Raw genomic sequence first — 243,793 nt, 5'->3', positions numbered from 1 at the left:
TGGTTGTCCTAAATATTTCCCACAAAACTTAAAGCTTGATTTTCCCCATGGATAACCATATCAGTCAGGATCCAATAAGGAAAAGAGAAAATACTCTAAAGGTTTCAAATAGAGGAATCTTTTTTAAAAAATTATTGTGATTTAAGTGCAAGTTTACAAATCAAGTCAGTCTACAAAAACTTATACGTACCTTGCTATGTACTCCTAGCTGCTTTCCCCCTAATGAGACAGCATACTCCTCCTCTCCACCCTGTATTCCCTGTGTCCATTCAACCAGCTCCTGTCTCCCTCTGCCTTCTCACCTTGCCTCTAGACAGGAGCTGCCCGTATAGTCCCATGTGTGTACTTGAGCTAAGAAGCTCACTCTTCACCAGTATCATTTTCTGTCTTATAGTCCAGTCCAATCCCTGTCTGAAGAGTTGACTTCGGGAATGGTTCCAGTCTTGGGCTAACAGAAGGTCCAGGAACCATGATCTCTGGGTCCCTCTAGTCTCAGTCAGACCATTAAGTCTGGTTTTTTTACTAGAATTTGAGGTCTGCATCCCACTGTTTTCCTGCTCCATCAGGGATTCTCTGTTGTGTTCCCTATCAGCACAGTCATTGGTGGTAGCCAGGCATCATCTGGATGTTCCGGTCTCAGGCTGATGGAGTCTCTCGTTTATGTGGTCCTTTCTGTCTCTTGAGCTCATATTTACCTTGTGTTTTTGGTGTTCTTCATTCTCCTTTTCTCCAGGTGGGTTGAGATCAACTGATGCATCTTAGATGGCTGCTTGCCAGCATTTAAGACCCCAGACACCACTCACCAAAGCGGGATGCAGAAAGTATTCTTAATACATTTTGTTATGCCAATTGACCTAGGTGTTCCCTGAAACCATGGTCTTCAGACCCCTGTCCCTGCTACTCTGGGCTTTGAAGCATTCAGTTTACCCAGGAAACTTCTTTGCTTTTAGTTTAGTCCAGTTGTGCTGACCTCTCCTGTATTGTGTGTTGTCTTTCCCTTCACCTAAAATGGTTCTTGTCTACTATATAATTAGTGAATACCCTCTCCCTCCCTTCCCACCCCTGTAACCATCAAAGAATATTTTCTCCTCAGTTTAAACTATTTGAGTTTTTATAATAGTGGTCTTATACAATATTTGTCCTTTTGCAATCGAATAATTTCACTCAGCATGCCTTCTAGATTCCTCCATGTTATGAGATGTTTCATGGGTCCATCATTGTTCTTAATCATTGCATGGTATTCCATTATGTGAATACACCATAAATTATTTATCCATTCATCCATTGATGGGCACCTTGGTCGCTTCCATCTTTTTGCTATTGTAAACAATGCTGCAATGAACATGGGTGTGAATATATCTGTTCGTGTGAAGGCTCTTATTTCTCTAGGATATATTCCAAGGAGTGGGACTGCTGGATCATATGGTAATTCTGTTTCTAGCTTTTTAAGAAATTGCCAAATCGATTTCCAAAGTGGTTGTACCATTTTACACTCCCACCAGCAGTGTAGAAGTGTTCCAGTCTCTCCACAACCTCTTCAACATTTATTATTTTGTGTTTTTTGGATTAATGTCAGCCTTGTTGGAGTGAGATGGTGTCTCATTGTAGTTTTGATTTGCATTTCTCTAATGATCGTGAGCATTTCCTCACATATCTGCTAGCTGCGTGAATGTCTTCTTTGGTGAAGCGCCTGTTCATATCCTTTGCCCATTTTTTAATTGGGTTATTTGTCTTTTTGTAGTTGAGTTTTTGTAGTATCATGTAGATTTTAGAGATCAGATGCTGATCGGATTTGTCATGCCAAAAACTTTTTCCTAGTCTGTAGGTAATCTTTTTACTCTTTTGGTGAAGTCTGTGGATAAGCATAAGTGTTTGATTTTTAGGAGCTCCCAATTATCTAGCTTCTCTTCTGGTGTTTATGCATTGTTAGCAACATTTTGTATACTGTTCATGCCATGTATTAAGGCTTCTGGTGTTGTCCCTATTTTTTCTTCCATGATCTTTATTGTTTTAGATTTTACATTTAGGTCTTTGATCCATTTTGAGTTAGTTTTGGTGCATGGTGTGTGGTATGGGTCTTGTTTCATTTTTTTGCAGATGGATACCCAGTTATGCTCGCACCATTTGTTAAAGATACTGTCTTTACCCCATTTAACAGATTTTGGGCCTTTGTCAAATATCAGCTGCTCATATGCAGATGGATTTATGTCTGGATTCTCAATTCTATTCCATTGGTCTATGCAACTGTTGTACCAGTACCAGGCTGTTTTGACTACTGTGGTGGTATAATATGTTCTAAAATCGGGTAGTGTGAGGCCTCTCACTTTGTTGTTCTTTTTCAGTAATGCTTTACTTTTTCAGGAGCCTCTTTCCCTTCTATATGAAGTTGGTGATTTGTTTCTCCATCTCATTAAAAAATGTCATTGGAATTTGGATTGGGATCACATTGTATCCATAGATCACTTTGGGTATAATAGACACTTTGACAGTGTTGAGTCTTCCTAACCATGAGCAAGGTAGTTTTTCGACTTATGTATGTCTCTTTTGGTTTCTTGCAGTAGTGTTTTGCAGTTTTCCTTGTATGGTTATTTTATGTTTCTGGTTAGATTTATTCCTAAGTATTTTATCTTCTTGGGGGCTACTGTAAATGGGATTGGTTTGGTGGTTTCCTCTTTGACATTCTCTTTGTTGGTGTAGAGGAATCCAACAGATTTTGGTATGTTTATCTTGTATCCTGATACTCTGCTGAACTCTTCTATTAGTTTCAGTAGTTTTCTTGAGGATTCTTTAGGGTTTTCTATGTATAAGATCATGTCATCTGCAAATAGAGATACTTTTACTTCTTCCTTACCAGTCTTGATGCCCTTTATTTCTTAATCTAGCCTAATTGCTCTGGCTAGGATTTCCAGCACAATTTCGAATAAGAGTGATGATAACGGGCATCCTTGTCTGGTTCCCATTCTCAAGGGGAATGCTTTCAGAGTCTCTCCATTTAGGATGATGTTGGCTGTTGGCTTTGTATAAATGTCCATTATTATGTTGAGGAATTTTCCTTCAATTCCTGTTTTGTTGAGAGTTTTTATCAAGAATGGGTGTTGGACTTTGTCAAATGCCTTTTATGCACCAATTGATAAGATTGTGTGGTTCTTGTCATTTGTTGTATTTATATGATGGATTACATTGATTGTTTTTCTAATGTTGAACCATCCCTGGATACCTGGTATGAATCCCATTTAGTCATGGTGAATTATTTCTTTGATAAGTTGTGGGATTCTATTGGCTAGAATTTTGTTGAGGATTTTTACATCTAAGTTCATGAGGGATATAGGTCTGTAATTTTCTTTTTTTGTGGTGTCTTTACCTGTTTTGGTATCAGGGTTATGCTGGCTTCATAGAATGAATTTGAGAGTATTCCATCCTTTTCTATATCTTTAGTAGTAGTGGTGTTAAGTCTTCTCTCCAAAAAAAAAATTCTCCAGTATCAAAAAGAGGACATTTAATATAGGAAATTTGTTGCACAAGTAATGGAAGAGACAGGAAGCCAAACAGAGATTGGTGAAACAACTCAGAGATTAACAATATGGCAGAAGCCATGGCCTCCCTAGGCTGTAGGGTCCAGGGAGGAGGCAATGTGACTGAAGTCCAGGGGCCAGGGTCACCTTAGCAGGAACAAGAGCTGCATCAGGTCTGTCTGGAAGGAGATGGAGGCTCAGAGAAGAAATGACTACCGAGAGAGAAAGAAAATGGCCTTGTTTATCTCGTCTTCCCACCCTCTCCTCTCAGTGACCTCATATCAAACCCATTTAGAAGACAGCTGACTAGGGAGCCTGGAAAACCCAACCTGCTGCTCAGAGAACAGCAACAGGAAGGAAAAGAATATTTAGGAGAGCAAACAGGCTAAACACAGGCACTTTGGCCTTGCTGCCTCCTCCTTGACCTACCAGTGCCTTTGGTAATAACTTCTCTTCCTTCCTCATGACCTTAAGGCATCTGTCTTTAGCTATTTTCTCTTCCTTCTGCCCAATCTCAGAGAAAAATATATCATTTGAATTTTCTAGGAGAATGAGGATTAGTATAAAATACAGTAAAACCTGAGGAAGCTGGAACCTATGTAAGGTAGAAACCTGTCAGAGAAAGAAAACTCAAATATTCTCCACTAACAGACAGCAATATACCTGTCTAACTAAAATAGCTGTATAACTGTATAACTAAAATAGCTACAAACTACCCAGTTGATAAAGTAGCTCCTCCCAGCTCTATGTCTCAAGAATGTGAGGGAACTATCTTTTGGAAGCAGGTGGAAAGAGTGCTTCTGAAATCATGCTACGTGGTGTGGAGAAACTGCCTGCTGAAACTCCCTAGGAATAATACCTCACGCTATGAAAAAGGTGGCCATATTTTTCTTCGTTTTTGTGTCACGACAACATGAACTCACCTATTAACTAAATATGGTCAAGCCATTTCTATTAGACAAATCATTTACATTTAGACTTAATGTGCACTTATTAAAATTGAAACCAAGAATGATCTTTTTCAGGGGCCCTGGATAAGTAAAGCATTATTGAAGAAGAACAAAGTAGGAGGCCTCACACTACCTGACCTCAGAACCTACTATAAAGCTATGGTAGTCTAAACAGGCTGGTACTGGTGCAACGACAGACATATTGACCAATGGAACTGAATCGAGAACCCAGATGTAAATCTGTTTACCTATGGCCGCTTGATCTTGACAAAGGTCCAAAGACAGTCCTTTTAACAAATAGTGCTGACAAAACTGGATGTCCATCTATAAAAAATGAAACAGAACCCATACCTTACATCATACACAGAAACTAATTCAAAATGGATCAAAGATCTAAATATAAAATTAAAAACTATAAAGATCATGGAAGAAAAATAGGGTCAATGTTAGCAGCCCTAATATATGTCATAAACAAGACACAAACCACAATTAACAATACATAAACACCAGAAGATAAGCTAGATAACTGGGATCTTCTTAAAAATTAAACACTTATGCTCATCAAAAGACTTCATCAAAAGAGTAAAAAGAGAACCTACAGGCTGGGGGAAAAAATTTGGCTGTGACATACCTGACAAAAGTCTAATCTCTAATATCTATAGAAAAATCCAACACCGTTACAACAAAAAGACAAACAATCCAATTAAGAAACGGGCAAAGGATATGAACAGACACTTCACCAAAGAAGACATTCAGGCGGCCAACAGACACATGAAGAAATGCTTGCGATCACTAGCCCTTAAAGAAATGCAAATCAAAACTACAACGAGACACCATCTCATCCCAACATTACTGGCATGAACTAAAAAAAAAAAAAAAAAACCATAACAAATGTTGGAGCGATTGCAGTAAGATTAGAATTCTTATGCACTGCTGGTGGGAACATAAAACGGTACAACTATTTTGGAAATGATATGGTATTTCCTTAAAAAGCTAGAAATAGAAATACCACTCCTAGGAATATATCCCAGAGAAATAAGAGCTGTCACACCAATAGATACATGCACACTCACGTTCACTGCAGCATCATTCACAGTAGCAAAAAGATAGAAACAACCTAAGTGCCCATTAACAGATAAATGGATAAACAATCTATGGTACATATACACAATAGAGTAGTACACAATGATAAAAAAACAATGATGAATCCGCAAAGCATCTCACAACATGGATGAATCTGGAGAACATTATGCTGAGTGAAATAAGTCAATCACAAAAGGACAAATATTGTATCATAAAAAGTCAAGATAAGGTTGACACACAAAAATAAACATTCCTTGGTGACTACCAGGGATAGGAGGGGGAGGGAGGGAGGGAAAATCACTAACTAGAGAGTAGACACGTGTTAACTTTGCTGAAGGGGAAGGCAACACACAATAATGGGGAGGGCAGCACAACATGGCCAAGGCAAGGGAAGACACTGAGAGGTATGTAAGAATAAAAAGCAACTGAAGTAAATACTATAAAACATACAATCCTGCAAGGTGTGGAAGGGCACATGGGAGTACATTTGCATGCATATATAGGTTTGGCTATGGATATTTCTACATATATATTTGTATGAGCTATATGTTCATACATATAATAGAGCACATAGGAGACACAGTTATGGAAACTTTCTAGACATAACCGAACTCCTCACGGGACTGAGTTACTGGGTTTGAAGGCTAAGGGCCATAGTTTCCAGGGGCACCTAGGTCAACAGGCATAACATAGTTCATAAAGAAAATGTTCTACATCCTACTTTGGTGAGTAGCATCTGGAGCCTTAAAAGCTTGCGAGCATCCATCTAAGATACTTCTATTGGTCTCTTTCCATCTGGAGCAAAGTAGAGCGAAGAAAGCCAAAAATTCAAGGAAGCAATTTAGTCTGAAGGACTAACGGACCACAGCAACCACAGCCTCCACTAGCCTGAGACCAGAAGAACTAGATGGTGCCCGGCTACCACTATGACTGCTCTGGCCTGGATCATAATAGCAAGTCACGGTTAGAGTGGGAAAAAATGTAGAACAAAACTCAAATTCATATAGATGACTAGACTTCCTTGTCCTATAGAGGGTGGAGAAACCTCCGAGACTATGGTCCTTAGACACCCTTCTAACTTGAAACTGAAGCCACTCCTGGAGATAACCTTTCACCCAAATAATAGGCCTATGAAATAAACAATAACATCCATGAGGAAAGTGCTCCTTAGAAAGACTGTCTATGTGAAACCAAAAGGGAAACACCTGCCCAAAAGCAAAGATGAGAAGGCAGGAAAACTGGATGAACGGACACGGGCAAGTCAGGGTGGTAATGGAGAGTGATGACAGTTGCAGCGATGGCAACCAATGTCATGAAACAATTTGTATGTAAAAAAATTGGGAAACTAACTTGTTCTATAAACCTTTACCTAAAGCTCAATAAAATATTGTGGGGGGGGGGAACTCCAGCCTCCATTTACTTCACAGCATAATTGTTAGGATCAGATACGATCATGTATGCGAAGGTGCACTATTAACAAAGACATTGCTTTTATAACACTGTAAATAAAAAACTTCACACACTAATGCTTGCATAAACATTTATTAAGATATAGTCCAGTAATGGCTGAGGAACTAGAAATATGAAGGGGAGAAAAGACCTCAGAGCAGTCCAAATCAATATCACAGTCCTCGTAATACAGCCCACTTCAGACCAGTACTCGAAATCTGCTGTTATTTTTTACATGATTCTAAGATGTTTGGCTATCTGGGCTCTGTTGCAACACAGAAGGCAAAACTTAGAAAGAGAAATGTCATAAGCAGGCACACTGTGAGCAGAAAGCATACAGCAATGGAGAAAAAGAAAGCAATAAAAATACCAGGTCAATCTGGGACCATTTACCATCAGTAACCCCTAGGCCCTGAGGGTCCATGATGACAACCAAACGAACCATTCTCTGCTGTCACTGATGCTGTCCTCCAAGTGCCCAGGATGGTCTATGCCCATCAGATCATCAAGATCCCTCATTCACTTGCTCAAACAACAACTACTTAGAGAATGGATCAATGGATTGTGGTATATTCAGACAATGGAATATTACTCAGCAATAAAAAAGAATGAACCATTGCTAAGCAGAACAATCTCAACATTACATTACGAGGAAAACATCCAGATACAAAAGAGTTCATGTAAATGATTCCCTTTGTACGAAATTCTAAACCAGGCAAAACTAACTTAAAAAAAAACTTAGGATGACCATAAAAATCCGAAAGTAGTTCATTCTTGGGGACGGGGAGGGATTGACCAGAGAGGGCATGGAGGAACTTTCTGAGCTGAAGGAAACGTTCTCTATCTTGTTTGGGGCGGTGGTTACACAGGTGTATACAATTGTCAAAACTTATCAGATTGAATAGTTAAGACCTGTGCATAATATTGTGTATCAATTATTAAACACCAGTTGAAAATTATTATTTTTTAAAAGATATAGCCAAGTGAAACAGGCCAGCTCTTCCTGTGAGTACAATATCATTTACAGGTGTGCAATAATGCCCAATGGCCAGATAAACTCGATAATAAAAATCAAATGCCAGGTTTTCACAAAATCGGCCAAAATAGTAGAGCCCAAGACACCATTTTAAACTGCAACATATCTGAGGACATTTTCACAGTCTTGCTTTTTTAATGCTGTTGACATATGCATTTTCATTTTAATGTTCATTGCGGGTCCACACACATGCAAAAGCTTTCTATCCTAGTTTAGCAGAAAGCAGAGCCATCAAAGTCAATGACAAGGTAATATCAAAAATACAGCTGCTTTTATCATCTAAAGAAGAAACCTGCTGCCATTCACAGGGGCTTTAATAGCACATGCAGAGAAGCAATACTGAGGCCGAAGGGGCAGAGGGGGCTTCCATGCAGCATCTTCACTTTACTCCGGGTCCTTATCCTCATCTGAAAAGTGGGGAACCGACTTCTTTGCGACAACATTGTCCAATCTTTGTCCTTGCAGATACGGATTGACACTCTGAAAAAATATATATGGTTTGATATTAGATGTGACCATCGGATACAAGTATCTCACAAAAGAAGTGAAAGAGAATTGTTTCTGGATTAGAGGGTTAACGACAAGGTTAATGGGGAACCGAAACACCACAAAAACCCCAAACTTACTGCTGTCAAGTTGGTTCTGACTCATAGCGACCCTATAGGACAGAGTAGAACTGCCCCCAAGGGTTTCCAAGAAGCGGCTGGTGGATTCGAACTGCTGACCTTTTGCTTAGCAGTCATAGCTCTTAACCACTGTGCCACCAGGGCTCCAATGAGGTACCTACCACCTACTAAATGATTACTCCAGGGCACTTACCAATATCTTAGGGGCTTAAGAAACATTGACAAATGGATGTGTCTAATTGCATCTGCCACACAACTACAGAGTTCCTTCTTTATCAGATGAAATGTTTTTTGCTTTTTTTTTTTTTTTGGTGCAAAGATTTGGGGCGAATCAGCTAATAAACTCTTGCTATTAAGTTTTTTTAAGTTGGATACTAATCCTTTGTGTGAAGGAGAAACCCTATTCTATGGCCCCGTTTAGGTAAAAAAGGAACTCTGAAATTCATTAAATTTTTTTACAAAAAGAATGTCCTAAAGATGACACGGAAGGGTCATGTGGGAATTAGCATCTGAAGCCTGGTCACAGGATCATCCCGCTGCTGTGATGGATTCCTGCATGCCAGCAGTTTGCTAAAGAGCATTCAACGGGGACTCTAGCGATCGTTTATTTCCATCTTCCCTCAGCCAAATCCAAAAGCTGAAGAAAAGAAGGGAGTTATCCAGAAGGCTCCTTTATTTTTGACTCAAGGCTCCACGCTCTGAAATCTCTTTCATCAGTCAGTATTCTGAGTAACTCAAGGTCTTTCCATTCCTTCTCTAATACACATCTATTCCTCGAGGTTTGGATTTGAACTAGTAATTGGAACTTGAAAACACAGTCTTTAGCAAGCAGAAAAAAATTTCAAAACTTTTGGAAGATATTTGTTTATTAAATATGACCTCCAATAACTCAACAAAAATATAAGAAAGAAGCTGTATTTACAAATGATTAGCTTATCCAGTTACATGCCAAGTCCTGGTGAACAAATGGAGACCGTTCATAGGGAGATCTCCCTTGCCTCTGAAGAGCGAGCACTCATTCTCCAAAAGAGAAGGAATGGAGCCTGAGTTTAGAATCTGTGAACACCCTTCTGTACTCTGACAGGTAAAAGCATAAGTCATAAAAGGCTCAACTCACTCTGCAAGACTATGGTGCATCACCAACAAGTGGAGAACTAATTAAATTACAAAGTGTGAAATGTCCTCAAGTCTTTGAAAGGAGACATGTCACAGAAAGACAGTATCTTGCTGGGAAGTAATCTTTACAAGATTTAGGAAAACAAAAACGCTATTACACTGGGGATTGTCAACAAGAGTAGCCTGGCCCACTCCATGGAACCACATCAGAACCTCTGGGTAGGTAGAGCAAGTGTGGACTGAAAAAGCATATTCAATATCAAAAACATTTTTATTGATTTTTAGTAATATTTATTCTGAAATTTCAAGCATATTAAAAGAGGATATGAGATTTTCATATTTATCAAGCACGAGATTAAAAGGTTGGTTTTTACGAAGATCAATGTTGTTGGACGTTGTACAGTTGGCCCGTGTTGACCCCACGCACAAAGCGTGGGGTCCTGTGCTATCCCCTGTGATCGGCTGCAGATTAGATCATTGTGATCCACAGGGTTTTAGTGGTTCATTTTTGGAAGCAGATTTCCAGGTCTTTCTTCCCAGTCTATCTTAGTCTGGAAACTGCTGAAACCTAGTCAGCATCATAGCAACACACAAGTCTCCACTGACAGGCTAGTGGTAGTTGTGCATGAGATGCACTGGCCAGGAATCGAACCCAGGTCTCTCGCATGGAAGGCAAGAATTCTACCACTGAATCATCACTGCCCCCATAATAAGATAAATGGTGGATCTTAAATGTTAACAAGATACATCTCAAGAGTTAAAAGTTTGCGAAGTCACCACATAGATTTTTGACCTTTAATTCATGAAGCAACTAGGAATTCAATTGGATTTGAATAAGTATAAAAAGTCACATAAAACCTGGGGCTTTGTTGTAGCTTTGGGGAGAATTCCCCATGGTAAGGCCTTTTCATGGGAGACTTTCAAATTCCTCTCACTGCCCAGTCCCAGAAATTCTAAAGGTTAGAGAAGATAGGAAGTAAATTAATGAGGAAAAAAAGAAGCAACCATTTGAATGTTTCTGATAAATGTTCAGCTACTGATTTTGAATCCAACACTTAACAGTAATGATAATAGAGGTACTTGGCTTTAATTATCCTCTGAAGAACTCAAAGCACTTATATATTTATCTTCTCACTTGCGTCAGAGACCAGTTATGTTACACAGAGAACATTCTTCCCATTTCACAACTGTAGAGATAAAAATACAGAGGCTTTGGATCAAACTACTTATCCAAGTAAAGCCAAGTGCAGCCCTCAGGTACCATGCAAAAGACCATGGATTTTCATCTGGAAGCATCACTGGGATGGGACCTTTGCTTTTGAATGTCCTCTGAAAACCGGCATAAGATGCTGAACTTTGTTGGAGGAAGCCTTGATTTTTTTTTAAAAAAGAGAAAATCTGTAATTTCTTTATGTTGATTCATGGACTTGAGGGGGGGTGGTAAAGGTCTTCAGTCAAGATGGGAACACCATCTCAGCCATAATAACAGGGGAAGCAACTCTGTTTCTCCATCAAGTTCGAGAGGCCCATGATTTATGGCATGAGCATGGGTCTTTGTAGATGCTTGAGAAAAAGAGGAACTTGATACCTCCGGGTCAAAGTGACCTTTATTTTCATAAATTCTAAAACCTTTCCTGTGTAGAGGAAGTTGAGGCTAAATTAAAAATCTGTATAACGCATCTTCACCAAGATTCCGAGTCTTGGTAATCGCTGGTTTCATGGAAAAATGACCTAAATGGTGACCCACAGTCACTCACTAAGTCAGGGCAAAAGGGATGGTGGGCCAGGAAGTAGAGACGATTAGAGCTTATTCATTTCATTTGGGTCAGTCATTGGTCTTACTCGGAAACGTGCTTGCTGTGCCATGGAGATATTCAGGTTGCTCTAGCTCTGAGGATAGAATTTCTTGAGGTTCTCTCAAGACCACATCACACCCTTTGACCCTTCCTGCTACTGGAAGCTGTAATCACCCAAGAAAAACCCCTAATAGCCCAGCTAACTCTCCCAAAGAAGATCTGTTTCCAGAAGTCAAAACGTTCAGCTTCTCACATGGAAAACTGGCTGTGGGTCGTCTGGGTTTTGTCAAGCAGCAAAGGGGCTTGGAACCCTCTGCTGTGGGGACATGAAGATTAATGCTGAAGCTAGAAAATCCACACCTCTTAAAACACTTTCTGACTGGATTAGGCGAAGTTATTCAGAATGACCACGATGACCGCGGTCCAGATTCCCAAATATGGCCAGGATCCAGGCACTTGTTATTCTGAATAAACAGTGGCCTTTGGTATATGGTTTCCCATTTGTATGTTTTAACTAAAATGGTGACTACCCCTAGCACTTTGCCATGTGATTGTTAATTGCTGTCAAATCGGCCTCTGGCTCATGGTGACCCCATGTACAACAGAATCGAACCACTGTGGTCCACAGGGTTATCACTGGCTGATTTTCAGAAATAGATCACCAGGCCTTTCTTCCTAGTCTGTCTTAGCCTGGAAGCTCTACTGAAGCCTGTTCAGCATCATAACAACATGCAAGCCTCCACGGACAGATGGTTGGAGGCCACACATCAGGTGCATTGGCTGGGAATCGAAGCCAGGTTTCCCACGTGAACGGCGAGAATTTTACCACCGATACACCACTGCCCCCTTGCCATGTAGTAGCTGGGATTTTTTTCCCCTCTATTTGAACAGAAAATGATGATGACAGGTGGCCAGGCCCTGCCACGTAAGGTACCAATTGATTTGCAGAATGGACGTTGATCATTTGTTAAGGCTCAGTGGCATGAAATGCACTGGGAACCCAAAGCAAATTATAGGAACTAAATGCAGAGCACCGAGACCAAGGTCCCCTACTGGGCAGTCCTGGGAAGGTTAATCAATACACTTGCAGTAAATTCAACAGTCAGCAAACAAACAGAATCGATTTAGTAGATTTCACGTTAGTCTGTTTAGGCCGAGAAAAAACAGATATGCACGAGGGATGAGATTGGTTCACCCCATCTTCTGCACCCAGTTCCTTCCAAATTCTTGCCTGGGGCATGCAAGTTAGCACTTTCTGTTCCTGCCCTATGTTTGCATACAATTGATGCAGATATGTGAGCAGTTGCCTCCAGTGGCCCTTGTATCCTTTCAGGAAAGGTATAACCTGGTGACCTCCCGCATTTCCCACACAGACGGGAGGGATGCAATACATATTTCCTGAATGGAATGGAGGCGATGGAATCCCTGCAGGACTGTGGTTCCACTAAAAAATCATGTGCTTCAATGGGACTAAACCAAAAGCAAAGAAGTTTCCTGAATAAACTGAATGCTTCAAAGGCCAGCGTAGCAGGGGCAGGGGTTTGGGGACCATGGTTTCAGGGGACATTTGAGTCAATTGGCATAACAAAATCTATTAAGAAAACATTCTGCATCCCACTTTGAAAAGTGGTGTCTGGGGTCTTAAACACTAGCAAGTGGCCATCTAAGATGCATCAATGAGTCTCAACCCACCTGGATCAAAGGAGAATGAAGAACACTAAGAACACAATGTAATTACGAGCCCAAGAGACAGAAAGGGCCACATGAACCAGAGACTACATCATCCTGAGACCAGAAGAACTAGATGGTGCCCAGCTACAATTGATGACTGCCCTGACAGGGAACACAACAGAGAACCCCTGAGGGAGCAGGAAAGCAGTGGGATGCAGACCCCAAATTCTCAGAAAAAGACCAGACTTAATGGTCTGATTGAGACTAGAAGGACCCCGGTGGTCATGGCCCTCAAACCTTTGGTTGGCACTGGACAGGAACCATTCCCAAAGCCAACTCTTCGGACATGGATTGGACTGGACAATGGGTTGGAGAGGGATGCTGGTGAGGACTGAGCTTCTTGGATCAGGTGGACACTTGAGACTATGTTGGTATCTCCTGCCTGGAGGAGATGAGAGGGTAGAGGGGGTTAGAAGCTGGTGAAATGGACACAAAAAGAGAGAGTGGAGGGAGGGAGCGGCTGTATTATTAGGGGGAGAGTAATTGGGAGTGTGTAGCAAGGTGTTTTTTTTTTTTTTTTTTTAGCAAGGTGTATATAAGTTTTTGTGTCAGAGACTGACAATTTGTAAGCTTTCACTTAAAACCCATTAAAACACAATAAAAATTAAAAAAAAAAAACCATGTGTTAAAGTTTGGGGAAACCATGGCAGCCACCAAGGGTGGACATTCTCTGGACATCGCTGTCATTACACAGAGCCACCTTTCTGCCTGAGTTCTCAGGGCTGCATGTGAAAGGATTCTGTTAATTGCCAAAAATTGTGGGGTGCAGCTTGTCAACTGTGCCCCTCAGGAAGCTCCAGGGATCCCCACCACAACCCGGCCGGCCAACTGTTACCCTCCGTCTTCGTCTCTGTCCTCCTTTCATCTTCTCATAAAGGAGTTTCTTGTTCTAGGGTGGAGAGAAGAGAAAACACAAACGCAGAAAAGTATGGATCAAATTCGGTGAATGCCTATTATAAAAGCAATGCTTGGTGCGTCCCCTGGACATTTGCATATACATATTTTGGGAGCAAAACTGGATGAAAAGAATGTCGTGTCAGAAAGCTAGGCCACAGGGGGAAAGCTGGTGGTTGTGTAGCTTTTAATAAAGTCTTCTCCAAAGCCCTGGGGCACACCAGTGTCATCGACAAGCCTATAAACAGGAAAATACGACATGCTAAACACAGGGGCACTGGAAGTCCATCTCCTCGCTTTGACCAGCTTTTGTCTAGAGCGAACAATTTTATCTCATTGTATTTTTGTATCTTGCTCCCTTTTTACAAACTGTACACGTTAATTGTTCTCTAGAGGACTGTCAGACTCTGAACACCAATCCTCCATGTCAACAAATGAGACATTCTGACTTCTGCAACCATTCCTTCTGTGGCTGAAGTCAGTGCCCCCAGTCGAGACAATCAGAAAACCATTTGGTCTATAACATTTTTAATAGAGTAAACCTTTTAAAAACTGCCAAAAAACTTCTTGGCAGAAAGGAAAGTTATGTTGCGGGGGGGGGGGGGGCCGGAGGAGAGCTCCATTACCACAGTTTGTGTAAGGGTTTCCACATATTGCTGGATTTCAAACACACAGCGGACTTAAATGAGCTCTAGAATATCAGACACATGCTCGACAGATTTTCCCTTCTATTGATATTGTAAAAGACAGAGCGCTTAACCTGAAGGCAGAGTGGGAGAAGGGGAGCTGGGGGGCTTAGTTTGCACTGTTTTATTTGTTTGCATTTTTAATCAAAAGGGAAATAATGTATAACAGAGGTGAGTCATCTTACTCTAAATAAAATACCCTGATATTGATTAAAAAAAAAAAAGGGGGGACAACATTTTGGTAAGGAGCCAGTTTATACAATGCTTGTATCCTCTGAGCTGTCTGGTTATAAGAAAAATTTTTTGATGATAGATTTGGAGGTGAAAATGACAAATGCCAAGAATAAGCATCCTAATTTTCATGTTCATTAAAATCTACCCCACCCACAATTCCAATGTGTAGCTCTTGCCAACCTCAGCGATGTAGGAAGGCTGTGCCAGGGAGCAAAGAAGCTGCCACTGCCAAAGCTGCTGTTGGTCTGGCCACAGCCCCTCCCTCTTGCTCACTCGGGGAATATTAGAAGGGAGGAAAGGCAGATGTGCAGCTCATTTCCTTGAGGAATGAGGGTATGGTTGTGAGGCTCATTCCCTTCAGTCTGTAGCTGCCTTTTTGTAGATGAAACACCTCCTGATGCACAGAGAAGGTCCTGGGAGTCAGTGCCAAAGCTGGGTGGGGCAGTGTGTTGAGTCCAGAGGTATCTTTCTGTGCACCATCATGTTCAGCTGCCTACCCATTACCCATTGCCGTCAAGTCAATTCCGACTCATAATGACCCTACAGGACGGAGTAGAACTGCCCCATATGGTTTCCAAGGCTGTAATCTTTACGGGAGCAGACTGCCACATCTCCTTCCTTTGGTGCAGCTGATGGGTTAGAACTAAACCTTTTGGTTAGCAGCCAAGTGCTTAACCACTGCACCACCAGGGCTCCCTGTTCAGCTGCCTAAGATGGATGAATAAATGATAGGCTGGGATGTCTGGGCACAGCCTTCCCTATTTATGATAGACACAACCGCACGTCCTGTTTTCGAATAGCATTTTTGCAGCAGTGAAAGAGGGTCCTTGCCCCTCGTTTCACCCATGGCTCAGGTTCTGACCATGATCAACTGCTTCAGTTTAAGTAAGAGACCTCAATGCAAAGATTTTGGAAAGGAAAAACATTTACTTTATGAGACATCTTTTTCCCAAGAGCATAACACTTGGCAACTGATGTGTGAAGGAGGGTAACCAACATAGCTAGTCTTTGGTTATAGCCACTCCATGCTCTGGGTGTACGGGCTACCCAAAAGGCAATCAGTCCTAGATAGGACTAGATAAGGACTAGCTTGGGACCCCATTAAAAGGGATAAGCCATGAAAAGACAAGGGGATTTATCTAGTCTTTAAAGAGTGCTGGTGTTGATGGTCTGGTTCAAATCCCAGCTCTGCCAATACTCAGGTCTGAGTGTTGGGCAGGCTCTTCAACCTCCCCAAACCTGCATTTTCTCCACTATAAAATGAGAATGATAGGGATGGGCCGATGAAAGGCGATAATTCATGGAAAATATCAAGCATAGTGCCTGACACATAGTATGTGCTCAATAAATATTAGTTGCTATTATTATTCATAGACGTCCTGGTGGTGCAGTGGCTAAGCACTCAGCTGCTAACTGAAAGGTCAGCAGTTCCAACCCACCAGCCACTCCAGGGAAGGAAGATGTGGCAGTCTGCTTCCGTAAAGATTTACAGCCTTGGAAACTCTATGGGGGCAGTTCTACTCTTCTACAGGGTGGTTTTGAGTCAGAAGTGACTTGACAGAAATGGGTTTGATTTTTATTATTATTCATCTTTGTATTCTCATCATCTAGCACAGGCTCTGGTAGGCACATAATCTGCGTTTATTAAATGTGTCTTGATACATGAACAGAGACACAGGGAACAAGATGGACGGTGATATTTATAATCTATGCATCACTGCTGAAGACTCAGCTTAGGCAAATGTCAAAAACAAGGCAGCATTACATATTCGCAAATGAGGAATCAAGACCTTGTGTGCAGTTTGATTGTAGAAGGTAATTATTTTGTTAACGTAAAGGATGTTGTGGACAAGCTTGACGCTATCAGTCTATATAAACACTGCTGAAGGCTTGTGAGCCCAAGCTTAGAAAAGCAAAACATACTCAATTCACACTTCCACGTGAAGATCAAGCAAATCATGCTTTATGGCTAGGCGGTAATGGGAAAATAAACTAAGGAAACTTCAGTTTAAACAAACACATGATTACAGATAATAAAGGCTACGTAAACACTGTTTCTGACCATTGATCTCTAATAGTGTCTCCTTTTGCATAGAGTTCTAAATTCCAGTCTTAGCTCTGATGTAGACAATGAATGGGAACGACAGAGGAAAATCATTATTTACAGAAGGTAAGAATAAAGTATAGATATTGGGCTCTTATTGAAGGTCTAGAAGTGTGTGGAACCTGGTGAAAGACATCTGGAAAGGCTTTCAAAAAGAGGAGGAAAATTGGAAAGAGACAAGTCCCCATATCTCTCCTGCTCCTCACATTACCAAGCGGGCATTCCACCCTCACTCTGACTTTTTTTAGGCAGCCCTCTTGCTTCATTTTGCTCATTTCCAACAAGTTTAAACTTTACCAGTAGCCTTGAAAATGACTCCACAAACCAGCCTAACAGACCTGCTTACGAAGAGAAATAGAATAATGCATATTAAAAACCAGTTGCTGCCAAGTCAATTCTCACTCATGGCAACCCCAAGTGTGTCAGAGTAGAACTGTGCTCCATAGGGTTTTCAATGGCTAATTTTTTGGAATTAGATCACCAGACCTTTGGGTAGTAGCAGATTTCCAAGGTGCCTTTGCGTGAACTCGAATCTCCAACCTTTTGGTTAGCAGCCAAGTACGTTAATCATTTGTACCACCTGGGGGCTCCAATGCGTATTAGAAAAAGTAAAACTAACTTAGGTGGTGGTGTTCCTTTGTTGTTTTGAGATGGGAAACTTGTGCGTGTCGAAGGCAGAGTGAACTGACTCAGTGCAATGTTGATGCAAGATGCCCAGAAAATGAAAGTGGTCATTAATGAGGAGGGACATCTTGCTCTAAAACATCACAAATAGAAGACAGGTAGTTTAGGCTTGAGACTTCAATATTCTCAGCAAAATAGGAAGCAAGGTCATCTGCCAGTCATGAGCTGAAAAGGGACAGAGAGCTTTGGCAGGGCTTATGTAGTTTGGAGTATCTGCTCATCTACTTATTCATCCGCTCATTCCAGAGATGTATTGAACACTTACTATTATCTGTGAATTAACACTCCAAAGTATTTTCCCACTTTGCCCACATAGCTTCACCATGTGGAACAGAGATATATCCCCATGCAATTTTGATCTTCTTTGGCTCATTCTTCCCACATGTTAGAATCTTATTGAATCCCAACTCTGTCAACCAGTGCTATCCCTTTCAACTTCATGTTATCCTCTGAGAACCTAATAAGTACCTGCTCTATGTTTTTATTATAAACATGGGTAAAATGTGGAGTTAGATAGCGCTAAGACATGCGGATAAAACATGATACCGCCCTCCTTGTGGACGTAGACTCTGTTGACAAACTCCCTTTTGGTGGTGTTCTATCACTTGGGCTGTATCTCTCCACCTTTCCCAATAGGAGATCATGAGAGTTCTTGTCAAATACTTTGGTGAAGTACAAGTGCACCGTGCTCACTTCATTCCCTCGTCAAGCTGGCAAGTAAATTAATAACTTCGGCAAATAAAAGAACACAATTAGATTGACAAGATTTGTTTTTAGCAAACCTATGCCAAATGGTCATAATTTCTCTTTCCAAGTGTTAAGCGTTGATAAACAACCCTTCAAACGACAGCCATAGATTCTTGCCTAGGACAGAGAGCAAGGTCAGTACTACACATTTTGCAAGTTTTCTTCTCTTTTTGTAAAGTAGAATTATGTCTGTTTCTAAACTTCTGGTATTTCTTTCCTTGATTCTGCAGCGATCACCTCCCTTGGTCTAGAGATCAAATTTGCAAATTTTCTCAGTAACCTTTTTAAAAAAATCATAGTTTTGGATAAAATCCGGTAAGAGTTACATGAGACACTGGTGAGACTTTAGACTATGTTATGATACAGGCTGTGGAGTAGACCAGAGTAGAAGCCTCTGGAGACTGTAGCTGATGAGGTTGGTCCAGATTGCTGTCTAGATGCCCAAGAGTGGTTTGGAATGGCAATGACTTGAAGTGCCTCTTGGCCAGGGATTTCTGAAAAATCAGCTTCTAAATAATTTTTCTTCAGTCCCTCACCCATATTGCTCATCTCTGCCATCAGTACCTTCAGCACGCCAGAGTGTAAAATCTACTGGGAATTAAGATTGGACTTACCCACTTGCCCAGGCCTGGATAGTCATGCTCCGGATCAAAGAGATGCTGCCGCAACTGGAATTCTCGACTGAACTCAGCTGTGTCAGGGGTGTTTTCTAGACATCCATCATCATCTACTGCAAACAGCCAAAGGTTTTTGAGGAATGGCCAGGGCATTTATCTTTATCATAAGAGTTAATTTATTTAAAGAAACTAGACACCCAAAAGTCAGACTCCATTCATATCACCTGCTCTCACTGACTTTCTCTCTGGATCTGGCCTCCTTGTTGGATGGGACTGCTCATCCCAACCTCTCACTTCTCCTCCTACCTGTGGCAGATGCCGGCTGGCTGTTTACCAAACCCATTTCCCCTTCCTCCTCAACACACAGCTAGACTAATTTCCCAGCCTTGCTTTGCAATGAGGTGGCGTCATATGTCTGAGTTTGGGCCAATAAAAAGTGGTCAGAAGTGATGTACTTGATTTCCAGACCTGGCCCATAAAAACTTCCCCGTGATCCTCTACTGCCCACCCTCTGGCCCCATCTGCTGGTCTGCTTGCTTAATGTTGCTGACCAGGGCAACTGCGGAAGCCAAGTGTGGAGATGGCAGCCTGGGTTCCTGTAGGATCTGAACCTTCCACCCCCACCTCACCCACCTCTGGCAGGACTTCACACAAGTGAGAAATATACTTCCCCTGTGTTAAGCCACTAAGTTTTTTTTGTCTGTTTTAACATCAAATATTTCTTTCCAGCCTACATGTCTCACTGTTTTCTCTTGGGTGTTGTGAGCTCTTTAGAAACAACTTCAGCTTGTCAGAGAAAGTACATTATACAACAAGTACAATAACAATCACTAGGCAGTACTTGACATTGTGTGTTATAGTGGTAATGGGGTAAACTTTGGAGTCAGACAGACCAGGGCTCAAGGCTCAAATCCCAGCTTGTAAGTAATAGATAGGCTTCATTCCTTGGGAAAGTTAACTTAGCCTCTCCATGTCCATTTCTTCACCAGTGAAACGGGAATAATAAAAAAAACTTACCTTACAGGGCTGTTGTGAACATTAGAAGTGATCATACACAGAGCACTTAGCACATAGTAGGGTCTCAACATGTTGTAGCTTATTTCTGGCTCCCTTTAAATGCCAGTTTGTACTAGGACTGGTCTTTGAAATAAAACATGCTCTCCACTGAAATCCAAGAAAGAAGTTTATCCCTTTTGGCTGCTGCTTTTTTCTAAGCCCTACAGTTACTAGGCACAATGCTTTAGAGATGAGTCATTTTCTCCATCTCTATTGTGTCTTGTTGTTGTTGTTGTGTGCTGTGAGTCTATTCCGACTCATAGTGACCCCACAGGACAGAGTAGAACTGCCCCACAGGGCTTCCTAGGCTGTAATCATTAAAGAAGTAGGCTGCCACATCTTTCTCCCTCAGAGCAGCTGGTGAGCTCAAACTGCCAACCTTTTGGTTCACAGCTGAGCGCTTTAATAATCACTGCACCAAAGGGGTTTCTTAGGTTAAGATTATTACAGCTTATTTGGAAAAAGGTAACCTCAGAAGATCAGTAATGACCCCAGATTGAGAGCTCAACTAGTTAAAAAAAAAAAAAAATTCCATAGCCTCATTTTCAGTTGTCTCTGTTTTATTTGCTAGGAGTTTTACTCGTGTATCAGGGCCCTAGTTCTGCTAATAACATGCCTGTGCCTTAGTCTCCTGTCAGTAAAATGAAATAATTAGACAACAGCGGAAAAAAAAACAAAAAAAGAGGTGGGGGAGTGTGAATTTCATCCAGGGCTAGGGGAAGGAAATAGCTCCCTTTTCAAAAAGGTAACAAGGCATCAAAATAAATCCTGAAAAGGGTCTATCTACAGTTGACCAGGTAGTCTAGTCTCTTGAGACAGTTCAAAGACTTCGAGCAGCAACTTTAAACATCCACAGTCTCTCAGCTCTTAGCCCTAAGTACAAAGCTAGTGTGGAAGTCACTAGCATTTTGAACAAATCCCTAATGTGGCTTTAAAGTGTGTCCCCACTTTCACTGAGCTATTTAAGTTCTTCATCTACAGCAATTAACATGTAGAAAAGGAAAACCCAACGGAGAGAGTTCAGGGACAGCCTGCATATGGCAGCTTTACAATAGTTGCTTAATTGCTTCTCAAGTGCTTTCGAGTGGGCCCAGACTGAGATGTAGAGATAAAGCCCTGCTCAAGTAATTTCTTATAAATTTACTAAATTTAGCAAGTGATTTCCTTTTCAGAATGCAAACTGTGGTAGAACAAAGATTGAGAAATATGTTAGCTTAATGGAAGAATACCAAAGGAAATGGCAGACAACACGTGAGAAAACAGGACCCCAGGGCTGGGATTTTATCCAACTACATCAGCCATCTTGATTGCTCTCCCAGCATCCCCTAAGTGCACAGTATGTAGTGTATGATTACATAGTAATCTGTTTGAGATATATAGATATGTTTCTTGTTTTTACATGGTATGTTGACCTCAGGTTGACTCTGGCTCATGGCAACTCCCTATGTGTCAGCAGAGAAGGATTATCCAACAGGAAAAGGTAAACACATTTTTTCACCACAACGAAGATTCCGCTTCTAGGTATGGCTGGTAGCTTGTCTCTCTCCCAACCCTACGGCACCTTCCTACAGTATCAAAGCCTTTTTTCAAATTTATAATCTCTGAAAAGGGCAAATGACCCAGTAAGCAACGTGAGCACGGGCTTACTTGTATTTACTAATCTGTACTGAACAATTTCACATGGGCTCCACCACATCAGAAATCTTTGATGTGGTGAAACTCATGTGGAATTGCTCACTACGGACGATCTGGTAAACAAGTTAAGCTCAGTGCTTACCTTGCCTATTGGGTAATCTGTCCTTGTGTGTCACAGTAGAACTCTGTACCATAGGGTTTTCAACGGCTAATTTTCCTAAAGTAAATGGCTAAGGCTGTCTTCCAAGGTGCCTCTGTGTGGACTTGAACTTCCAGCCTTTGGGTAAGCAGCCTAGTATCTAACCATCTGCAAAACCCAGGGATAGGTGTGGGGTAAGGCCTGAGAACATGCATTTCCCCGTTCCTAAATGATGCCGATACCGCTGGTCCTGGGACCACACTTTAAGAACCATCGTAGTACGCTGTGTCTAATCAATTTAACCAGGTCCCCAAGGAAACTGTTGCTCTTTAGACTCTGAGCAGTTCTTTCCTCTTACTCATTCAAAAGCCTACAATCAAGTATGTAAGATGTGGCTGAAGTGATGGAGCTGCACAGTGATTTACATTTTCCTACAGCCCTGTGCCAGCAGTCCCTCTTGGCTTGGCCACGTCCGACAATTTTGGTTGTTCTGTCCCAAGAAGGAGGCTCTAGGACCCACGGAAAATACAGGCCCTACCTTAAACTATAGGAGGAACACTGTCTTTCAGAGAGAGCCTACACTGTGTTCAAGAAAAACTGAGGGGCCAGGACTGTTGCAAATGGCAGAGTAAGGCAGTACGTCATGATGGTTGAACGCAGGGTCCTGAATCACACAGACCTGGGTTTGAGTCTTGGCCCAGCTCACTGATACGTGGATAGCCTTGGGCAAGTTACTCTCCAAGCTTCAGTTTCCTTATTATACGTAAAATGGGGGTGATAAATACCAACTTGTATTATTATTGGGCTTGGGGGAAAAGATTACTCTGGTGCTAGAAGTTAACACAAGCTCAACAGAACCAAAAAGAAACCCTCGCCCATTGCCATTGAGTCAATTCAGACTCATAGTGACCCTATAGGACAGAGTAGAACTGTTCCATAGGGTTTCCAAGGCTGTAATCTTTATAGAAGTAGACTACCACATCTTCCTCCTGAGGAGCCACTGGTGGGTTTGAACAGCTGGCCTTGTGGTTAGCAGCCAAGCACTTAACCACTGCAACACCAGGGCCCCTTAGCCAAGCAGAAAAAAGAAAACAGAAATCCATTGCCGTCGAGTCGATTTCAACTCATAGCAACCCTATAAGACAGATTAGAACTGCCCCATAGGGTTTCCAAGGAGCCATTGGTAGATTTGAACTACCAACCTTGTCGTTAGCAGCTGTAACTCTTAACCACTGCTCCATTATTTACTAGTGGCAAAGGAACTTTAGCTAATTATAATCAGGATGAAATTTATTCAGTGTGATAGGTACTGTACTAAGTCCTTTACATGGATAGTTTCATTTAATTCCCGTAACGATCCCCATTTTGCAAATGAGAAACCCCAAGTACAATGGTTCAAGGTCACATAACTTGATGTTGGGTTTGAATCCAGGTAGTCTGAGTCTGGAACTCTAATGGCTCAGTGGTTAGGAGCTCAGCTGCTAACCAAAAGGTCAGCAGTTTGAATTCACCAGCTGCTCCTTGGAAACTATGGAGCAGTTCTACTCTGTCCTATAGAGTTGCTATGAGTCGGAATTGACTCGACTGCAATGGGTTTGGTTTTTTGGTTTTTAGTCTGAGTCTAGAGACACTACTCTCACCCATCAAGGTAAGCTGCTGAAAGCCCAACATAAGTGTAGCCCACCTACCATCCACTTTGGTATCAGGGGTAAGAAGGGGAGAAAATGAGAGGGACACATGAGTACAGGCAGTCCCTGGGTTACCACGAAATCCATTCCTAACTGTGTCTTTAAGTCAAATTTGTAGGTAAGTCGGAACAGGTCCATCCAGTTCTTATTTAGCCTTACTTTAGTGCAAGAAAAGGCTTGAAGACTTAAAGGCTTGAAGACTTTTCAATAAGTTAAAAGCTGCTGATGCAGTAAGTGAAGGTAATCATGATCAAGGCTTTGTTGTGAGTAGGAGTTGGCTCAATCCTTTCAAAGTGAGGGCGAATTTACATAACATTAAAGGGCAAGTAGGAGTTACGTTAGTAACCCCAGGAGTGCCTATAGTATGGAAAGTTTCAACCTTCTTCTTAACCAATCTCTTACCTCTCTGGACCCCCTCTCTCCCATGCCACCCCCCTTCAAATAAACATTTTAAGCAGGTAGAAACTGGATGTGACAGAGTTGAAATGTTGATTGTTAAGAGAAGTGAGGAAAATAAAAGGACATGGATAACGTAAGACTAAATAACTGCTTCCAAAGGCAACAGCTGTATTGCAGAAGAGTTGGAAAAAAAAAAAAAAATCTTCTCCCTTTTTATTAAAAAAGTAGCAAATGCAAAACAAGAGCATCAATTCCAAAAGAGGGAAAGAGATGGAAGGTAAAACCTTGGCAAGTGAGTCCAACATGGGTTTATCTGAACACCAGAACTCACACAAGGGCTCTGGAATGAATTTCCCTTTCTCATCCACTTGCAAATACATAGGAGCTCATCCGAATAGAAATTATACTTCTTGGAATATTAGTAGCTGATGCTGGAATTTCTAATTTCCTCCCAAACCTCTATCTTCCGTGGGAACCCAAGGGCTTGTCCATTACCTGTTTTTCCAACGGGACAGGGATTTGGAGGATCTGGGTAGCCCTGATCCTCACTGAAGTCCTTAGGAATGTTGTCACCAGTCAACTCCGCCACGATGTTGGGAATGTTGCCAAAAGGGCCCAAGTGCTGCAGACCTTCATGAGCGCCACCTGCCAGGAAATCAGAAGTAGTTCATTTCACTTAAATTCACTTAAGCTCATGTTTATTCAGACACACCATAAAGGCAAAGCATCTTCTTCTATGCTGTGGAGAGAGGAAAAATGAATGGAACAGACCCTGCCCTCCAAGGATTAAAAAATTTAGTTGGAGAAACAGAAACATACTGTACATATATTTCCACACAAGGCAAATTGTATACATGCTATAATAGACAGGAGACTCTGGTCGTGTAGTGGTTCAGTTCTACGGCTGCTAACCAAAAGGTCAGCAGTTCGAATCCACCAGGCGCTCCTTGGAAACTCTATGGGGCAGTTCTACTCTGTCCTATAGGGTCGCTATGAGTCGGAATCGACTCGATGGCAATGGGTTTGGTTTGGTTATAATAGACAAGTTAACACTGCATTATGGAGGCATAGGAATGGGAGTTTCAGTTGGCTGTGGCATGGGGAAGGCTTCTTGGATGAGCTGGAACTTGAACTGCATAGTCACAGATAGGTAGGCTGTGGAAACTGGACATAAAGTTGGGGATGGGCACTAGAAAGGCAGGTAACTGCCATCCAGACACAAGAACAGGCCGAAATAAAACAACAAAAGTGATAAAGAAAATAATACACCTGATATCTCGCCATTCTAGCTCAACCACTTGAAATCTGGTGAGTTCCTTCAATCCTTTCTTCTTGGCATGTCTTTTCACATATACAGTTTTATTCTGTTTTTCACTTAACACTAAAGCATTAGCATCTTTCCATGTGGCTGCATGTTCTGTATTCCCATAATGATAAATGGCTATGCCGTGGTGGTGCAGTGGTTAAGAGCTCAGGCTGCTAACCAAAAGGATTGCAGTTTGAATCTACCAGCTACTACTTGTAAACCCTTACAGGGCGGTTCTACTCTGTCCTATAGGGTCACTGTGAGTCTGAATCAACTCGACAGCAAGGACAATGGGTTTATGCATTTTTTTATCTAGTGGTTTTCTATCCATTTTTTTTTTTCCATAACATATTAACCATTCCCCTATTGTGGGACATTTTGTGTTTCCCAATTTGCTCTAAGGCATTTAATTTTTTCCATATTTTGGATTGGTTTTCCTCAGAATAGATTCCCAGAAGTGAAATTACTGGGTCAAAGGCTATAAACATTTTTATGGCTCTTAATATTATATTGCCAAATTGCTTTCCAAAAAGCTTACGCCAATTTATAAAATTTCAACAACAAAATATGAGAATACCACTTTTACATCTTCGCCAGCACTGGGTTTTGTTTAAAACTTTTTTTTTTTTTTTAATATTCTTTCCTAATTTAAGAGGCTTTAAAATTTAGTTTTATTTTGAATGTCTTTGATTACCAGCTTGGTCAAATATTTTTCCATGTGCTTATTTTCTAGTTTTCATTCCTTTTTTTGTGAATTGTCTTCATGCTTTTGGAATTTCAGTGTTTCTCTTATCAATTTGAAGGCATGTTTTACATGATAAAGATATTAGGCCTCCTTTGGCTGTCACATTTTCTGCAAATATTTTAGTATGTTGTCTGAATTCTGGTTATGATTATATTTTGCTAACATAAGTTTTTAATATTTATGTAGTCAAATTTGTTATTGTTATTTGCCCTTGTGATTTCTTCTCGTCCTTCTTAGCTTACAAAGTTTTTGTCCCTTCAGCAGTACAATCAACATTTGGATATTTCTGTTAGTTTTACTTTTTTTAGACTAACTCTTTAAACCATATGCTACTTGCTTTGTTGTTGTTAACTGCTGCTGAGTTGATGTCAACTCATGGTGACCTTATGTACAACAGAAAGAAATGTTGCTGGCCCTGGGTCATGCTCACATTCTCCGTCATGTTCGAGTCCATCATTGCAGCTGTTGTGCCAATCCATCTCACCAAGGGTCTCCTTAGCCCTCACTAGCCCTCTACTACACCAAACACGATGTCCTCCTCCAGTGAATGGTCCCTCCTGATACAAGTTGGACAATGTTCTGTTGGGATCAACAAGGTTTTCATTGGCTAATTTTTGGAAGTAGATCTCCAGTCTTAGTCTGGAAGCCCTGCTGAAACCTGTCCACCATGAGTAACCCTGCTGGTATTTGAAATATTGATGGCATAGCTTCCAGCATCACAGTGATACCCAGGCCAACAGAGTATGACAAACTGTCAAATGGGTGATGGCTATTGATGTGGAATAGTTCACCAATAATCCCACTGGCATTTGTTAAATGAGCCTGTCCTTCCCCACTGATTTCATTCCTTCAACAAATATTTCAATCACTCATGCATACCAAAAGCCTCTCTGAGCACCAAGGCAAAGCGGTGAACAAGAACCATTGACGTTGTGTAACTTCTTTTACTTGTATACACAAAAGTGAAACATTTCCTGGAACAGATTCATGTTTATCAACAGTCGGAATCGACTCGACGGCAACAGGTTTTTTTTTTTTTTTTTATTGAGACCCAGAGGCCTCACTCTCACACCTCCCTTAATGCACAGCCACCCTGATTATGGACCTATACACGGAGGCCAAATAAAATCAAAATATGCCTTGGTGTACAAGAAATCAGAACTATTTCAGGCTAAAATGACTCTGTGCTTCCACCTCCATTGGCAAAATGGTCTTGTCAATATTATTGTTATGTGCCATCAAGTCGATGTCTGACTCACGGCAACCCCGTGTGACAGAGTAGAACTGCCCCATAGGGTTTTCTAGGCTGTAATCTTTATGCAGAGGAGCCCTGGTGGTGTACTGGTTGAAGGACTTGGCTGCAATGCAAAAGGTCGGTGGTTCGAATCCACCAGCCACTCCACAGGAGAAAGATGTGGCAGCCTGCTTCTGTAAAGATTTACAGCCTTGGAAACCCTATGGGGCAGTTCTACTCTGTTTTATAGGGTTGCTATGAGTCGGAATTGACTTGATGGCAGTGGATTCTTGGTTTTGGAATCTTTACACAGAGCTACTGGGTGAGTCAAACCTCCAAGCTTTCGGTTAGCATCCAAGCACTTAACCAAGCACCACTAAGGCTCCTTGGTCTTGCCAATAGGGCCATATTATTTTAAGTCTAGTCGGATGAGGCTCCTGTCTTGCCTGGATGGGTACTGCCAATGTGTGCCTCTGAGGCTTGCTTTTTTTTTTGTTTGTTAAACCAGCTTCCCTTTGGATTGACTTTTTTTTTTTTTTTTACCTCAGGCAATGTCAATATACTCAGTAGGATCATGGCTAGATCTTAATATCCTGGGAATCATATTATCTCTTTGAGGTGACTTTACATTATTCTGTCTTCATTTATGTATCTGATGAAAGTTTAGCCTTAAAAAGACAACCTTATTCCCTTTAATTCCAAATTCCTACAGCCCCCAAATGTAGATGCTACCAAGTGGCTGAGTTGCTTTGCTTATATATTTATATTGTATTTTATTGTTTTGTGAAGAGAGAGGATAGACTGAAAAATGTCTGCATTTTAAAAATGGCATTTCTTTTGTGCTCTGCCGTATGATTATTTTTGTAATTTTTCCATGTGAATATTTAAAATAAGATGTATTTTTATATAGCCCACAAACTTCTAAATGTAGCTAACTATCCTACATTAGCTTTGTTGTTTTATGTCCTTATTCATATTTTATGCATTTGAATTCTCAGTCTGATGGTTATATGTTAAAATGCACTAAAAAGCTAAACTCATTGCTGTCAAGTTGATTCCAACCCGAAGCAACTGTATAGGACAGAGGAGAACTGCCCCGTAGGGTTTCCAAGGCTGAAATTCTTACAGAAGCAGACTGCTTCATCTTTCTCCTACGGAGCAGCTGGTGGGTTCAAACTGCTGACCTCTTGGTTAGAGCTAAGCACTTAACAACTATACCACCAGCACTCCTTAAAATCTGTTACTACCAACAAATGTCTGTATGTCTCTAATTTGTTTTTGCTTTACTCCTTGCTATGCTATGCTGTATGCTGTGCTATTTGGCATGTCCAAAGGTATAAATTCTTCATTTTTAATTGTATCATTAATTGGCTGTTAAGTAACATAAATTGGTGGGTAAGTAACATAAATAAACTGAAAAATCAAATTTTGATTCATATTTCTTCCATTAGCATTGCCACTTCCATTCCTTTGATTTGTGTTTGATTGGCAAATCCTTGATCATCCTTTCACTTTTAACCTTTCTGCATATTTCTGATAGTTTGTCCAATTCATACTGGGGTGGCTGCTTCCAGAGACATTCTGGGGATTCACATTTAGTACTCCACATTAACCCAAGACTGGGAAAGGTAAGACAGGTTTATCAATACATTTGATGCTGATATATTTGAAGCTCAGTACAGTCTTGGCACTTTGGCCACCACTGTGCTTGCTATAGGGCATGCTCTCTGGTGTGTCAATACATGTCTCAACTTTTGAAAGTTGTGCCAGGAATTATCCAACTTGGCTCAAGGGAGAATGCATGTGTTAACGCTCCATTAGTAATTAATGAAGGAAGCAAACACAGTTTCCCTTACAGAAGCCCTGCCAAGGCTCTATTTACCTCTGTGCACCAGGGCTATTATACTGAACGTAGCACTTGTTCGGAAGCAACAGATGTTTAGCACCAGGTAGCTCCATTATAACACAGACTCCTTGAAAACCACTTTTACTGACATCAAATTAAGAAATGCTCATTGTGGAAAACATGTAGAAGTAAAAAATGCTATCTTTTGCTCTCCAGGAGCTTGTAACTACATACAGATAGTAACTTGAAAATAATATAGCTGAGTAGACAAACAGATGCTAGCTATCTAGTTCATTCTAATGTTTAGCTTATGCTGATCTATTAGACCTAGAGCCAAGTCTACCAAAATGTCCTGGTGATGTGGATGCTATTAGGTCCATTAGTCCCAGTCTCCTTAATCATCTTACATTAACTGCACTAACAAGCAAACACACATTAAAAAATTATCAGTTATTAAGTCAATTAAAAATATTTATTGAGATGGTAGCCATTAGTCACATGTGACTATTGAGAACTTGACACGTCCAAATTGAGCTGGAGCCCCAGTAGTGTGGTAGTTAAGAGTTATGGCTGCTAACCAAAAGGTTGGCAGCTCGAATCCACCAGCCGCTTCTTGGAAACCCTATGGGGCAGTTCTACTTTGTTCTATAGGGTCGCTAGGAGTCAGAATTAACTCGATGGCAATGGGTTTTTTTTTTTAATAAGTTGAAAATACACACTGGGTTTTGAAGATGTGCAAAAAAAAAAACCCTGTAAAATAGCGCATTAACAATTTTTTGTGTCAATTATATGTTAAATGACAATATTTTGGATATCTTGGTTTAAATAAAATGCTACTAAAATTTTGAAAGCATTCATGGGTGAAGTCAGCACAACTTGACCAAGGTAAATACAAACATTAAGAAGCACATGAGAAAAAGAGAGAATTTCAGTAAATGCTATACCATACACAATTTTGGAACAACAGTGAAAACAACCAAAAATATGTGTGTGGTTACATGGAAGGTACAGATGCTTATATAAGTATAGAAAGGCATACTCCAGTAAACGCGTGTGCACATATAGGTGTATCTGTGGGCATATGTATATATACATTTGTGTGTGCTGCATATATAAAAACTCGTTGCCATCGAGTCGATTCCAAACTCATCAAATGAGATACTCCTCTTTGATACACGCAGCCTAAAGTACTCGATTCATTCTCTGGGACAATTAAGACATCTCTGATACTATGGATTCTTTTTTAAAAGGAGAGAGACTGCATCATTATAAATTTTCAGACTTTTGATCACCTTCACATTTCTTCACTGATTCTCTTCCCACCGGGTCAAGGTAGATATACAGATAAATTTTAATTTTACAATGGGAGAGACTGACACACAGGGCATATGAGAGTCAGTTAAAGAATTCATAATAAAAAATTTGACACTTAATGTTTTTCTAAAACCATTCCAAAGATCAAGATAGTCTGTTAGAAAAAAAAAATTTTTTTTAAATACTTATTCAGCACATTCTATATATTAAGATCTGGACCAGGCGCTTGAGGGTCAATGAGGAACCACATAAATGTGGGTTTATAGTGCTCACAGAGATACAAAAGGCAACTAGCACTTACAGTGCAGACAGATGTAATGCACGTATAACGTAGATGGGTACGGCGGACGTCACAGGTGTTACAGAGGGTAAAATGTGAAAGGCAGAGTTCCTGCTCTCAGGGCGATTCACTCTAGTTGGTTATTCCAGACAAACACAACAAGCCAGTGGTAAATAATAGAGATACATTCATTATGGTAATTCATTGTAGTAGAGACTATAAATGATATAGGAATTCAGGAAACAAAGAAGCTTCCAGGAAAACCTCTAGGGAAAAGGTGACAGGTAAGCAGAATCCTGAAAAACAGGATTGATTTTACAGGTGACAAATGGCAGCATAGAGGTGGGAGTGAGCATGGGACGTGCGAGCATCAGTGACGAGCGTGGTTGGGGAGAAGAGCTGGATGGGAGGGGAGAAGGCTAATGCTGAGCAGATTTATTAATATGGTAATAAATAGCCACAAAAAGTTTCTGGGCAGGGAATGGATGTGAAAATTGAAAGTTGTGTGGAATGTTAATTTTGCAACAGTATAGAGCCCTTGTTCCCACCTAGGGGTGTACATTAGGATCACTTGTGGAGCTTTTAAAAAATTCAGATGCTCCCACCCAGATCCACTGTGTGAAAGTAACCTTCTGGAGACCATTGAACGAAGGTAAATCAGAGGGAAGTTCAAATGGTCTGTTATAAAGCTATTGCTGAAGCTCATGGTAAAGTGACAGGTATTGGGATTAGGGTGGCTGCAACATGAGTAGAAATCAGAGAGACTTCACATGGTGCAGAGAGATTAGTCAAGAGTTCATGAGGTTTCTGCTTGGACAACTGGATCTCCAAGTACAAAAGAATAAAGTTGGACCCATACTTCACACCATATACAAAAATTCATTCAAACTGGATCAATGACCTAAATATAAGAACTAAAACTATAAAATTCTTAGACAAAAACATAGAGGTATTGCTTCAGGATCTAGTTTTTAACAATGGATTCTTAGACACAACATCAAAAGCACGAGCAACAAAAGACAAAATAGGAAAATTGGACTTCACAAAAGAATTGTGCATCAAAGCACTTCATCAAGAAAGTAAGGAGGCAACATACAGAATTGGAGAAAGTATTTGGGAAACACATCAAATAAGGATCTAATATCCAGAACACATAAAGAACTCCTACAATTCAACAACAAAAAGACAAAGTCAATTAAAAAATGAACAAAGGACTGAAATATACATTTCTTCAAAGAAGAAATAAGCACATGAAAAGAAGATCAATGGCATTAGGCATTAGAGAAATGCTAAGCAAAACCAAAACGAGATACCACTTCATACTTATTAAGATGGCTATTATCAGGAAAAAAGAAAATAAGTGCTGACATTTATTTGAACCCTCATCCATTGCTAGTGGGAATGAAAAAAATGGTGCAGCCCCTATGGAAACAGTTTAGTTGTTCCTTCTAAAGTTAAACAGAATTACCATATGAACCAGCAATTCCACTCCTAGGCACACATCAAAAAGACCTGAAAGCAGGGACTCAAACAGATACTTGTGCATCAATGTTCATTGCAGCATTATTCACAACAGCCAGAAAATGGAAACAGTCCAAGTGTCCATTAACAGATGGATTGTGATGGTTAATATTGTGTGTCAACTTGGCTGGGCCATGATTCTCAGTGTTTATATGTGATCACTTCCATGACGGAATCTGCTGTGAGGAGCCAATCAGTTGAAAGGGATTTTTCCTTGGGGGTGTGGCCTGCATCCAAACATAAGCAGATGTTCTGGCCTTTTGTTCACTCTGGATCCTGTGGCTGCCTCCTGTTCGTCTGACCTCTGGCTCTTGGGACTTATCTGCAGATGTTGGGATTCATTGATCTTTGTAGCCTGAGAGTGGGAGCCCTGCCCTATGACCTGCCCATCTTGGGTTCCCCAGCCCCTGAGGTGAGGTGAATTGAGAGAAGCCTCTATCCTGATCCATGGACTTGGGACATTCTAGCCTCTACAATCGAGTGAGCCATTTCCTTGATATAAATCTCTCTCTATATATATATCTATACACTTTACTGGTTTTGCTTCTCTAGAGAATCCAGCCTAAGACATGAACGGATAAATAAAATGTAGTATACAATGGAATATTATTCCCCTATAAAGATAAATGAAGTTCTAATATATGCTACAAGATGGATGAACCTTGAAAACATTACGCTGAGTAAAGTCAGACACAAAAGAACAAATACTGTATGATCTCACTTACATGAAACATCTAGACTAGGTGAATGCAGAGAGGCAAATGTTTACTAGTGGGTACCAGGGGCGGGTGGGAGGGGAAAACAGAGAATTATTGTCTAAGAGGAACTAAGTTTCTGTTTGAGATGACGAAAAATTTTGAAAATGGTTAGTGGTGAAGGTTATATACTATAGTGAATATAATACAATTACAATGGAATACAATCCAGTACACTTAAAAATGGTTAACATGGCAAGTGTTTAGTTATATATATTTTACCACAATTAAAAAAAAAAAATCCATGATGTTTCCAAAGTCTAGAGGCCTGTTGCTTTGGGAAAATAACGCCATCGGTAAAGACAGCTTTGAAATTATTTCAGGCAATAATTAATCCTATCCTGTGATTGTTTTATTTGTTTCCACCACAGTCACAGAACTCTACAAATGTTTCTAGAATAAATGGAAAATATTTAACGTTTGCCAAAAAAGTTTTAAGCCCAGTTTTGTTTATATAAACTTTGCTTTATGAAACAAAATGGGCACCACACAGCTCTTTCTTTCCAAGCTCTAGATATCAAATCATTGGTAGATTTCGTTTGTATTCGTATGGCAATGAAGTGTCAATCAGTTGTATTGCTTAGAAGCAATGGGAGGAGAGGGAGTGAGGGAGAAGGCAAGGGCACCTGAGTTGGTCTGATCTGAATCTGCACCCTTCGGTCTTATCCTGGCTGCTGATGAACCCTCTGTAAAAGCCTGCCAAGGCTCTTTTCTATCCTGCCGCCCAGTTCCTCCCGCCCACAGTGGTGCTCATGACTGAGGTTCAAATATCCCATGCTCGAGCCCACCTCTGTGCTCTCACTTGTTGTTTTTCCTTTTGCCACCTGTAAAGATCGATTGATTCTGTTTTTCAGGATGTAACTCAGGTGCTATCTTCTCCATGGAGGTTTTCCTGGAAGGTTCCCTGTTTCCTGAATTCCTAAAGCATTCACAGTCTCTACCACAATAAATTGTACTGGGGAAGTTTCTCCAACAGCTGCCAACCACGTTTTGGCTCTCTTCCGCAGCTTGCATTCCAGTCCCCTTTCTTTGTGCTGCATTTTCCCTCCTCTGCCCATCCTTTTAATTTGGCATCTCAACTGGGTGGTTGCCCTTGTTGGTTTCAGTCTCTTCCTAGCCTCTGCTATCTGATCAGTCTCAGCTCCACGGTTTGCAACCCATGTGCTTGTCTGGACTCTATGCAACTCCCAGCAAGACTCCTGTCTCGGTTAGTGTTTTTATAACAGAAATACCACAAGTGGATGTCTTTAACAAACAGAAATTTTGTTTTTCTCACAGTTTATGGCACCAGCTCTAGGCGAAGGCTTTCTCTCTCTGACAGCTCTAGGGGAAGGTCCTGTCTCTTCAGCTTGTTTCCTGGCTCCTTGGAAATTTCCATGTGGCCTGGCACCAATCTTCACTGTCTCTGCTTGCTAGCTTGCTTGTTTAATCTCTTATATCTCAAAAAAGATTGATTTAAGATACACCCTACACTAATCGTATCTCATTAACGTAACAAAAAACCCATTCCCAAATGGGATTATAATCACAGACACAGGGGTTAGGATTTACAACACACAATTTGGGAGGACACTGTTCAATCCATAACAACTCCTGAGGACCACCAGGCTAGGTCCAGCTCCATCAACACTTGCTTTTCCAGAACAGCACACTAACTTTTCTGGTTCATCAAAAGCTCCTTTCAGTTTCAAACTCATTTTCCTGTCTTAGAGATTTTGAATATCAGTGGCCAGCTTCTGGTAAATGAAAATATGGAAATTGTATCCCTACTGACCCCAAAACTTTTACCTGGCTCCAGTCATGGGCTTTTCCTTGTATTGGCTGGGCTTTTTGCTTCCTTAGTTTTAAAGTAAATCTTGAGTATCACACTTTTTTTTTTTTTTAATTTTTTGTTGTTGTTGTTGAGAATATACATAGCAAAACATACACCAATTCAACAGTTTCTACATGTACAATTCAGTGACATTGATTCCTTCTTCTAGTTGTGCGAGGATTCTCACCCTCCTTTTCTGAGCTGTTCATCCCCCATAAATATAAACTCACTGCCCGCTAAGGTTCCTATCAAATCTTTCCAGTTGCTGTTGTCAATTTGATCCCATTTAGGTAAATACTGAAAAAGCACAATGTTCAAGGTAGACATTCTTTACTAGTTAAGCTGAACTATCAATCACACCTTATCTTGTTGCTACTGGGCTCTCCTAAATGTAGTGCATAAAGAATAAAATATGAGTTAACTGAGGTTTCCAATTACAGTAATATCTCACTTAACCTATTTACTGGAGAATACGGTTTTCCATATGGGTACCCAGATCACTGAAGCATCCCCTTAGAGATCAATATTCATTTATTTAATCATTTTAAAGGAAAAAATTCACATAAATTTTAGCTAAATACTTTAAAAGGAAGCTTTGGAACATGACTTTGCCTCTTCTTGATAATATGGGACTATTATTGAGAATATCAATGACTACTCAGTTTTATAACAATGTCTCCTTAGAGTATTAAAGTGTATACAATGATATAACTATATTAAATGGCCCAGCTACTATGATTTTTAAAGTTTTGTCTCTTCCCTTCTTGTAAGCCATTACTCCTTATATTACATAAACCCCATTGCCACTGAGTTGATTCTGACTCATAGTGACCTATAGGACTGAGTAGAAGCACCCCACAGGGTTTCCAAGGCTTTAAGTCTTTACAGAAGCAGGCTGCTGCATCTTTCTCCCATGGAGTGGCTGGTAGGTTAGAACCACTGACCTTTTGGTTAGCAGCCAAGCACTTAACCTCTGTGCCACATACTTTTTGTAATGATGTCCTGTATATAAATTAATAAATTAAAAGTGGATCTGAGCTCTGGAAGTCCTTCTAATTTGCTTTACTGTGCATGTGAATCACTCAGGTGGGGGTCTTGTCAAAATGCAGATTCTGATTCAGTAAGGAGGGTGGGGGCCTGAGATTCTATGTTTCTAACAAGCTCCCAGGTAAACCACACTTTGAGTAGGAAGGGACTAGAAAATAAGAGAACCAGGCTTATTATACTTAATAAGAAATTACAGTAGAATGTAAAATAAGATTAAATTGCCTCAGAGAGACCCTGGGGCCATGATCTTGGCCCACAGACATCCGGGTGACAACAGTGCGGCTGCTGAGGGGCTAGAGGATAAAAGAACTGGAGCTACAGTTGAAGTCTGTTTGTTTAAGATTGTACTCTAAAGGGGTACTTACCTACATTTCACAAGAAGGGGACCCCACTGCATGCTTTCTCATCCACACTAATTCTGTGGGAATTGGGGATAAATACCTCCCTTAAAGGTATGCTAGCTTTCTCAAGGTACAAGCCATGTCCTACATGGAGTCCGATGCATCACACCTTGATGCAGGATCCCCTCCTGGCTATAGCTGCTGGGACAATGTTTACAGAGGGCTAAGGTTGGTCATCAACCAAGAAACTAAGTGGGGCCTGGGACCACCACCCCTCTTTTTTAAAATGTAATGGTTTCAATGTTCTCAAAGTGCTTTCACATCTTTATTAAGAACTTTCTAGCAAGGTCAGTGGGACAAGAATTTTACTTCATAATTTTAAGTGAGAAAGTGAATCCTGGAAGATCAGTACTTGGCAAAACCACTCAGTGAGTTGGTGCTATTTTGGAAACTTGGATCCCAGCAGTGTGTCCACTCCACAAGGACAGGGCCTTACAGAGCCCATTAACACCCTTTACCATGGGTTTCCGTCTTCCCAAGATTAGCTCTAGCTCCAGAGCTATAGTTGGTAGAATGGCCTCTCAGAATAATGAGGACCTTATTTCAAATGGTTAATGCGCATGGCTGTTAACCAAAAGGCTGGAGGTTTAAGTCTACCCAGAGGCCTGGCAACCTCCTTAAAAAAAAAAAAAAAAAAACAGCCATCGAAAATCATCTGGAGAACAGTTCTACCCTGACGGGTCACTATGAGTCGAAGTTAATGGCAACTGGTTTTCTTATTCAAACAAATTAACAAACCTCTCTTATATTTATTTTCTAGCTCCCTCTGAGGACCCACAGTGTCAATGCCCAGGGAGTCACACTCTCTCTGTAGCCAGGCACCTACAGGATGACTCTGAGATGGGAAGCCAACCGTTGTCCTCACTGCTGAGGTTCTTCGTGTCTGAGCGCCGGCCCCATGCCAAAGGTTTACAGCATCCAGACACAGCCCCTGCCCTGCAGACTCTGCCTCACAATTTGGTAACACCCTGACAAGCTTGCAGCCAGCAGAGTCTCATCCATGGGCCCCTCACCCCTGCCTGCCACCCCATGCTGGGGCTCTCCATAGAACCATACAACCTGGCATTGGCACCAGGCAATGAAGAATTGTGGTGAGGTAGTCTGGTGCCAAAGAAGCCAGTCACCCACCTCATAAAAAGCGAGTTCCGTGAGGGGAGCCTGGCAGGGAGTGGGCACAGCCTCCTGAATGTGCCATTCAGCCAAAGGGGAAAGGCTCCAGCAGTTTTCACTTATGTTACCACAAGCTGCAGACGCTAAAAATACACTGCGGTCTCATCCTTCATTTCTCCAGCAAGTCTCAATACATTATTTATAAAGCAATGGCCAGTCTGTCTTTTGTTAACAGTCTGGGAGACTGAAACATTCAGATAGGTTATTCAGGCTGATGTCTGTTCTCCTTTGGTTCTTTCCTCAGACTCCTGAGAGGGAGCTGAAGGTGCAAGGGAAGAAGAGCACATGAAGAAATGAGGCAAGAAAAGTGGAGAGACAGAACAGGATCCTCCAGCAGGAGTCAGGAGGAGGGGAAAGTAAAGTAGAGCACATGAAGTGACTGGCATCTCATCCAGAGGCCAGGTGTGAAAGGCAACGAGGCAGGATGCGGTCAGGGTGGGCACCAGGAGACCAAGAGGAGCCCCACCCAGTTACCACTGAGTTGACTCCAGATCATGGCAACCCCATGTGTGTCTGAGTAGAACTATGCCCCACAAGGCTTTTAATGCTGTGACCTTTCAGAAGTGGGTTGCCAGGACTTCCTGCCGAGGTGCCTGCCACCGTTCAGTGAGCCCCTGAACCAGTTAACTGCTTGCAACACCCAGGGACTCCAATGTCCCAGGAAATCCTGAAGACCTTACCGAGGCATGTCTGACTTGCCCTGAAAGTTTTGTTTTGTCCACGACTTGAGGTAAACACACATTTGATAAAAAGTGCAATCACCTCCAAAGACTGGAAGACTAATCAGTTACTTTTTGCACAATCCAAGCCTTGTATATATCTTTCTTAGTATCTGCCTAGGCGGTTTCTTTGTACATTCTTGTCTTCGTTGAAACAGAGAAGACAGAAGCAAGGAGAAAGAGTTGGATAAAGACAAACAAATTAGCCCTTCTTAATGGAAAAAACATCTGAAAGAAATGGCCGACATAAAGGTGCGATTTTAAATTTTTAGATTCTTTTTTTAATATTCATGTGGCATAGTGGTTAAGAGCTGTGGCTGCTAATCAAAAGGTTAGCAGTTCGAAGCCACCAGGCACTCCTTGGAAACTCTATGGGGCAGTTCTACTCTGTGAGTAGAGTCGGAATCGACTTGATGGCAAAGGGTTTGGTTTGGTTTTGATTTTAACATCCATGTTTTTGCTTCCTTCAACCCAAATAATTTAAGCTGGCTGAAAGGAAGAAATGAAAAGAATTAAAAATAATTTCTGTACATGTCCCTCCTCAAAATTAATTTTGTGTATTAGGATTTTGTTGCTGTTGTTGTTTTGCTTGATTCCTGGTGAGAAAGAAAAGCCCTAAGATTCAAACATATTTATAAAAAGCAACTAATTTTCATTTACAGAGGACTCACAATAAACAGTGTATCTTCTATAGAAAGAATCTTGACAGCTTCTTGTTGCTAGGGCCCCAGGTTCAAGTCCACATTCTGTCACACAGGTAAGTGATGCTGATCTCATCCCAAATCTCCTTTTGTAGCCTAGGGATAGCATCCTTGTAGGGGAGGATCAGTAAGCTATTGTATGTAAAATGATTAGCTCAGTGCCTGGCTTGTAGGGAGTACTCAATAAAAGTTAGCTGTTTTTCTTGTTCAACTGACAGTTCCTAACAGCAGCAAAGTTGTTAGTTGCTGTCAAGTTGATTCTGACTCTTGGCAAGTGCAGAACAGAACTGCTCCATAGGGTTTTCAAGACTGTAACCTTTTGGAACCAGATTGTCAGGGTTGTCTTTCAAGGCACCATTGGGTGGGTTTGAACCATCAACCTTTCGGCCAGTGGTTGAGCACGTTACTATATCACCAGTGACTCCGGCAGAGTTAACAGAGCCCAAATTAAAGATGCTAACATTTTTCACTCTGGTGATCACACTCTATTTGAGGCAGTGAGCAACAAGAGACTCAAAACAACTGAGCGAACATCAGCGCCTTCTCAATTTAAAGAAAAATAAACTATTACTTTTGCTCATCTTGTTTTTGTCAGGGCAGGCCTCCTCCATCCCCACCCAGGTGGCTTAATCCCTTATCTCAAGGAGTTAACAATCCAGTTATAGGGGACAAAGCAAGTCCGCATAAATACATATCTAATGTGAGTACCAGGTTAGTGAAAGAGGCCATGAACACTAAGATGTGTTTCAGAATGAAAAACGAGAATGTAATCATTTATACGTAGAGACGGATGTTATGGCCTCAGTTTCCCTCCTCCTGGCAGCAGAATCTAGTTTAAGCTATTTGGAATGGTGAAGCTTATGCTACAATACCCACATTCTCTAAACCCATGACAAGTGTGAGCCCAAAGCACACAGCACCTGGTAGTTGAGGGAAACAAAGGAATGACAAGATCTAGGCTAAACTGGCTTATGGCTTGATTTGCAGGTCGCTGGTCCTGCAGTGTGCCAGAGTTATCCTAAGGCTCTGAGTGAGAGCTTGGTCCTTCACAAGGACTTCCCCACTCGCCAGCATGGCAAACACACCACCAGTGTGTGCAGAAGAGACCAGGAGTGAGGCGAGCCAGTTGGCAGGCAAGCAAAGTGAAACTCCTTGGTAGGATATTTTGTCTTGAAAGGCATTTGTTTTCATTCCCTTTCTTTCTTCTTCTACTCCCCATCCCCGATATTAGGAGCTAAAAAACTCCAGTTCCTCCGGGACCAAAGGCGTCATCCACCCTGGGACAGGCAAACACTGAAGGCACAAGCGCGGAGTACTGGCGAAATGAACCGCATTTGTAGCTTTGTGTCTCCATGTGGTCTCAATTTAGGATCACAAGCAGAGTTGTTTATTTTAGAAAAGCTTTTTAGTTCACTTTTAAGGTATTTTGCTGAGGCGCTGCCTGCTTTTCAAAAAGAGAATGTGTGTATTTTTTTCCAAAGTGCTGTTTGTTTTGGCTGTTTACTCATTTGCAAAAGTTCAACTTTTATTCTGTGAATTTAACTAATTTCCCTGCCGTGACCACAAACCCCAGCTCTCCCCAACACACACACACACACACACACACACATCCCAAAATGAAAATAAAGTACAATAATTTGAAAATGAGATATTTTTAGGGGAGCTGTGAATTTCGTTGGGTTTGAAGAAGTTGTTTAGAATAGGTCATTTACAGTAGCCCGCCCAGGCCCCTTCGTATAGCTCTGAGATGAAGTGTTTGACTCGGCCATTTGTCTGGTGGCCAAGAATGTTTTTGCATTGAGGTTAAGGCCATTTTTGCTCCTTTAAAAACTTTATTCTATGATTCCTGCTGAAATTATATGGCTTAGCTACGGATCAGAGTGGAGCTTAAAATTTTCAATTATTGTCGACAAATAATCAGACATACAAACAAAATTGTGGTGATGGTGAGGACATAGACAAAACTGTGGAATAGTCAAAATATGAACTTGGGCCCTACTGTGGATTGAATTGTGCCCTACAAAAAATATGTGAGGTGGAGCTGTGGTGGCTCAGTGGTTAAGAGCTCAGCTGCTAGCCAAAATGTCGGCAGTTCGAATCTACAAGCTGCTCCTTGGAAACTCTATGAGGCAGTTCTACTCCGCCCTGTAGGGTTACTATGAGTCAGAATCATGGCAACGGGTTAGGTTTGGTGATACCTGTGGTTGAGAAGCCCTGGTGGCACAGTGGTTAAGCTCTCAACTCTAACCAAAAGTTTAGCAGTTCGAACCCACCAGCTGCTTTGCAGGAGAAAGATGCGGCAGTCTGCTTTCATAAAGATTTACAGCCTTGGAAAGAAACCCTATGGGGCAGCTCTACTCTGTCACAAGGGGTCACTATGAGTCAGAATTGACTCCATGGCAATGGGTTTGGGTGTTTGGGTACCAGTGGTTATAATCCCATTTGGAAATGGTTTTTCTTTGTTATGTTAATGACACAGTATTCGTGTACGTTGTGTCTTAAGCCAATATCCTTTGAGATATAAAAGAGAAGATTTAGCAAGGATTAAGCAAACAGATATGGGGGATTGATAGATGCCAAGCCACATGATCGCCAAGGAATAGAAACTAAAAAGACACAAGGACCTTCCCTCAGGGCCGACAGAGAAAGTATCCCCTTAGAGCCGACACCCTGAATTCAGGCTTCTAGCCTCCCAAACTGAGAAAATAAATTTCTATTTGATAAAGCCATCCACCATGGCATTTGTTACAGTAGCACTTGATAACTAAGACAGGTCCTCCAGCACCTGGCTCCACCAAGAATCTTGCTGCCTCCAGCTATTCAGAGCCGCTAGTGCATCCTCCTTTCTAGACCTCACTTGATGACATTTTTTTTTTTTTTTGTCCAAGATCTGGACTTTACATCCTGTATGTCATTCCTTTGGGTAGGACTTTCTACTAACATGACAGCTGATGCTAATTAACACATGTTACTCTGCTCTGGAGCCCTTGTGGCTCAGTGGCTAAGAGTTACAGCTGCTAACCAAAAGGTCAGCAGTTCAAATCCACCAACCGCTCCTTGGAAACCCTATGGGGCAGCTCTACTCTGTCTTATAGGGTGGCTATGAGTCAGAATGGACTTGACAGCAACAGGGTTTGGTTTTTGGTTTTGGTTTACTCTGCTCTGTATATTTGTACCTTAGAGAATTTCTGGACATAATCATATTCACTAGCAGAAATTTCAGGCCCTCTGGTATATCAACAAGGAGCCCTGGTGGCAAAGTGGTTGCACGCTTGGCTGTTAGCTGGAAGGTTGGTGATTTGAACCCACCAGCAGCTCTGCAGGAGAAAGACGTGGCAGTCTGCTCCTGTAAAAATTACAGCCTCGGAAACTCTATGGGGCAGTTCTACCCTGCCTGATAGGGTCACCATGAGTTGGAATCAACTTGACGGCAGTGGGTTTGGGTTTTTTTGGTTTGATGTACCAACTAATGAGATAAGCAGGCTGTGTCAGGCTCTTGGGTAAGGAGAAAATGCGATGGCAGTGACAAACCTGACAAGCAGGCAGAAATCAAGGTAAGTAGGACGTCAGAGGCCAAACTAGAGCCAGTAAATGTATAAGTTAATAACTAGTGATCAAGTGTCCGAGGTGATAGGTTTCAGTACAAAAGGGAAAAAGTCCCTGGGCAGTGCGAACAGGTAATATGCTCACCTGCTAACCAAAAGGTTGGAGATTAGAGTGCACCCAGGGGCACCTAGGAAGAAAGGCTTGGCAATCTACTTCCAGAAAAAAAAAATTAGCCATTGAAAATTCTATGGAGCACAGTTCTACTCTGATTCACATGGGGTCCCCAGAGTTGGTTTTGACTCCATGTCAGCTGGTTCTGGTAGAAGCTTTGGAAACAGGGAAGCAATGACTAGGAGAACAGATAGATGGCATCAACACCAAGTCACTGTGATAACAGGTGATCATCTTCCCCATACCCAAAGCTCTTTGATGGTTTCTGTTAAGGCTGAACTCTCCCAGCCAGCCTGGGCTTTACAGGGTATAAGCAGGTCACTGGGAACACAGCTGAGAGGAGGGTGTGAATAAGAGGTGGCAGAGACCGTGATGGGCACATCCTGGATCAGACAGAGCTGTTAGGTACCAGCCCAGAGTGCCCTGCTATCAGCTAGTCTAGTGTTGACAGTCTCCTTTCTGAGGTTCCATCCATCAGTCTGTAGACAAAGACAACCAATCCCAATCAACGCCATTGCATTTGAGTCAATTCTGACTCATAGTGACCCTATAGGACAGAGTAGAACTGCCCCCATAGGGTTTCCAAGGAGCAGCTGGTGGATCTGAACTGCCAACCTTTTGGTTAGCAGTCATAGCTCTTAACCACTGCACTACCAGGGCTCCATAGACGAAGACTAGGAAACTCAGTTTGAGTCAGGGAAGGCCTTCTGGGCCATGACAAAGCACTTTCTCACCTATGACCTTACAAATTGGTATCCACATTAATTAGCATCTCCTACTTCCTCTGTGGAAACACCGGTGGCGTAATGGTTAAGTGCTATGGCTGCTAACCAAAGGGTTGGGAGTTCTAATCTGCCAGGCGCTCCTTGGAAACTCTATGGGGGCAGTTCTACTCTGTCCTATAGGTCGCTTTTTGGTTTTACTTCCTCTACAGTCTACAGCATGCATTACACCTGAATGTGAAGAAAAAGAAAATCCTTGTGACTGGACCAATAAACGTCATGATAAATGGAGAAAAACTTGAGTTGTCAACAATTTCATTCTATTTGAATCAACAATCAAAATCCAGGGAAGCAGCAGTTAAGAGATAAAGTGAAGGATTGCATTGGGCAAATCTGCTGCAATAGACTTCTTTAAAGTTCTAAAAGGCAGAGATGTCACCTTGATGAGTAAGGTGCACCTCACCCAAGCCATGGTCTTTTCAATTACCTCATATGTATGTGAAAGCTGGACAATGAAAAAGGAAGACAGAAGAATTGCAGAAGAAGAATTGATGCATTTGAATTATGGTGTTGGCAAAGAATATTGAACATACTATGGATTGCCAGAACAAACAAACCAGCCTTAAAAGAAATAAAACCAGAATGTTCCTTAGAAATGAGGCTTTAAACCTGCTTACTTTGGACATGTCATCAGGAAAGACCAACTGCTAGAAAAGGACCTCATGTTTGGTAAAGTGGAGGGTCATTGAAAATAAGGGAAACCTTCAATGAGATGGACTAACATAATAACCACAATGATGTTCTCAAACATACCAAGGATCGTGAAGATGGCACAGGACTGGACAGTGTTTCCTTCTGTTATACATAAGGTCACCATGAGTTCCAGCCAACTCAACAGAACTAACAACAACTTCCCCTCCTCCACTCAGAGCTGCTGTAGATCAGTCCGTGTCCTTAGTAAATAAATGGCACAAACATTTGTTTTGGACAAACGATGAATTTCTTGGTAGGACGTTCTTTTCTGTTTATGAGTTTCTAGCTGTTATTACTTTTTTTTTTTTAATTTCATTGTGCTTTAGGTGAAAGTTTACAGCTCAAGTTAGTTTCTCATTCAAAAATTTATATACACATTTATACACACATTGTTTTGTGACATTGGTTGCAATCCCCACAATGTGAGAACACGCTCCCCCTTTCCACCCCAGGTTCCCCACATCCATTGGTCCAGTTTTCCTGTCCCTTCCTACCTTTTCATCCTTGCTTTTTGGTCTCGTATACTTGATCGAACTAAGAAGTACATTCCTCATGTGTGTTATTGTTTGTTTTATAGGTTTGTCTAATCTGTGTCTGAAAGTGGGCTTTGGGAGTGGTTTCAGTTCTGAGTTAGCAGAGTATCCAGGGGTCATAGTCTCGGGGGTTCTTCCAGTCTCTAGCAGACCAGTAAGTCTGGTCTTTTTTTTGTGAATTTGAATTTTTGTTCTACATTTCTCTCCTGCTCTGTCTGGGACTCAGTTATTACTTAAAAAAAAAATTTTTTTTTTCCAGCCTTTGGATGGGAAGGCAGGTGGTATATGTGTGGGGGTGGGAGGAGGAGGGAGTTGGGGCTGCTCAGACCAAATTGTATGCCAACCTTTGGTAATGTGTTTCTGACTTATAGTTTTCCCATCTCACACAAATACTCTCAACTTCTTCCTTTTGAATCCATGCAATCCTTGCCTGGAAATAGGTATTAAAACAAGACAATAAACACTCAGCTACTTTTTTTCTGAGTGCCAACTAAGTGCCAGGTGCTGTAAATGGAGCTAAGGCTCAATAGCGTGTTGGAAGACAGGGACGAAAAAGCCGTTCCAGAGCTGCATGGAAAGAGGTAAGCTGCTCACGCCATCAAAGTTCAGAAAAGGGCATCTGGTAATATATAAGCTCTCCAGGTGGACGCTGAAAATAGAACTTAAATATTTCAACTTTAAAAACTCAACCACTCTTATGGGGGTGAAGAAAGCTTAACTAATTCAAATTAAAAAATAACCCAAAACTTACATTAAAAAAAAAAAGGTTTCAACTGCCATTCTGACCCACCAACCAAATTTTTAACTATAACTGCTCATGAGAGACTGTAATGGCCTAAACCAAAAAACCAAACCCAGTGCCATCGAGTCGATGCCAACTATAGCGACCCTATAGGACAGAGTAGAACTGCCCATTGAGTTTCCAAGGAGCTCCTGGTGGATTGGAACTGCCGACCCTTTGGTTAGCAGCCGTAGCACTTAACTACTGTCCCACCAGGGTAATGGCCTAGTAAATTTCAATCTCTCTTTCTTTGGAGCAGTACATAGCAGCACTGTGCAATAGAAATATAATATAAGCCACATACATAATTTAAAATTGTCTGGAGCCTTACTTTAAAAAGTAAAAAGAAATAAATGAAATTAATTTTAACTGTTTTATTTAACCCAACATTTCCAAAATATTGTCAACCCAACATGCAGTCAATACATACATGATTGATGAGATTGTTTGCATTCTTTTTTTTTTTTTTCATACTAAGTCTTTGAAATCTGGTGTGTAGTTTACACTAACAGTGCATCGAAATTAGAACCAGTAATATTTCACGTGCTCAGTGGCTACCATACGGATAGTGCAGGTATACAGAGTCCCAAGCCCATTGCCGCCGAGTCAATTCAGAGTAGAACTTCACCACAGGGTTTCCAAGGAGCAGCTGGTAGATTCAAACTGTAGGCCTTTCGGTTAGCAGCCCTAGCTCTTAACCACAGTGCCATCAGGAGTATGTCAAAAGTGCAGGTGGTCAAAGGTGCCAGCTCTGCAATCCAACTGCTTGAGTTTGAATCTTCACACACACTAGCTGTGTGACCTGGGATATATTACTTAATCCCTTAGAATCTTCTTGTCTGTAAATCCAGGTTGAATTTCTGGCAGTTCCCCTGTCCATATATTGCTGCAGCCACTTTTGAATGATCTTCAGGAAAATTTTGCTTGCATGTGATATTAATGATACCGTTTGATAATTTCTGCATTTGGTTGAATCACCTTTCTTGGGACTAGGCATAAATATGGACCTCTTCCAGTCAGTTGGCCAGGTGGCTATCTTCCAAATTTCTTGGCATAGATGAGAGCACTTCTAGCGCTGCATCTGTTTGTTGAAACATCTCAATAGATATTTCATCAATTCCCAGAGCCTTGTGTTTTTCCAATGCCTTCAGTGCAGCTTGGACTTATTCCTTTAGTACCACAGTTCCTGATCATATGCTATCTCCTGAAATGGTTGAACGTTGACCAACTCTTTTTGGTAAAGTGACTCTCTGTATTCCTTCCACTCCTGCATCATTTAATATTTTCCCTACAGAATCCTTCAGTATTGTAACTTGAGGCTTGAATTTTTTCTTCAGTTCTTTCAACTTGAGAAAAGCCAGCTTTGTTCTTTCCTTTTGGTTTTCCACCTCCAGCTCTCTGCACATGTCATAACAATACTTTACTTTGTCTACTCAAGCCCCCCTTTGAAATCCTCTGTTCAGCTCTTTCACTTCATCATTTTTTCCTTTTGCTTTAGCTACTCGATGTTTAAGAGCAAGTTTCAGAGTCTCTTCTTCCATCCCTTTAGGTCTGTTCTTTCTCTCCTGTCTTTCTAATGACCTCTTGGTTTCTTCACGTACAATGTCCTTGATACCATTCCACAGTTCATCTGGTCTTTGGTCATTAGTGTTCGACACTAATCTATTTTTGATATGGTCTCTAAATTCAGGTGGGATATAGTCAAGGTCATACTTTGGCTCTTGTGGATTTGTTCTAGTTTTCTTCAGTTTTAACTCAAGCTTGCATATGAGTAACTGATGGTCTGATCTGCAGTTGGCCCCTGGCCTTGTTCTGACTGAAGCTTTTGAGCTTTTCTACAGTCTCTTTCTGCAGAGGTAGTCGATTTAATTCCTGCGCATTCCATCTGGCGAGGCCCATGTGTATCGTGACCGTTAATGTTGGTGGAAAAGGTATTTGAAATGAAGAAGTCATTGGTCTTGCAAAATTCAGTCATGTGATCTCTGGCATTGTTTCTATCACCAAGGCCATATTTTCCAACTATTTGTTTCCAACTTTCGCATTCCAATCACAAGTAATAATTGGTGCATCCTGATTGCATGTTAGATCAATTTCAGGCTGCAGAAATTGGTAAAAATCTTCAATTTCTTCATCTTTGGCCTTAGTGACTAGTGCATAAATTTGAATAATTTTCATATTAACTGGTCTTCCTTATAGGCATATGGATATTATCCTATCACTGACAGCATTGTACTTCAGGATAGATCTTGAAATGAAAGGGAACTGCCAGAAATTCAAGCCAGATTTAGAAGAGGACGTGGAATCAAGTATATCATTGCTGATATCTGATGGAGCCTGGCTGAAAGCAGAGAATACAAGAAAGATGTTTACCTGTGCTTTATTGACTATGGGAAGGCATATGACTGTGTGGATCATAACAAATTATGAGTAATGTTGCAGAGAATGGGAATTCTGGAACATTTAATTGTGCTTATGAGGAATCTGTACATGGATCAAGAGGTAGAACAAGGGGATACTGCATGGTTTAAATTCAGAAAAGGTGTGCATCAGGGTTGTATCCTTTCACCATACCTATTCAACCTGTACATTGAGCAAATAATCTGAGAAACTGGACTATATGAAGAAGAACAGGGCATCAGGATTGGAGGAAAACTCATTAACAACCTGCATTATGCAGATGATACAAACTTGCTTGCTGAAAGCGAAGAAGACTTGAAACACTTACTGATGAAAATCAAAGACCACAGCCTTCAGTATGGATTACACCTTAGCATAAAGAAAACAAAAATCCTCACAACTGGACCAATATGCAACATCACGGTAAACGGAGAAAAGATTCAGGTAAAGGATTTCATTTTACTTGAATCCACAGTCAACACCCATAGAAGCAGCAGTCAAGAAATTAAAAGACGCATTTCATTGGGCAAATCTTCTGCAGAAGACCTCTTTAAAGTGTTGAAAAGCAAAGATGTCACCTTGAGGACTAAGATGTGCCTGACTCAAGCCATGGTGTTTTCCATCGCCTCATACGCACGCAAAAGCTGGACAATGAATACGGAAAACTGAAGAAGAATTGACGTCTTTGAATTGTGGTGTTAGCGAAGAATACTGAATATACCATGGGCTGCCAAAAGAACAAACAAATCTGTCTTGGAAGATGTACAACAAGCATGCCCTTTAGAAGTAAGAATGGTAAGACTATGTCTCACATACTTGGGACATGTTATCAGGAGGGATCAGTCCCTGGAGAAGGACATCATGCTTGGTAAAGCAGAGGATCAGCGAAAAAGAGGAAGACACTCAATAAGATGGATTGACACAGTTGCTGCAACAATGGGCTCAAGCATAGCAACAATTGTGAGGATGGCACAGGACTGGGCAGTGTTTCATTCTGTTGTGCATAGGGTCGATATGAGTTGGAACTGACTGGACGGCACCTAACAACAACAACAATAATACCAACCTCAAGAGTTTGGTATGAGGATTAAATAAACTAATCCATGTAAGGCTTTTTTTTTTTTTTTCCTTTACTATTGCACTTTAGACGAAGCTTTACAGAACAAACTAGCTTATCTTTAAACAATTAGTACACATATTGTTTTGCAACATTGATTACCAACCCCACTACACGTCTACACTCTCCCTTTTGACCTGGGGTTTCCTATTACCAGCTTTCCTGTCCCCTCCTGCCTTCTAGTCCTTGCCCTTGGTCTGGTGTGCTCCTTTAGTATTGTTTTGTTTTATGGGCCGGTCTAATTATTGGCCGAAGCATGAACCTCAGGAATGACTTCATTACTAAGCTAAAACGGTGTTCCGGGGCCATACTGTCGGGGTTTTTCCAGTCTCTGTCAGGCCAGTAAGTCTGGTCTTTTTTTGTGAGTTAGAATTTTGCTCTACATTTTTCTCCAGCTCTGTCTGGGATCTCTGTCAGAGCAGTCGGTGGAGGTAGCCAGGCATCATCTAGTTGTGCTAGACTTAGTCTGACAGAAGCTGTGGTAGTTGTGGCCCATTAGTCCTCTGGACTAATCTTTCCCTTGTGTCTTCAATTTTCTTCATTCTCACTTGCTCCCGAAGGGGTGAGACCAGTGGAGTATCTTAGATACCTGCTCACAACCTTTTAAGACCCTAGACACTATTCGTCAAAGTAGAATGCAGAACGTTTTCTTTATAAAGTGTGTTATGCCAGTTGAGCTCGATGTTCCCCAAGACCATGGTCCCCACAGCCCTCAGCACAGTAATTCAGTCCCTCAGGAAGTTTGGATATGTCTATAGAGCTTCCACAACCTTGCCTTGGACAAATTGTGCTGGCTTCCCCAGTACTGTGTACTGTCTTACCCTTCGCCAAAAGTTACCACTTATCTATTGTCTATTTAGTGTTTTTCCATCCCTACCCCTACCTTCCCTTGTAACCATCAAAGATTATTTTTTTGCATGTAAACCTTTTCATGAGTTTTTTTTTTAATAATTTTTATTGTGCTTTAAGTGAAAGTTTACAAATCAAGTCAGTTTCTCACACAAAAACCCATATACACCTTGCTACACACTCCCAATTACTCTCCCCCTAATGAGACAGTCTGCTCTCTCCCTCCACTCTCTCTTTTCGTGTTCTTTTCGCCAGCTTCTAACCCTCTCCACCCTCTCATCTCCCCTCCAGGGAGGAGATGCCAACATAGTCTCAAGTGTCCACCTGATCCAAGAAGCTCACTCCTTACCAGCATCCCTCTCCAACCTATTGTCCAGTCCAATCCATGTCTAAAGAGTTGGCTTCGGGAATGGTCCCTATTCTGGGCCAACTGAAGGTTTGGGGGCCATGACCACCGGGGTCCTTCCAGTCTCAGTCAGACCATTAAGTCTGGTCTTATGAGAATTTGGGATCTGCATCCCACTGCTCTCCTGCTCCCTCAGGGGTTCTCTGTTGTGTTCCCTGTCAGGGCAGTCATCGGTTGTAGCGGGGCACCATTTAGTTCTTCTGGTCTCAGGATGCTGTAGACGCTGGTTCATGTGTCCTCTTCTATCTCTTGGGCTCGTAATCACCTTGTGCCCTTAGTGTTCTTCATTCTCCTTTGACCCAGGTGGGTTGACACGAATTGATACATCTTAGATGGCTGCCTGCTAGCGTTTAAGACCCCAGATGCCACTCTTCAAAGTGGGATGCAGAATGTTTTCTTAATAGATTTTATTATGTCACTTGACTTAGATGTCCCCTGGAAACCATGGTCCCCAGACTCCTGCCCCTGCTACGCTGGCCTTTGAAGCATTCAGTTTATTCAGGAAACTTCTTTGCTTTTGGTTTAGTACAATTGTGCGGACCTCCCCTGTACTGTGTGCTGTCTTTCCCCTCACCTAAAGCAGTTCTTATCTACTATCTAATTAGTGAATACCCCTCTCCCACCCTCCCTCCCTCCCTCCTCTTGTAACCACAAAAGAATGTTTTCTTCTCAGTTTAAACTATTTCACAAGTTCTTATAATAGTGGTCTTATACAATATTTGTCCTTTTGCAACTGACTAATTTCATTCAGCATAATGTCTTCCAGGTTCCTCCATGTTATGAAGTGTTTCACAGATTCCTCACTGTTCTTTATCGATGCGTAGTATTCATTGTGTGAATATACCATAATTTATTTATCCATTCATCCGTTGATGGGCACCTTGGTTGCTTCCATGTTTTTGCTATTGTAAACAGTGCTGCAATAAACATGGGTGTGCATATATCTGTTCATGTAAAGGCTCTTATTTCTCTAGGATATATTCCAAGGAGTGGGATTGCTGGATCGTATGGTAGTTCTATTTCTAACTTTTTAAGGAAGTGCCAAATCGATTTCCAAAGTGGTTGTACCATTTGACATTTCCACCGGCAGTGTGTAAGTGTTCCAATCTCTCCACAGCCTCTCCAACATTTATTATTTTGTGTTTTCTGGATTAATGCCAGCCTTGTTGGAGTGAGATGAAATCTCATTGTGGTTTTGATCTGCACTTCTCTAATGGCTAATGATCGTGAACATTTCCTCAAGTATCTGTTAGCTACCTGAATGTCTTCTTTAGTGAGTGTCTATTCATATCTTTTGCCCATTTTTTAATTGGGTTATTTGTCTTTTTGCAGTTGAGTTTTTGCAGTGTCATGCAGATTTTAGAGATCAGGCGCTGACCAGAAATGTCATAGCTAAAAACTTTTTCCCAATCTGTAGGTGGTCTTTTTACTCTTTTGGTGAAGTCTTTGGATGAGCATCGGTGTTTGATTTTTAGGAGCTCCCAGTTATCTAGTTTTTCTTCTACATTCTTTATAATGTTTTCTATACTGTTTATGCCATGAATTAGGGCTCCTAACGTTGTCCCTATTTTTTTCCACGATCTTTATTATTTTAGAATTTATATTTAGATCTTCAATCCATTTTGAGTTTTTGTGCACTGTGTGAGGTATGGGTCTTGTTTCATTTTTTTTTGTACATGGGTATCCAGTTATGCCAGCACCATTTGTAAAAGAGACTGTCTTTTCCCCCAATTAACACACTTTGGGCCTTTGTCAAATATCAGCTGCTCCTATGTGGGTGGATTTATGTCTGGATTCTCAATTCTGTTCCATTGGTTCATGTATCTGTTGTGCCAGTACCAGGCTGTTTTGACTACTGTGGCGGTATAATAGGTTCTAAAATCAGGTAAAGTAAGGCCTCCTACTTTGTTCTTCTTTTTCAGTAATGCCTTACTTATCCGGGGCCTCTTTCCCTTCCATATGAAATTGGTGATTTGTTTCTCCATCTCATTAAAGAATGTCGTTGGGATTTGGATCAGAATTGCATTAAAAGTATAGATCGCTTTTTTTGTAGAATAGACATTTTTATAATGTTAAGTCTTCCTATTCACGAGCAAGGTATGTTCTTCCACTTATGTAAGTCTCTTTTGGTTTCTTGAAGAAGTGTACTGTAGTTTTCTTTGTATAAGTCTTTTATATCTCCGGTAAGATTTATTCCTAAGTATTTTATCTTCTTGGGGGCTACTGTAAATGGCATTGATTTGGTGATTTCCTCTTTGATGTTCTTTTTGTTGGTGTAGAGGAATCCATCTGATTTTTGTATGTTTATCTTGTATCCTGATACTCTGCTGAACTCTTCTATTAGTTTCAGTAGTTTTCTGGAGGATTCCTTAGGGTTTTCTGTGTATAAGATCATGTCATCTGCAAATAAATACAGATACTTTTACTTCTTCCTTGCCAATCTGGATGCTCTTTATTTCTTTATCTAGCCTAATTGCTCTGGCTAGGACTTCCAGCACAATGTTGAATAAGAGTGGTGATAAAGGGCATCCTTGTCTGGTTCCCGATCTCAGTGGGAATGTTTTCAGGCTCTCTCCATTTAGGGTGATGTTGGCTGTTGGCTTTGTATAAATGCCCTTGATTATGTTGAGAAATTTTCCTTCTGTTCCTATTTTGCTGAGAGTTTTTATCATGAGTGTTGAACTTTGTCAAATGCCTTTTCTGCATCAATTGATAAAATCATGTGATTCTTGTCTTTTGTTTTATTTATGTGGTGGATTACATTAGTTGTTTTTATAATGTTGAACCATCCCTGCATACCTGGTATGAATCCCACTTGGTCATGGTGAATTATTTTTTTGATATGTTGTTGAATTCTATTGGCTAGAATTTTGTTGAGGATTTTTGCATCTACATTCATGAGGGGTATAGGTCTATAATTTTCTTTTCTTGTGGTATCTTTACCTGGTTTTGGTATCAGGGATATGGTGGCTTCATAGAATGAGTTTGGTATCCTTTTCTATATTCTCAAATACCTTTAGTAGTAGTGGTGTTAACTCTTCTCTGAAAGTTTTGCAGAACTCTGCAGTGAAGCCGTCTGGACCAGGGCTTTTTTTTTGTTGGGAGGTTTTTGATTACCTTTTCAATGTCTTCCTTTGTTATGGGTCTATTTAGTTGTTCTACCTCTGTTTGTGTTAGTTTCGGTAGGTAGTGTGTTTCTAGGAATTCATCCATTTCTTCTATGTTTTCAAATTTGTTTGAGTATAGTTTTTCATAGTAGTCTGATATGATTCTTTTAATTTCAGTTGGGTTTGTTATAATATCGCCCACCTCATTTCTTATTCGGGTTATTTGCTTCCTCTCCTGTTTTTCTTTTGTCAGTTTGGCCAATGGTTTATCAATTTTGTTGAGTTTTTCAAAAAACCAGCTTTTGGTCTTGTTAATTCTTTCAATTGTTTTTCTGTTTTCTATTTCATTTAGTTCAGCTCTAATTTTTATTATTTGTTTTCTTCTGGTGCCTGTGGATTTCTTTTGTTGCCCCCTTTCTATTTATTCAAGTTGTAGGGATAGTTCTTTGATTTTGACCCTTTCTTCTCTTTGGATGTGTGCATTTATTGATATAAATTGGCCTCTGAGCACCGCTTTTGCTGTGTCCCAAAAGTTCTGATAGGAAGTGTTTTCATCCTCATTGGATTCTATGAATTTCTTTATTCCATCCTTAACATCTTCTATAAACCAGTCTTTTTTGAGCAGGGTATTGTTCAGTTTCCAAGTGTTTGATTTTTTTCCCCTGCTTTTCCTGTTATTGATTTCCACTTTTATGGCCGTATGGTCAGAGAAGATGCTTTGTAATATTTCAATGTTTTGGGTTCTGCTAAGGCTTGCTTTATGACCTAATATGTGGTCTATTCTAGAGAATGTTCCATGTGCACTAGAAAAGAAAGTATACTTGGTTGCTGTTGGGTGGAGTGTTCTGTATATGTCTACAGGGTGAAGTTGGTTGATTGTGGCAGTTAGATCTTCCGTGTCTTTATTGAACTTTCTGGATGTCCTGTCCTTCACCGAAAGTGGTGTGTTGAAATTTCCTACTATTATTGTGGAGCTCTCTTTCTCACTTTTCGATGCTGATAAGAGTTCATTTTATGTATCTTGCAGCCCTGTCATTGGGTGCATAAATACTCGACTCGAAGGCACTAGGATACCTTCTTGGTGTATTGTCCCTTTAATCATTATATAGTGTCCTCCTTATCCTTTCTGATGGATTTAACTTTAAAGTCTATTTTGTCAGAAATTAATATTGCCACTCCTGCTCTTTTTTGATTGTTGTTTGCTTGATATATTTTTTTCCATCCTTTGAGTTTTAGTTTGTTTGTGTCTCTAAGTCTAAGGTGTGTCCCGTGTAGGCAGCATATAGACGGATCTTGTTTTTTAATGCATTCTGCCACTGTCTGTCTCACTATTGGTGCATTTAGTCCATTTACATTCAGGGTAATAGTGGATAGGTATGAAATTTAGTGCTATCATTTTGATGTCTTTTTTTGTGTGTTGACAGCTTCTTTTTCCCACTTGATTTTATGTGCTGAGTAGATTTTCTTTATATATTGTCTTTTCCTCATATTTGTTGTTGTTGTTTTGTTTCTGCTGAGTCTGTATTTTTCCCTTGTATTTTATTTTGATAAGTAGGATAGTTTGTCTCCTTTGTGGTTACCTTATTATTTCCTCTTATTTTTCTAAATTTATAACTAACTTTCATTTCTTTGTATCGCCGTATCTTCCTCTGCATATGGAAGGTGTATGATTACATTTCTTAGTTCCTCTTTATTATTTTAAGGTTGTCTTCTTTTATATAATAACTTCGCCGTTACCCTGTGTTGGGCTTTTTTTTTTTTAAATCTTGCTTTGTTTTTTTTTTTTTTTTTTTGGATTTCCCTGTCTGGGTTGACTTCTGGTTGCTCTGCCCAGTGTTCTAGTCTTGGTTCGATACCTGATATTATTGATTTTCTAACCAAAGAACTCCCTTTAGTATCTCTCATAGTTTTGGTTTGGTTTTTACGAATTCCCTCAACTTGTGTTTATCTGGAAATGTCTTAATTTCACGTTCACACTTAAGAGGCAGTTTTGCTGGATATATGATTCTTGGCAGGCAATCTTTCCTTCAGTTTTTAAATATGTCATCCCATTGCCTTCTTGCCTTCATGGTTTCTGCCGAGTAGTCCGAGCTTACTCTTATTGGCTTTCCCTTGTAGGTGACTTTTCTTTTATCCCTCGCTGCTCTTATAATTGTCTCCTTATCTTTGGTTTTGGTAAGGTTGATTATAATATGTCTTGGTGACTTTCTTTTAAGATCTACCTTATGTGGAGTTCGATGAGCATCTTGGATAGATATTTTCTCATCTTTCACAATATCAGGGAAGTTTTCTGCCAACAAATCCTCAACAATTTTCTCTGTATTTTCTGTTATCCCTCCCTGTTCTGGTACTTCAGTCCCTTGTAGGTTATTTCTCTTGATAGAGTCCCACATGATTCTTAAGCTTTCTTCATTTTTTTAAAATTCTTTTATCTGATTTTTCTTCAATTATATTAGTGCCAAGTGATTTATCTTCGAGTTCAGAAATTCTAGCTTCTACTTGCTCAATTCTGCTCCTCTGACTTTCTATTGAGTTATCTAATTCTGTAATTTTATTGTTAATCTTCTGAATTTCTGATTGCTGTCTATGGATTTTTCCAGCTTATTAAACTTTTCATTATGTTCCTGAATAATCTTTCTGAGTTCTTCAGTTGCTTTATCTGTGTGTTCCTTGGCTTGTTCTGCGTATTGCATCATTTCCTTCCTGATGTCTTGAAGGGTTCTGTATATTAAACTTTTGTATTCTGCATCTGGTAATTCCAGGAATGCACTTTCATGTAAAAGATCCCTGGATGATTTGTTTTGAGAGCCTGTTGACGTGATCATGGCCTGTTTCTTTATGTGACTTGATATTGACTGTTGTCTCCGAGCCATCTAGAAGTTATTGTATTAGTTTATGCTTGCTTACTGTGTCGTAACTGCTTGCTTTGTTTTGGTATACCCTCTTTTTTTTTTTTTTTTTTATGGGTTGCTTTTGAGTGAGCTAGCTTGATTATTTTTGCCTTTGGAGCTCTGGTGTCCTGTCCCCAGCTGGCTAGAGCTGTTATCAGGTATATCAGTCTAGGAGTCCATTCAGTTTTCTTGTATGAATTCAGCTCAGGTTTCCAGGTAGCTGATCATCAAGTGTGTGGTACAGGCTCTGTCCTACAGTCTTAGAGGGGCAGGGGTGATTGGTGTATATACCCGTATCTGATTGCAGCAGGGGGTCATGCTCTGAACAAGGCAGGAGGCTGAGAACTGACCCCCAACTGTCTCTGAGGAAAACGTGTCTCTGTTCCCTAGAGCGTGCTGTTGGGTCGGCTCTGCAGAGGGACCATGGGTACCCAAAGATTTTGTTGTAAGGACTGGGAAGTACCAGTTATCCCTGGGCCCCTGTCACAGGTGGCTGGGCAACCCAAGTGGAGCCACCAGTCCTTAGGTCCCTGTTGTGGGTAGGTGAGGACCTTGTTTAATAGACAAAGCAATGTCAAATGTCAAACACCCACCCCTCCACCACACCGCTGAAATGGTTGAAGTTTCCCAACAAGGGCCTATTCTCCCAAAATAGGCCCACACAGGTCCATGCAGAAGGGAAAGGTGCTCAAGGTCCACGGACGGTTTATGCCTAGACAGATGCCGCTTCTGTCCTGAGCTCCCCCAGTTAATGGAGCTAGCAAATTTTCTTTTCTCCCCAGTTGGAAATTTTTTCCTTCCCAAGGCTGGGAGTACAGCTTCCGGTGCTCACCAGGGTCTATCTCAGGCCTGGGGATTCAGCCGCTGAAGCTGGCTTGGGGGTGGGGAGGGCACGGTAAAATATATGCAAGTACTTAGCTTTTGCCCAGAGCGCCCTTCTCCTCAGGTTCCGGAGGTGCGAATGGGCTGTGTGGCTGGCTGCTTCTCCCTGAGGAAACTGGGGCCCGAACGCTAGGACCAGCCCCCTGCCGCCGATGCTCCGGGAATGGTGCCCGAGGGCTCCCTGCGATTCAGGTCCAGCAACTCCTCTCCACTTCTGAACAGTCTCAGTTTGTTGTTTAAGCTTGCCTTTGATGCTCAGGGCTCCTAGCTTGTCACAAATATACTCATTTTGCTTGTTTTTTCGGGTCTTTGTTGTAAAGAGGGCTCGATGGAAGCGTCTGTCTATTCCGCCATCTTGGCTCCACCTTTTCATGAGTTATTATAGTAGTGGTCTCATACGCTATTTGTCCTTTTGTGACTGACTTATTTCACTCAGCATAATGCCCTCCAGATTTATCCATGTTGTGAGATGCTTTGCAGATTCATTGTTGCTCTTTATCATTACATAATACTCCATTGTTATGTACCATAGTTTGTTTATCCATTCATCTGTTGATGGGCATCTAGGTTGTTTCCATCTTTTTGCTATTGTGAACAATGCTGCAATGAATACGCATGTACATATGTCTATTCATGTGACGGCTCATTTCTGTAGGATATATTCCTAGGAGTGGGACTGCTGAATCATATGGTATTTCTATCTCTAGCCATCCAAGGAAGTGAAAAAAGTTTTCCAAAATGGTTGTGTCATTTTGCATTCCCACCAACAGTACATAAGAGTTCCAATCTCTCCACAGCCTCTCCAACATTTGTTTTCTGTTTTTTTGATTAGTGCCAGTAATGCCAGGGTGAGATGGTATCTCATTGTGGTTTTGATTTGCATTTCTCTAATGGCTAGCGATCGCGAGCATTACTCATGTATCTGCTTGAATGTCTTCTTTGGTCAAGTGTCTGTTCATTTCCTTTGTCCATTTTTTAAATGGATTATTTTTGTTGTCGTTGTGGTAGAGGTGTTGGATTTTCCTGTAGACCTTTGTTGGATTTGTCATAGCCCAAAATTCTTTCCTAGTCTGTAGATTCTCTTTTTAGTCTTTTGGTGAAGTCTTTTGAGGAGTGTAAGTGTTTAATTTTTAGAAGATCCCAGTTATCTAGCTTACTTCTGGAGTTTGTGTGTTGTTAGTTATGGTTTGTGTCCTGTTAATGCCATGTATTAGGGCCTCTAGAGTTGATCCTATTTTTTCTTCTATGATTTTTATAGTTTTTGGTTTTATATTTAGGTCTTTGATTCATTTTGAATTAGTTTTTGTGTATGTGTGAGGTATGGGTCCTGTTTCACTTTTTTGCAAATGGACATCCAGTAGTGCCAGCACCATTTGTTAAAAAGACTGTCTTTTCCCCCATTTGATGGACTTTGGGCCCTTGTCAAAGATCAGGTGACTGTAGGTGGATGGATTTATAACTGGGTTCTCAATTCTCTTCCATTGGTCAATGTATTTGTTGTACTACCACCAGGACGTTTTGACTACTGTAGCTGTATAGTAGGCTCTGAGGTCAGGTAGTGTGGGTCCTCCTACTCTATTCTTCTTCAATACCATGTAAGACTTTTTGAATAAATCCTGGCAAATAGTGAATGTTCAATAAACGTTAGCTGTGGCTGTCATACTGTAATGCACAAGTTCTGTACCTGAATCGTTTGTGCGATCCTGTACAAATTATTCTAACTCTTTGAATGTTCCCTTCTCTATAAAACAGGGGTGATAATAATACTTCATAGAGAAGATTAACTGGTACAAACATAGCACTTACCAAATGTTCATTTCTTTTCCCCTGGATTCACTTCCCAATGAACAGAAATAGCCAAAGGGCCAGTGGAGCAGAATAGAGAAAAAAAAAAAAAAAATCAATTGCGGTTGAGTCGATTCCAGCTCATAGTGACCCTGTCCCATAGGATTTCCAAGGAGCGGCTGGTGGATTCAAACTGCCAACCTTTTGGTTAGTAGCCATAGCTCTTAACCAGTGCACCACCAGGAATCCAGAATCCGGAATAAAAAACAAAACAAAACCCATTGCCATTGAGTCCATTCCAACTCACAGTGACCACATAGGACAGAGTAGAACTGCCCCATAGAGTTTCCAAGGAGCACCTGGGGGATTCAAACTGCTGACCTTTTGGTTAGCAGCCATAGTAGCACTTAACCACTATGCCACCAGGGTTTCCAGAATAGAGAACAGGACCTGGATAACTGGCAAACTGCATAGTCACAAGGTAACTATGCTACAGGTAACCATCTAGATGGTTCCATCCCACGTCAGGCAGTTTGATAGCGGCCACTAGTTGTGTTTCCTGTGCATTTCCTTAGCTATGAATTATATAACAGCAAGCGGGTCCACTGTTTTACAGGCTGATAAACAGAGTGTGTATTTGCATCTTATGTGACCTATTCCTCTGTATGCCTAATACAGTGGACAGCCATCCTTAGTATTTTAAAGCAACAGCCATGACTCCCTTAGTGCTGGTAAGAAGACACACTTGGGGAAAGGAGACGGGCTTGTTTATTACAGAATTCAAAATCTGTAAACGGTAATGACCTTTATTGCTCTCCTACTCAGTCAGAGGTTTTTTTTTTTTTCCCCCATATTTAATGGTGCATACTAGATTTTGAGAAGGAAAACTTAAAAATTTTAATTAAAACCATGTAGTAAATATCTCTCTGCTCCTCTGCATATTTGTTTATTTTTTCTTAGGATTGATTTTTTAAGAGTTTTGGAATCACCGGGGAAGCGCTTTTGAGGATGTTTGAAATCCGTGATTCAGAACGGGGGGAAGGCATTGATCATGACATCAGAAGTAACCACGCACTCCTCAAACCATCGACTTGGGACCTTCCACCCTGTACTTCGAGAAGATGTTGTAAACCCTGCAAAGGTTTTAATGCCCCTCTGTGCTTAAACCTTTCAGAAGGCTCATTTCCAAAGGACAGTAAAACTGTCATGAAAAGCAAAATGAGTTTTGGATGACACCGAGGGCTTGGCCATGTCTCCCACCAGTGGAAAGGGACTTACCACCTCTCAGCCCTGACTCCTCCTCCTCATCTTCACAGGAATTCAAGAAAACTATATGTAACAATACAAAATGACATAAAATAAACATTTAAAAAACACTCTAAACTAGCCGCCCTTTTTTAGCCTAGATTTTTCTGAGTCTCAGTGGTGTATGTTTCTGAAAAATGGCAGAAACTGGGCTTTTGTTTTATTATCATTTTTTTAAAATATGAGACCTAATGCTGATGTGGTCATTTAAACAAACAGAGCTGGATAAAGAGATTCTATCTTCCCAAATTGGGAATAAATTTCTGGAGAATATGCACAGATTAATCAATATTAGGGGCTTTAGGGACACTGAAGAGAAAAGTGAGTCTGAGGAAGAAGTACACTTGTCACTCACTTCAAGGCAGTGATTTAAGAGTTAAGAGGCTTTTGGGGGGCACAACCACAAAAATGTCATGTAAATCTTGAAAAGTCGTTCATCCAGAAACCCCAAAGGCCTTTTTATTCATGTCAACATTTGCCTTTCCATTTTATAGACAGAGGAAGATATATGATTCTGAGAGGAAGAAGAGTCTCCGAGACCGACGTTAGAGACACAAATAAAGGCTAAACTCTCTTTGCTGTCCTTGGCCCAGCCCACAGCTGGGCAGTATGACTGGTGGCATTATCTGCCTTTATGCACTTGTGTCTCATCTCCTGACTTAGACTGTCACCACCTTACCTCCACCTCCTTCTCAGTATTATTTATATACAAGGAATATATATATATATATATGTATACAGTAGATGCTAAGTACATATTTGTTGACTGAGCGACTTCCATTCTGTCAGAGTGCAGGTGACTAAGTGTTTCTCAGCAGGATTTGTGTTACGCAAATAAAAGAATCTAGCAGAATACACCTTACTAGGGATCTAGTTATTATTGTTCGTAGAAGTGAAGTAAATAAAACTTAAGCCTCAGGCCCCTCTCACTCCCTTGCACAGGCCACTTCTAAGGCCCCATACCTAATTTTGTATTTGTATTTTTGTATTATTTTTTCTTAAAGAAGGTTTCCAAATTATATAAGCTTCAGGATTCACAAAACCTGGATCTGCTCCTGGTTGTTCTTAAAAGCGGTCCAGGGGTGCCATTTTGGATTTTCCATCGGTCATCATCTTAATCCTCACTCATCCAAAGCAAATATAAATTAGCTCTGTAACCAGGGACAAATCTCTTAACTTATTGAGGCAGGCTTTCTCACTTCTGAGAGATCTGGGAAAGGCATAGGAGAAGGAGGCAAGGATCAGAGCCTCAGGCCCAAGTCCTGACTGAGGGACTAACAGTTGGTATATGATCTTCAGTGAGGAACTTCCCCACTTAGGGCCTCAGCTTTCTCTTCTGTGAAATAAGGCAGTTGGACAAGACACCCTCTAAAGGGGCATCTTGTCCTGCAATCCCAAAGCCCTAATTTCCACAGTGTGCCACATCTCACACCTGCTGTTACTAATGCTCACAATAGGCCCAGAGTATTTAGTGGAATATTCTGGCCAACTTCAGACTTGGAATTTTGTGTTCTTTCCACTACACCATACTGCAGATATCTGCCAGCGGACTATGAAATAAGGCTGACATCATTGGTTGTATTGGCTTCAGATCTGCACTGTTGTCCTGTTGAGTCAAAGATGACACTCTGGCATAAGCCAGTGTCACAGCACGTAGGTGTGGTGAATGAGAGGCTGGTCCTTTCCCACAGAGGCACTGGGTTTGAAGCTGCAGCTGGCAGAGCCAGTCTGTAAAGAAAGGCCTTTTCTCATGCTTCTATTCAAAACCAGGTTTCCTCTTCCCCACTGTGACAGCTAGGCCTTCATCAGAATGGCTGAGAGCTGGGCTACCATGAGAATGATCTGGGACACAGAAAAAAATCATAAATACACCTCCCCATCCCCCCCCCCCAAAAGCCCATTTATATACGCGGAAAGACTCAGGGCCAGGAATCCTTAGTTTTAAAATCTTCCCAGGTGATTCCTCAGGCCAGGAAGACCCTGTTCTAGGTAGTCTGCTCTGTCCCCACAGCCCTGGAAATGCTCTACACTAGACACAAGCTGTCTGCCTAGCTACTTTTGTGTCTCCTGCCACAAAGTCAAGTTGGTATAGTGTTGGCTGGGACAAACAGTCCTCTCACAAAAGACGATATAGTGCATGATTCCATTTATATGAAATATCCAGAATAGGCCAATCCATAGAGACAGAAAGTAGATGAGTGGTTGCTACGTATGAAGGGTGTATGGGGGCCTTAGGGAATGATGGCTAAGGGAGAGGGCTTCTTACTGGGATAATGAAAATGGTCTTAAATTGATTGCGATGATGTGACTATACAAAAATGATTAAATCATACACATTAAATGGGTGAATTGTATAGTATATGAATTATATCTCAACAAAGCTATTTTATATGTATACATACACACACATATACATATATGGAAACCCTGGTGGTGTAGTGGCTAAGAGCTATAGCTGCTAAGCAAAAGGTTGGCAGTTCAAATCCGCCAGCTGCTCCTTGGAAACTCTATGGGGCAGTTCTACTCTCTCCTATAGGGTTGCTATGAGTCAGAATCGACTCGACGGCAATGGGTTTGGGTTTTTTTTTTTTTTTTGATATATATACACACATATATGTATTAAGTTCTAGACCCTCTTCCCCCCTCTACACACACACACACACACACACACACACACACACACACACACACATTTATTCGTGACATCAGCTGGTCAATTACAAACACCCAACTTGTGAACTATGTGTGTGTGAACGGCACTCTCCTTATCACTCACCCACCTTATGATCACTTACTGATACCCTCCCCTGGCCCTCCCACACCACAGCAGTCAATCATCTTGGGCACATGGCACCACCTGGTGGCCAGCACAGGAACTCCCTGACCTGATACCTCTACTACCTCCCACTCACTGTCTATGGAGCTCATGCACAAGTCATTCTTCCTCTTTACTTCTTCTGACTTCAGAGCTCAGTTAATTCTAGTTTATATAATCTCCAAATTATTTAAAAGTATCTCTTTCCATCTCTTCAGGTCCCAACTCCTGGTTTTACTCGGTCATATAGCATCGCTATGAGTCAGAATCAACTCGATGGCACGCAACAGTCCTCACAACCTGGAGTGAAGCAGGCATACACCCAGGGTTTTCAGCCGGTTAGTTCCAGTTTGAACTCCTGCTGAGAATTTACATTTCTAACAAGCTCTTAAAAAGCTTAAGGAGCTTCAGTTTTAAACCTGGAAAGTGGAAAATCTTAAAGTGGCTAGACAAAATTAGATCAAATAAAGAAACGATGTATATAGTGAACAAGTATTTCGGCAACAAAGAAACAAAATAGCTAAACAGTAGATGGATAGCAAGTGTTGGTGAGGATGTGGAGAACCTGGAACGCTCGTGCACTGCTGACGGAAATGTGAAATGGGCTGCTATGAAAAACTGCTTGGCAGTTCCTCTAAAAGTTAAACAGAACTACCGTCTGATGCAGCAAGTCCACTCCTAAGTATGTACCTGAAAGAACTGAAACCAGATACTCAAATACTTGTACATAAATGTGTAGCATCCATTGCTCTTAAAAAGCTTAATGAACTTCAATTACAAATTCGCATTGAGAAAAAGGAAAGTAGAAAATCTTAAGTGGTTAGACTTGTACAGCAGCTCTGTTCACAGTAGCCGAAAGATAGAAACAACCCAGATGCACATCAGTAAGTGAACGAATAAAGAAAATGGTACATTCATGCAATGGAATATTATTCAGCCATAAAAAGGAATGATTGATACATTACTATAATGTGGACGAACCTTGAAACATTATCAGAAGTGAAAGAAGTCAGGCACAAAAGATCACATATTGTTATGATTCCATTTATGTATATGAAAGATCCAGAAGAGGTAAACTCAGAGACAGAAAGCAGATTAGTTGTACACTTCAAAATTGGGTAGTTTTATGTTTGGTGAATTTTATCTCAATGACAACAAAAAAGATGGAAAGATATGCAGTTTCGTTAGTAATCAGATTAAAACGAGATATCATGTAAATTTGACCATCAGAAGATCAGAAAACAGAACCTTTTCTCAGAGCAAGCAAGAAGAGATTTCCACAAACAGAGTGAGAGAAAAATCAAAGGTACTGGTCCAACGTTTACGGAAAGCAATTTGATGGTACATAGTAAATGGAGCAGAAACCCTGGTGGCATAGTGGTTAAGTGCTACAGCTGCTAACCAAAGGGTCAGCAGTTTGAATCCGCCAGGTGCTCCTTGGAAACTCTATGGGGCAGTTCTACTCTGTCCTATAGGGTCGCTACGAGTCGGAACTGACTTGATGGCACTGGGTTTGGTTTTTTGGTTTTAGTAAACGGAGCCTCAAAAATATGTGCACAGTTTGACTCTAGAGAATTTATCAGGAGTCCACACAGAGATTTATGTGCAAATATTTTCACTGAAGCAATGCTTATGATGGGATAAACTGAAAAAAATTCTAAACATCCAACATCTGGGAAATGCAAAACTTTAACTCTGGTATAAACATAAAATGGGATAAATGTGGTTATTAAAAGTGATGATTACATTGATTTTCGATGATCTAGGTCACATACAATAGGTGACCATTTGTGTGTGACTTCTTTCACTTCTGATAATGTTTTGAGGTTCATCCACATTGCAGTCTGTATCAATCAGAACTTCATTTCTTTTTATGGCTAAATAATATTCCATTGTATGGACATACCATTTTCTTTAGTATAATATTAAATATAAAACACCAAATAAAGTATCATACAGTATGATATGAACAGTGTAACAAATTACATAGATAGATAGGTAGAAAGATAGATAGGTAAATAAATAAAGATAAAGAGAGAAAGATGGTGAGAGAGAGAGACTAGAAGGAAACACACTCAAATGTTGAAAGTTGCAAGTGGGTATCTCTAAGTGGTAAGGTTATGAACAACTGATTTTATTTATCTACCAAAAGATCCACAAGGGCCTTTGTTACTTTTATAATAAGAAAAAGTACTATAAAATAAGTAATCTGTAACTAGAACCTTTAAGCGACCCTAACATTTCCTTCTGACTGTACAATGGCAGAAAGAACAAAGTCTCAGTAATTCTCTACCGGGGTGATTTTGACCTGCAGGGGACATCTGACAATATCTGGAGACATTTCTGGTTGTCACAACTGGGGGGATTCTGCAGGCTTCTAGCGAGTAGAGGCCAGGAACGCTGCTAAACATCCTACAATGCACACAGCAGTCCCCACAACAAAGAATCCTATGGCCCAAAATGTCAATAGTGCTGAGGTTAAGAAACCCTGCCCAAGAGTCAGACACTTATGGGTCTGAATCCAGAGCCTGTCCCCCTCTGTTGTTTGATCTTGGGCAAGTTGTTCACCTGCTCTGAACCTCAATTTTCTCTTTTCAAAAAGGGAATCATCCATATAGGATTTCTGAGGACAAAAGAACAATATGAAAAGTATCTGGCACATAGTGGAAACTATGGTTCCCTAGGACGATATTTAAAGAAAAGAAAACTATTGCTCAATGTTGTATTTCCTTTTGCAAGGTATTATAAAAAGTGCTTTCTAACTTTTTGGTTACATCTAGTTACCCATTTTGAACATAATTTTAGAGTCAATTCAGCTTTGATGTGTTCTTCTCAGGCTCTAAGGCTCTAATATGAGGTTGTTAGGATGAAAAAATGAATTTTTGGTTCTAGACTATTGATTATCAATGACTTTTGGAGGTGAACATTCTAAGCATTAATACAGGTGAAAAGCTGGGTCTCCTGCCCTGACATTGCCCACTGGGGCTGCCCTGCAGTGGAAAGGCTGAGCCTGGAGAGAGACGGAGGGGGGCACAGGGCATAGGGAGACATGAGCTCAGGTGTCTTGTGTGTGCATCTTGGATTATCAACCAAAGCTACACGAGAAGGATTTGGGGGCTTGTCCATTCACTCACTTGCTCATATTTCTCTCTTCCACCAAAGGAGCCCTATTTATAAATCTGATCATAGAAATTAAAAATGGTCCAGAGAGAGTGGAACTCTAAACCCCAGATACTCTAATCCCCCCTGCCTCTATAGGGGGCAGTATTCAGACTACACTCCATCAGCCGTGTCTTAGCTACCTTGTGCAGAAAGGAGGACAGTCACTAATGCACTTTCCTCAGTGCTGTGATGGAGGACGACAGCGGTGATCAGACGCGCCTCAGAGCAAGGACATGTGCAATTGGGGAAGATGGCCTGGGTGGGCAGGCAGGCAGGCGGTGGCATGGGTACTAAGAACTTGTCACAGCCACGGACCTGGAGAGCTGGGAGCTAGCTAACCACTCCCTGCCTGCAGACACATCTTGCCTGTCCAGAGCCCAGACCCCTAGGCACCAAAACTCTGCCTGCAAAAAATGCCAGAGGCGCTTACCAGGCTCCAGTGTACTGTATACAGACCTAGTTAACTAAGTGCTGACTGCCAAAAAATTCTCTTCACTGACCACGCATGCAAAAAAAAAAGTCCTTCCAATGTTAGTATCATGTATCATTTACTGTCAGGACAAGGCTCTTTCCCCCTTCCCTTCGGAAACATTCTCAGACAATAATAGCACCTGCATTGTTGCCATGTTTTTGCACACTTCAGCGACCAAGGACTATTCAGGGAGTCTGGACAGACTCAGCAAATGGTCCCTCCCATCAGTTGCTGAAGGATTTGAAAAAAAAAGGAAGGAAAGCGAGAGACAGGAGAAGAAACCCGCTGGTTCATTCAGGAGACAGTCATCTTTGGGAGTTAACTGCAAAGGAATTCTTCCCAGCAGGCCCATCCAGTCCTGCTGCTTTGGAGGAAAACATCAGTCACTCACGTGTCTAAACCATGCAGGGCTGGTTAACACAGGCCTGTTGAGCTGTCACACCAGAACGAGGGCATCAGGAAGGTCCCCTGGGCCTCTGCAGGCAGCCCGGCCATCTGGACGGGCTGCCCCCTCAGCCGCAATCTCTGTCTCATCCAAAGGAAAACTTTATAGGTGGCTGAGGAAATGTTCAATTGTGCCATGAGCCCTCCATGCATCCCTGTCCCAAGGTTGGTGCACCCCTTTAGTCTTGTTTTGTTCCATGGGTCTGTTCAATCTTTGGCTGAAGGGTGAACCTTGGGAGTGACCTCATTATGGAGCTGAAAGGGTGTCTGGGGGCCATACTCTCAGGGTTTCTCCAGTCTCTGTCAGGCCAGCAAGTCTGGTCTTTCTGTTTGAGTTAGAATTTTTTTCTACATTTTTCTCCAGCTCTGTCAGTGACCCTCTATTGTGATCCCTGTCAGAGCAGTCAGTGGTGGTAGCTGGGCAACATCTAGTTGTTCTGGACTCAGTCTGGTGGAGGCCTTGGTAGATGTGGCCCATTAGTCCTTTAGACTAATCTTTCCCTTGTATCTTTAGTTTTCTTCATTCTTCCTTGCTCCCAAAGGGGTGAGACCAATAGAGTATCCTAGGTGGCCGCTCACAGGCTTTTAAGACCCCAGACGCTACTCACCAAAGTAGAATGTAGAACATATTCTTTGTAAACTATGTTATGCCAGTTGAGCTAGATATTCCCTGAAATCATGGTCCCCAGAGCCTTCACCCTAGCAATTCAGTCCCTCAGGGAGTTTGGATGTGTCTATGGAGCTACCATGACCATGTCTTATACAGGTCCAAACCACTTCCATATGCATTATTTGATGGGACTCCCGTATCAATCCTGTGAGATGGACCGGACAGCTCATCTCCATTTTCAGACTGGAAAACTGGACTTCATAGGGTTTAGGGGACTTGCTCTGTACAACATAGATGGTCCGAGCCAGGACTTGAAACTCTGGGCTTCTTGCTTCAGTGGTCTTCCCACTATACTACAGCATGTGCCCACCTCCCCTCGACACACATGAACCCCTACCTCTACTGAAACCACATGGCACACCGTGGTCAAAAGTGCACGCTCAGCTTAATTGTGGTGCCAACCTGTGGTCTGCTGAACCTGCCCAGCCTGCTTCAATAGCTTTCTTTATGAACTGCGGTGCCCAAGGTATTTACATCAATTTGTTCCAAGAGGGCAGTTTGTCAGAATATTTGTTTCCTGAAGATTCACGTCCCAGAAACACCATCCGACCAAATCCACATGTGGTTGACCACGACTCCCAGCATCATTATAGTTTCTCAGCTAAATAGCACAGGATTACACAAGTCTACAGGGATGGAAAACAGCTGGCTGGGGACAGACATTCAAGTCTGACACAGCTGATTCACCAACAAACTCATAAATGCTTAAGCTGTGTGACTATGGACACCTGGAAACTTTTTTTTAACCTTTATAAAGGTTATATCAAATGAGACTGAGTACAGGAAAGTATTTTTGCAAACCATGAAATATTATGTAAAATCTAGTTACCACGATTTCATTTCCTACATGTGCATGATCCACTTTGTCAATTATCTGTGGAAAATTGTTCTTTGCGGCTTTTCTGGTGACTCAGCACACTTCTTGTGGCCTCACCCTGTTTCCAGACGGCACAGCTCAGGTGACGAGAATGAGCGGCCCCAGCCTGAACTTACTCTGGGTTTCAGACAGACTGGCGTGTCTGGGAGGACACTGCCTGAAACCTATTTGCCGGAGGAACTGAGAAACCTCCTGAGAAAAGGCTCAAGCTGCAGGCAAGAGGAGTCAGGCTGGCCGGCCCTGAGCCTGGGATAAATAACGCCTTAGTAGTCAGTGAGCACTTCACAATGACTGTCCTAGAGTCAGACAACTGGCACAATTGTTATACAGTAAACTTTATTTCCGTAGTTGTGCTTCCTGTGCCTTTCTTTGCAATTACATGACACTCACATTTTATTTAAGGAATGAATTTAAGATCTCACATGATCCAAAATTCACAAAATTCAAAAACAACCCTGATCAAAGATGACTATTTCTGCTTATCAGCTAAAATGCAATAAACTTTGTTTACAATTTACTAAGCCTACTAGTTTGAAATCGTGGTTACTGCAAAACTGTTATTTTTGGAAGACTCGTATTCACATTTTATGCACGCAGTGAGACCGCTAATATTTTATATTGCACTATTGCAAAGTCACATAAAATGCAACTGCATTAAACAGGCATACACAGACAGCCCTGTTGTTGTTGTTAGGTGCCGCTGAGTTGGTTCCGACCCATAGAGACCCTATGTACAACAGAACAAAACACTGCCCAGTCCTGTGCTGTCCTCACAATCCTTGCTACGTTTGAGCCCATTGTTGCAGCCACTGCATCAATATATCTTGTTGAGGTTCTTCCTCTTTTTCACTGACCCTCTACTCTACCAAGCATGATCCCCTTCTCCAGGAACTGTTACCTCCTGATAACACGTCCAAAGTACATGAGACGAAGTCTTGCCATCCTCACTTCTAAGGAGCATTCTGGCTGTACCTCTAACAAGGCAGATTTGTTTGTTTTTTTGGCAGTCCATGGCATATTCAACATTCTTTGCCAACACCACAATTTGAAGGCATCAACTCATCTTCAGTTTTCCTTATTCATTGTCCAACTTTCCCATGAATATGAGGTGACTGAAAATATCATGGCTTGGGTCAGGTGTACCTTAGTCCCCAAAGTGACATCTTTGCTTTTCGACACTTTAAAGAGGTGATCTGCTCAATGCAATACGTACTTTGATTTTTCAACTGCTTCTTCCATGGGTGTTGATTGTGGATACAAGTAAAATGAGTATTTTCTCCATTTATCACGATGTTGCTTATGGGTCCAGTTGTGAGGACTTCCGTTCTCTTGATGTTGAAGTGTAATCCATACTGAAGGCTGTAGTCTTTGATCTTCATCAGTGTTTCAAGTCCTCTTCACTTTCAGCAAACAAAGTTGTACCATCTGCATTTCACAGGTTGTTAACGAGTCTTCCTCCAATCCTGATGCCACGTTCTTCTTCATATAGTCCAGCTTCTCAGATTATTTGCTTAGCATACAGACTGAATAAGTATGGTGAAAGGACACAACTCTGACACATACCTTTTATGATTTTAAATCACTTAGTATCCCTTGTTCTGTTTAAACAAGTGCCTCTTGGTCTGGGATGTTTTAAGGTTTCGAGTAAGGGTAGGCTCAAGGTGATCACAAAGGTTATGGGCCAAATTGGAGACCCCAGCCTAGCCTAAAGTACCCCTCAGTTCCATTGTTCTGGTTGGTTCCCCCAGGATTGGGATAGCCTAGAAACAGGCTTTAGTCAGGATACCTGGGTCAAGAGTTAGCCCTGCCCTCCCCTTGAATTGCAGAGAAAAGTAGCCAGGAACTAAGGGAGGCTCAGATACTGTTCTTCAGTATTCACTTCAGCCTACATTCCATCCTTCAAATAGGAAGCAATTGTTACCACCCTGTGGCTTAATAGGGTACTGCAGCCCCTTTACAGAGGCCAAACGTTGGCTAGTAGAGGCTTTCTGGGGATCTGTGTCTTGAAACAGGCTGTATCTTACAAAGGACTCTTTCTCCATGTGATATTTATTAAGAAAATAATCTTGATTATCCTTACTTTAATATGCAAATTTTGGAGGCCAAAGGAATTTTGGTACTCTTGTGTTTGGCTAGATTTAAAATTATTCAAAATTATCAAACATTAAAATTGAATAAATTTCTATAACGATAGATATTAGTATGCTAGATATCCGGTGGCCTAAAACTGTGGAGGAAACTAACATTGAATTTTAAATTAGACATCTAGCTCAATTGGCATAACACAGTTTATAAGGAAAATGTTCTATATCCTAGTTTGGTGAATCTGGGATCTTAAGAGCTCCACTGGTCCCACACCGTCTGGAGCAAGAGAGAATAAGGAAAACCAAAGACACAAGGAACAGATTAGTCCAAAGGACTAATGGACCACAACTACCACAGCCTCCACCAGATTGAGTCCAACACAACTAGACGGTGCTTGCCTACCACCACCCACTGCTCTGACAGGGATCACAATAGAGGGTGCCAGACAGAGCTGGAGAAAAATGTAGAACAAAATTCTAACTCACAAAAAAGAAAAAAAAAGACAAGACTTACTGGTCTGACAGAGACTGAAGAAACCCCAAGAGTATGGCACCCAGACACCCTTTTAACTCAGTACTGAAGTCACTCTCGAGGTTCATCCTTCAGCCAAAGATTAGACAGGCCCATAAAATAAAATGAGACTAAAGCGGCACATGAGCCCAAGGGCAAGGATGAGAAGGCAGGAGGGGACAGGAAAGCAAACAGAAAAGAAAAATTTTTTAATTAAAGTTAAAATGAATGGCTCTCTGAGTTAGTCCCTTGGATGGCTGGTAGCTCTACTGCCTCTGGGAATAGCATAACAACAGCCATTCAGCTACGTTATAGGGACAAGGAGCAAGCTCGGGCTTGGGGGAGATGAGCACTGCTGAAATACACAGTGTACTGTGCCATACCTGAACCACACTGCTAACCGAGTGAGTAATCAAAAGTAAGATCAGGGAAAGCCATTAAAGATTTAAAACCTGCTGCTGATAATCCACAAAGTCATAGGAGGTATATCTGCAGTTCATTTACTAACAGCACCTACTTATTGTGTGCCAGACAGTGCGCTGGAACCCCCCTTTGACACCAGAAAACTATGGCTCACGAAAGTTGCCAAGATTCCACACAGCTAGTAAATGGCATGGCCAAGACTCAATCCTAGTTTTCCTAGCCATCAAAACACATACTATTTTCTCTGTGTAACACCAAGTGGGCCCCTGTTTGTCTTTGTGTTTTTATTTTGCTTTGGGCTAAGAATTTATACATGTGAAAGATGCTGCTTATCAAGCCATGTCTAAGATGCCAAGCCAGAAGTACAAAATAACCCCCAATCCTCTCTAGATGTTTTTGGCAAATGGCTTCCTCCAGCGACCACTTAGAGCTATTAACAACCAGGAGGCTCCCTGGCTTCAGAAATCCTCTGGGATAAACTTCTATTCTAGCTGGCCCTCTGCTGGTTTGGGTCCAGAACTGCAAAATGTCCTTCCTGTTTCTAGACAGACAACTGTACAACGGGCAGAAACCTCACACAGTGATGATCACAGTCAAAAATCTGTCTACGTAAACAGACATTTTTGCTGAGCACATATCATTGAACTCATTGCAAGGACTTCTAGGTAGATTTTTTTATTTTTTAACACAGAATAAAAACGGAATATTTTCTTTGAACTGAAATGAAAAAAGTCTCAACAGATGCAGATATCAAGTAGTTGTTGTTAGGTGCTGTAAAGACGGTTCTGACTCATAGTGACCCTATGTGTGACAAAACAAAACATTGCCCGGTCCTGTGCCATGCCCACAATCATTATGCTGGAGCCCACTGCTGATATCGGAGGTTGCTAATAAGTCTTCCTTCAATCCTGATGCCTTTTTCACATAGCCCAGCTTCTCAGATTATTTGTTCAGCATACAGATTGAAAAACTACGGTGAAAGGATATAACTCTGACGCACACTTCCCTGACTTTAAACCACACAGTATTCCCTTGTTCTGTTTGAACAACTGCCTCTTAGTCTATGCACAGGTTCCTCATGAACACAATTAAGTGTTCTGGGATTCCCATTCTTTGCAGTGTTACTGTCACTAGAAATATTTATTTTTCCTTGGTATTATGTATTCATTCCTCAAATTTATTTTACTGAGTGCCTACTATGTGACTGGGTATAAGGCAGTGAATAAAGCAGACACAGCCTCACGAAGCTCACCTTCCAGTGGGGGAGATGGACAGTGAGTTAGTAAACATTAACTGCTAATTACAAGAAATGCTATGAAGGTTTAAAAAATGGGGCACTCTAACAGAAAATGAGGGGCTACTCAGAGCAGTGAGGGCAGGCCTCTCTCAGTAGGTGACTTTGAAGCCAAGACCTAAACACAAGAAAGATACAGCGGGAGGAACAACGTGTGTGAAGGCCATGAGATGGGAAGAGACTGGTGTGACTGAAGGACTGCAGGGAGGCCAGGGTGCCTCGGACAGAGTATGAGAGGGTGAGCCTGGCAGGAAAGGAGACGTCAGCTCGTGTGGCTCCTTATAAGTCATGGCAAGAAGTGTTACTATTATTCAAGGTGCCGTATGAAGCCACCAATTAGGTTTGAACCAGGCGAATGATATGATCTGATTTAAACCTTTTATTTAAAAAATGCGGCTCTGGACTTCCACCCAACATGGCACCATAGACAGAAGCACCATGCCATCCTTCCACAGCAAAGACCTGAAAAACTAAGTAAAACAGAGACAAACGTCATTTCGAGAACCTGAAGTGTCAAATGAAGAGATAAAACACTCAGCCAAACACTGCATAGAATAAGAGACAGACAGAGAACAGAAAACGACGAGAGATATGTGCAGAGGTCCCTTATCAGCTAAGGCAGCACAAGTTTGCCACCTTGCTGGGCTGAGGGCTGTGGGGATCATGATCTTGGGGAATGTCTAGCTGAAATGGCATAACATAACATAAAGAATATGTTCTACATTCTACTTTGGTGAGTAGCGTCTGGGGTCTTAAAAGTCTGTTAAGTGGCCATCTAGGATACTCCACTGGTCTCATCCCTTAGGGAGCAAGGAAGAATGAAGAAAACCAAAGATACAAGGGAAAGATTAGTCCAAAGGACTAATGGACCATATCTACCATGGCCTCCACCAGGCTGAGTCCATTAAAATTAGATGTTGCCTGGCTACCACCACTGACTGCTCTGACAGGGATCACAATAGAAGGTCCCCAACAGAGCTGGAGAAAAATGTAGAACAAAATTCTAGCTCAGAAAGAAAGACCAGACTTGCTGGCCTGACAGAGACTGGAGAAACCCTGAGAGTATGGCCCCCAGACACCCTTTCAGCTCCAAAATCAAGTTACTCCTGAGGTCCACCTTTCAGACAAAGATTGGACAGGTCCATGGAACAAAACAAGACTATAGGGATGCACCCGCCCTGGGGCAGGGACTGGAAGGCAGGAGGGAACAGGAAAGCTGGTCATAGGGAACCCAGCATTGAGAAGGGGGAGTGTTGACATGTTGTGGGGTTGTTAACCAATGTGATAGAACAATGTGTGTACTGTTCGATGAGAAACTAGTTTGTTCTGTAAGCCTTCACCTAAAGTACAATAATAATAATAAAAAGAAAAAATTTAACTGTCTTTCCTGAAGAGAACAATTTGGAAAGGACCAAGAGAAGAAGCAGGAAGAGCAGTTAGAAGGCAATTTCAGAAATCCATACCAGATACAATGGTATCTTGGACCAGGGTGTTTCAAGTGGAGCTAGAGAAAAGGACAGGCAAATTACAGATACATCTGGGAGAGAGAAATGAAATAAATTCTTATAGTTTGGGTATAATGTGTGATGAGAAAATCAAAGATAACTCCCGGGGTTTTTGCATGGCGTATACAGCTAAGTGGTGGCACTATTGATTGAGATATAAAAGAATGATATGAACAGATTGGGGAAGGTGGTGGATGCAGAAATCAGGATTAAGGAATAGTAATTTGGAGATTCATGCAAGCTTGTGGATATATAATAAAGAAGTCTGGGTTGCAAATACAAATATTGGAGTCATTGGCAAAGATATAATGTATAGAGTCAGGAGAATGAATGAGATCACCTGGGCAGAGAATTTAGGAGAACAAGAGCAGCAGATGAGCACTGAGCCCCGGAGAACTTAGCAATTAAAGACAGCATTACAGGACGAGGAGAAACTAGCAAACAAAACTGAGAAGAAATAATTAAAGGGAAAAAGCAAAAGGAAGGAATAAAGCCAAAAGTATGCCATCTTGGTATATCTTGGCATCAAAACCAAGAAAGAAAATGGTTTTAAGGGAATGGTCAAGTGTACTGAAGAAGGCAGAGAATATAGGTGAATCTGGCATGGCAATTGTTGATCTTGTTATGAACGATCTAACAGGCATCTCAAATCAAACATGCATAAAACTGAACTTCTGATCTTCCCATAAAAACTTGCCCCTCTTGCAGTCTTCCATTTTTCCAGTTCAAGTCAAAAATCTTGGTGTCACCTTTGACTCCTCTTTCTTTCAGCTCCTGTATCTAACCCATTAGCAAATCCTGTTGGCTCTAACTTCAAAATACATCCATAGTCCAACCACTTCTCCTCGCTTTCATAGCTACCACGCTAGAACATCTCTCGCCTGGGGCATTACCTCCTCTCCCTCCCTACAGGTATATTTTCAACACAGCATTCCGAGTGGTCCTTTTTAAATGAAGGCTGTTCACTTTACTCTGTCCAACCCTCTAATTGCTACACTTATTCAGAGGAAAAGTCAGTTTTTATAGGCCTCTAAAGCCCTCGGTTGCTTACCGAAAGGTCAGTGGTTCAAACCCACTAGCCGGTCCGCTAGAGAAAGATGTGGCAGTCTGCTTTTGTAAAGATTACAGCCTCGGCAACCCTATGCGGCAGTTCTACGCTATCCTATAGGGTCGCGATAGAGTGGGAATCGACTTAAGGGCAACAGGTTATTTATAAGTCCCCATGTGATCTGTCCCCACACACTCAAATTCCCACTTTGCCTTCCTGCAATTACCCCAATCTCATCCCCTACTACTCTCCTGGAATCTTTTGGCTTCAGCCACACCAGCCTTCTAGCTTTTCCTCAAATAACTCCCATCTTATGTCTTTTGTACTTGCTGTTCTGTCAGCCTGGAATTTTCTTCCTCCACGTACTACACAGCTTACTTCCTCAACTCTTTCAGATTTTTGCTCATCATCCCAGTGAGGAGTTCCTAACCCCTACTGTCTTAGACCTTCACCTGTCTGTCAGTCTGTTGTACTGTGGGGGCTTGCATGTTGCTGTGATGCTGAAAGCTATGCCACCAGTATTCAGATACCAGCAGGGTCACCCATGGAGGACAGCTTTCAGCTGAGCTTCCAAAGTAAGACAGAGAAGGAAGAAGGACCCGGCAGTCTACTTCTGAAAAGCATTAGCCAGGGAAAACTTTACGAATAGCAGTGGAACATTGTCTGATATAATGCTGGAAGATGAGCCCCCCAGCTTGGAAGGCACTCAAAAGATGACTGGGGAAGAGCTGACTCCTCAAAGTAGAGTTGGCCTTAATGACATGGATGGAGTAAAGCTTTCGGGACCTTCGTTCGCTGATATGGCATGACTCAAAATGAGGAAAAACAGCTGCAAACATCCATTAATAATCAGAACCTGGAATGTAGGAAGCATGAATCTAGGAAAATTGGAAATCATCAAAAATGAAATGAAACGACCTTCCTGGGTGGGGCCAAGATGGCGGACTAGGTAGACGCTACCTCAGATCCCTCTTGCAACAAAGACTCGGAAAAACAAGTGAATCGATCACATACATAACAATCTACGAACCCTGAACAACAAACACAGATTTAGAGATGGAGAACGAACAAATACGGGGAAGCAGCGATTGTTTTCAGAGCCTGGAGCCAGCGTACCAGTCAGCGGATTTTCTGGAAAAACTAGTTTCCCAGTGATGGCTCGGAGACAGCAGTCCATATCAAACCACATAAAGAAGCAGACCATGACAGCTTCTCCAACCCCCCAAACAAAAGAATCAAAATCTTTCCCAAATGAAGATACAATCCTGGAATTATCAGATACAGAATATAAAAAACTAATTTACAGAATGCTTCAAGACATCACAAACGAAATAAGGCAAACTGCAGAAAAAGCCAAGGAACACACTGATAAAACTGTTGAAGAGCTCAAAAAGATTATTCAAGAACATAGTGGAAAAATTAATAAGTTGCAAGAATCCATAGAGAGACAGCATGTAGAAATCCAAAAGATTAACAATAAAATTACAGAATTAGACAACGCAATAGGAAGTCAGAGGAGCAGACTCGAGCAATTAGAATGCAGACTGGGACATCTGGAGGACCAGGGAATCAACATCAACATAGCTGAAAAAAAATCAGATAAAAGAATTAAAAAAAATGAAGAAACCCTGAGAATCATGTGGGACTCTATCAAGAAGGATAACTTGCGAGTGATTGGAGTCCCAGAACAGGGAGGGGGGACAGAAAACACAGAGAAAATAGTTGAAGAACTCCTGACACAAAACTTCCCTGACATCATGAAAGACAAAAGGATATCTATCCAAGATGCTCATCGAACCCCATTTAAGATTGATCCAAAAAGAAAAACACCAAGACATATTATCATCAAACTCGCCAAAACCAAAGATAAACAGAAAATTTTAAAAGCAGCCAGGGAGAAAAGAAAGGTTTCCTTCAAGGGAGAATCAATAAGAATAAGTTGACTACTCAGCAGAAACCATGCAGGCAAGAAGGGAATGGGATGACATATACAGAGCACTGAAGGAGAAAAACTGCCAGCCAAGGATCATATATCCAGCAAAACTCTCTCTGAAATATGAAGGCGAAATTAAGATATTTACAGATAAACACAAGTTTAGAGAATTTGCAAAAACCAAACCAAAACTACAAGATATACTAAAGGATATTGTTTGGTCAGAAAACTAATAATATCAGATACCAGCACAACACAAGGTCACAAAACAGAACTTCCTGATATCAACTCAAATAGGGAAATCACAAAAACAAATTAAGATTAATTAAAAAAAAAAAATACACATAACAGGGAATCATGGAAGTCAATAGGTAAAAGATCACAATAATCAAACAGAGGGACTAAATACAGGAGGCATTGAACTGCCAGATGGAGAGTGATACAAGGCGATATAGAACGATACAAGTTAGGTTTTTACTTAGAAAAATAGGGGTAAATAAGGTAACCACAAAAAGGTATAACAACTCCATAACTCAAGATAAAACCCAAGAAAAACGTAACGACTCAACTAACATAAAGTCAAACACTATGAAAATGAGGATCTCACAATTTACTAAGAAAAACGTCTCAGCACAAAAAAGTATGTGGAAAAATGAAATTGCCAACAACACACATGAAAAGGCATCAAAATGACAGCACTAAAAACTTATTTATCTATAATTACGCTGAATGTAAATGGACTAAATGCACCAATAAAGAGACAGAGAGTCACGGACTGGATAAAGAAACACGATCCATCTATATGCTGCCTACAAGAGACACACCTTAGACTTAGAGACACAAACAAACTAAAACTCAAAGGATGGAAAAAAATATATCAAGCAAACAATAAGCAAAAAAGAAGAGGAGTAGCAATATTAATTTCTGACAAAATAGACTTTAGACTTAAATCCACCACAAAGGATAAAGAAGGACACTGTATAATGATAAAAGGGACAATTGATGAGGAAGACATAACCATATTAAATATTTATGCACCCAATGACAGGGCTGCAAGATACATAAATCAAATTTTAACAGAATTGAAAAGTGAGATAGACACCTCCGCAATTATAGTAGGAGACTTCAACACACCACTTTCGGAGAAGGACAGGACATCCAGTAAGAAGCTCAATAGAGACACGGAAGGCCTAATTACAACAATCAACCAACTTGACCTCATTGACTTATACAGAACTCTCCACCCAACTGCTGCAAAGTATACTTTTTTTTTCTAGCGCACATGGAACATTCTCTAGAATAGACCACATATTAGGTCATAAAACAAACCTTTGCAGAGTCCAAAACATCGCAATATTACAAAGCATCTTCTCAGACCACAAGGCAATAAAACTAGAAATCAATAACAGAAAAACTAGGGAAAAGAAATCAAATACTTGGAAAATGAACAATACCCTCCTGAAAAAAGACTGGGTTATAGAAGACATCAAGGAGGGAATAAGGAAATGTCATAGAATGCAACGAGAATGAAAATACTTCCTATCAAAACCTCTGGGGCACAGCAAAAGCAGTGCTCAGAGGCCAATTTATATCGATAAATGCACACATACAAAAAGAAGAAAGAGCCAAAAGCAGAGAACTGTCCCTACAACTTGAACAAATAGAAAGTGAGCAACAAAAGAATCCATCAGGCACCAGAAGAAAACAAATAATAAAAATTAGAGCTGAACTAAATGAATTAGAGAACAGAAAAACAATTGAAAGAATTAACAAAGCCAAAAGCTGGTTCTCTGAAAAAATTAACAAAATTGATAAACCATTGGCTAGAGTGACTAAAGAAATACAGGCAAGGAAACAAATAACCCGAATAAGAAACGAGAAGGACCACATCACAACAGAACCAAATGAAATTAAAAGAATCGTTTCAGATTACTACGAAAAATTGTACTCTAACAAATTTGAAAACCTAGAAGAAATGGATGAATTCCTGGAAAAACACTACCTACCTAAACTAACACATTCAGAAGTAGAACAACTAAATAGACCCATAACAAATAAAGAGATTGAAATGGTAATCAAAAAACTTCCAACAAAAAAAAGCCCTGGCCCGGACAGCTTCACTGCAGAGTTCTACCAAACTTTCAGAGAAGAGTTAACACCACTACTACTGAAGGTATTTCAAAGCATAGAAAATGACGGAATACTACCCAACTCATTCTATGAAGCCACCATCTCCCTGATACCAAAACCAGGTAAAGACATTACAAAAAAAGAAAATTATAGACCTATATCCCTCATGAACATAGATGCAAAAATCCTCAACAAAATTCTAGCCAATAGAATCCAACAACACATCAAAAAAATAATTCACCATGATCAAGTGGGATTTATACCAGGTATGCAAGGCTGGTTTAATATCAGAAAAACCATAAATGTAATCCATCACATAAATAAAACAAGAGACAAAAACCACATGATCTTATCAATTGATGCAGAAAAGGCATTTGACAAAGTCCAACACCCATTTATGATAAAAACTCTTACCAAAATAGGAATTGAAGGAAAATTCCTCAACATAATAAAGGGCATCTATGCAAAGCCAACAGCCAATATCACTCTACATGGAGAGAACCTGAAAGCATTTCCCTTGAGAACGGGAATCAGACAAGGATGCCCTTTATCACCGCTCTTATTCAACATCGTGCTGGAAGTCCTAGCCAGGGCAATTAGGCTAGACAAAGAAATAAAAGGTATCCGGATTGGCAAGGAGGAAGTAAAGTTATCACTATTTGCAGATGACATGATCTTATACACAGAAAACCCTAAGGAATCCTCCAGAAAACTACTGAAACTAATAGAAGAGTTTGGCAGAGTCTCAGGTTATAAAATAAACATACAAAAATCACTTGGATTCCTCTACATCAACAAAAAGAACACCAAAGAGGAAATAACCAAATCAATACCATTCACAGTAGCCCCCAAGAAGATAAAATACTTAGGAATAAATCTTACCAAGGATGTAAAAGACCTATACAAAGAAAACTACAAAGCTCTACTACAAGAAATTCAAAAGGACATACTTAAGTGGAAAAACATACCTTGCTCATGGATAGGAAGACTTAACATAGTAAAAACGTCTATTCTACCAAAAGCCATCTATACATATAACGCACTTCCGATCCAAATTCCAATGTCATATTTTAAGGGGATAGAGAAACAAATCACCAATTTCATATGGAAGGGAAAGAAGCCCCGGATAAGCAAAGCATGACTGAAAAAGAAGAAGAAAGTGGGAGGCCTCACTCTACCTGATTTCAGAACCTATTACACAGCCACAGTAGTCAAAACAGCCTGGTACTGGTACTGGTACAACAACAGGCACATAGACCAATGGAACAGAATTGAGAACCCAGATATAAATCCATCCACATATGAGCAGCTGATATTTGACAAAGGACCAGTGTCAGTTAATTGGGGAAAAGATAGTCTTTTTAACAAATGGTGCTGGCATAACTGGATATCCATTTGCAAAAAAATGAAACAGGACCCATACCTCACACCATGCACAAAAACTAACTCCAACTGGATCAAAGACCTAAACATAAAGACTAAAATGATAACGATCATGGAAGAAAAAATAGGGACAACCTTAGGAGCCCTAATACAAGGCATAAACAGAATACAAAACATTACCAAAAATGATGAAGAGAAACCCGATAATTGGGAGCTCCTAAAAATCAAACACCTATGCTCATCTAAAGACTTCACCAAAAGAGTAAAAAGACCACCTACAGACTGGGAAAGAATTTTCAGCTATGACATCTCCGACCAGTGCCTGATCTCTAAAATCTACATGATTCTGTCAAAACTCAACCACAAAAAGACAAACAACCCAATCAAGAAGTGGGCAAAGGATATGAACACACATTTCACTAAAGAAGATATTCAGGCAGCCAACAGATACATGAGAAAATGCTCTCGATCATTAGCCATTAGAGAAATGCAAATTAAAACTACGATGAGATTCCATCTCACACCAACAAGGCTGGCATTAATCCAAAAAACACAAAATAATAAATGTTGGAGAGGCTGCGGAGAGATTGGAACTCTCATACACTGCTGGTGGGAATGTAAAATGGTACAACCACTTTGGAAATCTATCTGGCGTTATCTTAAACAGTTAGAAATAGAACTACCATACAACCCAGAAATCCCACTCCTCGGAATATACCCTAGAGATACAAGAGCCTTCACACAAACAGATATATGCACACCCATGTTTATTGCAGCTCTGTTTACAATAGCAAAAAGCTGGAAGCAACCAAGGTGTCCATCAACGGATGAATGGGTAAATAAATTGTGGTATATTCACACAATGGAATACTACGCATCAATAAAGAACAGTGACGAATCTGTGAAACATTTCATAACACGGAGGAACCTGGAAGGCATTATGCTGAGTGAAATTAGAGGCAAAAGGACAAATATTGTATAAGACCACTATTATAAGATCTTGAGAAATAGTAAAATCTGAGAAGAACACATACTTTTGTGGTTACGAAGGGGGGAGGGAGGGAGGGAGGGAGGGAGGCAGAGGGTTTTTTATTGATTAATCAGTAGATAAGAACTGCTTTAGGTGAAGGGAAAGACAACACTCAATACATGGAAGGTCAGCTCAATTGGACTGGATCAAAAGCAAAGAAGTTTCCGGGATAAAATGAATGCTTCAAAGGTCAGCGGAGCAAGGGCGGGGGTCTGGGGAACATGGTTTGAGGGGACTTCTAAGTCAATTGGCAAAATAATTCTATTATGAAAACATTCTGCATTCCACTTTGAAATGTGGCGTCTGGGGTCTTAAATGCTAACAAGCGGCCATCTAAGATGCATCAATTGGTCTCAGCCCACCTGGAGCAAAGGAAAATGAAGAACACCAAGGCCACACGACAACTAAGAGCCCAAGAGACAGAAAGGGCCACATGAACCAGAGACCTACAACATCCTGAGACCAGAAGAACTAGTTGGTGCCCGGCCACAATCGATGACTGCCCTGACAGGGAGCACAACAGAGAACTCCTGAGGGAACAGGAGATCAGTGGGATGCAGACCCCAAATTCTCATAAAAAGACCAAACTTAATGGTCTGACTGAGACTAGAGGAATCCCCGCAGCCATGGTCCCCAGACCTTCTGTTGGCACAGGACAGGAACCATCCCCGAAGACAACTCATCAGACATGAAAGGGACTGGTCAGTGGGTGGGAGAGAGATGCTGATGAAGAGTGAGCTAATTATATCAGGTGGACACTTGAGATTGTGTTGGCAACTCTTGTCTGGAGGGGGGATGGGAGGATAGAGAGAGAGGGAAGCTGGCAAAATTGTCACGAAAGGAGAGACTGAAAGGGCTGACTAATAGGGGGAGAGCAAGTGGGAGTACGGAGTAAGATGTATGTAAACTTATATGTGACAGACTGATTGGATTTGTAGACGTTCACTTGAAGCTTAATAAAAGTTAATAAAAAAAAAAAAGTCACCTTCCTTATAACTACTGGTCTCTACTCATTCAGAGCAAAAGAGAATGAAGGAAATCAAAGGTTCAAAGAAGAAACAAGTCCATGAGATTAACAGCCCACAGGAACCATAGTCTCTTCAAACCTGAGACCAGAAGAACTAGATGGTGCCTGGCTACCACTACCGACCCTTCTGACCAGAGACCCAATAGAAGGTCCCGGATAGAATGAGAGAAAAATGTGGAACAAAACTCAAATTCCACAAAAAGGCCAGACCTACTGGAGCAATGGAAACTAGAGTAATCCTTGAGACTATTGCCCTGAAATGCTCTTTGAACGTGGAATTGAAGCTATTTCTACAGGTCACCTTTTAGCCTAATAGATTGGCTTATAAAATAAACAATTACCACCCATGAGTAATGTGCTCCCTTAAACAATTAACTGTATGAGACCAAATGGTCAACATTTACCCAAAAGCAAAGATGAGATGGCAAGGAGGGGAAGGGAAGCTAGATCAATGGAAACAGAACAAACAGAATGAAACTAATGAGAATGTGGACACTTTGTAAAAACTGTAACCAATGGCACGAAGAATTTGTATAAAAACTATTAAAAACCAAAAACCCGTTGTCGTCGATTCCAACTCATAGTGACCCTATTGGACAAAGCAGAACTGCCCCATAGGGTTTACAAGGAGCGCCTGGTGGATTCAAACTGCCAACCTTTTGGTTAGCAGCTGTAGCTCTTACCTATTACACCACCAGAAACTATTATCCCAGAAACTATTCTAGGTGAACCTAATTTGCTGTGTAAATTTTCACCTAAAACACAATAAAATATTATTAAGAACAAAAAAAAAAAAAAAAAAAAATGAAATGGAACGCATAAACATCGATATCCTAGGTATTAGTGAGCTGAAATGGACTGGTATTGGCCATTTTGAATCAGACAATCATATAGTCTACTATACTGGGAATGACAACTTGAAGAGGAATGGTGTCGCATTCATCATCAAAAAGAACGTTTCAAGATCTATGCTCAAGTACAATGCTGTCAGTGATAGGATAATATCCCTTAGCCTACAAGGAAGACCAGTTACTACGACTAATATTCAAATTTAAGCACCAACCACCAGGGCCAAAGATGAAGAAATAGAGGATTTTTATCAGCTGCTGCGGTCTGAAATGGATCGAACATGCAATCAAGATGCACAGATAATTACTGGCGACTGGAATGAGAAAGTTGGAAACAAAAAAGAAGGATCAGTAGTTGGAAAATATGGCCTTGGTGGTAGGAACAATACCGGAGATGGAATGATAGAATTTTGCAAATCCAAGGACTTCTTCATTGCAAATACCTTCTTTCACCAATATAAAGGGCAACTATACACATGGACCTCACCAGATGGAACATGCAGAAATCAAATTGACTACATCTGTGGAAAGACACGACGGAAAAGCTCAGTATCATCAGTCAGAACAAGGCCAGGGGCCAACTGCGGGACAGACCATCAATTGCTCATATGCAAATTCAAGCTGAAACTGAAGAAAATCAGAGCAAGTCCACGAGACCCAAAATATGACCTTGAATACATCCCACCTGAATTTAGAGACCATCTGAAGAATAGATTTGACACACTGAACACTAGTGACCGAAGACCAGACGAGTTGTGGAATGACATTAAGGACATCATACATGAAGAAAGCAAGAGGTCACTGAAAAGACAGGAAAGAAAGAAAAGACCAAGATGGATGTCAGAGGAGACTCTGAAACTTGCTCTCGAACACTCAGCAGCTAAAGCAAAAGGAAGAATTGATGAAGTAAAAGAACTCAATAGAAGATTTCAAAGGACGTCTCGAGAAGACAAAGTAAAGTACTATAATGACATGTGCAAAGAGCTGGAGGTGGAAAACCAAAAGGGAAGAACACACTCGGCATTTCTCAAGCTGAAAGAACTGACAAAAAAATTCAAGCCTCGAGTTGCAATAGTGAAGGATTCCATGGGGAAAATATTAAGCAACGCAGGAAGCATCAAAAGAAGATGGAAGGAATACACAGGGTCATTATACCAAAAAGAATTAGTCGATATTGGACCATTTCAAGAGATGGCATATGATCAGAAACAAAGGGTACTGAAGGAAGAAGTCCAAGCTGCTCTGAAGGCATGGGCAAAAAACAAGGCTCCAGGAATTGATGGAATATCAATTGAGATGTTTCAACAAACAGATGCAGTGCTGGAGGTGCTCACTCATCTATGCCAAGAAATATGGAAGATAGCTTCCTGGCCAATTGACTGGAAGAGATCCATATTTATGCCTGTTCCCAAGAAAGGTGATACAACTGAATGTGGAAATTATAGAACAATATCATTAATATCACACACAAGCAAAATTTTGCTGAAGGTCATTCAGTATATTGAATGCTGCAGCAGTATATCGACAGGGAACTGCCAGAAATTCAGGCCGGTTTCAAAAGAGGACGTGGAACTAGGAATATCATTGCTGATGTCAGATGGATCCTGGCTGAAAGCAGAGAATACCAGAAGGATGTTTACCTGTGTTTTATTGACTATGCAAAGGCATTGGACTGTGTGGATCATAACAAACTATGGATAACATTGCGAAGAATGGGAATTCCAGAACACTTAATTGTGCTCATGAGGAACCTTTACATAGATCAAGAGGCAGTTGTTCCGAAAGAACAAGGGGATACTGATTGGTTTAAATTCAGGAAAGGTGTGTGTCAGGGTTGTATTCTTTCACCATACCTATTCAATCTGTATGCTGAAGAAATAATCCAAGAAGCTGGACTATATGAAGAAGAACAGGGCATCAGGATTGGAGGAAGGCTCATTAACAACCTGTGTTATGCAGATGACACAACCTTGCTTGCTGAAAGTGAAGAGGACTTGAAGCACTTACTAATGAAAATCAAAAACCAGAGCCTTCAGTATGGATTGCAATTGCACCTCAACATAAAGAAAACAAAAATCCTCACAACTGGACCAATGAGCAACATCATGATAAACAGAGAAAAGATTGAAGTTGTCAAGAATTTAATTTGACTTGGGTCCACAATCAACAGCCATGGAAGCAGCAGTCAAGAAATCAAAAGACGCATTGCACTGGGTAAATCTGCTGCAAAGAACCTCTTTAAAGTGTTGAAGAGCAAAGATGTCACCCTGAAGACTAAGGTGCACCTGACCCAAGCCATGGTATTTTCAATCACATCATATGCATGTGAAAGCTGGACAATGAATAAGGAAGACCGAAGAAGAATTGATACCTTTGAATTGTGGTGTTGGTGAAGAATATTGAATATACCATGGACTGCCAAAACAATGAACAGATCTGTCTTGGAAGAAGTACAGCCAGAATGCTCCTTAGAAGCAAGGATGGCAAGACTGCGTCTTACATACTCTGGACATGTTGTCAGGAGGGATCAGTCCCTGGAGAAGGACATCATGCTTGGCAGAGTACAGGGTCAGTGGAAAAGCGGAAGACCCTCAACGAGGTGGATTGACACAGTGGCTGCAACAATGAGCTCAGGCAGAACAACAATTGTAAGGATGGCTCGGGACTGGGCAGTGTTTCGTTCTGTTGTGCACAGGGTCGCTATGAGTCGGAACTGACTCAATAGCACCTAACAACAACAACTGTCTTAGTTATCTAGTGCTGCTGTAGCAGAAATACCAAAGCAGATGGCTTTAAAAAACAGAAATTTATTCTCTCACGGTCTAGGAGGATAGAAGTCTGAATTCAGGGTGCCTGCTCCAGGGTGCCAGCTCCAGGCTTTCTCTTTCTGTCAGCTCTGGGGGAAGGTCCTCACCATCAATCTCTCCCTGATCTAGGAGCTTCTCGTCACAGGGACGCACAGGTCCAAAAAATATGCTATTATCCTGGCTCTCGTTTCTTGGTAGCATGAAGTCCCCCGTTTCTATGCTTGCTTCTCTCTTTTATATCTCATTAGCATAACATAACTGCCGCTAACCCCACCTCATTAACATCATAGAGGTAGGATTTACAACACATGGGAAAATCACATCAGATGACAAAATGGTGGCCAATCACACGTTAACTGGGATCCATGGCCAAACTGACACATTTTCTTGGGGCGGCGGGGGGACACAATTCAGGCTGAAATGTTCTTCCCTCACATACCACAGTTTACTCTCAACTCTTTCAGATTTTTGCTCATCTTCTCAGTGAGGAGTTCCCAACCTCTACATTGTTTCCTCCAGCCCTCACCCCTGCTTAATTTTGTTTAAAAGCACATATAACCACCTGACATACTATGTATTTTATTTATTTGTTTATCCTGCCTTGCCACTTTTTGAGGTTTAGGATTATTTCCCAGTACCTAAAACAGTGCCTGACACTTAAATACTTGTGGAAGTAATGAATGAGCAGTGGGAACAGTGGACTACAAAGGACTTGGAGAGAATGGAGGGGAGTAAGTATAATAATCACATGTAGAATGTTCACTGTGAAGGGGAGCAGAAAAATAGTACAGTAAAAGTTGATGGAATATGGGATCAAGAGAGAGTTTTTTGTTTTTAAATGGGATATATGACCTTGGTAACCTAATGGTAATTTATATAGGCACTATCTCATATACTTAAAAACTAATTTATAATTCTATTTTTAAGAACTAATATAATCCAGAGGAGCCCTGGTGGTGCAGTGGCAAAGCACTCAGCTGCTAACAAATGTTGACAGTTTGAACCCACCAGCCACTCCACGGGAGAAAGATATGGCGGTCTACTACCATAAAGATTACAGCCTTGGAAGCCCTTTGGGGCAGTTCTACTCCATCCTACGATGTTGCTGAGTCAGAATCCACTCAAAGGCAATGGGTTTTGATTCTGACTCAGTGACCTTATAGTACAGAAAACTGCCCTCCAGGAACTTAAAAGTCCTGTAATTCTCATCTGGAGTCCCTGGGTGGTACAAACAGCTAATGTGTTTGACTGCTAACAAAAAGGTTGGTGGTTTAAGTCCACCCAGAGACATGTAGAAAGAAAGTTCTGGCAATCTATTTAGGAAAAGTATCAGCCATTGAAAACCCTATAGAGTGAAGTTCTACTTTGACACACATGAAGTCACCACACATTGGAATTGACTCGATAGGCACCTGGAACTAGAAATTCTCACCTGCAGTGACGACGATAAAGACTTACTTAGAAATGATTTCACTGTAGTACAGTCATGCACGCTAAAACTTTATTTTGTCTTCTCTGGATGAGAATATTGAAAACCCTGGTGGCATAGTGGTTAAGAGCTACGGCTGCTAACCAAAAGATCAGCAGTTGGAATCCACCAGCCTCTCCTTGGAAACTCTATGGGGCAGTTCTACTGTGTCCTATAGGGTTGCTGTGAGTCGGGATCGACTCGACAACAACGGGAATATTATCTGCTTGCAGATGACTGAATTTAAATCCTGCCTTCAGGCTAAATGCAAACAGAGAGGTTAAGTAATTTGCTCAAGATCACACCACTAATTAATGATGGAGCTGGCGTTGGAATCCAGGTATCTTAAGAATAAAGTCTATGCTCAAAATTACCATGCTAAATTTGTATTAAATTTTGCACCAGAATACATGAATTATGTATATTCTTTTATGCAAACTAGAAAATACTTTCTAATTGAGTCTTTATAATAAAATCCTAAAATAAATGTTGGAAGGGGTACAGTAGAAACTCTATGTATCCATTGAAGGGGGTTTGTTTACATGGAAGTCTGGGAATTAGCCTGAGTGAATGTCTGAACACCCACTGCTGTGGAGCAAATAAACGGATGAATTGAAACCATGCTACACGCACATGAATCAGAATAAGATACCCAATGAAATAAACGCCAGGGCCCAAGACTGGGAAAAATTGGACTTCCTATGTTGTGTCTTTTCCCCCCAATGCCTTTGGACTATTTTCTGTTAGCTTCCATCTAGGTTGTTAACCGTTGCCGTCAAGTCAAATCCGACTCATAGCAACCCTACAGGACAGAGTAGAACTGCCCCATAGGGTTTCCAAGGAGCGCCTGGTGGATTCAAACTGCCCATCTTTTGGTTAGCAGCTGTAGCACTTAACCTCTACGCCACCAGGGTTTCCATCTAGGTTGTAGTAAGCGGAATTCTAAGATGGCTCCCGATTCCTACCCTCTGGTCTACACGCCCTACGTAATCCTCTCCGTTTGAGTAAAGAGGGACCTGGGAACATAATGGGATAGCACTCCCTCGTTAGACGATAAAGGTGATGGGATGGTCACTCCCTAATTGTTATATTATATGAGACTCCACCTTAGCAAGCCTTAGGGACATTCTCTCTGTGGTGTTGAAGAAGTAAGCTGCCATGTTGTGAGAGGGCCACAACCTGAAGGCAGCCTCTAAGAGCTAAGAGGGACTGAGCAAGAAAAAGGGGACCTCAGTCCTATAACAGATGAGGGCTGGTGGTGCAGTACCTAAACGCTCAGCTGCTAACTGAAAGGTTGGTGGTTGAGGGAATATGGTATCGAAAGAGAGATTTTTTTTTTTTAAATGGGATATATGCACTGTTTTTTTGTTGTTGTTGTTTTTATATACCTCAGTAACCTACTGGTAATTTATACAGGCGTTATCTCATATACTTAAAAGCTAGTTTATAATTCTATTTTTAAGAACTACTATAACCCAGGGGAGTCCTGGTGGCGCAGTGGTTAAGTGCTCGGCCGCTAACAGAAAAGTTGGCGGTTCAAAACCACCTGCCGCTCCATGGGAAAAAGATGTGGCAGTCTGCTTCTGTAAGATTACAGCCTTGGAAACCCTGTGGGGCAGTTCTACGCTGCTCTATAGGGTCGCTGTGATTTGGAATTGACTCAACGGCAATGAGTTGGGTTTTTTTCTTAGTCCTATAACCAAAAGGAACTGAATTCTGCCAGCAACCTGAATGAGGGTGGATGAGGACCTGGAGGGACCTGGAGCTCCAGCTGAGATTGCTGCCCTGCCAACACTCTGACTTCAGCCTGGGGAGACTCTCAGCAGGGCACCCAGCTAACCTGTGCCCAGATGGCTCCTGTGCCACTGAAACAGGTCATAAATGGGTATGGTTTCACACTGAGAAGGATGCACTGATTGATTTGTTACAGAGCAAGAGAAAGCTAAAACACAAGCCAACATTCACTCCTTGCTGAGGCTGTTAGAGGGGACCCAGAATTGCTAGGCCCTGGTATTATTCCATGGGTAATAATGGAAGGAGATGTTTAATTCTGGATTGTCCTAATCCACGTTCTTCCAAACCTCCATGCCTTTTCACTTGCTGGTCCCTCTGCCTAGAATGCCCGGCCACCTCAGATGAATTCTACTCAAACTTCAAAAGCCAGGCAAATGTTGCTTGTTCAAAGAACATTCCCTTACAACCACTCCCATCCGCTCCTAAGCCGAATAAGTTAACTCCTACTCCTTGCTTTCATGGCAGCCACTTACTTATACATCTTCCCAAACACTTGCCGTGATACAAAACAGTAACTTTTTATATCCCCCCGCCACCATCACCACCACCACCTACCCGGGAGTCTCTGGGTGCAAATGGAAAGGTTGGAATCCACCCAGAGGCATCTTGGAAGACAGGCCTGGTGAACTGCTTCCGAAAGATCACAGCTTGAAAACCCTGCAGAGCACAGTCCTGATCTGTACACATGGGCTCTCCACGAGTTGGAATCACCTCAGAGGGCAATTAACAACAACATTCCCCCGCCCCACCCCAGAATCTGAATCTCTCGGGGCAGAGGTGCCCCAGACTCCTGCACACAAAAACATAAATAAATAAACCTGTTGCCATCAAGTCAATCCCGACTCACAGTGACCCAACAGGACACAGTAGAACTGCCCCAGAGAGTTTCCAAGGAGCACCTGGTGGATCTGAACTGCCAACCTTTTGCTTAGCAGCTGCAGCTCTTAACCACTACACCACCAGGGTTTCTGGACTCCTGCACAATGTCTGGCGTAGAAACCAGTTGCTGTTGAGTTGATTTTGACTCATAGGGACCCCATGGGTTGCAGAGTAGAACTGCCCTCCATAGGTTTTCATGGCTGTGACCTTTTGGAAGCAGCTAGCTAGGCCTTTCTTCCAAGGTGCCTCTAGGTGGGTTTGAATAGCCAAACTTTCGGTTAGTAGCCAAGCATGTGAACCGGTTGTGCCACCCGGGGGCTAAACAGTTGGATCCTAGTGGATTAAATGAGGCTCTGGGTGAACACAGGCTTTCGAAGCCCAGGGAGCTGCAGTTTCTTTTCCAGTACAGATGATCAGGCCTCCAGGCATTAATGGAAACTCGAAAAGCTTTCTCTGTGACAACAGCGGGGTGACTGACCAAGCACTTACTGTGTTAAAAGGGCAGATATTTACTGTCTTAAAAGAGCTGGTCTGAAATGGATAGGTGTGCTTGAAGCAACAGATGGCAGGTGCTGGCAAGGATTTAGGTTCTCCCCAAAAGAGGTGGAGAAAAGCCCAGCTGATTTATTCTCATTCAAGTCCTATGCTAGGGTTGTATGCTTGCTGATTCAAAATGTCTGTTTTAGTCCCTTCCTGAAATCAAATGTCAACCCAAAGAGACAACAACCCTAGAGAGTTATTTTTACTCGGTGGCTTAAAAATCTGGGTTCTTAGAGATCAACTAGCTCAATTGGCATAACATGGTTTAATAAAGAAAGTGTTCTACATTCTACTTTGGTAAGTAGCATCTGGGATCTTAAAAGCCTGTGAGTGGCCATCTAAGATATACCACTGGTCTCACCCCTTCGGGTGCAAGGAAGAATGAAGAAAACTAAACATACAAGGGAAAGATTAGTGCAAAGGACTAATGGACCACAACTGCCATGGCCTCCACCAGACTGAGTCCAGTACAGCTAGATGGTGCCCGGCTACCACCACTGACCACAGTGGTGAGATCACAAGAGGGTCCCAGACAGAGCTGGAGAAAAATGTAGAACAAAATTATAACTCACAAAAAAAGACCAGACTTACTGGCCTGACAGAGACTGGAGACACCCTCAGAGTATGGCCCCAGACACCTTTTTAGCTCAGTAATGAAGTCACTCCTGAGGTTCACGCATTAGCTAAAGATTAGACAGGCCCATAAAACAAAATGAGACTAAAGGGGCACAACAGCCCAGGGGCAAGGACTAGAAGACAGAAGAGGACAGGAAAGCTGGTTATAGGGAATCCAAGGTTGAAAAGGGAGAGTATTGACATGTCGTGGGGTTGTTACCAATGTCATAAAACAATATATTTGTACTGTTTAATGAGAAACTAGTTTGTTCTATAAATCTTCACCTAAAGTACAATTTAAAAAAACTGGGTTACAAGACAGAAATATGAATCATGTATCAATAACACTCATGGTGTTCACAGGCCCTCAAGGCAGATAGCATTTTTGGCAATCACAGACTCAGGCAAAATTATGCATCATTGATCCATAGGGAATGTCATTTAGCTGGGTGTGTTTTGAGACTATATTGAGAAAATATTCATATCCCTCAATATGTTGTCTCTAGGACCCACTCTGACAGGCAAACAATTGAACTGTAAGGAAGTGCTCCTTTGCGCTTAACCTAAATTAACCAAGCTACTTTTTTTTTTTTTTTTACTGCTTTAGGCTCCACCTCAGTGGGGAAGGAGATCATTCAGAATCTGAAAGGAACCAAAGCAAAGCACGGATATAAGGCTCCTGTCTGATGCTGCATCACGGGCGGTTCATACTCCTCTTGGGGGTATCTGCAGTCAGCCCTAAGAATCCAATCAGATCCTGCAAGTCCTACATTTCAGGAATCTTTTACAAATTCCAGCTGGCAGTGGCTCAAAGAGGCAACTAGCTGGGGACAAAATTTCCCTAAAATCAGTAGTGGGTGAAAACATTTGGTGCGGGTTCCAATTTATCTTTAGGTGCTACCTCTTTCACTCAACACATACTAATTGAGCACCCATTACGTACCAGACTTTGTGCTGGGGCCTGGGGCTAGAGCTGGGAATTAGATAAGGTCCCTGCCCTCATGGGATTTATAGTCTCGTGTGGGTGTGTGTGTGTATATACTGTGTAGATAAAGAAGAAAGGGAAAGTGGAGAGAGGAAATAGAATCTTTTTAAAATGTACTAACAATTTAAATACACTAATAAAACTTTAAACTGATAAATACCTTCGATGCTCTGAGGGCCCACAAGATTCATGGCCTGGTGAGCTGGATATTCTACCCGTGGCCTGGCAATGCCCAATTGCTCCATAACACCATGGAGCAGCCTCTGGATATCTGTTTCTGAGACCCGGTCAGGGGTCCGAGGACTATAAGCAGATGTCGGGGTCCATCCAAATGCCAACCAAAACAGTAGGCCAGATAGCAGGGCAAATGCCCTTTGGGAGACCATTTTTAACCTGCAGAAAAAAGACCAAACATTGATAGATTGGCCGCAATTGGCAATCGTGATAATGCAATCATGCAACCACTCCAAGGACTACCCAGAAAGGGGACACAGTGACGAAATCGTTAAGAGTTTTGCTTTTGTCTTAAGTGTCTACCCTATGCAGGACATCTGCTGTGGGAAGGTATTAAAGAAAAAAAAAAAACAGTCTGAGGTATCCAGTTCTTTCTGTACCTGCATTTTTGGGAAGGCTTGCCTGGGATAGCAGTTCTCCTTCCTTTTCTTTTAATGTTTATAGCCTTTATTTTCTTGTTTGCAACTTAAAGACTATACAGAACAATCAAAGGCAATAAATATTTGCCCATGTTGATGGAAGCTTGCCTAGGTGGAGAACTCTGGGCCATTCTCAGGAATAGTTAGGAAATTTAAGAAATTTCTGTCATAACTCTAAAAATGTCATTGGTTACTATGGTCTGTAAGAAGAATCAGGTATTACAAAGTATAAAATTTCATATTTACGTTTACATATACTTGTATTTCAAAATATAAAGTAAACATGGGGTACCACCCACTCTACACATATGACTTAACCATATATACATACAAAACACAGTCTTGACCTAATGAGACAAGCTTAGTCTGCCATAAAAATGGTAGCTGGCAATATTCACAGGCCTCCTGGTGGTTCAGTGGTTAAGAGCTACGGTGGCTAATCAGAAGGTCGGCAAATCAAATCTACCAGCCGCTCCTTGGAGACCCTATGGGGCAGTTCTACTCTGTCCTACAGGGTCTCTGAGAGCTGGAATTGACTTGACAGCAATGTTTTTGGTTTAATCTAGCATGGATATCAGATTCACCCAACTATATACTTGGAATTCAATTCATTGCTTTATAATTATTTTTGGTTCATAGTTATAACCTAGATTAACTATCAGATTAATAATTCTCCCTAGATCAGCAGTCTGCCTTTCCTAACAGGGAAAGGCAGAGAATTTTTTTCCAAAGTAACCTTTTCCTCTACCTTTACATTACTCTTCGGCTTCAAAATTATCAACAGTTTCCAGCCATTCATTTCAGCCCTTAGCTAGTCTTATGAAAAATTAACCCACTGATAAGCAGTGTTTTATGTGAGCAGTCTGATTTTGATTTACTTCTTCTTTTTTTTTTTTCAGGGCAAGTAAATTTGGTCTAGACAGTGTTTTCATGCTCATTCATTTTTTATTCTCCTTGCATCTCCCAGAATGTTCTGCGTTACCTCAACCCAACCACTCACACCATCTCGTCCTAATATAAAAAGGAAAAAAGAAAAATCTTCCCTCGATTTTGAGAAACGTAGAGGGATAGCAATATTCTGTGTTTTCCCAATTTCAGGGGAGAAAAGGCTAAATAGGAAGAGGACTTTCAGAGAAACAAGTGGTAAAGCAGGGTGGAAAGGTCAGGGGATGGTGGAAAAGAACGTTTTTGCTTATCAAACACCTATTATATTTGCGGTCCTGACAGGAACGGAAATACACACACTCAGGCCCTGCCCTGCCATCTGGCAGGGAGATGAGATACTCCTGCTCGGCCTGGCACTAGCCAGGTGACCTTGGGTGAGTGCCTCAGTTTTCTCATCTGCAAAAAGGGGATGATAAGCGTATGTCCCTTATAGGGCTGTTGTGAGGGTAATTGTGCAAACACGCGTAAGAGGACTTAGAACAATGCCAGGCAGAGTGAGCCCCCTCTAATGTTTGCTGTTGTTGTGTTGGCACTATCACCTCAGGCTGGCCTATTTATTGCTACAGTTCTGGAAATGAGAATTTGGGGAAGGGTGGTGAAGACAGAAGGGAGACAGAGCAGGTGGGGGAGAGGGAGAACCCTGGTCGGGGGAGTCCGTCTGTCCTAGATTTTGGCTCCTATGCAGATGCGTTGAGAACAAGCGGACAGTGTTCACACAACCGCCCTCTGCAGGCACCTGCCCTGCTGAGGATGGATTCTCCAGGCAGCAGCCCAGCAAACCCTCCTTTTTGAACACCCCTCTCTTTTTTATTTTTTTTTTGAGGGGGATGGCTGAAGAGGCAAAACCACATATTTTCTTCCCTGAAATGGAAATATTCATACCCCCTATATATTTTTCTGTAAACGGAAAGTCTTCCTCTAGTCACTTGCAGATATAAAACCTTGCTACCCCAAGAGCTGAAGGCAGCTCTTTGCTGCAACAGCAAAGCCTGCGGTTGTGATGGAAAAGGCCCGAGGCAGACACCAGTCTCTCGGTCCATTTCTGTCTTTTCCAGTTCGCTCTGAATCCAAGATGTCTGTCTTATTCCCATCCCCAGCCAACACCGTTCTGATCTGATGAGCCCCCAATCTTCTCCCTCGGTACTCCTTTCCCCTGGTACATAGCTGATCTTCCTGACCCCTCACCCATCCTTTGTCTGGCCCCGACCTCCATCCAGCTCCAGGATTTCAGCAGAAAGCCCTCCCTCAGTCGCGATCCCCAAGGAGCCGCAGATCTCGGGTGGGCAGCAGCAGGTGGAGCGGGTACTCACCGAGGGGCGGCCGGGGAGCCTGCTGCGGTCTGGGCCTCGGTCGGGGTCGCGCCGGCAGCCGGGGGAGCTGGGTGGCCGTGCGTCAGCTCCCTCCGCATCCTAGCTCCGCCCGCGCCCCGCCTCCAGCAGGTGGAAGCCGCCTGGCCAGGACGCAACCGGGGATAAATGGGTCTCTCAACAACAGCATACAAACCTCTTCACTGGGAACACCACCTTCAGACTCTCCTCCTCCATTATAGAACAGCTTACAAAATTCTTAGACAGGCCCAGAAAACAAAACGGGACTAAATGGGCACACCAGCCCAGGGGCAAGGACAAGAAGGCAGGAGAGGACAGGAACGCTGGTAACGGGGAACTCAAGGTCGAGTGGGGGAGAGTGTTGACATGACGTGGGGTTGGCAACCAATGTCACAAAATAATGTGTAGTAATTGTTTAACGAGAAACTAATCTGCTCTGTGAACCATGTAAAGTACCAAAAAAAGGTAAAAAAAAAAATTCTTTGGCTTGAAGAGGGAAGAAGCAATGGTAGGTGTGACAGAAACAAGCTGAGAGGTCCTAAGAACTTTTAATGGTGGGAATGACGTGATAAGGGACATACTGCTTTCATGACCCCATTCATTGATCAGGAACACTGGAAAGGTATTTAACAGAGAATGCTGGAAAAATTAATAATACATCAAGAGCACTTGAAAACCTCTAGGAAACTTTGGCCTGAAGAGACCCAGGATTTACAGCATATTGCAGAAAATATATCCAGGTAGATTCAGGATTTTTCTGTTAATAATGGTTTACAGAGCACCTACTCTGTGCAGTTTTGAACATTTGAAATGTGTTCAAATATAAAATTTGAACTGTAAAGCCATATAATACTGTACTTTAAATTTCATTAGTCAAGGGCTGGAGATGAGTCAGGTACCTAGGAGATCCGAGAGTGACTAACCTGATGTTAGAACCCCAGGCTCTTTACCTTAGCGTTCTACAGCAAATCCATTATCACCAACGGCGATTTTATGCCATGAATGCTGTTGTTGGTTGCTGTTGAGTCGATTCTGACTCATGGCAACCCCATGTGTGCAGAGTGGAACTGTGCTCCACAAGGTTTTCAAGGCTGTGACCTTTCAAAAGCAGATCTTCTGCCTCTGAGTGAGTTCAAACCACCAACCTTTTGGCTAGTAGCTGAATGCTTAGCTAATTCGTGCCACCCAGGGAATCCACGCCATTCATGAGCACGTGGCCTTTTGGTCTGAAGCCAAGCAACTCTTCCCTAGAGCTTTCTGTCCCACAGATGCTGTCTCCTGCTTGTTCCAGTGCATGCTAAGTCATCAGGACTTATATATGGTGCTAGGCTCTAAGACCGTGCTGAGCCTTAATATTTACTATCCACAGTTTTTCAATTCAGAATTTTACTTAAGCACTGTTTTCTTCATTTTTTGCTTGGGAATATGGAGAAGTCATTACAATTCACTGCTTTTGTGTTAAATGGAGATGTGACTGAAATATTCTAAAATGTCTATGCTCCACGTGAAATTTCACATTAAAAAAAAAAAAAAAAGAAACATCAACTATACCCAGGGCTTGATGATTATCAAAATCCTATATTAAATTCTTACTTGCGATAGAATGTTGCCAAGCAGACTACTACTTTAAGTTCTCCGTGACTGTACCACTTGTTGCTCATAAGATGATTAATACAAGACCTTCATTTATACTTAGGAGTAAAGAGAAGAGAGTCCTTGAAGTTACTGCATATGTAAAACTTGGTGAAGTACCTTTGTACCTTTACGATGTCATTCGAGGTTAGTAAGCTAGGACATTATCATCTCCATTTTCTATAAGAAAAAACAAATACAGAGATTGTCCATTCTAAAACTCAACTTCCCTGATGCTTTCTCTAATTACCCCGCCTCCAAGCTATTCATTTTCATTTTCCTATTCTGCATTGCAGCTTTCAGCTAACAAAAATGGGAGTGACATGTGGGTAGTTTTTTTTTTTTGTAAACATCTTTATTGATTCATCCATCAGAAAAGCCACAACTTCAGCTGATTTGTACAGTTAACTTCATATGCTTTCTTACCAAATTAGCGCTCCAACTCAACATTTCATTCCATCCCCTATGATATAAAGTGGATCCCAAGAGGTTCGAAAGTTTGAAAAAAAATTGCTTTAAACTAGATAACATATATCTCAGAGTTCACAAGTATCTCCTATTTCTACTTGCAACTAGAAATACCACAAAGATCTGAAATGCATACCCAGTCTTTTATTATAAACCCTTTTTGATGTCAGGTAAACATGATGTTTACAGATTTTCACAGACTCTATATAGTCAAATACTTACTAATTCTGAGTTAGGGTTAATTCCCATGGAATGAATATAGAAACCCTGGTGGCAGTTCTACTCTGTCCTATAGGGTCACTGTGAGTCAGGATCCAATCAATGACAATGGATTTGGAATATAGAGACAGGAAACTGCTTTGAAATAAAACAGATGTACTGTTGCCAAGCAGAACTTGGTAAAGCAAACGTATGACTTGAACTTCCTCATGTGTAAGTCTGGTAGCTCTGAGCAGGGGTGCGATTCAGTTCTACTCTGCTCCAACATCTGCATACAGCACTCTGACAAGTGACCTGTAGAACAATCGTAAGTGGTCAGTTCTGCCTGCTTGTTCTTTCCTCCAAAACCTGGAGAATATGTTCTATTAGTCATCACACTATTTTCTTAAAGGTTTGTAGTTTCTCAGATTTCATTTAATAATTTAAAATGTAAATTTAGACAGATTTGTTTGACATTTGGGGTCAAGTATTAAATGGCACTTTGAATTTCTAGTAGAGTCTCAGGCAAGTCATATTCTAGAAAATTCTTTTTACTGTCTATGCTAAATAAATAACATTTACACACAAGACAAAACCATTGAAGACTTTTATCCTAGTTAAACATACACAGGTGCATCAACTATTTGAAATTCTAAAATCAAGCATCCGCATATAAGAAATCACCTTGATCAAACTTTTTTCAAGTTTAATTATTCCTCCTTAAATAATTTAAATTCTATATTGGACAAAACAGATACAAATGTATTTGTGCAAATTAACTTTAAACATAGTATGGCTTAAAAGTCATCAGTTACTTCTGCATCATCATAATACGGGCGCACACTTTAATCATTATTCTGTTTTAGTCATTCCCAGTTCAAATGAATATATTACACAAATCTATAGACAATACAAACCAAATAACTCTGACCCAAATTGGAATCAAGTGTTAGGATACTATTGGCCAAATGAATTTCTAGGAATTTTGAGTAAATACAATAAACATTAATTTTATGTAAGTCAAGTAATGAAATGTGCAGGGTTTATCTTTTCCCTTTACGTGTCTGGAAACTTCTTGAAGAAACTTTCTCTGACATAGGAGGAATAACAGCAAAGAGGCTCGCTCCACTCTTCCCATCACACATAAAAATAAAATTCATGCATATTTCAAACACTAATTATTTATAAACCCAGTCAACAAGTTCTTTAAAAAGCTAAGGTGTAATCTCTGCCTTGAGAGATCATGGTAAAATTAAAAGAAGTTTAAATACTGCCATAATTAAGAAAAACAAAGTTGTCATTTATACACGTATAAAATTCAAGTTGCTTGTGCAGTGAAATAAAAAAGTTTCAGAGAAAAATCTATGACTTAATAATCACCCCAGCTACAAATAACATGCAGATTATTCTGCAAGTCATATCACTGATTGCTAATTTTCTTCACATTAATGACAGGAATACCATTCACCAATCACAAGTCTACAGGCTTACTGGTTGGTAATAGCTGAGCTCTTCCGATAGGAGCTTTGGGAGAACCTTTATACCAAGCCCTTTCTCTTTCTGAGGGTTTCCTAAGGACTCTGTTATTTACCCCAGGAGAAAAGCCTATATTGTTATTTACAACGGATTTTAATATATCATAATTAGTCAGGTCCTCCAAAGGAACCTTAATTTGGTCACGACATACCACTTCCTGTTTACAAATTCTAGTAGACCCAAGAGAAGCATTCACTGGGTCTCGGTGCCTCTTCATCTTTGAGAAAGATTTAGAAGTGAACTCCATGCTTGACTTTGAAATTGCATCAACATTTGGCTCTTCATGTGATGTAGATTTCTCTTCTTTAGCACCCGATTTGTTACATGTAATAGAGGACTCTTGTGACATATTTTCTATACAAGAAAGAGCACTGTCACAGCTTACTGCCTTAACCAGAGGAGAAGCAGCATCTCCATGACTCACCGACTTAGGGTTTACAGGTTGTCTGTTATACTCCAACAAAGAATTAATTCGTCTGACAGACTGACGCACAGGGGTACGCTGAAACTTAAGAGGTGACTTAACTTTTGTTCTATTTGGTTCATTTAAAGAAAGCTTATTAAACCACTGTATGTGGTCTGAAACCTTGCCGTGCTCTGTCACTTGTACACCTCCTGAAATCATTGTGTCGCGTGTTCCCACCAGTGACTGCTGTTTCACGATTCTCACAGGCCGAGGCTTTGATAAGTTTGTTATGCGACACGTCATGTGCTCTGAGGAAGGTGATTTAGCCACATCGGCCCCAGAAACTGCATGTGTTAGTAAATTTTCTTTAATTACATTCCCCTCCTCTTCTAATTTAGTATTGAGCTGATCTCTTGGGGACTCCCGTTTCTTCATTTGCTCATCACTGGGGAATTCTTGCTTGCTGCAGTAATCTTGCGGTATATCTGAACAAACACTTTTTTCATGTTCCATCTTCGTCTGAGTTGAATAACATTTTATAATTGTTTCTTTGCCCAATTTTGGAGTTTGATATAGTGAGAAGTCTCTCTCTGAAAAACTGTTTTCATCTTTACTAGGGTGGCGTTCATACTTTTCCTCTGATTCTATCACCGTCAAATCATTAGTTTCAAATAGATGTTTCTCTGGGCTGTATTCTACGTAAGACGTTTCTTTCAATTTTACTTTCTCCTCATTCGTTATTGATAATTGCCTGTGATTTATCAATTCATGAAGATTACTTCCAGATTCAGAAAATGCTTTCTGAATTTTCACTAAGGTCTCTGTGGTCAAGTTAGTTTCATCCCCACTAAGGGTATTTCCAGTCACACTGCTATTACTGTGTACACCGGAAGGGGGGAGATCATGTGAAGTAACAGGTGACTTTTCAACTGCAAGGTCGGCCTCCAAAGAAGAGTTTTCCACCTCGAGATTTCCTGCTATCAGAGATGTTTCACTTGCATCTATTTCTTGAAAACTTGAATTACTAGGTGCTGTCCAAGACATCCGATAATTTGTTCCATCCAGTCGCTCTGGAGTTAGTAAGTTTTCCTCAGACTTACTGATCTTTTTTGAACCTAAAATAAAGCAGTTGAGTACTTTTAATCCTTTATATTTAACCTAGTTCTGAAATAATACCCAAACACATGACAAATAAAGGCTCTGAGTGTTTAATTCTGATAAATTAAGGATTTGTGTTAGAAGAAATAATTTTTTACTATAAAAGCATCAAATATTCTCATATTTACATTATTAGAATCCTCAAATTGCTGAGAGAAAACACATGGCCAATTCAAATGTTTTCAATATTCAAACATGAACTTTCAGTTTCTAGCACAGAAAATGAATGTATTTTACCATTCAAAAGCAACTAAAACAGGCTTTTGGAGTAAAACTCCAATATCATCTAAATGTACCTTTCTTTCTTAATCTTTCATCAATATCTGGGCTAAAAAGCAGACCCGTTTTTACAGATTCAATCCCATTTTGTAAGCTTTGTTGATCTGCAAGTCGCCGACCAACATTTTCACATCTATTGGCACCAGGACGGGAACATCCATTCTGTACAGAAAAGAAAAAGTGAAAGAGTTCGCTTAAGAAACAACCCTGGTTAATTCAAAATATTAAGACAAAGTAGTTTTTTGTTTTTATCAAAACCTTCTACTGCTGATTAATGTAATTGGGAAACAACTTCATAACAAACATAAATATACTTGCATGCTATGGAAAATTGTAAGCTGATACCTTGTTTTTTGATTAAAATAAAAACCGGCTTGAATATTAATTAAAAAACACAAATCTGGGGGCTTACTTTATGACATGGCCTTTTCACAATAGTGAAAAAACAGAGCAAAATTCTACTCTCATGGAGTCTACATTCCAGATGAGGACTTGGACAAAACCGAGAAATACAGTAAATTATATTACATAATATACAAAGTAAAAAATGTTACGGAGAAAAGTAAAGCAGGGTAAGAAGGATATTGAGGGGTGAGAGTGTAATGAGAAATAGATCAGGAAGAAGATGATTTCTGAGTAAAGAATTGAAGATGAGAGTGAGAGCCATGAAGTTATAAGAAAGAACACTCCAGGCAGAGGAAAATGTTGCGCAGTCTCTGAGGCTGGAGCAAGGTCGGGCATGTCTGACAAATAGTAAGGAGGCCAGGGTGGATGGAGCAGAGTGAGCAAGGGGAGAGGCAGGAGAAGAGGTCAGAGAGGTAGGCTGGGAACAGGTCATACAGCGCTTTGCAGGACAAGGCGGTAACTTTGGCTTTTATTCAGAGCAATTAGGAGTCAGTCACTGGAGAGTTCTGAGCAGGAGTGACATGATCTAACTTGGGTTTTGAAAGAATAAATTTGGCTGCAGTACTTCAGCAAGGGTGGAAGCAGGCAGACCAATCAGTGGAGTTAGTAGGGCTGATTGCAGTAATCTAGGAGAGATGACAGAACGTAGGGAAGGTGGGAAAAGTAGCACCAGCAAGAACCAGTCATCAGAATCTGGATATATTTTGAAAACGGAAGTTAAAGCAGACAGGATTCCCTAATGGACTAGACATGGCATGTGAAAAAAGTCAAGGATGCCTTCTTGGTTTCTGACCTACATGACTGGAAGAATGGAGGTGCCTGCCACAACTCAGAGGAGGAAGTGTGCAAGGAGAAGTGTGTTTTGATGGGGGGATGATGATGGCAGCAGAAAGAAGTGCATCTCAGAGCTCCGTTTGGGACTGGCTACATTTGAGATGTCTACTGGGAAGTCAAGTAGGCAGATGTAAGAAAGTAGTCAAGCTCTTCTGGAGAGCTGTGCTGAAGATATAAAGTCTTCAGCAAATATATAAGATGAGCACCTTGAGTGAGTGGAGATAGAAAAAAGAAGTCCGAGGACTAAGCTTTGGGTACTCCAATGCAAAGGAATCTGAGAGAAGTAATGAGTGAAGAAGAAAGAAAATCATGAGAGTGCAGTGTCCTAGAGAGGAAAGAAAGTACACCAAAGAGAAGTAATCATCTGTGTCAAATGCTGCTGACAGGTAAAGTGAAATAAGGACTGATGTTTGACCAAGCAGTCCTGGTGGCCCAATGGTTAAGCCCTTGGCTGCTAAATAAAAGGTTGGCAGTTTGAATCTGCCCGGAGAGTCCGTGGGAGAAAGACCTGAATATCCGCTCCTGTAAAGATCACAGCCTAGAAAACCCTATGAGGAAGTTCTACTGTCACATGGGGTTGCTATAAGTCAAAAATCAACTAGACAGCACCCTAACAACATTTGACCATTGGCTTGAACAAGGCTGAGTTCATCAGTGACTTTGATGATGAAAGGCTGACTAGAATAGGTTTAAGCAAAGTGACAAAGAGGAATTGGAGATATCAACTCCAGTAAAGGGGAGTAGAGAATGGGACAGTAGCTGGAGGAGAGGCAGGGTAAAGTGCATCTTTTTAGCATCAAGCCAACATTTTTATGCCAACAGATCAATGAAATGGTGAAAGACACTTACCACATCTCTGTTACTTTTCCCCAGACTAAATTTCAAACGTAGAGATCTTCGAACCTTTTCTTTACGACTGATTTTAGGAGAGAAACAGCCTGCTTTTCCTGATTCTACCCTAAAAAGAGTAGAATTAAACATGTCAGTTTATTCCTAGAGCATAAAACACTAGAGAAACTCTTACGATTTGAAACCTGAGAGAAAATCTACAGCAAATCATATTGGTAATAACTGAATAGAGTAATAATTTTCTATTATTAGTTAAACTTTAAAAAAAATATATGTGAGTACATTGCATTTATACAGTGAAACCTGTGAGAGCCGGAACTCAACGGGACTGCCTTGTTTTTCCAGGTCTCGCAAGTTTTTCACCTTTGGCAAGGTACCACTTTTCTCCCACTTGTTTTAGTGAAAAATATTTTGAGTTTTCCTTCTCTGACAAGCTTCTGCCTTATACAGGTTCTGGCTTTCACGGGTTTTACTGTATATACTTAAGAATGATCTTTCCTGTTTATCATTAAGCTTAATCATCTCTAAACTGGGATCATTGGAATAGATTTGCTTTAAACTAACAGGAAAATTTAAAATTATATAAAAAAAACCAAAAACCCAGTGCTGCAAAACAGGATTTTAAGTAAAGTGAACTCAGATTAGAAATCTTTTTCTGATGGAAATATACAAAACACTTCATTATTGTACGAATATGAGGTTAGCAGGAAATTATTTTTTATTATGGTTCAAATAATTTAAACATGATTCTCTTTAGGGAGATGAATAAAATGTTTTATTAAACACACATACACTCACACACATACGTATACTATATTTTGTTCATAAATAATGTGCCCATACATATAACATGCGGAAATGACGAAATTAAGTAAAACAGTTCTGGCATAGCATGCTCATGCATATACCGCTCAAATCTCCTAACATTTCCGGAAGTGAGTTTCAGCCTCATTCACCCATCCTCCCATATTACAGGTAAATCATTTTCTTTCATTCTGTTCATTTTCTTTAATCTCTTATGTGTATAAAACTAATTTGAAAATGTTACTTCTGATCATAATTGCATAATAAAGCTATAAACTATGGTTAAGAAGTCATGGATGAGTTTGGTAGTCCCTCAGTAATCAGAAACTAAACAATTAAAACTGTTTGAGTTTGTTTCTCTTAATTTAAGTTGATAATACCTACCTTAAGTGGTTTACACGTGATCAGAAATAGAAATTGAAGACAGTAATATGTAAAAAAAAATTAGCACAGTGCACTTACGAAAATAATGCGCGGGGGGGTTGCATGGTTGTCAAACATGTAATGTCCATTATTCGCATTAAAAAAATATATATATGTACATGTGCACACACACCCCAAACATTTATGCAATAAAAGAAAATGTTCTGGATAAATTACCTGCAAACTTTCTTGCCTGCAATCCTTTTACTTCTCCTTTGGACACCAGTACTGATCTGGTTTCCATTGATGGCCACAGGAGAGAGTGAACTCTGAGATGACCCTTCGGGGCTTGTATCAAAGTGAACTATAAAAATAACCAAAAGTAATAATATCACACGTACTTATTTTCTTTTCAAGGTATAAACAATTAATAGTAGCAATTTTACAAGATTTAAAGCCTTAATCTACCTTCCTCCCTCAAGCAACCGCCAAAACCCCAAACCCAGTGCCATCCAGTCCATTCTGTTTCATGGTGACCCTGTGGGACAGAGTAGAACTGCCCCATATGGTTTCCAAGGCAGCAGTCTTTACGGAAGCAGGCTGCTGCATCTTTCTCCCGCGGAAAAGCTGATGGCTTTGAACCACTGAGCTTTCGGTTAGTAGCCAAGTGCTTAACCACTGCACCACCAGGGCTCCTTCAGGCAAACACAAGAATCACATAATTTCTGGTTAGAGGCTTCTGGTGCCATCTAACCCAACTCAACACAGAAAAAAATATATCTATTTCTCACTTTTTAGTTGCCAATTAAAAGTCAGATTAAACATTACCGTTAAGGCTTTTGCTTTAAGCTCTTTTAATAATACAAGCGAGGGTGGGCTCTTTTGCAGTTTGGAGAAAGAACAAGTTTTGGAGCCAGACACACTTAAATCTGCCCCATCACTTACTACAGGACTTCAGTGAATATAATGAATATAAATATCACTGTAATGTATATAGGAGTCCTGGTGATACAATGGTTAAGAGCTTGGATACTGACCAAAAGGTCAGTGGTTCAAACCCACCAGCCATTCCATGAGAGAAAAGACCTGGAGATCTGCTCCTATAAAGATTACAGCCTAGAAAACCCTATAGGGTAGCCTTACTCTGTCACATAGGTTTGCTATAAGTTGGAATCCACCTGACGGCACACAACAGCAACAACAACATTTTAAAGGACGGGGGACCTTACAAAAATTTAGAGATCTGATAAAACGTGGAATAAAGTTCTGGCTACTAAAGGGTTATATTAATATAAAATAGACTTTGCCCAGAATAGGCATGTCAATGTTTATAACCAAATTATGTAAATTCTGTTAGCTACCTGAGACTGGTGTAGAGCTGCTACTGAAGAGACTGCTTGGCAACAACTCAAAGTTAAAATTGTGCTTGATGGACTTCCTTTTCTTACTTGAGAAACCATGAGAAGAATCTACTGGCAGTTTACGCTTAGCACTTGGTGTAAGAATCATTGGTGATACAGGCACCTGGGCTGAAAGAAAAAAAAACAAAAAGCCAATTTGTTGTTTCTCCCAGAGTTGATAAAATAGAAAACTTTTATGTAATTTCTTCTTATAAAGCTATTACTTAGAGCTAACCAAAAAGGGCGAAGGGATACACTTACAATGTCAATCCATGCTGTGCAACTAAATGAACTCTGTGCAGTTACTTAAAATGAAAATAGTGACACCACAAACAGGGAAGATTCTTAAAAAAAAACAGCAGTAACTTAAACCAAATAGACTAAAAAATCACACAACACGCATTAAAGAATATTAATGCAGGAAAGAATTAAAATGAAGGAGTTCAAATAGAAAACTAATCTAAGTATTATTTTTGCTTTTCGTCATAACTGAATATTAACTTCAGTTTACTCCTTCAATATGGAAAACAAAATAAAAGATGACAGTCTGTTCATCTATTGGGCTGGACAATTTCAGCCACAAGCAAACTAGGATGAAAAATTGGTATATTAGAATTCATCTTCTGATTCTAAAACAAAAATGAAGTCGTGTGTGCGTTTAAATGCACATGCTTTGTTTTTAGAAAGAGCGTAAATAAGACAGGCAGTCCATCGGAGCTATGTCCACACGTTCAATAATATCCAAATTACAAGCAACAGAAAAGCATAATTAGGAAGACTAAAGATAAAACAACAGACTAAAAGAAATTCTCATCTAGTCCATTGCATCCAATACGTATTCAGCAATGTCACAAGATAGTATACATAGTACAACATCTCCACTGAAAATATGTGTATTTGACTAAATCAAATTGTTAATCATTATTGTAATTATTTTGTAGAATACTACACAAATTTTCATTTAAATAAATACATAAAATACCTACCGATTCTTTCCTGCTGAGGTGTAAAAGAGGGTGTCCTGTTAGATTTAAGTTTACTTAGCGCTCCACTAACAAAATCTGAAATGCAAGGCACATGTAATCGCATACTTAATTACAACTTAACATTCACTTATCTTTTGCCACTAGTAATCAATATTGCTACCTGTGGTCCTCTTTTAACATCCAACTTTAATATCTGCTTATACATTTTAATGTCATTTAATATCATTTAAGAGGTATTGTTTCAAGATAGAAACACTAAAGGACATATTTTTAGTCCATTCCCCACTTATGCTCCCTTAAATCCTCAAAAAAAAAAAAAAAAACATATAATATGGAATGAAACATCATCAAGGACATATAATGTACAGAAAGGGTATGGAAGAGGGAATCATTACTTATTGATGAAGGAAAGAAATGGCATGAGAAAGAGCACTGCAGAGGAAGTCAAACCCAGACAGTGTTTTGAGGGACTAGTAGAGCTGGGTAAGACAAGAAGGCAGGGTTCCAGGTAAAGTGAATAGTGTATACAAAGACACGTGTGTACAAACAAGATTTATGTACACTGGACACCAGCTTGATGTTGCGAGAGCAAAAAGTGGGTGTGGACGTGATAAGAGACGAGCCTTGTACATTAGGCAGAACAGGACCTGTGTGTCATTTTAAAGAATCTGGACTTTCCAAAGGCAACGCGAAGCAACACTGTCAGTTCTGCATTTTAGAAAAGTCACTTTGGCAGTAGTGTGACAGATAAATTTTAAGGTGTAAGCCTCCTTAGAGGTAAACCAGTTCAAGGCTCTTGTAAGTATGTTAGTCATTCAACAATACTTATTTTGTGTCTACTATGTGTCAAGTACAATGCTAGGAACGGGGATACAACAGTGATCAAAATAGACACGGTCTTTGTCTTCATGGAATTTATTCTAGTGGAGGAAACAAACATCAAACATAATAAAGAAATAAATATACAATTACAAATAGGATAGGTAGTCTGAGAAAAGTAAAAATGTAACAACAGAGATGTAAATTAGACTGAGAACTCAGAGAAGGTGTCCCTGAGGAAGTGATATTTTAGTTGACACCTGAAGCAAGAGTAGAAATCAGCCAGGCAAGAGATGAAGGTCAGGTCTGAGAGAGAAGCAGTAGAAATGGGAAGCAGGAATAAAGGCATGTAAGAGATCAAAGTGACAATACTTGCAGATCAGTGAGATGTGGAGATGAAGAATGAATAGATAAAAGACTCCAAAAGTTCTGAGTTTGATGACTGAGTGGACAGCAGCGCCACCAAATGAAGAAGGCAGCTATGCAAGAAAGAGTCAGACGACATACCTATGAGACACCAAAATAAGTATGCAGCAGTTTGTGGAAAGATCAGGACTAGAGAGGTAAATCTGGGCATCACCAGTTCAGAAATGGCAGTTTCAAGCTAAATATTGATAACTCCACACATTATAATCATTCAACAGCTCAATAATTCAGTAAAAAACACTGGGCTGAATATAATGATGTAAAAACATAGTCCCTGGCTTCAAAGGGCTTTAAATATAATAGGTAAGAGAGTCATGCTCAAGGAAATTATAAAACAAAAACTGTGAAATTCCAAAATATTATAGAATGTCAGAGCAGAAAGAACAATTATTTTCTCAATGAGAAAAAAAATAGGAGAAAGGAGAAGTTTGCTTGACATTTAAACTAAATTTTAATAACCGAATACAATTTGAACAGCAAGTGTAGAGGGAAGTAAAATTATATTAAAGAACAATATAGGCAAATGAACAAAAGTATCTGGAGTAACAGTAAAAGATGCAATTCAGCTAAAATATAGGATGAGTAAAGGAAAGACAGGAAATGGCTAGGACGGTACACTAAAGCAATTCTATGAAAGACCTTAAAAGACAGGCTATAAATATCAGTATTATCAATAAAAGTTGCTGAAGGGTGTGTGTTAAAGTTATACATTAAGCAATAGGTAAGGGGGTTCCAAGGAAGAGACACAAAGACAAAGACCACAGGATTCTTCAGTAAAGATGAAGTAAACACCTCAGAGATGGACTCTTACAGAGCCTGAAAACTGTGAGAAGTTTTCAGGTTCAGTAAAGTGTTTAGGAATTCTGGGAAGATGATGTAAACAAACCATCCTTCTGACTCTCCCCCACAAATGCAACAAGGAAATGGTGCTTGCTTTGAGGGACTCTGAATCAGAGAGTAGAACAAAGCAGCAGGGAACTGCAGACAGACAAGAATCAACAAATTAACAATGGGTTGCATATAGTAGGAAAATATTTTCTCCCAAGTCTCTGCCCCTCCCCCAGCCATGCAGGCTGCTCCCTGCTGTGAACTAGGGTAATGGCCTGAGAAAAAGAGCCTGCTTCCCTAACTACCACGGCCCCTGCCAGTGCAGAGACAGGACCCCAAGCTTCTACCCTGAAATCAACAAGGCACACTTCCCCTGGGGTCCATTTAGAGTGTGCCAGCACCTCCCTTACCAGGACACTGTTGGCTACAAGCCTGCTGTGAATTGCTCCAGAAGGCCTGAGTGGAGTCTGCTCCCATACTCAGCACCCTACCTGTCTCCTTCTGCACCTCATAGCTTTGGCCTCTGAAACCAACAGGACAAACCTTCCTGAGGGTCAATTAGAGTTAGTCTACCCCCACTTGCAGTTGGTGCTGACAACTGCTGACAGGCTGCTTTGTGTTAGGGACAGGAGTCTTGAGTGGAGGCTGCACCCACAGCCAACAATCTACCGGGGGGACTCTGATAGCAACAAGGCAGGCTTCTACTGGGATTTGACCAGAATGTGACAACTCCTCCCCCACCTGGTAATTGCTGGTTGCCAGGCTGTTGCAAACTGTTACAGAAGGTTTCCACAGTGGAGTTTGCTGCCATAGTTAGCACTCTACCTGCCTCCCTGTGCACCCCGTAAGTTTGCTGAGGCTGCTTTTGTACAACCAAAAACCTCACGGAATTTGGTTCCTTGGTTCCTTTAGGGTCATGGTATCAAGGGACATCCCAGTTAATTGGCCTAATAACATATTTAGTACTTCTGTTCTACCTCCTAGTTTGATGCATAGTACCTGGGGTCTTAAAAGCTTGAAAGTGGCCATCCAAGGCACATACAACAATTGATCTCTATTCTCCTGGAGCAGTAGAGGAAGAAGGGCAGCAAGGAATAGGAGGAGGATATGGAATATGTGGCTAATTGCCTCCATGAGCAATTGCCTCCCTTGCCATGAGGCCAGAAGAACAGATGGTGCCTAGCTACCAACACTGAACATTTTGATCAAAGATTCCATAGAAAGATCCTGATCAATATGGGAGAAGATGGAATAGAATTTCAAATTCTCATGTACTCTAGACTTTTTAGAGCCATGGAGGGTGGATGAACCCCCTCAAACAACTGCCCTGAGATAATCTTTAAACTTTAAACCAAAAATATCCCCCCAAAATATCCCCTGAAGTCATCCTAAAACTGAACAATAGTTTAGCTTAACCAGTAAAAAAGTCTGCCCTGAGCATTATGCTCTTTTAAGAACTATCTATATGGGATCTGACAACAGCAACTCCAAAGATTAGCTATGAACCTTAGTGAACAGTGACTTAATGTTAACAGAAGAACAACTGAGAAAAGAAAGATGAGAATGGTTACACAACTGAAAGGATGTAATCAATGTCACTAAATTGTACATGTAGAAACTGTTGAATTGGTGTATGTTTTACTGCGTATATTCTCAACAACAACAACGAAATAAATAAAATGTAGACGAAGAAAAAGTGTTTCGAACAACCTAGATGCTCATCAACAGATGAATGGATAAACAAACTATGGTACACACACAATGGAGTACTATGCAACGATAAAGAACAGTGATGAATCTGCAAAGCATTTCATAACATGGATGAATCTGGAGGGCATTATGCTGAGTGAAATAAGTCAATCACAAAAGGACAAATATCGTTTGAGACTATTACTGTAAAAACTCATGAAAAGGTTTACACACATGAAGAAACGATCTTTGATGGTTATGAGGGAGGGGAGGGGTGGAGATGGGAAAACACTAAATAAGACAATAGATAAGTGGTAACACTGGTGAAGGGTAAGGCAGTGCACAATTCTGGGGAAGCCAGTACAACCTGTACAAGGCAAGGTCATGGTGGCTCCACAGACACATCCAAACTCCCTAAGGGGTGGAATTGTTGGATGAGGGCTGAGGGGACCATGGTCTTGAGGAACATCTAGCTCAATTGGCATAACATAGTTTATAAAGAAAATGTTCTACATTCTACTTTGGTGAGAAGTGTCTGGGGTCTTAAAAGCCTGTGAGCAGCCATCTAGAATACTCCACTGGTCTCACCCCTTTGGGAGCAAGAAAGAAAGAAGAAAACTGAAGACACAAGGCAAAGATTAGTCCAAAGGACTAATGGACCACAAGTACCATGGCATCCACCAGACTGACTCCAGTACAAGATGGTGCCTAGCTACCACCACTGACTGTTCTGACAGGGGTCACAATGTCCTGGACAGAGCTGGAGAAAAATGTAGAACAAAAATCTAACTCACAGGAAAAAAAAAAAAAAAAAAAAAAGACCAGACTTACTGGCCTGACAGAGACTGGAGAAACCCCAAGAGTATGGCCCCTGGACACTCTTTTAGCTCAGTAATGAAGTCACTCCTGAGGTTCACCCTTCAGCCAAGGATTAGACAGACCCATAAAACAAAATGAGACTGCGCGGGCACAACAGCCCAGGGGCAATGACTAGAAGGCAGGAGGGGACAGGAAAGCTGGTAATAGGGAATCAAGGTCAAGAAGGGAGAGTGTTCACATGTCACAGGGTTGTAAATCAATGTTATAAAACAATATGTGTACTAACTGTTTAATGAGAAACTAGATTTTTCTGTAAACCTTCATCTAAACTACGATAAAAAAGAAAAAAAAAGTTTAGAAACTCATGCTTTAAAGCCTAGGTGTCCAGGGAACAGTAATGCCATCAACTGAAAATGGAATTCAAGCAGAACAGGTTTAAGAGGGTGTGTTCATTTCAAAATGCTGAGCTTAAAGCACCAAGAAGCAGAAGTGAAGATGGCCAGTGGGGAGACAGTTAATAAAGAGGAACTGACTTTTGCAGATAACCGTTAGTGAGAGGGATCTGGTGGTCTTCTGTTTGGATCTGATAAATGAAAACTATAGGAATGAATGAGATCACAAAGGGAAAGAGTGAAAGATGATTTGTATCTAAGAAACATCTACCTTTGGTGCAGGGAGGATTAAGGGGAATCTACAAAGGAGTCAAAAAAGAAACACAAGAAGGCAATACCATGTAAGCCAAAAGATTAAAAAAAGGAATGATATAATTAACAATAACAACTGGTTGTGGAACTCAGAAGACAAGAAATTTCCTAAGGCAGTTGGAGGAGGCATGGCTTAAATCTTCTTGATCAAGGAGATAAGTACTCTTATTACCGACTTCACCCATGATGAAACTTTTGGCTTTTTTTATTTTTCCTTTGTAATGTTTCCTTCCTTATTTTGTTTATAAATGAAACCCAAAAGGGACTCATAACAACCATATAGGACATAGCAGAACTGCCCTAGAGGGTTTCCAAGGCTGTAAATTTAGGGAAGCAAGCTGCCACATCTTTCTCCTACGGAGTGGCTGGTGGATTCAAGCTGCCGACCTTTCAGTAAGCAGCCAAGTGCTTAACTGCTGTGCTACCAGGGTTCCTATTTAAGTTTATGCTCCTAACTAATTCATGTCACAACTAGTTGGAACCTGCACTATTGCCGCACATTTCTGCCTGTCCTCTTTATCTCCAAGTCTCAATTCTTCAAATCAGGTAATTTTCTAAAATATTTTAATCATGTCATTCCTCTAGTCAAAAACCTTCCATGGTTCACCAATACCTAATTTAATGTCCTAATTCCTTAGCGTGGCTCACCGTAATACAATCCTAATCCTTATCATGAATGTTTCACTCAAGTCAGGCTGGTCTATTTATAGACACAGACATAAATGACTTCTTCCCTACACACATCTTTCTTCTGTAGCATCCTTCCCATCTAAAATACAATACAAGCATTCTGACCCCCGCCCAATTCCCTCAGATTCTACCCGTTCTTTGAGTAGGCTTAATTAAGTCCAGCATCCTCTTTAAGGAGGTTGCTGATCACCACAGCCCAGGAAACTTTCCTCCTTTGGACACATTTTATGCATGTGCTACTGATCTGGCACTTAATACTAGACTGCACTGCCATTTTAACTCTTCACACGCATGCCACGTCTTCGCCACTATGCTGTATGCACCCAAAAGACATGAAGCATAACTTATGCTTCTTTACGTTCAGACATATTTTAGAGTACGGTTTTAGATCAAAGTCTATCGCGGTTACTTCCACAAGTTGGGACTGCCACTTACCTCCCACACTTTGTCGTCGCTTTCTCTTACATTCACCAGGAGATTCATAATCACCTTCTTCAAAGCCTTCCAGTGATGGCGTAGCACAGAGACCATCGATACCCAACATAGCCGGTATCTTTTCTAGGATAAAATCTGGGACACGCCCTAAATGAAAATGTTCACAAGCGAGGCAATTATCACCCTTTCTCCATCGCCCAGAAAACGTTTAGATGGTATACACCAACTTTTCTAACTAACAGTTGTCTTCATAATTGGCTTGGAAGAAGCTGGCACTTCCCTCATTTATATAAACCCTGTCATTTAATAGTGCCAATATCAACATCTTACCAATATCTGATGCATAATCGATAAAAGTCTGTACTACAGCAGCCTGTAATCGGAGCTTTTTTTCTGTGTTAGCAGACATCTTTTCATGTCCCTCACTTGTCTGAAGAAGGTTTGGTGCAAATATTACCGCCAGATTGCTGCTATCCATCTTATTCTCATTGGATCTTGAAAGATAGAAATATTTTATGGGATGGGGCCAAAGATGAAAACAGAGTTAAAATAATGCACTGATAACATTTTTATAACTCCTTACTTTATCAGTCACACACCAGTCAAAATATAGGAACCACATGATTGTAGAAGAGACAGAACTAGAAATACAGATTCTGTGTGTTCAAACATATAAAAACCATTCTAATGATGGAGTTTTTTCAGGTCCATACTCTGCTTGTCATACAAATTGAACATACTTATCTGATTTTCAAATCCACACATAGAAAACTGGAAGTGTTAGAAGGTAGCAAATATGTCTAGAATAAGCAGGCTCTCTAACACCAGGGAGAAGGGAAAGCTAAAGAGAAGGAGAGGGATAGGGTGGGGTGGGGTGGGACAGGATGAAGCAATTTTAAAAAGCAAAACAAATACTTTCAAAACAGTAATCTAAAGACTTTCAGTAGACAGAGAGTCCTGTAAATACCAATAAACCATGAAGGTATTCATAATGATAATTCTAACACGGCAAGGAAATATGAAATTATTTAGTATCCTGTTTGTTAAATTATACAGGTAAGACCTAGTGGTACAATGGTTAAGTGCTCGGCTTCTAACCTAAAGGTTGGCAATTCAAAGGCAAGCATCGGCTCCCTGGGATAAAGAAACCATGAGGCAGTTCTACTCTGTCACATGGGGTCTCTATGAGTGGAAAACAGTGAGGTCACCCAACAACATACTTTTCATAGCAAGGAAATATGTAATACCTTCTAGAAAACTTTCCATTCCAAATAAAATCCGATTTATTATCTACAAGGGTAAATCTTTACCTAGTTGACAAATATGTCCCAAGACTTAATTAGCACTTACCTGAGGGAAACATTTCTGAGAAAGTTAAAGAAGTATCTTAATATATCAACCGTGTGGTTAGCCATAAGACAGGAGAGCAACAATGTAGCTTTATTCTTCTCCTCCGATCCCAACTGTTGAGCTTTGAAAAGTGCTTCATGCAAATCAGTTGGGAGAATGGGCTCTGGCAAGTCCCTAAAAAACTGCTTAAGAAGTCCTGCAATATCACAAGGTGGTGCAGAAGACAGGCAACCTTCCCCATGATCCAGTTTATTCTGAAATAAATGCAATGATCTTGAGCGTATTTTGGATTTAAGAGTTTATCACAAATAAAACCCTTGCCTATAAAAAGCTTTCTTTAATAAACGTCTCTTAACACTTGTTTTAATGTACACTACTCCTTTCTAGAGGCTCCCTGAATGGCATAAATGGTTAAGCGCATGACTACTAGCTGCAAGGTTGATAGTTCAAACCCACCCAGAGGTGCCTTGCAAGATGGGCCTGGCAATCTGCTTCAGAAAGGTCACAGTCTTGAATACCCTGTGGAGCAGTACTACTCAAATGGCAACTAACAATGATAACTCGTTTCTTCTTAGAAGGTTAAAAACAATAAGATTTAACATTTTTTTTTTCATTTCATATAGTATTTTATAGAAATGAATATAATTTGAAAAGTACCCTGTAAACTTTTAAAGAAATTATGTAAAGGATATGTAATATCCTTTGAAAAAAGATTCTTCTGCCATGAAAAAAAGCTATTTGCCAATTTAATTTTGGTTAATTATTCATGCAGTTCTAAACATTTCAATTGTAAAAACCGAACTGAGAATGGTACAAATGAAAAACTATAGTTGAAAAACATGCTTACCTTTAGTGCTCTCAGGCGAATAACAGATCCTGATTTCCTAAAAAGTCCTTCTGTATGAACATGTTCTTCTAAAGACGTGCAAGCATCAACAAGAAAGCTAAGGAGAGAAACGTTTTCAGCTGACCAGAAACACATCTTACCAAATCCTACTCTGCCCAAGTACTATGTCCCGTTTCAGAGGCTCTGATGCCACAAATTTTTAATCTTTGTGATAAAAGGTTACTTTCAGCTGTCCCTGTTGCTTCTTAAGATTCTTCTCTAAGGCCCATCTTTTTCTTCCCCCATGCAACTTCAATAAACTCTCTCAATCCTACAACCTTCTCAGGCTATCACTCCTCTGTCATTTCCTTCAGGGTACAAGACTTAACTTCTTAACTGCCCGCACTTCTTCGTATCCTAGTCTCTACTCAACCCTCTCCAATCAGACTTTTATCCCCATCAGTTGAATGAAAGGAGTCCCTGGGTGATACAAATGATTAATGAACTCGGCTGCTAACTGAAAGCTTGGGGGTTCAAGTCCAACCAGAGGCATCCTGGAAGAAAGTCCTCGTGTTCTACTTCTAAAAAAACCAGCCAGTGCAAACTCTGTGGAGCACAGTTCCACTCTGACACACACAGGGTCACTGGGCGTCAGGATCTGCCTGTAGGATGAATGGGAGAAAAGCTATCCTAAAGCGACAAGGTGTTCACTAAACGCTTTTGGATGAGGTACCAGTTACGGTCTAGGTTATTACATGAGAGCAGCCAACCTAAACCCTACTTTGGATAGACAGCCAATGAATCAGGTAAGATCCAAGACAGTTTCTTTATATGAATTTTTAAGTTATTTTTTAAAGTCATTTCTCCAGTAATTTCTGATGCAGTCAGTCCAAAAGGGTTATTTATAAAAGGTAAGTGGCATAGAAGAGCTATTAAATAATTTATATTAACAAATACTCCAATTCTTAGCTTAAATATTCCTTTCTCTAACATTTCTAAAACCAACAAAAAATATCAAAGTTATTACTGTGTTTTATAGATGTAAGCTATGGCAAAAATTTAGGATAGAAATGAAAATTCTGACGTAATAGAACAAAAATAATCTGCTTCCTAACATTTATCCATTTCTGACCCTTAACATCTAATCCTGGGAATAAGTACAAATTACCAAGTTATAATAAAATATGGAAAAGTTAAAACAAAAAAAAAAATTTTTTTTTTACATTAGCTGGTGTTGAGAGAGATGAATCATTTGTTAGTTTGAAACAAATGTCTGAATTAATTAACTATTTTTAAAAGTCCTAACACCATTTTGAAAGATTTTATTCTTCATTTCAAACTTTGCTTACCTTGGAATATGTCCATATTCTGGTACAACAGAATGGGGCAATGAATTAAAAGGTACTCCAAATACTTTACCCTAAAATGGCAAATTCAGTTACTCTAAGACAAATACCAGGCATAATGTAAGTTTTCTTAAACATTAAGCAAATTAAAACCACAGGGAGAAAAGAAATAGCAGAAATAAACTTCAAGTCAAAACAATCATTTCAGTGTATCTGGTAACAACCAACCACTATATGAGACATTATGCTAGGTGCTAATAGTGCAAAGATGACCAAGATAAAATCATTTTCCTCAAACTATCTAGTAAATTCCATCTTAAATATGATACTAGAGAAATAAATCCTATCAGTGCTTCATTAGGAAATTCTTAAACAGAATTTGGCCCCAAACACTAACATTTTCCAAAAAAAATACCACAGGTTCCTTCAGTGACTTTATAAATATGGACTTATTCTTTCCTTTTAGTCAGCTTATAAATACTAAACTATTTAAACAATTAAACTAAGTCAACTGTTAAGCAAAAATTGTAATTCCTGTTACTCATTGAGTACTTCCTAAAATTACTTCATTAAAAAAAAAAAACCCAAACCCACTGCCCTCAAGTTGATTCCTACTCATATCGACCCTATACGACAGTCCCATAGTCTCCAAGGAGCACCTGGTGGATTCAAACTGCTGACCTTTTGGTTAGCAGCCATAGCACTTAATCATTATGCCACCAGGGTTTCCTAAAATTACCTCAGAAGTAGTTTTAAACCTGATAATTTATTTTATTTCATTGTTGAGAATATACACAGGAAAACATACACCAAGTCAACAGTTTCTACATGTACAATTCAGTGACACTGATCACGTTCTTTGTATTGTGCAACCATTCTCACCCTCCTTTTTTGAGTTGTTCCTCCTCTATTATCATTAACTCACTGCTCCCTAAGGTTCCTATCTAGTCTTTGGAGTTGCTGCTGTCAGTTTGATCCCATATAGATAGTTCTTTAAATAGCATAATGCTCAAGGCAGACATTTTTTACTAGTTAAGCTAAACTATTGTTTGGTTTTAAGAAGACTTCAGGAGATACTTTTGGTATAAGTTTTAAAGATTATTTCAGGGAAATAGTTTCAGGGGTCCATCCACTTCCATGGCTCCAGAAAGTCTGAAGTCCATGAGAATTTGAAATTCTGTTCTTCATTTTCCCCCTTTTGATCAGGATTTTTCTAGAGAATCTTGAATCAAAATGTTTAGTAATGGTAGATAGGCACCATCCAGTTCTGGTCTCATGGCAAAGGAGACATGGTTAAACCTGATCATTTTTTTTCACACTCTATATTAGACTGCTTTTCAAACTGTGCTTTGAGGCAACCAAGGCACGGATTATACAAACATTGAATTTTCATTAAAAAAAAACAAACAAAACTATTTTGAAATCATTTTTTAAAAAACTCACATTCAAATGTATTACTCACATTCAAATTTTAATACTTTGAAGATCCCAACAGTAAACTTGTGTGTTGGTTAACTTGGGTGTTTTTGTGTACCTCTGAATAAAGAGTCTGTTATCTTTGTGCGTGCATTTTAACTTCTTAAAAATGTGTTGCTGCTTTGGAAGGTTGTGACTTTTCACTGTTCTTAAAAATAAACTCAAACCCACATATGTCTGTTATAAAAATTTAAGTAAGTGGGTACACATAATCTCATACAATTTACCTTAGACACACCTGCTCTCCATGAGTGTTCTTACGTTTTAAAAGCATTGTATTTACCTGTGTATTTACAATAAGGAATCACTTGGCATTAATGATTCAACATGGTAACAAAATTTACTAGTCCTCTTTCAAGCATCTGAATCCATTTAACTGGTGACTATTCCAAGACGGAAAGACAGTATAGTATACTGCTCAAGAGAGCATGCTTCTAGAGTCAAGATAGGCTGGTTTTAAATCCTGGCTCTGCCACTTATTAGCTTAGTGACCTTGATCAAGTTAACATTCTCTGTGCCTTGGTGTCTTCACATAGATCCTAAGTCAGAGTTGTAGAGAGAATTAAAGAAATTAAAACAAGTAAAACACGTTGTCACTGTCTGATACAGAGTAAGCATTCAAAGAATATTTTTGTTGTTATGATTATCATTTCAAGGGGAGCTATTAAAAAAAAGTTTGCATGGGTAACCCCTTATTTGGGTAAATCAGAATTTCTGCAATAACAACAAAACAATGCAAAAATAAGTCAGATGCTGAAACTAATATAAGACCACGACTGTTGCACAGAGCTAGAATTGTTTTTTTCCCCCTTAAAGGTCCCATTGTTCTCAGTGATTGACATCACACTTAACTGCTATAATCTAATCTCAAAATAACACTAAAAAACATGCTTGGCGCACTTTATGTATTGGAATATCACTTTATAATATCATTTTGTAAGAGATTCTCAGTACTTTTCTTAAAAAGCTCAAAAACTAGCTAAAAAACAGCAAAGAGCTAAAGAGATCTCGTTTTTTTATGCTGGTAGATCCCATCTTCATAACAAAATGATCTTCCATGTTTCTTTATTAGACTATTTTAATCAGGCTCGACTCAATGGCAATGGAATTTTTAGTTTTATCTAAACTTATAAGGAGCCCTGATTCATTACTGATTCATTTAGAAAAGGAACTTGTCCCCTGGTCCCTCTACAACTCTTTCTCTAAAACACTGGGGTAAATTTTGCCTCACTCCCACGTGATACCAGTTCAGAATACAATAAACTGGCAGTGTCTGGAGACATTTTTGATTGTCACAACTAGGGGGATGCAACTGGCATCTGGTGGGTAGGGGCCAGGAATGCCGTTAAGCATTCCACAATGCACAGTTACACTCTTGGCTGCTAACTGGAAGGTTGGCTGTTCAAACCCACCCAGCAGTTCCAAGGGAGAAAGACCTGGCAATCTGCTCCCATAAAGATCACTGCCTAGAAAACCCTATGGGGCAGTTTTACTGTCACATGGGGTCACTGTGCATTGAAATCAACTCAGCAGCACCCAACAACAATGACAACATCTAAACTCATATAGTGTGATTATCAATTAGGACGTAGACCGCTGATTACCACAACAACCATCATTAGTTGAACAAGTGGCATGTGACGGGCCCTGAGCTAAGCCTATCCACAGATATTATTGTTTTTAAATTCCCTAAACAACCCAAGGAGAGACACCATTATCCCCAGTTTATAAACTAGGAAACCAAGGCTTAAAGAAATTAAACAACTAGCCCCAAATCACACTGCTAATAGGTGTTGAGCAGGATCCAAACTCAGGTGTATCAATTCTAAAGGCAGGTGTCAGTTGCTTATTAAAAAAAAAAATCTGGGAATATAAACGTTTTCATATACTTACAAGACCTGTTATATTTGAGATCTTGAAAGACAGCTTTAGAATCAGAAGCAACCGTTGTAGTTTTTAAATATAAACACACGTGCTGTCACTAAGTTGCAAACAAAAAGCAATTTCTCCAGAACTTAAATTAAGCGGTACACAAATTATTTTTGTTAGTTTTCTTCTCCAAGTGCTTCTTTTTCAGAATTCATAAACTATTTAAAACTACACAATTAGTTGTATTAGTTTTTGTCTCCAAGGACCTAGAAAGTACCATGTAACTAGGCATTTAATAGATTTAAAAATAAAATACTTTATATTTAATGATTGTATTTTTTCACAATGAAATTCTTGATTATGTGGTGGAGCTATTAAAATCTCATTCAAGATCTCCTTACTTCCACCACCTAAACATCGACAGCTTTTCAATCATTTCCACTCTGGCTTCTCCTTTACTCATTTTTAGAAATAATTCTATGTCTCAAAAGTATGATGTGGCCAAACAAAAAGCTTGTTTTCCCAAATTAGTGTAGTAGAGCTATTATTTGAAGGTATTATCTGAAGCTTATTTACTTATTTATCTGTCACACCTCATCTACTGATTCATTTAGAAAAGGGACTGGTCCCCTGGTCCCTCTACAACTCTTACTCTATAACACTGGGGTAGATTTTGCCTCACTCCCACGTTATATTAGTTCAAAATACAATAAATTGGCAGTGTCTAGAGACATTTTTGATTGTCACAACTAGGGAGATGCGACTGGCATCTGGTGGGTAGGGCCCAGGAATGCTGTTAAGCATTCGACAACGCACAGGACAGCCTCCCTACCCCCTTCCCAATAAAGGATTCCCCCACCCCTAGTGCCGTCGAGTCGATTTCGACTCATAGGGACCTTATAAGACAAAGTAGAACTGCCCCATAGAGTTTCCAAGGAGTGCCTGGCGGATTCGAACTGCCGACCCTTTGGTTAGCAGCCGTAGCACTTAACCACTATGCCACCAGACCAAAATGTCAGTACTGTTCAGATTGAAAAACCCTGCTCTAAACTCTGCAACCTTCTCTCAATGACCAAATTCCTGAAAAGAATCAAGAATGTCATTCTTTACATTTCAGCGGTTGATCATTTGGATTGAATTACACACTTAAATTGACATAACCCACATTGTCTCTTTGATCCATACAGAGTGAACACTTTAGCAAGACCTGGTAATACGTGGTGGTAGAGGGTATGCCCTTTTACCTAAATCCCCTTTCCCAGGACTTACCCTGACTTCCGCGGCCGCTGTTTCCGGCCTCCTGCGATCGCACTGCCCACGGCCGCCCTTGACTTTAATGCCATAGACAGCCCGGAGCTGCTGCAGCACGGCCAACCTTATGAGCCTCTGATCCCACATCCCGGACACCTCGCCCACTCTCTGAGGCAGGATCCGGGTCTTGATCCTCGTACACCACCAAGCCTTCCAATTTCCAAACACCCTCAGGTTTGCGCTCTGCTCCGCTGCCTTCAGGCCTCGTCCGGAACTCCTCCGGCCCCGGGCCGCGGCCACTTCCACGGCTCCTTCCTTGATCCTCTCTACCCACGTACACTGACCCTCTTCTCTTGGCCCTTTGATCCAGCCACACCTCGTCCTTCCTTCACTTACACCGACCTTCTTTCTGGTCACTCGATCCTTTCAACCACTTACACAGACCTCCCTTCTTTCTCGCTGTTCTTCTCGGTTCCGCCTGTTGCCAGCTTCTTGCCACTTCCGGCGACTTCCAAAGCTCACCTTGCGCTCTCCGTCTCTCTCCCAACCGTAAAGAAGACCTTTTCTTCCGCCCCTCCCACCCCCCAGGCCCCGCTGGGCGTCCGCCTCTCCGTTCCCACCCCCCACCCCGCCCTAGCCCAGCCTCCGGACCAGCCGGCTGCTCGGGGCCTCTTCCAGTCCCGGTCCCCGCCCGGGCTGGGCGCCGCCGTCACCCCGTTTCACAGGCTGCTCCCTCCCTCCTCCGTCAGCCTGTCTCCGATCCCGGGCCTGCACATCCTGGTGCGCTCACAGAAGCCACGACGCTCTCTCGTGCCTCCACCCCCACTCCCGCTGCGCACACCCGGAGCCACCGTGGCCGCCGCGCCCGCAGTTCCAGAGGAGGCTCAAAAGGCAGCGCCAAGCGGCGCTCCGCGCTCTGATTGGCCCGCTCCTCTTTTCAAAATCAGGACCCCCGCAGGGTGGCCAGAAGCTGCCTGTCCGGGGAGGCGCAGGCAGGGGCGGCCGCAGTGGGCGTGGCAGGCAAACCGAAGAAACGTGAAAAGAAAGATGAGTTTCACTTGCTCCTCCATAGCTATAGTTTTGGAGGAAATACTGTTTAAAATGTGACTGAATATAGGGAGCCCGCGCTTCAGAGAATATATTCGGGCAAATATAATAGACATCTCCTTTTTCTGACCTTCGCTGCGGGCGGGCGCTTCAGAGAATATATTCGGGCAAATATAATAGACATCTCCTTTTTCTGACCTTCTCTGAGGCTGAAGACCCTTTTACAGAGAAACCCTATGTAGGAGACCCCAGTTGAGGTTGACTGAGTTAGGAGTCACAAACGCTGAATTCAGTAACCCTAACCCAGGGGCTTTGGTGAGAACTTCGGGTATGGTAACTGGTCCATATTTGGGGGACTGTTGGTGACGCCCAAATCTTGGATACCCCTTATGGAGATAGGGTGCGGGAGGAATCTGAAGCCTGGGGGAGGTGGCAGCTGGAGTTAGGAAACCCGGGCAAAGCCTGGCTCCCGGCCTATAGATTGCTAAAAGCTTCGTTACCTGTTGACAGTTTGGACTGCAATACGCCCAGCTCCTGCCTCCGGGGTGCTTTTCCATTTTCAAAGTCAGTGATCCCATTAGGTGATTTTTGTTTGTTTTCTGGGGCGTATTACATTGTTCATTTAGGGCGGGAGACTTGTATTCATTTAAATACAGGCAATATAGTATACATTTACTACTCTGTCCCCTTGTAAACCTACTTGCCAAGAACAGGGACAGAATTTTATCTGCCTTGTCCAGCTGTAGCAAAGGCTAAATGAATTTTTGCCGAAAGAATGAATTTAAGTAGGGAACGTTTTCTTAAAATCGTTTTGTCCCTTTTGGAGTTCAAGTCCTTAGGTGTTGTACTCTCCCAATTCTAAAGAAGATTCTCTGACTGAAGTTATAGGAACAAAATGTTAAGTTAGTCATGTTGTTTCATTTAAACAATTGTTTATTGAGTGCCTATTATGTAACTTATGGAATCCTGGTGGAGCAGTGGTTAAGAGCTATGGCTGCTAACCAAAAGGTTGACAGTTCAATCTGCCAGCTGCTCCTTGGAAACCCAATGGAGCAGTTCTACTCTTCTCTGTAGGGTTACTATGAGTTGGAATCAACTGGATGACAACAGCTTTGGTTTATTATTACTATGTAATTGCATCAATGGTGGCATGGTGGTTAAAGCACTCAGCTACTAACCAGAAGGTTGGCAGTTAACCACCAGTTGGCTGGAAGCCACCAGCCACTGCTTTGGAGAAAGATGCTGCAGCCTGCTTCTAAAGATTTACAGTATTGGGAACCCTGTGGGGCAGTTCTATTCTATCCTATAAGGTCACTGTGATGGTTAGGATTGTGTGTCAACTTGGCTGGGTCATGATCCTCAGTGTTGTGGCAGTTGTATAGTGTTGTGATCACTTACCTGTTGAAATTTGATATGTGATCACCCTATGATGGAATCTGCGAAGTGGTACCAGCGGGCGTGGGGCCTGTGGCAGCTCACCAACCTCAGCTGTCATCTCTCCACCTTCTGCCGCCTAGTTCCTTCCTGCTTGCCTTGCAAAGATTGTTGGCTTGTTTTGGATCCAGCAGCTGTCTCTTGTCTGATTTCTGGTTTTTGGGACGTGAGCTAGCAGCTTACCTGTCCATCTTGAGATTCATGGATCTTCATGGCCTGCAAGCAAGAGTCCTGCTCTCTGACCTGCTTATCTTGGGTTCACCAGCCCCTGCAGCTACTTGAATCAGGAGAAAACCTTGCAGTCTTGCCTGCTGACCTTAGGGATTCCTTGACCTTCACAGCTGTGAGCCGGAGCCCTGCTCCCCAACCTGCTCATCTTGGGTTCACCAGCTTCTGTGGCTCCATGAATTGGGAAGGGCCTCTATCCTGATCCAAGGACTTGGGACGTTCCAACCCCTACAATTATGTGAACTGTTTCCTTGATATAAATCTCTCTATATATACTTATACACTTTACTGGTTTTGTTTCTCTACAGAACTTAGCCTAAGACAGCACTCTGAGTAGAAGTCGAATCCATCAATTTTACCTGCTCATCAGAGACAAAATTGAGCATCTCCATTGTCTTTTCTTCTTATTTCAGACATAACTTTTAAAAATTACTATCTTTGGCACCATTCACCCACACATAGCCCCCCATCATTCTGGGTTTTAGATGTCCCAGGTTTCCTTTTCTTAAAACCTGTTTGTTGTTATTTGCCATGGAGTCAATTCTGACTAATGGTGATCTCGTATGTGCAGAGTGGAACTGCTCCATAGGGTTTTCAAGGCTGTGACCTTTCAGAATCAGATTGCCAGGCGTCTTCCAAAGCGCTTTTGGGTCCCCTTTTCTATTTCATGCCCTAAACCTTCTTTAAATCTTTTTTTTTTTTTTTCCAAATACCCTGGGCTCATTGGAAAACTTCCTGGCTCCCTCAAACTTTAAGCGGACATCGTCACTTTCATGTTTTCCATCATTTTCATTTCACCAACCAATTTATGGCTATTTTGGGTAGAGTATTTTCAGACTTGATTTAACACAAAAATACCAACTGAATGAAATAAAAAGAAATTAACCTGTTTAAATTAGTAAATAGCCAGCATCCATATTTTTTTTTAAATTTCAATTTCTTGGATGATTTATTTAGGCTTACGTAATGGTTAACTGAAAAGTTGACATTGGACTCCACCGACTGGCTTCACAGGAGAAAGACCGGGCAATCTGCTTCTGTAAAGATTACAGTCAAGAAAACCCTATGGTAGCTCGCCCAGTGGTCCTGTGGATCTGTCTCTTGTTTCAACAGCGTTTGGGCGGAACAGACCTGAAGACTTCCCACCTCCAGCCTTGGACTATCCTCCAACCTCCTCTCCAGGTACAACTTCTAGGACCATCTTCTTGGCCATCTCCTGTTTCCAGAACCAGCTAACAGTTTTTTTTGTGGTTAGCCCCTAATTGTTGACTAACCATGAGCTCCCAAGATCTGTCAGAATTATTCCCCGAAAGGGAGGCTGGTGTCAACTACCTAGTCAACCCGCATCTGCAGACCTCCTACACTTTCCTCTCCCTGGGCTTCTATTTTGACCTCGATAATGTGGCCTTGAAAGCATGGGACACTTCTTCTGCGAGATGGCGAAGGAGAAGTATGAGGATGTGAGTGTCTCTTGAAACTGCAAAATGAGTGCGGCGGCTGCGCCCTCTTCCAGGACATGCAGAAGCCATCTTGAGATGAGCGCGATAGAACTCTGGATGTCCTGCAAGCTGCCCTGGCCCTAGAGAAGAACCTGAACCAGGCCCTTCTGGGTCTGCATGCCATGGATTCTACCCACACAGACCCCCATCTCTGTGACTTTCTGGAGAACCATTTCCTAGATGAGGTAAAACTCCTCAAGAAGATGGACGACCACCTGACCAACCTCCTCAGGCTGACTGGCTTTCAGGCTGTGCTGGGTGAGTAGCTCTTTGAGAGGGACACCCTCAAGCACACGACTAGGAGCCCCGGAACCTAGCCACCTGTGAGGGCCCCTCCGCATTCCCCTGCTGTCATCAGGCTTCAGCCTGAACTTCTCTCTCCACCCACAAGGCAGCATCTTAACCACCCTGGAACCACTCTCCCAAGCCATGGACCAAATGGAAAAAATAAAACTTCTTCTTGTAGCAAAAGAAGAAAAAGAAAAGAAAGAAAACTCTAGGGCAGCTCAATCAACATTGACTGAGGTCTTAAGAGCTTGCGAGCAGCCATCTAAGATACGACTATTGATCTCTACTACTCTGGAATAAAAGAGAAAGAAACAAACTAAAGACCCAAAGAACAAACTCTAGGACAAATAGCTTATATGAATCACAGCTTCATATACCCTGAGACCAGAAGAACTAGATGGTGCCTGGCTACCACTCCAACCATTCTGATCAGGGATACAATAGATGAACCCTAACAGAATAACAGAAAAATGTAGAGCAAAATTCATATTCTTTTAAAAAAACCCAAACTTACTGGATGGTTTGAAACTGGAGGAAACCTTGAGACTATGGCCCTGAGATACCCTTTAAACTTTGAACTGAAGCTACACCGAGAGGTCACCTTTCATGTAAACAACATCCCAACATACTGGCTCATAAAAAAAAAAGAAAAAATGTCTTGAGTACTGTAACAATGACGTGGTGGTGGTGTCTGACCTTCTCTAACTTCACAAGGTTGAAGGAGAATCAAGATCAGCAGCCCAAGGCTGATTCCTATGAGGCAGAGGTCAGACATGCCTCTTCTCTCCAAACTTTTTATGAATTCTGACACCAACAGTCCCTCTCGTGACACTCTCTACTTCTCTGCTAGATTTGATAATTCATGGCAATGGCTACACAGAACTCACAAACAATACTCACAATTAAGGGGTTTATTAGGGAAGTAACAGGTTACAATTCAGATTGAGGAACACTCAGGATACAGTTTCTCAATCAGGACAGCCTCTTCCCAGTTGTGCTGGCAGGCAGGCCTCTCCATAGCCTTAGGCCTCTGCCCTGCCCATGCAAGTGTTACAAAGCTCTTTTAGCCCTGTTGATAAGTACCCAGAGGCACCCCATTCCGCCAGCAAGCCTCCTCCTGCCCAAAGGCACTCAGCTTTCTAGCTCTTTGGGCCAGGAAGCCCACCACACCGTCTTCTGTTGGTTTCTCCTGCCAGTCTCATGCCACTGTTTCTCTGCCACTCCTGCTCGCCATTTCCAGTGTTAACAGCTCTCTGTCTCCTAGTTCCAGGAGCTTCTCAGTGCAGGAATCCCGGGTCCAAAGGGATCCGCTCATGGCTATTCTTTCCTGGTGGTGTTGGGATACTTCCTTTCCCACCTCTGGCATGGCTCATTTCAAGCCCACTGGGATGGTAAAACTGACCAGTCCTCTTGGTGGGCCATAGTTACCCTATTTGCACAGTCCCACCTAATCACTTGGGTGGGAGTTAGAAGACCATGGCGAGAAAGACCACACAAAAGTGATCCGTTGCACCCATGTACTGTACTCCTTTAAAAAATCATCTATATGGGGCCACTGAAAAGATTCGGGGTGGGGCAGGGAAACTAGATTAATAGAAAGGGAACAACCAGAATAGAAATAATGAGAATGTGGATACACTGTGAAAAACGTAACAAATGTCACTGAACAATTTGTATAGAAATTGTTAAATGGGAACCTAATTTACTGTGCAAACTTTTACTGAAAACACAATAAAATATTACTAAAAAAAAAAAAAGAAGAAGAAGAAGAGAAAACCCTATGGGTTCTACTCTGACGCTTGGGATCCCTATAAATTAGACTTGACCTCATGTAACAGCTCTTAGAAACAGAGTTATCTAGTCTCTGGCCCAGTGCTCTGTTCATCAGGTATTGAGAAGACAACTTGGACCTAGTAATATAACAACTGACCTTTTTGCACAATTCCCAATTTACCAAACTACATACTACCCAAATGAAATCACTGGGGAATTTCCTGAGTTTTGAGGTGGGTAAAATCGGCTACTAGGAAGAAAGAAAAAAAGCAGTAGTAGGATTTTTGTTTGACTAAAACAAACTGAGATTTAGGTGACTAAATCCTCTAGACTTTCAGCTTCTGGCAGGCATCTAAATGTCCCTTTAGCCTGAAAAGAAAGAACAAGGGAGTGACTGTGACAGCTCTGACTTGACCCACAAATATTTCTGCAGGAAGGTAGTTCCCCTATTTGCAGTGAAAGTAAGCAGCACCAAAAATGACTTATGAGAGAGATGGGAATCAGGTATACAATCAGGTAAGTGAATTTGCTCCTGATTGGCATTGAGCCCTGGTGGCGCAATGGTTAAGAACTGGGCTGCTAACTGAAAGTTGGCAGTTCAAATCCACCAGCCTCGCTGAGGGAGAAGGATGTGATGGTCAGTTTTTGTAAAGATGCAGCCTCGGAAACCCTACGGGGCAGTTCAACTCTGTCATATAGGGTTGCTATGAGTCGAAATCAACTAGACAGTAACTGGTTTGGTTGGGTCATTAAGTCGATCCCTGAAAATGAGATATCTAATAGTTGATAAAATAATTTGATATGTCCTCCTTTTTCCTGGAGAGGTGTGGTTTATGGGGGTGGAGAAGTATTTGTTTAGTTTTTTTTTTAGCAGTGAAACTAAGAATATTTGTTGTTAGTTGTCATTGAGTTGATTCCAACTCATGACAACCGCTTGTATGAAGAGTAGAATTGCTCCATAGAGTTTCTAAGGCTCTGACCTTTCAGAAGCAGATCACCAGACCTGTCTTCCGAGGTGTCTCTGGGTGGGTTCGAACTGCCAACCTTTTGTTAGTAGAGCACTTAACCATTTGTGCCAACCAGGGACTCCTAAGGATATCTAGTGACTTATAATTAGAAGACACCCTCTTCTCTAAATAATTAGAAAAATAAATTCATGCAGTCAATAAGCTTATATGTTATTGCTCTGTGTAAAGCACTATACACTGCACTCAAAGCAGAATGCAAAGGCAATCCAGTCAGGTTTTGTCACAACATGTTAAATAAGTGATGCAAAGTAATTAGTGTTTATGAATAAACAGAATGAGAGTTTACTTGGATTTGGATCCTTCTGAAGATATAAAAAAGAGAGTAAAATGTGGAGAACATCTAAATAAATCTTTTACTTATGCTATTTTCCGGTTATTCTTTTTTGAGATTTCACTGTCCAAGATTCTAATACTGGAAAGAGAAAATTAAACTGATCTGATACTGTATACTCTGCTCTGAATCTCTCTCTAACTGGGTACATTTTGTTGTATAGATAGTTGAAAATTGATCTTTAAAATTTGTTCTATTAAAAATAAGCTGAATGATCCGCACTGATTTAGGGTTGGTCTGTATTTCCCTGTTAAAGTTTCCATTCTCATTCAGACTTCAGCAACCTCTCTTTATGTACTCTCCAGTCTCTTCCACTTCTATTAATTGTCAGAAATAGTGTCTAGTGACAATTTTGAATATAAAGTTGCATATCTGTAAGGTGTGGAGAAACTGAATTGTGACCTGTGTGTTGGTTCCTTTCCTCTCCTTGTGATGTTCTCTATGGAGTGCCTAACACAGCGCCAAGGTCACCTGTCTATGAAACGTCATGATCGTATGTTTAATATGATAGTAAATGGAACCCTGGGCTCTTGGAAGGATTCATTTACCTCACAAGGATAAAGAACTTCCAAAATCATTCAGTCTCTTTGCACATCATCACTGTGATAAGATTTTCTGCCTATTTCTTTTATAGTGATCACATGATCTCTGTGTAGGGTATACATTAAATAGATACATACACAAGTTTGGTACTTTCATTAGAGCATGTGCAAAAATAATAGCAAACACTTATATGCATTGAGTTAGTTAATATTATTATCCCCATTTTACAGCTGTGCCAATGGAGTAAAGAGATTAATTAACCTCCCCCCTTCCCCAAGGTTACAAGCAGTATTTGGCAAAGCTATTATTCCAACCCAGGTAGTATGGCTCCAGAGTTTGGTGCTCGTAACCACCATGCGATAATGCCTCTGGCTCAAATGCTAACCTAAATGTTGGCAACTCAAGCCCACCCAGTGGTACCATGGAAGTTGGTCGAGAGATCTGCTTCTGTTGATTAGAGCCAAGAAAACTCTATGGAGCAGCTCTACTCTGTAACACGTGGAGTCCCCATGCATAGGAATTGACTTGATGGCAACTAACAACAAAGAAGGGTAACAGAGAGAGGGAGAAAAGGAAAGAGATTGAGAAGGAGAGAAAAAAAGAATGTAGTTTTCTAGGAATTAAAAAAAAAAAAAAATTGCCGTAGTAACATATTGTATAAATTCTCCTTAGCCGTTCCATTTAGTTGGTGAAAGCTTTCTGGAGTGGTTAAGGGTGGAGTATTGCATGTCTTCTTCAGGCCTAGAACACTTGCTAATCTCCCTTCTGTGCCCTTAAAGGAGAACAAGGGTCAACATTAACATTATATACAAACAGCACAGTAGCCAAAGATGTTTAAGTAGCCCTGGGTTTGTTTTTAACTTAAGAGCCTAGACTTGTAGATTATGTCAAAATAGTTGCAAAAACGTTTCTTGGGAGGGTTTATCTACCTACTACCAGTTACCGTGGAGCCTATACCCCATGTGTGTCAGAGTAGAATTGCGCTCCTAGGGTTTTCAGTGGCTGATTTTACGGAAATAGATTGCCAGGCCTTCCAAGGCCTCTCTGGGTGGATTCAGACCTCCAGGCTATGGATTAGCAGCCAAGCACACTAACCGTTGATACCACCCAGGGACTCCTAGGAGGCTTTAGTTTAGCATTAGTCAAAGTAAGAAACTGGTAAACAACAACAACAACAAAAAAAACCCAGTGCCGTGGAGTCGATTCCAACTCATAGCGACCCTATAGGACAGAGTAGAACTGTCCCCATAGAGTTTCCAAGGAGCGCCTGGCAGATTCGAACTGCTGACGCTTTGGTTAGCAGCCATAGCACTTAACCACAAGAGCCACCAGGGTTTTCCTAAATCGAATCTAATAGCTGTTACAGACTGCCTTGTACACTTAAAAATGGTTAAAATGGCATGTTTTATGTTATATATATTTAACATAATAAAAAAAATGTTTAAAAGAACCTGACACGTAAGTAGTTTTTATCATCTGAACTTTTCTTCTCAGAACCAGAAAAAATGAATAATGCTTTACAAAAAAAAATAATGCTTTAAAATGGACATATCACTTTCATATATTTTATAGCACTTAATTCTCACAAAATCTTGTGAATTAGGCAGGACAAAGATTATTACCAACCCCCCAATCCTCTCCTCTCTTTTTCCTCCAAAAAACAGAGGTCATGTAATAAATGGCATAGCTGTTTCCCCTCCTGGCATGTCCCAGCAATCCCGCTTATAGAAATCTGTGCCAAAGACATATGGGCAAAAACAGAATATGTATGCACAAGGAACTCTTTGTAATAGCAAATGACTGGAAACAGCCCAAAATAGCCATCAAGGGTGGCCTAGCTAAATAAACTACATCCGTGTACACCCACAGAAAACAATTATGCTCAGTCCCTTTAAAATATAGCCTTCTGACTATGTTTTCCTAGTGAGATATAGCAAAAACAAACAAACAAGCAAAGCCTGGAGTCGATTCCAGCTTGCAGCAACCCTATAGGACAGGGCAGAACTGCCACATAGGATTTACAAGGAGTGGCTAGTGGGTTTGAACTGCTGACCTTTTGGTTAGTAGCTGAGCTCTTAACCACTGTGCCACCAGGGAGGCAGTGAAATATAGCATGTTATGGTTAAGATTGTGTGTCAACTTGGCTGGGCCATGATTCTCAGTGTTTCAGCAGTTGTATAATGTTGTGATCGATCGCTTCCCTGTTGAAATTTGATATGTGGTCACTCCCATGATGGAATCTGCTGAGTGGTACGAGTGGAGGCTGGGCCTGTGGTGGCTCACTGCCCCTCAGCCTTCATCTCTCTACCTTCCACTGCGTACTTCCTTCCTGCTTGCCTTGCCAAGGCTTTTGGCTGGTTTTGGATCCTGCACCTCCCTCTTGTTCATCTGACCTCTGGTATTTGGGACTTGAGCTAGCAGCTTACCTGCTGATCTTGGGATTTGTCAATCTTCACAGCCTGTAAGCAAGAGTCCTATTCTCCATTAGAAGGACTCCAGAGGTCATGGTCACCAGACCCTCTGTTAACCCAATATGGAACTATTCCTAAAGCCAACTGTCCAGACAGGGATTGGACTGGACAATGGGATAGAAAATGATACTGGTGAAGAATGAGCTTCTTGGATCAAGTAGACACGTGAGACTATGTTGGCATCTCCTGTCTGGAGGAGAGATGAGAGGGCAGAGGGGGCCAGAAGCTGGCCGGATGGAAATGAAAGAGAGAGTGGAGGGAAGGAGGGTGCTGTCTCATTAGGGGAAGAGCAATTAGGAGTATATAGCAATGTGTATATAAATTTTTGTATGATAGACTGACTTGATTTGTAAACTTTCACTTAAAGCACAATAAAAAATTTTTTTTTTTTTAAAAAGAGTCCTACTCTCCCACCTGCCGATCTTGGGTTCTCCAGCCCCTGCAGCTACGTGAATCAGGCGTAGCTTTGTGGTCTTGCCTGTCGATTTTGGGTTCGTCGATCTTCGTGGCCTGTGAGCGAGAGCCCTGCTCTCTGACCTGCTGATTTTGGGTTCATCAGCCCCTGCAGCTACATGAATCAGGAGAAACCTCTATCCTGATCCATGGACTTGCGACCTTTCAGCCTCTACGATCTAATCAGCTGTTTCCTTGATAGAAAAAAAAAAAAATTTTTTTTTTTTGCCTCTCTATATACATATTTATATGTTTTTCTGGTTTTGCTCTAGAGAACCCAGCCTAAGACACACGAAGAAAAAAAAAAAAGACCCACACATGGTGGTACACACAAATGAACTTCGTTCAGCAGTCTTATGTTGGCAGTAGAGGCAGCCTCCGGGTAACTTACAGACAACTAGTACTTAAGAACAGAGTGCAGTAAAGAGTTAAACACAGTGGTTCATAATAAGGAGTGCACGTACTATTTGTGACATTCATGAACACATTGTGCAGTTTTTTTTTTTTTTTGCATAGAAAGGTAAAATATGTGCTGTATACTAAGACAAACATTTAACTAAAAAGCCAAACTTGTTGCCATAGAGTCAATTCCAACTCATTAGCGACTCTATAAAAGAGTAGAACTGTCCCGTAGGATTTCAGAGGAGTGGCTGGTGAATTCAAACTGCTGACCTTTTGATTAGCAGCCAAGTGCTTAACACTGCGCCCCCAGAGCTTCAAACATTTGACTAACTGACGCTGAATAGGAACCATATGCACCTGTTCTGACTTACCTCCAAGTCTGACTTAGAGACAGATTTAGGAACAGATCTCGTTTGTAAGCCGAGGTCTGCCAGTATTATTTTCATTATACTGTTATCTGTATGTGGGGGTGAATGTATGTGTGTTTACATATATGGATAAAGCAAATGAGTAATTATGTTTATATCATCGGAATCAACATTTTCTGCATAGATTTCTACAAGTGGAATTGCTGGGTCAGAGGGTAAAATAACATGTTATTTTACTTGATATTGCCAAATTCCTATAAATTGTATAATTTTGTATTTCCGCTCGCAGCACATGAGCACCTCCGTTTTCCACAGCTTCTCCAACGCAGTGGATTATCAAACTCGTGAAGTTTTGCTAATTTGATAGGTAGGCAGCAGTATTTGGTATAGCTTTACATTTATCTTTTTTGAATGAGATGGAGTATCTTTTTGACTGATTATGTATGCGATGAACTACTATGAAGCTCTTAAGCTATGGAATGTTAACTTCTATGAAGTGATCTCCAGGATCTATTGTGAAGTTAAAAAAAAAAAAAAGCCAGGAACAAAGAATGTGTATGGTAGACCACCTTTGGTGTAGAAATGGGGCAGTGAATACATAATACACAATGGAAAGGTAAAACGAAATCTACCAAAAGTGATAACCTCTGGGGAAAGAGCAAGAACATGAGAGGGAGGGGGCTGGAATAGAAGCTAGCTCTTGCTGAATAGATCTTGTTTGATAGTTTTGACCTTGGAATCATATAAATATTTAACATGATTAAAATACAAAATGAAAGTTAAAAGCAACCCTGTCATGGATTGAATTACGTCCCTCCCCCCAAATGTGTGTATTAACTTGGTTAGGCCATGATTCCCAGTATTGTGTGGTTGTCCTCCATTTTGTGATTATAATTTTAGGTTAAAGAGGATTAGGGTGGAATTGTAACACCCTTACCACATCCCTGATCCAATATAAAGGGAGTTTTCCCTGGGGTGTGGCCTGAACCACCTTTTATCTCTCAAGAAATAGAAGGAAAGGGAAGTAAGAAGAGAGTTGGGAACCTCATAACCACCAAAAAAACAGCTGGGAGCAGAGCGTGTCCTTTGGACCCGAGGTTCCTGTGCTGAGTTGCTCGCAGATCCAAGGGAAAACCGATGACAAGGACCTTCCTCCGGAGCCCACAGAGAGAGAAAGCCTTTCCCTGGAGCCAGTGCCCTGAAGTCAAGCTTCTAGCCTACTGGACTGTGAAGAGAATAAACTTTGTTAAAGCCATCCACTTGTGGTGTTTCCGTTATAGCAGCACTGGATAACTAAGACAAACCTCCACAATGGAAAACAAACTGAAATAAATGAATTTTCACATGTTTAAGGGCTGTTTGCATTTCTTTTTATTTGCATTCTCCATATCTTTGGCCCCTTTTTCCATCAGGATGGCTTTCTTTTTAAAAAATGTTAGAAGCCTTTTGTATGTTAGCCCTTTATTATGTAAATTGGCAATAATTTTTTTACAGTTTGTAATTCAACTTTTTCCTTTGTTTTTCATTTGTTTAGATTATAATTAAAGTGATTAATCTCTTCCCTATTGCTTTTGGATTTTGAGTCATAGTTGGAAATGTTTTCCACACTCCCAGGTTATAAAGAAATTTACACTTTTTTAAATAGTACTTGTATGCTTTCAATTTTTTGTATTTAGATCTCTGATCCATTTGGAATTTATTTATTTTTTTTTTTACAGTGTTAAGAACGGATTGAATTTTATCTTTTTCCATGTGGCTCTCTAGCCCTACACCTTTTTATTTTATCTCATTTCAGTGAACTTCCACACTTATTTCTAAAAGTAGCAAGGCACTATCACTGAAAAGAGTACCTTGGAGGGGAAAAGGGAAAGCACCTTTATTTAAATTTAGGTTTTGCTTTTAATTAGTGCCACTAGATGGCACACATCATTTCCTTTGGACATTACCTCAGCTAGCAGCCTTTTTTGTGGGCTCAGTTGATAAAGTATCTGCCAGGGAGCCTCCCTCAATGTTCTCCCTGCATCCATGCTTGGAATAAGATGACTTGTGCAGCTTCTCAAATCAGATCCAGGGCTTTTCTCTATAAAGCCAGAATGATTGCCCCTGGAATCGCTATTCCAGGCCCAGCATGTTCCACAGAACTGTGATTCCATTTGTTAATAAAACAAACATTTGGGGAAGTATCATTTATATTCTGTGCTAAATTTGAATTTAAGGAAGTTAAATATCGATTATATCAGGTCACTGGAGCTCTTACCATAAGGCGCCCTGGCAGTGCTGTGGTTAAAGCGCTCAGCTGCTAACCAAAAGGTCAGAGGTTCGAACCCACCAGCCATTTCAGATATGACAGTCTGTTTCCATACAGATTACAGCCTTGGAAACCGTATAGGACAGTTCTACCCTGTCCTATAGAATCACTATGAGTCCACATTGACTCAACAGAAATGGGTTTTTTTTTTTTTTTTTTTGGAGCTTTTACCGGTGCAGTGGACACCTAGATCCCCCTCCAAGGCTGAGGCTCTCATTCTTATCACTTCCACAATTGGCTTCTGCTAGTTTGCAATTGAGTCCCCTCTGAGAATTGCTCTCATTGAAGGGAGCTGCCTCACCCTAGATGACGCCTTGTCCCTGGGACAATCTGCATGGCTTCGCTGGTCCCTGTTGGGGAACAAAGGCCTGACCCCCTTGCCTCAATTCAGGGCCACTCAAGGGCGTCCCAGCTCCAGAGCTTCCTGTAGGATCTGTTGCGACCTATGTGGCTACTGCATGACAGCTAACCTGTCCCTCGCCGCTTCCTGTTTCCTTTACTCCTTTACAGGTATTATCCCAAGGGCTCTCCCAGTAAGCCGCCTCTACAAAATCTCCACCTCAGTGTCTGCTTTTCATACAACCAGGCTTAAGGTACAGAGTCCACAGTTTTCCCTAAACAGTGCTACTGTTCAGTGATTTGTTTGCACACCTTACCTTTCTGCTAAGTGGAAATCCCTAGAGAAGGCAGGGGCCAGGTTCACATTTACTCCCTACACAGAGTCTAGTCCAGAGCTCTGAAGGAAGTTGTTAATGAATGCTTTTTGAATGAATGAGCAATTCCTATTAATAAGGACAGCTTTCAACCACACTCTTATAAAAAATCAAGAAAACCTCATAAAGATGAAAATGAAAAGATTCTCATTTAGGAAACAGAGGAAGAACAGGGGCCGGAGGGGAAACTATAGGACAGTGTGTCCCAACGTACGGCCTGCAGGTCTATAGTTCTGTGGGATGTTAAAAAGACACCCCTTGTCAAATAAATATGGGGACTTAAACCAGTTTTGTTGCCATAGGATTTCTAGGGGCCTCTAACACACCATTGTGCACTGGGACTTTCCAATAAGACGAGGGAATTAGGCTGTGCATTGCAGTATTTGATTGTTGAGTTATTTTTATTGCAGTTATTGCATTAGGTGCTGGTGGCTGGGGAGCAGACTTTGGTGCACTCTGCACTGTGGCCATATAAGCCCATGGAGAACACCCTCCAGGGCTGTTCTTCAGACAGTGGACTTTCCTGTCACTGCACTCACACTCTGTCTCCATGGTTAAATCAGATTCCTGTGGTCTCTCAGGTATTAAAAACTTGGATATAATTGTACATCACATATGCACCCCCTCAACGGTCAATTGGAGAAGAAGGAGATAGAATAGGTATTTAAAAAAAAAAAACAACGTTGCTGTTGAGTCAATTCTGACTCATAGTGACCCTGTAGGACAGAGTAGAGCTGCCCCATAGAGTTTCCAAGGAGCGCCTGGTGGATTCGAACTGCCAACCTTTTGGTTAGCAGCCAAACTCTTAACCACTATGCCACCAGGGTTGCCAGAATAGATATAGAGGGAAATAATTTGAAACCATCAGAGGCCTTCCAAAGACAGAATTTCCACCTATCTGAAATCTACTGGCAATTCCTGTTTGGCCCCTGGAGTAAGCAGACAGGATAGGCAGGTATATGACACTCTCTAGAATATGGCAAGGGTGGTGTGTTGGTCGGATCGCCCAAGAAGAAGATGCCAAAACAGGGTTAGATGTGCAAGAGATTTATTGGGGTAGTGTCTTGGGAGAGTAAGGGAGAAGCAGAAATAAGCAGGGAGCGCTTTTAGACCTATGCAGTTACGACCCTGTGGAAGGCAACAAGGGAGGAAAGACTCAGTAGGAAGAATCTCAGACTTCCGGGTAATTCTAAAAACGTTTTGGCCAGGCTGACCTAAAGTCAGAGCCTGGTGGTGTAGTGTTTAAGCGATATGCTGTTCTGCTGTTAACTTAAAGGTCAGCAGTTCGAACCCATCTGCCACTCTGAGGGAAAAAGATGTGGCAGTCTGCTCCCTTAAAGATCACAGCTTTGGAAACCCTCTGGGGCAGTTCTACTCTGTCCTATAGGGTTGCTATTAGTCAGAATTGACTCCACAGCAGTGGGTTTGGTTTTTGGTTTTGACCCAAAGCCACTTATTAGAGTAGTTGTGCATCCCACAGGAATGGGCCAGCACCAGCAACCTCAGTCATTGGCTGAAGCAGCCCAAGGAGCACATGCCGTGGTGGATCCAGAGGGGTGACAGCTGGGGCCGTTGGTCAGCTGTGCTCCTTACAGCAGGAAATCCGGGTGGTATGTTTTTATGGCTACCACGGGAAGTGAAGTCAGGTGACCTGGGTTTGAATTCTAGCTCTACCACTTAACTGTGGGAAAGTTATCTAACCACTCTGAGCCCCAAAATCCTCATCTATAAAATGGAAACTATTTAAGTATCTACTTCCAAGAGTTGTTGTGAGAATAGCATAACTCTTGTAAAATTCTTAGCATTTTGCCTGGCACGTTGTTAGACCTGAATAAATGTTCTCTGTTACGATTACCTGTAAATGAGCTTGTAGCTGGTACAAGGTCAGAAGCCTCAACTCTCGGAATTGTTACAGGTGGATGAAATGCTGTGATGTGGGAGAAAGCCTTTACTTATTATACCATAGGGAGCCCTGGTGGCACAGTGGTTGAGTGCTACACCTGCTAACCAAAAGGTCGGCAGTTTGAATCCAGCAGGTGCTCTGTGGAAACCCTATGGGGCAGTTCTACCCTGTCAAATCGACGGCAATGGGTTTAGTTTTTATTTTATTTTATTTATTGTACCACACAATGTGTACAGAACTCTTCTCCAGCATCTTTAGAATGTTATCCCTTCTCCTTGCCCCTCAGAATGGTGAAGATCTTCCCTGTTGAACTTCACTTCCAAAGGCTTAAAACATATGGTAAAGGGAGAGCAGCCCCATTTCCCTGCTGGATCGACGTCCCTGGTATGAGACACCCCCCTTTGCAAGTTTCCCTTGCAGAGTTTAGTGTGTTTACCCATTTATTTGTGTGCTTCCTATGGAGGTCAATAAGGCTGTAAACAGAGGAGAGCTCCAGATCAGTCAAGCAAATTACCGAATATTGAAAAGGTCTTTGCAGTAAAGCACATCCTTATAATCTACAGAATATATGAGGCATTAAAATCCTAATGCCTCGGCTTTTGATCGGAATTTATAGAAGATGAGGAAAATGAACCACCTCAGTCCATTTTTACGGCCAAATTAAAACGAGAGTGAATTCGCTTAACCCCTTCCAGCCGTCTTAAATTCACTGAACTACCTTTTATGCTCCCGGAATCCTGTCTCATTGTGACCCGATGGTGGGATGAGGAGCTATATTGCCTTAGAACCTTCCAGAAAGACTGAAGGAGAGACAAGAGATAGGTGATAATACAATTAGTGGGTGAGGCATCTTTTCACATTTGAGACTGGGCTGATGGTTAAGGTAGTGCTGCTGGCTTCTCAACGATGTTGGTCACCTGACCCCTGGGTCTGTCTATGACATTGACTGGCTCAAAGGCATGACCCGTCCTTCCATTGAAAATGTAGCAGAGACAGCTCTGCATAGGCTCTGTACCTCTGTACCACCCACCAATTGGAACTGGTTGCTAACCAAAGACAGCAGCTTCAGAGCTCAGGAAGAAAGTGGATGGAGAAAAACATGTGAAGCTATGTGGACACCACATTCAGAATGCAGTCTTTCATACCTACAGGAATTCTTGGACTGCAAGCGACTATGGGGGCTGCTTTGCAAACATTTCTAGGAAATATTCCCTAGGAAATGTACCTAGGAAAGAGCCAATTCACTTGCATAACCTCATAACTGATGTTATTTGTGCTATTATCTTTAATTGTTTGCAAAACTTTAAATTACACTGCAGCCTGAGACACTCCATCAAGGGAAGAGGCAAAGGGTGCTAGCATTTATTCTATATAATATGCCAGACATTAACCCTCCCATCAACCCTGTGGGGTAATTATTAATCCCATTTTATAGATGAGAAAGCTGAGGTTTAGAGAGGTTAAGAAACTTGTCTAAGGTTCTAGAGCTGTTAAATAGTAGAGGTGAGATTCCAATCTGGGTCCGCCTGTCTCCAAAAAGCCAAGCTCAGTCTAATACATCTTAATGCTGATCATACCACCTTCCCTGTGGACTTCGGAGCAGCCATTATTTACAAGCCACCGTTTGATTCCAGCGACAACTGGAAAACTTCCCATCGAAAAATGTCTTCTTCACTAATCTCTGTCATTTCCTTTTAGGGGCTGGTTGCTTTGGCTTTAGTTCTCTCTTTTAAATGCAAATAATCTTGAGGGATGAGACACTGTGAATAAATGTTTCAGATACTTTATTTTCTAAAGGCAGATCTTGACAGCATTAGACCATGGGTCATCTGAGGAAGAGAGAGGGGCTTACAGAAGGCAATGGTAAAAAAGGAACCAAATTCATAAGTATATTCCAAAATTTTACCCAGGGCTGACCCCAGTGGTCTCTTTTTGCTTTTTAGGAAGAATAAATTCTAGATTTTAGAATGTGGATAACTATCTGGTGCAATTATTGTAAGAAATAAATGACACATTGTATGTGAGACAGCTTTGTAATATAAATGACAAACAGAAGGTATGGTGAGATAGTATTTCAATTTGCAGGCAAATTGAATTTTTATGGCCAAAGACACTCTTCCTGTTCCACCTGGCTCCATTCTCTTGACCAAGCATCACATACAAATGGAAAAAGAAAATATGCCTGGGCATTAGAAATAAATTATATAAATCAAAGATCTGTTTATTCTCAAAAACAGTGTTTACTGTCTCAGACTGAAAGAAATGTGATTTAAGAAAATGTTGAATACATTTTTCATGAATTTCAACTTTATTTGCTCTTAATGTTTTAAAAACACAATTGATAATTCTACCAATCTGATCTTTTTTTTTTTTTGAAGAGCTATATTAGAATTTACCAGTAGAGGGGAGTCAAGGAATGCAAAATATCTCTCAATTTAGGGTACTTTTGTACATAAACAGGGCAACCATGTCCTCTAACCCATGCTCTTTTATTAGCTAGTGGATCCATGCGAGCACATTACATTTTATTAACAGATCAGTCTGTAATGAAGGGCAAACAAACAGATTTGTAGATCACAAAGGCACTGGCATTTTCCAAGTTTCTTGACACTATAGTAAAATCAATTTCTTTTTCTTAGTTTTGCATGCCTATTCTTGAATGTTTGCTTAGAATGAAGTCTGCTTGACATGACTGTGAAAGAAAACTGGACTCCTGCAAACTAGATCTCAAACATACTCAGTCTTCATCTAGATGAAGAGGGGATACGAGAACACAGTCTGAAGCCTGTTCAAACAGACCAGAAAAACACACAACACACACACACAAACACACTCGCATCTCTGAGAACCCAGTTATTTGCCACTAGACGGATGCCGGTTAATTTTCCAAAGCCTCTTTCTCTTGAAAAAGGCTTGAGGGAAGGTGAGTTTATAGATTAGAATGCATGAACCCTAAAATAGAGGGATTAGAAACAGTCATTGCCAGCAACCTGAAGTACGTGTTGAATGATTCCCAAACTTAGACATTAGAGACACAAAGATACAGAAGGCGAGGCCATTGCCTTGAGTAGGAATACTCTAACTGAGGAGATAAGGGAGAATATATTTTGCCCTGAGATTTCTCATGTAGGAAAGACGAAGAAGGTATGAGTTCCCTAGGGCTGCTGTAACAAATTTCCACAAACCAGGGGACTGAAAACAACAGAAATTCATTCACATAGCTCTGGAACCTAGAAGTCAGAAATCAAGGGGTCAGCAGGTTTGGTTCTTACAGGAGCCTCTGAGGGTAGAAGCTGTTCCATGCTCCTCTCTTCGCTTCTGGGGTTGCTGACAATCCTTGGTGTTCCTTGCTTGGCAGACGCATCACTCCAATTTCTGCCTGCTCATTGCATGTTGTTCTCCTTCTGTGTCTGCTCTGTGTCTCTTCTCTTCTAATAAGGACACCAGTCATCTTGGATTACGGGCTCACCACACTTCAGTACTGGAGTCCCTGGGTGACACAATTAAGCACTCAAATACTAACCTAAAGGTTGGCAGTTTGAACCCATCTAGTGGAGCCTCGAAAGAAAGGCCTGGTGATCTGCTTCTGAAGGGTCGCAGCCTTGAAAACCCTATGGAGTGCATGTCTACTCTGAACACATGGGGTCTCCATGAGTTGGAATACACTCGATGGTACCTGGTGGTATACTCTAACAAGGCCTTCCATAAACCCATTGCCATCGAGTCGATTCCATCTCATAGTGACCCCACATGACAGAGTAGAACAGACCCATAGAGTTTCCAAGGAGCACATGGTGGATTTGAACTGCCGACTCTTTGGTTAGCAAACTTAGCTCTTAACCACTATGCCACCAGGGTTTCCAATATGACCTTAAAAAAAAACCCAAACCAAACCCAGTGCTGTAGAGTGGATTTCGACTCATAGAGGCCCTATAGGACAGAGTAGAACTGCCCCATAGAGTTTCCATGGAGCATCTGGAGGATATGAACTGCCAACCCTTTGGTTACGCAGCCATAGCACTTAACCACTATGCCACCAGGGTTTCCAATATGACTTTAAACCCAGTGCCCTCTAATATGACTTTAGCTTATCTAATTACATCTGCAATGACCCTATTTCCAGATAAGGTCACATTCACAGGTATTGGGGTTAGAACTTCAACATATTTTTTAGAGGGACACAATTCAACCTACAACAAGGACAACAAGGACCAGTTACCAATAAATCAGGGTTCCAATATCAGCTGAAATTATTATTCAGCAAGTTTCTCCCTCAGATTCATTCAACTAGTAAATCTTATAGAGTAGTAGCCTTAAGTTGGTGCTCTTGCCAGAGAGTTCTACTTGGGTAGATCAGAGAAAGAAAATGTCAACTTCAGATTTCATTTTAATGAAATGTCTGCCCACCAGTTTCATCTTCATGGGCTTTTTATACAGGGTCTAGGACTAATACCAACCTCTTGGCTTTAATAGATGTAATGTATGCATCATTACTTACCTTGCGTGGCAGCTTTGAAGGTCTTCTACTCATGTTGATGTTTTACAGTCCCAGAATGTCAGGCCTTGATAAAAGGGCTTGATATCTTATCCACTGGCACTCCATGGCCCCAGAATATCTTGTCCGTTGATAAGATAGCCTTTGTTTGTTACTGGTCTTTGTGAAGGCCTTAGCAGTTCAGCATACCAGGCAATCAAGGAATTCTGGGGCTGTTGGGGAGGGCCGGATGGAGAAAATGGAGTGCTAGCTGGATCTTGAAGAAAAGGTACTCCTTAAAGATAATGAAAAAAAGAAAACTCAAACCTGTTACTGTCCAGTGTATTCTGACTTACAGTGACCCTATAGGACGGGGTATAGTTCCGCCCCATAGGAATTCCAAGGGGAGCCTGGTGGATTCAAACTGCCAACCTTTTTGTTAGCAGCTGAACTCTTAACCACTGTGCCACCAGGGCTACATGGCATGTAAAAGAAACTGCTTAGCAAGTAAAAAAGCAGGAATACACTAGGAGCACATGACGAGAGGTTTCCAAGGAGTAGCTGGTAGATTTGAACTGCAGACCTTTTGGTTAGGAGCTGAGCTCTTAACCACTGCACCACCAGGCCTCCTATAAGGAACGAAAAGAACGAGGAGTAATGAAAATGTCCACCCAGCAGAGATCATGTAGTCTTCCGCAGTTGAAGGAATTTTCTACTAGAAAACGTGGGAAAAAGAGTCAAGACCAAAAAAAAAAAAAAAACCCAAAACCATTGCGCTCAAGTCAATTCCAACTTATAGTGACCCTACAGGACAGAGTAGAATTGCTCCATAGAGTTTCCAAGGAGCACCTGCTGGAATTGAACTGCTGACGTTTTGGTTAGCAGCTGTAGTTCTTAACCACTACTCCACCAGGATTTCCAGAGACAGGACAGTCGTGAATAACATATACTCCCAGAAGCAACTCTAGGAGATTTTCCTCTCCCTAAATTAATAAGTGTAGATGTATCAAATAGCTAAGGATAATGACTATTTCATAGGTTTGGGAGATAGATGAGATTATGCATGCAAAGTTTCCAGACTACAGTGGGTAACCAATCAATATTAGCTTCCTTTCCATTCCCCCAATGATTGCATTCCAATTTAGAAATACTGTCGTTAAAAAAAAAAAAAAGCCACAGGTAAGCATTAAATGTGATAAATCTGAGTGTATGACTCAAAGTACATTATTATCAGACATTTTAATAATAAATAACACAAATAACAAATCTTGCACACCACCTTGCGCTCTGTGCTGAAGAAAATAGTCCCTTGAAACTCATAAAAAATGTTTATACTTAAGTCTTAACTCTAATTCTCTTTGGCAAATCTATTCTATTTTTCTCCAGTTATAAAACCTGATGCAACTGTATAGTGGGTGGGAATGTTTCTAATGAAATCACTCTAACAACTCTTAATTTTCTGTGTTTCTGTTTTGGGTTGGCCATGGGTATTATTTTTTGTATCACGCTCGAAACGACCTGACAAATTTCAGTGTTAAGGAAACAAATATGCTTAATGGCAAAATTTCCCTTTTGGAAAGACTGCCAAATTTATGGGGGGAAGGGAGGGGGTGGGCAAAGTGGATTACGGAGTTAAATTTGCACTAAAAGTAATATTATTTCCTGTGTCGGGCCATTTTGGTAACTAGTGACATGGTTGCTTAACAACCCTGCAATCAATGAACTCAGGATTCTAGTTTTGCTGGAAAATCCTAAGGAACAATGTCTTCTTGTTGTTGTTAGGTGCCCTCCAGTCAGTTCTGACTCATAGCAACTCTATGCGTAACAAAACTAAACACTGACCGGTCCTACACCATCCTTACAGCCCTTGTTATGCTTGAGCTCATTGTTGCAGCCACTGTGTCAGTCCACCTCGTTGAGGGTCTTCCTCTTTTCTGCTGACCCTGTACTTTGCCAAGCATAATGTCCTTCTCCAGGGACTGACCCCTCCTGACAACATGTTCAAAGTAGGTAAGACATCCTTGCTTCTAAGGAGCACTCTGGTTGCACTTCTTCCAAGGCAGATTTGTTCGTTCTTTTGTCAGTCCATGGTATATTCAATATTTTTTGCCAACATCACAATTGAAAGATGTCAACTCTTCTTCGGTCTTCCTTATTCATTGTCCAGCTTTCACATGCACATAATGTGATTGGAAATACCAAGGCTCGGGTCAGGTGCACCTTAGTCTTCAAGGTGACATCTTTGCTCTTCAACACTTTAAAGAGGTCCTTTGCAGCAGATTTACCCAGTGCAATGCATCATTTGATTTCCTGACTGCTGCTTCCATGGCTGTTGATTGTGGATCCAAGTCAAATGAAATCCTTGACAACTTCAATCTTTTCTCCATTTATCATGATGTTGCTCACTGGTCCAGTTGTGAGGATTTTTGTTTTCTTTATGTTGAGGTGTAATTCATACTGAAGGCTGTGGCCTCTGATCTTCATTAGTAAGTGCTTCAGGTCCTCTTCACTTTCAGCAAGCAAGGTTGTGTCATCTGTATAACGCAGGTTGTTAATGAGCCTTCCTCCAATCCTGATGCCCCGTTCTTCTTCATAGAGTCCAGCTTCCCGGATTATTTGCTCAGCATACAGATTGAATAGTTATGGTGAAAGGATACAACCCTGACACACACCTTTCCTGACTTTAAACCACTCAGGATCCCCTTGTTCTGTCTGAACAACTGCCTCTTGATCTATGTAAAGTTTCCTCATGAGCACAATTAACGGTTCTGGAATTCCTATTCTTCGCAGTTATCCGTAATTTATTATGATCCGCACAGTAGAACTTCTTTGCGTAGTCAATAAAACACAGGTAAACATCCTTCTGGTATTCTCTGCTTTCAGCCAGGATCCATCTGACATCAGCAATGATATCCCTGGTTCCCTGTCCTCTTCTGACACCGGCCTGAATTTCTGGCAGTTCCCTGTCGATATACTGCTGCAGCCGTTTTTGAATGATCTTCAGCAAAATTTTGCTTGCATGTGATATTAATGACGTTGTATAATTTCCACGTTCGGTTCGATCACCTTTCTTGGGAATAGGCATAAATATGGATCTCTTCCAGTCAGTTGGCCAGGAAGCTGTCTTCCATATTTCTTGGCATAGACGAGTGAGCACCTCCTGCACTGCATGCGTTTGTTGAAATATCTCAATCGATATTCTGTCAGTTCCTGGAGCGTTGTTTTTCGCCAATGCCTTCAGAGCAGCTTGGACTTCTTCCTTTAGTACCATCAGTTCCTGATCATATGCTACGTCTTGAAATGGTTGAACATCAACTAATTCTTTTTGGTATAATGACTCTGTGTATTCGTTCCATCTTTTTTTGGTGCTTCCTGCATCGTTTAATATTTTCCCCATAGATTCCTTCACTATAACAACTCGAGGCTTGAATTTTTTCTTCAGTTCTTTCAGCTTGAGAAACGCCGAGTGTGGTCTTCCCTTTTGGTTTTCTAACTCCAGCTCTTTGCACGTGTCATTATAATACTTTGTCTTCTCAAGCTGCCCTTTGAAATCTTCTGTTCAGTTCTTTCACTTTATCATTTCTTCCTTTTGCTTTAGCTGCTCAACATTCGAGAGCAAGTTTCAGAGCCTCCTCTGACATCCATCTTGGTCTTTTCTTTCTTTCCTTTCTTTTCAATGACCTCTTGCTTTCTTCATGTATGATGTCCTTGATGTCATTCCACAACTCGTCTGGTCTTTGGTCACTAGTGTTCAGTGTGTCAAATCTATTCTTCAGATGGTCTCTAAATTCACGTGGGATATACTCAAGGTCGCATTTTGGCTCTCATGGACTTGCCTTGATTTTCTTCAGTTTCAGCTTGAACTTGCATATGAGCAATTGATGGTCTGTCCCACAGTTGGCCCCTGGCCTTGTTCTGACTGATGATATCGAGCTTTTCCATCATTTCTTTCCACAGATGTAGTTAACTGATTCATGTGTGTTCCATCTGGTGAGGTCCATGTGTATAGTCGCCATTTATGTTGGTAAAAGTAAGTATTTGCAAGAAGTCGTTGGTCTTGCAAAAATCTATGATTCCATCTCCAGCATTGTTTCTATCACCAAGGGCATATTTTCCAACTACCAGTCCTTCTTTGTTTCCAACTTTAGCATTCCAATCACCAGTAATTATCAATGCATCCTGATTGCATGTCCAATCAATTTCAGACTGCAGCAGCTGATAAAAATCTTCTATTTCTTCACCTTTGGCCTTAGTGGTTGGTATGAAAGCTTTATTCCAACCATGTCATTCAGGTCGACTCTGCTTTGAGGAGTCAGCTCTTCCCCAGTTGTCTTTTTAGTGCCTTCCAACCTGGGGGGCTCATCTTCCAGCACTATATCAGACAGTGTTCCACCACTATTCATATGGTTTTCACTGGCTAATGCGTTTTGGAAGTAGGCTACCGGGTCCTTCTTCGTAGTCTGTATTAGTCTGGAAGCTCAGCTGAAACCTATCCTCCATGGGTGACCCTGCTGGTGTCTGAATACTGGTGGCATAGCTTCCAGCATCACAGCAACACACAAGCCTCCACAGTATGATTGTACTTACATAAGAGAGATGTGTGTGCCCCAGAACATCTGTTCTAACCCCTTGCCTTTGAAGAAGGTATTCTCCACTTGCCCAATGCTAATGTCTTCACTATGCCTTCTGAGCCCATACAGTTTTTCACCTCAAGACCTTCAACTTTCCCTTCTCCATTTCCAATTTCTTCTCCTCCACTGGTTTCTTTCTTTCAGCCTGAAAACACAGTTGTCTCAATCCACCCCCCCTAAATAAATAAATAAATAAATAAAACATCAATCTTTCTTTTAGTTCTGCAGCTCCTCCAGCTATTCCTCCCACCGTCTGCTCCCCTTTTACAACGAACCCTGGGAGAGTATTCTACACTATGGTTTTCAGTTCCTCACCCCTCTCAGGTCACTACAATGTGAGTCCTACGGCCATCAATCCACTGAAAACGCTCTTGCCAAGGTGGCTAGCAAAGTGTTTACCAAATTCACCGGATAGTTTTCATTCATTAACTCATTTCCTGGCCGGCTAAAGAACTCTTTTTCTTCTGGCTCTCCTCTAACCTCTTCCTATGCCTTTCACCCTAAATGCTGGGCTTCCCCAGGGTTTTGTCCTCAATCCCCTCCTACTCTGCAGGCTCTGCCTAGGTGATGTCATCAACTCCCACAGTTTTACTTGTCAGTGGTGACTTCCAAATCTATGTTGCCCTGCCTTCGACCTCATTCTGCAGCTACAGGCTCATTTTTCCAACTACTGCCCTAAACATCTTTTATATATATATAATATATACATATATATTTTTTATGTATAAAATATATATGTGTATATTATATATATATGTATATACGTACATATATCTTGTAGGTACTTCACAACCTTCTCTAGCTGCTTGTCTTCTGCCTGGTGTCCCCACCCCAACTAGCACCAATAGAGTGATTGCTTGCTCTTCAACCTATTTGCTTATCTAATTTAATGCCATCACCGTCCATCTAGTTTCCCAAGTCAGAAATATGAGAGACATCCTGGATTCCTCACCTTACACTATGTGCCACTTGTATAATGGCTCATCAGATCCCATATTGTGATGATGAATGTTATGTGTCAACTTGACTAGGCCATGGTTCTCAGTATTATGTAATTATCCTCTATTTTGTAATCTCATGTAATTATCCTCCATTTTGTGATCTCCCATAAGTAATACAATGTAATCACTTCCATGGTGTAATCTGATGTGATCAGCCATTCAGTTGCAAAAGGGGTTTCCTTGGGGGTGTGGCCTGCACCCAATATATATGAACATTCTGGCAAAATTTGCTTGCTTGCTGCTCTGGATCCTATGTCTAGCTCATCATGATCTGACCTCTGGTTCTTGGGACTTGAGCCAGTGGCCTGCCATCTTACCTGCTGATGTTGGGATTCATCAGCCTTCTCAGCCTGTGAGCCAGCAGCCTGCTGTCTGACCTTCCAGTCTTGGATTTGTCAGCCCTCGAAGCTATGTGAATCAGGAGAAGCCTCAAGCCTGACACCTGACCCACGGACTCGGGACTTGACAGCCTCTACAACCGCATGAGCCATTTCCTTGTGATAAATCTCTCTCTCTCTCTCTATACATACGCTTCACTGGTTTTGCTTCTCTAGAGAGCCCAGGCTAAGACACATATATTCAACCCCTATGTATCTTTTGAATCATTAACATCCTACTCAATTTATCTATTATAAGGACAATTTAAATTTCTGAATTGTCCTCCATATCTTCAGTCTTGTCCTCCTTACCCCACCTGCAGCCCCATTACATTTTCCATTCACGTCCTCTTCTACAGCATGCCATACAAGGTCCTTCATATCTGGCTCTTGTCTGCATTTTTGCATCATCTCTCTCTTTCCCTTACCCTTTTATCATGCTCCACCACACATCCTAGGCTCTATGTCCATAGAAAAAAATTGGTGGTTTCCTGAACTTGAATATTCTTCCAATCCTTTGTACCGGCAAACCCCTTAGAACTTTCCTTTCTCCTTCTCTGGCCTTGTGAAGCTTATGCCTCAAGGATCGGCTCAGCCATCACCTCCTTGGGATTCCCCTCCCTAGGCGGTTAGGCACCCCCTACTTCCTACTGCCCTGACACATTTTAGCTTGAGTATATTTTGGCGCTTATCGCATTGATATCATGATTATGTATGTGCATGCCTGTTCCTGACAAGACTGTCAGCTCCCTGACAAGACTGTCAGCTCCCTGACAGCAGGCAAGATGCCTTGTAAAAAAAAAGGCTTTATATCCCCTTATTTCTAGGCTAGAGTAAGGGCTAAACGAAGGCTAAGTGAATGAATGAGCAAACGTAGAGTAAGATATTTCAATAGCGAAGATCACAGGCCACTGAAATAGACCCAAATAGAAGATGTGGAATCTGCTGGTCAAAAATCAGCAAGAGCATGAAAGGCCATAGATTTGACATGGAATAGATGCTGTCAGGAGACCAAGGACTGAATGCAAAGACTAAATGGTGATGACTTCGGCCTTTCTAGGCTATCTAAGCATGAATACCATATAATCTATCCCAAATGCTTGCTTTTATAAAATAAGACTTTAATATCAATAACAAAAATTTCCATTTCTCTTTTCAGGAAGGGTGCTCTACATTTCATTATCTCCATTATATTGCTCTTTGAGTACCACATAGTAGAGTTCAGGATTAACTGACCTAGGAGTAGCCCTCTTAGAGCTTATAATCCAAAGAATATGACCCCAAATGGAGACACTTATCTAGAAAAACCTACAGAAGTTTATGTGCATGTGGTGTGTGTGTGCACACATGCATCCCAAAGCTTATGCAGTATTATGAGTCAGGTTTTTTCATAAGTAAATAATGTTGAAAATAATAATTAAGTATTTCCATAAAAGGCAAACTTTGGGGAAACATTTCTAAAGAGAAAGCCATGCTGACACTTCACAGTACCTCTACCAACCTTCAATGACTTCCAAAAGTTGGCCCAAAACCTCCAAATAACAATTACCAGTCATCCAAAAAATGAACCTCATTTTGAGCTTATTGTTTGGTCTTTAACAGTCTTTTAACAGCAGGAAACATCTCAAGCTTTCCCAGTAGGGTTTCTGAAATTTCCTTTTTCTGAACCTACACACTTTTATCTATCCCATGGAAAACATAAACACCAGGGCTGAAATGGAATTCAGGATTCCTGAATGATCCCCTACTCTAATATGGCTCGTTTTCTATCACTGAGCCTCTGAGGTTACTTCAATATAAAAACCTCTTATCTACTGAAATTGAGCAATTGATCCAAAGCAGTGAAACTGACAAGGAGAGGACCTGTGCCAATTGCTGAGTGCCAAGGACGGAATCAGAAAATCCCAACCATAGTACTGTTTCTCTCTGTATCTGCAGTTTGAGGACTCGGCACAATCCTAGCTTGGCCCCTCATCCCTTCTGACTCTGCGGGAACTGCGTCTCTGCTAGTCTGAGCCCTCCCATTTCTGAGTTGCCTTGGAGCTACGGGAAAACATCATTAACTCAATCTATGTTACCCTGAAATGCTTAAAATAAAAATAGCATCCATGAGGCCACTTGCCTAGATTCCTGTTATTTCAGCTAAAGATTTTCATTTTCCTTGAGTTACTGTGGCTTGCTGGCCATCTTCCTCATCATAGCTGCTCTTAACAAATTTCATTTTGCATCCAGTTGTTACTGCCAGCAACTTCACCTGGGAGAAGAGGAAATAGCCTTCTTCCCTCTGTGCAGAGGCAGGGAAATGGATGGGAGAAGATCCGTCACACTGTAGAATACCCTCTTGAGGCCCACATGTGTTTATGCAGGTGGAACTAAGTAAAAGTGAATTCCTTGAAAAAAACAAACTAAAGGGAGAAATCACAAAAGCTAAAAACCTTTGAAACATCTTTGAAAGAATATAGGGGAAGAGTGGCCAGGCAGGAACGCAGTCCCATGCACTGAAGATTTGGGGACGGTGGAGGGATGTGTGGGGTCACACTGCATACCTATTTATTCCAACTGCCAGTGGGAGCAGAACCTCCTGACCCTTTCCAGCAAGCGGAGGCTCCTTTGAAGGCTTCTGTCGCCACACACCTGAGATGCCACCTCCCTGTGCACACCTCAGACCTGGTTGCTCTGAGCAGCCAAACACAGTACTCATTTTTTCTTCTAAAACTTTAAAACTTGAAGTAGGTAGTAAGTGGTGCTGTGGAAAGATAAACCTAGCAGTGCTATCCTGATGGTTGCAGCTCAAAAAGTTTGAGGCATAGCCACTGGCAGGGAGTCTGTGTAAAAATGGTGCGGCAGGGGCATCTGACATCCTCATTCAACGTCACAAGGGGGAAGGAGAATCAAGAGCAACAGCCCAAGGCTGATTCCGATGAGGTGGAGGCCCGACCTACTTCCTCTCTCCAACCTTTTTACCAGTTCTGACACCAACTGCCCCTCCCACAGCACTCTCTACTTCACTGCTGGGTTTGGTAATTCATTGCAATGGCCACACAAAACTCACTGACCATACTCAGAGTTATGGGGTTTATTAGGGAAGTAACAGGTTACCATTCAGGTTCAGGAATAATCAGGATACAGTTCTTCGATCAGGACAGCCTCTTTTCAGCTGTGCCCATGGACAGGTCTCTCTCTGGCCCCTTGCCTGCCCTCTGCCCTGCTTGGGCAAGTGTTACAAGGCTCTTTTAGCTCTGCCGATAAGTGCCCAGAGGCACCCAACTTCGCCAGCAAGCCTCAGCCAGGAGGTGCTCAGCTCTGGCTCCGTGAACCGGTAAACCTAACTTCACCATGTGCTCAGAGGCACCCTACTCTATCACCAAGGCTCCCACCTGAAGGCACTCAGCTTCCTCGCTCCATGAGCCAGGAAGCCCACTGTGCCATCTCCTGCCTCTGCTGCCACCTTTTCTCTGCTGCCACTTCTCATTGTCTTAGGTATTACAGCTCTCTCTCTCTCCTGGTCCCAGGAACTTCTCCACACAGAAATCCCAGGTCCAAAGGACATCCTCCACTCCTGGGTCTTCTTTCTTGATGGTGGTGCGATCCTCCTTTCCCACCTCTGGGATGGCTCATTTTAAGCCTAGCAGGATAGCAAAACTGACCAATCCCCTTGTTAGGATTCCATACACCTTATTTGTATGGTTCTACGCCCGCAGGGTGTCATGTACCTTATTTACATTATTGGCAAGCTATCCAATCCCATTGGTGGGCCACGAGCACCTGATTTACATAGTCTGACCTAATCATTTTGTGGGAGTTACAAAGACTATGGCTAAAAGGGCCATGTCAAGTAATTTACTGCACCTCAGTCAGTTAGAGAAACCTAGTTGAAACAAGAAAAGCAATTTCATTCTAGTTTTAATACTGTGAGTGTCTTTGTCCATTTTCATACATATCGGATGCTACTTTCTGATATATTTTCTTAAATATCTCGTTACATCTCTTTAGTCATTATTATATTCCCCAAAAGAGGAAGTATTTTTTTACCCCAGCATTTAGGTATCTCACTAGACCCCCAGTAGTCTGAATATTTCATTAATTGTCTAGCTTCTCCTCTCAGTTAGTGCATTTCAAGAGATTTGTATTTTTTTTTAATTTCCTTACGTTTATTCTCTTTCTCACAATTTTTTTTTAATTATTAACTTTTATTGAGCTTCAAGTGAATGTTTACAAATCAAGTTAGTCTGTCACATATAAGTTAATATACATCTTACTCCTTACTCCCACTTGCTCTCCCCCTAATGGGTCAGCCCTTCCAATCTCTCCTTTCGTGAAAACTTTGCCAGCCTCCAACTCTCTCTATCCTCCCATCCCCACTCCAGACAGGAGATGCCAACACAGTCTCAAGTGTCCAGCTGATATAATTAGCTCACTCTTCATCAGCATTTCTCTCCCACCCACTATCCAGTCCCTTTCGTGTCTGATGAGTTGTCTTCGGGGATGGTTCCTGTCTTGTGCCAACAGAAGGTTTGGGGAACATGACCGTCGGGATTCCTCTAGTCACAGCCAGACCATTAAGTATGGTCTTTTTATAAGAATTTGGGGTCTGCATCCCACTGATCTCCTACTCCCTCAGGGGTTCTCTGTTGTGCTCCCTGTGAGGGCAGTCATCGATTGTGGCCGGGCACCAACTAGTTCTTCTGGTCTCAGGATGATGTAGGTCTCTGGTTCATGTGGCCCTTTCTGTCTCTTGGGCTCTTAGTTGTTGTGTGGCCTTGGTGTTCTTCATTTACCTTTGCTCCAGGTGGGTTGAGACCAATTGATGCATCTTAGATGGCCGCTTGTTAGCATTTAAGACCCCAGACACCACATTTCAAAGTGGAATGCAGAATGTTTTCATAATAGAATTATTTTGCCAATTGACTTAGAAGTCCCCTTAAACCATGGTTCACAAACCCCCGCCCTTGCTCCGCTGACCTTTGAAGTATTCAGTTTACCCAGAAACTTCTTTGCTTTTGGTCCAGTCCAGGCCAGTTGAGCTGACCTTCCATGTATTGAGTGTTGTCTTTCCCTTCACCTAAAGCAGTTCTTATCTGCTAATTAATCAGTAAAAAACCCTCTCCCTCCCTCCCTCCCCCCCTCGTAACCACAAAAGTATGTGTTCTTCTCAGTTTATACTATTTCTCAAGATCTTATTACAGTGGTCTTATACAAGATTTGTCCTTTTGCCTCTGACTGATTTCGCTCAGCATAATGCCTTCCAGGTTCCTCCATGTTATGAAATGTTTCAGAGATTCGTCACTGTTCTTTATCGATGCATAGTATTCCATTGTCTTTCTCACAATTTTTTAAGAGTAACTTTATGCCATGCAAACTGTCTCTGTCCCAAATTTAAAGAGAAAAACAAACAAACACTGGCCATGTTTATTTAAAGAGAGTGTAAAAGATGGGACGCTTCTGATGCCAGGGTTTCAATAAGGTTAATGAGGGACAGGGATCAGAAAGGGAACATGGGAGAGTCTCTACCTTTCCAGTTGTGCGACATAAAAACTGTAGAGGTACACAGACAGAGAGCACCAGTGCAGTTACATGGTGTCGTATACAACACGCTTGCTTCAGGTCAGGAACCAGGGCTCCAGGCCCAGCTCCAGCAGGCTGTGTGACACCGGGATAGTCACTTGGCCTCTCTGAGCCTCAGTTTTATCCTCATTCAAATGGTAGTGTGAAACCTGGTGATCCCTTAGTTTTCTTCCCAGTCTTAAGATCTTTATTTTACAACTTTGGGAAATAGACACTTTGTAAGTAAAATGTGTAGTCAGAATCTGCTTGCCTTTATTTAAGGTAATATGGGGCCCATTTTGTCTATTGTTTCTGTTAAATTCAAAGCTTGGTCAGCCTTATTAATGTAGGTCATCTTGCATGTTTGAAGTTCTGAGCAAAATGATAATATGCTGTGCTTTTTTAAAATTAAAGTTTCCATGTAGAATATTCTACCAAGGAGAGATATTTATGGTATGTTGCTTAGCATGGATATGTATTTCCATCAGGCTATTATAAAGCAGAATTTGGCTTCTTTATTACTCATCCAAATATTGAACTTACAGCATGGTGAGGCTGGCAAAAATTTTATACACCCTCAGGCCATTTTTTTGATGGAAATTTCCAAATTATAGGAGATAATATTCTCACTCTATTTTGTACTGATCAAGCAATATCTAGAGCCTTTTTATTTAGTTATGGGCTCCACGTTTTGAGAGAAATACATTGACACACTTGAGCTTACTTTGAGACAGAAGAATGCGAATCCGGAAGGGTCTATAAACATCTTTTACTCTTGACGGTAGAGGCCTAAAGACCAAAAGGGGAGACTTAATAGAGAAAAGTATGGGCTTATTCTGTACTGTGTTAAATGATATACAGAGGGACACTAGATACAAGTTTAAGGGGGGCAGACTTCACCTCAAAATAATGAAGGCATTTCTACCATCTAAAGGGGTCCAACAAGGAAAACAGCTAATTGATATTAATAAGATACACCTAGAATCTTGATCAGATTCAGGTTCATCCCTAAAAGAATTCAGAGAGGCATAAATTGCTCCCGAATATGGTCACAACAATATCTTCCATAGTGCACACGTTTTTGCCATGGGACTTAGCCACTTCTCCCACGAAGAGGTGGATTAACATTTCCCCTCCTTGAATCTATGATTTGCAGTGACCACATAGAACTCATAGACAATACTCACGATTATGGGGTTTATTAGGGAAGTAACAGTTATAACTCAGGCTCAGGAACACTCAGGACAGCCTCTTCCCCACCATGCTCGCAGGCACGACCCTCCCTGGCCCATGGCCTCCGCCCAAAGGCGTTCAGCTTTCTCTTTCTTGGGCCTGGAAGCCCACCGCTCCATCTCCTGCTGCTGCATCTCTGCCACTGCTTCTCATCTTCTTCAGTGCTACAGCTCTCTCTCTGTCTCCCTTCTCAGTTCAGGGATCCCGAGTCCAAAGAACACAATGGCTCCTGGCTGTTCTTCTTTGGTGGTGGTGGGATCGTCTCTTTCCCAGTTTTGAGATGGGTTATTTCAACTGCAGCGGGATGGCAAAACTGACTAATCCCCTTGGTGGGCTACAATTACCCTATCTGCACAATTCCACCCAGTCACCTGGGTGGGAGTTACAAGACCATAGCTAAGAAAGGCCATACAAAAGTGATCCACTGCATCACAATAACACCAAACATAGAAGTTACGAGAACATTCACAAATTGAAGAGGGACTGAAGGAAGCATTTAGGCTTTAGGATAAGTTATCACAATGCCAAATAAGAAGTTATCACAATAGCAACCACATATAAGGGTAAGTAGTTAGACTTTTAATACAATTTATGTAGACAAATAGGTCTAAAATTAGTGCAAGTTCCCAATACAAAATTGTCATTACTACATATCTATCATTGGATGAACATGTATTAAGGGCCAGAGGATAAGCCAATTAGGGATACAGAGAGGACTAAAGATGTCCCTTTACCTGGAGAAGCTCACAGCTCAGTGCAGTACTCTAAGCCCCAACACTCAGGGAGACTAGACAAGTAATGGAAGTAAGTTAAGTGGACCAGTAAGGCGTGGGCAAAGGAGAGAACATATGGCCCATCTAAATAGACAGCCACTACTCAGCTCCATCACACTGTTGTCATTATGGAAGACAGGCTCAGTGTTGCCATATTCCATTTTTAAAACAAGAGAACCCCTAAACCTGTGTTTAATGAAATTCCTCAGTTTTAAATGTTGGCAACTAAACACATCTTTTTTAAATGCTGTTATGTAACAATCATTCAGACCTGCAGATTGCAAGTTGAATTTGCCCCCAGAGCTATGTTCTGTGACTTCCATCTAGTGAGTAACGATCTATAAATAATTACAGTACATCTTGATGAGAGCTCTGAAGAAGGAGTAATGGCCAGGTGCTTAAGGATATACAGATTGCTTAGTGCTTAAGAATATACAGATTGCTTTCTGTCTCTGCTCATTTACCTATTCTAGATATCTCTTTGGGAAATTTATGATAAATCTAAATTACTGAGTTAGACTTGAATTTTGAAAATTCTGTAGTAGTTATCTATACTGCATAATAAATTACCCAAATACTTAGTGGCTTAAAACAACAGTATTTATTCTCTTGCATAGTTGCTGTGGGCTCAGGAATTCAAGAACAATTTAGCTAGGTGGTCCTGAATTGAGGCTACAGTCAAGATTTCAAGATGTCAGCTAGGGTTCAGTTCATCTGAAGGCTTGACTGGCATTACAGGATCCCCTTCTGTGATGGTCCACTCACCTGGTAAGGGCTATTGGTCAAAGGCCTCAGTTCTCCCCATGTGGGCCTCTCCACAGGGTGCATATGTGTTCTCACAACATGGCAGCTGGTGTCCCCCATGGTGAGTGACCCAAGAGAGAGAGCAAGGTGGAAGTTGCACTGTCTTTTATGACCTAGCCTAGGAAGTCTCCCTGTGACATTTCTGCAATACCCTATTAGTTACACAGGTCAGCCCTATTCAAATGTGTGAATAGACTGCATATTATGAAGCAGGGTTCATTGGGGACCATCTTGGAGATGAGCTACCACAAGCCCTAATTAAATTTCTTTAAAGTGGTGCCTTCTTTAAGAAGTTATGTAGTTGTCCTCTCACTCTTCTAATTGTTAAGAGAACAAAACAACCATATCAAAAAAGGACATAGAGAGGGACAGGGCAAAAGACCTTTTTTCCCCTCTCATATTTTTTTTAATTGCAGTAAAAAATATGTAACATAAAATTTGCCATTTTAACCACTTTAAATGTACAATTCAGTGGCATTAATTACATTCACAATGTTGTGTAACCAACACTACTGTTCATTTCCAGAATCTTTTCATCACTCTAAATAGAAATTCAGTGTCCATTAAGCCATAACACTCATTCTCCTCTGCCCTCAGTCTCTGGTGACCACCAATCTACTTTCTGTCTCTCCTCATTTACCTATTCTAGATATCTCTTATTGGTAGGCTCATACAGTATTTTTCTTCCTGTGCCTACTTATTTCACTTAGCATGATGTTGTCAAGGTTCATCCATGTTGTAGCACATATCAGTAGTTCACTTACCTTTATGACTGAATAATATTTTATTGTATGGATAGACCACATTTTGTTTATCCATTCATCTGTTGATAGACACTTGATTTGTTTCCATCAGCTATTGTGAATAAGGAAACCCTGGTGGCATAGTGGTTAAGTGCTATGGCCACTAACCAAAAGGTCAGCAGTTCAAATCCACCAGGTGCTCCTTGGAAACTCGATGGGGCAGTTCTACTCTGTCCTATAGGGTTGCTATGAGTCAGAATTGACTTGATGGCAATGGCTTTTGTTTTTTTTATTGTGAATAATGCTGCAATGAACATTAGTGTAGCAAAAGGTCTTTGTACTGGGTTTGAGGAAGCCCCTACTCTGCCAACCCCATGATAAAGCAAGTCCAAGCTGTTCCCTGGGGCTTATAGGGAGATGGATGGACAAGTAGAGCTCACCTTATAAAACTATGAAGTGGAATCAGACATGAAGCAGCTCCTTCTGTGCAGGTGTTATTTGTGATTGCATTTCCCTCAGTTGGGTGTACGATGTATGAACTAACAACAAAGGACCCAAAATTTGGGTCTCTGGAGTCAGCCCCTTACCCCCAATTCTTTACTCCCCCATCTTTCAGTGGAGCCTCCTTACATATCGTCTCTGAACTTTGTCTCACCATTTCTTGACATGTATTTTACCCAACATTGTAAATATTTTTTTCTTTGGACACCAACTTATACTTGACATTTTAACTAATGCCCATCTGTGATGCTCTTTGGCAGCTTATAGAGAAGAATTTTATTGGTAGATGGATAGAAAAAACAAATAAACACAGGAGACAAAACTGGAAATGGAGTTATTATTACAAAATATTGTGGATAGAAAAGGGCAGGGGACTTCTCGCTAAGCACCTTTACCCCACACTCACATAGCTCAAAACAAGTGAGCTATCTCATGCAACTATCCACGAAAGGTAAACCACTTCAACCCCATCATGTCAGAGGCCTGTTCATTTTGCAAACGGCAGGTACGTGGATTTATCCAAGACAGTCTAAATGGGATACCGTGGCACTGTGCCATGCATGCCGTGATTAAGATGACAGTGCCATCAAAACTGAACCAGGTGCTGAAATAGAGTGCAATGTGAGCCATGAGACAAAAATCACCTTGCAATACAACAGTCAAAGTTCTTGGATGGCAGACATCAGCTGCAGTCAGAAAGCCTGTCTGTTTTCATTACAGCCCAGAATGAGGGAGCCCCAGAGCAAGCATTCCAGACTGATGGTGCCTTGATGCTGACATCAGGGTATCAGCACTCATTATCCTCAGGGGGTGTCAGCAGGTGAGATCCTGGTGACATTTCTTCTTTCTATGAGAAAGAGTGTTGACATGCTTTCCTCCAGCACGGAAAACTGATCTACAGGAATCAGAAATATGAAAAGAAATAATTGAAAAAGTATTATTTAGCTTTTAATGTCAGTAGCGTTTATGGGCTACAGATAATTAAATCTAGGGATAAAACCATGAACTCATAAGACCTGGAGAAACTTTGGTAGGTTCTGAATTCATCAAGTCCTAGCTTCAAGGAGGACTGTGCCTAACCATGACTGAACAGAGGATGGGGGAGCAGTGTTGGTGAGACATTTTGGTCTAAATGGCCAAATGTGATTAATCGTTGGTGGAGGGGGAGACATAGTTTTTTATTTAATTGTGCTATAAAAAACAAACAAACAAAAATGTCTTATTCAAACAGGTCAGCATTTAAAGTTTGGGTCATGCATGGATTGGTCTGGACAAAGGGTAGGAGAGGGTTGCTGGTGAGGAGTGAGCTTCTTGGATCAGGTGGACACTTGAGACTATGTTGGCATCTCCTGCCTGGAGGGGAGATGAGAGGGTAGAGGGGGTTAGAAGCTGGCAAAATGCATACAAAAAGAGAGAATGGAGGGAGGGAGCAGGCTGTATAATCAGGGGGAGAGTAACTGGGAGTATGTAGCAAGGTGTATATAAGTTTTTGTGTGAGAGACTGACTTGTAGACTTTCACTCAAAGCACAATAAAAATTATAAAAATAATAAAAAAATTTTGGGTCATGGGCTAAAAAGAATGTCCAGAATGAACATTTAGGTTGAAGAGGTAGATATAAAAGATACGGAAGCGAGGTATGCACAAAGGGAATGATTTAGAAATCAGCTATCTTAAGATGGGATACAAATGTGTCTTTTGGAGCCTAAAGTGTCTGCCAAGCCGGGAGGGAATAAAAAACCAAAAGGCAAACCCGTTGCAGTAGAGTTGATTCTGACTCATAGCAACCCTATGGCCACTCTATAAGACAGAGTAGAACTGCCCCATTGGGTTTCCAAGGAGCGACTGGTGGATTCGAACGGCTGATCTTTTGGGTAGCAGCCAAACACCTCACTACTGACCAAGTAAGTAAATCGACCAAAGTTTGAATCCAAATTGAGTAAGATTAGCATCAGAGAAACCAAGAACACAGACAGGGAGCAGTAGGTCCAGGGACAATTTCCCAAGACTCAGTACAGGTGGGCAAGTTCCACAACACCAGTTTAATAGATGTATGATCATTGATCAAAGTCTACACTGCTTTTTTCCTGAAGTTTCATGTATTTTGCCTGAATATGGGCACACAATGCCATTTATAACCTGGACTGCATCCACTCATCTAGCCTCATTTCCCAGCTTGCACACTTTGCTTTAGCAGGACCTACCCTCTGCTTCTTGAATATCTCTGTAACTGTTGAAGTGCTATTTATTCTCCCTCAAGGTCCTGACCCTTCCTACTCACCTGGAAAGCTCATTCTTAAGACTCAGCTCAGGAGTTACTTTCTCAGTGAAGCCTTCATACACATGCATGCACACTCAACACATATACCACACACATCTCCTACACACTCACACACATACCACACACATCCCCTACACACACACACATACTCACACTCTAGCACACACACAAACACCACAGAGCTGAGGACCCCATTCTCAATGCTAGCAATGCAAGTTGACATGTCTCTACTATTACCCATATCATATAATTTTAAGTTTCATTTTACTTGGATCCACAATCAACAGCCATGGAAGCAGCAGTCAAGACATCAAATGATGCATTGCACTGGGTAAATCTGCTGCAAAGGACCTCTTTAAAGTGTTGAAGAGCAAAGATGTCACCTCGAAGACTAAGATGCGCCTCACCCAAGCCATGGTATTTTCAATCGCATCATATGCATGTGAAAGCTGGACAATGAATAAGGAAGAGCAAAGAGGAATTAATGCCTTTGAATTGTGGTGTTGGCAGAAAAATATTGAATATACCATGGCCTGCCAAAAGAACGAACAAATCTGTCTTAGAAGAAGTACAACCAGAACGCTCCTTAGAAGCAAGGATGGCAAGACTGCATCTTACATACTTTGGACATGTTGTCAGGAGGGATCAGTCCCTGGAGAAGGACATCATGCTTGGCAGAGTATAAGGTCAGCGGAAAAGAGGAAGACCCTCAACAAGGTGAATTGATGCAGTGGCTGCAACAATGAGCTCAAGCATAACAATGATTGTAAGGATGGTGCAGGACCAGGCAGTGTTTTGTTCTGTTGTGCATAGGGTCGCTATGAGTCAGAACCAACTCAACGGCACCTAACAACAACAACAACAACATAATTTTAAATAGTAATTTCCTTATAATGATATGAAGAAATTGTGCCCAATCATAGCGTTTCCAGTGGCATGAATTCTACAGGGGTTTGTAACCACTGCTTAACCCAATTTCATTCTCCCCCGTTGACCCTAGAACTGTCATAGTTCTAGGACTGTAAGCCAATTACAGGTCAAGATCTATTGCAGGTGAGTAGAAGGAAGCCACAGACTACTGACAGCTTCTGGTTTAATCAGAAAAAATTCGTTTTCCATTCCCTTGGTTCAAGTAAAAAGAGAATGGTCTCGGGCACAGACACAAGCATATCAACAAGAAATGCTGTGATTTATTTTCCCTGTCATAGAAGAGGTGCTTGGTCTCTAAATTACTTTTCTTAACTTTAGCTCTTTACCCCCTGAAGCTTTGTTATTTCCAACATGATACCACATATCTCCTTAGCAACGATCTCAAACAAGATCAAGATCAGATTTTCCTCTTCTCTGGTGAAGATTACTTTCCTCCTTTCTTTAAAAGGATAGAAAGCATTCTCTTATAATTATAAACCCAAGCCTAGTAGAACATGATTTTTAAACACAAACCTAAGTAAAATGTGATTTTGTAACAGAAGGCCTTCTAAGCTAAGGCCTAACTATACCATACAGGCTATAACTGGTCTATGGGTGAAGTCAGCTATGAAATGGCTATGAAGTGGCCAAAAAGCAGATTATGAGGAGGGTTTTGAGCAGACAAAGAAAAGCAAGCAGCCTTGGTAATTCATCCTTGAATTATCTAAAAAGCTGAGTCTTGTCATTAGTGTGGAATTTCAGTGTTTTGGTTGAAAGGGAAATGAAGACATTATATCCTTTTATTCCATTTAGGACTTCCCTGAATACAAGTTCTCTGTAAGGTCTGAAGGTACACACCTTAAAGGGCAGAACAAGGTTTTAGAGTTGTGGGATCAGAGAAAGTCTGAGTGTTCCGTCTTCCAATTCATTACCACACATTATCTACAGCTTTTGGGTAATTGAGCAAGTAATACCCTTGACAACCATTCCGCCTTCCAACTCCAAGGCAAGGTAATTAATTAAGGCCAGAAGGGGATTGTTAACAGCTGTTAATGAAGCACAGTTGAGGGAATCACTCAGGAGAGCACTCTTAGAGTCCATTAAAGCACATGAACAAGCTTAGCTTGGAGGTCTAATGTTCCCTGACCCTCCCATCAGTGTGCAGTCACTGAAGGATGTGTTAAGTGCGAAACAACTGGGGAGTTACCATGGCGTAGCTCTGTCTGATTATGCTTATTTAACTATAAGTAGCTATTTCTTTTCAAACCCCGTGATAATTTCCAAAGAAGCTCTTCTAGGACATACACTGAATGTGTAGCACACACCAAAATGTGATGATCCCAACAATTAACTGATTAACAGGTATTCATTCAGCTCTGTGTTACGTAGTTTGAGTGTCAAACAAATACAAGAAAAAAAAGGATATGAGATGCTCCCTGCCCTACAAAACTTATAATCTCAATGGGACCACACGATGGACACAGGAACAAGTGGAGACCAATGTGACCTGACAGTATATGATTAAGTGCTAAACTTTGTGGTCAAGAAATCAAATTAGGTATTGCATTGGGCAAACCCACTTCAAAAGACCTCTTTAAAGTGTTAAAAAAAAAAAAAAAAAGTCACCTTTAGGACTAAGGTGCCCCTGAACCAAGCCATTGTATTTTCATTCACCCCATATGCATTAGAAAGCTGGACAATGAATACAGAAGACCAAGGAAGAATGGATGCATTTGAAATTATGGTGTTGGCAAAAAATATTGAATATACCATGGACTGCCAGAAGAATAAATCTGTATTGAAAGTACAGTCAGTATGCTACTTGGAAGTGAGGATGGCGAGACTTTGTCTCATATACTTTGGAGATGTTATCAGGAGGGACAATGTGATGGAGTGGGACCATGCGAATGAGGTGTATGGAACCCTGTTGAGGGGATTGGTCAGTTTTACCATCCAGCTGGGCTTAAAATGAGCCATCCCAGAGGTGAGAAGGGAGGATCTCGCCACCACCAAGAAAGAAGAGCCGGGAGTGGGGTGCATCCCAAGGACCCAGGATCCCTGCGCTGAGAAGCTCCTGGAACCAGGAGACAGAGACAGAAAGAGAGAGCTTTAACACCAAAGATGGCGAGAAACGGTGGCAGAGAAATGACAGAAGCAGAGGCAGGAGACCTGCAGGAGACTGGCAAGAGACTGGCAGGAGACAGCACAATGGGTTTCCTGGCCTACGGAGCACGAAAACTGAGTGCCTTTGCGCAGGAGGCTTGCTGGCAGAGTAGGGTGCCTCTGAGCCCTTGGTGGAGCTAGGTTTGCCAACCCACAGAGCCAGAGCCGAGGCTTGCTGGTAGAGAGGGGTGCCTCCGGGCACTTTTCGGTGGAGCTGAAAGGGCTTTATAATACTTGTCCAAGCAGGGCAGAGGCCGAGGGGCCAAAGAGAGGCATGCCTGTAGGATGGCTGGAAAGAGGCTGTCCTAATAGGATAACTGTATCCTGAGCGCTCCTAAACCTGAATCGTAACTTGTTACTTCCCTAATAAACTCTGTAATTGTGAATATGGTCTGTGAGTTCTGTGTGGCTGTTGCAGCAAATTATTGAACCCAGCAGAGAAGTAAAGAGTGCCATGGGAGGGACAGCTGGTGTCAGGATTGGTAAAAAGTTTGGAGAGAGGAGGTATGTCTGATCTCGGCCTAGTAGGAATCAGCCTTGGGCTGTTGATCTTGATTCTCCTTCCCTCTTGTGAAGTTAGAGGAGGTCAGACACCTCTGTCATACCATTTTCACAAGGTGGAATCTAAGCAGGGCCCTGAAGAAATTGGAACAGACAGAGAGGAGCAGAGAGCAGCACAAAAAAAAGGCAAGAGTATGACCTCTAAGAGAACAGTGTGAGGTGGGTCTACAGAATGATCCCTCCTTTTTCTTATCCTCCTCCTTGTCCTTCTGAAGTTCAAAGAGACAATATAGATCACCTGGTGCAACTACTCACAACACAGAGAGAGAACAGGAGATAGACTGAGTAGGGCACAGAGATCTTTGATAGAACACAGAACTAGACTTGGAACAAGGAATTAGGTCGTATAATTTTGAGTCTGTGTGCAGTGTCTTTCTTACTTGGATATGAGGTTAGCTGTGTGGGTAAAAGGTCTGAATATCAGGCAAAGGAGTCCCGCCTCTGTGAATATCAGACAGATGAGTTCAGGCAGAAAATGCAATACACAGTTACTTCTGTAGGGAAGTAAGTCACTGGAAAAGTGTTTGCAATAACGATTTTATGTCAGGATCTGCTAAGGATTTAACATGTATATTCTCATTTAATTCTCACAACAACTCTCTAAGGTGGTGATAAAATTTATTCCCATTTTACAGATAAAGAGATAGGCTTAGATACAGTAGCTACCTTGGCCAAGGCAAGTAGGAGTAGGACCAGAAGCTCCAACACCTGAGTTCCTAAGGATTATGCTTTGTTGCATCCCATATAAGTTCAGCTTGTAGTCTTTATACCTTTTTTCCTCAAATACCTCTTAAAAGAATGGTTCTCAACTGAGGGTAATATGACATCATCATATTTTTGCAAAGTTGGTTTTTTTTGCATTTGCTGTGATAAAGAGCATCAAAACCAGAGCAGAACAGGAAGTGAGGGTGGTCCTGCCCAATCTGACTCCAAGTTTGAGAAGTTCTGCAGTGTGCAACAGGCATAGTGATTATTTAAGAATGAAATAAAAATGGTGTTTTTTTCTTTCACTTTAGGTGTTTTATTCTTTCAAAAGGCTGTGGTGTTGTTAGCACATAAATATTTAAAGTTGTTTATGTCTAAACAGTTAATAAATGCAACTGATAGGCATTTCTATTGGTTTGGGGTGTTGTGGGACTACCGCCGATTCACCAAGGGTATCGTGAAACAAGAAAGTTTGAGAATCTCTGCCTTAATCTTCTGAATTATTATCATAATGACTACTAGTATAGTATGCAATACATCAAAATAATATATTATAAATTTTGATAGTTACTAAAGACTAAACAATAAAACTTCATTGGAAATGCAATTAGTCACATATCTATTAAAAAAATATAGATGGATATTATTACATATCCATGGATGAGTATTACAAATGAATGAAAAATTCTATTTCTATTTCCATTTTTTAATAGATATAAGCACTGAGTAATCTTGTTCACAAAAATATCTGAAAAGGAGCATTGTAATAGCACTGTCACTCATTACTTGAACCCCTGAATTATATGTCAAGAGTCATGTAGTGATCTAGCCTCAAAAATTATTTTTAATGATCCATGAGCTCAGTTAGGCACTGTTTCAATTTTATTAAAAGCAAAGAATTAGAAACCATTTGATCTCCAAAAGAACATTCGCCAGTCTTCAGAGTTATTCACTTTCTCAACTCCAAAATTTCCAATTGCCCCTTTGTGCTTCACAGGTTTACAGCCCGGAGGAAGACACCTTATCAGTGTTTGGGAAGGCTGAGAGACGTGCTTTCCTTTCGTAAACTGGGAGAAGGGCTGTTCTGTAAGGGAGGTGGGGAGAGAGAACCTACACCTCATCACCTGTCAGTGCTCAAGAGATCCATTTTAGGAAATTTAGGACAGGGAAACTGGGCTCCTTAAAACTAACTGTGCCCACATATTCATTGGTAAGCCTCTGCGTAAACCGGTGTGAAGACCATTTCCTGACCCTGCGGAGGAGTTTTGCTCCAAGGCAGGGGCACAATGGAGCCCTCCGCTCTAAGACACCCACGTGGACAGTGCCAAGGGGCAAAGTTTTTTTGGATTATTCGTTTTCTTTCCTTTATTCCTTTCCTGGGTCTCAACTGAGTATGGCTCCTGAAGTCAGGCTTCAGGGTTTAAATCTGTTATCCCACTAATCTGTTTTATAAATTTGCACAAGTTATTTAACTTTGTGCTTTAATTTACTAATGTGAATAATTGTGGGTGCATGTGAGCGTTAAGGAGCCCTGGTGGTGCCATGGTTAAAGTGCTCGGCTGCTAACAGAAAGGTCAGCAGTTCAAAACCACCATCTGCTCCACGGGAGAAAGATATGGCAGTCTGCTTTCATAAAAATTACAGCCTTGGAAACCCTCTGGGGCAGTTCTACTGTGTCCTATACGGTCGATATTAGTTGGAATGAACTCCATGGCCATGGATTTGTCTTGGTTTTGGTTAGAGTTAAATGAATTCAAGTGTATAAATCTCTCAGAATAGTGCTGGCCCATGGCTAACACTCAATTAATGTAACTGATTATGGAGGTTCAGTTGTGCCCTTTTGGGGAGATCCTTGCCCTCCATCCTGGGTAGGCCTAGAAGGATCAGGGTGGAGCCAAGAGAAAAGGAACCTTGGTGACCAAGCTTAAGGAGAAGGATTCTATTTTGGCTCTAGTTTCTATACCTGTGGTCTGTGGAGTAGAGAAATGAAGAGAGCTGGAGCCAAGGAACCAGCCACCTGAATTTCCTCTGTTCTAGGCAAAGGGAGCCTTCATTAGATTCCAATTCTTCATTAGATTAGGGATTTGGAGCCAAATCCCTAATCTATAACAAACGGTGGGCGTTTGCTTGTATTGACGGTGGCTTCAAATAGAACTGGGGAGTCTACACTGGGATCTTCAATTAAGCTGACAAGATTGGAGCCAAAGCTGCAGGTTATTGTCTCTTCCCTCTGTTTCCCAGCAGTAAACACAGTTATATCCCTATGTCATCTTGCATTTCCCTGTTTACTCAACAAAACAGCTTGCTAGGATTTTTTTCCCCCTTAGAATAGTTTGCTTTTGGCTTCTGTCTAGTTAATACATAGCGCTTATGTTTGTCTGATCTGTTGATGCTAGACACTGGAGAGGACCTCAGAGATAACCTTGGTGCCTGAAGGTGAATTAAGCTGAGGAAAACATGTGATATGTCACAAGATGCTGAGGGTTCTCAAGGAGAAGGATTTCTGCAGGCAAACATCTCCAAATTGGAGGTGAAGATTATATTGACAGGCTGACTCTTGCCATTCTCATTTGCTATTTCACCTGCAACCTATCCTAGTAAATAGGTAGTTGTTAGTGGCTGTCAAGTCAGCTCCAAATCATGGTGACCCTATTACAACATAACAAAATGTGTCTGGTCCTGTGCCATCTTCATGATCACTGGCATGTTTGAGTCCATTGTTGCAGCCATTGTATAGTGCCTTCCAACCTAGGGGGCTTATCTTGCAGCACTATAGTGGACAATATTTGTTGGGATCCATGGGGTTTTCATTGGGTAATTTTTAGACATAGATTGCCAGACCTTTCTTCCTAGTCCGTTTTAGCCTGGAAGCTCCACTGAACCCTGTCCACCATGGGTGACCTTGCTGGTATTTGAAATACTAGTGTCATGTCTTCCAGCATCATAGCAACACACAAAGTCACCACGGTATGACAAACTGACAGATGGGTGGTAGAAATAGGAGGTGATGGACAATAATTTAAACTGGAAAGAGATTAGGAATTTCTGTAATCAGAGAAGGACTTTGGTGACTTGTACAAACCTTAGTCAAAATGCCTCCCTTTGAGCAAGGAGGGAGACATTTATGCTTTGCATCCAAAACAACAGGAATAAGACAACAATAACACTTATGAACATGGTGTCAGAGTTGGAGGAAGACTGATTCATTAACAACCTGCAACATGCAGATGACACAACCTTACTTGCTGAAAATAAAGATGACTCAAAGCACTTACTAATGAAGTCCAAATGCTACAGCCTTCAGTATGGATTATACCTGAATGCAACTAATAAACAATGTCCTGATAAATGGAGATGGAACTGAAGTTTTTGTGATTTCATTCTACTTTGACCATGGAAGCTGCAGTCAAGAAATCAATGATGCATTGCATTGGGGGCAATCTATTGCAAAAGACCTCTTCAAAAATTTAAAAAGTAAAGATGTCACTTTGATGACTAAGGTGCATCTGACCCAAGCCATGGTCTTTTCAATTGTCTCATATGCGTGTGAAACTTACATAACGGAACAAGAAAGTTTGAAAAGATAGAAAAAGAATTGATGCTTTCCAACTGTGGTGTTGGGGAAGAATATTGAATATACTGAGGACTGCCAAAAGAATGAACAAACCAGGAAGTTCCTTAGAAGTGAGGATGACAAGGCCTCAACTTGATTGCTTTGGACATGTCATCAGGAAGATGAATCACTAGAAAAGGACATGATATTTGGTAAAGAAGAGGGCCAACAAAAATGAGGGAAACCCTCAGTGAGATGGACTGACAAAATGGCTGCAACAATAGACTCAAACGTATCGAGGAGGATGAAGATAGTCCAAGACCAGGCAACAGTTAGCTCTGTTAGGCGTTAAGGTCACCGTGAAGTGAAGCCAACCCAACAGCAATGATACCACCTAAGATTTGCAAGGTTAACATGTTATTTTCTTTATGTTACTGTATGTCCCAGAGGCCATGCTAAGCAAGAATAAGACAGGGAAACATTCTCAAACAAGTCACAGTTTAGAGGGTCTTTGGTACACATTCTCCTCACGAAGTGACAACAATGGTGGGTAATGGGACAGTATTCAAGGATTTGGGAATTCTGGTTCTGGTTTCATTTTATCATGACTAACAGATAATTCCATGAGAGTGGTATCAACAACTGCAAATCCTGATGGAAGAGGGGGTTTTGGCTGATGAATGTAGCATGGCTTGGAGAAATGATGAATACAGAAAGGCCAGCTTGTGGAAGTGGACACTCGGATGAGACCAGTGCTGATGTATGTGTTAACATGATCAGTTTTAAGTCCACTGGGTGGTGGCACGGTCCTATTGAAACTACCTCTAAATCGAAAGCAAAATATAATGGTGACCAGGAAATTTGGTATTCATTCTCTAGTTAAAGGGTTGTTGATATCCTCTAGCACAAGACCACCAGGAGCACACCTGTAGTTGAACAAGTCAGGTTTATTACTCGTTGCAGCGAGAAGACTGCACATCCTAGGGAACCTTTGGGCATCTCAGTAAGAGGGTGTAAGAAAGAACCTGTAGTAGGATTTGGACTTTGGCTGGGTTCAACAAAGTGGAGGTTTGCTCCAGATTTGGTGCTATCAGAAAATGGGGATAGTTTTTTGTTTCTGTATCCAACAAATCTTACCGATAAGAAAGGTAGATGAGAGTGAGGCTAAAGCTGTATTTAGTAAAGAAGTAGCAGCCACTCACATTAGCCAGAAGAGGAGGATGTTTGGTATTTTGTGGACGGCACGAAAAACAAAACAAAACCTGTTGCTGTTGAGTCAATTCTGACTCATAGTAACCCTACAGGGCATAGTAGAACTGCCCCATAGGGTTTCTGAGGAGCGGCTGGTGGATTCGAACCACCGACATTTTGGCTAGCAGCTGAGCTCTTATCCACCGCATCACCAGGGCTCCAGTGACCCTGTTTTTGTCTGTGCTTAGACAAAGTTACGAAGTAAACCAAAAACCAAACCCAGTGCCGTCGAGTTGATTCAGACACATAGTGACCCTATAGACAGAGTACAACTGCCCCGTAGAGTTTCCAAGGAGCGCCTGGTGGATTCGAACTGCTGACCCTTTGGTTAGCAGCCATAGCACTTAACCACTACGCCATCAGGGCTTCCAAAATTATGAAGTAGCTTTGTTTTTTATGATCTCAGGGTAGCCTTGCCTGAGGCTGGTATTCTGTGAGACTGTTCATATCTAATAGAAGAACAGCACGGCCCAGCTGTGAGTTCCAGGTCAGCTTCTGAATGTCAGGGACCACTCTTTCCACATCCCCTCCACACTTCCCCCCACTCAGTTTTAGGCCAGGTGTGGCTGCAGCTCTGGACTAGACCGGGAGCTCAGGATGCTGAGGCAGGACCTACTCGAAGTGTCAGGTTAGACATTATACAGTGCAGGGTGAGACAGGCACCAGACAAGCTCCAGACAGAGCTGAAACAGGTCAGTCACACAGGTGACAGGCAGAAGGGTTAGTGAGTGTGCTTGAGCCAAGGCAGTCACAGATCGGAGGGCATTTTACGTGCAGTTCCAGGGAAGCTGTGTCTCCCAGGCCCATGCTACCCGGCCGGATTCCTCAGGTTTGTTCGGTTTCCACAGAAGAACACTCTAGATGTTAAAGAGCGTTAAACATCTGTTTGACTTACAACCCTCTGATGTGCAGAATCTTTCTTGTCCTCTCAAGGCAGTCTAGTCTTTATTGACTTCAAGAAAATTAGAATTGGAACGCATCACACAGGTGTTCTTTCTACCACTATAAAAGAAACCCATTGGCATCAAGTCAATTCTAACTCATAGTGACCCTATAGGACTGAGCAGAACTGCCCCATAGGGTTTCCAAGGAGCGGCTGGTGGATTCAAACTGCTGACCTTCAGGTTAGCAGTCAAGTTCTTAACCACTGCGCAACCAGGGCTCCTCTGTTACTATACTGCCTGGCAATTGTTTGGCTGCATAGATTTACAATGATCTTTATTAGGCTTAGTGAAAAATGCCTTCTATGTAATTTTAGTGCATGGGTACTTGTGTCCTTTGGAGTCACCACAGGTGGCTCTGTCTCTCACGTGACAGCCTTCCGAACACTGAACGACAGCTATCACACCCTGGGGTAGGAAAGCCTCTCCTCACAGGCCCTAGGAAAGTGCTGATGAAGCCACCAAGCTCCTCGTGGTAGAATTTTCTAATCAACAGAGAAACTGATACCCTTTGAGGCAGGGATGGAGGCCTTGCTAACTCCATTCATGATGCAGCTTGCTTTTTCGTGGAAGAGATTTGATAATTCTTTTTCTAAAATAACATCTGCTCTGGGGTTTTCTAACCCTGACTGAAAAGCGGAACACTTCCTTTTTGTCTCCATTCACTATTAGGCTTCAATCCATTCATTTCAGCAGACGCCAGTGTCAAAACGCAAACTTGGTGTTAGCCTTGGTGTACTCTGTGGCTCCACGGGGCGGGAAAGGTGGACCCAGGGTTGCCATGGCTGCAGAGCTGCTGTGTGCTTGGTCTCCTAGCTCTGAGTCTGGCATCATGGCTGCCTCGAAGGAGGGCTGAATGTGTTCTGCTCTCAGAAAAAAGGGTGAGGTTGGGATATGTGTGTGAACTCAGCTTACTGGATTTTAACTTCACCAGCATCTGTACACTGTCATCTAGTTGGTGTTGACTCCTAGACACCTAGTTTCAATAGCGTTCTTCATTAAGCCAGACAATTCCCCAAAGCCATTTTGTGTGTAACACCTGGGGACTATTTTCTGGTGTTTTCTTCAGGTAATAGCCATTCATTGAATGTTTCCTAGTGGTCAGCACTGTGTTAAAAAAAAGGTTTCTTTAATTCAGACAACAATGCTATGAAATACATTCTAATACCCATTTGGAAGCTTAGTGAGCCCAATTTACTTGCCTAGTAAGTAGCAGCTAAAGAGGCCACCACTCTACTATAGTAAGACTCAGATAAGAAACCAAAAACCAAACCGGTTGCCGTCGAGTTGATTCTGACTCATGGCGACTCTACAGGACAGTGTACAACTACCCCATAGAGTTTCCAAGGAATGCGTGGTGGATTCGAACTATTGACTTTTTGGTTAGCAGCTGTAGCTCTTAACCACTATGCCAGCAGGGTTTCCAAGACTCAGATAGCCCATGCTATATACTAGGTATGTGTTTGCTACAAAGAGACAGGAAAGTAAAAGGATGTGGACGCTGAGACGTCTCCCCCTTCAAAAGGTAGAATGAGATAGGGATGGATTGGGGTTTTTGAAATGGAGATTCTAGAGGGGTTTAATTATTGCAACAACCAGATCTATGATATTAGAAAATAAATCTCCAGGCTTATGAGGATCTTTCATTTCCTTTTAGGATGATCTCTTGCAATACAAATCTTGGATACCAGGTACACATGGCCAAGGAAGTAATCTATGATTTTTTTTTTTTAATTTAGAGGATAAAATCATTGCAGATGACCATTTTCGCTTCAGCTTTGGGAATGTAGTGGAAAGAGAAGGAAAAGTTGGGGAAAAAAAAGAGAGAGTAGAAATATGTTAAAAAAAAAAAAAAAAAGAGTATCGTGGACTGATCTGTAGCCCTCAAAAGTGGGAAAGGAAAATTAAAATCATTCTCTCCATCACAAAATCCCCTAGTCCCAAGCACCTTGGTTGCAGACTACAGCAAGTAAAAAAAAAAATACTGTCTATAAAATCCAGCTCCATTTCACAGGGTTCATGTAATAATTGGTAAAGGAGAGGATCAGTGAAAAAGAGGAAGACGCTAAATGTGATGGACTGACACAGTGGCTACAACGGTGAGCTCAAGCATAGCAAAGATCGTGAGGATGGCACAGGACCGGGCAGTGTTTTCTTCTGTTCTACACAGGGTCGCTGTGAGTTGGAACCAACTCGACAGCACCTAACAACAACATCAACATGTAATTATATTATGCAGATCATTATTATGCAGATTTAAAAAATCAGCTCTTTGATACTGATTTGGAGGTATTGTCAAACAATGGAAAACCATAGGCCTGGAAACCAGACTCCCCAAAATTCAAATCCCAGCTCTGCCTCTTTTTAGCTTCATGACATTATCAAAGTGGTTTAATTTCTCTAATCCTTGGTTTCCTCATCTATAAAAGCAACTCACAGAGTTGTTGTAAAGATTAAATGGGATAACATATCTAAAACACCTAGCCCAGTGCCGGTCAATCATTAACTCCTTCCTTTCCTTTCTTTAATGCTTACCTTGTTAGTGCTCACACATTACATTGTTAAGTAAAATCTAAGCTCTTCATAAGCCAAAAAGTAAAAAAAAAAAAAAGTTTTTATGTATCTGCTGTTTATTTTTAGGGTTTAAGTTTCTAGAAGCGTATTTATATGTACACATATGTATGTATATATAACAAATATGTGTGTGTGTGTGCAATGCTTATTCACCAACCACCTAGCCCCAACTAGTTTTGAGTTCAGTATTATTAAAAGATAATGTTGCAGAACTTATGAGGAAAGCTAAAATGATTTGATTTGTTTAGTCAAAGAAAGAGAAGGCTAAAAAAAAAAAGGAACTTAGTGCAGACATGCATAATGGCACTAGGCCGGAAGAAGGTGTTTTGCAATACGGTATGGGCCAAGAACACAGACCTGGGAATCAGGCTGGGTTTCAAATCCTGCCTCTGCCACTCGCCAGGCACATGACATTGGGTAAGTTACCTAAACCCTTTGAACTTCAGTGTTCTGATCTGTGAAATAGATAAAAATAACAACTACTTTTCAGGGTTGGTAGAAGAATTAAATGATGGAGTAGCATAGCAGCCAGACCATACCAGGCTCTCAGTAATTGCTGTAGTAAAAGAATAATTGGTATGGCCATGCCCCATGAGATAGGCAACTCGGGTCAATGGCAAAAATTCACTCCCAGGAATCAGTAGACCAGTTTTCTTAGCTAGGTGATTCTGGACCAGCCACTTCACCTGCTTGTATCTCAGTCTCCAACAGAACTAATTTTTGGTGATGCCTGCCATATTCGTTTCACAGAGTTATTATAAACTCACAAGAAATAACACAAAGGGAAATACTTTTGAAAAATATAAAGTAGGTCACAAATGCAAGAGATTAATATGAAATGATGGGCTCCTATACAGATCAAAACACGTAGTCTGAATATTTGAGGGTTTCATCCTCAAATATGAAAGCGGGAAAATAACATGGCTTTCTCCATAAACTCCCCCTCTCTCTCTCCACAGTTAGGATAGAAACATGTATGGTCTTCAGAGGTAATATGTCCAGGTCGTATTATTTTCTATTATTTCCATGACATTTCAAAATCTGACTTCCCAGTCTTTCCTCCCCACTCAAGTTGGTATTTCTTCATTGTTGTCACAGGTACTACCATTCTCCAAGATTCCTAGGCTCTAACCCTTGGAACTTTTTGGGTTCTGTCTCCAAACTCTGATCCTATCAAGAACACTTGCTCTTGGGTTTGATTTTTTCTTTTCGTTCCACCTCCCTTGCCCTTTTCTGGGCCCTTGGCCACTTGTATCACACTGGCTAACCCCAGTTGGTCAGATCTTGAGTTCTTCTTGCCCAGCTGCAGATCAATCCCTCAATTAATCTCCTTTGAATATATTTTGACCTGCTATCTACCCACATAGGAACTCTCAGTGGCATTACATCAAAAATTCCTTTAGCCATCATGGTAACTGAAGTTCTTCATTGGCTAGGCCCACCGTACTCTCCAATCTCATCTCTTGCTACTGTCCTACACAGCCACCTGATTCAAGTCAAGCCAGTCTCTGAACTGTTTCTGTCCACTGCCTTTTTGCCTCTGCCTCAGTGCCTTTGCTCCTGCGGTATTCCCCAACTTGGAACATGCCTCCTTTTCTTCTGTACTGAGGAATCTACATCCTGCATTTTTTTCCAAACCCCAGCACAAGCATCAGTTTCTCCAAGAAGCCTTCTCTGATTTATCCTGTCCAATGCTTTGTTTTCCTTCATTTTGCTCCATGCAGTGCTATCATACTGTGATGACTTGTGGAGCATCGTAACTGTTCTCTAGGGTGAACAGACACTTGTTGGCTTCTTGCCTTCCTTTCCTTCTTCTTTTCAACTGTAATTTCCTTTAGGGTGCTGTTTGTGTCTTATATTGCTTCTGAGACCCCCATAGAATCTAGTGCAAGGCTCTGCCAGCAGTAAGAACGTAGCTTACATTTAAAGTGAGTGCATGGGTTATGGGGGAAATAGCTGGATCCTGAGGTAATAGAGTCTCCTCCCTGGGCCTTATCAGATCTATCTGCCTCACATTTTTAGCTCCTGTCCTGATGGGAAGCTGATGACAGACTGAGACTGGTGAGACTCAAAGGTTACTCGCTTGTTCAAAGTAAAACAACTGACTAGCAAGTATAGAGTCCTGCCCTGATGTGGTTTTGCCTCTGGTCCTGCATGCACTCTAGCTCCCTTACTCTTTCCTGTTTCTGAGCCCTATTCTTTGGCCTTCTGGGTAATTCTGTGTGCTATTCAATATCACATCAACTAGCTCCTCTTTTGTTTCAATTGGCTTGAATTAATGTGTTGCTTTTACAACCAAGAATCCTGATTTATACGTGGCACTCAATAAATATTTGCTAGGATTTTGTGGATATAAGGGATAGCCTGAGATAAAACTGTAAAAGGAAGTGCTGGGTCCTTCTGGGATTCTTTTTCCTTCTTTTGATGTATCCTACTTCCTATCCTGTGCCATGTCCCCACCCCCATTCCACTAGCCTCAAAGCAGCCTCTGGCTGCCTGCTTTAGAAAGGCTGTGATAAAGAAATTCTATGATTTAAATGAATGACTCCTTAATGGTGGTGGAATTGAGGTTATATGTCCCAAGTTAGAAGAGAGATGAAGGTTCTGGCCGGTACAAATGGTTAACATGCTGGGCTGCTAACCAAAGGCTGGAGGTTCAAGTCCATGCAGAGGTGGATTAGGGAGAAGGCCTGTCAATCTACTTCCGAAAAATCAGCCATTAAAAACCCTGTGGTGCACAGGTCTACTCTGACACACATGGGATCACCATGAGTTGGAGTCAACTTGATGGCAATTGGTTTTTAGTAGAGATATATTTTATAGCAGAAAAACCTTGCTAACACCCTTATGCAACAGAATATGGGTAGTTACTGTCTATTGTCAGGCCGTGTGTATGTAATGTTTATTTATATGATAGTGAATTGGGGATTTTAAAATTATTTTTAAAAATATTTTCTATTATTTGAAGTATAGAAGGACAGATGATCTGCACAAAATTGGCCTGGTAGGTATGGGACAGGTAAAAATGAGGCACTACTAACGAATTGACATTCATCTAAAAAAGAATTTTTCAGTTTTAGCTCTTTAAGAAATCCACATTTCTGTAAACAAAATATCTGTCTCCTGCTCCATACACACACCCTTTTTACAAGTGTTTGTTGGTGCATCTGACCCAAGCCATGGTGTTTTCAATTGCTTCATATGCATGCAAAAGCTGGACGATGAATAAAGAAGATCTGAGAAGAACTATGAGTCAGAGTTGACTCGATGGCAACGGGTTTGGTTTTGGTTTTAAGAAGAACTGAAGCCTTTGAATTGTGTTGTTGGCGAAGAGTGCTGAATATACGATGGACTGCCAAAAGAATGAACAAATGTGTCCTGGAAGAACTCCAGCCAGAATGCTCCTTAGAAGCAAAGATGGCTAGACTATGTCTCACATACTTTGGACATGTTATCAGAAGGGATCAGTCCCTGGAAAAGGACACGGTGCTTGGTAAACTAGAGGGTCAGCAAAAAAGAGCAAGACCCTCAGTGAGATGGATTGACACAGTGGCTGCAACAATGAGCTCAAACATAGCAATGATTGTGAGGATGGCACAGAACTGGGCAGTGTTTCATTCTGTTGTACATACACTCGCTATGAGTTGGAACTAACTTGATGGCACCTAAAAATGACAACATTGGTGGGAGCAAGAAAAAAGGTTACCAGAGAGCAATTCTTCCCTGGGTAGCTAACTCAAAACTGTCCACTCCCCAGCTTCTAGTCAACTGAGTAGGACATATTCCTGTTTGGGTTAGTAGGCATAGAGAGAGGATAAAACAAAAGCCAATATTTGTAGAGTTAGTAAAGTTACCTTTATGCAGTTCACCACAATCCTGGGACATTGACTAAGAGCTCATTTTTCAGATGAGGAAGCTAAAGCTCCTGGAGGTTAAGTGAATTTCAGGTAAAAGGAGGAAGGGCGTATAGGGGAGCTGTCCTCAGTGTATGTATTCATGTTTGCTCCAATTAAACTTAGTGAATTTTCCAAACAGCTCAGGAGATAGGCTATGGGACTTCAAATGAGATTTGATAGCAAAAAAAAAAACGAAGAGAGATTCAAGCATGATGCTTTCAAGCATTAATGTTTTATATTATTTTGAATTTTTTTGTAACTAACTGACTAAAAATGGTCCGTTTACAAGCTCAACCAACATTCATTAGCCCACCTCACACAGTATGGCTTTATTTTTAGCAGTGGGAAGACTTGTACAATGCATTACATTTCTCATTGCCTACAGTTCTGACACGAAAGTTAGCATTAATCTGCCAACTCATTCTGATGAGATTGCTTTGGAAGTCACTCCAAAGTCACCATGGCTAAATGGGATGTGGCTGTTAAGATAGAAATGCATTTCAGTTAATACCTCAGCAGCATTGAAGCTAAGCCAGTGCCAGCCCTAATTCCCAAAGGAAAACAAATCCACAATAATCCATCTTCTAATTCTGTGCAGACGGGCACAACATCAGATCATGTCAGTTGTAAGTCATCTTTCCCTTACACCGAGGCTCAGGCCATCCCCTCATGGGCATTCACTGATTTTGAGGTCAGCAAGTCACACACATAGAAGTGTGAGGCCCAAGACAACACCAACGGCTTTTCTCATTTGTCTATGTCTTAGGGTTGTCTAGAGAAACAGAAACAGTAAGAAGCTATATATATGAGGAACCCTGGTGGCACAGTGATTAAAAGTGCTAGGCTGCTGACCAAAAGGTTGGTGGTTTGAGTCCACCAGCCACTCTGGGAGAAAGATGTGGCAGTCGGCTTCAGTAAAGATTACAGCCTTGGTGTGGGGACCGTGGTCTCAGGGAACATCTAGTTCAATTGGCATGATGTAGTTTATAAAGAAAATGTTCTACATTCTACTTTGGTGAGTAGTATCTGAGGTCTTAAAAGCTTGTGAGTGGCCATCTAAGATATTCCACTTGTCCCACCCCTGGAGAAAGGGAGAATGAAGAAAACCAAAGACACAAGGGAAAGATTAGTCCAAAGGACTAATGGACCACAAGTACCACAGCCTCCACTGGACTGAGTACAGCACAACTAGATGATGCCTGGCAACCGCCACCAATTGCTCTGATGGGGATCACAATAGAGGGTCCCAGACAGAACTTGAGAAAAATGTGGAACAAAATTCTAACTCTCACACACACACACACACACACACACAAAACAGGCTTACTGATCTGACAGAGACTGGAGAAACCCCGAGAGTATGGCCCCCGGACACCCTTATGAAGTCATTCCTGAGGTTCACCCTTACACCCAAAGATTAGACAGGCCCATAAAACAAAATGAGTCTAAATGGGCCTACCAGCCCAGGGGCAAGGACAAGAAGGCAAGAGGAGACAGGAAAGCTGGTAATGGGGAACATAAGGTTGAGAAGGAGAGAGTGTTGACATGTCGTGGGCATGGCAACCAATGTCACAAAACAATGTGCGTATTAATTCCTTAATGAGAAACTAGTTTGCTCTATAAACCTTCATTTAAAGTACAATTAAAAAAAAAAAAAGATTACAGCCTTGGAAACTCTATGGGGGCATTTCTATTCTGTCCTATAGGGTTGCTATGAGTCGGAATTGACTGGACAGCGATGGGCTTATATATATATATTTAGAGAGAGACAGGGATTTTGAGGAATTGAATTATGCAATTGTGGGGAGTTGGCAAGTCCAAAAGCCATAGTTCAGGAGACAGGAAGAGTGAAAAGTAAGGGAGTTCTGGCAAAATGTCTATTTGTATTCCAGAGGCAGACTACATCCTAGGAAAACTCCCTCTTTGCTAGTAAGACCTTCAATTGATTAGATAATGCCCACCCACATTATGGAAGGTAATCTGCCTTACTGAAAGGTAACTGATTTAATGACTTCTTAGGAGTCCCTGGGTGGTACAAACAGTAACACTTTTGGTAGCTAACCCAAAGGATTGGAGGTTTGAGTCCACCCAGAGACACCTCCAAGAAAGGTCAAATCTACTTCCAAAAAATCAGCCACTGAAAACTCTATGGAGGACAGTTATACTCTGACAAACATGTGGTCACCATGAGTCAAAACTGACTCAACAGTAACTGCCTTTGTTTTACTGGTTTCACTACCTCATAACAGCATTTAGACTAGTGTTTGACCAAATAACTGGGCCCTATTACAGTCTAGCCAAGTTGACGCATAAAATGAACCGTCACAATTTGAAATAAGAACATTGACTCTGATGAGAGAAACAAGGCTTCCCTCATAGTTCATTCTTTTTTACAGAAAAATCAACTTGACCTGAGCAGCAAACAAAATGAACTCTAAAATTTTTCAGCTTGTAAGGGAGGCTATTCCCACACAAAGGTTTGTTGGCTTAAACTTAGCTTAGTCTTCTTATTTCCTTTTGAGTATCCTGGATCTTTATTTTTCTCCCCAGTCTCTGAGGAAAAGCCTGATATACACCTACTCCTCACTTATCAACCATCTTGTTATCTGACATTTTGCATTTATGACAATGGTAAAAATCTACTATCCAATTGTTTTGTTTGTAACGATGTACATCTGGCAGAAACAAACACTGATGTGTAAGGCAAGAGTAATACTGGCTGTAGTGGTTAAGGTTATGTGTCAACTTGGCTGGGCCATGATTTTCAATGGTTTGGCAGTTATGTAGTGATGTAATTCGGCAGTTATGTAATGATGTAGTCATCCTTCATTTTATGATGTGATGTGGTTATCCTCCATTTTCACATAATGCTGATGTTCACCTAATGACCTGATTTTTTGGCACCTAACCATGTCAATAAGTGATGAGTGGGTGTACATTTATTCACACTGAGCTATAAATGACTGATGAGAGAGCGCAGTGCTTCCTAGAAATATTCACATATGAATATCATGGAGCGGTAGGAATAGACATGGAGAGAAAATAGACAAGGCTGAGAAGAAGGTATTGGTTAAGGGCAAGAGTTGGTAAATTACAGTGTGGGCCAAATCTGTCCTGCCATCTGTTTTTGTATAACACACAAGCTAAGACTGGTTTTATTACATTTTTAAATGTTTGAAAAAAATCAAAAGAAGATACTTGGTGACACATGAAAAGTATATAAAGTTTCAATTTCAGCGTCCACAAATGAAGTTGTATTAGAACACAGCCATGCTCATTCACTTATGTATTATCTGAGGCTGCCTTTGCTCTATGACAGTAAAAATGAGTAGTTGTGATAGAGAGTATATGGCCTGCAAAGCCTAAATTATTTACTATCTGTCCCCTTACAGAAAAGTTTGCCACCCTGTGGTTCTGAGGAAACTGTTACACAGCAAGAAGTAGCTCCCAAGGAAAAAGCATATCATAAGGGAAAAGATTTATCCTTTTAACAACAAATGTGTCTGAGTGAGCAAAGCTTTTACTTCAGCTAGCATCTCCCTTGCCAGCATTAAATGATACCCCAGGGATGGGAAGCCATAGACATTAGGGCAGCTTCCTTCCAAAACCCTCGCTAGGGCAAGGTGCAGATTATCTCCCCCATGGCCGGATGAATGTGCAGTGGCTTTTGGTGTTGTTCCCCTCTGATGCCTGGCTGCCACCACAACCTTGGAAACCCTGGCGGTGTAGTGGTTAAGAACTATGGCTGCTAACCAAAACATCAGCAGTTTGAACCTACCACGTGCTCCTTGGAAACTCTATGGGGCAATTCTGTTCTGTCCTATAGGGTCGCTATGAGTTGGAATAGACTCAACGGCAATGTGTTTGGTTTTGGTTTTGGATGCAGTTCTGGTCTGACATTATGGGGTCACTGTGAGTTGGAATCGATGGGACAGCAGCTGGTTAAAAAAGCTCTACAGAGTTATGTCAAAATCTTCCAGAAATAACTCCAAGTTATCTTTTGGCTTAAAGTAGCCTTTTCCATTAATTTATTCACCTACCAAATCCTTTGTTCAACAAACATTTGTTGAGTGCCTGCTATCTTTTAGGTGCCAGTCCTTAGTAAGCCATAGTCTCTCTGCTTTTGAGAGGTTCATAGTCCAGTGACGGACAAACAAAAACACATCTCTTCAACCCAAGATGGTATAAGTAAGATGCCCATGCAGAACTTGGGGTGGAAGTGACCCCTTGCCATCGAGTTAACTCCAACTTACAGCAACCCTATAGGACAGAGTAGAACCGCCTCATAGAGTTTCCAAGGAGAGCCTGGTGGAGTCGAACTGCTGACCTTTTGGTTAGCAGCCATAGCACTTAACTACTATGCCACCAGGAGTGGTGGAAGTAGTGGGAACCAATGTTTCACTTGGTATTAAGTAAGTTTATTGATGAATTACTTGATTACACCTAGAATTTTGATTCGTACCGCATACCTGGAACTCCAGGAGTCTCTGGGTGGTGCAAATGGTTAAGAGTTGGACTACTAATCAAAAGGTTGGTGGTTCAAACCCATCCAACGGCCCCTCAAAAACCCTATGAGTAGTTCTACTTTGCACACACGGAGTCACCATGAGTTGGTATCAGCTTGATGGCAACCAACAAAAACAGCAACAGTACCTTCAATACTACATTGGTTGTCCATAAACACAGCTCTTTCACAGCTTCCACTCTGCTCCCTCCACTTACCCACCCCCTCTTGCTCTTCTAGTCTTATCTTAGTTTTGAAATTTTCCTCAGAGGGGCCTAGAGTTGTTAACTTCCTTACCCCACCTAGCCTTGTTCTTCCAAGTGAAGCTCTTTTCCTACTGCACTGCCGTTGGCTTTAAATCTGGAAAAACCAGCCATGCCTCACCTCCTTCCTTCCCTGCCCCATCCCCCTTTAATCTGTCACCTCTGAGGAGAACAAAATAATTCAGTTCTATTATTATTAAAATGATCATAGGAAAGCTATGTTAAAGAATAAAGGATAATTTTTAAAGATAAAATTGTGCCTCTCATATAAATATAGAATGAATATGTGTCAAACTTAACTCATTAATCAACAGGAAACAAGTTAGCTATTACTTTCAGTTCAAAGGAGAATCCTAAGAGCAGACAAATACATAAGCTCATCAGGAATACTGGAGTAAATTTGCTTAATAGATATGAAACTGGTCAATATCCACAAGGCAATACTCATTTGCATTCTGCCAGGCACAAATTACATTTTTATGGCAAGAATCCTATGCATTGCTATCATTTTCTACAACTTCGACCTTTCAAGTAACTTTTTGGAGCCCTAGCTCAGTGGCTAAGCGTTAAGGCTGCTAACCAAAAGGTCAGCAGGTCGAATCCACCAGCGGCTCCTTGGAAACCCAGTAACTTTTTAGTAAATGTGAATGGATAAAACCATGAGTTACAATACTTAAAATTACAAAATAAAGTCAGATAATAATAAAAAAAAAAAAGTTAAATGCCACCAAGGCTGTAGGAAACTGCTTCACTGAAGGTTTGTCGAAGTGATTGATACAAATTGCTTCCATCTTTTTTGAGTGAAATTAGCATAATTGCACTAGAACTGTAGAGATTTTTCTACCTTTAACCTAGTAATTCTACTCTTCGATCCTAGGAAAGGAAAGATACAGGTAAAAAATGAAAGACGTTTTTGTTTTGTTTTTCTTTTCCCTTAAATAGAAATTCTGAAAGGCACCAAAGCGCAAGGCCATAGTTCCTTGGGGTCCTGCTAAGAGAATGTTACATAAAAAAAGAGAGAGGCATTCTCATTTAATTTACTGCTTTGAGATCTCAATGGCCCTAGCACTGGATACCAGCCAAAATGTTGATGGTTCAAAGCTACCCTGAGGCATCCTGAAAGACAGGCCTGGTGATCTACTCTGCACACACAGGGTCACCAGGAGTAGGCAACTAAGAACAACAAAGGCATCGGGGTGATGTCTAGCAAAAATGGCACCTGAGACTGACTGGAGGACTGGTTGCTACAGAGCTACCAGGAGAGGGGAAAACAGCCACGAACGGGACATGATACCTGACCAGATGTCTTCACCAGAGTCTGGAAGACTGAAAACATCCTGCAATAATTGGTTAGGAGGACTTTCGCAGGGGCTGAGATCAGGCAGAAAAACAGAAGTTACCCGAGACTTTAGAAAAAGGGGTAACGGGTATTAGCTTTGAAATTACACCAATAGTAAATAAAATTTAAGATCTATAGTCTTCTTGTTTTCAATGTTATTTGCAGGTTTTTAAAATTTCTTTATTTACTTCTTTCTTCCTTCTCTTTATTATGAAAAGATAGTTAGCAGGTAGGAGAAAGACTGCCCACCTTCTCAGTCCTATTGTTGTTGAGTGCCTCATAACAACCCCGCATGACAGAAAACTTCCCCATAGCGTTTTCTTAGCTGTAATTTTTATGGAAGAAGATTGCCAGGTCTTTCTTCTGGAGAGCTGGAATGAATTCGAACTACCAACCTTTTGGTTGGCAGCTGAGTGCTTAACCATTGCACCACCAGGGCTCCTCTGTCCTACCTAGGGATTATGGAAAGGAAGTTCAGCCTTTTGCCTTCGTCAAGATGGTGGAAGTTTGGTAAAATCTGCCTTCAAATCCTCTTAACAGAGTGGAAAATATAATTTAAGTTGAATCAGCCAGACTCCAAGCACAGATCTAGTCTAAATCTGAGGTTTCCCCTTGACTACTTTCAAAAGGAATCTTCTAGTCCTGTATGTCTCAAAATTAACCAATGTCTGAGTCCTTTTGAAAAGAAACAAATGTGTTCACAGAATTCAAGCATTAATTTTTTTTTACATTACCTAAGTATTAACATAAATATGCTTCTGGCTCCTATGTAAATATAAAACCAAACCCCAATTTTTTTTTTTAATTTATTGTGTTTTAAGTAAAACTTTACAATTCAAGTCTCTTTCTCATACAAAAACTTGTACACGCCTTGCTATGTAACCCTAGCTACTTTCCCCCTAGTGTGAAAACACACTCCTCCTCTCCATCCTGTATTCCCCGTGTCCATTCAACCAGCTCCTGTCCCCATCTGCCTTCTTGTCTCTCTTTCAGGCGGGAGCTGCCTCCGTGACTCCATAAAGTCTAGATTCCATGTGAATTTGAAAATCTGTCCCACATTTCCCCCCATTTGATCAGGATTTTTCTATAGATGATTCTAACTTTTTTTTTATTGTACTTTAGATGAAGGTATACAGAACAAACTAGCTTCTCATTAAAAATTTAGTACACATGTTGTTTTGTGACGTTGGTTGCCAACCCCACGACATGTCAACACTCTCCTTTCTCAAACTTGGTTTCCCAATCACCAGCTTTCCTGTCCCCTCCTACCTACTAGTCCTTGCTCCTAGGCTGGTGTGCCCTTTTAGTCTCATTTTATTTTATGGGCTTGTCTAATCTTTGGCTGAAGGGTGAACCTCAGGAATGACTTCATTACTGAGCTAAAAGGGTGTCTGGGGGCCATACTCTTGGGGTTTCTCCAGTCTCTGTCAGGCCAGTAAGTCTGGTCTTTTTCCTTGAGTTAGAATTTTGTTCCCCCTTTTTTCCAGCTCTGTCCGAATCCCTGTCAGAGCAGCCAGTGGTGGTAGTCGGACACCATCTAGTTGTGCTGGACTAAGTCTAGTGGAGGCTGTGGTAGCTGTGGTCCATTAGTTCTTTGGCTTAATCTTTCCCTTGTGTCTTTGGTTTTCTTCATTCTCCCTTGCTCCTGATGCGGCGAGACCGGTAGAGTATCTTAGATGACCATTTACAAGCTTTTAAGACCCCAGATGTTACTAACCAAAATAGAATGTAAAACATTTTCTTTATAAACTGTGTTATGCCAATTGATCTAGGTGTTCCCTGGGACATGGTCCACAGAGCCCTCAGACCAGTAATTTGATTCCTCAGGGAGTTTGGATGCGTCTATGGAGCTTCCATGACCTTGCCTTGGACAAGTTGTGCTGACTTCCCCAGTATTGTGTGCTGTCTTACCCTTCACCAAAGTTACCGCTTATCTATTGTCTATAGTATTTTTCCATTCCCTCGTAACCACCAAAGGTTATTTCTTTTTGTGTGTAAATCTTTTCATGAGTTTTTATAAAAGTGGTCTCATACAATATTTGTCCTTTTGTGATTGACTTATTTCACTCAGCATAATGCCCTCCAGATTCATCCATGTTGTGAGATGCTTCGCAGATTCATCATTGTTCCTTCTTGTTGGGTAGTACTCCATTGTGTGTATGTACCATAGTTTGTTTACCTGTTCATCTGTTGATGGGCACCTAGGTTGTTTCTATCTTTTTGTTATTGTGAACAAATCTGTAATGAACATGAGTGTGCCCATATCTATTTGTGTGATGGCTCTTATTTCTCTGGGATATATTCCTAGGAGTGGGATTGCTGAATCATATGGTATTTCTATTTCTAGCTTTCTAAAGAAGCATCATATCATTTTCCAAAATGGTTGTACCATTTTGCACTCCCACCAGCGGTGCATAAGAGTTCCAATCTCTCTGCAGCCTCTCCAACATTTGTTCTGTTCTGTTCTTTTGATTCATGCCCATAATGCAGGGGCGAGATGGTATCTCATTGTGGTTTTGATTTGGATTTCTCTAGTGGCTGGTGATCTCAAGCATTTCCTCTTGTGTCTGTTAGGCACTTGAAAGTCTTCTTTGGTGAAGTGTTTGTTCATTTCCTTTGCCTGTTTTTTAATCGGATTATTTGTCTTTTTGTTGTAGAGGTGTTGGATTTTCCTGTAGATTTTAGAAATTAGATCTTTGTTGGATTTGTCATAGCCCCAAAATTTTCCCAGTCTGTAGGTTCTCTTTTTACTCTTTTGGTGAAGGCTTTTGATGAGCAAAAGTGCTTAATTTTTAGAAGATTCCAGTTATCTAGCTTATCATCTAGGGTTTGTGTTGTTAGTTATGGTTTGTATCGTTTAATGCCGTGTATCACCACACATCAGGGCCTCTAGAGTTGATTCTATTTTTTCTTCTATGATCTTTATAGTTTTGGGTTTTATATACAGGTCTTTGATCCATTATGAACTAGTTTTTGTGTATGGTTTGAGGTACGGGTCCTGTTTCTTTTTTAAAGATGGACATCCAGTTTTGCCACCACCGTTTGTTAAAAAGACTGTCTTTTCCCCATGTGATGGATTTTGGGCCTTTGTTGAAGATCAGGTGACTGTACCCAAAACCAAACCTAGTGCCGTCGAGTTGATTCCGACTCATAGCGACCCTACAGGACAGAGTAGAACTGCCCCACAGAGTTTCCAAGGAGCACCTGGCGGATTCAAATGGCCGAACCTCTGGTTAGCAGCTGTAGCACTTAACCACTATGCCACCAGGGTTTCCCAGGTGACCATAGGTGGATGAATTTACATCTGGGTTCTCAATTCCATTCCATTGATCAATGTATCTGTCATCGTACCAGTACCACACTGTTCTGACTACCATAGTAGTATATAGTAGGTTCTGAGGTCAGGTATTTTAAGTCCTCCTACTTCATTCTTCTTCTTCAATAATGCTTTACTTCTGGGGCCTCTTCCCTTTCCATATTAATTTAATGATTAGTTTTTCCATCTCTTTAAAGAATGCTGTTGGCATTTGGATTGGGATTGCATTGTATTTGTAGGCTGCTTTGGGTAGAATTGTCATTTTCACAATGTTGAGTCTACCTATGCATGAGCATGGTATGTTTTCCCATTTATATAGATCTCTTTTGGTTTCTTGCAGTAGTGTTTTGTATTTTTTTTTGTGTGTGTGTGTAGGTCTTTTACATTGCTGGTTAGATGATTTTCTAAGTATTTTATTTTTTTAGGGGCTTTAGAAATGGTATTTTTTTTCTTAATGTCCTTTTTGTCATTCTCTTTGTTGGTGTATAGGAATCCAACTGATTTTTGTGTTTGGCTTTATCCTGTTACTCTGCTGAATCTTTCTATTAGTTCCAATGGTTTTCTCGTGGAGTCTTTTGGGTTGTCTACGTATAGTATCGTATCATCCGCAAATAGGTACAGTTTTACTTTTTCATTACCAATTTGGATGCTCTTTATTTCTTTTCTTGCTTAGTGCTCTAGCTAGGACTTCCAGCACAATGTTGCATAGGAGTGGTGATAAAGAGCATCATTGCCTTGTTCCTGTTCTCAAGAGGAATGTTTTCAGCCTCTCTCCATTAAGAATGATGTTGGCTGTTGGTTTTGTATAAAGACTCCCTTTATTATGTTGAAGAATTTCCCTTCTATACCTATCTTATTAAGGGTTTTTTTTTTTTTTTTTACAAATGGGTGTTGAACTTTGTCAAATGCCTTTTCTGCATCAATTGAGATGACTGTGTGATTCTTTTATTTATGTGCTGGATTATGTTGATTGATTTTCTAACACTCAACCATCCTTGCATACCTGCTATGAATCCCACTTCGTCATGGTGTATTATTTTTCTGGATACAATGCTTAATTCTATTGGCTAGAATTTTGTTGAGAATTTTTGCCTCTATATTCATGAGAGATATTGGTCTGTAATTGTCTTTTTTTGTGGTGTCTTTTCCAGGTTTTGGTATCAGGGGTATTCTGATTTCATAGTATGAATTAGGAAGTATCCCTTCCTTTTCTACGTTCTGAAATAGTTTGAGTAGTACTGGTGTAAAAAAAAAAAAAAAAAAAAAGTTTTTTTTTTTTCTTCTCTAAATGTTTTGCAGAATTCTCCAGTGAAGACATCTGGGCCAGGGCTTTATTTTTTTTTGTTGGGAGTTTTTTAAATTACCTTTTCAATCTCTTCTCTTGTTATGAGTCTGTTCAAATTTTCAACATCATTTTGTGTTCGTTTGGATAGTTAGTGTGTTTCTAGGAATTTGTCCATTTCCTCTAGGTTTTCAAATTTGTCAGAGTATAGTTTTTCATAGTACTCTGTTATGATCTCTTTTATTTCAGTTGGGTCTGTTGTAATGTCCCCATTTCATTTTTTATTTTGGTTATCTGCATCCTCTCCTGTTTTGTTTTGTTTGCCAGTCTGGCCAGTAGTTTGTCAATTTTGTTGATCCTTTCAAAGAATCAACTTTCGGTTCTGTTGGTTCTTTTGATTGTTTTTCTATTCTCTGCTTCATGTATTTCTTCTCTGATCTTTATTATTTCCTTTCTTCTGGTAGCTGTGGGCTTCTTTTGCTGTACTCTATTTGCTCAAGTTTTGTAGCTAATGTTTTTATTTTGTCTCTTTCTTCCTTTTTGATGTGTGCATCTATTGCTATAAATTGACCTCTAAGCACTGCCTTTGCTGTGTCCCAAAGTTTTGGCATGGTGTGTTTCCATTCTTGTTTGATTCTAGGATTTTTTCGATTCTATCTTTGATTTCTTCTATTACCCAGTAGCTTTTAAGCAGAGTGTTAATCAGTTTCCTTGTAACTGATTTTTTTTTCCTTGCTCTTCCTGTTGTTAATTTCTATTTTGATGGTGTTGTGATCAGAGAAGATACTTTGTATTAACTCAATGTTTTGGATTTTGTTGAGGGTTGTAATAACCAAACATTTTTATTGAATCAGGAATAAATTAATGCTTTCTTGCCTATTTGTAACTCAGTATTACTATCATGTTGTCTCAAGGTGATACACACACGATTGGGATCTATGCAGTGGGTCCACTCACAAAGAGTATTGTAGGATTGCTGTGCTCTGTGGCATGTGATGACTCAATTCTCCTAACCTTTTCTCTAATCAGCCTGTTAGAGAGGGCAGCCCTCTGTAATATCATTTGCTTTTTGTAGAGTTCAATGGTAAACAAAAGCACAACCTCAGGCACTGATGAGCGGGGACTTAATTATAAGGTGATTACTCAGATGATCAAAGTGTTAAATATACAGTTTAGAATAAAATGGCAACTCAATATTAAATATATTTGTTATGGATTAAATTATGTCCCCTGAAAACATTTGCTGTAAATCCTAAACCCTATACCTGTGGTAGGGTGTGTTTTAAGCCAGTCACCTTTGAGATATAAAAAGAGGAGATTAGAACAGAGAAACAAACAGAGATGGGTGGAGATGGAAGCCACGTGAAGATCACATAAGGAGCAAAGCTCAGAAGAGACAAGGACTTTCTTCCACAGTTGACAGAGACAGAAAGCCTTCCCCTAGAACCAGCACCCTGAATTTGTACTTCTAGCTTCCTAAACCATGAGAAAATAAATTTCTATTTGTTATAGCTATCCATTTGTGAAATTTCTGTTACAGTATCACTGGATAACTGAGACAATATTTATTTAAAAGCACAAGTCTTGGCCCCAGAGAATGTAACTCTAGACCTGGATTCCATTTATAAAAAAACTCTTTTTTGATCCATCACAGACCATAAAGGGAAAGAGAAACCTATTTTAATAAACATCTATTTCCCTTCAAGGATGGCATCGGGCATAGCCATAAGCTGGTAATAAATGACTCTGACTCTACAGTATGGAGTGCTGAGCCCTTTCAGAAATAAGAAGATTGCTTGCTAAGAGAAGTTCATTTCCCGTGATGTTGAAATCACTTCTTTCTTATTGATTCCTTCTACTTCTCCTCTTAGTTTGGGAAGTCATTTGACCATGGAGTGGTGTATTTAAAAGTCAGCCATATGAAGCACCGTTTGTTTGTTGGGGAGCACACCATGTGATCGATTTGAGTACAGCATGGAAAAGCTCTGTCCTCTTGTTCCATCAGAATTCACATCTGTTGACCCTGGGGCATCACACCAAACCATCTGTTTAACCAGTATTTGCTAGGGGGGTTGAGGGTGGGGGTGAAAGAGAAAGCGTAAGTGGAAAACCTTCCTATGGCCTTTCAGGATACTCAGAGGCATCCAGGTTCAACTGGTGCATGAGATTCATAGCAGAGTCATCCTGTCCTCTTTAGACTCAAGTCTAGCTTTGGAGCATCAGAGCAGGGCTTTATAATTCTCTTGCCCTTGTAATTTTGTGAAAAAGATTAAAAACCTTTGAGAATCTGTAGATAAATAAAACTTTGGCTATGCATGGATCAGCCACAAAATGTTGAATACCCTGGGTGATCAAGACAAATAAATGAAAAAAAATCTCAAATAGTCAACATAATGCCTAGGAAAAAAAGAAGTCCTTAATGATAAAGACATCACTATCTCCCCCTCCCACAACTGAATTCTCTCTTTGTGGGTGCATGGTTAATATAGAAAATAACTTTTCTATTTATTTAGATTAATGGTCCTCAACCCTGGCAGCACATTAGAATCATTTGGGAAACTTTTAAAACATTCTATGATCAGTTTGGAGTCCCTTGGTGGTGCAAATAGTTAAGCGTTGGACTACTAAAAGAAAGGTTGGTGGTTCAAACCCACTTTGAGATGCCTCAGAAGACAGGGCTGGCGATCTGCTTCTGAACGGACACAGCCTTGAAAATCCGATGAAGCAGTTCTACTCAGCACACTTGGGGTCACCATGAGTTGGAATCAACTCAACAGCAACTAACAACAACAACAACAACAACAAATGATTAGGTCCCAGGCCCAGAGATTCTGATTCAATGGGTCTGAGAGTGGAGCCCAGACATCGACATAGTTTGCAAGTTCTCCAGATGATTCTAACCTTCAGAAAGGGTGGAGAACCACTAATTTGGAGAAAAACTTGGCATTTTTCAGCTGCTGCTGCTCATTTCTAATCTGAGAAGCTAACCTTTAAACAAACAAACAAACAAAAAAAACACTCCATAGATTAAGAGAGGAGTATTAGAAAGAACAATCAAAAACTGGTTAAGTGAAGAAAAATAATAATATCTGTATCAGCCTAGGTTTCTCAACCTCAGCACTGTTGACATTTTGGACAGGATAATACTTTTTTGTGAGGGGTTGCCCTTGCAACTTAAGATGTTTAGCAGCATTCCTGGCCTCCACCCCCTAGATGCCATTAGCACACCCAGTTGTGACAAACAAAAATGTCTCCAGCCATTCATTGCCAAATGCCTCCTTGGGGGTAAAATTCTTTTGCCCTCTCCTGTTTGAGAACCACTGATATAGACGATTATACTGTGGGTTTTCTTCCCTGCCTTATCTAAATCTGATATATCTTTCCTTAAATTAACAATGCTAATAATTTCTTAAAACCCATCAGGAGACAACAAAAAAAAAGATAAATAACCCAATCATAAAATAGGCAAAGGACTTGAATAGACTTTTCACCAAAGAGGACATTCAAATGGCCAACAAACACATGAAAAGATACTCAACGTCAATAGCCAACAGAGATGCAAATCAAAACCACAGTGAGATACAATTTCACTCTCACTAGGATAGCTAAGATTAAAAAAAAAAAAAAAAAAACAGAAAATAACAAATGTTTGTGAGGATATGAGAAAACTGGAACACATACCCATTGCTACTGGGAATGCAAAATGGTACAGCCATTGTGGAAAACAGTGTAGCAGCTCCTCAAAACACTGAAAATATGAGCCAGCAATTCTACTTCAAAAGACTCAAACAGAAACTTGTACACCAATGTCCATTGCAGCACTATTCACAATAGCCAAAAGGTGGAAATAACCTAAATGCCCATCAATGGATGAATGGATAAACAAAACGTAGTGCATCCATACAAAGGAATAATAGTAAGAAAAATAAAGTTTTGATACATGCTACAAAATGGATGGAGCTTGAAGACATTGTGATAAGTGAATTAAGTCAATTACAAAAGGGCAAATATTGTATGACCTCACTTATCTGAAAAGACAAGAACAGACAAACGTATAGAGACCAAAGTTTATTAGTGGTTACTAGGGGCAGTAGCGAGGGGATAAAGGGGGTGTCGTTGCTTATGAGGTACTGCGTTTCAGTTTACAGTGATGGAAAAATCACATTAATTAAGGATAGGGTTACATAGCCAATTAATGTAATTAACTGTCAGTAAGTAGTATACCTGTAAAAAGTTGAATTGGCAAAAGTTGTGTGGTAAATATACTTATGGCAACAACAACAACAACAAAAAAAGAGTAGTTGAAAAGGCTGCTTATATACAACCGAACACCACATGGGACTTGATTCCTTGGTGCTGGGGTCTCAAAAGCTTGCACGTAACCATCCAAGGCACAGCAATTGTTCTGTATTCACCTGGAGAGGAAGGAGAGTCAGGAATAGGGGGAGGATATGGAACATGTGGCTAATTGCCTCTATGAACAACTGCTTCCTTTGCTATGAGACCAGAAGAACTGGATAGTGCCTGGCTACCATTGGTGAACATTTTGATAAAAGATTGTATAGAAGAATCTTGACAAAAAGGAGGAAAATGCAAAACAAGTTTTCAAATTCTCACAGAAGCCATACTTTCTAGAGTCATGGTGGCTGAATGAACCCCCGGAACTATTGCCCTGAGATGATTTTAAATGTTAAACCAAAAATATCCCTTGAAGTTTTCTTAAAACCAAACAATACCCCTTGATGTCGAGTCAATTTTGATTCATAGCAATCCTATAGGACAGAGTAGAACTGCCCCCATAGATTTCCAAGGAGCGGCTGGTGCATTTGAACTGCCAAACTTTTGGTTACCAGCTGAACCCTTAACCACTGTACCACCAGGGCTAGTAAAGGATGTATGCCTTGATCATTATGCTCTTCTAAGATCTACCTATATGGGGTCACCGGAAACCCTGGTGGCGTAGTGGTTAAGTGCCACAGCAGCTAACCAAAGGGTCAGCAGTTCAAATCCACCAGGTGCTCCTTGGAAACTCTATGGGGCAGTTCTACTCTGTCCTATAGAGTCTCTGTGAGTCGGAATTGACTCAACAGCACTGGGTTTGGGTTTTTATATGCGGTCAAGTTGACAACAGCAACTGGAAAGATTAGATAGGGAGCTTAAGGGGCAGTGAGTTTATGTGAATGAGGGAGGATCAACTCAGAAAAGGAAAATGAGAATGGTTGCACAACACAAAGAATATAATCAATGTCACTGAATTGTACATGTAGAAACTGTTGAATTGGTGTAAGCTTTGCTGTGTACATTCTCAGCAACAACAACAACAAAAAATGATTAAAAAAGAACCTGGAACTGGCAGGATGTTAGCAGCTTTGCTGAAAGGCCAGGAAAGCTCTGTTTAATGATGGAAAGTAGTCATATATCTTAGTTATCTAGTGCTGCTGTAATAGAAATACCACAAGGGGATGGCTTTACCAACCCAATTCATTCTCTAGCAGTCCAGAAGGCTAGGAGTCCTAGTTCAGGGCGCCAGCTCCAGGGGAAAGCCTTCTCTTTTTGTCGGTTCTGAGGGAAGGTCTTTGTCATCAAACTTCTCCTGGTTTAGGAGCTTCTCAGCGCAGTCTGGGTCCAAAGAACACCTTCCACTCTTGGTTCTTCTTTCTTGGTGGTTTGAGGTCCCTCTCCTCTATGCTTCTCTCTTTTATATCTCAATAGAGATTGACTCAAGGTACTACCTAATCTTGTAGATTGTGTCCTGCCTTATTAACATAATGCCTCTAACTCTGCCTCAACAATATCGTAGAGGTTAGGATTTATAACTCATAGGTAATTACATAAGATCACAAAATGGAAGTCAACTACACAATACTGGGAATCATGGCCTAGCCAAGTTGACACATGTTTTTGGGGGACACAATTCAATTCAATCATTAACACTATATTCATGAATGCTTTGGAATTAGGCTAGTATCCAAAATGAAATGTTTTTGTTGTTCTTTTTCTAAAATGAGGAGTCATGAATCTTACTACAAATTTATCTTTTGAGGGGAAAAAAGATCTTAGATCCAAAATTAGTTTTAACAAAGTGCGAACCACACTAAAACCATCCTACAGCCAAACGATAAGAGCATCTTGAAGCATAGAAATATTCAGAAACACAGAGAGTAATTTTGAGGCAATTTGTCTTAAATTTGCTTCTTAAAATATCACTGGATTTACTAAGACCCTATTTATTTTTAACAAGAAGAAAAAGCAATCTGTGAACTAATATAAGGAGGAAAGCCCTAACAGAAGGCTGACAATAAAAATTATTCATATGATACCGTGATAAGCCTCAGATGGATTGTGAATTTCCTCGTTTCAGAATGACTTGGTTATCCCCAGACATTACAAGCACCATGGCAACAGCACTTCATTTGAGAAGCTGCAGTTTAAAAATGAATTTGAATGAGGTAATCAGCATAGTTAGGGCTATGTACTACTTCTCTAACAGTGCCCAGGTTTCTGTGGATTTACAATAGTTTATTAAGCACTTATTATATACCAAGGCTGTGCTAAATTCTTTACTTGCATGATCTAATTTAATCTTCATAATAGACCCCAAAGTAATTACACTTCTTACTTCTATTTTATAGTTGAGGAAACAGATTGAGCCGAGGGTATTAACTTTTCCAAAATCCCATTGTCAATGAAACCCAAAACCTGTTGCCATGAAGTTGATTCCGACTCAATGGCCCCCCATTGTTACAGAGTAGAACTGCCCCATAGGGTTTTCTTGTCTGTAATCTTTACAGAAGCAGAGTGCCAGAATTTTTTTTCGTGGTGCCAATGGGTGGGTTCAAACCACTAAGCTTTAGGTTAATAGTCAAATGCAAACAATTTGCACCACTCAGGGACCTCCAACCCTAGTATGCAGTGTTAAATGTTCATCTCAGAATTTCCCAAACCTTTAGGGGTTACAGTGCTCTGTCTCAGTAATTTTTTCTCAGTTCACACAGGCCAAAAGAAATACCCAACAGTTCCACTTATTAAGTAGTTAGGTCCAAACCGTAAGTATTTCTATCCTAACTACTTAGTTTGAAAAAAAAAAAAAAAAGGATAAATTGAAAGAAGAAAACATTTATTTTATTCTTTTTCTTTTTTTATTGTGCTTTAAGTGAACGTTTACAATTCAAGTCAGCTTCTCATACAAAACTTATACGCACATTGTTATGTGACCGTAGTTGCTCTCCTTACAATGTGACAGCACACTCCTCTTCACCCTGTATTTCCTGTGTCCATTCAACCAGCTCCTGTCCCCCTCTGCCTTCTCATCTCGCCTCTGGACAGGAGCTGCCCACATAGTCTCATGTGTCTACTTGAGCTTAGAAACAAACTCCTCACCAGTATCATTTTATGTTTTATAGTCCAGTCTAATCTTTCTCTGAAGAGTTGGCTTCGGGAACAGTTTTAGTTTGGGGCTAACAGGGAGTCCAGGGGCTATGTCCTCTGGGGTCCCTCCAGTCTCAGTCAGACCATTAAGTCTGGTCTTTTTACTAGAATTTGAGGTCTACATCTCACTTTTCTCCTGCTCCATCAGGGATTCTCTGTTGTGTTCCCTGTCAGGCCAGTTATTGGTGGTAGCTGAGCACCACATAGTTCTTCTGGCCTCAGGCTGAAGGAGTGTCTGGGTTATGTGGCCCTTTCTGTCTCTGCTCATATTTTCCCTGTGTATTTGGTTTTCTTCACTCTCCTTTGCTCCAGGTGGGTTGAAACCAATTGATGCATCTTAGATGGCCTCATGCTAGCTTTTAAGACCACAAACGCCACTCACCAAAGTGAGCTGCCGAACATTTTCTTAATACACTTCCAATTGACTTAGATGTCTGCAAAAACCATAGTCCCCAGGCCCCCGCCCCTGCTACTCTGTCCCTCAAAGTGTTTGGTTGTATTCAGGCAACTTCTTATCTTTTGGTTTAGTTCAGTTGTGCTGACCTCCCCTATATTGTGTGTTGTCCTTCCCTTCATCTAAGGTAATTCTTGTCTACTATCTAATTAGTGAATACCCCTCTCCCTCTCTCCCCACCCTCGTAACCATCAAAGAATGTTTTCCTGAGTTCTTATAATAGCGGTCTCATACAATATTTGTCCTTTTCCACCTGACTAATTTCACTCAGCGTAATGCCTTCCAGATTCATCCACGTTATGAGATGTTTCACGGATTCTTCAGTGCTGTTTATCATTGTGCAGTATTCCATTGTGTGAATATACCATAATTTGTTTAACCATTCATCCGTTGATCGTTGTGGTTGTTTCTATCTTTTTGCTATTGTAAACAGTGCTGCAATGAACATGGGTGTGCATATATCTATTACTGTGAGGGCTCTTATTTCTCTAGGATATATTCCAAGGAGTGGGATTTCTGGATCATATGGTACTTTTATTTCTAGCTTTTTAAGGAAGTGCCAAATCGATTTCCAAAGTGGTTGTACCATTTTACATTCCCACCAGCAGTGTACAGTCTCTCTACAACCTCTCCAACATTTATTATTTTGTGTTTTTTGGGTTAATGCTAGCCTTGTTGGTGTCAGATGGCATCGCATTGTAGTTTTGACTTGCATTTCTCTAATGGCTAATGATCATGAGCATTTCCTCATGTATCTTGTAGCAGCCTGAATGTCTTCTTTGGTGAAGTGCCTGTTCATATCCTTTGCCCATTTTTTAACTGGGTTGTCTTTTTGTTGTCGAGGTTTTTCAGTATCTTGTAGATTTTAGAGATTAGGCTCCGATCAGGTTTATCATAGCCAAAAATGTTTTCTCAGTCTGTAGGTTGTCTTTTTACTTTTTTGGTGAAGTCTTTGGATGAACATAAGTGTTTGATTTTTAGCTGCTCCCAGTTATCTAGTTTCTCTTCTGTGCATTGTTAGTAATGTTTTGTATACTGTTTATGCCATATATTAGGGTTTCTAGTATTGTCCCTATTTTTTCCACGACCTTTATTATTTTAGAATTTATATTTAAATCTTCAATCCATTTTGAGTTTTTGTGCACTGTGTGAGGTATGGGTCTTGTTTCATTTTTTTTGTACATGGGTATCCAGTTATGCCAGCACCATTTGTAAAAGAAACTGTCTTTTCCCCCAGTTAACACACTTTGGGCCCTTGTCAAATATCAGCTGCTCATAAGTGGATGAATTTATGTCTGGATTCTCAATTCTGTTCCATTGGTCTATGTATCTGTTGTTGTACCAGTACCAGGGTGTTTTGACTACTGTGGTGATATAATAAGTTCTAAAATCAGATAGTGTGAGGCCTCCCACTTTGTTCTTCTTTTTCAGTAGTGCTTTGCTTATCTGGGACCTCTTTCCTTTCTGTATGAAGTTGGTGATTTGTTTCTCCATCTCATTACAAAATTCCACTGGAATTTGGATCAGGATTTCATTGTATCTGTAGATCCCTTTGGATAGAATAGATATTTTCACAATGTTGAGTCTTCCTATCCATGAGTAAGGTATGTTTTTTCCACTTATGTAGGTCTCTTTTAGTTCCTTGCTGTAGTATCTTGTAGTTTTCTTTGTATGGGTCTTCTATATCTCTGGTTAGACATATTCCTAAGTATTTTATCTTCTTGGGGACTATTGTAAATGGTACTGATTTGGCGATTTCCTCTTCAACATTCTCTTTGTTGGTGTAGAGGAATCCAACTGATTTTTGTATGTTTATCTTCTATCCTGATACTTTGTTGAACTCTTCAGTTAGTTTCAGTACCTTTCTTGTGGATTCTTCAGGGTTTTCTGCATATAAGAGCATATCATCTGCAAATAGAGATACTTTTACCTCTTCCTTACCAATCTGGATGCCCTTTATTTCTTTTTCTAGCCTAATTGCTCTGGCTAGGACCTTCAGCACAATGTTGAATAAAAGCGGTGATAAAGGGCTTCCTTGTCTGGTTTCTGTTCTCAAAGGGGAATGCTTTCAGTATCTCTCCATTTAGAATGCTGTTGGCTGTTGGCTTTGTATAATTGCCCTTTACTAAACAAACAGACAAAAAAAGCCCCAAACCTGTTGCTCTTGAGTCGATTCCGACTCATAGCTATGAGTGCCCTTTAATATGCTGACTAATTTACCTTCTATTCCTATTTTGCTGAGAGTTTTTATTGTGAATGGGGGTTGGGCTTTGTCAAATGCATTTTCTACATCAGTTAAGATCATATGATTCTTGTCTTTTGTTTTATTTATGTGATGGATTACATTGATCGTTTTTCTAATGTTGAACCATCCTTGCATACCTGGTATGAATCCCACTTGGTCATGAAGAATTACTTTTTTGATACCTTGTTGAACTCTATTGGCTAGAATTTTGTTGAGAATTTTTGCATCTATGTTCATGAAGGATAACCAAACCCAAACCAAACCCACTGCCACTGAGTCGATTCCGACTCATAGCGACCCTTTAGGACAGAGCAGAACTGCCCCATAGAGTTTCCAAGGAGCACCTGGAGGATTTGAACTGCCGACCTCTTGGTTAGCAGCTGTAGTACTTAACCACTACACCACCAGGGTTTCCTCATGAAGGATAAAAAAAAGGATAGTGGTCTATAATTTTCTTTTTTTGTGGTGTCTTTACCTGGTTTTAGTATCAGTGTTATGCTGGCTTCACAGAATGAATTTGGGAATATTCTGATCTTTTGTATGCTCTGAAATAACTTTAATAGTAGTGGTGTTAACTCTTCTCTGAAAGTTTGGTAGAGTTCTCCAGTGAAGCTGTCAGGGCCAGGGCTTGTTGTTGTTGTTGTTGAGAGTTTTTTAATTACCTTTTTAATCTCTTGTTATAGGTTTATTTAGTTGTTCTACCTCTGTTTGTGTTAGTTTGGGTAGGTAGTATGTTTCTAGAAATTTATCCATTTCCTCTAGGTTTTCAAATTTGTTAGAGTACAATTTTGCATAGTATTTTGTTATGAGTCTTTTAATTTCATTTGGGTCTGTTGTGATATCACCCATCTCATTTCTTATTCGGGTTATTTGCTTCCTCTCCTGTTTTTCTTTTTACAGTCTGGTCGATGGTTTATCGATTTTGTTGATCTTTACAAAGAACCAACTTCTGGTCTTGTTAACTCTTTCAATTGTTTTTCTGTTTTCTATTTCATTTAATTCTGCTCTATTTTTTATTATTTGCTTTCTTCTGGTGCCTGAGGGCTTCTTTAGCTGCTCTCTTTCTATTGTTTGAGTTGTAGGGATAATTCTTTGATCTTGGCCCTTTGTTCTTTTTGGATGTGTGCATTTATTGCTATAAACCAACCTCTGAGTACTGCTTTTGTTGTGTCCCAAAGGTTCTGGTAGAAAGTATTTTCATTCTCATTTTGATTCTATGAATTTCTTTATTCCATCCTTTATTTCTTCTATAACCCAGGAGTTTTTGAGAAAGGTGTTGTTCAATTTCCATGTGTTCGATCTTTTTTTTTTTTTTTCCTTGCTTTTTCTGTTATTGAGTTCTACTTTTATGGCTTTATGGTCAGAAAACATGTTTTGTAATATTTCGATGCTTTGGATTCTGTTAAGGCTTGCTGTATGGCTTAATATGTGGTCTATTTTGGAGAATGTTCCATGTGAGTTGGAAAAGAAAATATAATTGGTTGCCGTTGGGTGGAGTGTTCTGTATATGTCTGTGAGGCCATGTTGGTTGATTGTGGCATTTAGATCTTCCATGTCTTCATTGAGCTTCTTTCTGGATGTTCTGTCCTGCCCTGAAAGTAGTGTGTTGAAGTTTCCTACTATTATTATGGAGCTATCTCTCTTCTCAATGCTATTAGAGTTTGTTTTATGTATTTTGGAGCCATGTCATTGGGTGTAAATATTTATTATGGTTATATCCTCCCAGTGTCTTGATCCTTTAATCATTATATAGTGTCCTGCCTTATCCTTTGGTGGATTTTACTTTTAAGTCTATTTTGCCAGAAATTAATATTGCCACTCCTGCTTTTTTTTTTTTTTTTTTTTGATTGTTGTGTGCTTGATATATTTTTTTCCATGCTTTGAGTTTTAGAGGTGTGTCTCTTTAGGCAGCATATAGATGGATCGTGTTTTTTATCCATCCTACCACTTTTGTCGCTTTATTGGTGCATTTAGTCCACCTGCATTTAGCATAATTATGAATAGGTGTGAGTTTACTGCTGTCATTTTGATGTCTTTTTTTGTGTGTTGTTGGCAGTTTCATTTTTCTACTTAATTTTCTGTGCTGAGTCATTTTTTTTTTAAATGTATTTTCTTTTCATCTTTTTCGTTGTTGTTGATTTTGAACTTGCTGAGTCTTAATGTTTTTCTTGTTTTTTATTTTGATGTGTAGGATTGTTAGTTTCCTTTGTGGTTACCTTAATATTTACCCCTATTTTTCTAAGTTTAAGCCAGTCTTGTATTTCTTTTTATTGCCTTGACTTCCTTTCCATATGAAAGCTCTATGACTGCATTTTTTAGTCCGTCTTTTTTGTTTTAATGCTGTCGTATTTTACACGATGACATCACTGTTTCCCTTTTTTGAGCATTTTAGCTTTGATTTATTTTTGTGATTTTCCTATCTGGGTTGATATTCAGTTGCATTGTCCTGCGTTCTAGTCTTGGGTTGTTATTTAATGTTACTGATTTTCTAACCAGAGGACTCCCTTTAGTATTTCTTGTAATTTTGGTTTGGTTTTTGCAAATTCCCTAAACTTCCGTTTATCTAGAAATGTCCAAATTTAGCCTTCATATTTGAGAGACAGGTTTGCTGGCTATATAGTTTTTGGCTGGCAATTTTTTTCTTTCAAGGCCATATATACGTCATCCCATTGTCTTCTTGCCTGCATGGTTCCTGCTGAGTTGTCCAAACTTAGTCTTATTGAATCTCCTTTGTAGGTGGCTGTTCATTTATCCCTAGCTGCTCTTAAAGTTCTCTCTTTATTTTTGGTTTTGGCCAGTTTGATCATAATATGTCTTGGTGACTTTCTTTTGGGATCTACCTTGTGTGCAGTTCTATGAGTATCTTGGATAGGTATCTTCTCATCTTTCATGATATCAGGGAAGTTTTAGGCCAACAAATCTTCAATTCTTTCTCTATTTTCTCTTATCACTCCCCGCTGTGGTACTCCAATCACTTGTAGGTTATTCCTCTTGACAGAGTCCCACATAATTCTTAGAATTTCTTCATTTTTAAAAATTCTTTTATCTGATTTTTTCTCAAATAAGTAGGTGTGAGGTGTTTTATCTTCAATCTCACTAATTCTGACTTCCATTTCCCCAATTCTGATCCTATGACTTTCTATTGAGTTATCTAAATCTGAAATTTTATTGTTAATCTTCCGAGTTTCCATTTGTTGTCTGTCTATGGATTCTTGCAGCCTACTGAATTTGTCATTATGCTTTTCTCTAATCTTCTTAAGTTCTTCTACTGCTTTGTCTGTGTATTCCTTGGCTTGTTCTGAGTTTTGCCTGATCTCCTTACTGACCTCTTGAAGAGTTCTGTATATTAATCTTTTGTATTCTATCTCCAGTAATTCCAGGAAATCCTCTTCATCCAGAAGATTTCTTGATTCTTTGTTTTGGGAGCTTGCTGAAGCCATTATGGTCTGGTTCTTTACATGATTTGAAATCGACTGTTGTCTCTAAGCCATCAAAAAGTTATTTATGTATTTATTTTATGTTTGCTTACTGTGTCCTAGCTTCTTGTTGTGTTTTGATAGGCCCAAATAGGCTGCTTGAGTGTGCTAGTTTGATTATTGGTGCCTTTGAACCTCTAATGTCCTATCACCAGGTGGTTAGAGCTGTTACTAGGTATGTGAGCCCAGGAGCCTGTTTACTTTTCTTATATGGATTCAGTTCAGGTGTCCAGGTAGTCGGTCACTATGTGTGTGGTGCAGACTCTCACCTACAGCCTTAGTCGAGCAGGGATGACTGGTGTAGGCAGAGGTATCTGGCTGCAGTAGGGGGTCACAGGTTAAGCAAGGTAGGGGGGCAGACAACCACCCCGAGTGTCTGTGAGGAAAGTGTATCCCTGCTCCCTAGAGAGCATAGTTGGGTGGGTTCTGCAGCTGGACTATGAGGACTCAATGCTGTTGGCTGTAAGGACTGGGAGGCACCACTTATCCTTGAACCTCTGTCATGAGTGGCTAGGTGGTGTGGGTGGTGCCACCAGTCCTCAGGCCCCTGATATGGGTAGGTGATAACCCTGCTTAATAGGCAGAGTGGTGTCAAATGTCATGAACCTTCCTCTCCACCATGTAGCTGAAATGGTTGAAGTTAGACTTCAGGTATACACCCTGTTCTAGTGTGCTAATGAGCGCCTATGCTGTTGGAAAGGGCCCACACAGGTCTATGCAAGGGTGAAAGGCATTCAAAGTCTGTGGACCCCTTATGCCTATGCCTAGGCAAAGGAGCTGTTCCTGCCCTCAGTTCCCAGCTGAGGGGAGCCAGCAGATTATTTTTTCCCTGTTTGTTAATTTGTTCCCTCTCTCAGGCCAGGAAAATGGCTCAGAGCGTGCTACAGGTACAACTTCCAGCCTGGAGAAAGTCGCTATCACTGAAGCCAACTCGGAACCTGGTGCAGATCAGGGCGGGGTCAGGTAAATGGGAGAGAGTTTTTTCCCAAAGAGGTATTTTTTGATCCATGTGGTAGACTAGACATATGTACTCCTCTTTTGCTGATTGAGTGCTGTTATTTGCTGATTCTTGAGGCATGAGTGGGCTCTCCACCACTTGATCTGTCCTAGTTTGGTAAACGTGTCTGAATGCCATGGCTTGCCTCATCACATTTGCACCAGCAGATCCAGCCAGTTCTCACTGGGTCAGGTCTGATAACTCCTCGCTGCTTCAGAATCTCTCTTCCTCCCCTTGCCGCTCAGTCCGATTGCTCAACTTTGACTTTGACATTCAGGACTCCTAGATTGACATATATAATTGATTCACTTGTTTTTTCAAGTCTTTGTTGTAAGAGGGATCACAGGAAGTGTCTGGCTACTCCACCTTCTTGGCCCCGCCTCCTATTTTACTCTTAAATAACCACACTTACTAACGGGATAGGTGCACCTGCTGGCACCTATATCTTCTCTAGCTTGGAATCGAGATGAAGACCACCCCTTTATTTCCTGTTCCACATTGATTTTTGCATGGTACTTCCTTTTTAGCATGGCAACGGCTTAAAACTTAGCCTTGCAAAGATATGGCATTATCCAAAGGAATGCAATGTGATCAGTACTGGAACTGTGAACTTCCTCGAGTTAGATGTTCATGCAGCATCTGAGAGATGTGAAGTTCTGTTGTGTTTTCCTTGAAAATTTAAAAGATATGCAGGGTTTGGCAACTGCAGGTCTATTTGTTTCTCTCCACTAGGCTGTGAGCCCTTTGGCAGGCAGCGAAATTTTCTTACTCATCCTTATATCCTCATATGTAGCATAGTGTCTGGCACATAGAAAGGAACTACTAGGTGAAATTATAAGTCTGAGTTGTTCCTAAGCCTTGGTTCTACCTCTCAGTATACAGAAGATCTGGACTCCTCTGAGTCTCCTAGGACAAAATCAAAGTTTGTTTATTCCAGGTTCTCCTCTCCTAAGGAGGATCTGAAACTGGCCTCTCAGGGCCAGGAAGCCAGACCAACATTGCCAAGGCCTGTTTGTGCTAACAAAGTCAAGAGTCAAGTGAACCTGTCCCCACAAAGTCAAACCCTTTGGTGATCCCAGTGAGCTACACAGCTGTCTCCAAAAGCAGCAGGTCCAACAACCACACATGTTTGCCTCCAAGGCTCTGACACAGCTCTTTTTGGAAATGAGAACAGGGGTGTTGGGGGTGGGGGGAGATGAGGAGTTTGCAATTAGGACAAAGAGTGACCTTAACAGGAATGAATGCTCTCACATTGGTTTCTGCAATCCTGATACATCAGTAGGTTTATTTTGACTGGAAGTAAATATTTTCCATCTATTGGCTTCTCACGGTCCCATTGTGGGGGTTTGGCTGAAAGTAACCCCCATTCACTCTCCTTCGAAGTAATATTCTTCCTTTCATCTTCCAGCAGCAAAGAGTTCTCAAATGATCCTTGCTGTTCGTCTGTCCTCGGGCCCCCAGCCCTCATCAATGTTGTTGATACTGGTGGGACTTGATTATAAAAACACATCAATAAACAGTATAGGATATTTTTTGTCCAGCAATCCCACTCTTGGACACTTATGCAGATATACCCACATATGTCAGAATGACACGTTTATTACCATATGAGCTGTGGCAGTATTTGCCATAACAGAAGATTCAAAACAACCTACATATCTTTAAATACCCACTGCCCCATAGAGTTTCCAAGGAGCACCTGGTAGATTCAAACTGCCAACCTCTTGGTTAGCAGCCATAGCACTTATTTATTTATTTAAATCTTTAAATAGGGGACTATTAAAATAAATTATGGACTATTAGGCACTCATTTAAAGTGAGGGCCATTCTGTAAATGGCCAAATAGTAAATATTTTAGGCTTTGCAGCCCATATAGTCTCTATTTCAATTGAAAACCCTTTCAAAGGACTGTAGTCACATCATTTCCTACTTCCTGCCACAACTCACAACCTACCACAGTGTTTTGCACATAGTAGGCATTCTTTATGTACTTGTGACATAAACACTGTAAAATAAATATTAATTTATAAAATCAGTGGTGGGAGGGAACCCTTTCCCTCCACTCACAAAATAAAATTCAATTACTTTTATATAGGTAGAATCATATTAAACCAAACTTCAAGGACTAAAGGAAACAGAATGGAACTACTTGGCACATGGTAGGTGCTAGCAAAGGGGCTCCCAGCTTTCAGGACATCTACACACTGAGCACAAGTCAGGGCATGAATGGAAAACACCTCCTCCTCCATTGAAGAAGGGGTATGTCCAGTCATGGATGGCCCAGCCATGAGAAATTTTCAAATCAGAGATGATGGTGCAGGTGGGCAATGATGGAAGGGAGACACTTGTTCCAACTGTATGGATTGCTGCCCTTTCATTCTCCTGAAACAATCACCCAATTTGCTGCTGGAGAATCAGAGAACACGGTAATGAAACTTTCAGATGCTTATGACCCCGGCGTAAGTTGCCATGGCAATTTCAACATAGTAGTTGCACATTCCTTGGGTCTTTTTATGCCTTTAGTGAGGGATAAAGCTTGTGATATTCAGTGTTAAAATTCTATCCACCCTTACAGACTCTCCAGGTCAGAGGTTTCAGATCCAATGACCCTGATGTCTGTGCTCCCCGATGGCAGTAGCGGGACACTCCTCTCATTAGTGGCCTATGGTTGCCGTGTGAGCAGGGCCCTGGGAGCTGAGCTCAAGTACTTAATTCTGGGTATAGATTCAGGCATGGGGCTATATCCTGAGCTGGAGGGAAGAAAGGAAGAAAATAACCCAGTACCATCGAGTTGATTCCGACTCATAGTGATCCCATAGGACAGAGTAGAACTATAAAATCATCCGATTAGGTGTCGACCATAAAATCTTAGGTTTGGAAGGGATCATAAAAATCACCTAATTCAGACCCCTAATTTTGTAAACGGAAAGTACCTTCCAGTGTTATTGAAGCACATTATAAAATTAGTGATGGGGGGAACTCTTTCCCCTACTCCCAAAATAAAATTCAATTACTTTCATATAAAGTTGGGTAATGGGCTTCTCTGCTCTGGGCCTTGGTTTGCCCATCAACTAAATGAGGAACAAATAGAGTAAAATGTCATGATTTAATGAACTGTATGCTAAATAGACCTTTATGCGTGGGCCTAAGAATCTGTCAGCTGTTATTTTTCTGGGAAATGTACTTTGAGTTCCAAACATCTAATTAACTGAGTAATTTATAGAATATAGCCCTTTGTAACCTGGGAGTATCCTGTAATGACTATGCAGGTTAGGAGGGAGGAAGATTTTCAAATAGCCTAGGGGAAAAGTGATTTGGCTCAGGTGCTATCCTGGATAGGAAGGATTGAAGATGGAACCACTCTAGAGGGCTGGGTCCTGAGCACTCTGCTGCCTTTCTGCACAGAGGATTACTTTGATGACCTAGGGCAAATCCAAAGTGACAGCTGACATGTACTGTGGTCCTGAAGGTTGTCAATCCGGAAGTAGTCCAGATGCTGCTATAATCTTGACATTAGGTAATGCCGGAAACTGTGATGTGGAGGGGGAGGATACCAGGAAAACCAGAGGGAGGGAGGACTCAGAGTCCAAAGTCAACAAACTCCCACTGTCCTTATACAGAAGCCCCACATCTTTGCCTGTTTCCTGGGCCTGTCATTGGTTAAATTAATGATTCCAACCTGGCTGATGATTAGAAGCACCTGGAGACCCAGGATCATATTGTTAAACGTTCTGTTATGAATTGAATTGTGTCCTCCCAAAATGTGTGTTGTAATTCCTAACCTCTATGCTTGTGGTTATAACCCCATTTGGGAATGCGTTGTCTTTGCTATATTAATGAGGCAGGATTAGCGTAGGGTACATCTTGAGTTAATCTCTCGAGATATAAAAGAGATTAAACAAACATTTGAAAAACAGATGTGATGGAAGAGAGATGCCAAGGCACATGAAGATCATCCAGGAGCAGAAGCTCAAAGAGACAAGCACCTTCCTCCAGAGCTGGCATAGAAAGTCTTCTCCTATAGCTGGTGTCCTGAATCTGGACTTTTAGCCTCCTAAACTGTGGGAAAATAAATGTCTGTTTGTTAAAGCCATCCACTTGTGGCATTTCTGTTATAGCAGCACTAGATAACTAAGATACATCCCCTGGGTGTTTCAGCAATTTTACTTAGTTCTGGGAATGGCTGGTTGAAATCACTGATCTGAACTGGGGGTTTTGGAGGTGCAGAAGTCACAGGTAGGTGTGGGTGCTGCAGTGTGAATGTAGAAGTGACCAATTGGGCCATCATGTAAAGAGTAGGGGTTGGCTCCACCTGCTGCTTCGATTGTACCACTGGGACTTCCAGATCAATCTGTCACTGCCTAAAACTCTATTAATCAACTGTGCTGAACCAAGTTCTGTGCTAGGCAATAGGGCTATTAGGTTGAAGAAGGCCCAACCATCCTTTTTGAGGTACTCATTCTTTAGCTTACCACCTCTCTGATGTTAGGTCCAACTCTGCTCTGATGGCCCCTCCCTCCCAGTGAATCCGACCTTCCTGTGACCTCCGCAAATGGCTTTCTCTTCATCACTTCAGAGCTTTTGCCCAAGTTGTTCATATTCATAGGACTTCTCTCCTCTTGCTACCTCCCTCCCCTAGGATCTCATTTCAATGTCCACTTACTCCAAGAACTTTTTCCCATCGAGTTCCCTCTTCCTCCAGCCCTCTGACACATCGCTCACCTGTTCCTCCTCTCCAGAGCATATTATCATTATTATTTGCCATTTGTAGTTGTGTCAGCCATAGTGCTATGGTAGAAAGAAAAAGTATTACTTATTTATACACCCTCCATCCTCCATCATTAGCCTCTTAAGAAGTGTGATGGTTAAGGTTGTGTGTCAACTTGGCTGGGCCATGATCCTCAGTGGTTTGGCAGTTAGGACATAGTTCGGCAGCTACGTAGTGATGTAATCACCTCCATAATGAGATCTGATATAATGTAATCACCTCCATGATGAGATCAGTTATGAGCAGCCAATCAACTGAGAGTTTCCTTGGGGATGTGGCCTACATCAAATATATGTGCACCTTTCTGGCAAAGCTCTCTGGCTTTTTCTCACTCTGTTCATCTGAGCTCCAGTTCTTGGGACTTGGGCTAGCATCTTAGCTGCTGATCTTGGGATTTGTCAGTCCCCGCAGCTTGTGAGCTAGAGGCCTGCTGTCTGATCTACTGATCTTGAGTTTGTCAGCCCTTGCAGAAGAAGCCTCCAGTCTAACCCATGGACTTGGGACTTTTCAGGGTCTGGGACTTTCCAACTGTGTGAGCCATTTCCTTGATATAAACCTCTCTCTCTCTCTATATATATATATATGTATATGGAGCCCTGGTGGCATAGTGGTTAAGAGCTTGGTTGCTAACCAAAAGGTCCACAGTTCGATTCCACCAGATGCTCCTTGGAAACCCTATGGGACAGCTGAGTTGGAATTGACTTGACAACAATGGGTTTATACATATATACAGGACAAGAAGGCTGGGTTTTGAGGAATGGACTTTGTTTTTCAGAGAGGGAGGGATTGCTTTACATAAGAATGGGATGAAGAATGGAAGATGTAAACATGGAGATGAGGCCAGAGAAGACGGGGGCTACAATGAGTTGAGAGAGAAGCTAAAATTGTTTCAGACTATAAGAAGAGAAAAATGGCAGCTGTCTGTGGAAATAGTACTTCAGGAAATTTAGCTGCATGAAAGATGATGTAAGTTCCTTGAGTTACCTCTTCATGAAGACCTCAATAAAAATGGATTTCTTTTCCATCCATTTTCCATGGAGCCCAGTATTCTGCAGATGTGTCTCGGGGCTGTTGTGGAAGGTGGGAGGAGAATGCCTTATAGTGAGGGCTCTGGGACCTGTACATTCAATTCAACCAAAGCAGATCCACTTTGGAAGAGTGGTGGTTCAGTGGTAGAGTGGTGGTTCAGTGGTAGAGTTCCCACCTTCCAGGTGGGAGATCTGGCTTCAATTACTGGCCATCGTTCTTCATGTGCAACCACCAGTCATCTGTCAATAGAGGCTTGCATGTTGCTAAGATGCTGAACAGGTTTCAGCAGAGCTTCTAGTTTAAGACAGACTAGAAAGAAAAGCCTGACAATCTACTTCCAAAAAATCAGCCTATAAAAAGCCTTTGGATCACAATGATTCAATCCGCAACTGATCATGGGGATGGCTCAGGACCGGGCAGCATTTTATTCTATCGTGCCTGGGATTGCCACGAGTCGGGGACCGACTCAATGGCAGCTAACAACAACAACAACAACAACAAGGCCTGCTTTAGATACACATTGATTCTGTGTGAGATCTCCTTTGGAAAAAAGGATTCCACTGCTAAAACTTTTCCTTTTTTTTTTTAAATCATGGACTTAAAAAGATCTAGAGGGAAGCACTTTGGTAAGACGAAGAGTTCTGAGATAGCATATCTTCAGAATTCCTTTTTCTGTGATAGTACCTCATATATGTTTTGAGGATGGGGAGAATTCAGGAGTTTTTCCCTCAGACTTCCTAGGCCCAGAGCCAGGGAGATGTCAATGTCATATAGACTGGTGGTTAAACCCAGGTTCTGACACTTTGATAGCCCACCATTCCTATTATCAAGGAATCCCCTTGTCTCTCCCTCTGCTCCTTAAACATTCCTCCCAGAAGAGGGGAAAGGAAAAAGGAAGGTCAGACACAGGCACTGCATTGTAAGATAGGAGATCATGGTTTGAATCCTGATTTTGCCACTTACCAGTCTTGTGTCCTTGGACAAGTTTCTTAGGTGCTCTGTGTTTTCAACTGTGAAATAGAGATACTGCTTCTTGAGCTTAATATCCAAGTTACTGGGAGGCACACATGAAATAATATGGATGAAAGCACTTGGAAATTGTAAAATAAATATAAGAGAAAATGTATTAGATACTAGTTTTGTTTTCATTGCTTTTATGTGCAGTAACTTCTGTTAGCTTCATAATTGGGGTTGACTCCACCTACTCAAAACTTTTACATTCCTTAAGGTCAGGAATCTTAGTAGTAAGAAGAGTGCTCTCAATTCTGGGATTTCTCAGTAACCCCCACAGGCTGGGAAGATTGACAGCAGGATTCTCAGATGCATGTTGGGCCCCTGACAGTCACTGAGGAGGGAGGGAGGAAGGATGGGGCAGGTCACAAGAATTGGCACTTTTTTCTAATTAGTCTGAGGGTTGCCTATGTCTAATTGCCATGGCCAGTTGGGGTACCTTTTGCAATTTGTCTGCATGCAAGGGGTGCCTTTTTTGAATTCACAAAGTTGAATTACTGCTAGGTGCTGGCAGTAGAATTGTACTTGCCTATTCTTCATGGCCTTTTTCTCTTAATTAAAACAAGTCTGAAAGGGTTCAATGAAAACCGTTTCTTATTAATCCTCTTTATAGGAATAAACACCTCTTTTATCAGAAAATTTAATTGCTTTCATATTTAACTTGCCTAATTTTTTTTTTTTTTTTTAATATATGAGAGCTCTGGCAGTGCAGTGGTTAAGTGTTCAGCTGCTAACCAAAAGGTAGGCAGTTCAAATCCACCAGCCACTCCTAGGAAATCCTATGGGGCAGTTCAACTCTGTACTGTAGGGTTACTATGTGTCGGAATTTCTCGTCGGCGGTGAGTTTGGTTTTGGCTTAAAATAGAACCAGCAATCCCCCCTGCCCCCCCCGGCCAAGAAATCCAGGCTGCTGGAATTTTCCTGCTTAAAAAACCAAAACCTGTTACCATAAAGTCGATTCCAACTCATAGTGACCCTGTAGGACAGAGTAGAACTGCCCCATAAAGTTTCCAAGCAGTACGTAGTGAATTTGAACTGCTGGCCTTCTGGTTTGCAGTCATAGCTCTTAACTGCTATGCTATCAGGGCTTTGAAAGTGCTGAAGGGCTATGAGGGCTAAGACAATACCTTTTGTGCTTAGTTTGCTAAGATGCTCAAGAAAGTTCTATGTAGCAGGGGCAGAGACATTGTAGAATCAATCCTCTTGTGAACCACAGGTACTACTCACCACTTGATTTGAGGGCTGAAGGCTCCATTGCAGCTCCTTGTTCAGCTTGTTGCTGAGCCCTGTGTGGGCTGTGGGGAGGTTATTAGACAGATCAGAATCAGAAGCTGCCTCAGAGTGCACCATGATTTAAACATGAGAGAGCCCAAGTACAGGAGCCACTTACACTTATCACCCACTTCACCTTTTTCATTTTTAATATGGGCTGAAGAGTTCTGAGACATTGTCAGCATTCCTCTGGGGCTTTTCAGTTTTCAGATAGTCTCTTCTTTCAGAAGTTGCTGGCTGTCTGCTGAAAATATATATATTAGCCTTTTTCAAAGGTTTCTACAGCCCATTCCATTAACTATCTCACTTCCAGCATCTGCCTTCATTTTCAAAATTCAATAATAGGGAAAACTAACACCCACACTAGATTTTATATTTCCAAAATATTTCACATATTTTTTTTCAATTAATTTTTGAAGAATTCCATAACTTATGTAGATCAGATACTCCACCCCTTCACCGCCATTTCAAAAGTAAAGTAACATCTCAGCAGTTAACCAACTTGTCCAAGATCACACACCTGGGTAATGACAGAATAGAACTATTTTTTCTGTTTCCTAATTCAGTTCTTTCGACACCACACCTGATAAGCAAAGGGGTAAGCACAGAGTTCTGAACTTTTAATACCTTGAAAATCATAACTTCCCTGTTGCTCCAAATACAAAAACTACAGTTGGGGGTAGAGATGCTAGTTTCCTAAAATCCTGTGAGAATTTAATTTTCAGTCTAGACTCAGCTGTCCTTGGGCATGGTTCCAAACATCAGTGAGTTTTTTTCTGCCTGTATTACCTTCTTTACTAGACTATTTAAGGAATATGAAATAATATATGGAAAAGGCCTACATTCTCCAGTCTGTCTTTAGGAGTGCAATACTTTCCCATGAGCTTCTATTAAGAAAAGTCATGAGAACCTTTGAAATGGTAAAAAAAAAAAAAAAAGTGGGTGTTTTGTTTAGCTCATCCATCTAATGGCTTCTGCCATTGGTTGTCTTTGACAGAGCTTACTTTACTCCTGCGAAGAAGGGCCCAGCGGTCTACTTCTGAAAAGAATCAGCCTGTGAAAACCTTATGAATAGCAGTGGAACATTGTCTGATACAGTGCTTGAAGATGAGCTCCTTAGTTTGGAAGGCACTCAAAATACAACTGGGGAAGAGCTGCCTCTTCAAAGTAGAGTCAATCTTAATCACATGGATGGAGTCAAGCTCAAGGGACCTTCGTTTGCTGATGTGGCACAATTCAATATGAGAAGAAACAGCTGCAAACATCCATTAGTAATTGGAAAATGGAATGTACAAAGTATGAATCTAGGAAAATTGGAGATCATCAAAAATGAAATGGAATGCATAAACATTGATATCTTAGGCATTAATGAGCCGAAATGGACTGGTATTGGCCATTTTGAATCGGACAATCACATGGCCTACTATGCAGGGAATGACTGCTTGAAGAGGAATGTCATTGCATTCACCATCAAAAAGAACATTTCAAGATCTATCCTGAAGTACAATGCTGTCATTGATAGGATAATATCCACATATCTACAAGGAAGTCAAGTTAATACGACTATTATTCAAATTTATGCACCAACCACTAAGCACAAAGATGAAGAAATTGAAGATTTTTACCAACTTCTGCAGTCTGAAGTTGATCAAACATGCAATCAGGGTGCATTGATACTTCTGGTGATTGGAATGCAAAAGTTGGAGACAAAGAAGAAGGATCAGTAGTTGGGAAATTTGGACTTGGTGATAGAAACAATGCCAGAAGTCGCATGATAGAATTTTGCAAGACCAACAACTTCTTCGTTGCAAATACATTTTTCAACAACATAAATGGTAACTATACAGTTTTTTTTTTTTTTTTTATACAAGTGGATCTCGCCAGATGGAATACACAGGAGTTAAACTGACTACATGTGTGGAAAGACATGATGGAAGAGCTCAAGGCCAGGCGCCGACTGTAGAACAGACCATCAATTACTCATATGCAAGTTTAAGTTGAAGCTGAAGAAAAGTAAAATAAGTCCACGAGAGCCAAAGTACAACCTTGAGCATATCCAACCTGAATTTAGAAACCATCTCAAGAACAGATTTGACACCAGATTGAACAGGCCCACCAACAAAACAAGAATAAAGGGGTGCACCAGCCCTGAAAGCAGAAGGGAACAAGAAAACTGGTAACGGGGAACCCAGAGTTGAGAAGGGAGAGTGTTGACATGTCATACAGTTGTTAACCAATGTCAAACAACAACGTGTGTACTAACTGATGAGAAACTAGTTTGTTCTGTAAACCTTCATCTAAAGTACAATTAAAAAATTTTTTTTTTAAATTCCACCCCCCCCCCCAAAAATAGATTTGACGTATTGAACACTAATGACCGAAGACCAGACTAGTTGTGGAATGACATCAAGGACATTATATGTGAAGAAAGCAAGGGGTCATTAGAAGAGAGGAGAGAAAGAAAGGACCAAAATGGATGTCCGAAGAGACTTCTCAAACTTGCTTTTGAACATAAAGTAGCTAAAGTGAAAGGAAGAAATGATGAAGTAAAAGAACCAAATACAAGATTACAAAGGGTGGCCTGAGAAGACAAAGTAAACTATTACAATGACATGTGCAAAGACCTAGAAAACCAAAAGGGAAGAACACACTCAGCATTTCTCAAGCTGAAAGAACTGAAGAAAAAATTCAAGCTCCGAGTTGCGATACTGAAGGATCCTGTCGGGGAAAAAATTTAACGACGCAGGGAGCATTAAAACAAGATGGCAGGAATACACAGAGTCACTATACCAAAAAGAATTGGTTGACGTTCAACCATTTCAGGAGGTAGCATATGATCAGGAACCGATGGTACCGAAGGAAGAAGTCCAAGCTACACTGAAGGCATTGGTAAAAAACAAGGCTCCAGGAATTGATGGAATACCAGTTGAGATATTTCAACAAACGGATGCAAACCTGGAAGTGCTCGCTCGTCATCTATGTCAAGAAATTTCAAAGACAGCTGGCCAACTGAAAGAGATCCGTATTTATGCTTATTCTCAAGAAAGGTGATCCAACGGAACGTGGAAATTATCGAATAATACCATTAATGTTACATGCAAGTAAAATTTTCCTGAAGATCATTCAAAAGCAGCTGCAGCAGTTTATCGACAGGGAACTGCCAGAAATTCCAGCCAGATTCAGAAGAAGACGTCAAACCAGGGATTTTATTGATGATGTCAGATGGATCCTGGCTGAAAGCGCAGAATACCAGAAAGATGTTTACCTGTGTTTTATTGACTATGCAAAGGCATTTGACTGTGTGGATCATAACAAATTATGGATAACACTGTGAAGAATGGGAATTCCAGAACACGTAATTATGCTCATGATGAACCTCCACATAGATCAAGAGGCAGTCACTTGAACAGAAAAAGGGGATACTGATTGGTTTAAAGGCAGGAAAGGTGTGCGTCAGAGTTCTATCATTTCACCATACTTATTCAATCTGTATGCCGTGCAAATAATCCGAGAAGCTGGGCTATATGAAGAAGAACGGGGCATCAGCATTCAAGGAAGACTCATTAATAATCTGTGTTATGCAGATGACGCAACCTTTCTTGCTAAAAGTGAAGAGGACTTGAAGCACTTACTGATGAAGATCAAAGACTACAGCCTTCAGTATGAATTAAGCTTCAACATAAAGAAAACAAAAATCCTCATAACTGGACCAATAAGCAACATCATGATAAACACAGAAGAGATTGAAGTTGTTAAGGATTTCATTTTACTTGGATCCACAATCAACAGCCATGGAAGCATCAGCCAAGAAATCAAAGGACGCATTGGATAGGGCAAATCTGCTGCCAAAGACCTCTTTAAAGTATTGAAAACCAAAGACTGAGGTGTGCCTGACCCAAACCAGGGTGTTTTCAGTCACCTCATATACATACAAAAGCTGTAGGTTGAGTAAGGAAGACTGAAGAAGAACTGAAGCCTTTGAATCATGGTGTTGGCAAAGAATAATGAATATACCATGGGCTGCCGAAAGAACAAATAAATCTGTCTTGGAAGAAGTACAATCAGAACGCTCCTTAGAAGCAAGGTTGGTGAGACTACATCTCACATACTTTGGACGGGTTATCAGGAGAGATCAGTCCCTTGAGTAGGACATCATGCTTGGTAAAGTAGAGGGCCAGGAAAAAGGAATACTCTCAACAAGGCTGGTTGATGCAGAGGCTGCAAACGATGGGTTCAAGCATAACAACGATTGTGAGGACAGTGGAGGACTGGGCAATGTTTCATTCTGTTGTACATTGGGTCACTGTGAGTCAGATCTGAAGACAGCACCTAAAAACAATTTTACAACTCTATGGAGCCCTGGTGGTGCAGCAGTTAAGAGATTGGCTGCTAACCAAAGGGTTGGTAGTTCGAATCCACCAGCTGCTTGTTGGAAACTCTATGGGGCAGTTCTACTCTGTCCTGCAAAGTGGCTTTGAGTCAGAATCGACTTGATGACGTTTATAGAGATAGAAGTTAACTTGTAGAAAACTGAGAGTAATACAAATATTTCCCGTTCATAGCTGTAGAAATGATTCCTGTATGTGGTAATGCAAACAAGCTCTGTACAGTAGGGAATATAAGTCTCTGTAAGAGAAGTCCTCTTTTAAGCAAGTGCTCATTTGAACCGGTTGTAACATCTTACTAGTTCTCTCAGTCATTTGTGAGTTAAATTAAATCTTTGAGACACGTTTATTTTATATCTCTGTGAAGGTCATGATTATATCCTCTTTTTAAAATGATCCTTTAACACTTCCTGACACCTGCCTCATACTTTCTTAACTGCTGTGGCTGCTCTCAACTGTGCAGCTTCCCACTCCCACAGGTAGTCCATCCAATCCCATACACACCCGTTGGCACTGTCCTAGTGGTGCCACTCATTCTGTAGGACTTAATAAAGTAGACCCAATGCAGATAAAGATAACCAAGTACTGAGATATCGTGGAGATTAAAAATTTTTAAATTGAGTGGAGTTTTGTTTGAATCCTTGAAAAACTTAGTTGCTCTCCTTTGACGCTTGAAACAGAGGCGTTCACCACTGCATATTTTACAACTGGCTGAATACATTTTAGGTTCCTTTCTCACTTCTCAGGAGGAGGACTGCCTTGGGCCAGATGACAGGTTTAATAGACCCATAGAATGATTCTCAGGCAGGAAATCTCATGGACATGGTAGCCCGTGAAATAGAAAAAAAAATAAATAAATAAAAATGTGTCCTGACTTTCCTCCTTGTGTTCTAAGTTGTAATTCCATGTCTGTCTTATCAAGAAAGAAAAGGGACACTGAGGTAGTGTGTGGAAAGGGCTGCGGAAGTCCCTATGGTCATACCTTAAATAAGATGCAAAAGTTAAGCCTTAAAAAGTAAAGGGTGTGATACCTGGGATCGATCGTAGTTTTTGTTCATACATCTTGGGAAAAGAGTGCTAAAAGAATTGCATTTTTATGGATCCACAGCAAGATATGGAAAATAGAAGTCTGTGGAGCTGAATGATGATTTTTTAAATAATATATAGTAAAGTAGCACCTAGCTCTCAATTCTCAATTCTGCTATTTACACAGTACATTGAGTCATTCACCTATTTACTCAGTTTCAACAAACATTTATGGGCTACCTTTTCTGTGTCAGGAACTATATTTCACCAGGAATAAAGATATAAAAATCATTTTCCCTGCTCTTAAGGCACACATAGTCTATCAGAATAGACAAACGAGTAAAAAAAAATTACAATATAGTGCAATAGGTATTGGGCTACATATAAAAACAAAGTACTATGAAAATACATAGGATATAAGTGGGGTTTGGACTAAGCTGTGGAGATAAAAAGGAGTGGACAGGTTTAAAACACCTTGGAAAGGTACAGAAGCCCGGGATCAGAAACACTATCACCCTGGAAGTGTAGTAGAGGAAGAAGGTGATGTCTAAGATAACTCCCAGGATTCTGCCTTGAGCAGCTGGATGAATGGATGGTGTCAGTTACCAAGGTCAGGAAGACAGGGAGGACAGGTTAGTAAGGGATGAAGGCTAGAGGCTAGGAATCAGTAGTTCTGTTTCGGATGTACTGAGTTTGCGATGCCAGTGAGACATCCACATAGAGGAAGCAATAGGCAATTTGGATACTTACGTATCAATTAGAGCAGAGGCCTTAGACTGAGATGAAAAATTAGGTTCATCAGCTTAACAGGGACTAGGTAAAAGAAAAGAATATGAATTAGCTGTGACCTTTGGGGTTCGACTGGTGGCACAGTGGTTAAGTGCTACAGCTGCTAACCAAGAGGTCAGCAGTTCGAATCTACCAGGCAATCCTTGGAAACTCTATGGGGCAGTTCTACTCTGTCCTATAGGGTTGCTATGAGTTGGAATCGACTCGATGGCAGTGGGTTTGGTTTTTTTTTTTTTTAGGGTTTGAGGGCTTTGCAGTCATCCAAATTGACTGTGCCTAATTGGCAGTTCTATAATCCTCTAATGTTTGGAAGAAAGACCTGAGTTAGAAACACATATTTTGGAGTCAAGAAAAAGGTAGACAGCTAAAAGTCCTTTATCAAATATTTCTGATGACTAGAAGCTGATCTGGGCTGCTCCAGAAGCTCTATATCTTCCCCCAAAAGGCACAAAAGCAAGGCAGTTAAGATGAATGATTTAAAAAAAAGATTTAGATTAGTGTTTTTGAAAAGGATTAATATATGAGTGGGTCAGAGAAGCAGGTGAACAGAGTGATCACTGGAGGACTGATGGTGATGGGAAAAAAAGACAGGAAAGTGATGAAGGAGAACCACTGAGATGGCTAAGTAAGAAGCATGGGGCAAAAGGGAAAGTGAGGCAGAAAGGTGAAGGACTGAAAGGAAGTCAGGAGCCCCCTCCCTCTGGGTGACACTGGTGAGGGTACTGGTAATATGGGTGTTTCCAGTTATTATGGATTGAACTGTGTCCCATAAAAATATGTGTTGTAAATCTTAACCCCTATACCTGTAGATAGGAGCCCTGGTGGCGTGGTGGTTAAGCGCTTAGCTGCTCAGCCGGTTGTAGAATATGGAGTGTTGAGTACCTCTGTTTCAAGTATCAGAGCGAAGCAATGAAGTTTTTCAAGGATTCAAATAAAACTCCATTCAATTCTAAAATTTTTATTCTCCACGATGTCTCAGTACTTGGTTATCAGTGATCTTTATCTGCATTGGGTTTACTTTATTAAGTCCTACAGAATGAGTAGCACCACTAAGATGGTGCCTATGGGTATGTTTAAACCCATCAGTCATTCTGCAGGAGAAGGATGTGGCAGCCTTCTTCTGTAAAGACTTACAGCCTTGGGAACACTGTGGGGCAGTTCTACTCTGTCCTACAGGGTCTCTGTGAGTAGGAATTGACTCGATGGCAACGAGTTTGGTTAACAGGTTTTATACCTGTAGATCAAAGGGGCCATGGTGGTGCAGTGGTTAAACACTTGACTGCCAACCAAAAGGTTGGCGGTTCGAATGCACCAGAGGCTTAGTGGGAGAAAGATACGCATCTGTAAAGATTACAGCCTTGGAAATGCTATGGGGCATGTGATGGTTATGGTTGTGTGTCAACTAGGCTGGGTCTTGATTCTCAGTGGTTGGCAGGTGTGTAATGATGTAGTTTGGTAGTTATGTAATGATGCAGTCATCCGTTTTGTGATCTTACATAGTCATCCTTCATTTTGTGATCTGATGTAATCATTCTCCATTTTGCGATCTGATGTGAGCACCCAATATGTTGGAAAGGGAGTTTCCTTGGGTGTGTGGTCTGCCTCCACTGTATAAATGAATGTCCAGCAAGGCTCACTCTTGCTCTGGATCCTTCATCTGGCTTGTCATCATCTGACCTGCCAATTCTGGGATTTGCAAGCTTCTGAAGTCCTATGAGCCAACAGTCTGCTGTCTTACCTGATTCACCAGCTTTTTCAGCCCTGTGAGCCAGGACTTTGCCGTCTGACCTAATTCACCAGCTTCTACAGCCCACGGGCCATCAGCCTGTCATCTGACCACCTGATTTTGGTTCTTCAGCCCCTAATGGTGAGAGACTAAATGTTTTCCTTCTAAGAACAAGGCAAGAATGTCTGCTATGACCAGTCTTCTTCAACATATTACTAGAAGTCCTAGCCACCACAATAAGACAAGGAAAAGTAATACAAGGCATAGAAATTTGAAAGGAATAAATAAAATTATCTCTTTTTGCAGGTGAAGAGGTGGTTGTTGGCGGTTCAGTGGTAGAAAACTCTCACCTCCCATGCAGGAGACCCAGATTCAATTATTGGCCAGCGCACCTCGTGCGTAGCCACCACCTGTCTGTCAGTGGAGGCCTGCATGTTGCTATGATGCTGAACAGACTAAGACTAGGAGGAAAGATCTGATGATCTACTTCTGAAACTCAGCCAATGAAAACCCAATTATGAGGTTGGCGCAAGGCTGGGCAGCATTTTGTTTTCTTGTGCATGGGGCTGCCATGAATTGGGCAACCTGATGGCAGTTAACAATAATTTGAAGGTGACTTGATTGTTTAAGTAGAAAATCACAATTGATCTACAAAAAAAAAAAAACTAGGACTAATAACTGAGTTTATCAAGGTCACAGGATACAAGATCGACATATGAAAATCAATTACATTTCTGTGTTATCAGTTTAGTGCAGAAGAAATAAATCTTAAAGATTGGGCAGCATATGTCTGATGATGAAGAAAGGTGAGTGGAATTTATTTTAAAAAACCCAGGAGGAAGATGTACTTAGAGTGCTTTGCAAGTGTTTTGAAGTTATTTTTCTACTTTAGAGAAATGATGGTTGTAAATTAAAGGAAATGCATTATAGGTATGGCTTATGTAAGAAAAATAATATAGAGCTATAATCAGACTCATCTCAAAACAAGAGGCTTTGGCTGTACATCAAACGATTGGCAAGTGAATATTTATGTGAACTAAGATAAAATGTTTATGACAGCATCTGTTATGGATTGAATTGTGTCCCCACAAAAAATATGTGCTGTAAATCCTAACCGCTACGCCTGTGGTTATAATTCTGTTTAGGAGTGGGTTGTCTTTGTTATGTCAATGAGGCAGGCTTAGCATAGGGTGCGTCTTGAGTTAATCTGTTAGAAAATAAAAGGAGCAGATTGAGGAAGCAGAGATGGCGGAAGATAGATGGAGATCTGCAAGGAACCAGGAAACAGAAGCTGAAGAGACAAAGACCTTCCCTCAGAGCTGACAGAGAGAGAAAGCCTTTCCCTACAGCGGGCACCCTGAATTCAGACTTGTAGCTTCCTAAACTGTGAGAAAATAATCATCTGTTTGTTAAAGCCGTCCACTTTGGTGTTTCTGTTATAGCAGCACTAGATAATTGAGACAGCATCATTTTATGATTCCCCGATTTAATAAATGTTTTCAGTCTTGCTAGCAATGTTGGTGGGCTTGGATGAGAGGCTTTCTCTAACAACGTAAAGATTTTTGTAAATATAAGCCCCACATTTCCAGCTATGCCATTATGAAGGGATAAGGAAGTTTCTTCAGCGTCCTCATGTTCTCTTCTACACTCTGAATGCAGCTTCTTACCTTTAAAAACTTCAAGTCTCTTACATCCCCACCTTTCACGTTTTAGGTTGAGGCAGTAGGAAGACTCAGGCCCAGAGGTCCAGAACTCTGCAATTGCTTGCAAACAGTTTTCCACTGCTATAAATAAAAACCTGAAACCTGTCACACTTGGTTAATATCACCATGCTAAGAGGCACGGATGGAGAGGAAAGAGACAAAAACAAAACATCTGTTGCTTTATTTAGAAACCAAGCACAGGCTAGAAAAACAAGTCACTGGTTTTCAGGCGCGTGGAGATTTCAATAATCTTACCCCATAAGACTGAGTGTAAGGGGTACTATGTTCAGTCCTGGTTAGTGTGCCCAGTACTCCCTGCCAACTAGAGCAGAAGGAAACACACCGTGAGTACTCCCTTCCCTGCCTCTGTTGACACCAATCACCCAGTGCAAGGAAGTCTGCATCCCAGACTTCATCCTTGGTCCTTCATGTAAAGACCCACTCAAGGAATAGCAGCGCCTATCCGATGCCTACTGATTGTCTTCAGCCCATTTCTCAGTACAGCGATTCCAGAAGACCCAGGAGCAGCCAGCAAGCGAGTGGTCTGCAAGCCTCTGAGGGTCAGGGCTGGCAGCATGGTGGCTGCCCAGGTAGGGTGACTTGAAGGATGCCCCAAACTCCCCAAAATGCATGGAACCTACAATGCCACCCCCCATCGTAGGCATTGCTGGATCAGTTATGGGTTATAATGCAAGCATGCACCTGATCACAACCAATTCGATGGCCCAGGGCAGTACATTGATTCATTAGGAAATGATAATCAAAACAAAAACTTAGGGTGTGTGTGAATCAGGGCAGAAGGAGGAGAGATGGAAGTATAGCACGCTACCACCCAAGTGGCAGAAGTGGGGATGGTGGGACACCATATTCTCTGTGGGAAGCCAGGAAACACTATGAGAACGTGGTCAACAGAGCTGGAAATCTGCCAAAGACCTCCCACCTTGGCAATTTTCCTAAGGCAAGCCCTTCTGAAAACTCAGAGTCTTAGAATTGCTACAGAATCTACAAGCCTGGAATGTTCTTGGAATTGCTTCTCAGAGAGTAATGGATATTTTATTAATTTACTCAACTAACATTTACTGAGTTTGTTATGTGCCTGGCATTGTTCTGAGCCTCAGGGATATAGCAATTAATAAAGCAGACAAAAATAACCGCCTTCCTGGAGCTTACAGCCTAGTAGGATGGAGGTGGACAATAAACAGAATGAATAAAGAAATTAAATAAAATATTAAAAGGTGATAAATGCTCTGGAGAAACATAAAGCAGGGAGGGGCATAAGAAATGGTACCAGTTGCGATCAAGTCAACTCCAATGCATGTCAACCCCATGTGGGTCAGAATGGAACCGTCCTCCACAGGGTTTTCAGTGGTTGATTTTTTCAGAAGTAAATCACCAGGCCTTTCTTCTGAGGCGCCTCCTGAAGACCTCAAAGTTCCCACCTTTTGGTTAGCATCTGAACATTTTAACTGTTTGCGCCACCCAGGGACTCCATAGGGAATGGCGTGGGTTGCTACTTTAAATAGGAAGGTCTGGGAAGATTCACTTCAGGTTTAATTGCCTCTTAATTGCCCAGTCTTCTTCCACTTCTGTTTTAGAATGCCCTGGAGGGCAAAGAGACCTGGGAAGTCTTGGCCACACCTACTGGACCTGCAACTAGCACTATAATATAAATTAGTGGTCTTTAAGCTGTTTTTTTTTTTCTTTAAAAAAAATTTTTTTTTTATTATACTTTAGATGAAAATTTACAGAACAAACTAGTTTCTCATTAAACAGTCAGTACACACATTGTTTTATAACATTGGTTAACAACCCCACAACATGTCAACCCTCTCCCTTCTAGACCTTGGTTTCCCTATTATCAGCTTTCCTGTCCCCTCTTGCCTTCCAGTCCTCGCCCCTGGGCTGGTATGTCCCTTTAGTCTCGTTTTGTTTTATGGGCCTGTCTAATCTTTAACCGAAGGGTGAACCTCAGGAGGGACTTCATTACTGAGCCGAAAGTGTATCTGAGGGCCATACTCTTGGCGTTTCTCCAGTTTCTGACAGGTCAGTAGGTCTGGTCTTTTTTCGTGAGTTAGAATTTTGTTCTACATTTTTCTCCAGCTCTGTCCAGGACCCTCTATTGTGATTCCTGTCACAGCAGTCAGTGATGGTAGCTAGGCACCACCTAGTTGTACCAGACTCAGTCTGGTGGAGGCCATGGTAGATGTAGTCCATTAGTCCTTTGTTCTAATCTTTCCCTTGTATCTGTAGTTTTCTTCATTCTTCCTTGCTCCTCAAGGGATGAGACCAGTGGAGTATCTTAGACGTCTTTATGCTGTTTTGATCATGAATTCCATCAATAAAATATTTTGAGAACCTGCCCTCAAATTATGCTTATCTTTTCTTTATAAATGATATGCAGGCCTCTCCTTTGTGGGGCCTAACCAGTACCACTGGATTCCATGGGGGAAAAGAGTAGAACATGTACTTTCTGTGGACAAGCAGATCCCCAAAGAGGAAGGAGGAAAGAGCTGAGACAGGCATCTTCAGCTTCTCCCAAGCTCACCAATCATATAAGCTACTCTCCCTTCTTGGAGAAGAGAAAGAGGAATTGGTGGAACAAGAAGCTGTAGCCCCCTCCACTTAAAACATAAAACCAGGGGGAAGAAATCACCCTGTTTCCACAGCACTAGCTCTTTAATAAGATCCAATAAATCTTTGCTTATAACCACAGCCTATCTGCTGCTTTCCCAATAACCTTGGCCAAGAATCCTTTATTATGGGTCATCTCAATCATTGCTATGGCTCTTCTTCCCACATCTCTCTTTTGGGCAAACATTGTGTTGCTTCCCCTAGAACTTGATATCGCTTTTAGCCTGCAATATAAATTCTGTTTTATAAGTATAAATGTTATCTGATATGGCTTTGAAATTATATCTTCCTGATTAAATGATTTGACTTGTGAAAGCAGTCAACAGAGCAGCTGCGTGCTCCATAAACGTTTGTTGCCTCTCCAGCCCCCATTCCCCCCAGGCCTACTTTACCTTTTTAGGTCCTTGGCCTTTGCATGCCTCTCCGCAACTTCTCTCACAGCATTTTGTAGGTTGCGGCCGTTCTGTTTTTGAAAACTTTCCTCGTCAGCATAGCACTCCTTTGTCACCAGCCTTTCAACACTAGCAGATGAAATATCAACCAGGTTCATTTCTACTGTCATCTCCTTCCTTTGATCTTGAGACTCCAAACTATTACACTATAAAACTTTTCCTGTGGCTGTTGCATAAGACACCTTCTGGCTGTTTTTTGCCCTGTTACTCCATACTTGTTGTTAGTTGCCTTCAAGGTCGACTCCCAGTCATGGCGACCTTATGTGTAACAGAACTAAACGTTCAGGCGCCATCTTCATGATCTTTGATATGTTTGAGTCCATTGTTGGGCTTATTGTTTCAGTTCATCTCCTTACGGGTTTCCCTTGTTTTCACTGACCTGCCACTTTACCAAACATGACGTCCTTTTCTAGCAACTGGTCTTTCCTGACGACGTGTCCGAAGTGAGCAATGTTGCTCCATTACATTACTAACAATGTTACTCCATTATATTGTCATTATTGCATCATAAAATGAGACTCCATCAGCTGTACCACATCTCTGATGCTATGGACAAAAGAATTAATCTACAAGAAAATTGACACCACAGAGCACCCTCTTAGTCAGATTTTTTTTGTTTTCTATTTTATTCCCTTCAATGTATGTGCCAAGAACTCATTCAATATATTTAATAATAATATTAAAAAAAAAAAAAACCCAAAATCAAACTCATTGCTGTTGACTCTGACTCATAACGAATCTAAAGGACAGAGTAGAATTGCCCCACAGGGTTTCCAGGGAGTGTGTGGTGGGTTCGAACTGCTGATCTGTTGGTTAGCAGCAATAGCTCTTAACCACTCTGCCACCAGGGCTCCTTAATAATAATAACCCACTGCCGTCGAGTCAATTCCAACTCATAGCGACCCTAAAGGACAGAGTAGAATTGCCCCATAGAGTTTCCAAGGAGCGTGTGGTGGGTTCGACCTGCTGATTTGTTGGTTAGCAGCCATAGTTCTTAACCACTACACCACCAGGGCTTCCTTAATAATAATAAAAAAATAATAATGGGGGTACCAATTGCATGGAGGTATCACAGTTTACCAGGAGCTTTTGTTTTATAGTAAACACTTTAACCTTGCCCCTCAAAAGGTATAGCTTTGATCTCTGCTATTGGGAATTGATTTCTAGGCCCTTGGAATGCCATGCCTAATAGGAATGCCTTTGTTTACCTGGAGGCCTTGGGTCACACTGGATAGTCTAACAATATGATTTATGTTAGGGTTGGCCACACCTTAAGTTGGGAACCAGCTAAGCCAGAAAGATCAACAACGTGATTTAGAGTAGAGGCTTGGGTCACCAGGTCAACCTGGCTACTGCGATCAGTCATGTGGACAATTAATTAGCCAATCATTCAGTCAACCAATCATCACCCAAAAAACTCTGCACTTTGAGTTTCAGGTGAGCCTCCCAACTGTCAATACTCTGTGTGTACTGTCACATATTGATATTCAAGTATTAAGTCCCTCCTTTATCTTATTTTTTTATTTTTATTTTTTTATCTAGCTGCTGCCTTATTCTCTAGCTGTGTCTCTCCCATGCCTGCTCTTCTACTTTACATCCCACCTCCATGTAGTTTATGCTTTGTGCACTTCCCTCTGTCTGGAACTTTCATTCTAATTTGTTTCCTCTGACTCTTCTTCCTTCTTCACAATATAGCTCAAGTGACAGCTCCTTTTGATCTAAGATCCCACCTGAGGGTTCCCATAGCAATCTGTGCATACCTTCATATTATCACATACTGTGTTTCATTGAAAGCATTTGTTTATATAAAATTTCACCTATTAGATGATGAGCTCCTCAAATGCAGCAACTCTGTCTTTATTCCCCTTGGCCCACCTTACTCCTCTTTATATCCTTTGCACAAACCCATTGCTGTCAAGTCGATTCCAACTCACAGTAACCCTATAGGACAGAGTAGAATTGTCCCATAGAGTTTCCAAGGAGCGGCTGGTAGATTCTAACTGCTGACCTTTTGGTTAGTAGCTGAGCTCTTAGCCACTTCGCTACCAGAGCTCCACACATTAAATATATGTTGAACTGAACCATCCCGGAGCTCCAGATCTTTTCTGTCTTCATTCTCCAACTGAAAAGATCAAAAGGTTCAAGCTAAAACAAATGTTTAGTTACCCTCTGGGGAAACCATGCCTGACCTTTATTTTTTGCCACGGCCACAGACAGCTGAGCTGGGTAACTCCAGACTGAAAGACTTCAGCCTTGCCTCTCTCTGAGCCAGATGTCAAGATGGCTGCCTGTAGCTCCACAGAGCCACAGCTGGGCTGTGCTGAATGGAGAAAATGATGTCAGGCCAGTTTCCTGCTGTGCTGCAGCTTTAGGGTGGTTTGGGATGAGTGAGCTGAACAAGCCAACCTGGCAGCAACCATTCCTGCCTTGAGGGATGTGAGGGAGATAAGGAGAGAGAGGGAAAAGAGGACCTTAAGAGCCCAGAACCAGCCCTACCTGAGGGTTGTATGGGTGACGGGGAGCAGGTCTCCTGCATAGAGATACCAACCTTTGCTACTACTTAGCATCATCGAAAGCCTTTTACTATACTTCACAGTAATGATGTTTTAAAAAGGCACAATAATTGAAATGTATGCAGCTTTGATTGCTACTTAGAAAAGGCTAAGCAGTCAGCCTGTATCCTAAGTCAGGATTGGTGGCAGACCAGCTCCGACAAGGCTTCTAGGCACCGGGGGTATAAGGCTGCATCAGCTTTATCAAGTCTGATTCGATTAGTTTCTCCAGTCAATTTTATGCACACTGGCCACAGGATAAATCCTCTTTCTATTTTGCTGCACTGCTCTTTTCCTTTTGATTTAAAAATAGTGACCTTATTTCCCTGTCAAAGGGTCACTAGATTTATCTAATAGTACTCAGGAGGAAAACTCTTGAGACCTCCTACCATCCCTTGATGCCGAATCTCTTCTTTGGCTAAAAGAAAATAACCTAACTCTGTAGCAAAAGGGTCATTTTACTTCACCCCTTGTACCCCCCAAATGGATTCCCCAAGAGTCCTTTAATCACCAGAAAAGATGTTCCAGAATGGTATTTTCCTGGCCTTCTTTTTTATACACTTAGAAATATGGTTCACACTGTGTAACGGTTTAGAATCATGGGATTTTCTTGAATTAGAAAGCACCTTCAAAAAAGAGACCAACAAGTTGGACCATTTCCCCGATGAAGAAAGTGACGGTCAGAGGGAGAAGGAAGCCCTCCAGTGGCTAGAGCATGCAGCAGGTTAGAGACATGACTGGGAGGACGCAGTGGAGATATGTATGGATTCAAGGAAAAGCTCTTCAAGAAAATATTCCCTTGAATCTGAGAAACAGAGGAAGAGTTTTACCTTATAAACACTTTACCTTAAAAAAAGAATTTACCTTGAACATTCTTCAGTTTTGGAATTCTTCATTTAATAATACATGATTCAATTTACTAAAATTATATTTGAAAAGAAAATTTCAAGAACAAGTTTTTCCACTAAGATAAACTTCTCCTCTTCTTCTTCCCATCTCCATTCCAACTACATTTACCCTGGCTCATTACTAGCCCTGGATGCTTGCTGTACCTCTGTTGGGAGTGTCCTCTATGGTTCTGTTCGGCTACAGAGATCCTCTTCATCCACCAGTCCTAGGGTTGGTTCCACCTCCTGGATGTCCACTGGTACCTATTCCAGCCCACACTGGTCTCATCCTTTTCTGACCACGAATGCACTAGCACTGCACAACTACACCCTGATTCTTGATTGTTAACATATCTCATATTTTCTAAACTAGACTGGAAACTTTCGGTGGACAAGAAATATGACTTATTTTTTTATGGTAGCTCCATTATACCTAACATGATGTAGTGTGCTGGTAAATTGACTCTCTGAAGGGAGAAAAAAAAGCCCTCATTTGTAGCATTTGCAGATTTTTGGGATATAAATATTCCCACCATGGCTACCAACATGATGTCACTGAACTTGAAATTGGGAAGAGATGCCCAGAATCGGCTGTCCCAAGCCCATATGAGGCAGCTCAAGCACACCACTGGTAGACACTAAGAAACAAATATTTGACCCATTGTGTGCATACGTTGTGTAAAGTGTATTTGTTTGCAAGCTTCAAGCTGAAAGAGATATAGCTTGTTAATATTTAACATAGCATTTAAAAACTATTAGTCATCATATATCCACATTCATTCATTTAAAATAATTTAAACATTTACTAATGCTTCAGGTACTGTTCTAGCCACTAACTTCATGGGTCATGTGGTTAAACAAAGAAAACAGATATTAACAAACAAACAAAAAAAGCATAGAGGTAATTTTTCAGTTACAAAATTTTGTAAAGGAAATCCCTGGGTGGTGCCAATGGTTAAAGTGCTCACTGTTAACTAAAAGCTTGGAGATTCTAGTCCACCCAGAGGTGCCTCGAAAGAAAGACCCAGTGATCCACTTCTGAAAAATCAGCCGTTGAAAACCCTATGGAGCACAGTTCTACTCTGACACACATGGGATCACCATGAGTTGGAGTCAACTTGATGGCAATTGTTTTTTTAGTAGAGATTTATTTTATAGCAGAAAAACCTTGCTAAAACCCTTATGCAAAAGGAGCTTGTATCACAATGTAAATCAATGAGCTGTTTCCTTCATTGAGAAAATCTTGCTATGCGAACAATGTCAGCTAAATAGAGCCCTTAGTGACATAGTTGATTTATGTTCTCATGCAAGCTCCTTATCTTGTCACGATAAGGAGCAAACAGTTTGCATGTGGGCACTAGCATGATGCAGAAGAGAAGAGATCGCCCATGGAGCAAGGGTCCCGAGGAGCACAGAGGAGATGGAGACCAGAGCATGAAGAGAGAGAAGGAAGGTGTGGTGGATTAATTATTTTTGCATGCGGCCTTTCTACCCATGGTCTTATAACTCCCACCCAGGTGACTGTGTGATAGGATAATTGTGGCCTACCAAGAGGACTGGTCATTTTTGCCTTAAAAGAGAACCAATTCCAGAGCAAAGAGGAGGAATCCACCACCCCCAAGGAAGGAGAGACCAATGGAAGAGACCCAGCCCCAGAGACCCGGCAGCAGGAGATGACACAGTGGGCTTCCTGGCCCTTGGAAAGAGAAACCTGAGTGCCTTTGGGCAGAGACTGAGGGCCCGGGAGAGGCGTGCCTGTGAACACAGCTGAGGAGAGGCTATCCTAAGTGTACTTCAGCCTGAATTGTAACTGTTACATCCCTAATAAAACCCATAATTGTTAGTATGGTCTGTGAGTTCTCTGTGGCCCTTGTAATGAATTATCAACCCAGTAGAGAGTGCTGTGGGAGGGACAGTTGGTGTTAGAATTGGTAGAAATGGCCGAGAGAGGAGGCATGTCTGACTTCCATTTCATAGGAATCAGTCTTGGGCTGTTGATCTTGGTTCTCCTTCTCCCACAAGGAGGTGAGACACCTTCTCGAAGCTGTTTTTACAGAAGGATAAATGGATGAATGCCTCTTAGAACATCAGTTGGGCTGGGCCATGATTCTCAGTGATTTGGCAGTTATGTAATGATGTAGTTTAGCAGTTATGTAATGATGTAATTTGGCATTTATGTAATGATGCAGTCATCCTCCATGATGTGATCTGATGTGATCAGCAAATTAGTTGTAAGGGGAGTTTCCTTGGGGGTGTGACCTGCATCCAACATATATATGGATGTTCTGGCAAAGCTTGTTCTCTTGCTCTGGATCCTACATCTGGCTTCTCATCATCTGACCTCTGGTTCTTGAGACTTACACTGGCGGCCTGCTGTATTGCCTGCTGATCTTGGATTTGTCAGCCTCTACAACCTGTGAACCTACCAATCTTGGATTCATCAGCTCCTGCAGCTATGTGACTCGGGAGAAGCCTCCAGCTTGATGCCTGACCCATGGACTTGGGACTTGCCAACCTCTACAATTGCATGAGCCATTTCCTTGAGATAAATATCTCTCTCTCCATATATATATAGGTATGTACACTTCACTGGTTTTGTTTCTCTAGAGAACCCAGCCTGAGACAGTCACTATGGAAAATGAATTTCTTACTGTAGGCCAGGGTGCAAAACATTTTAGAAATATTGCTCTAGTATTTCCTGTCTCAACCAAAGTCCTCTTGATCCCCCATCCTCCCCTTCCCCAATAGCTATTGCTTCTCTGCAGCCACTTCCTGAACCTCCTTTCCAAACACACATGTTCCATGCTGGATCCCAATACAAAGCACAGCAGTGATATTTCACAGTTCTCTTTTTTTTTTTTTTTCTTGTCTCTCACTAGAGAACAAACAAGTTTCTCTTTTCCCCACGGAGTTGGGAAATTATTTTGATCTGTGTTTCGGTAGCAAAATGTGCCAAGAAAACAAGGTTGCATAAGATCCGTCAGCATGGACCTTTCTAAGTCTCAAGCTATAATCTAAGAAGAGTTTCCTATGTGAAGTCAAAAGACATCTTTATCTGGTTCTGGATCAGGAAGGCTTACCTTTACAGCATCCAAGCAGGAGAATATCCAGGTTTTGTGAGGTGTAGGGCTACTGAATGAAATACAGGAAACCCAGTTAAATTTGAATTGCAGTTAAAATACAAAAATAAAAACAAACAAAATACATAAGTTGTATGTTCCATTCAATACTTGAAATAATAAAAAAATATTCTTTGTTTATCTGACATTCAAATTCAAATTGAACTAGGTGTACTATGTTTTATTTGCTAAATCTGATAACCTTAGTGTGGTGGGAAGTTTATACAGTTTGAAGGGTCTTCTTCAAGAAAGAGAATACTGAAATGCCTTTAGTCTGAAAAATTTACAAAAGTATATGACATTGTAAACACATTTTAGAGACCCTCCTGGAAACTTGGAACTAAACCAAACCCATTTCCGTCAAGTAGATTCTGACTCATAGTGACCCTATAGGACAGAGTAGAACTACCCCCATAGGGTTTCCAAAGAGAGGCTGGTGAATTCGAACTGCTGACCTTTTGGTTAGCAGTCAAACACTTAACCACTGCACCACCAGAGCTCTGGAATCTTGGAGGAGGTTATGAAAGTGAAGGGCTCTGACACTTTAGCTTTGAGAGCTTGACGATAAATTCGCCTCTGTGAAATCTGTATGTCAGCCCTGTTGTTGTTGTTTGTTGCCATCAAATCAATTCTGACCCTGGGTATGCAGAGTAGAACTGCTCTAATGGGTTTTCAAAGCTGTGACATTTTGAAAGCAGATCACCAGGTCTGTCTTATGAGATGCCTCTGGGTGGGTTCAAATCTCCAACTTTTTGGCAAGTAGTCAAAAGCTTAATAATTTGCACCACCCAGGGACTTCAATGTCAGCCATAAAGTATGGCAAATGCCCATTATGTAGTGGAAGAGAGACAAGTGCTCCCTACCTCATCAGCTGATACAGGAAGGAGGCAAGATGAGAAGAAAGGAAGGAGGAAGGGAAGGAAGAAGGGAGGTGAAAGGGAAGGGAAAGGAGAAAGAAAAGGAAGGAAAGAAGATCCAGAAACTTATAAACTCACTGTCCTGGCAACACTTTTTTCTTTTTGGTGTACATGGCTTGGAATAGCAGTTTTCAAACAGGGTTTGCTTCTGCTGGGAGTAATGAAGACTTTTTAAACTGATATTGAAAGCTTTATGAGACTAACTTCTCACGCTTTCAACTTCCATATGAAACTTTCCTAAAACCATCGGCCTGAGAACTCCTCTGCTCTCAAACGTTCTCCTTTCCCACTTTCCTTTTACAACAGAAAAGAAAAAGAAAGTCCCGTGGCTCACCATTCCCAGTCTTACCAAGATCTACTGTCAACTGCCCCTAGAACTGCAGAAGATGTTATCTTCTTCTGAGGCCTGTGTAGTGATGGTGGAGGAGGAGGTGAGATACTTGAACAAAAGGAAGGAAGGAAGGAGAATGAATGTTGGATAGACAGCCAGTGGTGTACTGGAGCTGCCCTGCACAGGGTTACAACTAATAAATTTTCAGAAATTTTGAATGCTGATGTTTAAACACAGCCATTATCAAAAAGTAATTATGTAAAATTCCCCTGATCAATCTGGCATTGCAGATACGCCTAATTCTCAACTCTTTTCCTTTTTACTTTTCCCTTTCCAGTTCCCTTGTCTCTTTCTATATTCCCTCAGCTTATCAGTGCCAATTCAGGTGGCCTAATGGGATATCTACCCTCCTGATTTGAGACAGGGCCATTCTATCCTTTCTTACTGGCAAAGACCTGTATTTTTCTTTAAAAAGGCCAAGAAAGAGATTTCATATTCTCCCTTGGTACAATATTTATACCTTTCTACTTCTCACTGTCTGAGAATTCCTTACCACTTTTCACCAAAATCCCCATTGCTCATGTGTATGACCACTTTTTCTCTTGTCCAGTCCTCAACAACTGTTCCCTTGTGTTTATGGAAAGTCCCTTCACACAGTGGAGCCACCTTCCAGCAAATTCCTCAAGTGTATATGTGACCTAAGTGGAAAGTAACCAGTTTGCTTTTATCCCCCGCAGAGGAGAAGATAGACACTTGGCAACAGCCAGCAGGAGGAACTGAGCTGTTAAGAAGCTTTGGCAGGTCCAGAAGAACAAATGGCATCAGAGCACTGACAGGTCTTTGGGACTGCAGTTCTCCTTCCTTGGTTCCCTGCCCAGTGAAAGGATACCTACAAACTAGTGCCTTGCTCAGGATCATGAGCCAATTAATGCGAAGACAGAGGGCTTGGAAAGAGAAAGACAAAGAGGCAATCAAAAACAGAAACCAGGAAAACCATCCAAACCAGCATTGATACTTTTTACAAATTTCTCCTCAATTTCTGACACAAAAATAACTGACTGTACTCCAAATTTTAACATCGTCTATTGCACACAGGGACCCTGGTGGTGCAGTGGATAAGTATTTAGATGCTAACCAAAAGGCCAGCAGTTTGAATACACAAGCCGCTCCTTGGAAACCCTATGGGGGCAGTTCTAGTCTGTCCTATAGGGTTGCTATGAGTTGGTATTGCAAGCAGGGCAGGGTCTTATAAATTGTATTGAATTAATGTCAGTATTTCTTTTGACCTTGCTGTTCCCTGAATGGCAGTAGTGTTTCTTCCTTATATCTGAAAAGTAGTAGGCATTCTCACAGCTACTTAGTTAAGGCTGACATTAAGATTTTTCAGAAGATTATTTCTCACAATTGTAATGAAGAGTTTTTAGGTCTCAGGAAGAAAGTATCTACCCTTTCTTAAATGACTTAGGGTTGGTGAAATAACCAGGCAGATCTGAGACATATATAATGGGGAATACTCAAGCATGAGGGCAGGCAGAATCAGAGTGGGAATTGCGAGAGAAAATAATGAAGAAAGATCTGTCTAGGGGACAGGGGAACAGACTGGTTAAAAGTACAGACTGCCTGGGTTTGAATCCTGGTTCTGCTGCTTACCAACTAAGTTGTGTAAGGCAGATTACACATCCTCCTGTGCCTTGTTTCCTTATCTATAATACCAAAAAAAAAACCAAACCCACTGACATCAAGTCGATTTCCACTCATGGCAATGCCATGTGTTTCAGAGGAGAACTGTGCTCCACAGGGTTTTCAACGGTTGCAGTCTTACAGCAGTAGACTACCAGGCCTTTCTTCCACTGCCATGAGGTCGATTTGAACTGCCAACCTTTTGGTAAGTAGTTGAGTGCAAACCCTTTGCATGCCCCAGGGAAACCTCTTATGTATAATGCGGGAGTAATAATAGTATCTACTTCAGAGGCTTGGTATGAGAGTATATGAGTTAATACTTGTAAAGCACCCATACACAGAAAAATTTTTATAAGATTTTTTATAAACTTTTTTATTTTAAATAAATGAAAAATCAGAACTCTTAGTCCTTGTCAATTTGGTTGCTATGAGTCAGAATTGATTAGAGGGCAATGGGTTTTGTTTGTTTGTTTATTCGTTTTTTGTTTTGGACTTTGTTAAAAGGATACTGGCTAGCTCATAGAATGTCTAGAAGAAATAGATGGCAGGCCACAGAGCTGGTCCCATGAAGACATAGGCACGAAGAGCACAGATACTGGCGGACAATACAGCTTGCACTGCTGTTGCCATGATACGACACCTAGGATGTACTCATTAGAAGTTGGAGGTAGCTACCTCCACTCACCCCAGAAGGGATTCTGTAGAATCTGCTTTCTTGGGTCATCAACTTCCAAGTCATCAGTCTAGAGTGGGTGGAGTCTCAGGTTTGGGATGGGGTGGGTCATGGCTACAAGGGAACTCCTATAATGGAAGGTGAATTCTGACTCATAAGTTGGGGAATTTCCTAATCTTTGAGATTCCGACACTGGGAAGTCAAAATGAATGCTAAATGGGCAGAGGGCAACAAGAAAGAAGGATTTTAATAACAATATTAAATGAAAGGACCAGCAAATCTACATGTACATAAGGATGAACAAATTGTAGGTTATCTACAAATACTTATTGATCAAGTCTGTGTGAGAAGTTGTTATAAGAGCATGAAAAATGGAGAAAAGAAGAAATCGTCTAGAATTGCTTAAGTTGCTCAGGGGCAGTGTAGGGGAAATACAATGTTTTCAAACAAAAGTTTGCCTTGGCCAATTTCTCTCTCCTTTCTCAGTGTCCTTGCCCTTCATCTAATGCAACTCTCCTCTCCCAAACCCTACACACCATCCACAATTCTTCATCTCATTTTGCTCGCAATAAATTATCGATTCATTTTCTTGCAAAGGTGTTCACCAATAATTGAGCACCTGATAGGCCATTAATGTGTGAACTCTTCCGGGGAACATTTGCATTTCAAGAGAAAAACAAAGCTTTCAAGTTCTGGAACAATGATAAGAGGTGGGGACATGTTGTGGCCCATACCTCTTCCCAGCACTCTGTAAAATCACTCTAGATAAAGCACCTACTGCAATGCCAATCCAACTCTGCAAAGGGCCCTTCCTCATGGCTCTCTGGCTGCAAATGAGGCAGGCTGGTCTACAAACAGAAGTTTCTTAGGGTCACCCACTGTCCATCCTAGGGTGCGTGCACCCCCTCTTTGCCTTTCAGTTACTGTTTATGCCTTCTACCTTTTGCCCTATAAAGGTACAGCCTTCCTTAAAACCCAATTCACCCCTCTCTTTTCTCTCCCAAAGGTTAAAAATATCACTCTCTTCAATGACCTCAATAATTTAGAACCCATGAATAAGTCATTTGCCCAGGAGGCTACATTGGGGCTTCTATTTTTACTTATATTCTTTCACCAAGCAAACTGACCTCTCACAAGGAGCCAACATTGACATCTGTTGATCTTATGGCTTCTCAGGGACCAGCTCAGGCAGAGCTTACAATGCAGAATCTTTTACCAAGGACAAAGATGGACCAATAGGTGTCAGTGACCTCAGAATGTGAGTATCCAAACATGAATTTAGAAATACAGGCCTTGCTAGAACTCATTGAGTTGCCTAGACCATGCCCTAGGAGGAACACTAAAGTAAGGCAGGCAAATTCCTCCTGTACTGGGCCCTGGGGCCACTTCTTCCCTAAGATACCATGTTCTAAATATCAAACCTCAACCAAAGAACAATATGATATCTTGGGTCCCTAAACCCATGAGATTGTCTTGGCTCCCAATTGTGTTCCTCCTTTATCTCCTTCAACCCCCATTTACTTGCCTCATCTCCTCTATGCACTATTTTCCAGAAGCTTAAGCATTTACTATGGGCACAGTGGTGAAAAGTTTGGCTTCTAACCAAAAGGTCAGCAGCTGGAATCCATGAGCCATTCCTTGGAAATGCTATGGAGCAGTTCTACTCTGCCCTATATGGTCATTACAAGTTGGGATTGACTCGATGGCAATGGGTTATGGGCCAATTCAGTGGTCACCAAGAGAGTTTAAGCCTTTTGGCCATTGGTTTATAAAAATAAGTTTGAATTTTTTTCTCCCATATTCCCATACCCAGGAATGGTCCTAGTTCTCCCTTCCTCAAGCCTTTCATAGAATTCCCAACACTAGTGTTCTGCCAGCACCACCAGCCCCAGCCTCCAAATGATCTGGTCTCACTTTGTATTAATCCTACATGCATTAACCCTACACCCATGGAAGGAATACACAGAGTCACTGTACCAAAAAGAATTGGTTGACATTCAAAGATTTCAGGAGGTAACACATGATAAGGAACCAATGGTACTGAAGGAAGAAGTCCAAGCTGCATTGAAGGCATTGGCAAAAAACAAGGCTCCAGGAATTGACAAAATACCAATTGAGATGTTTCAACAAATGGATGCAGTGCTGCAAGTACTCACTAGTCTATGCCAAGAAATTTCGAAGACAGCTACCTGGCCAACCCACTGGAAGAGATTCATATTTATGCCTATTTCCAAGAAAGGTGATCCAACCAAATGTGGAAATTATCAAACAATATCATTAATATCACATGCAAGCCAAATTCTGCTGAAGATCATTCAAAAGCAGCTGCAGCAGTATATTGACAGGGAACTGCCAGAAGTTCAAGCCAGATTTAGAAGAGGTCATGAAACCAGGGAGATCATTGCTAATGTCAGATGGATCCTGGCTGAAAGCAGAGAATACCAGAAAGAGGTTTACCTGTTTCATTGACTATGCAAAGGCATAGTGTGGATCATAACAAATTACAGATAATATTGTGGAGAATGGGAACTCTAGAATACTTAGTTGTGCTCATGAGGAATCTGTACATGGATCAAGAGGAAGGATTTGGAACAGAACAAGGGAATACTGCATGGTTTAAAGTCAGGAAAAGTGTGTGTCAGGTTTGTATCCTTTCACCATACATATTCAAACTGTATGCTGTGCAAATAATCTGAGAAGCTGGACTATATGAAGAAGAACGGGGCATCAGCATTCAAGGAAGACTCATTAATAATCTGTGTTATGCAGATGACACAACCTTGTTTGCTGAAAGTGAAGAGGACTTGAAGCACTTAAAAATTGATGAAGATCAAAGACCACAGCCTTCGGTATGGATTACACCTCTACGTAAAGAAAACAAAAATCTTTACAGCTGGACCAATAAGCAACATCATGATAAACAGAGAAAAGATTGAGGTTGCCAAGGATTTCATTTTACATGGACCCAAAATCAACACCCTTGGAAGCAGCAGTCGAGAAATCAAAAGACCCATTGCGTTGGGCAAATTAACTGCAAAAGACCTCTTTAAAGGGCTGAAAAGCAAAGATATCACCTTGAGGACCAAGGTGCACCTGACCCATGGTATTTTCAATCTCCTCGTATGCGTGCGAAAGCTGGGCAATGAATAAGGAAGACAGAAGTAGAATTGCCCCTTTGAATCGTAGTGTTGGCAAAGAATATTGAATATACAGTGGACGGCCAAAAGAACAAACAAATCTGTCTTGGAAGAAGTACAACCAGGATGTTCCTTAGAAGCAAGGATGGTGAGACTACATCTCACATACTTCGGATATGTTATCAGGAGAGATCAGTCCCTGGAGAAGGACATCAAGCTTGGTAAAATAGAGGGTCAGTGAAAAACAGGAGGACCCTCTATGAAATGGGTTGACACAATGGCTGCAACAATGGGTTCAAGCATAGCAACAACTGTGAGGATGGTGGAGGATCAGGCAGTGTTTCGTTCTGTTGTGCAGAGGGTTACTGTGAGCCAGAACTGACTGGACGGCACCTAATAAGAACAACACCCGTTAACTTTCCATATTGTTTGTACAACACTAAGCTCTGTCAATGTGAAACCACGTCAAGTCATTTCATATGACCTCATGTTTCATGATTCTCAAAATCATTAATTTATTCTCACCCACACCCTTGGAAGAATGTCCGTTTCCCTTAAGGAGCTCAGGGACGGCACAGGCGAAATACGTGCTTTAGCTTGGCCAATTTCCTTAACCTCTGCCCTGCCCTGCCTATGGGAAGAGATATATATTTCAGAAAGTAAGACATTCCTACTATTTTCCTTTTACTGCCCATCATTTCCCTTCCATAAAATGAATAATTTTTGTTTCATGTTTAATGAAAAGCTACCATGTGGAAGGTACAGTGCTTAATACTTTACTGAAACAACTCATTTTCTTCTCTTTTTAAAAATCCTGAGGTACTATTATTCAAGCCCATCAAATTACTTTTCTCAGGAGAAAACTAAGTCACAGTAACTTGTTCACAGTCACCGTAGCAGAGGCAGGATTTGAACCTAGGAAGTCTCACTCCAAAACTACTTATCACTAAGCTCTATAGAACAGGAAATCATACCCTCTGTTTCCCCATAGTTCACAAGATCCCTGCAGGTGAATATCTAGGCTGTCCCATGACTCTGGCACATCCATTTTTTCCTCCCCAGAAAACATTACTTCTGTTCAGTCACATCCTGTGAAGGCATCTGTCTTAGTTACCTAGTGCTGCTATAACAGAAACACCACATGTGGGTGGCTTTAAAGAACAGAAATTTATTTTCTCACAGTTCTGGAGGCTAAACTTCCAAATCAGGATCTCAGCTTTGTCAATTCTTTCTTTGTCAATCGCCCTGGGCATTCCCTGGCTTGTGTCTTAGGCTGGATTCTCTACAGAAGAAAACCAATAAAGCATAGAAATACATGTAGACAGAGATTTATATCAATGAAACAGCTCATGTGATTGTAGAGGCTGGAAAGTCCCAAGTCTATGGATCAGGATAGAGGTCTCTCCCAATTCACACAACCACAGAAGCTGGTGAACTCTAGATCCGCAGGTGGGAGAACACAGCTCCTGCTCACAGGCTGTAAAGGTCAACAAATCCCAAGATTGGCAGGCAAGACTGCAAGGTTTCTCCTGATGCATGTAGCTGCAGGAGCTAGCGAACCCAAGATCAGTAGGTTGGGGATCAGGGTTCTTGCTCACAGGCTGTGAAGATCATCAAATTCCAAGATCAACAGGTAAGCTGCTAGGTCAAGTCCCAAGAATCGGAGGTCAGATGAACAAGAGGCAGCTGCTGAGTTGAAAACAAGCCAAAAGCCTTGGCAAGGGAAGCAGGAAGTAAGTAGGCAGCAGAGGGCAGGGAGTTGAAGGCTGAGGGGTGGGTGAGCCACTACAGATTTCACCCCTGCTGGTACCACTCAGCAGATTCCATCATGGGAGTAATCATGTATCGAATTTCAACAGGAAAGTGATCACAACATTATGTAACTACCAAAACACTGAGAATCGTGGCCCAGCCAAGTTGATACACAATCTTAAGCATCACAGTTTATAAACAATCTTCACATGGTGTGTCTTCCTTCGTGTAAGTCTCTGTGTCTATTCTGATCTTTTTATAACTCAGAAGTGATTGGGTTTAGGACCCACCCTACACTGGTATGGCCTCATTAACATAACAAAAGCAACACCCTATTTCCAAACAGGATCACATCTACAGGTACAAGGGCCAGGAATTCAATACATACGTGGTGGGACATGATTCAATCCATAACACCACCCTCTACTCCTTATCTGTCCTCTTTTTGTGCCTGTGAAAGAGAAAGAATTAGCAGGAGTAAATGCCCTTCATAGATAATTTCTTGGTCTAAAATTCTTAAATTATATATGTAGAGTTTATTGATCCAGGGTGTTCTCCATAGTCCATTCTAACCATTTGATGCAATTTATTGTGCATGTCCATAAGTATAGTGAATTATGATAATCAGTACCAGCCATCAAATAAATTGCCTTTCTCATATCTTTAAGAGTGGAACTGAACCTTTTCAGGGTGGGTATTCTGGAGAGTCTATCTCATCTCCATCCTGATACACAAATATGTTGTGAATAGGTATGATCCATGAGAGAATCTCGCCTGGGGTTTTTAAGGGATGTGTGACTCATTAACTTATTCACAAATACATTGATACATGAAGTGCTTGCTATGAGCTAGGTGCTGGGTTAGATAACCTTAAAGATCCCAATTTTAAGAATTTACAATTCCAAGAGAAAATTGAAATGGGCCTAGAAGAACATAATTGGATTTTATAGAGAGGAGAAATGAAGGGGAAGTTTTTTTTTTTTTTAATTGTGCTTTAAATGAAAGTTTACAGATCAGTCTCTCATACAAAAACTTATACACACCTTGCTATGTACTCCTGGCTGCTCTCCCACGCATGAGACAGCACACTCTTCCTCTCTACCCTGTATTCCCCGTGACCATTCAACCTACTCTTGTCCCCCTCTGCCTTCTCATCTCACCTCCAGAGAGAAGCTGCCCACATAGTTTCATGTGTCGACTTCAGCCAAGAAGCTCACTCCTCACCAGTATCATTTCCTGTGTTATAGTCCAGTTCAATCCCTGTCTGAAGAGTTGCCTTCGGGAATGGTTCCAGTCTTGGGCTAACAGAGGGTCCGGGGACCATGACCTCTGAGGTCCCTCTAATCTCAGTCAGACCACTAAGTCTAGTCTTTTGAAGAGAATTTGAGGTCTGCATTCCACTGTTCTCCTGTTCTGCCAGGGATTCTCTATTGTGTTAAGGGAGAGCTTTTCACATCATGTAAGTGATGGATGGAGGTAGGAGCAATAGTAGCTTATGCTGGGATAGGTGACTAGGTATCACCAGTAGAGCAAAAAGAACCCTCCAGAAAATTGTGAGAAATGTAGCTGGATGAGAAGACTAGGCTCGGTTACCAGATGCCTTGAAAATCAGGCAGAGGAGTTCCAATTTGGTGCCATAAGCAAGCCATTGCCATGATCCTGAGTCACGAAACACTATGAAAGACATTCATAAACAAATCTGTGGTCATCTCCAACGAAGGTGAACCTTCCTTCTCATTCCACAGACACCTTAATGAAACCGAACATTTCCAGATAGAGTAGAAAAGTCACATTCCTGTAGCCTAGATGTGAAGCACAGAAACGGGAGCGGAAGGCATTTCTCCCTCCTTTCACAGTTCTCATTCTCTTTGTAACCCTCAGCTTTCATATTTGCAATGATGTGGTTTGCTAGATGTTCCAAAGGTTGCTAATGAGATTCAGCTATAATCTATTCATTTTGTAGCCATAGCTAGAAACAAGACTACCCTCTTCATCTGCCGCATTTCCTGGGTGCCCGCGGTGACTGGCACAGTGAGGTCTGAGTCTGTCTTCACTCAGCCAGGCCCTCATTCCTCCAGGGAATAGAGGGGACCAGGGGCCTCTCACTGCCAAAATCAGAACAAGGGAAAACCACGCAGCAAAGGGAGAGGCATGCTGGAATATAGAAATAGTTTGGGACAAATAAGAGAAGAGAAAACCGAGGAATACTTAGTTACATGTAGGGTACCTAACCAAAAGAACAGCAATCAGTATTTCTGTTCAATGCCATAGGGGCCAAAACAAGAAACAGACATGCTTAGAGAAGCAGGACTATACTGTTATTTTCTCAGGAGAGCTTGCTTCTTAGCAAGGGCTATTAGCACGCCAGGTTACCTAAGGAGGTTGTAAAATCTGCCTTTTTAGGTCATTAAAAATAGCTCCAATTTGTACTTGCTTGGGAGTGGGCTAAGAAATAACCTATTTGAAAACAGGAGGAGCTCTAGGTAGTCTTTTGAGATCTTTCCTAATCAAGTGATCATGTATTTTCCTTTTGAGTTGAATTAAATTAATTTAGCCAAAATTTTTTTTTGAGAATGATTAGTGCCTGGGTGGTTTTTGTGTTGATTCTTGCCCCTCCCCCCTTTTTTTCCATTCCTTATGTTTTTTTTTATGTTTGAGAGTCTTCCAGGCCTATCTGCCTGCCTCCGTAAACCCATACTTGACTGATCCAGGTCTTAAGAAATCTGCCTTTCTTCCCTGTTCTGCTATACATACAGGCTGGGCTAAGATGTAATTAGTTTGGTATTCTTTACTGCTGGCCAAGTGTTGGTTTTTAATTCTAACTAGATTGCCAACTCAATACAGGCAGAGGCAATATTTATACCTTGCCATTTCCCCAGAGTTCTGTGCAGGATGATACAGTCCAAAATTTTGTATTGATTGACAGCAGAGCGAATATCATATAAGCTGTATCTGTGTATTTTAATATTTATTGATGCTAGCATCTACCATATGTGAGGTGCCTTAGAATCTTTGTATAGCACTACTCTCGAACACTAGCGATTTTAGAAAATAGCTTCTAGTGTAAATTAAGATTTTGTTAACTAGAGTTTTGTTGCAGACAAGTTGCTGGTTACTTAGGACATGCAAACTACTAGTAAACACAATTTAGAAACTAGACTCATGAATGTGGGAAGGGAGAGGTGGAGAAGAAATTTGATTTGAAAACCAAGCAGAAGAACTCTTGATTGGAAAAAGAGAACATGGGAGAATGTTGCATGTATGTTGTTGTTGTGTGCCGTCAAGTCGATTCCAACTCATAGCAACCATATAACAGAGTAAAACTGTCCCATTGGGCTTCCTAGGCTGTCACCTTTATGGGAGCAGATTGTCAGGTCTTTTCTCCCATGGAGCACTGTGGGTTCAAACTGCTGACACTGCTTAACCATTGCCCCACCAGGGCTTCTTATTGCATATATAGGGAGTACTAACATGACAATCTGTCCTAACTCTTGCAGTTAGGTAAATAAGAGGAAGGCTGGTGGAATCCAAGACAGTGGCAAGAGCGTTGGTTTAGAACCAACAGTCAAATGTGTATAGTGTTAGGTTGTTTTGTTGTCTGGGAAAATCAGCCCAGAGACTATTGTTGTGAAACTGGTTTGGAGTACCAGAACCTATGGACAAATTCCCAGAAATGATCTGTTTTTAGAATGAAGGAAAGAAGCATTTGATTGCAGTGTAGAGACAACAGATTTAAGCCCTGGTTGATAGAAGTTAAGGATTAGTAAGCAAGTATAAGTCTAATTTCTTTACACTTCCTCCTTAGGTATCGTCCTTTGGAAATACAGCATCTTTAAATTTGCCATGCTTAATTTTCAGACAAAATTAAGGACTATTGTATAGAAAAACATAGTAATTGCCCCATTAACCTTGTTGATGACAGACCTGCTTGATAAGATCATGATTTGATAACCAAGTGTCTTAGTCATCTAGTGCTGCTATAGCAGAAATACCACAAGTGGATGGTTTGAACAAAGAGAATTTTATTCTCTCACAGTCCGGTAGGCTAGAAGTCCAAATTCAGGGGGGCCAGCTCCAGGGAAAGGCTTTCTCTCTCTGTTAGCTCTGGAAGAAGGTCTTTGTCATCAGTCTTCCCTTGGTCTGGGAGCACCTCAGCACAGGAACCTCAGGTCCAAAGGGCACACTCTGCTCCTGGCGCTTCTTTCTTGGTGGTATGAGATCCCCAACTCTCTGCTTGCTCTCTTTCCTTTTATCTCTTGAGACATAAAAGCGGTGCAGGCCACACTCCAGGGAAACTCCCTTTACATTGGATCAGGGATATAACCCGGTAAGGGTGTTACAATCCCACCCTAATCCTCTTTGATATAAAACTACAATCACAAAATGGAGGACAACCACAGAATACTGGGAATCATGGCCTAACCAAGTTAATACACATTTTTTTTTGGGGGGGGACATATTTCAATCCATGACACCAAGGTACAATCACTGTTTTATTATTGAGAACTTGGCAGCTTACCTTAATTACCAGTAAAGTCCCTAAGAAGAAGCAAATATCCTCTCAAGGATTAAGCCGATAGCGATAAAGTATTCTAATGTCATATCATAAATGGATTATAATCACATGATAGATGTGACTACTATCAAATACCCAACAATGACAGGAAACATTTTATTCTTTAAACATTCAGGGGCCTTCAATAATCCTGTAGTACCCTACAATTATGCTTAAGAATCTTCATTTTGAGTCAGTTACAATGAAAACCTGGTCCTTGGCACTTTCTGTTTATTTGGGCATAATTGCAGTCATATAATAGATCACAAAATGAATAATGAAGAGGCAGAATTAAGATATCTGACATCTCTCCCTATTTTCAAAGAAATAAAAATAATCTAGCCATCTTTGAGGTTCTTTGTATTTTCACGTTGTTGAAATTAATGATAACTGTAATAATATTTGAGTCTTTTCCAACCATCTTATCAGCAGTTCCAAACACTTTCACACCCTGGCAAGCATGGGCAACGGAGGAGGCTGCTAGGGCTCTGACCTCCCAATGCTCCTTCCTGCTGGCCTGAGGGTAGAGGACATGGTATCTCTGCTCACTTATAACTCTCTGTGTCTCCCTGGTACGGAAGCTCTGGAGATGGCCA

General features: G+C 41.1%; 2 protein-coding genes and 1 pseudogene across 4 annotated transcripts; 1 reads left to right on the top strand and 2 right to left on the bottom strand.

Annotated features, from left to right (window-relative positions):
* Positions 1–6,905: 6,905 nt before the first annotated feature.
* Positions 6,906–97,432, bottom strand: SCG5 (secretogranin V). 2 transcript variants are annotated; one of them, XM_023558632.2, is made up of 6 exons: positions 95,932–97,432; positions 93,184–93,416; positions 24,678–24,827; positions 19,263–19,378; positions 14,135–14,188; positions 6,906–8,510 (listed from the first exon to the last, which is right to left on the bottom strand). In XM_023558632.2, exons 1-6 carry the CDS (start codon positions 96,027–96,029, stop codon positions 8,415–8,417), a joined length of 747 nt encoding a protein of 248 aa, XP_023414400.1. In that variant the 5' UTR covers positions 96,030–97,432; the 3' UTR covers positions 6,906–8,414. The 2 variants fall into 2 exon arrangements, with proteins under 2 accessions (XP_023414400.1, XP_003418687.2); XM_003418639.4 differs by having other exon boundaries at positions 19,263–19,375.
* A 104-nt stretch (positions 97,433–97,536) lies between these two features.
* ARHGAP11A (Rho GTPase activating protein 11A) lies at positions 97,537–122,371 on the bottom strand. Of its 2 annotated transcripts, none has more exons than XM_064292220.1 (12): positions 121,814–122,371; positions 117,203–117,273; positions 115,875–115,971; positions 115,028–115,281; positions 114,008–114,171; positions 113,678–113,824; positions 107,268–107,342; positions 106,243–106,410; positions 105,119–105,245; positions 103,715–103,823; positions 101,644–101,788; positions 97,537–98,562 (listed from the first exon to the last, which is right to left on the bottom strand). In XM_064292220.1, exons 1-12 carry the CDS (start codon positions 121,940–121,942, stop codon positions 98,357–98,359), a joined length of 1,692 nt encoding a protein of 563 aa, XP_064148290.1. In that variant the 5' UTR covers positions 121,943–122,371; the 3' UTR covers positions 97,537–98,356. The 2 variants fall into 2 exon arrangements, with proteins under 2 accessions (XP_064148290.1, XP_003418688.1); XM_003418640.4 differs by having other exon boundaries at positions 98,445–101,304.
* A 3,078-nt stretch (positions 122,372–125,449) lies between these two features.
* On the top strand, positions 125,450–126,320 carry LOC111753024 (ferritin light chain-like; annotated as a pseudogene).
* Positions 126,321–243,793: the final 117,473 nt, after the last annotated feature.

This window comes from Loxodonta africana, chromosome 10 (genome assembly GCF_030014295.1).
Source record: "Loxodonta africana isolate mLoxAfr1 chromosome 10, mLoxAfr1.hap2, whole genome shotgun sequence".
Taxonomy (NCBI): domain Eukaryota; kingdom Metazoa; phylum Chordata; class Mammalia; order Proboscidea; family Elephantidae; genus Loxodonta; species Loxodonta africana.
The sequence above is the reverse complement of the archived record's forward strand: the minus strand, read 5'-3'. Positions and strand labels throughout refer to the sequence as shown.

Bases quoted from the DNA above. Each gene is read 5' to 3' on its own strand.
- SCG5 (XM_023558632.2), bottom strand. From the start codon at position 96,029: ATGCGGAGGGAGCTGACGCACGGCCACCCAGCTCCCCCGGCTGCCGGC. The intron at 93,417-95,931 runs GTGAGTACCCGC...TTTTTTCTGCAG, and splicing joins GGCTCCCCGGCCGCCCCTCG to GTTAAAAATGGTCTCCCAAA. The intron at 8,511-14,134 runs GTAACAGTTGGC...ATATTTTTTCAG, and splicing joins GACAGAGACGAAGACGGAGG to AGTGTCAATCCGTATCTGCA.
- ARHGAP11A (XM_003418640.4), bottom strand. From the start codon at position 121,942: ATGTGGGATCAGAGGCTCATAAGGTTGGCCGTGCTGCAGCAGCTCCGG. The intron at 113,825-114,007 runs GTAAGATGTTGA...ATTTTCATTTAG, and splicing joins CGATTATGCATCAGATATTG to GGCGTGTCCCAGATTTTATC. The intron at 103,824-105,118 runs GTAATTTATCCA...TACTCTTTTTAG, and splicing joins GCAGGCAAGAAAGTTTGCAG to GGTAGAATCAGGAAAAGCAG.